The 288,358-nt window shown below is 42.4% G+C and overlaps 3 protein-coding genes across 7 annotated transcripts; 2 read left to right on the plus strand and 1 right to left on the minus strand.

The window, feature by feature from the left end:
• Positions 1-17,774: 17,774 nt before the first annotated feature.
• Positions 17,775-134,770, plus strand: APBB2 (amyloid beta precursor protein binding family B member 2; the record flags this gene model as incomplete). 3 transcript variants are annotated; one of them, XM_082315230.1, is made up of 14 exons in its annotated part: positions 17,775-17,820; positions 32,070-32,870; positions 65,306-65,514; positions 70,571-70,633; positions 71,060-71,145; positions 71,260-71,320; positions 87,261-87,407; positions 91,893-92,020; positions 124,497-124,623; positions 127,273-127,402; positions 128,480-128,563; positions 129,066-129,181; positions 129,980-130,159; positions 130,777-134,770. In XM_082315230.1, the coding sequence occupies 14 exons, from the start codon at positions 17,775-17,777 to the stop codon at positions 130,942-130,944; spliced, it is 2,346 nt and encodes a 781-aa protein (XP_082171356.1). In that variant the 3' UTR covers positions 130,945-134,770. The 3 variants fall into 3 exon arrangements, with proteins under 3 accessions (XP_082171356.1, XP_082171358.1, XP_082171357.1); XM_082315232.1 differs by having other exon boundaries at positions 124,497-124,611; positions 127,315-127,402; XM_082315231.1 differs by having other exon boundaries at positions 65,309-65,514; positions 124,497-124,611; positions 127,315-127,402.
• Positions 134,771-137,160: 2,390 nt separating this feature from the next.
• NSUN7 (NOP2/Sun RNA methyltransferase family member 7) lies at positions 137,161-152,987 on the minus strand (the record flags this gene model as incomplete). The annotated part of the gene is made up of 11 exons (XM_082315905.1): positions 137,161-137,763; positions 139,424-139,541; positions 142,804-142,921; positions 143,481-143,582; positions 144,158-144,301; positions 144,945-145,155; positions 147,900-148,083; positions 149,366-149,518; positions 150,703-150,833; positions 152,230-152,288; positions 152,675-152,987. The coding sequence occupies 11 exons, from the start codon at positions 152,985-152,987 to the stop codon at positions 137,161-137,163; spliced, it is 2,136 nt and encodes a 711-aa protein (XP_082172031.1).
• Positions 152,988-202,545: 49,558 nt separating this feature from the next.
• RBM47 (RNA binding motif protein 47) lies at positions 202,546-279,589 on the plus strand. Of its 3 annotated transcripts, none has more exons than XM_082316394.1 (5): positions 202,546-202,591; positions 272,353-273,512; positions 275,027-275,233; positions 278,668-278,870; positions 279,283-279,589. In XM_082316394.1, the coding sequence occupies exons 1-5, from the start codon at positions 202,563-202,565 to the stop codon at positions 279,535-279,537; spliced, it is 1,854 nt and encodes a 617-aa protein (XP_082172520.1). In that variant the 5' UTR covers positions 202,546-202,562; the 3' UTR covers positions 279,538-279,589. The 3 variants fall into 3 exon arrangements, with proteins under 3 accessions (XP_082172520.1, XP_082172521.1, XP_082172522.1); XM_082316395.1 differs by lacking the exon at positions 202,546-202,591 and adding an exon at positions 212,976-213,043; XM_082316396.1 differs by lacking the exon at positions 202,546-202,591 and adding an exon at positions 230,124-230,210.
• The last annotated feature ends 8,769 nt before the right edge of the window (positions 279,590-288,358 follow it).

Consider the following 288,358-nt stretch of genomic DNA (forward strand, 5'->3'; position numbering starts at 1 on the left):
TGAGAACCTTGCTGGTGCAGGTCTTTTTCTAACTTAAAGGCAAAACCAAAAATGCAATGCCATTGCTGAGGAACACACTATTTATATAGTGTGTGCTTCAGGAAAAAAGAATTACTGAAGTATAAAACCTATTTTGGTACTGAATGACTCCAGTTGAAATTTGGCGATTGGAAACCTCCCTCTTTTATATTTAACCTAAACTTTAAAGTTCCTTACAAGAGCAAGGAGGTTGGAATCAAACCTGCTAACCTTCTTGGCTCTTGGCAGGAAGCCACCAGGCACAAGCACAGGCTGCAGTAGAGCAGGCGGAAAAAAACTGCAATGATTCCTACCTCGGTAAGTTCCTGCTAAACCTCAAGAAAGTAGCTTTGGTCTGAGTTTAGACATTACAGATCCATGGGGAGTCTCTATTGGGTACATGTCTCTCTATTTTGAGAGATCTACAAAAGTAAGTTTTGTTCTAGCATCTCAACAGGGGTGATAACTCCCAGATTTTTTTTCCTTGCTGGCTGGTGTTTTCTGTTTGGTTTTATTATTTCTAACTGAAATTCTGTGATGTGCCCAAGATCAGGTTGCACGCTGGCACCTGTGAGATCACTTGTTTCTGAGGCTAGCTGAGGACTGGATGGCAGGTCTGTGTCCCACAGAAATCCATGAACCCAGGAATATCTAATCCTACTTTAAGTATATGTAGCTATTGCCCCATCTTTGCAAAAGAAGGAAATAGGGACTGTTTAATTTTCAAACTCGCACCTAGTATTACCTCAACCAGCCAGTTGTTTACTTCATTAATTGTAACGGTATGTTCCTACTTTGTCATCTGTGGGCGTTAAACATTTGCTAATTCATTTTCTAAGAAGGGTATCAGTGCCTGCATGCTATCTGCCTTCCAATTTGCTGCTTTTAATAAAGTCCTAAATGAATAATTCTAGCTTGCATAGGTCTGGGAGACTGAGCTTGCTGCACTGTTGGCTGGCTGAGCTTTTCTTTGAAATATTAAGATTTATAAACAGGAAGAAAAAAAAATTCCTCTCTTCATCCCCAAGTCATTTTCAAGTCTGCCAATTTTCAAGGCAGGCAACATGGTAAAAATGTGGGTGGGGAGGTGGACATGTTCAGCAGGATGCAGAGACAGAGAAGGACACTCAGGGTGGGGGAGAGACTCTCAGCTGGGAAATAGAAAATGTTGGGGGTGCGGCAGCACAGTTTCAGGAATTTATGTCATCAGTGTAAATATCGCTTTGGATCTGAGGTCAGATGTCTCTTGTTGAAACTTTGGTTTGCAATTTCCTATCTGCTGTTTTGTTGGAGAGCTTGGTCATTCCTACATTCAAGACCTGTATTTTGTATTTCAAGCTTTCCTCTGATCTCAGAACTGCCGGCTGACCTCGTCGTAGTTTGTATTGAAAAATTTCCTTGTTTCAGGCATAAAATGCTTTTTGAGCTGTTGCCTATTTTTTTTTTTATTGAATTAACTACTGTTTCTGTTGCAGTTATGCTAGGCTTTGGTTTAGAGCAAATTAGGTTTCATATATAGGATGAAGAGGGTTAATTATAAAAATGGCCATGCCAGCACAGACGGATGCATCTGTTTGTTTATCTTGAGAAGAAACCCCTTAAAATTATTTGGAAAAAAGCTAGCATGTATGCCCAGTCTCTGGAGAAGTTTGGGGTCTCAACACTTAAGCCAGAAAGTTTTGTTTATATAAAACCCATGAATCTCAAACAGAAGGAAATTGCTTGTTTCTTGGCTTTACAGGTATGAAGGTGTTAACACAACATGTTTTCTTTCTCTCCCTCTTTTTTTTTTTTTTTTTTTCCCCTCTCTTGAATACTGGAATCTGATTGTCTGATACAAAAGTCCACGAATGTGCCTGCTAAATTGGGTTAGAATATTAGTTCAATGAGCATTGTTCTGTTTTCTTCCTGCCTTCTTCAAGAGTTTGTTTTTTTTTAAAAAGTACAATTTCATTATTGAAACGAAAATTAGTGTATTTTCTTGATTTCTTTAAAAAGCTTTAGATTTAAAAATTATTTTTCACCTGACTTATAAAAAGGTCTATTTTCACGTTTCCAGATGACAAATATGATTTTTAACAAGAACATTTTTAGCTCTCTTAAATGATCTGTTCTGTCTCAGTACTTTCTAGGATTTATAGTTCTTGGATTTCTGTTAGAACAAGGATAGGGGAAAAAATAAATCTCTTCTTTAAAATGAAATATAATTTGGCTTGATTTAGCCTGGTTTTTGCTTTAACAAAGAAAAAAAAAATTTTTAAGCTCTACAGCAGATGAGAGTTGTATCTTTGGTTTTGCATATTTATTTTCTCCAGATGGGAGAATAAATATAAAGTTGAATAATACCTTGAATCCTAGAACATAGTTTGACTGACAGATCTGCTGCCGCTGATGGAGTATTTTTTGATGGGGAGATAACCTCACTTCTGTCACTCTGTGGCAACAATCCCAATATATTTTTCAGTACCAAAACCCATAGCATTAATGTGATCATTTACCAGGGGGTGGAACAGTTGGGGAATGACTGTGATACAGCATCCAGACTTTGCAAAAATAAATTATATACTTGATGTCTACTGAACACAGGCATAATTAAAAAGATGTTTTTTCACTTTATTTTCTAAATTAGGTTATGAATGTACTGTTTAGTGAGGACTTTTTGCTGTTTTTTTGAACTTGGGGCTCATCTCTATCATCTAAATTAATTTTCTTCATGATATTCAGTGTTTGTGCATGGGGAAAACTGCAGGCCTGTAATGCAGTGCAGAGAGAGGGAATTTAAAGCATGCTTTGCAGTGTCTCTCTTCCATGCCCGAGCTGTCAGAGTCTGATGGCAGCTTGCGACACCTGCCCGGTTTGGGAAGATCCCTGCACTGTAACATACAGATCTTCTGTTCTGCTTTTACTTCTGCCTGCCTGCGCGTTGTTCAATGCAGATGGTTTTTAAGGATTTAAACTGAAGGTGGCTCTTTGGGTTACTCAGTCGCTTGTCACGCTCGTCTGATTCCCAGGCTCCCGCTGCCTTCCTGGCTCCCACTGCCGCAGAGGGCAGCCACGTGGGTTTCTTCTGGTAACCTGCACCTTTGCGAGCTCAGTAGTTTTCATTAATCCCTCCTTGACTCTTCATAAACAAAAACTCTAATATGTGACTTGTTTTTGTTTTGCAGCTTGCCTGATTTCTGCAGCGACCTGAGGGGCTGCTGGTGCCCAGGACTCCAGGACTTGGTGCTCTCGTACAGGCTTTCCACCAACGAGCTGGGGAGAGTAAGTAACCTGCTCCCTGTCTGGGGATCCTCTGGGGTGGGCGGGCTCTTTCTGTGCTTTTCTTGTCCCACATCTAAAACACTGAAGTCTCAGATTTCTCCCAGCACGGACACTGGAGGTACCTGTATTTCTATGCGGTATTTACATTGTTTATCGTGATGTTTGTTAACAAAGATGCTCTAGCTCTTCTAGTACTCCAGCAAGAGCAGTTCTTGGTTTATCCATTCTTGCAGATTAGCTGTATTTGTGTGACAAAACACTACAACTTACTCTGCCACCTCATGTGAGAAAAGGCTGTACGCAACACAGGTGTTTCATAGTAGTGCTGTTCCTCTGTGGTGTCAGTAACACTATCCGTCAATGCGGACACCCGTGTTGGATTTCAGTGTTCTGTGCAGCAGAAGTGCAATCTCCTGCGATGCGTGCAAATGGTTCTGTGTGGGTCTCGGAGCGGGAGGGAGGCCCACAGCAGCAGCTGCTTTACGGCACCAGCTGAAGCCGTCTATGTGGAGGGATTATCTGGTGGCATGCTCCCCAGCAGCCTCTGGCGCTGTGGCTTTCCCTTCCTTCTCATGTGACCTTACAGTCTGGGAATGTACTTCCCAGTACCTGGCAAGCCATGGGGCTTCTCATCTTCAGAAATAAGATATGTGAGAGGTCTGGCGTTGTCTGCCCACAAAGAAAGTGCTGTTAGCTGGAAGGCGTGGGCTAAGCATGTCTGCAGGTTTGCCTACGCCATACAAGCAGTTCTACTGGCAGAGCCCTGCAAAGAAACTCTACCGTTTGCTGCCAGAGGCAGGAAGGTTTTCCATCAGGATTGCTGTTCTACCTTCCGGAAATGCAGCAGCGCTCTTGGGGCTTTTGCTGATTTGATCCTTACAAAGGTGTTATTTCGTACAGTCCTAACTGCTGGAGGTGAGCTGGCAGAGCTTGCAGATGTACGCCAGCCTTGTAGCCACTGGGCAAATCTTATGCATGCCTCAAGTTCTTGCTTTACTTGTGGGGTGCACAGCTGTGAACTCTTATCCTGTAAGCTGGTTAGTTAAAATGTAGAGAGGAGATAAATGCTAGTGCCTAGCTGAGACATTGATTTAGAAAATGATCTTTCATGCTGCATGTTACTTTTCCCAGAGAATTCCTTGTTTACAAAGGACTTCTCATCCTGAAGAATTTCAGAGGTTTTATAGTTTGGTTCCCCCCACCCTCCCTTAGATAAAGCTACAGTCTGGTGAGACGAGATATTTCTTATTAAAGCAGTCTTTGCACAAAGAGAATGATGGGACTCCAGCCAGGCCTAATCTCATGTTGGTATGCAGTTGTGTGAGACACGAGTGTTTTAGGCAGTGCAGTAAGATGGCTCTTAAAGGCTTATGTAAGGGTTCAAGGCTAGTCTTGGTCTTCATGCTTTTCGTGTATGTTAATCAAGCAGACTTAGTAGTCTGTAATACACACGAGGCTGGGCTAATGATGCAACTTTTCTTTCCAAGTTGTTTTTCTTTAGTCTCTGTACCTACGTGACAGAGCCTCAATTCTTACATGGGAACTGAGCAGTATTCTTCGAAAACATAGAGTTGTCATGTAGATTATTAATTTGTATCATATACTAGGTCATTCTCATATTTGTTTGTTTGTTTTTTCCTTTTTTTTTTTCTTTTCATTTCTTCCCTCTTGGTCCTTTCCCTTTCACTAGAAGAGCCTATAAGTCCTCTCGCTGTCCTGTGTTATTTTATGTATCAGTAAGGGAGTCTCATAATTTCCCTTAAATAAGATTCCAGTCTTTTCCCTGGGGAAGAAGCTATTGGGTTGAGGACGTTCACCTTAACAGGACCAGTCACTCTAATTCATCTTACTCCTCTTTGCAGCCATGTCCTGTTCCCCAAAGGCCTGTCCATCAGAGCATCATTAGGTGAATTGCTCGCTGCGTGATGCTTGGCTGGCCTCTGTTTTACTCTCAGGAAGCACTCTGCCCGGGCATGGTGCAGCCATTGCCCTGGCGTTAGCTAGGTGTCTTGCAGGCAGCTTTGTGAGACCATCCCTGCTAATCTTGAATCAGCATTCTCATGGCAGACTGCTTTGATGCCAAGCTGAGGGAAGCAGTGCTTCAGTCATTGTTTAATGCAGTTGAAACTTCTCACCCCGGCTGCTCAGGGAGGATACAGTTTGCCAGATCCTAGCTTCTCAAATTAAAAGGAAAGGTTACTCATTTTGTGATAACTGTGGGTTTTGGAGGTAATGGGTTTGGTGTGGATTCAACTACCCGAGCAGCTACGACTGCTTTTCAGAGTCTTTTAGCGAGCCCTGCAGACAAGGCGTGGGTGTCATGCTTGTAGTGGAGCTGGTGCTCACCACATCATCTCTGAGATTGCAGATGCAGTAGTGTAGACTAATTCTTTTCCAGATTTCACTGGATTAACACCTATATGTTTAACATGTCTAGAGAATACATTTTAAAGGTGGAAGTCTATGCCAAGAACAAACTCTGTGTGGTTGTCCTTCAGGCCACACCATCATCTTCCTCCATGCCCCAGTGGGATCTCTGCTGCTAATAACAAGAAAGGTCAGTTTTCATGGCTGTTCCAGTATTTCTGCTGAGACAGTAATTTCTGTAGTATGTGTGTGTGCCTCTCTGTTAGGGCTTGAACCAGAGTCAACAATTTGTTTCATAGGCTAGTAGAAAATGCATGGTTGCTCTTACCTCAGGATGTACTCATCTTGGTGACCCCTCTTTAGTTAAACAGTTTGTTATTGAGTCACATAAAACTGGCTACAAAGCTATGAGGTTGGTTGAACCTGAACTTCAGGTCTAAGTGTGGCCCAAAAGACATGTATTCTGTGATACTTCATAGGGAGCCTGTAAGAGATGAGTTTAATGGGTCCCATTCTAGCTGACCTCAAATCAGCCTGTTTTGGTGCTGAAATTGTATGAGATCATCTATAGTTGTTGCTTGGCAAGTATGTTTGCAGTTACCTCCATGGTAGCTCCCCGCTAGTGTGCTGCAAGCCTTCTCTGTGGCTCAGCAGAGGCTATCAGAAAGTTCCTGCTATGTTATCGTCACTTAGGACTGGAGAGAATAGCTACTTGTTTGGGGAAGAAGTTATTCACAAAATCAGGCTAATTCTCTGGTGCCTGGTTTGGTTAATAATAGTAATAGGTTGTGAAGGAAACCCTGGGGGAACTTCTCAAATTGCAGCAGGTGAATGGAATAGCCTGTGCTACTGTGTCCAGTGTTGTCATTGTTCATCATCACCTTTTGCCACTGGTAACAGCGGCAGAAGATGTAGTACTGGGTAGCGTAGGACATGGTTCAGCCTTTTTTACTACCTTAGTATATCATACTTTCAAAAAGAAATAAATTTCTTGCTATATTGATAGCAATTGTCCTTGCAAGCCAAGGACACAGCTTTTGCCTTGGGGGAGGGTGTTGTGGAGAGGAGAGAACTGAAAAGAAATAATTGAATCTTAGCTGGTTGTTTGTTTTGAGCTGGTAGTTTATTGTCCCCAGACTCATCTTATTTGTCAAAAAATGGAAAATGGTACCATGAGGTAGAAATGAACAGTATTTTAGAAAATGTTAAATAAAATTGCTTTTTTAATGGAGTATTGCAATATTTGATGTGATTATTCATGGCTCAGTTAGGATTAGGAAGCATCAGCGACAACAGGAAACTATTCTGATTATTCTGACAGATGTTTAATTATTGAAAAAATTGGTTTTTCCTAAGAATAAGTTCTTCCATCAAGAAAGGTGGAACTCTTATGTGATAACTGCAGATAATGAACCAGATCTTGACTTGTGACTCAGTTAATAAGTTTTTCTTTTTGGATGCTGAGATTCCTTTCCACTCCATTGTCACAGAAAAACGTGGCACGTGGCATGTCAGCTTAGGAACAATTTATGCTGTATTGCAGCAGTTGTCAATACAATATGGGTTGTGAATGAAGAGGGAAGGAGGTACCCAGGAATATGCTTATATTATTCTAAATGCATGTCTTCGTTAGCTTTGAGGAAAGAATCAAAGAGCCCCAATGAGAGCCTGTCTCACAACTACTCTTCTGTTGTTTATGCAAGTGATTTTGGTGACTGACACTAGTATAAAACTGGATTCAGATGCAGGGTGGGTCGTGTCGATACGTCATTCAACATCCAAAAAGCCTGACCAAAGTTTTATCTCAGTATGCTAGACATGGGTTTCAAATACTTTTTTAGTTAAATAAAACTACAAATCCTACATTTTATGATTGGCTGTCTCTTGCAGCCATTGTTTTTGAGGGAAGGTGAGACTAAACAAGTACTTTGAGAAAAACTCCAATATATTTTTCAGTGTAGTTACTACTTTGTTAACTTTTTCAGAAGTATTTCAGCATGACACTGATACATTAATCATGAGGTTTTGTTGTAGAGGCACAGAGGTAGTTTGTGTAGCTTCCTTCGAGAAAGACGTAAAAACCCTGGCTTTTTGTTTCCGTATTTCATTAACTGATCTTCAAGTAATATTTTTTCCTGTGATGCTGCAGAAATTACTCTTTCCAACATTTCTTTCTTTACTAAAATGCTGAGGCATTTTGTGTGGCTGATGATCAACTGTTTAGTCAATAGAGATGTTGTATGAGAGCTCTCTGTATCGAATGGCTCTGCCATAAAACCTGCCAAAGCTGGAAACAAAGGAGAGGTTTATTTTCTGTACTCTATTTGGATACTACAGCATTGTTGTCCATATGAGTTCCTCATGACCTTCAATTTATTTTTTCCTTCATATCCCTGTGGGTTAAAAAACAAAACAAAAAAAACCCAGAGGGCTGAATTGTTTTCTTGTCAAAAATGTAAATGAGTTACTTGCTTCCTACAAATAGTCCTTCCTTCAGTTCAGCAGCAAAAGAAATGTACTGCTTATGTTGCTAGAGCTGTAGCTGTTGTCCAGTTTATGGCAAATTGAAACATTGAGACATGCGCTTGCTAACTGCACCTAGAAAAAGGGGCTTTTTAAGGAAAAAAAAAGTAGTAGAAATTAAAATCCTGAATCATACCTCAGAAATAGTTCATCTGCTTTCAGTCATTCCTGGTTTCTACTGCTTCAGAGAAGTAAGAAGGCCAAGAAAATGTGCAGAAGGCAGAATGAAAAAATCTGTTCACAAAGTTTCTTCCAAATCCTATTAGATGAAAGCCATTTTGTCCTTTGAAACTTGATACCCTAATTCTTAGGGGTTTGGGGCGTTTTTTGTTTGTTGTTTTTGGGGTTTTTTGTGGTGTGTGTTTGTTTGGGTTTTTGTTGGGTTTTTTGTTTGTTTGTTTGTTTGTTTGTTTTTAACCTGGTACTCTGGATATTCTTGTTATTCACCAATCATGCAGTTTTATAACCCTGCTGGATTTTTGTCTAGAGGTGGTTGCTTAGGTTCTCATTAACTTCTCGGTGAATTCCACAGAAAAATTGTCAATGCTCTTTTTTTTTATTTTAAAACAGAAAAAAATCACATCAGAGAAGAGTATCTCCCATTCAGATGCTTATCCCCATCATATTACACAATTCATAATTTTTAAGGTGATTTTGTTAGATGATTTTATACCCTTTTGGAAGGCTGTTCTTGGATGACCTTTCTCTGATGTTAGGTATGTTCTAATTTCCAGCCTAAATTTAGCAATGACTGCTTTACATGCACTTGTTTCTTGTGCCAACATTACGCTTTAAAGTTTTTGTTGCTTCTCTCAGCTTTCGTTTTGCTGTAAGCCAAACCCTTAATATCCTTGTACAAGACAGAAATCTGGTACCTTGATTATCTTCCAATTTCCTGTGTTTTCCATTAATCCCTGGTGTGTGAGGGACCAGCTGCTACCAGGCTGTTTCAGATGAGGTCTGGGCATTACCTTGCATGATGGTGTCAGTGTTTTCCTACCTCTGCAGGAAAGGCTGTAACCAGAGAACAGATTTGCCTTCCCCCATGCATGCATCACACTGGGAGCTCAGAGCAGGTCAGTGCCCTGCTGATGTAGCTGGGTCTCTTTCTTCCATCACGTCCAAATATTTGCATCACAGCCCAACACTGACAGCAGAATTTCTTAGTGATTCCCTGAATGAATGACCTTGTGCTCTGTGTTACTTCACTTCACTACATTTCTATTATGCTCCTTCTCAGCATCCAATTTTCCTTTTGGTGATTCCATCTCTCTCCTCGCTGCAGAGCGTCCAAATTTTGTGTCACCAGCAGATTTCACTAATACCTTTTTGTGACAAGATCATTAATGGTAATATTAATTGAAATTTCCTTTTATCGTCTGATATTTTCCAGTCTTTCAGTTAATTTGTATTTTCCCTTCTCCTCTTATTGTGTCAAAAGGAGAAGTTCCCAGTTTGCTTCCACTGAACCATTTATTTGGACCTTTCTTTGTGTTTCCTCTTGTTAACTCCTCTGAGGTAAACATTTTGTGCTTCCCTCAGTGCATCAAAGCTCCTGTACAATAGCTTTGATAATTGTCCCTTCCCCAAGTCTTCCTGGTTTTATGGTCTTTGAAAAATACTTGAAGATACTTGGGCTTGTCTGGGCTGCTGAAGTTTGTATACTGCATCTGAGATAAAAATCAAGCACGGATGAAGCCTGTGTTAGTGTTTTGGAGCCTTCCATTGCCACAGGTAAAATAACATTTTGTTAAAGTAACAGTTTGCTTCAGTGTTGTTCCTCTGCTGTGAATTGTAAATTGTATTTTAGCTGGTTGTCCAATGGTCACGAAGCAGTTACACACACGCACACACACAAATATAAATATATATAAAACTTTATATATTTACATATAAAACATATATCTATAAAATAAATGTATATTTTAATATATATTTATATATATTAAAACAATAGGGTAAATTTTTTAGAAGAATCTCTACCTTGAAGTTTCAAAATACAACTCGCACTACATTTGTTACTGCATCTGCTACCACCAGGTCCCCAAGGAGCAGCAACAGCTCATGCTGTGGCTGTTGCATTGCAGACTGGGGATATAATGTGCTTGGGTTAAATAAAAATAGGAAACTCTGATGACAGGAGGAATGAGTAGTAAGATATGAACAGAATGTTGTGATTTTGTTTTAGTATTTTGCTTTCAAGATAGAAAGAGTGGAGGGTGCTTGGGACACTGATAAGGAGAGTCACAGAAGGTATCTGCTGGTGGTGGAACAACTGTTCCAGAAGGAACTGTTTAAAGAAATAAGTATCAGCGCAGTTCTTTTTTATTGCTTTACAGTTTTCTTCTGTCCTCACACCCTGGAAACCAGCTGAGCTCAGCTTTATCTTATGCTCAGTTTGTCTTTTGAGGGCTTTCTGGTAACCATCGAGTTAGAAGCAGCCTTGGCTTGAAATCCTGGTCTTCTGGCAGTAGGTGGGTTCTGCTATGCTCACTGCTCCCGTGGAAGGGTAGAACACAGGGAGTGTGGATTAGATCATTTGGATGCAAATGGGCAAGATGGGTAAACTGGGAATTTTTGTCTTGAGTAATAAAATGAAGTCATTCTCTTAAATTACATTTCAGTATTTAATGGAGGATACCAGCAAGATGAAGAAGGTGGTAGTTTTGTTTTTGTTTTTCTGTCTAAACAGTTGATGAACGTTTTTGGTTTAGCAGATATATCGGTTTGGAGAGAGAAGCTGTAGCTCATCCCATTAGTTAATTGAGAGCTGGCAAACATAGAAATTACGACGTTTTTCTGGAGTTTCAGGTTCTTTTTTGTCTCAGTTTCCAAGTTTTGCATCCATTCTTGGAAGGACAGCAGCAACATTGTGTTCATCCCTACAAGATACAGGGAGGGAGGAAGTGGAGAGTAGCGATGAAATGCTGTAACAGAAAACCTAGCTGTGCTTGAAAAGCTTCCCACAGAAAATAAAAGCACAGTGGCATCTCTAACTTCAGAAGAAACAAGCACGTTCTCATTTAGAATTACTGCTGTTACCTGATAGTCAGCTTTGAAAAGTGGTTTTCACTGATCTTGGTGTAAATGAGATTCAGAATGCATCACTGCAACCCTAAATATCGCCCTCTTGTTTTAGGCTTACGGGAAGATCTGTGTTACCTGGCGATGATTGCTTTGATCCTGTAATGCCTTTGCGCTCCAGCACAGCTCCGCGGCTTGCCAGGCTTCCTTCTGGCACGCAGCCTGACCTCGCTGCAACCCCAGAGGCTCAAAGCATGGCAGCAGTGGTCTTGTCAGCCTTAACGTTGAACTCTTTTTTTTCTTTTTTTTTTTCTTTTTTTTTTTTCTTCTTCTTTTTTCTTTTTTTTGCAACTTTACTTGTAACTTAAATTCCCCCACCCCCAAAGAGCAAGTAAAATTGGGATCGTTAGCTCATATCAGTTCAGGTAGCTGTACCAGAGTGAATGATGTTATCTTGATTTATAACAAATTGTCAATATTATAGACAGCGTTTTTCTTTGTGTTAAAATATATACGGACTGCACAGTTGCACATAAAATGTCCTGATGCTTTCTTTTACTGTTTGGTTGAACAAAATCTGCATTAAGATACCAATGTAGAATAATAGATACAAAAAGCAGGTGTGTTTTACTGAGAAAGTATGTATGATCTGTGCAGGGGATTAGGGTCAGGGGACCATGAATGAGTTGAATTCAGCTTGCTGTACATGATCTGGCTGCAGAAGTATTGAAACGCTAAATTTCAGAAAAACATGGTTTTGATGAGTTAGGGACTCTGACAAAGCCTCAAATATGAATTAGGGACACCATAGGAATTTTGTCCAAGTGACTAACTCTGATGATATCCCCCAGAACAGGGTGGGAAATAACATCCATCCCCACGTAGTGCACAGGAACCTCAACTAAGCGGGCAGGTGCCAGTACCTGGAAAAGACGACCAAGAATAAGAAAAGCCCTCATGAAGGACTTCTCAAAAATGGCAAAGGAGGAAAGCATCCCAATAGGAACTTGTTAGGGGGGAAGTTAGAAGCACAAAGGCAGCCAGAAGGTATACAGGACAGAGAATTGCAAGCAAGAATGATTGCAAGAAACAAGAATCTGAGTAGTGTGAATTTGTTGGAAGGAGAAATGGTGGAGTCGCCAGGCTTTTTGGGCAGGACAGGACTTTCCAGGTCTTTGAGCATGCCTGGTATCTGGATTACACTGCATCCCCGACAGGTCCAAGTGTGGTAAACCCATGGCGAGCGCGGCAGGGCTGGAGTGCAGGCAGGACATGCCCTTGGCCGTAGGGTGTGGTTGTCTTTCCAGTTCCCGGAAGGCTTTTATCCTGCGCCAGAGCGGGGATGACGGGGAGCGAGTCCGTCAGTAAGCAGAGTGGCTTCCTGCCTCTCGGCAAAGCTGGACGGTGGGAAAGCGTAACCTCCTGGACGTGAGTGCTCCCAGACAAAACTGGAAAGGCAGATAGGTCTCTTGGGTAACAGAAGACTTTAAAAAAAACAACCAACCAACCAACAAAAACCAAAACAAAAAACCCCAAATCTCTGAAATGACAATACCTTTTTTTAAAAAAGGTGGTAGTTATTAGATAAAGAATAATGGATATGAATCATTGACCTTTTTTGAGGTTATTACACTCGCAATCATAGAAGATATTTGGCTAGTAGACAACATTATGCCTTCTCCAATAGGTAGTTTGGCGTGAGAGATCCGCATCCGATAGCTGTTCCCAGCACAGAAAATTAATGTGCTGTCTCTGCGTCTCCAGAAATTGGCAGCACAAATTCCTAATGGCCTGGCTGTGCACTTTGCTTGCTTGTTTAAATTGTGTTTCACTAATATTGTCCTACAGGTGAGGCTCTGAGTGGTTGCCCTGAATGCGGGCAAAGTGAGAAGCGGTTGACTATGGGAAGCATAATTACATTATATGTGCAAATGTATACATACAGATGCAAAATTTATGTGTATATATAAATACACTCTCTTATCTCAAAATGAGCCACCCACCAGCCTTACAGGCTGATTTTTTTTTTTTTTTTTTTTTTTCTTTTTTAAAAATCAGCCTCTCTAAGTGTCTGAGCCCTTTGCTATAGTGGGCCTATTTTGTACAGGACCTGTGGCCCCTGTGTGTTTTTAAAACAATGCAAGGCATTCCACTTACCCATTCCGTAGCAGGGCTGTTTCCTGGTATTCAAAGCAAGACTTTAAAGGTGGGATTGTGTTGTTTGTCAGAATATCATCCAGAGAGTACTGGAATGTAAGTTCTTGACTAGGTGTCCCTTGAGAAACTAAATGCAATAACCTTTTTTCTTTCCCTGCTGTGTGTAGCTGTTCCTTGCGAGCGTTGAATGATGTAGTCAGTCACGCTTGGATGACTTCTGTAGGTAATTTGCAGTCATGTCATTTTTGTATCCTTTTTCTTGGGCCTGTGAGGGTAGGTCTGCTGGCAATCTATTGTATGAGATTATAGCAGCCAGTATGAATGTACTTGTAATTGCGTTTGAACACACACGTATTTATGGCAAATGTTGCTTGTAGAGAACCAGGGAAGGTCGAGGAGCCAGCTGGCCATTTAATACCCTCATAAGCAGCAGCATGCATGAAAAAATAAATTTGGGTGAAACCCAAAAAAGGTTTAATGTCCATTAAAAGTATGGAGGTTGGACTGTGAGGTGTTTGTCCTATGAGGTGTTTGTCCTCAAACAAAAGATAATGGAATTAGTTCAAGCAAACATGATCCTATGTGCCTGCCTTATGGACATAACTCTTGGTTTGACTCTCTCATTTAAAAAGAAAAAAAAACAAAAACAAAAACAAAACAAAAAAAACCCCAACAACAACAAACCAAAAGGCACCAGAATCTAGTTTTTTCCTTTTTTTCAGTAGTGTCAAAAGATTAATACAAGTAAAATGAAACTCTGATGTAGCAGTTATAAAAACTAAGAAATGTAAAAGAGCTTGCAACAAAAGAAGCTCTGTAAAGAAAATGGTTTAGGAAGATGACAGCCTCAGCGGAAAGTCATGGCAGGCCTCTCTGCAGGATGATTTATGCCCTCATTATGTGCGATGATGAGTAGCTGGTAGCTCTGTCACCACAGCTCCTAGAAAAGACTTGGCATGAGGTGAAGTGGATAGTGCTTTCAGGTGCTCCCCTGGGTGGCAGGTACGCAGTGATAGTGCTCGGGTTTTGTTTCCATGATTGTCTGTAATTGCTTGCAGCACGGGGCTGGTCATCTGAAACAAATCAGGGAAGATCATCAAGAAAGGACAAAATATAAATCTTCAAGCAGAGCCAAATCAAAATATTTCTTGAAGAGAAACAATAAGGCTATATGTGCATTTGTGTATATATAGTTTTTAATTTAACTTTAAAGATGTAAAAATCACCATAAAATATTTTTTAAGCAATTTTGCAGTAGAATAATAACCCCCAGAAAGCTGTTACAAAACATATTTGTTACAAAACAAATGTGAGTGAGCAGGTTAAAAACTAGTACTAAGAAGGCCTGATCTGATATGTTAGGTACATTCAGGTTCAAGTCAGATTTATGTGCAGTTGTGAATACTTAAGTTGTGTACATTTAAAAACAAAACAAACCCCAAACCCGTATATACATTGTACCTGGATCTTTGAAAGGAATATTTGAGACCTCCTTCCATTTTGTTTACTAATCTCATGGATGTATTTGGAAATAAGTGCTAGTTTTCAGATGCTTTAGCTATTGCATTTACATTCCTGTGGGAGTTCCCTGAGCTCAGGAGTCCCTCCAAGATTCACCTGGGTGAGCAGATGTGTTTAAAAGGCAGGTCGCTTTGGCTATTCTGGTCAAAATTCAAAGATGGTTCTTGGAAAAAAAAAAAAAAAAGAAAAAAAAACAAACCCAAGCAGCATTGTCGTTTGTCTTGATCTGGGTATGTCCCTGCTGGTACATACAGTCCAGTATCACTGTTTTGCAGGGCAGTTTAACTTCACTTACTGTGTGGCACTTGCTTCTAAATTGACTTTTGATAGTTGGCTTTAATCCAGGTTGTAAATCTTTGCAGTTCCCATTTTATACAGTAATTGATGAAACCTTTGCTATAATGAGAATATATCTTTATGTTGTCTTTTCCACTGAGATTTCTGGGGTTTTAAAACATGATATTTAAAATGGTTGTACCTTTGGGTCCCCACCTGGCCTCTCCTAGGAGTGGTTTATTCCCACGGTGGGCATGCTTCTTTAGGAAAACCATACTCTAGTTTAATTCAACAGTTTGAGAGCTTAATTGTGGGGTTTGGAATTTTTAATTTATATCTGTTTGGGTTTTTTTTTTTATTATGGTATGTCGCAGAAGGCCCCCTCTAATACTGTGCTGCTAGGTAGGGAAGGAATAGCGTGTCTCAAGTGTAGGCATTTGATAGAATTTAGTGAGTGTTATTGCTTTAGAAAAGTGTACACTCTCTAGAAAGACAAGAATGCATTTATGAAAAATGAGTAATCTTGCAGTTCCATACATACTGATCAAATTCTTTCACAAGCTATGGAAAAGAATTGTAAATACTGTCATCTGGTTACAATTTTTGTTTCCCCTCAGTATTTTTTTTTTTAATCCTTGCACAGCTAAGGACTGTTCTGTTGTATTCTGCTATGAATTATGAACTTCGTGCATAGGTGTTTGAGGGGAGTAAAAATGTTAATGAATTTGGGGTGAGGGGAGACTTAATTTTTTCTACTAATAAATATAGTTTGGTTTATGTTTGGGCTTTTTTTTTTTTTTTTTGCTTTTTTTTTATTATTATTATTATTCCTATAGATCAGGAAAGGGGAAGCAGCCATCTGCAACTTTTTTACTTAGGTAACATTGTAATGTGTTGAATTAGTAGGTCACCACAGAAATTTGAGAAGGTCTGTTTAGCCCCTGGCAAGGGGTTGTCCCATATTGCACTGCAAAAGAAATGCAGGGGTTTTTGACTGCATGTTGATTTTACTGTTTACTACTCACTTTTCATCTTAACAGCCAGAATTCTCCTTTTTGTTGCAAGAGAGTACCATCTCATTGATTCACTGAACTTTCTCCATTGAGGAGAGTTGTACAGGACACGCTTTGTCAGCAGTGGTTCGGGAAATAATGGAGGTCTTTACCTGTTTTTTGCGCTGTCAGATATGCAGCCTTGTAGGTGTCTGTATTTCAGAAGCAATCCACAGAGGCTGTGGCAATGTTATGTGATTGCAATTTAAGTCATTTTAAACACAGGCTGCCATGGTCCTGTTCTTTTCACTTGCCCTCACTAGCTACCAATACTACTGCGACCACCGTGAGCCAGTTCAGGAGCCTCATCCAGCAGAAAATATATCTTTATGGGGAGTTTTCAGCTGTGTTGGCTCCCAGACCAGCTCACCAGAGAATTGCATAGATGCCAATATATATATAAAAGGCTTACTAATTCAGGAGTAAGCTGGTGTTCTGCTCAGTCACGGAACTGGCGTATCTGAAGATCTGTGGAAATTTCCCAGTTTCGATGCAGTGCTATTTCATCTATGTCCTGATATTTCTCTCTGTTTCCTGGATAGAACAAGCTTGTGCTTGTAGCTACAGCCTGAGACAGTAAAAATCCTTGATGAATTAGGAAAAACATTCCCCAGAATTTGTTGCTTTTTTGGTCCTTCCAGCAAGGGTGAGAATGAAATAAAAGGAAATGTATCTTTATAAATTGCATGGTTGACATATAAACTTTATAAATGCATATTGGAAGACATCTGGGAACATGAAGGCTATTCAGATAGATTAAGTAAAAGGTAAAGCTGAAAATCAGCTGAAAGCTGTATTTTAGTACAAAATCTTACACCAAAGAAAGAAACAATGGGACTTGGTTTTAGAGTAAAAGATTTTACGCTTGTTATTTGACAGATTCAGTAGCATTTCAGTTAAGATTTTGGATTTGTGATTTGTTATTTCAAAATGACCGTAATGTGCACCATGCATTTCTTGTTTGCTTGGGTTTTTGGTACTTCTGAAAAGTGATACTTCAGAAGACTGATACACTGGTAAATAGCCCGCATTCCTGTAAAGACATTTTGGTTTTTAGGGACAGGTTCAAAGTGATCAATGTTATGTAGCACGGATAAATTTTGCTTCTATAGCAAACTGTTCATAAACCTGTTGCTTAATGATTGCTTCACAAAATTTAAGATGACATTGTTGTTAAATCTCACCTACTGGCTAACTGTATTTAAAGCCAAAAGCAAACTCTTCCTTGCAGTGTTTGTTGTTCTGTCTGTATCATGGGCCAAAAGAAGTTACTGTATGACCTGAGACTTCTTTGTGCCTTAAAATTTATGTGAGCTTATTAATGGAGGCCAACCACTAATAATAAATTTGTGCTGCGTGTATAGCACAACAGTTCATCTCCTCTGACAACATGGCTATGAATAATTTATAGATGTAGTTATCCTGAAATTTGTAGGGGTCATTAGCATTTTAATGAAAAAGATACAGCTGTTGTACTAAATCTTCACTTTTTTTTTCTTCTCCCTCAGTTAAACATTTCGATCTGTACCTTGAAAGCAGCTGACAGCGTGCGGTAATGTGCTGACTGGCACTATGGGCAGGCGGTACCCGGGGGCTCACTATCGGCCAAGCAGCTCATGTATGTATGCAATTGGTCTAATTTATTTGTCACTTTATTGCTTTTGAAGGCTGCTAAGTTTATAAATTTTGAAATAGTATTTATAAAGGATGATGACATATTCTAATCGATGCCAGCTCTCCTGTGTATGTATCCAAACAGTAAGTATATTGATTTATGTTTAAACTGCAAAGGTGTTTTCTAGAGCTCTAAAAAGTGGTTTGCAGTGTGACTTTACCAAGTCTACTGCAGTGTGCTGTGTTTTGTGTTCAAGGTCTCCAACTTCATTTATTATAGGGTTCAAAAGTTTAGCTGCTATTCCTCTTCACTCCCATCCCAAGTTTCTAGTACCAGATACCTTCAAATTAACAAACTACTTGAGCTTATCCTAAGATGTCGCTGTGCACTATAGCTTTAATTGCTTACAACTGCAACTAATGTCTCCAGATTATTTATATGCTTGAGTTCAATACTATTCACATTGGTTTTTCCTCTGAATTGTATCCTATTGGATTATATTACATTATCTCTTACTGAAGGTTGTCTTCTGTAAAAGTTCAAAGGCAACTCCTAAAATTTATCACCTGCAGCTTCGATTGAGTAAGCAGATGTCTCATGCTAGTGCAGATGGCAGCCACCACACCGCAGTGGTTCCACAGTGCAGGCTGTGTGAAATGAGCTGCTGTGAGGTAGCGCCCCAAATCCAGAAGGCTGCTGTCGGTCCTTGTGCACTTTCTGTTGATCACTCCGGCTGCTCAGGTGAAGCTGTGGTAGGTTAACTTTTGTATTCACTCTTCTTTCTGCTGTAGCAGAAGAACATGCCCATGTGGCTTTTCTTGTCATCAAAGCCAGCTGAAGAAGCTCTCACTTCTGTACCGTTCTTTCTGTTTCTTTAAAGACTTCTTTAAAAGCCTCTATCACTTCAGGCATCCAGCTCTACACATACTTGCGTTGGCTGATGCTAGTAGTAAACTGCACTGAGAGCTTACAGCTGTGGCAGGACAGGGATTTCCTAGCGTGGCTTTGATATCAGATATGAGGAACTGCACGGTGAGCTCCTGTATTCAGAACTTGACTTTGTGGGATTTTCCCTAACCCCAAGGCTAAATCCTAGGAAGTAGTAAAGCATGTTTTCTCTCTGCGGCAGACTAGTCATAGGTGTCCTGAAGATGTGTGTTAAAATGGTGCATTAGAGCCAATGTAGATACTGCTTTTCCGAAGAGTTTGTCTTGGGTGTCAATGTCCAGATATTATCTATACTAGAACAGGGGAAATAAATGGTTGTTACAGTTTTGACAGGTCTCTGGTGGTCAAGTGCTGGAGTACAGAATTGAACTGACGTGTTTGAATCACTTGACATTAAATCTAGACACTAGCCTTCAAACCTGGCCTCTCGGCGTACTGCAGGGCATGATATCTGTGTCTCATGGCTAGGCTTGAAGCTCAGATCTTTAAAATGATCTAGTGTAAAGGTAGGTAATCAAGTCTTTCCCATTACTACTTAGAACAAGTAATGGGCATTAAATTCTTACCAGAAGAGCCTAGGATGTTTTTCCTGTTGTCTAGTTGAGCAGTTGCAGACAGTGAAGAACTGGAATTGTTTGCTTGGGGAAACACTGGGGTTCCCATCATCTGCCAGGGCAGAAAATCGCGTCACAATCAGTTGGCGCCAGAGGTCTCTCTGTTTGAGGACAGAGATATCAAAATATCTAATTCATGATTGCTTTATGCTTTTGTTTAGCCAAGTTTTTCCTTTCCTTAACCTGTCAGGGTTTCTAAGCCAGGAAACTTGCTTTAGTTTTTGGTTTTGTTACCGTATGATTTGTGCAACTTCCTGGTGCCTAACATAATAAGTGTTTTGGGCATCCAACAATAATGGCATTGAAATTGCCTAGTCTTTGGGAAATGCGGATCATAATGAAATCTCTGATAGCAGATTAGATATCAATGAAAGTGCTGGTAAAATACATCATTTTACTTTTGTTTTCTTTGCATAAATAATGAGTAATTGCACCATCTCAGCTATTGTATTTCACATTCGCAGTTGTTGCAATCTTAATGTTGTACCATTAAGGACTTAAGGTCCTCAAGGTGCACCCTTAAGCCTTAATCCCTGACTTTTATTTTCTGTCTGTACATATGTATATACCTAAATAAAGTCTGTGAGGGGAAGAATTAGGTCTGTGTGGAGTATGGCAGTTGTGTTGCTTCTTTGGTGGTGAGATAATATTTCATCCATTTATGATAGTGACTGTTTTGTTGAATGATTTTATAAATTTAATGAATGTAATACTGCATAGTCTTAGGAGAATAGCAAAGGGTTTTATATTCAAGGAAGCACATAACAATTTAAATAGAAAACAGCTTATTTGAAGCCCAGCGGTAGGAAATATGTTTGAAATGCAGGTGCTGAAGATACGAGAAACAGCAAGGTGTTTAAAATGTAAAATTGAAAGCTGTGAATTTAACAGGTGCATGCTAGTTTAGACTTTTTAAAAGTGTAATTAAAGAGCAGTGATCTCCCTTGATTACTGACAATAAGCAAAGTGGTCTTGGGTGTATCCCTGGCTCTGTCTAGCACTGCTTGTCCTGACTTAACACTTCTTCATGTGGTGTTTTGTTGGTTTTTATTTTTCCTTTTCTGTGCTTTTCTTGTGAAAAATACAGACTAAGGATGTACAGTCTCCAGCTACTGAGAATCTAGGTTTTGTAAACAGACTTCTTTCATGAATTTCTCCTGCGCTTCATTTATATTTATATTTTTCTAATATTTGCTCATAAAACCCACTTTTCTGCATTGGCTGCAGCAGCGCTCCTGAAGACACAGCACTGTTTATGTTGTTAGGTAGCCTCAAATCTTCTTTCATACGGTGGCTAAAAAATTTTTGTTCTGTGCACAGAGTAAAGGGGTTTCGTATGTCTGGAAGAAACTTTCTAGCAGGTTGTCCATGCATATCCTGTCCCCAGGATGATAATTCATTTATTTTAGTTAGTTGTAGTATTTTGCATAATACTGAAATATGAGCGAAGTGTTTCAGAGAAAATGAAATTGGTTCCAGTGCCGTTCTGCTGGCATTAAATGTTCAGGAAGGGTTTAAATAATAATAATAGTAAAATGCACAGTTTTGTGAGAGTGCTTTAAAAGAAAAAAAGGCCCTCTTTTTTGCAGAAGACATCAGAAGTGAGGAAATGCAGGAATTTGTGGGTGGTGGTTTTCGGCACTTGTTGACCTTTGGAGTGTGCCAGGGCGGAGGTGCAGTCCTGCGGTGGCACGTCAGCACTCACCGGGAGGAAGGGACCCGCTTGCGGCTGGAGCTCCGCAACCAGCCCTCACTGCCCACAGAAGACAGCGCCACATCTCCCACCCTTAAGTCACCCTCTTGATTGGTGGCAGCCAGAGGTGGACTTTTATTTCTTTTTGAACTGTTCGGCATCTCTTATTTAAAAATGACTTAGACTAGGGTCCATATGGAATGATTTATTGATATAATTCTGCTAATATCATTATTAGAGCTGACTGGAGTTTTATTTCAGAAACTTCTGATGGAGGGTGGTGTTTTGTGTGTTGTTTTTTTTTTCCCCTCCCAAGCAAACCTTTTTGGGGAAACACCATTTTGATGAAATGTTCATATATCAAGGATGAGATGATGAAAGGAAATATCCCTGGTGGGAAGGCACTCCCCTGGACTGCAGAGGGGAGAAGTTTGAGTTTCGGTTCTTCCTGATCATCTCCCGTGCTAGAGCTGCTCTTGTAAGTAATTGCATATACTTGAGGGCAGAGAGAGCAGGGTTGATTTTATAAACTTGGGGTTTGATTTCCCTCCAGGAACACTCAAATTCCTGCTCTGTCTGTGTCTCTTCAGCTTCCCAGGGAGTGCTCGGCTGCATCCTTCTTTGCACTGGGGCAATCCCCCACTGCTGGTCTTGCAAGGGGGCTGTTGCTTAGTGAAACTGCTGGAAATTCTTAGCTTTGTTGCGGTGAAATAAGGAAACACATGCGAGAATGGTGACATTATAAATAACAGCAAACCCCTGAAAAAAACCCAAACTTCCAGTCTTGCAGCCAGTGCCAGTAATTACATTGCTATCGTTAGCCCAAGATGAGTCGGTGTGAAAATGTACTGTGGAGTGGCTCTGTGGGCTTGGCTTGGAGCCACTCCCAGAGTAACAGAAAACTCACCCAAAGAGGCACCCTGACCCCCAAGGAGGAGTGTATCCACTGTGCCGCTCTTGGTAGAAGCATTCCGGTAAAATTCTACATCTGTAAAATCCTGCCCTGTATCTCCTGACCTTTTCTTTCCAGAGAAAGATATCTTGATGTAAACGAGACTCAAGCTTTAGCACTGCTGAGGTCATGCTCAGGGGGAACAGTTTTCTGTAAAGTTGCTGAAAAGCTCCATGTAATTGTTGCTTAGCTGAGGAAAAGGCAGGAATACAGACGATTCATGGAGTGAAGTTTACCACAGCACTCAGTGACACATACGTTGCTCTCCCAGTTAAAGCTTCTCTTGTTTAGGTTTCTACCTTTCCTAGGAAGCTATGTGGAGACTTGCACAACTACTTCATCGAGGCCTCTTCCGTGATCCTGGTGAAGCCCCAAAACGTTTGCTGGTTTCCACAGATAGGAGCTGACTTGGAGCCTGCAGATAAAAAGCTTTCTCTAAGAACTGTGTATTACTCTGAAGGCGTATCATCGCTTCTGGTTTTATTTCTTAGCATAATTAAATAGTACTCTACTCCAGGATCCTGACAGGTCCATTTCTTCTTCATGGTGAAGCCAGAGGTAGGGTGCTCTGAAGCTGAAGGTTTCCTGGTAACTCCACGTGGAGTTGTGCATGGTCATGGAGAACCACCACGGTACTGGATTTGCATTGCATGTTTGTCCCCTTTCACAGGAACACCAGTTCCTTTGATGTTGAAGTGCCTTGTGAAGATCTATGAGTTTGTAGATAAGAAAAAAGAGTAGAGGATTTTGGCTAGCATGTCAGGAACTCAAGACTCCTTGTTGAAATTCAGGCCAGTAATACTACTAGCTTGTTCTTTTCCACTTGTTCAGTGTCTTCTACAGCCAAGTTTGCTTCTTGTTGAAACTGAGCCCACTTTTAGCCACGCTTCAGTGTAATACAAGTGCCAGTAAGTGCAGTTGCTTTTTTGTTATGTTCTCTTTCCACTTTATTATGGATTGATCTGTTTAGTTTATGAGGACCGTAAAGCAAATATGATACTTTGATTTTTTTTTTTTTTTTTTTTTTTTTTTTAATGAGCATGTGGTTTTGTTTTATATATGGGCACTATGGGTAGAAGTTTCTCAGTGTTAGTACAACAGCATTCTCAAGGAGCTCTGTTTGCTACAGCAGGCCAAGATTGAAGTTATTCCTGTATTCTAGTACTATCATTACACTGGGAGAGTTACTGTCGGGTATGGCCGTTTTAGTCATCTCTCAGCGTTCTGTCAGGTTAAGCAGTACTGCAACAGTTGGTTTATAAACTGTTTGTACGTTTTGAAGTATTCCTGATTTGTCCCATTAAAGTTTGGTTGAAGACAATATGTAGCTTTGCTGGCAACTTTCAGCCTTGCTGAGATGTAGCTCTTTGTGTAATGAGCCTTATTTTGGTTCAGCTTTTAATGGAAAAAGAGACTAGAAATGTGGAGACCTTTTCTGGTTTGATGCATCCTGTGATCTGAAATACATCCTGTTCCATTACTGAGAGCAAGGGGTATGTGGGTAGGACATGCGAGTCCAACTTTGAGACAGTTTTAGCAGGTGTAGTTGAAAGCGCACATATAATAGCCTTACCTAGGTGAGATACAGGATGTTTTTAATGTATGTGGAACAGAAGCAATCTTGTCAATGTGCAAAATCTTGATTTCTTCTCCTTGAGAGTCCTGATAGTGTCATCTTGCAAAACCTGGCAATCAATCTAATGCTCTGTTCTGTTACTAAGACTTGGACTTTTTTATTTTTGCTCACAGGTCTCAACTTCCTGTTAGCAATTTGAAATTATTTGCAAACACGTATGAATTAATGAAATTAGAGGTTTTCATTCTTGATATGGAGACCTTTGATGTACACATATTTTTATTCTTTATTTTTTTCATGTAGAGTTGTAGAGAGTCTACTGAAAGATTATTTCGCCTTTATTTAATTTTTAGATTTTTCTCTCTAGAGCTCAATTTGACACTAAGTACAGCCTTGTAGTAACAAGAAAACAATCTCGGTGTACCATGCCCTTTCAAATGCATTTTAAGAGCTCAGCTACAAGGCAGTGATAATAGATGGCTCAAAACTGTTGCTACCAGGCTGGGTAATTTGAGGGTAAAAACATTTCTGGGTAACCTTGATAAGAGATTAATATGTAACTAGCCATAAATTTATTATATGTAATTTGGAGGGCAGATGAAGTTGTAGCAGGTGAAATCATGATGCCAGGCCATCAGAAGTTTAATTGTTAAAATATATTAGTTTAAAAAGAGAAGCTGAAATGTCTGTATTTCTGTGCATGCATTTAGTTGCTCTCTGGGAAGCAGATTGTGCTCAGGAGTATGCAGTGTTGTTTCTAGGCTTTGCAGGAACAGTTGAGTGTTTGCAAGCTGCAATAGCAGGGCCACAGACAAGATGTGTGGGAGGTGGTTAATGATAATCATCTATTGAATTATTTTTTTTCCTGTCCAGCACAGATGCTGTGCTGGAGCTTAACTCATCCATTGCATCTGACAGGGGCTCAGCTAACATTTTGGCTCCCTCTGTTAATAATGCTGTGACCTATGCTTAATCTCTTTCCTACTTTCGCTGCCTGTGTCTCCTGATGAGAGAGCTTGGTATTGGGCTAGTGCCATTACGAACAGCTCGGAAGCTGGTGCTGGACCCTGTGGGTTTCTTTAACCCTGTTCAGGAATCGATCATCTTTTGAATGGTTCTGCTTCCTGATTTAGGAGCTGTCGAATGATTTAAGTTAAATTTATGTGGGGCTGAAAAATCCCTGGTCTGAATTCAGTCTAATCAGTCTAAATCATTTTATGTGCCAAATCTGTGGCCACTGGTTCCTTTCTATTACTCCATTAAGCATATGGGTAGGCTACCTGTCCTGCAAAGCATTTTGGTTGCCTTTTTCCCCCGAGACAGCTTATCCTAGCTTTCTTTTTCATGTGGCATCATGCTTTGGTTTTGGTGATACTTATTAGGTCTGATTACACGTTGCTTACCTTCAGACTTGGTAAGAGGTATTTCTGGATGGCACTTGAGATTGAAGTTGCAGGATATGGAAGACCAAGTCCTTCTTGCTTTATTAGTCATCTCAGTTGCAGCAATTTAAGTTACGATTTCTGAGTTTGTGTCTCGGTGTAGCAGAGAATGAAGTTTATGCTTGTGCCCTATATTAGCACGTGCATTTAAAGTAGAGTTGTTTGTAATTAACAAATAAGTCTGAGGTGTGATCTTTATTGTAGAGATCGAGTAATTTATACGTAGGTTTAAAAAAAAAAAAAAAAAGAACATTAAGGCTCAGGAGTTTAATTTGCGCAACAGGATTAGAAAAAATGACTGAGGTTTACTTAGCAAATGTCGCTGTGAATGTATAGATCCAGTGACAGAAGGTCTTATTATCTGTGCTTGCAAGTAGCTGACAGATAAAACACGCTCCATCTTCTTGCCTTGACAACGCTGTTCTTGCCCGCCAGACGGTTCCATTCTGCACAGGGGGGGAAATCTAATTAAAGGGAGAAAATTGAATTTGGAAAAGACTTAGTATGCCATCTTGTTTTTTCCCCTTACTAAATGCAGGATTAGTCGTGAATGAATGTCATGGTTATGCCTTATGTAAATGAAAGAATTGCTCTTTGTTTCTCCAAGTGATCACTTGATTTAGGAATACTCTAGTAGCATGAGATGACCCAGGTCGTCTGCAACAGAGTTTCAGTCAGATAGTCAAGTAGATACATCTAAAGAATCAGTGTATATCTTAAAATTTTATTAAGTAAAGGAGCAATGGATTTAGCCTGTTTCTTTTTTTCGTTTTTATTTTTATTGGTTTTCTTTTTCCTTTGTAGCTGTTAGAATCTGATTCTGAGAGGCATCTTGTCTCCGAATGTTTGCTGGAAGAGGAATTTGACTGGCTGTGTAGGAAGGGGCAGGGAAAACATGGCAAATGGGAAGGCATACTCCACTTGAGTGCCAGAACTCATTGCAGAATCTGAAGTTGTTTTTTCCTTAATAACATTATTTAAAGACAGATCAGCATTATGGATTTCCATTAATAAGAGCATCACTAGAACAGAGACAGCACTGCTGTAGGCTGTTGCGGTCAGTTGGCAGCGTGATTAGCTCTAAAAGGAAAAATGTAATTGTTGTGGCAGCAGGGGCTGGCAGGGTGCCTCTTGGGGAAGGAGGAGCCAGGACAGAAAGCTGTTTACCGGATAGTGATTTCAGTAGGACTAGGTGAAGCAGAAATAGCTGGAAATGGGAGAAGCTGCATTTAGCAAGCGCGTCGAAGTAGTGATTTTGTTCTGATGTGAGGACAGAGCCTGGGTGGAGTGGAGAGGGCAGCAGTGATTCCCTGCTTGGGCAGGGAGGTTGGACTAGATGATCTCAAAAGCTCCTTCCCATCCTCAGCAGCTCTGAGGTTTGCATGGAGGAGTCTGCAGATGGGTTTGAGAGCACACGTGCAAGCTGCTTGCAGCCCTGCTCCTTTCCTGCTCTTGCAATCCCAAAACTGCTCTGCCCACCATCGGCATTTCCTGCTTTCCTGGCTTTGCTGAGCTTTCTCTCTCCAGCTTCCAAGCTCAGTCCAGCAGAGATGTCACTGCTGGAGGGAGCAGCGAGAAGAAAACCACTGGCTGTAGAAACATCATCAGTTGCTCTGATCTGCCACAGCACTTCATTCAAGTGTTTTCCTTCCTTTTCCCTTCTGAAAGTGTTTAACGTCCCCTGGAATTTGTGTAGATATATAGGCAAGAAGGAGCACAATGACACTTGACACTAAGAAATCTTCTAGTCTCAATTCCAATTTCAGCTACGTTCATGTAAATCTAGACTTTAGTAGGTTGCTTTTGGCTGACATCTGTTTAACTATTACCATTTAGCTGGTCCTAGTTGAAGAATGAATGCAAATGTGAGAAAACAGTGTGTTAGGATACTTGATTAAGAATTAATGTTTTAACATTGGAATTCACCCTTTGAAGCGGAGGGAGTTAGCTAGTATTGAGTTGCAATTGTGTAACGGAGGCGCTCTCTCCACTTACTTAGGCTTTAGAGCTGAAGTGTACAGAACCTGAGGCTGTAGCCGCATGGCATGAGTTTGTCATTAACCGTTTTGTACTCAACAGATGTCCTTGCAGAAAGGAAATCTGCTTTATGAAAAGGTTTGTATTGTTTCTTTCCTATATTTCCTAGGCACAATGGCAGAAATAGTTGTAAGTGCATAGAAATACCTTGGCTGCTCCCAGTGTGTGTGTGTCATTCACATCCAAACCAGAGACTTCAAGGCAAAATGGTTTACTCTTGAGAAGATGGCCAGGAAGGGGTCCCGTACAGAAGCTTGCTGCCTAGCTTGGTTTTTATGATTCCAGTTTCATATGCTTCTCATTTTCATATGCTGGATCTCATTCTGCAAATTCTCATGTGAACATGCCTTACTGCTGTGTTTATTTTTACCAATGCTGCTGTAGTTTCCTGAGTAAGCTGTAGTTGAGTAATTGGGGGAAAACCCCAGATTTTCTAATGTCACGAAGTTTTTGCTACAGTATGTTGATTAAAACTGGAGAATATTGTTGAACTTGTGCTCCTAGTAAAGTGTACATTAAGAAAAATGTCATAGTTATTTTTAATTACGTGTTCTCATTGCTGTAGACTAGCCTCTCCCATACTTTAATGACTGTCAAATATCACTGAAAGCTCCGAAGATCCTCACTGTTACGTTCCAGGGTTGTTTAGAATGCTTAACGTCTCTCAGGAGCTTCTGAAATGTGGTATTTTTATTTTGTGTTTTCCTTTGGTTTTAATTCTTAAATGATCCCTCTTTTCAGATTTCAAATTATAATCTATTTCCTGATGCATTGCTGACGCCCCGTGAGCCATGTCAGAAGTACTTCCAGGTCAGATGCCCTTTAAAAGATTCTGCTATGCAAATATGTGAAACTTTCCCTCCTCTTTTCCTCCTTCTTCTTCCCAGGCCCATATTTCGCTTTCATTTTGCACTTACACATGAAAAAGAGCAAGCACTTTCTTTCTAACAGTGCCTTTTTGAATAAACTCTCTATTCAGCTTTTTCAAAACTATTCCTATAGACAATACAATGCAAAAAAGTCTTATTAGAGGTAAAGACAAATCGGTCATGCACTGTTTTCTGTTTGCAATGGCATTTTTTCTCCCCTCCTTCTAGTTCTGTAAGGTTTATGATAAGATTGAAAAACATCAATAAAAGGCACTCAGGTAGTAACATTATTTGTATTATTATGGTGCTTAGAAAATTGGGACTGCTTTGTGTTAAACAAAATATAGTGGTGAAAGTATATTAATCTGTATCTGTAGGTATGTTTCTAAATGTTAGACATATGCAGTTGAGACCGTGATTTGTTTTAAAAAGTAAGCAAGCTAAAATCATTAATGAATTGCTATGACAGATCATCTACCTACTTAAGTGCTGTCTTTAAGCATCGGCATTTTATTAATATGTTGTTATTCCCAGTAATGATAACATCCTAATTATTCTTAGTTTTTCATCAGTGTCCAATATTTTTTATAATAATACCCTATTTTCACTCACTTATGACTTACCACTGTTCCCCTGCTTTAGCTGAGATATACATATCAACTCAGTGATTCCTGGTGTGCTTGTCCATTTGCGTTTGCTTTTCAGCAGAAGGCAGAGGAGTTGAGAAAAGGGTGCCCTGTGCCAGTAGCGTTGTCCTTGCCGGTGGCCAGGCAGTGCGAGGAGCTGCCCGAGCAGGGGGGACGGGGTCTGCCTGCAGCAGGGTGCCTGGGTGCAGGACACCTGGCACGGGGGGTTGGTTAGCTGGTGAGGGGCGCAGCACCGGTGTGCGTCAGGTACCCCTGCGGTGAGGGAGGCAGGGTCGGTGGGAGAGACAAAATAAAAGATACAAGAAGTCAGCGATTGGAATTTCGATCTTGAAATTACAGCCACAGGAAGAAGTTGCATTTCCTTGAAGTTTTTAACTAGAAAGTTGTGATGTGCTTCCTCTGGGAAAAGTGACGTGTTTTGAGCATCACCGTGTCATGTATGAAGGAGGAGGGACAGGCTATCACTCTTCTTCCTTATGCCGTTCTACTACGCAATCTAGGTTTTTTTTTCAGTGCATTCAAACATTTTCCAGCACTGTAGTTAGTCCTGGTCTGGTAGCAACTTCTGCCCTTGAGATGCAAGACCTGCCCCTTCCCATCTGTATTTCTTACTCTCTTTTTGCCTCTCTTGTTGCTTCCCTTTTTCCCACCTTTATGTCTGTTTCCAAGAGTGGAGGGTTGCTGGCTGCACATGTCCCAGAGCCTGGCTGGGAGTGTGGAGTGACGGCCAGCAAGCCAGCGCCTGTCCTTTGAGAGGGCAGTCTGCTCCTCTTTGTGTGTGCCTCGTGGTACTGTTTGCATGTTCATTGATTTGATCAACGGATCATTTGAAAGGGGGTCAGGAGGGGAGGTGGTGTCTAGCGAAAGGTTCATTTTGACATTTTTCTGCTTATGATCATACACCAACCCACCTTAGCACCCAACTTACAAACACTGCTTGGGTCACGAAGACTTCTGGAGGCTTTGGCTCAGTCATGGATCAATGTGCCAATGTTCATCATAAATCCATGGGGGAGCTTTATCAAGCAGATTAGTAAAACGTAATACATTTTGTTTCAATGTTTCTATGTGCTTATTCTTACAATATTTTTGATAAGTGAAATGCTAACGGCAGGAGACTGGCTAAAGATAATCTGGCAGGCAGATACTTAAGCTTTATCTAGGAAGATTATTTTTTAAGAAATTTGTTCAGTGGTAAAAATAGTGGCAAACATTGCATGAAGCAGCTCACTTGTAACAAAGAACAAGAATAAATTTCAGTCTTGTTCCAGATTGTGGCAGTTATATTTATTGATGAAAAAAATAAATGCTTGTTTTAATTTGCTGAAGCATAAAGTAAAATATAAGCTAGTGAAATCCGTAGATACTGTGCAATTCCATAAGTTCTAAAGGTCAGGCAGGGGGTCAAAATTATCCTGCCCTATTAATTATTTTTTATGTGACTTCCAGATTGTCAGACTCTTAACTGATTCAGAAAAAATATAAAGCATCCAGTCCATAAACACAGGCCATTTCACGTTTTTACATTAAAACACGTGCTTTGGTAACATTACGCTGGGTCAGATGTGACTTTGCTTGCATTAGACTTAGTTGTTTTTAGGCAAGATGCAGAAAGCAACGTTTATTGATATATTTGAGAAGTACATTTACAAAGTTTCTTTAAATTATGTGATGGTTGTGTTTTAGAAGTCTTTTGTGGCTAAAGCTGAATTTGTCTATAGGATGTTTGTTAACTGTTACCTAAGCTGATGGCTTTTGCACAGTGTGTGTGGGGTGATCTGTCTTCTGAAGAATTTGTGGTTGGTCTAGACTGACTGACTGGTGCTTGAGGAAATATCAGACATGAACATTTGTAAAATCTAGTTTAAATTCTGTTTTGAACAAGTTTTAGAAGTTGTTCTAGGTGGGTGATTCAGGGAACAGAGAGCATACTCGGTCTGCTTGATTTTAAATGAACCTGAGTGATGGTTGGAAGTGTGCAGCTTTGCCAGCCCATCAAAGAGAAGCGAACACTAGCAACTGTGTGTGTTTAGGTAACACTGTAAAGTGCTCCTTTTCCCTCTGTGTTTATGTGTATGTTCTTTTAAAACCCATATATTTAATCTCTTGTAAATCTGTACAGCAGTCAGTTCTGTCATATATCAAATATACAAGGATGCAACACAACTCAGGAATGATCTGTCATCGGCTAGCTCAATTTATAGCGTTTCATTCCTGGATAAGCCCCAGATACGTTTTTATGTGCAGTATAAGCAGTCAGTGATACCTGAGAATTAGGAACAACAGAAAGGCTGTTTCATGCTGTGGCAGGTGGGAGTGATTTATTAATCAGCCTCTAATTTAGTTCCCAGGTGTAAACCAACAGTGACTACTACAGTATGTAAATTGAGGTGTTCATGGAGTATTTGTGCAGATTAGTGGGAGCCATAAATAGTCAGTAAAGGAACAAATGATAGTTTTAAAAAGATATACTTATGATCATTTTTTTTCATAGTCTAAAAAAATCTGTTCCCTCAGCAAACTTAATATTTTTTCAAAATGTGAGCTGTGCCCCTGGCTAATAAAAATCAGGAACTTGTCTACAGGTAGACAAAAGGATGATTTTATTTAACTGTGGAATATATGTACTCTGCCCTAGGATGTACGTTTTATCCTTAAGTTTGAACTTTGTGAGCTGTAGAAACAGTGAGCCATCTTCATCTCTGGAGCAGCCCTTTTTTAAAGTTGATTGAATTACAGCAAGATATTTTGTCAAGGGATTCCCCCCTGCACCCCCTCCCTCCCCCCAGTCAAATACGGCATTGTGAAATACTCTACTTTTTGTATTCCCTGACTGCTGACCCTCTACTTCCCCCTTGGGGGGAAAAAAAAAAAAAGAAGGGGGGTGGGGGGAAGACAGACAAAGAGCAGAGAAAATGCAGGTGTTAAGAGGCAACAGCTGACTGGCCACTCAGGCTTAAAATTAACAGTACTTGAGTTCTACCCTAGATGAAAAAGCAGCAGCATCTGCCTGCGGTCTGCTTAGACATTTCTCCAATTTTCTGCTTCCTAGCGATGAGCGCTCAAGGAGTTCTTCCCCTCCTCCTCGTTGGAGGTAGAGGTGAAATACTAAAATGAAACGATGGTAAGGATGATTTCTGGACTCCCAGGCATTTGCAAAGGGCACCTCTCCTGTCCCAAGCCTGCCTGCAACAGAATCAGACATGAAAAAACTGCCTTAAAACTGCCTTGCACAGGGTCAAGCTTTCTGCTTTTTCTCAGCTTTGTGGTCCTGATTATCTATCTATATTTTGCTGCCTCTGTTTTTCCTTATTAAATAAGCTAAGCTTTTGTCTATTCTCTTACCCACTTAGGTTGTGGTAATTTTCCTACTATAAAACAATTATGTAAAGTGCCACATCCCTTTACCAGAAGCCCTAGCAAAATAGTGTATATAATGAATGTGCTTCACGACTATTTCTTTTGCTTTTCTAGTTGATTCTGGCGTGGACGCATTGGCAGTGTTTATGGCAAGCAGCAGCACGACGGACGTTGTGAACCGCAACAACCCCGCCACCCCACCAAACACCCTTAACCTGCGCTCCTCTCATAACGAACTTCTGAATGCGGAAATTAGGCACACGGAGACCAAGAACAGCACTCCTCCAAAATGCAGGAAAAAGTATGCGCTGACTAATATTCAGACAGCCATGGGTCTTTCCGATCCAGCAGCGCAGCCCCTTCTGGGGAACAGCTCTGCCAATATAAAGCTGGTGAAGAATGGAGAAAACCAGCTCAGGAAAGCCGCCGAGCAGGGGCAGCAGGATCCCAACAAAAACCTCAGTACCACTGCGGGCATAAACGTAACTTCTGAGAAGTTTGAAGGCAAAGAGCCAATCCCGCAGGATTCCTCTGGCTGTGAAATATTACCCTCGCAGCCAAGGAGGACCAAGAGCTTCCTGAATTACTATGCAGATCTAGAGACATCTGCTAGAGAGCTAGAGCAGAGTTTTGTCGCGATGGAGGATAAATCTGCACACAGCAACAGCCAGGCTTCTACCGTTATTGTCAATGGGGAAGTCCTGCCCCGGAAACAAAACAAGTTGTCAAGCCCGGAGGACGGCCAAGTTGCCACAGTGTCGTCAAGCCCTGAGACTAAGAAAGACCACCCAAAAACTGGGGCCAAAACAGATTGCGCCCTCCATAGGATTCAAAACCTGGCCCCAAGCGATGAGGACTCCAGCTGGACTACGTTGTCCCAGGACAGCGCCTCGCCGAGCTCGCCCGACGAAACAGGTATGCAAGTAAAGGCTGCTCACAGCCACTGTATTAGAAATGTGTTGCTTAACTCCTCTCAGCTGGCAGCTGGAAGGAGAGGGGTAATTTAGCAGTGCTTTTGGTGGGGAGGTGGATTGCACTGAAACACAAGCACTGGTCTCAGACACAGCTCCTTGTCTGCTTGGGAGCACTTGGCAGCCCCCTGTTCAGTCCCAGAGGCTTTACCGCTGCTTTAGGAAAGGCATCAGCAAATGCTGTAGACAAGGTCCTAAAACTATGCTAATTGCACCTTTTGCTAGTTTAGAAAGAATTGCTCTTCACTAATCAATGGGTACATATTGTGAGAAGTACATGATTGTCTGGTTATGCTAAACTGACAGCTGCCAACACACAACAAACAAACATTTCCAAGCAATGATTTTTAGGTTCAGCAAAAATTTTCCACTTTTCTAATTCAAATCTTTGTGAGTGTTCCCCCCTCTGCCCCCAGTCATTGGATGATATTCTTTTATTTTAAAAAAGTCTTCCCAAGCCTTGGGTCATTTAATTTCTGTGTTTTGTTTTCTTTGTGCAGTAGTTCCATACAGTAACTCAGAAGCGGAAACCATGGCATTGCATATTTTGGAAGCCTGGGCTCGTTAATTATTTGAACAGTAATGATGACTTCTGCACTGTCTCTGTTGTGATTTACAACACATCTCTATTATTTTTAAAACTCTAGAGATCTCATTTGCTCTAGTTAATGGACTTTGTCACTTTTTTTATGTCCAAGCCAGTATATAAAGGTACAACTTTGTCGAGATGAGGGGAGGCGATTTGATTCTTGAGGGTGACATGGGGCTAAAGAAGTTTGCCATATATTGTTTGTATTTTAAGTGATTTCATTATTACAGCGCAGAGATTATATACTGTTTGGAGGCCACCATGGTCGAAATCCATAGCTTCATTACGTGTCAGTCGTGCGTGATTATGACAATAGTGATTTTTATTTTGATGTGTAGGGTTTTCTAAAATCGTAACCAGAAATCCCCACTATGTGACGTATAATGGATCTTCTGATCTTCTTTTTGATATGTAACAAACCTTTGCTGTTAAGAGAGAAAATTTTCGTGAAGTCACCTCTTCACAAGCAAAATGAAAAGTTTTCAGTTTACTACAATTGCTGTTTGGGTTAATATTATTTCTTGGGATACTTGATATATGTGTGACATTTTCTGGAGAAACTATCAATGGGAGGTATTTAGATAACTTGATGCTGAGATTGTTGGCTCCTTCTGTCTTTGTACTTGCTCCAGGTTTGGCAATGAGAAACTGGGTAGAAAATTCATATTCACTGAAAACTAAATTAGAATAATTCCAAGTAGTCTAATTAAATATGGGTGGCCTAAGATGCTAAGAGCCAGCATAAGTTTTGTTTCTTTTTAAATAATGTGTTTAAAATTTTCTTCCCTCACGTGTATTGCTACTGTATGGTGTATGAGCTCTTTCAGCACTCAGGAAGGGGGATTTTCTAAGCTGTTTTTAGGTGTTGGCAAGTTTGCTTATTTAAGTAACCAAGTGTTAGCTGAGCTGTGGTTTGTTTGCACTACGGAAATAAAGGGGAACTTTCCCCTGCTGAGTATGGGCGTTTTCCTCATTTAAAAAAAAAAAAAAATCAATTAATAAAGCCCTCAGCGCTCATCACTCTTCCAAAGCACAATAAAGGGCTTTTTAAAATTCTACGCTACCTTCACCATACTGGCAGCCAATATATTATAAACAGAGAGTTATAGAAAAGCAGATGTCCAGATATCTGACTTCAGTCTCTATAAGAAAAGAGTTGAAAATAAACAGAAAGCCCTAGAAAACCTCAAAATTGCCTTTCAAGATCAAAGTAGGAGAGGTGTGTGTGTTTCTAACCCCCGTGGTTATTATCAGAGAGGACTGAGTAGGACAATAGGACCTGTCATACTGGGTTGGACCGCTGGTTTTAAGATGCCTCTGTATGTAAGTATTCATGGACTCTAAAAACATCCAGCTATTGCAACTTGCAACTTAGACATCTATCTTTTAGGTTTCTTTGCTATCTTGAATTTACCTCTACTCTGATAAAATTTTGCTATTGAGTGTTTCTAGTTTCTTTCCAAAATGGACTATCAATTGATACTACAGAAGAGAGCTAAGAAATAAAATGTCAAGTTGCCATGGGTGCCAGGACAGCTTTTGGACGTGATGAAACAGGCCAATTTCTCAGGCTCCCCTGCAGCTCCTTCCAGGAGGCTGAAAAGGGGGGTGCAAAAAGCGATGCTGCTGGTGTAGAAAAAAGCAGAAATCGCAACTGGTGCAAATATCTCCAGACTCAATTGTTTGGGGGCAAATTTTCTAGTTGTTCTCAGGGGCTCCAGCCTTTTAGATTGGAGTAACGTGCCATCCCTAGGCAAGTATAAAAGAAGCCCTTAGGGGAGCGCTAGTGACCAGGAGCGCCACAGACAGGACATGGCATGGCAACGAGGGCACAGCACCGCAGTTTGTGTGGCAGGACGTGCAGGAAGGGTGCTGAAGCTCTGCCAGCTTGACCAGGGAGCCACGGTATCCACCCAGCAGAAAGCCCTGGCCTCACTAAGCTCTGCACCCACCACGACTGACGCGCCCTGCCAGACAGAGCTCCGGTGGGCACATGCTGCCACCAGGTGCCAGGCTGCAGGTGCGCTCTGCTCTTTTGCCAGTACCGGAGGGCAGCAGTGAGCACCCCTGTGGGAGGTGAGCCCAGGTAGAGGAGCTCCTCTGCTTAGTGGCAGAGCTCCGGGAGGAGGTGAGTAGGCTGAGGAGTATCAGGGAGAGAGAGAGACTACTGGAATGGCACCCTGCCTTCCATGGCACAGGCCCAACAGGCAGACAGGACCCATGATACAGAGGATTCCCTATCCTCTCTCTACCTGGCTGAACACCGTGACTTAAGGGATAGAGGGCAGTGGCGACAAGTTCCTGCCTGGTGCAGCAGGCACGTCTCCTCTGTGACTGGCCCGCCTTCCTAGGTGCCCTTGCATAGCAGGTATCAGGCTCTGCAACTGGAATTGAACAATAATAAGAACAATGGTTCATCGAGCTTGGAGGTGTCGCCAAGGTTAAGTTGGCCTACGGCCTGTGTCAAAACTGCTTCCATAAAGAAAAAAAGACAGGTTGTTGTCATAGGAGACTCCCTTCTGAAGGGAACAGAAGGATGAATATGCAGAATGGACCCACTTCTTGGCAAAGTCTGCTGCCTCCCTGGGGCCTGAGTTTAAGATGTGAAGAGAAAGCTTCCTACCCTGGTACAGCCCTCAGATTACTAGCCATTATTGATTTTTCAGGTAGGCAGTGATGAAGTTGCAACAAGAAGTCTGAGGGCAATCAAGAGGGACTTCAGGGCCTTGGGATGACTGGGTAAGGGGTCACGAGCACAAGTAGTGTTCTCCTCTGTCCTTCCAGTTGCAGGGAATGACAAGGGAGGAAACAGGAAGAGCCAGCAGATCAATACCTGGCTCCAAGTCTGGTGTCACTGGCAGAATTTGGGGTGTTTTGATCATGGGTTGGTCTACATGACACCAGGCCTGCTGACGACAGACGGGGTGCACCTGTCTGAAAGGGGGAAAAGGATCTTTGCACAGGAGTTAGCAGGGCTCATTGAAAGGGCTTTAAATTAGATTTGAAGGGGGAAAGAGATAAAGCCAGGCTCATTAGAGAGAAGCCTGAGGGAGGCACGCCAGTGTTTGACGGATTGGTGTGCTAGTGAGGTCCTTCGGTCTGCCATCTCAGTGGAGTTAGGGGATGGAGATCCATGTGGCAGCAAAGACGCAAGGGTTATTGATGTGTTAGAAACCATGGAAGCACCTGAGAATGGTCACATAGGAATTAGGGCTTCTTCCCCCAAGAAGCTGGCAGGATCAGTAGCCCAACTGAAGTGCATCTAGACCAATGCACGCAGCATGGGCAACAAACAGGAGGAGCTGGAAGCCATTGTGCAGGAGGAAAACTGTGATATAGTTGCCATCACGGAAGCATGGTGGGATGACTCACACAACTGGAGTGCTGCAATGGATGGCTCTAAAGTCTTCAGAAGGGATAGGCAAGGAAGGAGAGGCAGTGGGGTAGCCCTGTGTATTAGGGAGGGTTTTGATTGCCTGGAGCTTAATGATGGTGATGATAGGGTTGAGTGTTTATAGGGTTGAGTGGTGGTCTCTCGGCTGTCTTGTGATTGCCCGATCTGGTTTTAAACACCCCTTCAGTGGAGGTGTTGCCCCAGCCTGTTTGGGCCATCCGCTCCAGAGGCACGCAGTGCTTTCCCCTGCAGTAGATCTTTTCAGTCTTTTTAGTATAATTTTTCGTTCCTCGTTGTCCCTGTGTGCCAGTGTGGATGAAGGGAAGCACTCCCAACTGGGGAGTTGTGCAGTGAGCCCTGGTGGTGCCCATCCTGGAGGTCTGAGATTTGGGGCATGGCCAGGGCTCCTCACTGCCACTGCATCTGCGTGGGAGGAGAGCATCGCGTGGGGTCTTCACGGCTCAGTGCCCTGCAACCCTTGCGTTTATGCTTCAGTAATAAATGTTAGGGACCAAAGGGAGAAAGGCATCTGGGAGAAAAATCTGCAAAAGTAGACAGTTTTAGTCATATGGCTTCTGGGAAGGGGAAAAAAGATAGTTTTGAGAACAGTTAATCCATTAAAGAGTGTAATCTAGCAGATACCTGGAGAATTATTAATGTTCAATCCGGAGATTATCTTTAGCACTTTAGTATACGTAGGAATATGATAGAAATACTGCTTTACTGAGAGGACACTGTTGAAAATTACAACATACAACTTCCAGGGCTTCTGAATTTTTTTGTTGTCTCCTTCCATCTGTTAACACAATTTGTTATTAAAATCCTGGAAAACTTAATGTTGTTTTGTGTTGGTTGTTTTGTTTTGTTTTCATGAGTTTTATTTTGGAGGTATATAATTCAAAGGCCCTGAAGAATTTACCCTTAAGCTTAATTGTTTGCACTGGGGATGCATCACTGTTCAGACAAAATCAACCTGAACTCTCCTTAGGGCAGGATACTTTTATTTGTGGTCTAATGGAAAGGTGTTTTCAAGAGACTTGACTCTTTTTCTGAATGAGGAGGCAAAACCAAGACAACCAATTTAAAGATGCAAAACAACTGGCTGGATATTAAACAAATGTTAATGTTGTTGATTAGTAATGTTGCTAAACAAATGTAATAGTCCATTAATAACAGGGGCACTGAACACCACAGGCACAGTACAGTATAAGAATTGTGTTTTGAGGAAACTCTCTCTCCTCCGAAGAAATTATCTGTATCTGTTTCTTGACAAGAACTACATTGACTTCAACTTTCAGACTTTTTTTTTTTTTAATAAGGACTTTTAGCTTTCCTCCACTGGCCTCAGGACTGACTGCACCCATCCAGCTGACTTTGCTGTCATTTGGAGAGTGTGTGGTGGGTTACTGAAGACCAGCTCCAGATGTCTTTAAAACTGCAGATGGCACAGAGCTGGCTTTAAATCACGGCAAATGCTTCTTCCCCCTCACTCCAGAAAATTTCCTTAGTCTAGTTTTCAAAGGAAACGCATCTTGTGTTATTATACCCTCTACCTATTCTTCCTCTCTGTCTCTCTCTGTATTCACCAGTTTCACCTACATTTTTTTGAATCAGTGTGTTGTGAAGAGCAGGAGTCAAGTGGACACCCCAGTCCCCAAACCTAGGGGAGGGTCAGGGTGATGCTAGTGCTGTTTTCTGTTTGTGGTGTTTTTAAGAAGTTCACCAGAACGTCTGTAGAAGGCAGGCATGTTTCTTAAACTTCCCGTCACCGGAAAAACAGTTTCAATGGAAAGTTACCCCTCCTTAGTAGAGTGCAGCTCTCTATGTAATAATCTCTAATGAATTGGGAATGAGAATTCTCTGGGAAAAATAAGGAATTCTGTTTGCCTCAAAGCCAAGAAAAATACTGGAATTTGCTTTTGCTTCCTGTTTTATCTTAATTTAAACAAAACCCCTTCCTTCCAGATCAGGGAATAGCCCCATAATTAGGAAGGTCCCTGAGATGTGGGACAGTCAGTGCTAGAGAGCCACAGGTTTTGTTGTTCTGGGACAGTTGCCCTCCTTGCTCTCTTCAGAGCTGTGGGAGATTGCACAGGGGCAGCAGCCTCCTCCGGCTTCTCAACCTTTGGCTTGCACAACACCTTGTTTCTCCCTGGTTGAAAATGCCATTCAAAGGGATATCAAAAGTACAAGCATCCTCTTTTTCAGGGGGTGCCACCGCTGTATGCGCCTGCCATATAGCAAATGCCTGTCTGCTGCTGATCTCTGAGCAAATCTAGGAGGGCAGTTTAATAGCTGGTTATGAATAAACGAGTTCAACCCAGTGCAGAAATGACAGCAATGAGACTGGCCCTTAGGGATCAGGAGTGTCACTCCTGTAAATAGAGCCTGGTATTTTGAAATAACAGTACGTCTGGATAGAATAGCCGTCTAATACAATAAAAATTACAGCAAATCATGAACTAGTCAGAAAGATTTATACCAATGGTCAAGTTCTGCCTCTGATTTTAAGCAGCATCTTTGACAAAATTAAAATGGATGTCTTCTTAAAAGCACCATTTTTCGTTTGCACTACCTATCTGATATAGACAACTAGTATGTTATTTACTACAGAACATATTTTCTGTGTTCCTGAGTGTGGAAAAAAGATTTATGGTAGTAGAAATATATTCAATTACAGTGTGGATAAACACAAGTCCTATAATACTAGAGAAAGAATGTATTATCATCTGTACAATTGTAGGGTTCTAGGTAAACATCCAGTTTTCTAGTTCACACTCGCTATGCATCCTAATGGCCTGTCAACTTTTAATACTGAGCTGCTTTTTTTTAATCCTGCGTGTCACTGGTAACTACGTATTAATAACGGTGCATGTTTTATAGTCTCAGATGTGACTTGACCATTTGCTGACTGCTTATGAAAGAGGGAAGGTGACTATTGCTGTGTATCCCCAGTATTTGTGTAGGTAACATTCTGTATATGCAGTAACTAACTGGGTGTTTATCTTCCTTTTAGCTACCCCTGTAAGAGGATTTTAGGGAAGAAAAAGTAAGACAGTTTAAAAGAAATAAAACCTAAAAGGCCACACAGTTATACAATGTTCGCAGTAATGCCGAGCATTCAGAGTCTACTGGTAGAAGGCCATAAAATAAATTGAACTTAATAGTGATTTGAACGTGAAAGATGACTCTCTGTCATACACACTGCTGCTATCAGCTGCACGGGGAGGCCACTTGCTGCATTTGGGCAGTCGAGTTGCTTTTACCCTGTGGTTGTCAGTGGAGCTACCTAAATCTGTATCTTGAGTGCTCGGATAAGTGCTCTGACTTGAAACCCAAAGTTTCCATGGTAAAAAGGGGTGATCAGCAGCCTTTTGAATTGTGATAGTTAATAAAAATAGGTATGTAAAAGTGAACTAACATGCTTAAATTCAGGAATGGGAGGATAGATGTTTTATACAATAGACTCTGTTTGCAATTACCAGAAATTGGGACTACAGAAGAGGCTTTCCAGGACGTGTTGTATGGTCACGGTTCCAGTGTTATACTTACTGTTTAGCAAAAACATAAAGAATGATTCTTTATTTCATCAGAGCTATTCATTTTCCTCCCTAGGGAGGGCTTGATTCAACTGCCTGCCTGGTGTCCCTTGAGATGCCTGGTGGTGTCCAAGATGGGCAGCAGATAGGAAGCAAGAACTAGGACTTGTGTTCTGGGGGAGCAAACACAGGCTAAGTGGGATGCACATCAAAACCAGAGTGCTGCTTTGTATAAGTGCAGTGCTATGATCTTAAGTGTTTTAAAAATGAATGTTTTCTACTCAGTAAAATGTGTAGTTGTGGGGTAAACAAATGCCTGCAGGCCTGGCTGCTGGAACATGTGGAATATCAGCAGAGGAGAGTGAAAGGCAACAACGGGGAACAGAGGTTGTGGCGAGACAATGCAGGAAATTGAATGCCAGCGTTGTACTACCGCCTGGGTGGAAGCTATAGAGTAGTTCACCAGATCTTCAGAGTACCACAGGTTTCCCCCAACTCCATAGTGCAGTTTACATTGATGAGTAATGTTAGATATTAGGATGTGCCTTTTATACAGGGCTCGTTGTGTGTTGTAGCAAAGTGAAAGACTCTTCTGAGCATCTGTAGGGAAAACTCGAGTTTCAGAAGTGGTGAATAGCTTAATCACGTCTGGTACTTGACAAACTATTTTTGGAAGCTTTTCAAGCTTCTGTTGTTTCAGGGATGGACAGGTGTAATTCTGGATCCTGCATGTTCTCTCTGAGGTTGAATGTGTCTTGCTGAAAAAGCTCTTCTGTGCCTAGGATTGTATGTCTTCACAGGTCTCTCCTGAGACCATGGAAGGAGTTCAGGTCCAGTCAGACACATGACCGAGCAAAGAGGAAGGGAAAACAAACCATGGAAGAGAAACTAGAGAAGGTAGTAGGGAAAAGTCAGGATCCTGATAGCTCTTTCAGAGGGATAGTAAGGCAGGAAATTGCACAGGAGATAAAGCCACCATCAACTAATATCAGACTAACCGCCCCTCCTTTAAAAAAAAAAAAAAGTTCCCAGTTCATAAAGCTGTGCAAGTAATAGCAAATTACGACCAAAATCGATCCAGTAAACCTCTGCCTCAGCACTTCTGAATGCTGCATAGAAGTCGGGCCAAACTTCAGTCCACCTGATTGATGCTTTGAAATGGGTATGGAAACCTCTGGGGAAGGGAGGGAAAAACCAGTGTTACCTTTGGGAGGACTCTTCACCTACAGCCCCCTGTTCGTTAAGGCAAGCTGAGAACATGGATATATTCTCTTTGCAGCCTGATTGGGTGCTTGTTTGTCATCTTTTGTGCTCCTATGTCTCAGCTGCAGGAGGTGTGGTAGAGAAATGGTATTGCCACTCAGCAGAATGAGTCTCTAGTCTTTACAGTGGCCCCTGAGCTTTTGGAGGATCTCACAGTTGCTGGGGTGGCAGCGATTCACCTAAGTGTACAATGCTGGGGATGGCTGGTACAACTTTGGGAGTTTCCTGCTCAGAAGTGATTCCTGCCTCTTTGCAGCTAAATCGCCTACAGAGTGGAAACCCAAAGCCTGGACCGCTGTGGTGGTTTCTCTGAGCATCTGCAGCGATACCAGCATCGGGCCCCAGTAAGAGTGGTGAGCTTGTCTCACCGCTGCTCTCAGCAGAGGAGAAAGCCGATGGGGGACCAAGAACAGTTTTGGGGTGAGGAGAAAGGTAGGAGGGGTTGGAAGATGGGAGCATGACCTGGAGGCTTGTTGAGAGGAGGGGCCCACTGGAGGGGGAAGCAAAAGGAGAGTTACTGCAGCCGTGGAGATAAATGAGAACTTGGCAAAACTGGGGGGAAGCTGGAATAAACAGGAGCTGGAAGCAAGCAGGGGTGTTCGCAGTCAGTAGCTTAGGCAAATGGGACTAGCACAAAGACAGTGACAATAAGTAGGATGGACTAAGGTTGAGAGTAAAGCAGCAGAAGTGAGTATTGGGGAATTTGCATGTGCTTGAGGCTGGGATGTTATTTCACACATGTTCTGAAAACTTAAAACGGGCAAAACCAGGGGATCTTTGGGTGAAATTTATTAAATACTGAAGTACTGCTAAGAGAAAGTAAAATCCTAGCTCAGGACTGGATTCAGGCCCTAGTAGAAGGAGATGTCTGTGCTATGAGGGACGCAGACCTAAATTCACCGCGAGTTCCTGCCCTAGTATATTTGCACCTATAGGTATTTCTTTTAATCTCCCCAAGTTAGTGGCTCCTTTAGACCTCAGTCTCTCAGGGCACTGGTTCCTCATGTTCTTAACTCTCACAGAAGTCAGCTTTAGCTGATTGAAATTTAATTCAGCTTTAATTAATGACATGGGATTGGCTGAATTGGGATCATGGGTCCCTGTAGTTACAACTGTGCTGTTGCAAGCTGTGGTGTTAAACACAGAAACCTATAGCATGTACCACCAAGACGTGGACTAGATGGTGCTGCAGACATCCTTGGGTTCATTGCTGCTGCATCAAGAGAAGGTGGGCAGATTCAGGGCAGTACCGAGCCATCTCTGTGGGCCAGGAGAGGTCTTCTATGATGGGACTTGGCATGCTGCTCTGACCTTGCTCTGAACTCGATCTGTGCTTGAGAGTGGATGCATGGTCCCTGCCTTAAGGGACATGAAGCCTTTTTTAAGCAATCCCATGAAGGCACATACATTTGCCATTAAGGCTCAATTGCTTTGTTTTCAGATGTATGGAGCCCCTGGGTACTCAGCATTAGGCTGTAAATGTCCAATATCAGGATGCCACAGAGCTCAAGATAATGACATTAAGTGGGTTTCTTGTAGTGTCTGAGATGTGGATTTCTAAAGCCTAGCAGTGCATGTCCTTTGGTTTGCACAGTAGATTTATCCATGATACTTAAGTGATGAGAAATCCTTGGGGGGAGAGGGGGAAGACAACCCCAAATCTGAAGCATATATTTTTGCTCCCTGCTTATAGTGTCTCTGGGGCATTTTAATCCATTTTTATATGGTATTGTGTTATGTGTATTGTTTTTAACCACCGTTTGTTATGTTGGTCATTTTATATGTACGTCATTTGATACACTGGACTAATTTATTACCTAATATGATTTTCAAGCAAAAACCTTGAAGTAATTAGTCTCAGAACTATTCATGAAACTGTTTCTTATTGAAACTATTTCCTTCCTAAATGGTGACATAATTTAATATTAACTAAATTCCTTTTTCCTATTATTTTGTTTTTAATTGCATTTCAATTGAGATTCTGCAGGGCTAAATTTAAATATGAAACACTTCTTCAGTTATTAACTCAAAGAGATAGTTGCAGTGCACTGAGAGATAGGTATAGTAGCACTGTCATAATACTCAATTAAGAGTTGTAACTTTGTAGAGCACGTTTCTTGTTTGCGCATAACTGATAAAATACTCTAAATCTAAGGTTATGGCTTCTTTTACTTTTTGGAAGTGGGTTTTTGGCTTTTTCCTAAACCTGAGAATTTTTCAGTAACGGTCAGAGGAGCCCATCCCTCCTTCTCGTCTCAAAATGAAAGCCAAAATGCACAACTCAGATTGGCCAAATTAATTTTTAAATTAGAATACATTCCCATTCAGACTTTAATTTAATTTTACTTCTACTCTGCAAGAAAGAGACAGTCAGTTACCCTGGTCATTTTGGCTGACATGATTCTTGGCTTTGCTTAAATTATTGATTACAGCAAGGGGAGGGACTTTGCGATGAGAACAGCGCTCTCACTAATAGAAACCTTTCACTAAATCAATTTCTACCATTGCTGCAATGCACCTTCAGGGAGTCGGAGGTTAGCAGCCTTACGAAGAATTTTGTCTTCAAAGAGTGGATCTTTGCCATGCATTTTTCTAAGCCTTTTCTTTTCATGCTTATACAGGCAGCTAAGGAGAAAAAAAAACCAACATAAATATATGTCCAGGGGTTGATTTCCAGGGTGAGGGGCTGTTCTGGTCCAAAGTTGAGCTGATTAAATCTTGATGTGATTGATATCTAAAAGCTTGTGGGCTAAAAGTACTGTTTCAAAAGCTTGTCTCCTGAGCAGAGTCAGTCAGAAAATACATCAATGTCTTGCAAGCTGGAATCAATTCAGTAGAGAATGCACTGTATGCACACGCTGCTGTAATTCCTGTATAGCCACCCCTCTCATTTTTTCCTGGCTTATTAGAAAACGCAGTCATTTATATGGTCAACATGTGGTGTTTCCTCTGTTATATCTACCAGCAGTTGAACAGAGGTGGCTTGGCTTTTCTCCCACCCAAAGCACCATTCCTCATTAGACTAATTAAGCAAGTGTCTGTTTAAACATAGCAGTGTATTTTCCCATATTTGAGTTGGAGATGCTACACAGAAGGAGAATATGAAGCTGTTGGGACATGTATATAGCAAACTTAAAAGATGCTGGTAGCAGATCAGTACATGTTGAACTATACGGGAGCATCTAGTAACTGTAAGTAACACTTCTTCTCTGTTTTACTTTTTTGTAGCTCTGATATCCAGTGCTAGTGGCATTGTCAATTGAATACTATTATTTTATCTGTTAATAAAAATTCTGCTCAGTGGAACATCAGCTGGTATCTGACAGCTTAAGTTGCGGAGTGCATGGTGTGCAGTTAATACTGTACAGGTATCTTTCTGTAGTGAATTGACAAGTGATGTTTTAGACTTGTGATCCATAGAGCTCGAAGGTTTTTGCAAAGGTTTAAAATACATTATGAACCGGACTTCTAGTTTCTCCTTCACATATCACGAATTCCTCCCCTGGGACTGCTTTGTTTTCCTTGCCGTCAAAGGGAAGAAAAAAAGTCTGTCTAAATAATATAAGCGCAGTACCCCATGTCATTCCCTAAAGTTCAAGGTAAAGCAACTTTTGATACACTGAGTGAGGTTTTGGGGGTTAGAAATTTAAGGTGGTTTATAGCCAGTATTTGATTAGGATCTGTCGAAGAATGTTGACCAATATCTTGGACTTTTTTTTTTTTTGTTCATTTTGCCAGCCCTAAATCAATGAATTTGGCCAGGTCAGAAAAATGATCTTTCGTTGTAAAGCTGGTTCACTCAAAACCTTTACACAACTTTTTGTCTTCATTTGTGGAATTGTAATTAAATAGCATAACTGTATTCACTCCTTACAAAATCAAACTGGTAATAAGAAGCAGTGATCTGGTTTGGCTTTTGTAAAATTATTTGAAATTTAGTTCCATTTTTTTTCTTTTGTAGGCAAGCCAACATCATTTGTCACACTCTCTAGCTGTAGCAGACTTTCAAGATAACATTCGGTGTTAAACTCAAATTACCTTATTTTCTTTCGTGCTTAACTAAACCAGAATAATGAGTCTCCCTTTTGCCACTGGAGCCTGTCAGCAGATCGACTAAGGAACTTTGTAGTCTCCTGACTACATTAATTTCCCACAGTTAATTGTTCTGAAACATAACCAATGCTTTTTTAACAGAGAGATCTGAAAAGCAGGAAGAAGACATCAGAAAAATCAAGATTTCGGGGCTAAGCTGCCACTGGCATAGAATAGGAAGTTTGATTTTTTTCATACAGGATTTTTTTTTTTTTTTCAACTAACATGGGTGTGTTGAGCTTTGTAAAATTATATTGCTTATGCGTATTCAGGATACATATAGGAAAAAAGGCCCTTATGCATCTATCAGATTGAATGTGTGATCATTAACAGAAGGTAATTTTTCTATATTTCTCTTGATTTCATGTCATAGTTGAATTCTCACTTTCATAAATAAACTCCAGATTTCTTTACATTAAATATACCAAGTGTACTTCCTTATGGGAAGTTCCTCTTCCCTAAGATTATCTAATCCTACAATTACTTCACAGGGAAAATGCAGTTTCTTGAAAGAAGCTGCTTCGGGAGTAGGGTGACATGGAAGTTGCCCCATTCTCTGTTCCTCCCAGTGGTTCTGTCCACATCTCCTTTGCTTGTAGTGTCAAGGAGCTGGTCCAGACAACAGTGGTGCATGGTCCAGAGTGCGTAACACTTCCCAGAGGAAACCTGCCTTTTTTGGGTGGTCAGGTGTCTCTGCCTTGAGAGAGACTGTTGTTAATCTGGGACAAGCTTCAGCTGTCCCAACATAAAATCAATTGAGCAGTGACTCGGGAAGGGTTGTGGTTTTCCAGGAATGATGCAGAGGGGTGGATTGTCTCTCAGGTCTCCCTGCCAGAAGTAGGTAGAGATGCTATCTACATGTTCGACCGATGTTTCAGGTTCACTTCTTCCAAATTTTGCTAACATCAGTGCAATAACTATTTGACAGTATTTAAAAAACAAACAAAACAAAACAAAAAACCCCCTAAACCCAGACAAAATCTACTGATTTAAAAGTTGCAGTCCCTGCAGACCACACTTTAAATACTCTAGTAATAGTAATTCCTGGTTGTATTTTTTTAACCTTTTTTTTTTTTTAAATGTATTCAAGTATACAACAGAAGCTTTAGGGTAGGTGAGGGAGTATACCTAGCATTTGCACAGCAGATCTCTCTTGTTTTCCTCTGCTAAACCACCCCATCTGCAGGCAGGGCAAGTGGACAGACTGAGCACTGGAAGCAGAAAGGCTCTTCGAAAGGGAGGGGAGGGAGTTTTCAGATGTTGCTCTTTTAACACATTTATTTTACATCCTCTCTTTAATTACACAAGAATGCTTATAGATATCATGCATTTATAAAGTCCATAGTACTGATGAATAAGAATAAGTGCTTCAATTTACACCAAGAAACCAATTAAAAACTAAATGAAAACAAAGTTATAATTTTTTCTTGAAACAAATACACCTTGTCCCCAAATGCGAGTCTAAAAAGAATGTCTTCAAAATCAAGAATCAATTTTAGGTCATTGTTTTTTTTTTTTACAGTTGAGCTTTCATGCTAATGTTATTTTTTCAGCTCTTTTTTTGGACAGGGAGACATGGGAGATTCTGTAGGTTGTAGTGAGAGGTTTTTTTGTTGTTTTTTTAACGGACAAGCTGCAATTTTCTCATGATTCCAGGAGCTGGGGATTTAAGAAACGCCAGATATCACAAGACACGGTACAAAATTGTGAAAATTTCTGTCAAAAATGCTGAAAACAAGTGTTAAGTTCACAAGAGTAGTATTTAATTTCTCTAGTGTTTTAAAAGTAAACTTTTTGAAAGGAATGAGCCTTGCAGCTTGAATTCTGCAATGATGAAAAAATCTACTACCTCATTTGGTAATGCTAAATGTTTTTCGGTGGGATGTGCTTTGTTATTTGATGACTTGCTGATGGGTAAGGTGGTGGTCAAAGTTCAGAAGAGAGAGAAAACTCTCTTTGCTTTCTCCTTCTGGTAATGTTACTGCAAAAGGGTCAGTGCAAAGGCCACCAGGTCAGGTTATTTTGACTTATTTTTCTTTTGGTTTATCACTTTACAGATGCTGTGTCAGGATTGTATGTTGTTCTGGCCACAGTCTTTTATCTGGGCTATTTCTGTTTTCAGAAGGTGGCAGGATTCACTGAGAATTCGTTATCAGTGCAGAAGCAGTGAATTTCTAAGTAGCATCTCACATCCAGTATGTTGCTGTCATCTCTCCTTTCTATTTCTGAATTTTTCTGGAATGCAAATAATATAAGGGAAGCAAGATTGTAAACGTTTACTGACATAAGAGCTCTTTTGAACTGTAATAATTGTCATATGTAAAAGCCTGTAGTGTAAGCGGTGTTAATTACCTCTCAAGAGCAGTCGGCTCCGCAGTAATCACTAGATGAGATCTGCTTTTAGTTACTGCTCTTTGTGGTAGTTCGAATATGTTCCTCTTTCCTTATTCATAAAGATATTTAAGCCCGACAGATGTATCTGCCTATAAAGAAATTTTTGTCTGTTAGTTGGCTCTGTACAATTTAGTATAAAAGTAGTAGAATCTTCCTTTTAGATAGTTTTAATATAAAATTGAAGGTGACAAATGTGTAAGGATAATAATATTCAGTCCCATAACTCCTGCACTGCTGTTGTCATATGAGGTTATTGTGTATCTCAGGGTAGGAAACTGTGTACCTTTGTACTTACGAGAACAAATTTATTGTGGATTTTCCTTCTGGGAATATATATATCCCTTGGAGGAAGCTTGGATATATCAGTTTGAGGGTTCTCATAACAGAAATGGCTTTTTAATCTGACCCAGTATAGTTGTTGTGATTACTTTGACTAAAGTCTTTCAATAATGTTGTTAATTCCACTGTTTCCAATGCAAGCTAATATACTGACTGGAGCCTAGAGCTCACTTTTACAGGAGTTACAGAGGTGATGGTTTCATTTTGTACATCACCAGATAGTACATCAGCTTCCAAGAATGGCTGTATCCAGGAGACCTTAGGCTCATGTAGTTCTTTATGGGTTGCCTCTGACAGTGGTCAGTAGCAGAAACTTATGCGAGCAATAAAAACAAAAAACAGGGCTAGCATAAAGTGGTCCTCCCCCTATTATATCTTTTTCACTTTCAGCAATTGGTGGTTTTAGGGCTTTCAGACTTAGTATGTCATTCATATTATCTTCTTTAATTGCTCTTGATAGACTTTTGTAACATGAATTTATTTAATCATTTTTGGTCTCATTTGTATTTCTGGCATCCACAACATCCTGTGACCATGAGCTCCGTAATTTAATTATGTGTTCTATGAAAAAGTACTTCCCTTTGTTATAAAATTGCTCTCCAGTAATTTCATTAGGTGCCCATTGCTTTTCTGTTATAGAAAGTAGTAAATAACAGTGAATGATCATTTCCTTCCCATCCTTGCCTTCTTCCCACCATTCATGATTTTACAGATTTCTGTGACATCCTTCCCTCCTCCCTGTCATGCCTTTTCCAAGCTCGAGAGTCCTACTACACTCAATGTCTCTGCCTGCAGAAGCAGTGTTGTCTATGTCTTTTCTAGTTCTGCTACGGCCATTTTTATAACAGGGCCTGTGGCAGTGCACACACTAGTCCTGTGACAGTTCAACTCTACAATAAAGCAGTAGGCATAAGGATTTTTGTCTTGCTCTGAGTTCCTAACATATAACTTTTTCAACTGCCAGTGAGTACTAAGCTGCTATTTTCAAAGAACTCGATGACCTTGATCCTTCCAGAGTGGCAAAAGATAATTAATTGCCTGCCATTGTATATGAGGTTTTTAAGTAGCGGATCTGAAGAGCAACAAGAAATGAATAAAAACCAGGAGATGGGCATCTGTGTGGTGAAGGAAACTGAAAAGTGAAGGCTGTGCATTAGAAAAACAGCTCTTGAAACCATGTGTGTCCTAGTCCTGTAGGACCTCTTTGCAGTCTTTTGTTTTTGCACAGCAAAACAGGTAAATGCAAATCTAGAAAGGGAAGTCTTCTCATCTTGTGTAACTGTGGTTTTCCTGCTTCCCAAGACCACCTGCAGCCCTTTGGCATGTCACAAATTGTAACGTTTTCACCAAAGATGAGATGCTGTTTTCAGCTGAGGGAAGGACCATGCTGTTGCTTGTGTATCTCATGTTTTACTGTTTGTGACAACTTGTGATGGTAGTCAGCTCTGTCTTTTCCGTGGTGCTAATAGATCTCAATGGCTCGTGGTACATCATATACTGGAGATTGTTTGTGTATTGTGTTACTGTGCTTTGGCACGTTTACGTTCTTATCAAGCAGGTGTTTGTTTTGAGGGAGATTCTAGCTCTGGTTTCACAATAAAGGAAACTTTTGAGGTTGTTATATTTTGGGCATATGCAGCTTTAAGGAGAGTTTGTCCTCAAGTTTTCAAGGCAAGTAGCCTTTTTGCTAATAGACTTTGAATCAAAGGCAGTGCTAATTGCAAGTGAAATTCTGTTGTGGTTCTGCAGAATTGTAAAATTAATCCATCCCTTTTTCTCTCTCAACTGATTGTCTGGCATAGGACTCCAGTTGTTTTGTGTTAGGTTTGTTTCTGGCTACTGTTTGCTAAGTTAGACTTACCAGGATGATCAGTGACACGGCTATTTTTCTGAATTTTCTTCTAATTCTTGTTAGGGGTTATGTTAGAGATACTATTTCTATCTCCTTAAACGTAGATTTCTGTTCTTCAGTTATGTGTATAAATCCATCTCTGTGAAAAATAAATACAAAATTTTAGTGCTGGAGTGCCACGAAGTAGATATGAGAATGAAAATAATGATATTTCTAATGCTAGATGGATGCTTTCAAAGATTATTAACATTTCTGAGTTTGCTTAATACCAGAAGGTATCTGGACAGTATGAATAAAGATGTAATAGAAAGTTTATACCAATGTAGCGATGTGAAATACTTAAATAAACTTCTGGGCTACAAGAGCCCCCTGCTGCGCTATCAGCATGCTTCCCTCTCCCACGGCGGGGTGAAATACACCCAGCTCCCCTGACGCTGGCGTCAGAAGCCCCTGTTCATAAAGCCTTCCTGTTGCAGATGCTATACGTTGTGTTTCATATATGGCTCTATGCATTGTGCAGGAGAAGGCTTAGTTCAAGTGAAGCAAGATTACTTTTGAAAAGGTTAAACTTTTTTTTTTTTTTTTTAAAAAAAAGTCTCAAAGCTTGAAGGCTGGGAAGTGGAGCTGAGTTCACATCTTACAAGGCCTCAACACAGCCTGCAGCTGCCTGATATGCCCGAGCTTCTCCCTTAACATCTTTGTTTGCAGGCAAACTGCAGGCCCTGAGGGCCAATGCGTTGCTTCCTGTGCTTGTGCAATATTTCATGCTTATGCGCCTCTAATGGTAAAAGAGAAGATTTTTGCCATAATAACTTCTTCTCCCTTCCCTTCAGTACTGCAGCAACACGAAATTAATTTGGAGGTGGGAGAACATTAGGGTTTTGGCTTCTATGTTGGAAAAAAAAAAGAGCCTTCAGTTTGTTTTCTAATGCACATCTGATTACAGCTTTAAAGTGGCGAACTAATCCATTATGTAGGTAGTCAAAAGTAACATTCTGGCTTTTACTGATAGTACTAAACTGACTAAATTGGGTAGGATGTGGTAGGAATTACTTTTTTGCCACATCAGGAAGAGCAGCCCTTCATGTGGGACAGAAGGGGACTCTGGCACACGGTGGCTGGTCTCTCTCTGTACACCTTGATTTTGTGGTTGGTGTTTGGGTGCAGGGAGCCTGCACAGATCCCAGGGCGTATGCAGAGTCTGGGCATGACTCCGGGCAAGTTTTTTAATGCATCTCAGACCTCTCCTCCTATCTGTGCCCAGCTTTGTTTTAAAACAGGGCTCGCACTCTCCTGCCTCACAAGGTTGGTGTGAAGATGAAGTCATTGCCGCACTGTGTGTGGAGCCATGTGTCTGCATGGACTGAGGGATGAGCAGAACTTGTGTCTGAGATGGGAAACGGCTCTTCTTGCAGGTTTTGCTTTTTCTTGAAGCACAACATTTCACTTCAGAGAGTAACTCCATTGTAATTTAATTTTATGTTCTATTTTCATTGAATCGTTAAATTCAGAAAAAGGTTTTTCTAATGCATTTGCACAGTGCTGTAAATGAAGTTGTCAAAAAAAAAAAAAGCTATTTTAGTCAAGCCACCATTTGAATTGTATGTCTGTGCCACTGGCCAACTTCACTGGCTTTTAATTAGCCAGTCATATGCACAGAACTCGCTAATGAGCATTTCTATAACATTTCAGACTATATCAATATATTTATGCAGTATGTTCTCCAGAGAAGTACAGTCCTTCCTTTCTGTACAGTCCTTCCTTTCTGTACAGTCCTTCCTTTCTGTACATTGTTCTTTCCTGAAGAACAGTAGGCTTTCCTGAAGCCAGTAGGCTTCATCATATTTTAGATGAAGAAAATTGTAATTTGCCCAGTACCTGACTTTTTATGCAAACTTCTTTTTTCTGCAGTTCCTGTTCTAAAGGGAGAAGAAAATAGTGCCTGCTAGTCAGATTCTTCCATGCTCTAGCTTACTGCTTCTGTCATTCAGATTAGAGAGACATTCACTAATGTCACCTAATTTAAACTATTGAGGCTCTTTCTGTTCCTCAATTGAAACAAATCTGATAGAAAGTGTGGAGTCGAAGCCTGTTGCTGTTCTTTACTACCAGGACTTGATGGCAAGTGTATCATCGCTAACTAAGGGAATAAGATCTGTCCATCTGTCTCTCGTGGCGTGTGTCAAGTTAAGCAGCGCCAGCTACTAGCAGAAGGTCTAAGGGAGACAGGACCCACTGGTGTCTGTCTACAGCCAGTCCCAGCAAAGCGGAGAGTGACAGGTCGGGAGATACTGAACTCTGTAATGTCTGATGCTTGTAAAACGGTTTTAGTTGGAAATACAGCATTATGGTGCAGCAGTTCCTGTGTGAAGAGTTGAGGCTGTCGCGGTGACCGTACTGCTGTATGCTGTACATTGGTGCAGTGTCTCCTCCTGCTCTGCAGGCATCTTGCGTCTTGAAGTCAGAAGAACATCTGTGTTTAACTGCTTTTTGTGTCAGTATTTACAGACTGAATCTTTCTGGTTTGTGTGATTATTCCAGATGATATTTGTTCATTGCCCGAAATGAAATCATTAATGGTCTCTTCTGTGGATGGTTTGACACTAACATACCGATTCACTTTGAGGGGACAGGAGAATCAGGCTCTATATTTTAGTAGAGGAATACATAAATTCAGAGCTGCCGCCAAACTGATTTTCCCTGTTTTTCTGCTAAATGGTTGGCTGCAGTTGCCAAGACAGATAAATTTTGTGGGAGTAAGGAAGGCTGAACTCTATGCATGTGCAAATTGCTTTTCCTGGGCGTGCTGTGCAGTGTGCCTACTGGTGCAACAATGCATGTGCAGGCCTTGCTGTGTAAGTCCAGCAGTCCCTTGGCTGAGATGGCAGTTTAATTTATTCTTTAGACCAGACAAAACCCTTCTTCTAAAACAATACAAGGTAGTTAAATAGGGTATGAACCCAGAATGCAAGATCATGTGCTACAATCCTGCTCTATGTGGGGAAGGGCATGGGAAAAAGAGATGCTATGCCAAAAAAAATACCAGAAAAGCAGATGCAGATTGCTGCTGGACTGTTTTAGCCCTGAAAGCAAACTCACAAGACCATTTTTACTGATTTTCTGATGAGGAAGAAGATACTGCTCTGGATTAATTATTTGTTGCTTAGAGTTCTCCATGGTAAGGAGGTCCCTTGGGCTGTAGTCCCACAATGCGCAGTCACTGTAGATTTAGAGGTAGAGGTAGACTCTGTGTTAAGATTATTATTAAGTAAATGCTTTTGCCACCTAGTGGAAAGAATAAAGAACTAGCATTTCAAATAAGCAAGAAACCCACTAATTCTGGTCATATACAAAGTGTACGTAGAGTAACTCACTTGCTAGAACAGTAGCAAATTATTCTGATTTCTTGTGGAAATTAGATAGTAGAAATCTTCTGAGGTAATAGTGCATTTTGTTCACATAGTATTTGAGGCTGTAAGCACAAAGTTGGTGAACAGGGCATTCATTTGTACACTGCTCTTGCTTGTTTGGGACTCCTTTTCATTCCGTCCTGGAGGGTACCTGCCTGCTCTTACCTGGATCCTGGGCTTGGCTGGTATGCTTTGAATGCCTCTGTGGTGGCTCACTGCCCCCAAGAGTGGGATGGGGAAGAGAACTGGAAGGACAAAAGTGAGAAAAACTCAAGATGAAGACAGCTTAGTGAGTGAAGAAAAAAAAATAGAGAAAACAAGTGATGCAAACACAATCACTGACCACCTCTTGCCAGCAGACCAATGACCAGTCATTCTCTGGCTGGGGGCAGAGTGAGAAACAGAGAAGATCTTGGCCCTACACAAGCACTGCTCAGCAATAGCTAAACCACTGGTGTGTTTTCAACACTTGTTTTGGTCACAAATGTAAAACACAGCACCTTACAGGCTGCTATGAAGAAAATTTAACTTCATCCCAACCAGACCCAGTACAGCCTCTTAGTTGCCCAACTCTCCTAATGTTCATCAGCCTCCTAATCAAGAGATGGAGATCTCATCACACAGTAAAGTTTGTGCAAGAGCTGTAGGATGTGCCTGTGGAAATTAGATTTCAGCACTTTCAGGTAGCAATTCATCAGCCTTTGCTCCAGCTGAGGTGGTCTTTCCTCTATGCCCGCCATTTCATGTTGCCACCACTGCTCCACCTGGTTAAGCAGCCACCCTCCTCCAGGTGGGACGGGTCTTCCTAGAGCCTGGCTTCTTCCTGGCCCACAGCTTCTGCCACAACAGCCCCCTTGAGACACCAGTTCAGGTCACCTCCAAGTCTTCCTTCCTTCCTTTGCTGGACTCCGCTTGTTTTGTGGCTGGATGGTTTTGGATGGTAAACAAGCTAATCCTCTTATTCTCACCTGGTTTTGGCCCATTTTCCTGGAAGGAGCACGCGGACCTTTCCTCACGGTCTTCCTGTGGTACTTTTCCCCACTGCTGTTGCTATTAGTATCAACTCCTGTAAACGCAAGCTGCAGTGCTGGTTTCTCATGGCTTCACCTCTGGACCTCGGGCTGCACTGCCCCTGAGCAGACACCTCACAGAGCCCTGAAATTCTCCCACTTAAGCAGGACAGGTAGTACCATCCTGAGTACTCATCCAGGGCTGTCATCAACAGTTCTTCTGAACTTCTCTCCTGAACTCACTTGCCCTTGGTTTTCTTTAGTTATTGTGCTAGTACTTTGGTCCTTATGTCAATAGCTTGGGGTTTGGTGGTTGAAAGGGAGAAACCAGGACATCAAAACAAGTGGGTTTAGTGGTGTGGGTTTTTTCCTGAATGTTGACAAATCTGCTTTCCTCTCTCTTCCTTAAGATCAATCATCTCTGCTTGAACGCCTTGTATGCCTGTAGTAACTCATGACTTATACAGCAGGATGAAGATCACATCACATGAAGAAAATAGTACAGGCGATTCATCCCAGGCTTCCTTAGGATTTTTAAGAAGTCAGTCTTTTCTGATTATGGTTTATGTTACAGGTGGTCAAAAGGGCAATTCATTTTGGCACAGATTGTGTCTGGTTACGTGTATGCCTATAAATCCCACATTTCAGCACTTTTTCCTGGAACCTGTTTGAGAATCTTCCTTTCACAAAATGCATGCGGCTGGTTCAGGGATTCGGCGAGGAAGATGACAGGGTTGTCATGACAACCAGTTGCATACTGTGAGAAAAGATGATGCAAATGACCAGCTTCTGGCTGTTTATCACTCCTCGTTGAGTAATGTTCCCCAAATTAGACAGACTTGTCTGATTTATAATTACTTGTCCTAGTGGCTTGCATTTTTGCTGCATTTGTTTCTGAGATAGCATTCATGCTTCTTGCAGTGATGCTTAGGCAAGGCTACCTGCTGACCATCATTGTTGTGAATTATGAGGGTAGGTGGTACCGTTGATTATGCTGTAGTGCATGCAAAGTGAGGAGAAAATTTGTCTTTGGGGTCATCTTTTGTTAAACCTGAGCAACTTAAACTTGCACATTGAGCCCACTACAGGAAATAAATGGGATAAAAACATTCAGGGCCTGTGTTCTTTTTATTGTGCTGTTTAATGGAGAGTGCTCCTTTGGTTTTGTTTGCCTTTGCTCATTAATACAATATGTCTTCCCCTCCCTTCCGATACCTGCCTTGATCTTCAGTGTGTATATGGGGTGGGGGAATACACTCCTGTTAGGATCAAATCCTGGATCTGCTAAAGTCATTGGGATCTTCTCAAGAAGGTTAAGTGTCTGTGATTTTCTTTTCCTTTGGTTTTGCTTTTCTTTAGGCCCAGAAGGCAGAAGGAAAACATTTTTATTTCAAGATTTTGGAAGTTCAGAAGAGGAAAAAAACACTTTTCCTCATCCCTTTCATTTTTAATAAAACCTTTTTATCCTCCTGTCTTCCCAGCTCCTTTCTTGTGCTTCCCCTTGTGTTCCCAGAAGGATGGCATCTGTAACACACACATGCCATTGTGGGCCAGCTCTCTCCTTATGCTTCATTCCAGCAATGAAGCAAGCCATCAGATTTGAAGCTAGTGGTTTCCCATTGCTGCCCGACAACATGTTGTTGGATCCTGTTGCTATCCCATTCTTTGTAATTTTTGGCATAGGAAACTTTGCTGCAAATCTCTTATTTACAAACAAGATGCTTTGCAGTTTGAAATCCTTCATTTACACTGTGCATCCACTGCTGGAATGTGAGCAGTGGGAGGGCCAGAGACCGATAGGTGCATTTACAGATTTATTATTGGCCAGATTACTTTTCTAGATTTGGAATATTCTGAACGTGTCCCTGTTTGGACCATCGTCCTTCCAGCCTGGACACCGAACACTCCTTTTCAGTTAACTTTTCACTGTGGAAATACACTTTCGAGACAGTGGTAGATAATCAAAGTCTAGATCAAATCCTGTGTTTGGATGGTATCCCTTTTCTTCAGAGGATCTTTACAGGAGAAAAATTGTTACAAAAGAGTACTAAGAATTGAGATAACTAAGCTAGGTGTAAAAAAAAAAAAAAGTGAGTTCTCCCATCTTTGTCTCTGTAGAGTATGAACATTTTATTTCCTAACCTATTTAGATAATGTAGATCAAGTACTCACAAGTATTGTTGAGCCTTGCAGACAGGTGGTCTCACCTGGTCGTTCTACCACCGTGCAGTGGAAGGAGTCCTCCTTAACTGGAAAGACTGACTGAAAATCAGGCTCCACTCCAGTGGAGCTGCATTTGCATCAGACGGAGACTGCTGCTGCTTCCAAATAGGGGAAATGAGGCCTGTATGTAGAAATGAATCCCTTAAAAAGCAAAGCGCATATGTCCCTTTAATGATGCAATGATACCTTCTTTCAGATTTCCCTGAATATATTTTCTGTCTTAGTATGAGTCTACCTTGGTGCTCTTCCCGAATTTTCAAAAAAAAAAAAAAAAAAAGCTTTTAAACTGAAGTAACGCAGTTGAAATTGTCCTGTGTCATAAGTTGTAGTACTGTGCACCTCCCAGGTACGGAATTTCCAGCACTGTGATGGCTCCGTACAGCACTTTTACAGTCTCTGATTTGAAGTCACATATGCTGCCAACCTCAAGCCCTTTGGGACTGCAGTTCCTCCTACTGAAGAGTACTTTTCTTGGCCACAATTTGATGCCCTAGCCATGTTGGCTGGTGGGATTTGTTTTTACCTAAAGAAGAGCTGTGCATCCAAAATACATGTTTTTTTCCAAGTAAATCTCCCAGTTCAATACAAAATTTATTGCATTAGACCCATCACCTTGCTTAAGAGTATTTGTTCAGGAAGTACGTCTGCTTAGCCTTTAATGAACTAGGTTTGAGGCTCTGGTTCCCTCATGCACAAGGACTTAAGCAGGGACACGCTGACAGTTCTGTCTCTGTCCCCAATACCTTGCTTGTCATCGCCACCAAGTTCTCTTTGAAGTGGAGATAACACCTAGTTGCTGGTTTTATCCATTTTTGTTTAGTTTATCTAAAGGAAAGCAGAAAGTTTATTACAGTCTATTTTAAATTTTATTTTTTGTTCTCATGCAGTTTCCTTGCTGGTACGTTTTCCCTTGAGGTATTTATTCTTGAGGTATCTAGCTTTTCTTTCTATCACATAAGGTGATCTTTTTCTTCCAGTCCCAAGTAACGTGTAAATACACTGGTCATCTTCCGCTACCTTACCTACAGGAATGGAAGAAGCTAGGTCATGCTCCTTCCAGACAGGAGTGTTGAGATTTGTTATTGAAATGATATGGTATATTTCTAGTCTTTATCGAGAAAAGATCTTGATTTATTTAATTTAGCACCAGCACAATGTCATACAGTCAGATTTTAGTACTGGACTGGTGATGGACCAACTTATGACAGTGGCGGGTGGAGTATTTGGCTTGTTTGATGCTGATAAATACAGACTTTGCTAAGGATGATGGAGATAGTGCTTTACTAGTTAATGCAGTTTGGTCCATAAGAAATCAAGCATCTTGCTAATATTCATCCATTCCACTTTTTTTATAGCACCGGGTCAACCTGAATTGAACATTTTACTTTGGTGTAGTTCTTTCTAAAAAAAAAAAGATAAGTAATTATTGTCTCAAAACATGAACACAACTTATTCTTAAATTAAAATACATTGTGCTGTACCTTTGCATTCCTGCTCTTCCAGAAAGGGCCTCCAGAGATCCTGCCATTTTCTTTCCATCTGTATTTGTTTCTAAATGATTGCCTTTGGTCTTCAGTGAAAGGGATTTCTAACTGCGCCTGCAGAAGAAAGCCTGAACTAGTTAAAAGCTGCTTCAGCTTCATGGCAGTTAATCTCTCTAATTATGAAATATCCACAAATTACACCAACAGAGAATGCTGCCAACATAGTCAGGAATGACAGCTGGAAAACTGCATTGTGCTTAAATACAGGGTGTACTTTTGCACCTGTTGTGATGCCACCGATACGACCTGCGCTTTGTGATTTTTGACATTGTCTTACACAGGGTGCCTGTTACGGTTTGTGGCATTGCAAAATGATGGAAAAATAAATGGCCTCCATTTACTGCACAAGTTTGTCTGCTCTGAAAGATCCTGCTGAATGCTGTAGTTTTAATTTCTATTTAATTGAAAAAGGGCTAAAGAGTGATTTGTAATGGCAGCAATTCGATTACTATCCTTTCCCCTGAAACAGCAATAAAATGGGAAAAATACTAGTTTTGCCAAAAAGCTTGGTCACCGATTACATGTGCTCTTCAGTGAATTATTTATATTATTACCATCTCTTTTCAGTATCATAACACTATTTTCCTAGATCAGCCTCAGATAGTAAAATAACTTGAACTTGAAATAAAAATATTAATACTAAAATTTCTAATTATTATGCCAAACTTAGTATCTGAACTATAGCTACAGCATGGAATTTATCACTGCTCAGGTAACTGGCAGAGGTGGACATTTGGAGAAGGGAGTTACAAACAGCGATATATTACATTATATTGTCTTTATCCAGTCCTCTTTAGAATACAAAATGTGTTCACAAAGCTCTCCTAGCCAGAATTACCAGTTAAATATGGCTGTGTTTATGGTTTTGTGGAGGTATATCTCTGTTGCTAGTTGTTTCAAAAGAGTGAATTAATAGTTTCATTTTGTGTAATAGACTTTATTTTTCCAGTGTTTTTGAAGTTTTAACTGCTCTCCTCAGTTATGGTGATACCAGGATGAAGGCTGTATTTTTCTATTACAGGCTCTGTTTCAGCCATTCAGACAAAAATTCAGACACAAAACATTCAGACACATTTCTGAGTGAAACTTGACCAGACAATTTCAGCAAGTGGGAATCTTGTCAGACTGTTTTACTCCTTTGTACATTTATTAAAAATGGAAACAACTATTCATACCTTTTAATAAAGTAAATCTTTGGTACTTTTCTAAAGACTTACTGGCTTTTTGTGAGTTAGTTGTTTATTTTAATTTTTAAAGTCAAATGATGAACATAAATTCCCTGTTTGATTTTAAAAGGGAATGGTAAGGCATTGCAGGCGCTGCCCCTCCCCTTGGGCTCTTGCTTCTGATTATTTCATGTTTTTCATCATTTTCCCATTCTTTTAAACATGTTCCTATCATCACTGTGCTGCTGAGTCTCTGAAGAGATGAAGTGGAGGCTGCATGGTGGGATGCAGCAAGAGGATTCCTCTCTCTGAGTTCTGCAGAGACCAGTGCCAAAGGTTTTTGGGAAGCAGCCCTGTGCCCCATCGTGTTGGACCCTGTAAGAAGGGACTATGGCACCAACTCTAAGCAAGCTTTAGGTAGAGGGAAAGATCTGGTTTCCCGAGGGACTTGGCAGGAAGGTGGTGGAGGCAGGAAAGCCCAGTAAAGTCCACTCTGTGTTTTTCAGTTTTCCTCAGATGACGTTGGCTTCTTACCTTAAATCACATCTTTCATCTTTTGATGTAATCTTCCATTTTAGTCCTCAAAATCTTCTACCACGTCTCTTTTACTGTAATGTTTTTTCGCTAGCGTTGTCCCATGCTTCTTCCATAATAACATCCCCATGAATAGCCAGTTTGGAGATCTTCCCCATACAAACAAGGCTTTAGTCTTCTGTCTTTAGTGAGGCAAAACTCCAGCTGGAAAATATCAGTCCTCCCTCTCTGACCTGTCCTTTCACGTGAATCTGCCTGCAGAAGACCAGCTGTGAACTTCTAACTATGTTGACCTTTAAGCTGGTAGCGCTGCATTTCAGAAGTCGGGTGGTGACAGCTCACACTTATCTTGGGCAGATTTCCAGGTAGCAGCTTGCTGATGAGGAATCGCCGGCATGTCCATGCCAATGTGGGCAGATGTGGAATGATAGTTGGCCTGCCTCACTAACGACAGCTCTGATGCACCTCGTGTTTGGGCAGGGATAGAAAGTGAGGTGAAGGATCAGCTGCAAGCTGGCTGCCCAGTCTCCTGTGGTGAGCGCTGACTTTGGACTTCATCTCCGAGTGTATGTAGGCAGTGGAGCCACACTGTTCAGTAAGGTCTTTCTCCCGAAAGTGAGAAGGCTTTCAAGGGTCTGCAGTGCTGTGTAAATCTGCATGATGCCTGGGTAAAGATATACCTCATTCCTATGCAGAGTTTTGAATCAGTTACATCTTAAAATGGTCTTTCCAGTGATAAGAATCTGAGTCTTTCTTGCTGTAGAAAGACAAGTTATACAGATAATATGAATCTCAAGTTTCTTAAAGAAACCCAGTGTCTGCTTTCTCATACAGCTTAGTTACAGTGTCTCTCTTTTATTCTAGTTCAGTATTGCTTTTCTTACTCCTGTTGCTTTATGCATTTTATATAAGAAATGTCTTACATTACAGCCTTTCAGGAGATCATGGTTTACTGTAATGCACATGGTAGGTAAACCAACCCCAATACAAAATGATACATTCTTTTTGTGAATCATGCTCTAGTTTTCTGTAGTAAGGTATGCTTTCCGTATTACCAGAGCAATAATACTTTCAAAACCAGAAGCTTCATGGGCAACCATGTGGTCCTGATTCATTGACCTTTCATCAACAAATCAGTGAAGAGCAGCACAGAAAGGCCAGGAGATGCCAGGTAGAACTTCACCTTCTGGGAATGACTGGGAGGGAATTGGAGAAAAGTTCCTGATGACCATAAATCGTCTGCCACTGAGAAAGCATGAAGGGCTTAGTCATCCACAGACCAGAAGGAACCATTTCCATGTAATGTTTTTTACCTCTAAAACCTTGCAGACATAAGAGGAGTTCTCAATTTCAGATGAAGAAGTCCAGTGGTTCAGTTCTGTTTCCTCTTGGGTTTGTTTCATGCAAGTTGTTTGATGCCATGTCGACAGAATTGGATTGATTTACAGATCATAGAAGCATTTAGATTGGAAAAGACCTTTAAGATCATCAAGTCCAACCGTAAACCTAACACTGCCAACTCCACCACTAAACCATGTTCCTAAGGGCCATGTCTGCACGTTTGATACCTGCTTCTTTTTTCCATGTCTTGTGGCTGTCACTTTCTCTTCTACAAAAGACTGGGATTGAAAAGGCCATTGATTGTAACAGGATATATATATATCAGTGTGGTGCCTTCATTTTGTTCTGAGCTCCAAACACTGCCCTGATAAAGGACCATTCTTATGCTGGCCCATGCAACAAAAATTAGATACTTTGACTCAATGTCATGGCATTGAACGGGGTCTTTCAAATTCAGAGGAAAATTATTTCACTACCTGTAATTGCATATTCAAATAAAGAAAAGCCATTGGTGTCCTGTAGTAGGCCTCTGATGCCACAAGCACATTCATCTGTCCTGTCAGATTTCGTATGTTGACTCTTACTTTTTTATCTTTCTTGTGCTGGTATCTCTTGCAATGGTTCATTACCTTTGACTTGCATGCTGAGTGCTTTCATCTGTTAGAACAGTCGGTGAACTAGAGAGGTTCTCCAGTTCATGCCAGTACGAAATCACAGTCTGAGAACACGTTATCCCTGACAGTGCGTCCGATCCGGAGGTGTGTTCACAAATGGGCTGGGGGACACAAACATTTCATTTCTTTTAAAGTAGGTTTGCATAGCTAACACGAGGAATGGTGTTTCAGTATGAACACGTGCAATCTGGCACTCTCCTGTTCAGCCCTGCTTCTCAGATGGTCTGAGGTCAGTACCTCTGCACAAGGAGTACCCAGACACCAGCAATGTGCATCTTGTACACAGACGTAAATCATAGTCGTTTTCTGTGGACAATGCAGTTCTTTGAAAGTCCTGAGCTGTATTAATTGAAAAAAAATCTGAAATTTAATTCCTATTTCATCTCTGAGCATATGTGAACATATTTTGATGTATTTATTTTTGCCAATGGATAAATTTTGAAAGTAAATTAATTACTTAGGTGATATTTTCTTATCCCAGAGTGCTCCCAGCTGTTTTAAGTGATTTCCTTCCAAGTATTCATTCACATACAAGGTAATTTCTTCTCTTCTAACTAAATGCTGCAGAAATGTTGTTGTTTTAAGTCTCTAGGTTAACAATTTTCTTTCTGCTGTGAGTTTTGTCTGCTTTTACTTCAAAGTAATTTATGTTCAGGTCTTTCTGGTACTGTGTGTCATGACAACAATAAATAACAGTATGTTGGTTCTTCTGCATCTTTGGTTGATTGGTTTGAATGGAGTATTTAATGCAGCCACACCATAACACTTTGCTAACTTGTATATTTAAATACGTGCGTACACATACATATGCATGTATAGCAAGGATTAAAGCAGTTATTCTCTTCTCTTAAAGTGAAGAGAATAACATTTCAAGTCCTGGCAATGATGAAGTATGGTTGTTTAATACTGTAAACTGTATGAACTTGAACTGATCTGAAGCTTTGTCTCTCTACATAATAAAAGCTTATTATTTTCCTATTTCGGTATGCATTGAAAGGCCCAATACGTAACTTTTATGAACACTGACATTATTGTGATATTTTGGACTTTTATAAAGCAGTTTAAAAAATTAAATTTACCCATGTGTATCTGGACTTGCAGGTGTTGCCACGCATACTTCAGTGTGATGTTTAGATATTTGGTGTTTGCACGTCACTTTTTGCATGATGTGGTCAGACTATTGACCATGTTTTGATTTTGTTTTCCTTTTATGTGGTTGAGAAGAGTGCAGCGGAGTTGTTCAGTTGGAAAATAAAAATGGGCAAGGGTGAAGATGAATGGGCTTTAAAACATATAAGACCTTGGAGTCAGGAACTACATACTTGAATGCAGTAGAGGCTACATTGGGGGACATTTAGAGGAGAGTGTTTAGAATATTTGGGAATTTCTGGAACTGATTATATGAATGGTGCTGATGTCAGATATTGGGCCATGGGTGAGGCTCATTATTGAATTTAAGTATAATGATATTGTCTAGTTTTTCTTTTGCAGAATTTGCTCACATTACTCCTCAAGTGGTAAATCAGTAACTTAAGAACTCTAAGTGGCTTTGGGGAAGAAATAGTCTGGTTTGTGCCATGGAGTTTAAGAGTTATTTCAAGTTATCATGCATTTGTGTGTGTGTGTTTATGTGCATAAATGTGGGTAGCAGAAATGAGAGAGATTCAGAAATAAGCAACTGTGATAAAACACCTAGTAAGAGGGTTGAGCATAGACTAACAAGAAAGTTTTAATTCAGAAAAGGGATTAACAGCAACACAACAACAGGTTAATCATCTGTTGTCCACCAAAGGTGTTTTGAGGACTGTCTTTGAAGGTTGGAAACAAGTTGCCAGACTACATGAGCTGCAGGTTATTGGTATGGTGCTTCCTTTATTCTTTTCTTTTTTTTCTTTTTTTTTTTTTTTTTTTTTTCTTTTCTCTTGCTAGCTCAATTCACTGTGCTGGTGTCAGCCTTCATCATGTCTGCTCAAGTGCTGGTGGAAACATCAGTGCGAGAGGTTACTTGTTTCTCCCCGCAGCTTGATGGTCCTTGAAGTAGACCATAGCAGCTGGTTAATAGCACGTACCATAATGACACCACCAAAGCAGTTTAGCTGGCAAGTTTAGAAGAGCACTGGCTCCCTTCCCAGCCTCTGGGAAGCATGTATCCAGCAGAAGGTAACTGCCCCTGCTGCGGTACAGCTGGTTTGCACATAGGTGTTGCCCCTGCCTTTCTGTAAAGCACTGCATGCTCTCCACTGGTGACATCTCTTATATGCATCTGTAATCCTATGTAAATCTGGGAATGTCTCTAATTACAATATGAATTGCTGGCGCATTCTTAAGTTAGTAGGAGGTTTGTCAGTAGAGCCTGTATTTCATCTCTGCGTTGGCACTGTGGATGAGGTTTTGATTTTTTCCTACCCCGTTATAAAACCAATTGAAAACAGCATGTTTGTTTGTGACAGTTGGGGTGTGTGTAAAATGATCTCTCAGTTCTTTTGTTCTCATCGTTTTGAACAAGCAGTCTTTTAGATGCTGTAAGTAAACCCAGTACGGGTTGTTTGATGGGGGAGGGGGTGTGTTCTGTCTTGATAAGCTGACTTTGATTAGCAGAAGTATATGCTCTGCTTTCATGCATTGAGAAGGGAAGGTGCTGTGCTGAAGAGGACAGAGTACACCACAACTCCAGATTCTTCTTTATGTGCTGTGATTTAATGTACTTGAAGCTAAACCTTATTAGAATAGCTAGTTTATCTGATGGTATTAGATAGCTGCCGTATTAGAACAGCTCTTTGGAAAGTAGTGTACTTTTTTCCTCTCTTTATAGGCCAAGTCAAACGAGGCTTTGTCACCTTACTTTGAGCCTGAATAATTCAGTATGTTTTTCTGGTGTTCATTTACACAGGAACTGTACAACAACAGTACCAGCTGTGCATCACTTGCATCAGGGGCAGACCCATGGAAGAACTGTTCATGTCTTAGTAATATTGATTAATTTTCTTTTTTTTAATTTTTTTTTTCTGTTCCCAGCAGATATATGGAGTGATCATTCATTTCAGACAGACCCAGACTTACCACCTGGCTGGAAAAAAATCAATGACATTGCTGGGATCTACTACTGGCACATACCAACAGGAACAACTCAATGGCAACGTCCCGTGTCCATCCCAACAGATCTCCAGGGCTCACGGAAAGGATCACTTGGTTCCATTACTCCGTCTCCTACTCCAGAAACTGAGGTAACATACTGTGTCTTCTTGTGGGCCGCATACTGTAAAGAAAATTGAAATAACTTTCTGAACTTGCAGGTTGAACTGTTAGCTAAACTGAGTTAGAATATGGGGCCTGATAATATCCCAAAGCATAGCTATTTGTTGATAAGATGTCGTAAGTATCTATTTTCTATGTGCATTTTCTAATGGCTGTGCCTCATGTAACATCCTAAACTTCGGATGTGTAGGATGAAATCAGACATATCTCAAATAAATTAGACAGCCAGTGCCTGATTAATGTGAAACTACTGCAGTTCCGTAGCATGCGCTGAAGCGTTGCTGCATTATGTGGATACAGGATACATAGTTTTGCACATTATAGCAGTCTTTTGGATGGACTCTTTGCATCTTCTTTCTTTTTGGTTCACTTGGTAGGAGTATCACACACAGACATATGAGTCTTCCTTTGAGACACTAGTTTCTTTACAGGGTAGTTTCTATTGAATAAACATCAAGTATTCTCAAGTGTAAGTCTCTCAGCATCCTGCCAGTAGAAAGTATCTGCACAAGTGGATCACTGTGTTGCAGTCAGTCTTTAACTAGAACGAGAAAGAAATGCACTCTCTCTTCCACATGTGCTGAAAGAACAATATGTGGTACTGCCTTTTAAAATATGCCTTTCAGGCACAATCCAGGGAGTTGATTGATGTCATATAAGTAGAAAAATAAAATAAATTATCAGAAAGAAGAGTATGCTTCAAAAAATGCAATCACTTTATTTTGGTATGCTGGGAGGACTTCTATGGAATGAAATACTAATATAAAATCAAACTGTTTCAAAATGAATTCTTTTTCATACTAACTTCGCAGAAGAAGGTCCACAGTTTTATGAAATAAAGGGAAGTCTTTGTACTAGCTTTGAGTTTTGGATCAGGCAATCCTTAGGTTTTATTTTTTTATATTTTTAAAAATGTGTTTAGATATGGCATTTCTTCTGTTCTTGATTTTGTTGATATATTGACCAAAATAACTTAAATGAAAGTTAAGAGGAGTTACGGACATTCAAGCATGTATTACCATCTTGACCCTGAAACTTTTATCCTGTATAGGTGTAAACGTACATTCTTGTTCATTATTTTAGAAAGATTGCTCCCACGTGTTCATAAATGCTACTCATAAGGTTTGCAAACTTGACCACAACATTTCAGTTATGGTTTACATCAGTCAAGCTCCTGTGGAATGTACTGTGCACCAAGCACACTGGAAATTATTTCTGAGAGGGTTCATAACATCAATTGTTATAATTCAGCTAGAAAACAAGAAAAAAAAATCCAAAAATGCTGAATGTAAAGTGCTGCACTTGCTTCCAGTATAAATTCTTGTAATGTACACGTGAGTGATATAACTTCAACATTAAGTATTTTTCTTACTCTAAAATATGGAGAATAGGGCTTTAATTAGTAAGTTATAGATGTCTCTCACAAAAACCCAGAAATCGGTCTGGTTGGTAAATTGCAGAGAGAAAATGCATATATTCATTTCAAATATTTTTCTACCTCTGTTTAAAATGTCTTTACAGTGAAAATTTCAGACCTGCTGGTAACATGATAGATGTACCTTTAATCTTTCACAATTTTGTGTGCTTTAAATGAAGAATAGTTTGTGATTATAAATAATGATCGTTAATTCTCAGCAGCATCATGGAGAATATGAAATGTATGAGTTACAATAATACAGATTTTAATACAGTGTAGATATATTAAGGCATTTGAGGAGTCATTGTAAAATGCCATGTATGTGAGTACGTAGTAGGCTCATCTAGGTTTTGATATGGCAGTTCTGCTTCAGCAAGGAATTTGATCCAGCGAAGATTTATGCATATGCAGTTCTGTGGCAGCATCAAGACCATATACTGTAGTGTAAAAGATGACACAGAAAATAAGCAAGTTTCCAAAATTTGCATTAAGATGATATTATATGGTTATTTGAATTGTAGGTATAGGTGAAGGCATTTGTCTCTTGAAGGTTTCTGCATTCATTGATAAGCATCTTGCTTACCATTATTTAAACAATACTGATTTTTTGACTTAGTGGTTATTAAGATAGCATTGCAATAGAATACCAGCAGACTTACAGTAATGGAGTTCAAAACGAGAGTGTGAATTGGGCTCGGGACTTTGTGCAATGCCAAATTCTGAAACTGCTACAAAGAAGGGGCGTAGCTGGAGTTATGAGAACTGTTAGGAAAAGTCTTGCATTTCTTGAAACCACAGATGTTGAGCTTTATTAAGAGGGAACTGGAGGAAGAATCCCTTGGGATTCAGCTGGTTCTGAGCAGAACCCTGCTACAGAGCAATACAAGGGAAATGAGCCATGGCGTGGGGTTAAGAGATAGGGGTAGGTAATGAAATAATTTGTAGTCTAGATTTAACAGTGTCAGCTATCATGAATCTTTTGGTTTTTCATCTCTTCGCAATCAATACTTGCCAGCACCTAATCATCTCCAGGTCACTTGCAGGTGATATTGGTTTCAGTCCCTGCTCACCGCACTGCAGCCTACCCCAAGTGCTCCCCCTCTGCCTCCCTGTGAAGGATTAACCTGGATGTCTGTGATACGGTCAATCTGACATTTCACAAAAGATGCGGAATTCGATCTAGAATAGGGGCTCCCAAACGCCTTTATCCCGGCGCTACCATTGGCAGCAGGAGTTGTGGTGGACAGCTTCCAGCTCATGTGAGCTGTGCACCACTGGTTCCCTCATTGCTGTTTGGAAGCCTGTGCTCTGAGATAATCTGGTTTGGGAGGGCTGGTTTAGCTCATTCCCACGTGCTGGAATTTGTATTGCTTTCTTCCGAAAAGGTTGGGGGATATATAGGTTTTAGGCAGATGAAAGAGTATAATCTAGGATTGAAGACTGGCATGGGTAGCATTTCATATCTGTCCCAATAGGCTTCTGTGATCCCATAAAAAATACTTTTATCTTTATCACATTTGTCTGTGAAGCATCATGTGCTAATCTTGAGATGAGTTTATTTGGGCTCTTTCAGCTTTTGAGTTTGTCAAATAAACATTTAGAAACACCTTTTTTTTCCCCTGGAGTAATGCCTTTTTACCCTTTGTCTTGTTTCCTCCTTTTTTTTCTTTTTCCTTTTTTTTAAATTATTTTGTGTCCCTGTCTCTTAAGTGATGTGATATACAGAAGCTTTGCTTCATTTGGTAGAATGTGGCTCACAGCTGAGGGCAGTCAAACAACAGATCAAGTCAGCCATTTTTATGTTGTAGCTTACTCTGGATATTTAGCATAAAAAAAAGCAGTTACTTACTATTGTTGAACAGAGAATCAGAAAAAAAATGGGTAGGGAGGAGTGATGATGTAATGCATACAAATAGCAGAAAGCGTTTTAAAAGGGAAAAATGAAAATGTCTTTTGCACAGGCTACAAGGCAATTTTTCTTTCACAAGATAATGGGTAAATTTCAATCCAAAGCAATTACGGGTTAAGCATTATCTGAAAATCCTGCAGATTTAACAAAAATGCTAATACATGCTAAATATGAATAACCTGGAACATCCCTTCCACCCCTTCAAAAGCATGAAAATGTATTTTGGTTTTGCACAGCTGATTAAATTTGACTTAGTTTTAGATGGCTCTCTTCTCCTGTGTGTTGCCAAATTACTTCCTTTGTGAATCCTCATCTTCTGTAACGTTCTCTTCCAAATTTTAGAGATTTTGCTGCCTCTTTCCCATTTCCTGTGCAGAGAAAAAGCCGTAGGGTTTAATTTTCAGTAAAAGCTTCTTTGAGATCATGGCAGAATTTGGTGATGGTAGTTGTGTCTTCTTATGACCTGTCTCATCCCAGGCCTGGATCACCTCTAGAAGTTCTTCTGTGGGTACCATAGCCACTGGCAGCTAATAATTAAAGAGGAGGAGCTTAGTAGGAAAAGCTAACAGCTCAATTAATTCAAAGGCATGTTAGGGAAGAGTTACTCCCAGGAGTTGTTTCTCACAAATAATTCCTCCAGTAGGGATGTACTGAGAACACTTCTGAGGTGAGAGGTCCAACCTGCAAATTAATGCATTGGGCCATATTACTAGGTACCACTTCATCTTAGTGCTGAGCTGGACAGCCTGGGAGAGCTCATCTTAAAAGGGGCCACTAATTACAGGAATACTTGATTTGGTGAAGCTACAAAGAGGTGGCTCTGGATATCTCAGCAACCAGATCTTCTCTCCCACCTGGATCTTGTTCAGGACTGTGGGATTTCTGTCCTTGTGGGGAAGAGGAGAGGGGCAACTCCAACATCAGCTGCTCTTCCCAGGCTTTACAGGGAAGGGTGAACCTCAGGTTGCTGTAGTGCTACTTGCTTGATTGTAGCACTGCTGCTTGCTTGATTGTAGCAGTGAACGCCTCTGAAAATTTTGAGAAACTTGAATGGAACATGAGGGGGTGGGTGGTTTGTTAGGGTTTGTTTTGTTCTGTTTTTTAAAAAAGTTGCTAGACTTTACAAATCTACTTGTTCAGCAAGAAATCTCTCTGCACTCCTTACTAATCCTCCTTCCCTTTGCTGTCCTTTTCATGTGCTTTCTCTCTAGAAATATTTGATTTTTACCTTGTATGTATCTTATCCTTGTATATATCATTGTGTTTCAGTATTTCTAGTTTCAATAGTGTTAGGGTCTTTTAACAAAAGTGCCAATCAAATGGAAGTCCTAATGTTTCCCCTTAATTGCTGTTTATCGAAGGCTGTAGCAGCTGTGGCCAACATTCATATTCAGATTCATTTTGCTTGCTTTTAAGATCATAGTTAAAGAGTAATTTCATTGTCTGTTCCTAATTTATATTAACTTTCCTTGTTTCAATCATTTGTTTTGGTAAGTAACTGTTAGAGGCATGTCTTCTCTCCCCTTTCCTCCAAATGCCATGGTATAGTGGAGTAATTAGTTGAAGTTTGAGGTGATCTGTTCCCTAACCCATCCTGTAAATATCAATGCTAACAACAGTGTCTTGTGTTTTTTTTCTTTTTCTTTCTTTTTTTTTTTTATCAATGTGCTTCTTTCTGTGTGAATAATTATGTGTCTAGAAACAGCCATGGAGTGATTTTGCTGTACTGAATGGGGGAAAGATTAATAGTGACATTTGGAAGGCAAGTATATTGTCAGATTTTAGAACCTTTAATACTATTACCCTTGTTTTTTGCATGGCAGTGGCTGTTTTTTTCCCCTTTTATTTTTCCATGAATGTCATTCATAACCTAGGCCAAAGTGAATGGGGGTACTGCTAGGGATGTCTAGCTCACAAACATGCTGCCTTTTCTGATCTTTCCACTTGGGATGGATTCAGTCTAAACTAGCAGGGCAACTGCCATGATGTAACGAGTAAGATGCCTGCACTGAATGAAATGCAGCTTGAGAATATATGCATGCCTCTTTTCAACTTCAGCCAGAAATACTATCGCTTCTTTGCAGGGAGGATTTAATTTCTCTTTGAAATAAGAAATAACATGGTGATGTACTTAATACTATATTAATAGCACTTAATACTATACTAATAGCACTGCCTTTATCTCTAGGATCTGCATGCAGCCACTGTGAACCCTGACCCAAGTCTGAAAGAGTTTGAAGGAGCAACATTACGCTATGCCTCTTTGAAGCTCAGGTACAATGACTTCAGAAGTCTCCGTGGATTGACCAGCTCCATTTTGTGCTGTGCTGTAATTTTTATATGATTTTAAGATTGATTTTTGTCTTTTTTTTTTTTTTCCTGTAACAGAAATGGTCCACAATCTGATGATGATGATTCTTGTAGCATCAACAGTGATCCAGAAGCCAAGGTCTGTAAGAAGATCCACAATGGGATAACAATTAAAAATCTGCAATTGTAAACATAACTTGCAAGGTGCAGAATGTGTCCTAGGTTTTGAAATTAACTGTACTCCTCCTCTTGGCACAATGTAGATTGACCATGCAAGACTAATTCCATCAAAGGAATTTGCAGATTTAGAGCTTCATTCAATTTGATCAGGAAAGCGTGACTTATTTTAAAATCACGTAAGCCAAGAAATTGACTGTTACAGCTCAAAATTCTGCTGTCCAACTGTAATAACTGACCCCTTGCACAACTAAGTGAGTTTTCCATCTTGAGTGAGAGAGGGCTCTGGTGTTTGTCATGGCTGGATAGCTTCTTGGGGCATGTGGTGACAGAATTTGCTCTTTATTTTCGAGTTTGTCCCCTTTTTAAGTGCTCTTCCTTGTTTACATGGCTGCTTGAACTTGCATCTAGTAACAAGGAAGTTACTTTTTAGAACAAGGAACTTTGTATTTTAGAACAGAGAATGCAACCTAGTTTGAGGATAAAATTTATAGAGAAAAATGAGACCATTATGTGAACAAGCACCATAATTAAGTCAGAGCCTTTACTGTTGTAATCTAAGATTTTTGAGAAGAAGCAGCAGAAGGTTTTGAATGCTTGTATACATATCTCCAGATTTGTCTTGTAGATGGTTTTGCCTTGTGCTTGCATCCATTTTTAAGGATGTATGTGAATCTCTATAATTGGAAATCCAAGTAATTTAAATAAGTATTTTGGCTGTGCCATACACCTGCAGTGACTGACAGGATCAGAAGCTGCTTACATGCAGGAAGACAGTATGTAACAGAGTTAATAATTATAATAGCATTAATGATATATTTTAGGAGAGAAAACAGACTGATCAGGGTACTTAAACTTCTTTGTCATCTTGATTATTTGGCTTGTGATGTTTAAATCAGATGTGAATAAGTGTGTTTTGCTTGGCAGGCTGGCAGTTAAAAAGCAAGGGTTTCAGCTGCGCTCGTTACGATGACAAGCACTAAATTCTGAGCACTGTAAATGGAGTTGGAAGAGTGATGAGCATTAGGTACTAGTCCTCAGAACCAGAAAGCTCTTCCTTTCAAGATAAGCCTTATGGTATGGAAAGCATTATAGGGAGGCAGTATTTTGATATGTCTGACTCTTTCCCAGGTGATTTACACTGGGTAGAGTTCAGAGCCCTTTCTGCTTGAAGAACCATGGCAGTATTTGTGTGGGCGAATAACTTATGTGTCATCATCTCCCTGCCCTCTCTGGCTTGCTGTTTAAACTTCAAAATTTATGGAACTGATACCCATCTGGTGTCAGGGAAATGGGTCAATGCCAAAAGCTTGTCCTCTTTTGTCTATAACAGCTGGTTTTGTTTCTCCTGTTCAGGCAAAACCATGCTGATGATGCTTAAATGGGTAATCAAAACTGAGCACTGAAACATTCACAGAAGTGACTGAGAGAAGCAATACAAGAAATAGAGGAGAAACTGTACATTTTGGGGGGTTGTTTTTTTTTTATTAAATCACTTGAATCAAAGCAGCTTACCTGCTGTCTGTCACTGCCTGATGGGGATGCTGTGCAGGGGCAGTAGTGACCGTGTGCGTGGTCCTGCAAGTGAAGCTCAGCAGCACTGATGTTGCTTTGCAGTGGGAGAGGCTGTGGACAAAGCTGTTCAGTGCATCTGCCTCTGCCCCGAGGACAGGACAAGCAGCTGCTGAAGGGCCATACCCCACAGGGACGGGAAGTGGTCCGGAAACAGCAGGGAAAATCTTCACCTGCGGGAAACGCTCTGGGATCTTTAATTCTCACATGGATGGGAAGGGGGGGTCGTAGGTGGACTCCTTGCTAGCCCATTTTACCCAAAATATTGCGAGACTGAAAGAATTCTGATAGGATTTGAAACTGGTGACCTGAGACTTGGAAAATAAGATTTTTTTAGCCCCTTAGGCTCTCCTCTGCCACATGACATGCCTTAACTATATTTGATTGAAGCTTGGTTTTATGTGGCAGCAGGCACAGATACTTTTTCTTCATTTCAGCATAAGAGAAGGAAGCTTTTTTTATCTCATTAAACTCTCTGTTGGAAGAATTTGCTAAAATGAACCTCGTTAGAGATATTTTAGAGATCTTAAACCTATTTAAACCTATTCATGACAGTAGCCAGTACATTTGAAAAAAAAATTAAATAAAAATTTAATTTCCTCAATGGCACTGAGTAACACTTTCAGCAAAGGGAACCGTGCCACCTTGTGGAAAACTGAAGTAGTTGTCTTCACCAGAGTCTGTCAACTTCTGCAAAGATTGTAGCACTGCAAAAATGTCAGTTTTGGGAAAAGTATGTCATATAATTAATGTAATTCTTGTAAGAAAAGTGATTTATGCAGCAACACAGTTAAGCATTCAAAATTGTCAATAAACAACAAATGTTTCTCTATACATCATGTGCTTAAGATGCAGTTCAGAGCTTCATATCCTTGGCATTCTGGTGCAGGTTGTCTGCACAAGGCCATAAAGGAGAAGGGGAAGTGGGAGAAAGGGGAGAATGATTACATCCAGCTTCTTGATTTCAGTAATTTATTTTAGTAGGAATTTCTTTAAGAGATGGCTCATTGCACTTGAGAAGGATCCTAATTCTGCATGTGAAACATGCACAACTGGAAATGAGTTTTGAATTGGTACTTCCCAGGAGACAGATCATAACCTTCCTGGTTAATTTATAGAGCAACCTGTGCCTTCCTAATTAGGCTGTCTCTTTTTACATTGTTCTAAAATATGATGACGTTGGGTAAAAGTATAGAAAGACGCTAAGTTTTTTCCTTGCGGTTGTGCAAAGAAACTGAACCTCCTGGGGAAACCTGTCTCTGTCCCTAGCAATGGGATGAAAAATGGAAAGCTCGTGTGACTCAATTTCTCCAAAATCTTTTCAGAATTGGCCTGTTTGGCCTGACATTTGGGCTCGCCTTTATTCTCTCCTTTTAAATGCGGTTTTCTGCTAAGGCTTAATTTAGTCTTTCTGTGTTAAGCATGGATTTTTGAATTCCCTGTCCATGTTAGCCTGTTCAGCAGAGCTTCACTTTCCAGCCTTGCCATTTTAGAATAGTTTCAGCTGTACATCAGTGTCTAAGAATGGGAAGAATGTATTTATACCTGTGGAAGTACTAGGCAGTTGCTCCAAACATCTGTTTTCTACTTTAGAAACCAGTAAATGCTCAGGATCTCAAAAGAAAGGAAGAGAAGGAGACTGTTTCCAAAAGGGATAGAGGTAGGAGATGCTGATACCAGGTATTTAAATTTAATGACTGGCTCGTAGGTGAATGAAAACGCAGTTGGAGACATGGGAGGTAAGTTGGTGATGAACTCCTACAGATTACCTGGGCATTAGTGATTAACCAGTTAGGCTTTTTGGAGTGATGTGAGGGATGTTTCTGACAAGCTGACTTGTCAGACCACTTGTGGCTGTCATGAAAGTGGCCTGTAAATAGCACTATGGAAATAATGATACAAAATACTATGTGCCCCCCAAAGAGTTAACATCCAGCTCTCTGCTGCTTTTCTTGCAATGAAGATGGGTATGTGTGTTTTGGAGACATCCTACATTTGCTTGTTTCTGGTCTTCTCCAGAAGCAAATGTCCTGGCTAGACATAGGACCATTAGTAAATAATCAGTGTGTCTTCTTGGTGATGGAGATGAGTCTGATTTCTGATGCAAGTGAAGAGTTAACCAAAGAGGAGGAGGTTTTGCCACATCTGGTAATTCCAAGAAAGGATCATCTTTTCACACTGAAGGCCATAATTCTCTCTCACAGAGTAGCTTCTAAAATTATTGGTGCAAACAGGGAGTATTCAACATTTTCCAGCAGTTTCACAGTCCACTTCATGCTGCATATAATCTTCTCATGAGCACATGAAACACTACAAAAAACCTCAGTTCAATTCATTTCAATTAATGGACTCAATTCAATGAATTAAATCTGGGGAGTTTATTCCGTCTTAAGTCTCCTTACAAAAAAAGATTAAATCTAAAAGAAAAATTAGGCATCTTCAACAGTTTTTCTTCCAAAATGGCACTTCTGCTTGTTTTTTGGAATAGGAATTTGTTTCTTTCAAAAACAATCCTTGGTTTTCGTTCCTAGGAAATAGAACCTGCTACAGCGTAGAGGACTAGAAGAAATCTTGAACCCATTCCTTATAGGGAACCACAATATATAATCCCATCTATTAATTTCAAGTTTCTTCTTAAACGTTTTTGGGGGTTTTTTTTGCCTTGATTAGTCTTACTGGCAAACTGGTTGAAGTATTACCTTCCTTTCATGGTCAAAAACCTTTTAACCTAAACTCTTTGAGACCATTTTTTATCCTCTTATTCTATGTTTAGCCATCTTCTAGTGCATTTATAGCAGGCAATTATGTCTCTTCTTCAGCTTAGTTTTATTAAAGTAAACAAGCCAAGTGCTTTTAATTATTCATAATGAGGCTAGGAGGGTTGCCATCTTCGTATGAGTCCCCATTTCCCTGACTGCTGCAGCAGCTCTGTGTTTTCTGTATTTTCGTTTTAACCACAGGCCATCAGATTTGTTACCTTGGATGGAGTTTTTCCAGGGTCTTGTAGGCTAGCTTTAAAATGTCCATATTCTCTATTGGAGAGTTCTTGACACATAATTTCATTTACTTTTTCAACTCCTGAGTAGGTAATCGTTTTAGTTGCAAGTTAAGCCATAATTATAACCAGTGCTTGTAAGAGTGAGCGGAATGAAAGTTCTGGAATAAAAGTTTCATCTCAACAATCTGAATAGCACCTTGGTCAGGAGGGGGGAGTTGGTTGTTTTGTTTTGTTTTTTCAAAGAATCTTCTTGCCAGTAGGTGAATGTTTGTTGGGAACAGCAGAATTTTTTATTTTGTACCCTAAGCAGTGTGTACATAGTTCTTTTAACATGAAGCTACTCCCAATGCAAAACTAAGTGTGTCTTTGGAAATACTTATTTTTGCATTGATGAGATGGTGTGGAAATGCAGGAAAGCTTTCACAAATTGCAGGAAAGCAGGTTATACTCAGTGCTTGCGGATCTTCCTTAAATTATGTTCTTAAGTATTTTAAATCAAAAGAACTAAGAGTAAGAGTTAAGTAGTTTAAAAAAAATTTGTTTCCCATTAGTATTGGCTTATCTTAGGTTTGAGAGGGAAGAATGATAGTCTGGGAATAAAAACTTTAACCAACTAACCAACCAAAAACCCAACCTAAAACCAAAATAAACATTGTAGTGGAGTTTGGGGTTAGGGTTTTTTCCTTGTTTCTTTCAAACACAAAAAGATGCCCTTAGTTTCTTTCCCCCTCTCACCATCTGGGTAGTCATTTTGGTAGCTTTCAAAACCATGAGTCAAAACACAGATCTTCTGTTTGAAACACCCAATCAAAAAGAGGTCAGTCTTGACAATTACTGTAGCATAGCAAAAGTTTATCCATCATTCCATCCTTGCAGCTTCTAGGTAGCAATGGTGAGTGATGGGGATGGCAGGCACCCTCCCAGCTATGGAGATGCTGCAGGTAAATGACGCAGGTGCTCAAAAACATTCTGCTTTGAAAGCAGTTTTAGGAATAGCAGATTAAAGCACTAAAATACATCTCCTTCGTGTTTTGTTTTGGTTTTGTTTGTTTGTTTGTTTGTTTGTTTTAAATAGTGTCTTTTTCATTTTGTACATTAGAACTTTTGGAGAGTGTGTTTGCTCATTCATTCTCTCTCTGTGATTGATACTTATTACTGTTGATATCTATTGTGTCATTAGGTGATGTTATAAGTGATAATGTCATGATGTGAGGTACGTCGTAATACAGATTTCCATCTAGGGGATATTTTCTTCCACCTTGTCCCTAAATGGATTCTTGTTTAATCAAATAGGAAGATTAGTCCAGGGCAGAGGAAGACGTAGTGTTTTCCCAAATCTAAGTAATTTACTTCTTTAATGGTCTACAGAGTTACAATATGTTTAATTGTTATAATATATGCATAATATAAATATCTGGGGTAATGTGGTATAATTTCTTGAGCCCTTCAAGATTTATAATTAGATCCTGCAAAATGTTACATGTCTTTCACTCTTACAAATCCCACATGTCTCCGGGGTCTAATTAGATGTGAACCTTTCATGCAAGATCAGGACATGGGTGACTGAACAGCAGGAGAGGTGTAGAGGGAGAGATTTTACTTGTAGCCTTCCTTAGAAAAATATATCACAAAGCTGTTCCTCATGTGAAAGAGAACAGAAACTGCTTTAAAATGTACCATTAATTTCCAGGTTTGTAATGCAATAATTATGTCTTGAATTTGGGGACATTATCAGTATTTGCTTTATTAAGGTATACTGTACCAAACGTTTACATTGGGCTGCCGGATTTCTAGAGGATTGGGAAAAGAGAAGGTAAAATTTAAGAACACTTTTGATTGAAATCAAATCAAAATATCTTCTTGGCCCGTAAAGTTCCAGTATTGACAGCGACTTTGTCTGCCACAGGTCTGTTGATCAGGAATTGTTGTTGGACTAATAAGAGCATAGATAGCAATTACACGACAGGAGGATAAATGATACAGATGGGAGCTGTGTGGGTCACACTTTTCCCTTGAAGCAATTACTACGTTGTGAGTGCTGTGGGTGGCCGGGTTGCATGGGCAGTTTAGGTACATGCCAGTGACAGCTCTCCCCGTGGGGAGGTAGCTTCCCTGGCTGCCAGCTGGGTGAGATGGTGCTGGAGCCAGCATGCCCTGCCTCTGAAATCGCAACCGTGGGGCACCGAATGTGCTGCCATCACCTCCAAGTAACAGGAAACCATTTCCAAAGTGAAACACAGCTGCTAAAATTGTAGCTACTCTACCAGGAAGTGCCGGACATGTTTGAGAAAACTTGAATATACCTGATTTTTTTTTTTTAAATGATGATGTTTCTTCCAGTGGTAGCTGTTTAAGAAGAATTTTCTATTGCTTCACTAGGCTGAAATGCCAGTGTCATCTTCAGTACCATTTCTCATGGAGATGCACAGTGCAGTTTTTCTTGGCCAGGGTCTGTGTACAGCATCTTGCTGTATACAACCATTTAACAAACCATGGCTGTTGTGCAGAACACAAGAAAAACCTACCTGCTGCTGTAAGAGATTTTTTTTTTTCTCTTGGAAGAATCGGCACTTCCTAATATTTTAATGTTTCTTATTTGTAATTGTTTTTAATCACAATTTGTTCACTGCTTCGTGGTGCAGCACAGTGAACTTTCTGGGCCAGCAGTACTTTGTGTATGATTGATAAAGGAGCCCTCAGGAGAGGACAGAAACTGCATACTCACGTCCCACAGACAAAAAGCTCCTGTTGCCATTCTGCAGACCGATGGATTTAGTGCGCAGTTTGGCTCAGCCTCTGCTGATATTGCTGGCAGACCTCCCCATCAGCTCGCCAGCATCGTTGCTAATACACTGCAGAGGTAATCACAGATTGCAGCCCTTCATGCTCCTCACTGGAGACCAACCATTTCACCTCTAAAACAATATATAGCCTCTGTCAGCTCCGGCTTTAGAATGGCCTGTTGATTGTGAACTGCCTCTTGAATGTCTGTTCATCGTTGTGCTCCTACAAAATTATAATGATCAGATGATATTTTTGTATTTCTCTTCAATTATTTACATTAGCTTGCCAGTTTAGGGCAGCTCAGGGAAATAGCCTGCTCTAATCTGCAATGTCACAAAGTTTACCATTCCATTGTGTAGATTTTTAATGAAAAAGGTGCAGAGAGTGTATTTATCTCAGTGTGTGTATATATATGTAAATATATATATATTTATGTATGATATATGTATGTTATATATACACAGTTTGAAAACAGCATGGTACAACCTTGGTGGGTTATTTGTCCATTTGACCTGCTGAAAGGTACATTTATGGAGGAAGTTAATTTAAAAATCAATTAAAATGGAACATTGTGTTGAATGACAGAGCAATATTTAGGTAGCTCTAGCCAGGATATATATTTATTTTGATATTAGTTCTAACTCTAAATTTCACTTCAAAAAAACAGAGGTCTTCCTTGCCAAAATTTCCTGCATTTCATCAAAGAGAAAAGGGAGTGGGAGGTAATATTTGTCTCTTAAGACATTTAAAAACTTGAGATATGCAGTACATCATAATGCCATGTTGATCCTCTGCGGGTATGCGTTATTCCATATGCTTGAAGATGATCACTCCGCGGTGCTGCAGGGAGGCAGTGTGACAGTAAGGGGGTCCTCAAATGTGGGAGGCTCACCAGGGCTCAAGATTTCTGGACTCGGGATTCATGTTCATTTGAGTCTTTTTCAAAGAGTGGGAATTGATCAAAAGTGATTTAACTTCATTGACTCTGGATCCTGTTGTAAACATAATTTCTGCAGAAAACAAATTACTCTTAACAATGTTGCTTCTAAAGAGACATGAAATCCTGACTCCAGTGAAGATGGAAGGTTTTTCTCCATTGATTCAATAAGGTTGAGAGTTCACCTAAAGGTGGTTTTTGTTTTGTTTTGTTTTTTTAAGTTGGATGTCATGCATATTACCTTTGAAATTATGCACCACAGTACTGAATAAAGTGCTGCTGGCTGCATTAGGACCACTTACATCTATCAGCCTGCAGAAGAGCCCTCATCAGAAAAATACAACATACAAGGTTAAAGATAACAAGTGAAGAGCATTAGTTTTTAAGAAATGAATGCACATTCCTGCAGGGCTTCTCTTTACTGACAAAGCATATATGTGTTTTTTGGGGTCATTTTTGTGTGGTGCAGAATAATGAAACCTGCTTGAGTTATCCTAACAGTTCAGTTATTCTGCAAGATAGACTCTGAGCATCATTGCAACAATCATCCTTTATTAGTTCCTGGTGAAAAATATGACTGCCTTTTCTTCACAGATGAAACATGTTTTTCATTTCACTATATTAAAATGGAAACCCAAAACCCCCTTAATAGCTCAAAGCAAAGTCCATAAACCCATCCCTTTAGGATGTGAAGTCAAGGTATCTGCAACGCGTTTCAAAACAAAGCCTATTCTTTACTGAGAAGACTGGAAAAAAGAATAATGTGATTTTAATTTCTTCAGAACTACGTATAGCAAAAGGGTATTAGTAGAGAATAATAGCGTCCATTCCATTTTTCCTCAACTTACTAGATTTTTTTACTTGATTCAGAAATATAGTAGTGAATAAGAAATTGGGATTCAAAAGATCTTGAACCAGCACAATGGGCCTGCAACATTCTCTTGCCTTGATAGAGCGGATTTGACCTCTGGCTGTGAGCCAGCAGGAACCACTGAGACAGAAGTATTAAACTCAAAACAAGAGAGGGACTTTTGTCATCCTACGCGTTGGAGTCTGCGAGTCTGGAAAAAAATGAGACTGTAGTGTCTTGGAGTATGAGTAAGGGACTGTGAAAGCAGAAAGTTCAATATTGACCTGCTCTAGAGAAGTAGTTTATTATAAAGGGTATTCTACAGTATTTGTAAAACCCTCAGATTTTATTCCTCAGAAGTTTAGTTTACAATCATCTGCTTGAAATAGCAATTATTAGTGGATTTCTGAATTCTGTTGTGGCCTGAATGTCTGTGTTCTTTTTTTTTTTGTATGGCATGCACATTTTCAGCATTCAAATAATACAACATGAACTGCAACAGAAAGCTGGAAATGTTGAAAAATCTTATTAATATGCTTTTGATTCTGCATTTTGAATTTTTTGTGATTCAGAATTTTTATGTGACAACTGTCAGTATTTCTCTGAGGAAACGGATGCGTTGCAGTCTATTAATGTCAATTAAATGGAAGTGTGAAAGTGTTTGCTTGTTCATTAATTGCATAAGATCTCTTTATTCTTTTGTTACTCAGTTTGGCTTTGATCATCTCCAATATTTTCATCTGGAATCAATGCAAGCTTTCTTCATGTATAGCCAGCAAATATACTGAAACATACTTTTTTCTCAGAATAGGGTGGCTGTATTTTAAGATACTTGATCTTCCAAAGCATAAAATAATATGATAGTTTGTTTTATTTTTAAAGTATCAACTAAAATGTAAGTGAAATTTCCAAGATTGTGTTGGCTGCATAAGAAATGGTTAATTATGTGACCTACATGCTGTGTCTCTGACACAAGCCTGCTCAGTGGTCTGTGATAAAAGGCCTTATTAAATACTGTAATGATTTACGTATGTCTGCAGACAGAGATAACCTTTAAAAAGGAAAAACATACAGGGAAACAAAGGAAATCCAAGTCCTTTAGGCTGAAGTAGAGAAGAAATTAGTAGCACAGATTTAAATCATGAAGGCAAACATACTCTAATGTAGATGTTCATAGTGGCTACCAACAGCTGTGTGATCTGAAAAACAATCAGTCCATGTATTTGTAATGTTCATTAGTTTGTTGTTCTCAAACTGATGTTCTAATCCAATTTTTCCCTGTAATGGGATCTTTCTACCCATGCCCTTATGATCCATCCAGTTTCCAATACTACTCTGCCATCAGTCTTGTGTAATTGATCTCTTGTCCTCTGTCTAGTAGGGGATTGTATCTGCTTTGGTTTTCTTGATATTTTCTTTTTTTAAAGGTACATGCTTAGCACTACATGAGGCAACAGCTAGAGTGTGGCATTTGCTTATGTGCAGAGATTTGTCACGGTTCTGTGTTCCTGTCAAAGCTCCTTCTGGAGTTCCTCTTGGAAAAGCTGTTGCAGAGCAGAGCCCTGCCCTGTGGTGAAGGGTTTGCAATGCCAAAGAGCAGAAGTGTGAACCACGATTCATTCATTCCTTCAAACCCAAAGCTCCCCAGCTTTAGGTGATGTTTTAGATCAAAACTGCACTGCGAGGGAGGTTTACAGCCTTTTATAGAGTTTGGATTAAGGCATTTATGAGTTTGGTTCTTTGGCTACAGATTATTAACCCTGAAACATTAATTGGATTTGTAGCCATGCAAACATACGTTCCCCAGAACTGTAAAACTGAGCAGTGATACCTGTGTTTTCATTTCTGTTCACTTGTCTGTTCATGGGGCAGGGTGTGATAAGGTGGCCTTTTCTTCCCTGTGGCCTTTCTTCCCCTGTATATTTTCTTTGCACGTCCTGTGTAGCCTTGCAGGAAATGCGAAGTCTCCAGTTGAGATGAAATTACGAGGTTGTTGACATACTGTGGTTTAAACATTTTTTCATTCATCTATCTCAGACACACCGTGTTTGTGGTAGTATCTTTGATCCTTCCCCATCCCAAACAGTAATACCCAAATGATCCAAATACAGTATACAATTCCTAAATCTGTCTTTCATCCTGCTGTATTTATCAGCTTTTTTTGGTTTTCTTCAAACCTGGTTTTCTTTGCCATCTCTTGGAAAGAGTCTGGGAACAGTAGATTCAAGCAGGTAGGAAAATCATGTTTCACTTCTCTTTCATATCTCATTCAGGTGTGGTTATTTAAATCATCCTTTTTAGAGTTTTGATTTTTAAGATAAAGCAGAGGGTCTGACCAGGCACAAAAAACCTAAGATTTTATTTTGTAAGTTAATACTAATAATGTATAACATGATACAAGCGTTATTTGTTTACTGTCCAAGGGAGAAAAGAAATGAGGTAGACTACTGTAAGCCAAAAGTTGGCATCTGGGTTACTTTGAAATTATGATTTGCCAATAACTATGATTTGCCAGTAATTATGTGTGAGCTTTGAGCAGAGGTACTTAACCAACTGGCATTACCAGGACTGTCTGTTTTACTGAGCTCATAGGCTCTTAAGTCAAGGAGAGCTGCACTCAGTGGTTTTCAGCTTGACTTGTTTTGACTCTAGATACTACTTGCAGGAGAAAAGAGGGTGCATTAGCAAAGCTCTTTCAGGTCAAAGGAAGCACTTTGTCACTTGGCTAGTAAGTACCATTGGTGGGAGCCAGGGTAACCAAGATGCTGGATTAGCGTGCTACGTAACTAAGCAATTCTGCTGTCATGGCTAGCTCAGCTAGCCCTGGTTTAAGAATTGGGTCATACCTGATTGGAGACAGTAGGTGGTTTGTTTCTGCTAGGTTTTGTGTTTGTTTGACCCCACCAAAAATAAAGCATGAAGTGGATCCTTTATGAGAGAGATCTACAGTTGCTTGCAATACACAGAGAGAGGGGGATGCATGCATGTGTGCACACACTTCCACCACGCCCCCCTGGTGTGTGTATATATACTTTTGTTATCTATTATACTGATGATAAACGAACCATGGTACGTATCACATGTTTTTCCGAGTCCTCATGTTTTCTAGTGCTGAAATCTGCGTAAAGGTCTGCCATCACTTCTGAGTCATGCCAGCATGTGTATTCAGTTAGAGCCAACCAAGAAGAAGAAGGTTTTTGGTCTTTAAGTGTATTTTGAGCAAAAGAATGTTTCTTGTATGTGTATCCTTAGGTACCTAGGCATTGTGTTGCTTTGTGGGTGGGGTGTTAAGGCTTTCTGGGTTTAATTGAGAGGTTTTTTGTTTGTAATGAGTCTTTGGGAAATACGTTTGTTTTGATGAAGCTGTTCTGAAGCATTTTATTTGGGTTATGGTAAGGACTTGTGTAAATCACACAAACAAAAACTTGCCAGGTGCCAGAAGCCAACTGGGTTTCTCACGGCTTGGAAGCACGGAGAGGGACTGGAAGCAGAGAAGGAAGCCAAGCCCTTCACACAGAGGGGAATACGCAGGATGGACAAGTATCCCATTCAGCTCGCCCTACTGTCATGACAGTGGGCTGGGAAGGGAAAGAAATACAGTGGATGCCACCACGGGAGAATTTTAAACATAGTATAAAAATGACCAGGAAAGAAATACCAAAACAGTTCACCATCTTTACTAATAAGAGATTTACCTGCTGTCAACTTGAACTGATTGTCTTTCACCAGTTTTTTTTGCCTTCTTAAGGTATACTCAGTTCAGTGCAAGGACTATATTTATCTTTGTGTTTGGAAAGCAGCTAACAAATTGCAGATGTGGTTGAAAGATGAAGAATAATGAGGAAACAATATGCTTAGCGTATACATTTAGTTCTTCACCTCTCAGGATGATTTAGAAAATGTTTCTCTCTCCTAGTATTCTGTTACTCAATTTAATATTGAAATACTTGTAAAAAACCCCTTTCTTCTGGCACAGTAAAAATCTGTATTTTAAAAGCTTGCAGAGATAAATATTTAATACCCCAATGGGCATCGCAGCACTTCCGGCAAGATTCATGAGCATCTGATGTGCCAAAAACAAGTCTGTAATCTTGAGATTAGATGACCTTAATAATTGCTAAAAAATGGATATTTTAGTATCTCGTGTAGCCCTGAAGTGAAGAGCACCCCTGAGTGGTGCCTCCTCCCTTGTTTCCTCCTTCACCTTCTCTTTCATCTCCCTTTAAAATCTGAAAGCCCGCACTTTTGTGGGTTTCCAGCAGAGCTGGGTCAGGAAGCACAGGAGCATAGGAGAATTTGCATATTGGTTTCCTTGTTTTGCAAAGCAAAATAATAATAATTAAAAAAAAAATACAGCCACAAAAAATCTGGAGGCGCAGGAGGTTTTAATTGTTTTACCCATACTCACTAAAGGGTTTCACACAATTTGCAGAGTGTATTTGCTGTCTGATACCTTGGATGAGATGCATCATTAGTGACTCGTCAGAGTAGGTACAAGAGGCAGGCTCATAGGCCGGGTTTTCTGCATGGCAAAGGAGGCTGGAGGAGTGCATTGTGCAAGCTGAAAGAAGGCTGAAGGAGGAGAGGAGTTTTAAAGGAGGAGAGAAGTTTTAAAGGGAAGGAAGGAGAAACTTGTTAATCTTTTTACCCACTAGTGAATTTTATTCCTCCCTTAGTTTGCCAAAGTTGACATATTATGCATATTTAAAATACCTTGGTGTTTTGGGGTCTTTTTTTGAGGACGGTGCTTCCCAAATGGCACACCAGTGATGGTGCGTGAGCTTGATCTACTCATTGACTTCACAGCGGTTTTTAGAAGTTGGCAAATGAATATTCAGTGTCTGCTTTTGAATTCTGAAGCTGATTTATTTACTGCATCTCAAGAAGAGGGATTAATTGGTAGCTCCAGCGTGGACCTGCTGTTGCTGCTCCTGGGCTGCGTGCCTGTGTGGGCAATGTCTCGTTGGAGGCAGCGCAGCTCCCAGCGGACACCAGTGCCAGCATCCTTCGAGCAGCTCCCAGGATCATTGCCTGCCTTCCTGAGACCCGCAGGATGCTGCTGACAGCAAAGAAAGCTCTGTGGCACAGGGAGGCAGTGCTGGACAATGAGTGTTGGTCTTTGCAAGGTTAAAATTGTGCTGAGTACCTAACAGGGAACTGGATTGACTGAAACAACTGCAAGTCAGCTCACCAGAACAACATAGCATTTCAGGACAGCATAACATTGCAGAAGAAACATATGAATAACCCTGAAGCAAGCAGGGTACCAAGGACTGAGTACTAATTGATGTCAATGCTTGATCCGTCTTGGTAAGGGGAGGCTCAGGGTGAAAGAATAGAGATGTTATACGATGGCAGATTTTCAGTTATTAATTGTAAATTGTCTCACTTCTACTTTTGGAACTTGTGCCTGCTGAATCCTGCACCTCTGTAGGAGGCACCATGGTTAGCAAAGAGGATTTGGGTGTAAGAAGTGAGTGCAACTTCGTGTCAGTGCTGGTGCACTGTCTAATCACTGACTCAAGCCAAGTGTTTCTTCATATTACGCAGGGAAACCCAAGCTCAGAGATGGGATGGCATTTGATTTGGCAGTGTTTGGTGGCAGTGTCTGTTGCCGTATTAAATACGTAGAAGACAGCAGGAATTTGGTATGTGGTTGTTAAGGAACTATTATTGCTGAACCTTTAGGGACAATCATAAATGTTGGTGTGCCTATTAAGGAGGAACACCAGTAAGTCTGTTGTGTGTCTGTTGCTGGCGGTGCATTGCCATTTGAGAATGAGATATACCCATGATGTTCTCTGGAGGAAATATTGATGTCGTGGACAAACTCCCATTGACTTAGTGTGAGGTCTGTATTTCACCCATCGTAAAGCCTGAGAGCAAATGCACGGTGTTTTTTCAGAATTAAATTTTTTTATTCCCTACTCTGGTAGATGTAGGGCAGAGATGGTGCCATTCAATTTCTCCCATTTTGTTTTGTTTGCAAAAAGCACCATATGTGCAAAGTAATGTCGCCTTGGCTTGTTCTGCCAACTGAGTGCTCTGGTTGGGTAAACATCCTTCTGCTAAAAAACTGTATAATTAGATTGTTTTATTTTAAAGGTCATTTTTTATTTCTTCTAGAAAAAAAGCCTGCTTTCCTCTTATGATAGCTTATGTTTTTGTTAGTGCTTTGAATTTGTTATTGTTAGCTACCTTAGTTATACTTACTGTATAAATGATTGCTGTAATACACAAAAAAAAAATTAATTTTCTGGTTAAAAGCCAGGCAGTGAGATATACCATGAGTGTGAATCTCACAACAGATGTAATCCAATAGTATTTTCTTTCTTTTCAATTAGAGCTCTAGATACTAGCTAAAATTTCAGTTCTATTGTACCTGTAGTTGTGCTTTTTCCTTTATTTCTCTGGTTTTGTGTGTCCTACTATTTACTGCTCCCTTGTTTCCTCCTTTATATTAGCAAAAGTATTTTATTGTAAAGCATTACTGTTACCTCCACAGCTACCTTTCCTGGCAAGTCACGTATTCTTTTTTGTTCCTTCGAATGTTTTCAATTCGCCATTCTCAAATTATATTTTAATTTATTTATCTTTGAGCATAAGGTCATCTACAAGGCCTTGATCTTGTTCTCCTCCTAGCCGTGGATCTTTAACCTTAACTGACTTGTTTCTGCTGCATGGCAAGATTTGCATATCTGGATACAGCAGCATGTTGTGTGCTCCGATTCATGTTCAGATATTTTCTGGTTTCTTTTTAGTGCTTTGCTGTGCGATCTCTGGGCTGGGTAGAAATGGCAGAAGAAGATCTGGCTCCTGGAAAAAGCAGTGTTGCTGTGAACAATTGCATCAGACAACTCTCTTACTGTAAAAACGACATCAGAGACACTGTTGGCATTTGGGGAGAGGTAAGAACAGAGTGAACTTCTCCTCCTCTTGGAACATCCCTGTTGTGTCATAAAACATCTTGAAAGAACAACTCTGTAAGCAAATATGTCCATGCTCTGTGTTTGAGATTTCCCTATCCCACCTGGCACTGCCAAAAAATATAAAAGAGTTCAAGGAAAGTGTTGACATTTTTGATCCAAACTGCTCAGGACAGCAGATGCCACAAAGATCTCACCTTCGTGTTTACATCTGTGCTAGTACACACCTGTGCAATAGCAGTGTTGGGGACACGCAAGCCAAACTGTTGAGATCAGTGCAAGTCTCTCTCCTAACCAGAGGTTTAAGAGTGGTGCTTTGGAACAGCATTTTCACAGATTTCCCAGTGACAAAAAGGCTTTAAGGAAACCCAGACTGGTGTGACTCGTGCTTCTGAAATGTATAAGATTGAGACTGATGGACAGATGGCTTATTTTAAGATAATTATTTTATCAGTGTTTCAGAAGGAAATTAATTTTATGTCATCAGTCTGTCTGTTGGTTCCTTTCCAATAACTCTTGAATCTGTTCACCAGTGTTATCCAGTTTTGAAGGATGCCAGATTCCCACACACTGAGGGAAAAACAGAGCGTCCAGCTCTCCTCTGTCTTGGTTTGCTGATGGGTCAGTACACCTTCATCAACTGAGCCATGCAAGCTCTGTGCTTCTTTCTGAATTGGCAGCAAAGGCAGCATAATGCTGTGGGAGCTCAGGGGGGAACATGAAGGAAGACAGAGGCATTGTGGTTTGGAAAAGAGGTGTGCTGGGGACAGATAAGGAGTGAAAGTTGTGGAGGGATCAGTAAGTGAAACAACAAGAAAGGAAAAGGCGGGGTTATAGTGGTGGGACCTATGGAGGATGTAGGAGACAAACCCATAGAAAAACATCTTAGTTATTTGATTGTTCATGGAACAAACTTCAGCCAAATCTCATTCTCTACCTCTCTCCTGACATGTTTTCAGGAGGGCTACACTAACGTGGATCTACTACACAAGATCTGAATGCAAAAGTGATGCAAGAGTGAATGCTGTAAGCGTCATTTGTGTGATCTAAGAGAAATGGCACTGCCAAACAGAAGAGGAATTAAAAGACACACTTGTCTATTTCAGTAAAAATTGTAGGAAAAATATCCTTCCGTCTCCCCAGTTATTGTTACAGTCTAAGGCTTGAGTCCGGTGTCCTGGCTATGACCACAACAACGCAGAGGCTCTTCAGAGGAGCAACTGGGAGAAAGTGCCTGTTTAAAAACAGAAGTGATGTTTCAAGGGACACATTTAGAGTGCCCTATCTGTTTAAAGTAATTTCAGAAGGTTTTTTCTATATAAGAAATGTATATTGTACATATAAATGAACAAGATAACATTGGTCTCCCTTTTTCTTACTTCTGGGAACAGTTTTATTGAGTTAATATAGCTAGGCAAGCAATTAAGAGATGTGTCAGTCATGGACTTTGGACTTACTACTGACCCTGGGAGGGAAAAAATCCCACTCTCTTTACACGTGTGTAATCCCATCCATTTTTCAGATGACAGAACTTTGATCAACTTGAAATATACAGTTTACTTTGAAATTGTGTGCTTTATTAAGAGTTGATGTTCACAGGTTTCCGTATTTCTCTCTGTCAATCCCATTGTTCTTTGTTGGAAACCCTTGCAAGTTTTCAAGCCAAACCGGTGAAAAGTTTTGGTCCTCTTGAATGGAAGTTTTAATTAAGAATGCTATTCATAAAAAAATAAGAAAAAAAAATTCAGCCTGACAAGACAAGAGAGACACTGTGCTTGAATAGGTGGCCCCTGATATAAATTGTCTTCTTGATTTTAAACGAAATCATTACAGCCACGTTTTTCTGCTGGCAATGTAATGCTTCAAGAGTGATTGGAAGAGGCACGTTTTAGAGAGGAATCTGAAAAAAGTGTGCTCGTCACTGACATATCAGATGGAGCACATACAGCAGAAATCTACTATGAAGCTAGAACTGATGACTGCAGATAGAGGTTTTAAGATTGCCTAAAGATTTATTTTAGCTAGAATGTAATGAAAGTGAAATTGGGACTAGGACCATCCACAAGTTTTCATGATTTAAAAACACAAAACAAAACACAAAAAACCCCACAGCCTGGGTAAAATCCTGACCCTGCAGAAGCTTTGTCACTGGCTTTAATATGGGATTTCATGCCCTCCACTCCCCTCCAAAAGAAATTCCCTGTAAATTTCTAACTTTCAGGGTTCTGTAAAATCTAAGAAGAAAACCAGAACTGATCTGTTTGTGTTGCTACTTTGCCATGCATTGTATTCCTGTACATGACAAAATAATTTACATGAAAAAGATACATTGTTGCCATTGGCCTGTATAGCACAGTATATAACACTTCCCTGAAAGACAGCAGGGGTTGAGTCTTCCTCTCCTTCATTCGCTCTCCCTGCGTGGCTCTTCCTACGAGAGCCTTCCTCATCTTGGACCGTCAGGCCTCTGCAGCTCTTCAGCAGTCTGAGACATCGAGGCCTATGTTCAAGCTCCCAGTCTGTCTAAATTATTTCTCCTTGCCCTCTGCAGTGTTTTCATCTCTGAAATAGCTTTTGTATAATAAGGCAACAAGACTTAGCAAAATATATTGCTTCTGGCTGCGGCCAAGCTATCCCTTGAGCATTGCAAGGATAATTTTCTATGACTTATGTTGCTTATCTGCCCATTCTCCAATCTTTTCCAGCTAATTTGGATACAGTTTTTTTTACTACCCTAATCTCAGTGTATTTTGCACGACGAACAGATTTTACCTTCTTGTAATAATTTCCTTCTGGAATAAATATATAAGTAGAAAATGGGTCCAAAAAGCAATCTTTGTGACACTCGGTAACATTCTTCACACAATCTGTTTACTGCTTCTGACCTCCAAGCAAATTTCTCACCCTTTTTCTTTGTGATGACTCTGTTTTCTGTTTGGTTTCCTTCATCATCCTCGTCTACCTGGTGCCATCCTGGCTTCTGTGTTTTCACAGAACATTTCCCACGTTTGTTTTTCTGCATGCCACAAGCAGTTCAATGCTGCTGATTTGCTCCACTTACATGCATGGTTATCACAGCTACATCTGTTTCTGCTTCTCTAGGAGCAGCCTATATATCCAGCCTTGCATCTTGGCCACAGCTGTACTTTTTCCAGCAGGCAAAATGTGCTTGTGTTGGCATCACATATACCAGCCCGTGTCCCCTTCCTCTCCCACACCCCTCACCCCTCTCAGCGCTTGTGCTGCCTGCTCTGTGTCACAGCTCCCCTTTGAATCCCTGTTAGGAGATCTGGGGGTGGGAGAGGTTGTTGGCAGTGCCTGCCCTTTGCTGCCTAGCCTGGAAACCCTGGAAGCAGGCCCTCCCAGGGTGACATGAATGTGTGTCTTACACAGATGCAAAGTTAGACGTCATTAAGACCTGAGCCACTGTAACCAAGTGGGAAGAGGGTTTCTGTGTCACTGAGGTGAAGAAAAAGGTCATTTTTGAAATATTTGTCAGCAGGAAGTCAGACCCTTTCCATTCTTTCTGTCCATTTATAGATTCTGGCACAATAGAAGGGAAACAAATTACTCTGTATTTAGCTGATAGCTCCCACCTTCTTCTTCTTGTTATCAGCAGGAGCTTGTCTTACCTCTCAGCAATAGTTTCATCATTTGGAATTCCCGTGGGATCTCGCGGTCTGCAGAGTAGGTGTACAGCCTCTGAGAAGAGAGCTATTAGATGTGGTAGAAAAGGCAGCAGACCTTTTGCAAATGCTAGCCATAGGAGGAAGATTAGCATTTGTGAATTAGCATCAAAAGGAAAATTGCATCTAAATTTGTTTCCTCTAAGGGGAAAAGCATTCTCCTTGTTCTTACATGCCAGAAGAACTAGGGAGAAATCCTGGCTCCAGGATTCTGCAGTCACCAGCAGAATTCACGTTCATGTCTTAATGTTAGGTTTTCCCCTTTAATTAATCTTTCTTCAAAGAGTATCCTATAAATCCTTTGACATGTACAAATTGCTGTCTGTTCCCATGACCCATTGGTTAAAGTTTATGGAAACAAAGCACATTGTTTGAAGGAAGAAACTCTGCCTTAAGAGTACAGGTTTTGATGTAAGCTTTTACTATTACGACAGTTCTTGACTTCTCATATATTTGAAAGAATTTACTGGAGAAAGGATAAACACATAATTTGTTGAATAACTCAGTAGCTGGGGGTTGAATGAGTCAAACAGTTGCATTTAAAAGACATCAAAGCTTTTTGTGATTGGGATTGTTTAAAAATATAGTAGTAGCAAGATACTGTCTTAGATCTTTTTCACACCAGAAGTAAGCGAGCTTGTTTTCAATTGCTCTTGGAACAAACTGAAACTTTGAGTAAATTAAGAGGATGCACGTCTAAACAGCATAGGCATAACACCTTGATCCCAGTCGGTTTGAGAGGGGGATGTACTGTGTAACTGTACTTTGTCTGGAGTTGCAGGGCAAAGACATGTACCTTATACTGGAAAATGACATGCTGAACCTGATTGACCCCATGGACCGCACAGTTCTTCATTCGCAGCCCATTGTGAGCATCAGAGTCTGGGGAGTGGGTCGTGACAACGGCCGGTGAGTCTTCGCTCTCCTTATCCCTCTTGACTTGGTGCTATTTCTGTCTGCTGATACAGAGTACATATACACTGGGAGCAAGTTAGGTATCAAACCTATTCATTTGATTGAGTAATTGTGTCCCAGGGGCTATGGCAGGATGGGTAAATTCTTTTTCTTGCTGGTGTTACTTTTAAAAATCTCTGCTTTTCATAGTTTATCACTTATATGCTGTTTTGCTAAACCTGTTTTCAGCAAACCTTTCAGATGATTTCAGCCAGGTGCATAAAACTGCACACGCAACATTATTTTGTTTCAAATATATATATATACTTTTTTTATATAAAACCATGTTTTCAAATATGTCCCATAGTATGTTTCTCCTGGCTATGTGGAAGCATGTCTGCCTGCTGGTCCAAGTTAAATGCACTGTTTACACTCTGACTGTATGCATTTGTTTCCATTTTCTTGAGATATTTGATTTGATGGAGAAAAAAACTTGGATTGAGGGAAAAATAATGGGTTTTAAGCCATTACTATTACTTAAAGATCTTGATGCAAGAAAATTCCTAACGGTGTTGCAGAAAACTAAGGTTTGTCCCTGAAACCTGCCTGCTGCGAGCTGAAGTTCTTCCTTGCTGTAGGGAGCAACAAGTGCGTGCCAGAGGCAGTCTTTCCTTAGCTTTCCTTCCTCACTGTTCGTCTTTTGGTAGCATCCTTCTTTGTCAGGTAACATAGCTGTGGGAATAGGATTGTGAAGGTCACTTATTTAGAGCGGGACAGCGAGCTGTTTCCCCATCCCATTGAGCATTTTGATCTGTCAAAAACGTTTTCATTCACATTGAGTAATTCCAGAATTTTCTGGCAGTACCCATCCTGACACAGGGGTAGTAAGGATTGAATCACACTAGAGAACTGCTTTTTGTGTCCGTGTTCGATTATTGAGATATTTGCTATAGTAGGGGTGGAGGTCTTTTTGTCTCTGACTTTTGACAAGAAATGTTATTTTGGACCTGAAAAATCTTTCCCAGTAAAAGATTTTGTGAAACTTCTTTAATCCCCCCCCAAAGTTTCTGATTATCTCTGGCTAAATTTCCAAAAGGAAAGGTGATAAGTGTTTCTGTGGTCCAATGCCATCTTTCTAAATTTTTTACTTCTATAAATGACTGATGTTTGGGGTTTTTTTACTATTTTTCACTCCCATTGGTGCAGACTTTTGAGAGATCTAGAATGGGCAAATCCAGTTTGAAATGGTGGGAAGGAAAGAGGTTTTAATTTCTTATGAATAAACCATTACAGTGTTTTGTTTGCCTGAGAAAATGAGTGCATTGCACATTTCCCTTCAAGTCAGATATTGTAGTAGCTTGCTTTGGTCGGGAAATAAATAGAGCATCTTCAGGGGCACCTAAATGTGATGCAGCTTTACAGAGTAAAGGAAGCCAGTTTTCCTTTTCATTAATTTTTTGAAGCATTTACAGTTCTTTTTTCAAATATTTACATTTCTTTGGAAAATAAAATCATTCCATTATGTTGTTTATAAAATAAGATAATGAGTCACATTTCTCTAGACTGGATACATACTTCTCCTGAAGACAGAACTGGTCATGGAAACGTGGACGTTGAAAGGGGACATTTAAGAGAAATGCGGCTTTTGCAATCATGTGGCACCAAGAATGTCATAAGCTTTTGGTGAAACCTATCCAGGGATGCGAGGCAATAGCAAAGCCTCCTAGATGAATATAAGCCCCATCAGGAGGACAGGAGTTGGTGGGAAAGGTTGTGTGTGTGCAGGTCATTCTGTCTGTTCTGACCTGCCATGGTGTCCCACACCATTGACCAAAAGCTATGTACAAGGCACAGGAAACAGCATCTCTGATCCCATTCCTGCCCAGTTTTGTGCCCTTTCTGGGGACCAAAGATGAATTCCGGTTCTCTTGAGACTTCTGTAGAAACTCATGTCTCTGGTAAGAAAAATATCGTAGTTACAGAGTATGTGGGTGAACTACACATCAAAGTTTAAAAACAAAACAAAACAAACCCAGTGGTCTCCCTCTTGATCATAAAAGGTACAAGCTTCCTCTACTCTTGGCCTGAAAAGAGATTTTTATTTGTGACATTGACAATACAGAGAACCTAGTAGCGCAAATAAACTAATCTTCTTTGCATGTTTCTGCTATCAGAAGAGAGAATTGGCCTTTCTGTGTTGAAACTGAACATTTCTTGTTTCTAGAGAACATGACTTTTCTTGATTGGTTGCTGTAAAGAACAGCAAGAAATAATGTATTGAAGGTTTAATATAAAAACACACAATCAAACACAGCCTTAATATTTCATTTGCTGGCACAGTAATGTTCTTAACCACTCTTAATGGAATGTGGTTTTTTTCATCATAAGAAGTTTGATTTCAGAGCTTTCCTATTCTTAGCCCCTCATAAGAATTTTAATAGATGCTTCTACAGAAATCTTGTCCCCAGTATGGCTTTCAGGACTGGAGCCCATTCTTTTTGAAATGTAATTTGTTTAGTTACCCATTAAAAAAAAAAAAGATTGTAGGTAAAACAGTGTAGCCATTATTTGTAAGTAAAGTCAAACAGCATGTGATGTTAAATAGCAGGTAGAAGATCCAAAAGACAAGCAGAAAGAACACACTTATGACTGAGTAGCCAGCTGTACAATGTGTTTTGACCGTAGAGAGGTTCAGCATAGGAAACATGCTTTAAGGGTAGTATAAATGATGTAGAATTTGCTGAAGAAGCACCAAAACACAAGAAAAAAGCATTTGGTGACAAGAGAACCTGAGCTGAGAAAACCGTATTGTTGAGCTGGAAATTGCACTGTATATCTTTTCATGTATACATTCGAATGCAGTCCTTGGGCTTATCCTGGTAAAATTACCTATTGGTCCTGAGGTGAGAAACACCAGGGACATTCACTGATAGCAAAAGCAGGTTTCTGTGATTATGAGTTTGCCTTCATCAGAGAAAAGTGAGGGGAACGCATTGCTGCTTTGGTGGATTAATTGTCCAGGAAGGTGATGAAATCCCAGTTTCTGGGATGAAGCTCTTCCAGTTGTTGTTGCACATGAATGTTGTTAATTAGCTACATCTTCTGGTCCAAGAGGCTGTATAATAAAATACATTGGATTTATTGTGAAAGGCAGTGTTTAAATTTTAAAATATTGTAGAAATGTATATTTTCGTCTATTTTGAGCTATTTGAACCCCATAACAAGCTGCAGAGCGTCCTTTTTAACTGTATTTTGCTTGTAGTAATTTATTTGGGTAGATGTTGCTTTGGAAGATGAAAAGGTTTTTTAGTGACACCTGACCAGATGATTTTCTAAGCTATGCCGTAATGAAAGATTGATGAAATACAGAGATCTGCTGATGAAAGTTTAATCTGAGGATGTGTCTGCCAACTCACCTCAGGCAGAAATGTCTTCCAGGAAGCTGTAATCACTCTCTCCATACATTACGCTATTATCTTGACCTCTAGAGTTACTTTATTTAAAACAGTTCTGTGATAAGCAGAGGCTTCATCGTTTTGTTGACTTAGGCTGTGTGGTAATTTCGTGTTTCGAAAGGTAGCATCCCTTGTTTTCAATTAATCAGTCAGTAAAATATGTTTGACCTTAAGAAAGGCCAGAGTGCCTTGGTGAAATCGTGAACAAAAGCAGGTTCCCACAAAAGAAGCTGGTGGTTATGTACGTATGTATGTGTATATACATGTGTAGACTCCGAGCACCTATGTTTGATACGTATATATGGGCATTAAAGGAAAATAAACGTACTGTATTTGTCCATCCTTTCGGCAGACTGTTTCTTAGATGATGTCATGGGGTTTTTTAACAGTAAAAGCCACTGTACTCTGCACAGTCTTCCTCTCCTGCTGTACTGAAACCAGAGCCATGATGATTTGTTTAATATTATTTGTTAATAAGAAAAGTCCTCATACTTGCTTAAATAGTTTGATTTCAAGATCAGTAAGGTCACTGTCACATGGAGGATTTGTGGTATCACAAGTACACAGTGAGTAATTGTCAGTGCTATGTTTGCCTCTTAACAAGCAGCCCATGGCATGTTTTTTTTCCGGGCTTTAAAAGCATGTTGGAAAATACCAGCCTACTGAAGCTATGAAAGGGTTGTTCTTTTCACTTGCAAGCTGCAGGACTGTACATGAATCATTCCTCAGGTTGGGTTTTGTCTCCCCTTCTCAACTGCTGGTGCATGCCCTTTGCTTTCTGAGCAGCTCACTAACAAGGAAGAGAGAAAAGGTAATGGCCCATCAATTTTGTAAAAGAGTTTCCGTTAGCACATTTACCTGAATCCTCCTTTATCTTCATTGCTCTTCCACCAATCCAAAGCCCGCCTCAACCTCTGTGGAACTTTATTACCTTAAAAGATCACAGTTCCTTCTGTCATGGTGTTTCCATACAACAGCAGTATATTCCAGCGGAAAAATTCAGCCGTTAGCTGGCCAGGAGGGCTGCGGGTGGGTTCAGGAGACGGCTTTGATGCAAATGGGACTGAATACGCAACCGTTTGCTGGATGGCATGGGCACCTGGCGTGTTGGACAAAACACGTAGCACATGTCTTTGCTCATCCGCTAGCTTGGTCATCACATAGCCCAGGTTTGTTTTCTCTGTATAGTTTGCGTGTTTCCCTGGCAGGCTGAGGAGGGAGCGTGGTTGCTCTTGCTTCTTAAGTGGTGGAGAGGCAGATTCTTTGGTATTGGGGTTTTCTGATCATGGGCGCTCTGACTAGACAGTGTGAAAGTATTGCGCTCCCTCCTCTGCCCTAATAATGCCCATTTTGGCAGGTGCTAGTGGTGGGGATCTCTTCATCTCTGTCGATGTCCATTGCCCTGCTTCTTTGAACTGCTGATGTTTTTCTGCTGCTTAGACATCAGGGAATAAAATGAGGCTGGGAATCAAAAAGGGGAGAAAGGCAGAGAGGAAGAGAGTAAGATGATACACGCACCAAAGATGAGACTCAAGCCGCCTCAAAAAGGGAGGGCAGAGAGCTAAATGGATAGACACCCCAAGTCCAATGGACATAATCCTGTAAGGCCAACAAAACAGAAATTCCCTGAGCTCTGTTATCTCAGGAGCTGTCAGGGCAAGAGCTGAGAAAACTGTTGGGGTGATATGAGTGAGAAAATGGGGCAAATTTGTGTAAAGATGAGGAGAAAATGGCCTAAAGTGATGGCTCAGATTCCTCAAAATATGGGGAATTAAAAATAGTATCCTATCTTGCTGTTTCAACAGCTAAATAAAAATGGCCTGGTTTCAGAGGTGTTTAACACCTGCACTCTCCACTGACTTCAATAGGATCTCCATATATTCAGTGTCTTTTGAAAATCAAATGCCTAAATACAGATTCAGGAACCTTTCTCTAGGCATGTGGAATTGGAAGTTTTCACTTGAGCAGCAGTGCTACAGCAGGTTAAATGTTTTATTTTTAGTTTTGAGTGCATCTCAAGCTAAGAAGGGTAGGGTAGGGATGTGTCTGAGCAAGAACTGGTTTGTTAGAGGACAGAAAATGGGTGAGTGAGGAATGTGGAAGCTGTGCTGCAGGTCGAGTGCCTGTGTCATGGGGTTGTGATCTGTATTTCCTAGCTGAGACTGCGTATTTACATATATTACCTGGCTTGAGCTCCAGTGCATGTCTGTCATATGAACATGAGATTTTAGGAGGGATACCTGACCTTAATTCAACAACTAAAAGCTAAGAGGAGAACAGACAATAACTACAGGCTTAGTGTGGTTGGGGTATCCTGTTGTATCTGTAATTTATTGTTTCCCCTTTCAGAAAATATTTTGTGTACAAGCAACACAACATCAGGCTTCAGTGATGCAGTGTGGCTTATAGCTGAGTTGTTCAGGGAGGTGTTTATGGTCTTCTGGGTTTGCCTTCCCTGCAAGGTGATGATTGAATGTGCTGTGAGATTGAGTCTTTCTCCGATTCTGTGAGAGAAGCTTATCAAGCTGTATGAGATAATGAATAATAAACTTTCTCTTCTGCATTAGAGAGATGTGGTCAAAAAAAGCAGAAAATAAAATAAATTAAAACTGAGGTGGTGTTTGCACCTGCTCTTCTGAAAAGATAACACCCTTCAAAGAGTGTGTAATTCCAGCTGAACTCCTCAAACTCAGAGACACTATTAATCAATATTGCCTGTTCCCCTTGGTCCCTGTAACCTTGGAATAAGGGCAAAACATACTGTGAGGAATCACGTAAATAGGGCATAGGTGAGGGATTACACTGGAGGAAAAGGATTTTACTGGCTTCTCTGCCCCCATTTGTAGCTGTTTTTTTAGAGTAATCTTTTGCTTTAGCCTTTTCCCTAAGCGAACTGCATCTGAATATCCTTTTCTGTATGTTTTGATAGCATTTCCCCCTCTCGCTAAGAAATAGTTTAGGTGATTATCTATACAAAACTTCCCATTTATATCCATAAGGCCTGACATTACTGTTTGCAAGCGCGGTGTGTTCTAGGAAGCGGTAATGAAACAGTACAGCTGTGAAAGGGGAAATCCAGTCAAGCTTACAGAATTAATGTATTTTCAAGGAAATATAGTTAAGTGGTTGCAAAAGGCTGTATGTGTGCATTCTTACTTTGATTAATGGAACTGGTTTATTTTAGTTTTGGAATTTAACATGAAAGACGTGGTAGACTGAAGATGCATTGAAATAAGCCCATATTAACTTGAAATAAGCACCCATAGTTTTGCACCAGTGGATGGTTTTTGTATCAGTAGTGGCTTCAACTATGTTAGGGCAACATCACTCTATCCTTTCTGCCTAATGCCACTGATGAGATGAAAAATTATTACATGTGATACTGAGGGATTTTCTGTTTTACAGATGAGTCTTGTGAGCGGCTCAGGTGCTTACGAACAATGGATTCACCCTTTGATAGCAGCTGAGAAAAAAAATATATGCTTAGGGAGAATTTTGGCCATGGAGCTATTTGGTAACCTTTGGGAATCTTAAATGCAGAAACAGCAGCTGAGAAGCCTAGTACCAGTAGAATAGGCTGGTAGATTAGCGAAAGTGCGGAGAAGTCTCACGGAGCAAGGGAATTGGGACAAACACAGAAGAGGAGAATTGTAAGGATTTCTGTGGGAGAGCAGGAGAGGAACAGAGAAGCCCTGAAGGAGAGCTCAGGGTAGCGCCCTGGCATTTGCTTGTAAAGAAGTGGGGAAAATGGCAGGAGGGAGGCTACCTTTCTTATTAGGAAAAACAACCAGACAGCCATTTAAAACATGTCATTTGCTGTGCTAGCGGCTTGAGCATGGCAACAAATACTTAGTCACCTTAAACAGAACCCCATTTAAGTATTTTATCATAGAACGTCTTTAGTATTCTATATTTGTTTTCAGGAAATAATGGAAAATATTGCATATAATTTGGAAATAGTATCTTGTGTTTCTTCTGGGAGGCAGACTTTTTAAATGGCACTTGGAATTGTTCGATTGTAAAGCTTTCAGTTAAGACAAATGATATGTCTAAACCTGGACTACAAATAACCACTGCGATGTAGTCAGGTTGTCTCAATTAATAAAAAAGACAGCATATTAACTGAGTCCCTGTCTTAAAGTGTTTCTACAGGTTTGTGCTAGAAAATCCCCACTCATTCCCTGTGATTCCAGCTATTAAACTCAAGTGCTTTAGGATACAACTAGGGCAATCTGTGAACTTCAGTGGCTATCGCACAGGTCCCTTGGGAATAGCCTGAGCCACCTGTGAAAGTGTCTGTGGCGCAGGAGAGCTACTGCCTGCCAGTTTGGGGTGGAAATCCGATCCTTTCTTCTGTTATTCTTTGCACTGTATGTTAATCAAGCAGATGCTACATCCAGGCTGAATTCCTATATTTAACTGCTTCTTTAACTCTGTGGCAAAACAATGATGCAAGTGATGCAAAAAGCAGCTGCTCTCCGTCTCCGTAGCTGTGAATAGAAAACATCCCGCTCCCAGGCTCTCTGCAGCCCTCCTTGTTTTCAACACCCAGTTAGAAGCTTTGGTCTTAAGTGATGATCAAAGGTGGTTTAAACTTACCTTATTTACTTTGCCTGGTCAGGCACTTGAATGCATACACAATCTGTTGCTTCCTCTCAGCAGAGGCTATGCTAACAAAAAAATAGCATCCCTCTTCCCAAACCAGTTGGAGTTGATTGAAGGTGCCTGCCTTTCACACCTCATCTTCAGTGGCAATGGAGTTAGACTCTTAGTTACACATCTCTCTGATGATGTGTCAACAGTAGGGACTGTGTATCAAGGAAGCCACCTGTGGAACAAATTTTCACAAGAGAACTAGGCTCTGACAGCAGTTTAACCAGAGTTGGGCACACCATCACTGCCAAGCGCATGGAGAGCTGCCCAGATTCTTTATGGTTTTAAATATCCACTCCCCGATTATGAGCTTGGCTGAACATTATCTGCAGTGAGGAACACAGCAGCTTGGGGACATATAACCCAGCTGGGGACCCATGAGAGGGCAGCATGTGATAGCTGGGACAGGCTGGAACAACATGTGTTGTATTTATACACCAGGCATGCCCCAAAACACCCCTGCTGCCTTGAATTTGGTATGTTTGGCAGTGCAGGAGTTGAATTTGTTGGATCTTCATCAGCTGAGGACTCTCCTGGGCAGTTTTCACCTTGCCAGGGTTGGCTGCTTGTGATCTTTTTGTCAGCGTAAATTTGACCCATTATCTGCTGCAAGCTCATTTCTTTTGCAGCCTGTAGTTAAAGTGCAGTAAAAAGATCCCTCCTGCCTAGTGATTTGGCCGCAAGCTCGCAGTGCTGGCTGGCAGTGGGAAATGGGACTTGGTGCAGTGTTTGTGCTGGAATTTTTTTCACGTGGTTTATGGCAGCAGTCGTTGCTGGGGAGAGCCTGTCAGCCAAACTCGGCAGCCGATGTTGAGGGCTGCAACTTCCATGACTCCTTTCCAAACTTGAGTTACTGATGATTATTCTTTAAAACCCAGCTCATGAAAGAAGACTTCTGTGTGAGTTTCACCTTTCATATTCAGCATGCATATATTTAGCCAAGTAAACTCTAAGGAAGCAGAAATCAGACACCACCACCCCCAAAAGCCTATACCTAAAATTTTAAATTCATGTTTGAATTCACATTTTTGGGTGGGATTGAGGATTGGTAAAGCTAAGTTTTGTGAGAACAACAAACAGGAAGACATTGGGCCCAAATTATTTTTCATTTTCAGAAACTGCCTGGTGGCCAAGCCCTGGGAGTTTTTGCTATTGCTGGTGGCAGAGGTAAATCTGTTGCCCTTTCCATAGACAGTGACTAGAAACAACAAACTTAGAGGAGCAGAGAGTGTGGGGCAGGGGAAAGGGAAGCTGAAATGCTGATACCAGGGCAAGTTATTTCTCAGCAATGGAGCCAGCATGTTCATATCTAGCCATATCATTAATGAAAGATGCATAGGCAGTAAGTATCGCATCTGTCACGTACCAAAATATCACAATGAACACAGGATGAGAATTCAGTCCCAGTTCATTTACTGGATAGCCAGCTAAAAACTCGAAGACTGGGGCGTAATTTTAATTATACTTATTTTTACACGTTTCTGAAGTTCTGCTGAATCTCTTTTCTTGTACTGAAGAGAGGTTCAGGGAAGAGTTGTTCTCTCCCACAAACTGTTCCAGCATATTAAAACTGTCTGGCAAAGTCTGTCTTCTCTCCTTAGAAGCCTTTTAAGTCGTTGTTCTCACGAGTGCTGTCCTTTGGCCAGCTGGAAAACTACCATATCCTGTTGTATGCTACTTGCTGAGAGTAAAAGAGGAGTGGCAATGGAGAGGGTAATTGTCACAGTTATCAGATTAATTCTGTCTTCATTTGCAAGTTTAAACAAGTTACGTTGAATGCATATTGGAACCCGGGTTAAAAATAATAGTGTATGTATATTTTACTGCATTTAACCAATTTCAGGTGCTATTTTGCTTGTCCATAAAAATGCCCTTTTCTTTCCCCACAAGTGAGTTCCACTTTTGCATCAAGCCTTTTGAGAACTTACTTGTTTGCTTCAGTGCAAAAATTATTACATGGCCTTGAATTCTTGTTAGTGGCGGGCATCCAGCACATCCAAGAAAGACAGACTTGGATCTGTTTCTTCTTAGGCAGCGTCAACAGATTTGTTTATTAAATTCCAACCTGTCACTCCCGTGGAAATCAGCGGAAAGCTTTCGGGATGGCATAGGTTGTTGCTTGAGCGTAACTGGCCCTGCCAAACCTTGTTGGTGATATGCAGGAGGGAAGGAAGGAAGGAACCTCACTGGACTCTCAGGGTATATTTAGGCTGTGAACAAACATCCTGCTCCCAATGCATCTGTGCGGCTGGAAGAAGTGACTGCCAGAAAACTGTCCTTAACTGCTTTTCACCCTCTCGGATCTGCTGGGGGAAATACCCGTGGTCGCGTTCCCTGCCCTGCTTTCACTCACGTTGAGCTCAGCTAGTTCAAAGAGGCTGGTTGGTGGGCATTTGCCATGTTGGGTTGTTTTCCTTGACGGGGGCAGGGTATGATCCCACGAGCAGCTCCGCTGGCCCATTTGAAGCAGCAAGTCTCTTGGATGGAGAAGAGTGACGTGCAGGGTGGTGACCCATGTCCTCGCGCCGTTGCAGTTGTGCCGCGGACGGAGTTTCCTCCCCCCAGTCCTCCCCTCCATCCAGGAGGAGTGATGTGCAATGCCGCGGGTAGCCGTGAAAGCAGAACACCCCGGGATGGGGTTTAAGCCCCGCCACATTTTGAGGGCAGTCCCTGGGGAAGCATCTCCCTGGTGGTTGAGCGTGTTTGATGCGGAGTTTTGCCAAATAAAAACCAGAGCTCCAGAAGCATTGTGTTTACTGTCACCTTTAGTGCAAGCAACACCTCTAAATTAGATTTACTGTTATTGCATGTGTCAGTTCTGGAAAATCAAATTATTTGGTGTGTTTGTTTTCACAGCTCAAGGATAAATCTCACTTCTAGCATAAGCAGGTGTAATTTCATTGAAGTAAATGCAGTTGTACTTCTGTCTGAATTCTTGGATTTGGCCATAAATCTTTACTGCCTTTTAAAGAGACTTTCTTTCTCCATTGCACTCAGTTCAGAGTCACGCTGTGAAAGCTTTGCACTGGTTTTGGAAAATTGGGAGGGGAAGACTCCTTGCGCACTTCAGCTTTCCTCAAAAGATTGCTTCTGTCACAGCAGATTAATCTTGGAAGTTTACAGGCTAGAAACACAACGCGTAGCAGTGAAGATTTGTTAAAGGGGGAGGAGAGGGGCCTCTTCTGCGGGTCAGAGCGCAGGGAGCGCGCAAATGGTGAAAGCGATGGGAAGGGAGGAACAGACACACCCCTGATGGAGCGGTGCCTTCCAGGGAGAAGCACCCACTCGCTCCCAGCTGGAGCCGGCGAACAGAAGCGCGTACAGTCCGTGAGGAGAGTGGGAGCTGACATGATGTGCTTCAACTCGATGCAAAATGAATGAGCTGCTGTTCTCGGGGGTATTCGGCCCCCGTCGTTGAAGTACAAGTACACGGCTGCATCAAGTGCACTTTGCATCATCTGATGCATAGATACACGCTAACGGAGACGAGGAGCAGGCAGAGTGTTGAGTTGGGTGTTTGTGTCTGACGTGCTTGGCATTAAATTCCTGTTTGCTGCAACAAAAAGGTAAGAAACTTAAAAAGTGACAAGAAAAAAATCCTCAGCCTCCCCCCCCCCAGACAAGGATCTCACATTAGGAGTAGCCTTTGTCTCGAGCTGTATTTTCAAAGCTATGGTCCATTAGCCTAAAGCTTCTGTGTGGATGCCTGCAAGGCAAATTACAGCTCCTAGTGTGACAAAGGCAAGTCAGATTTCTTTTCTCCAAGAGCTGACACTTAACAACCTTCAGGAGAGCACTGTAGCAGAAATGCTGGACTGTGTGCTGAGCGGTAAGTATTTGATTCTGTTCTCCCTCTCCTCTGTCCCTTCAGATGTTGCTCATTTGAGCAGTCAGCTAACTAATGGATCTTGATGATTAATAGGTTTGGGGGTCTGTGTTCAGCTCAGAATTACATGTTCCTAAACTGGCTGTGGTTACTGGCTGCATAATTGACCAGCCTGATTTGTAAAGGATGATCATAATTTGTTTTTACTGCTAATGCTGTATTAATGGATGAAAAGATGCAGTAGTTAAGAACAGCAGAAACCTCATTTACTGAAAAGAAGAAACCTCCCTGTGTTTTCCCCCAAACGTACAGTGCCTGTATAATTATTTATGTGTAATTCCCAGCTAACTTCTAGCTAGCTAGTCTGGGCTTTCTTCTTTCAGCCCATAATTGACAATGGAGATCGTGCAATGTGAAGTCTTTGTAGAGCTCCAAAAGAAGTAAACATGTTTAAAGACAGAAGAAGTGTTACACCGTGTGTGGGGATACGTGCATGTAAAGATATATTCAGCTGAAGTTAAATGGTTAATGGCTCTTTTGACAGAAGAGGAAACTTCATGATTTAAATGTAATATATTGCCTTGAGGTCTCTGTGCTTGCTTAATCCTATCGGTATTCATAAAGAATTTGCAGCAGGAGAAATTTCATTGATTTGTTAATTGATATATAGCTTTGAATCCTCATTATGTTGGGTGCAGAGGGGAGGGAAGAGAGACAAGCACATTTATCTTTTTCTTTAAACTCAGCAGCTTCACTCTTAAATTAGGTTTCTCGCATGTTATGGAACCGTATTGCTCTCCCCTGTTCTGTGCAGTAATTTTTGCTTTCTTAAAGGATAGCGAACATTGCTGAGTCTTGATCTCTATCAGGGAAATATATGAAGTGTTTCATCTCTTAAAACTATGGCTTTAATTATGTTTTTGTAGCTGTTGCCTTGCAGTTAATGTAATTATAACAACTTGTGAGTGAGGAAAAGGATATTATTTAGCCCTGGAGCATTTCTCAGTAAAAATTGGCTTATTTATTTTCATAAGGAGTTAAAAGAGAGAAAGAGAAAGATAATAGGGTTTTATTATGTAATAGTAGTTAGAGTATTTTTTTTTTAAAGTACGGATTAGTTTTCCCTTCTACAACAGTGGATGTATATGAATAAAGAAAATAGCCTTATCTATGAAGGTATTTTAAACACTGATCAGTTGGAATACAGATGAGGATCAAACAAACTACGTATATTAGTATTGTAGATAATTAAGGTATGTATTGAATGTCCGTGGTGTTTTTTGTATTGTTACAGTCTGTTGGGTATCCTGTCGGGCAAGGCTTTCTGGTTTGCTGTTTGGAGTTTCCCGTGTTTCGTGACATGAAGTAAAACTCTGTGTTACTGTGGACAAAATTCCGATCTAATTGATGCTAGAGTGCTAGTATTGATTCAGCTGTTCTGTATAGCTTTAACTTGTGTTAGAGTGCAGACTTTGCTCCAGTGTAGTTTGAGATAGGCTGAGATGGCGTTATTCTCTGGGTGAAGTTGGTCCAGGTCAAAACCTGAAATTTAACAATTCTAAAGCAGGGAATGTCAAGTCAGTAAAAAGTATTCAGTTTCATTTCCTCCAATTAGAAAATAACTGGCATGTGCCCAAATTTGGTTTGGTACCTGCCAGAGAAAACGTACTTTGTTGTTGTTGTTGTATTTTGATGTGATATTAAAGTGTTCTCTACGTGTTTTAAGAAGTTTCCAAATTGATGTGCTGGAATATCTTTATGGCTGAATTTAATAATTCTTAAAAAAATTAAAACAGAAAATCTCATACCAAACTGATTCATCTAAAATGGCAGTCTGATGATTTGGGGAAAAGGTGGCCTTCTGTTCAAAGTTCATTTCATACTGCCAGAAACGTGTTTATTTTCACTAACAAGCCAAACATAACATTTCCTATGGAGAGGGGAAGCAGCGATCTGCAGGGGGTTATGAAAGACACCCCTGGCTTACATCAGCGGGTGCACTTACAGCCTGGGGCAGCCACGTGCTGCAGGGAGCTGTAAGTGCACCCGCTCTTTCATCTCAGGCCTTCAGTCACTGTCATTTAGCGTGTGCAGATGAGGGAAACTCTGAAGAAATAGTAGAGTGACCTGAGGTTGCTTATTTATGGAGAGGACTTGAGGAATAACAAGGAACCAGCTTGCCTGTCAGATACCAATGTGATGTCTAGCACCCAAACTATCAGTGGGACTTCTTGGTTCATAGCCTCTGGTCTTACGAGAACAATTCAGTCTTTACAAAATGTGAATTCATATAATGTGTCAGGCTGCCTCATATTTTCTTTTTATTTTAAAAATAGAATCTGACGAGGTTATAGTAGTCTTCATAATATATGATTAGCAACAGAAGGCTAGATCAAGCCATCAATTTTTAAGCAGAAATCTTCTTTGCTACCAGTGGAGAATTGCTTAAAAATTGATGGCACAATCTGGCCCACAGTGAGCAGGGGATTTCTGCAGAAAGCGTTAGTTGTACTTCTCCTCAGTCTCCATCCTGGTGGTGACAGGGGCCCAGAAACTCAAGGCCATTCTGCTGGAATGGTCTGGTACTTGTTGGGAGACAAAAGGCTTAAGGACTATTAAAAAAAAAAAAAAAAAAAAAAGGGGGGGGGGGCGTTAAAAAGCTACCAAACCCTTAGAAAAATTATAAACCACAGCTATTTTCCTTTTGGTGAAAGCAACTGTATTTCTCTAATGGCATACATAAGTGAAGGACATAATCATTGTCTAAGCAAGAGAGACTTCCAAATGCACAGAAATGAAGGCTTTTTCCTTTATGTGTTCATGTTGTGTTGTTGAGGTGTAAATACATTTTATATAAACATTTAGCTGCATTAAGTGCTACTAGACTTCGTAATTACAAATTAGAAAACCAGAGTAGGGCCGCTGCTGTGCCTCAGAGGATATGCTTGGGCAAGTACTTATAACTGTAAATAAAAACGAAAGGCTTGTGCCATGCATCATTATTTTTAATCAAGTAAAAATGTGTCTTACTCCACTAAAACTCTCCAGTAATCGAAAGCAAAGACATTTCAGCTGGTCATTATCTCTTAGGAGGAGCGATGGCCAGGGCTGCTGCTGATGTGTGCAGTCTGACATGAAAATGTTTAAGGACCACTGAGGTTGGAGGGCAGACCTCTGTACTTGCTCGAGGTGTAGGTGACACATGGCAGCCTTATTTTTTTTGATCTGCTCAAAAAAGACAATTGGGGAAGTTGCAGTCAGCCAGACTCCAGGGTAAGCTACAGGAATGAAGTGGTATGAAGTGTTAACCTCTTCACCCTGTTAGCTGAATGCATCAGTCACAAAAATGGTTGGGCTGTAGACTTAAATTCACTCTGCCAGATACAGGGGAGTAGACTCCTAACACTCTCCCAGGCTCATGTGCAGTGTGGTGCCCCACTAAAACAACAGCCGAGCACGGGAGCATCACCTTGATCCTTAAATACCTTATCGGAGACGCCAACAAGAACAAAACCTATTGCGTTTGTTGATGTGGTTTGCTCTCCATCACACTGTAGTCTTACAGTGGCCCTTGTTGAAGACACAACAGTAGCAACCATGGAGTATTTGGAGTCCAAGATGTCTGTCCCGGTCATGGGGATGGATGGGCATGCGGGGACCTGAGCTCCCAGGGCTCTTGGGCATGTTGTTTCACCCCTGCCGGCCTCCCTCTGCCTACTGCCGAGACAGGCCCTAGGCTGGTCATCTGCGTAAGCATAGCATCGCCACATCCATCTGCACAGCACGTCTCCATCCTGTGGGTTGAGGCGTTTCTGTTACGGAGTCATAGGAAAAAAGGTTACCCTAGAAAGGACCACAGCAGGTCGCCTACCCCAGCCTCCTGCCCAAAGCCAGGCAGGGTTCAGGATTACCTCAGAGCTGTTCCTGGTTGATATTTTTTAAAGTCTCCAAGGACAGAGATAGCACGGCCTCTTGGAGTACCTCTCTGAGGGCTTACCCGCTCTCTTGGCAAAGAAACTTGGGTTTGCTCTATTTTTTAAACCCTCCCATGAGCAAGTGGGAGACATTAATTAGATCCTCCCCCCGTTACCTCATCTCCAAGCTAAACAAGCCCACCTCATCTACAGGCTAAACAAGCGTGGTTCCCGCAGCCATGGTGGCCCTTGGCTAGACTCGCTCCAGTTTGTCACTCCCTCCCGTGTACTGGTGAGCCCAAACCTGGATGCAGAAATCCAGATACGGCCTCACAAGTGCCATGTGGAGGGTGTTTTTGGGGGGCTCAGAGGTGTTACCACTACACCTCTCAGTTTGTTCACCTCCCAGTGAAACCTCCATTACCCTTCAGCTTGTGAGGTGGGCATTGTGTATCAACGATCAGCCTCCAGAATGCAAACATGCATCTGTCACTCACGTACAAAACCTGGGGCTGGAAGGAGAAATTGTCTTATACTCAATCACTGTCACGTATTGTGAAGACCTGCCCCACGGGACGGTGCCCCGTCAGTTACACCGCTCTCTGTGACTGTCTTGCTGCCTCTGCGTCCCTGGGCCGGGTACGACCCTCTGCGAGAGGAGTGCAGGGGAAAGGGGGTGATCGGGGACACGGGCACCCTCGGCAGTACCGTAATGCGCTGCCTCCAAAGGCACTAATTGGAAAACAACCTGGAATAAATGGGCCTGGCAGAAGTGGTGGGGAGGAGAAGACTGTCACCCCCTTCCCGGGGAGGCAGCGTCCCCTCGGGGCTCATTCTAGGAGGGGGGCTCCTTTCTCATGCCTCTGCAGGCTGGAAGGTTGCAGGCTGTTTTCCTCAGAGGTCTTGGCCTTTTCCCCTCAGAAATGACTCTCAAATCCTGTGTAGCAGCCCTGACACAATTTTCTAGGTATCATCTTCCCACGTTATTGGCAGGCTCTGGCTTGACCCCTTTTATAACTCAGTCAGCTTGGAAAAGGATATATAGAGCACCATACCGAAGCACTTGCACAGCTGCTCTTGCAGCATTTCTGGCACTTAGAGCCATCAGCAAAATCTGCCATTTGAACTGAAACTTTCCATGTCTGCTTTTTAGCCTTAGGGTGAATTTTTAAAAATTTATTTATTTATTTTAAGTTTAAAGGTAAATCATTCAACCATATTTGAGCTACCATAATGTGAAGAGAATACAGGTGAATAGTCTTTTGTGTGAAAATAATTCATAAATTGCAAGACACTCTGTGAGGAGATATTGGGTTAATTGGAAATCTGTAATTAACTGGTTAGAAGCAGGATACAGCCCCTCGTTGATTCGCATGCATCCCACAGTGTGGAAGTCCCCCAGCAGGAGCCCCGCTTGTTCCTCGCTGCTCAGGGAAGTCCAGCAGCCCAACTGCTTGCATTTTTCTCTCACCTTCCTGAATTTCCTCCTGTGCTTTTTCTTTGTCTGTGCCTGCAGCTGCAATGGTGATTGTTCTGTACAATTGTATATTGCATAACAGTAGGGGAATTAACAGGTCTCCCTTTAAGAGTTTGCACCAGCAGGTCGTGTTTTGTGTCTAATTGTACTGTGTTCAAAATCTGCTAGATCCAAGACATTTCTTTTCCCTTTCCATGTGTGTCCCCCCTAGTAGAATCATAGAGTTGTTAAGGTTGGAAAAGTCCCTTAAGATCATCGAGCCCAACTGTTAAGCTATCACTGCCAAGTCCACCACTAAACCATGTCCTCAAGTGAGGTGCTGGAGTGTGTCGAAAGAAGGGCAACGACGTTGGTGAAGGGTCTGGAGAACAAGTCTTCTGAGGAGCGGCTGAGGGAGCTGGGGTTGTTTAGCCTGGAGAAGAGGAGGCTGAGGGGAGACCTTATTACTCTCTACAACTACCTGAAAGGAGGTTGTAGCAAGGTGGGGGTCGGTCTCTTCTCCCTAGTAACAAGCGATAGGACGAGAGGAAACGGCCTCAAGCTGCACCAGGGGAAGTTTAGGTTGGATATTAGGAAAAACTTCTTCACCGAAAGGGCAGTCAGGCATTGCAACAGGCTGCCCAGGGAAATGGCTGAGTCCCCATCCCTGGAGGTATTTAAAATACAGGTGGACGTGGTGGTACATTGTGTCTAAATTGCTGGAAGATTTTTCCAATATAAAGCTTTGTTCTGCGGGGTAATCTCTGTTTGTCTGCTTCGTATAGAGCCAGTGATTAATGTATGAAGAAAATTACATATATTTTGCTTCTCATATTACTTAAAAACATTGACTATATTTTCCAGAAAAGTAAAATTAATACTACCTTTTCAATTCTGATTTTCAAATTGGCACTGAAATACAGAATCGGGGGCCATTTAGGCTTGAAAAACTTCCAATACTTGCAATACTGAGATGTAATTTTAACCTCTTAATATATAAAATGTTAGCAATAGGCATGGTGAAGTCCTTCCCGATTCTGGAAAGCCCAGTAGAAAGCCTATGTAGCAGAAGCAAAGGAATGAGTGGGGTTTTGCTTGGGGAGATCCACAGAGGTCACCACTGGATATTGAAAAGGGGAAAATCCCAGTTCACTGCATGGAGGGAAGTGGAGCAGAGAGCCCTGTTTCTTCTTCTTTACGATGAGGCTAAGTTGCACACTTCCATTGTAAAATTTCTAGGAATGCCTATTGCATTTGTAAATACAGATCTTCTTTCCAACTTGGCTGCTTTCACAGAATCATAGAACAGCCCAGGTTGTAAAGAATATCAGAAGACCGTCTGATCCAGCCTTTCATGGGAAAGGGAGCCTAGATGAGATTGTCTAGCACCCTGTCCAGTCACATCTTGAAAACCTCCTGTGATGGGGACTCTGTTACATCCATGCACATCCATGTTAATGTTAATGACTGTTCTTCACAAGGAGACACATGGAGACTACAAGGGGCAACGAGTACAAGTTGCACCAGAAGAGGTTTCATCTCGACATAAGAAAGAAATTAAACTTCTAGCTGTGTACATATGCATCCATGTGTGACTTGCACTCCCGTGTTGGATGGATGCATTAACTAACCATATGCACGTTTAGTTAAAACCTGGCTTAGAAAGCCTGCGTTTATTCCAGATCTACTCACTAAGCCATTTCTAAGTAACAGATCAATCCCTGTAAGCTTTGCAAGCTTGCTAAAGTGAGATGTCTAATGGGAATTGGATCCCTTCCCTTCAGTGTGCTCTGTCTTTAATCTTGCCCTTATTATTTGAGACGGGGTGATTTTTCCACTCCACTACTTCTTTTTCAGAGTCAGTTACAAACTAGGATGAGGTAGGGTCCCACATTTTTGTGCATGAACCTTGCTCAGATGCTCACTGGAGATTGATTGAGCCCTTCTTAAAAGAGGGGAGTTGTGAGATGCGTGCGGGAGGCAGGGGCGGGAGAGCAGGACTAAGCAGCTCTCTTCTGGAGAATGGTTATTATCCCTCTAGAGACGCTATACATTGCATAAAGTGGTGTCCTGTTTTTAAGGAGGGATGGGGAGAAGCAGGCAGCAACCCACCTCCTTCCCCAGTGCAGCTGACCCTTTGTGGTAATGTCAGGGGAAACCGTGCGCTTTCTTCACACAGCAGCTCCAGAAGCGCGCCTGTACCCACGAACTCAGACTGCCGGTGTTTTCGTGGTGGCTGGCGTGACCCAGGAGGCAGCCGGCTGCGGTGGGTGCCGGGGACCTGCGGCGAGCCCTCCGCAGGGCTCAGGCGGGGAGCAGGGCAGGCAGAGCAGCTCTGCGGGAAGGGGGAGAAGGGCAGCCCCCAGCCAGGGAAGCTTGTGCCTCTGCTGCTCGCCTTCGCCTTTGGGAAAGGGGTGGGGGTTAAGTCGTACCAAGAGTTAGTGGTTGCTGAAGTGCTTCAGCAATGAAGGTGTGTAGTGATTTTATACGGCCTGGCTTCAGCTCAGTGCTCATGTGAGGTTGTTACCCAGGCTGTCACTTCTCCACGGTGCAACTTTCAGAGGAGCCCAAGTGACCTTGGGGTGTGAGCTTTTGGAAAAGGCATTAAAAAACCCTCACGATGATCTTTCTACTCTTGCAATTTAAACAATGTAAGGTTTTCACAGACTGAAGAATTATTTTTGTTTGTTTTGTCGGTGTCTGCTTTAAATAGTGTTACCCTGGAAGAACGAAGGTTCATGCACTTTGTATGTCTATTTATGCTTTCTGCATACTACTTCCCGGACTTGTGTGTGGTATTTTAAGCTTGATTACCTCCCAGTGTTGATATGTCTGCACTGCCTCCCTAAATTCAGCTGATGCCTGTTGGCTTCATTGCATGTTTCCAAAAATACAAACTTCAGAGCAACAAGATTCAACCAAAATAAGTGTCGAAATAGTGGCAGTGTACCTGGATACACTCTGCTACAAACAAACAGTGGCATTAAATGTACAGCACTTCTTTCAGCTACTCTGTCTCATCATATGCTGGAGCTCTGTCTGCGTGAGTGCTTTCTAACTTGCTCTTTCTGTTTCTTCATGCTTCCCTGGATTCAGAGAGAGGTAAATGATTTTCGTTTTTCCATTATTCTGTGTGTTTATCCTTCTGGCATGCACCAAAATGCTTGTATTGGTTTGCTTTTATCAGTGAACAGAAGTGAAACTTCAGTGAGTAAATTCATATCTCTCTGTCACCTTTTCACCTTGCTATTAACAGTATTTGTCAAGTTGAATTGCCTGCTGTGTTTTTTTTCCAGGTCCCAAACCCTCAAGTACTAGAACAGTTTAAAATTGTGCAATGCAGTGGCTTTTGATATTTGCTTATAGTGTTTTGAGATTAAAATTTAGATGTTGTTGTTCTGTAATCTGAAGTGCAGGAAAGTGGTATTAAAATCCCACCTTTTATTTAAAAAAAAATAGAAGCCAGGATGCTAGGAGCAGGGGATTTAAGGGTTAACTTTAGCAAGAGTTGGAAGTGTCGATGTTTATTTCCTGTTTCTGGTATTTGTTTCGGATTTGACTGGGCTGGTTGCTTGTCTTTCCAGTTCGAAGAAAAGTTGCCCCCAGTATGTTTGATTTGTTTGGACATACAAAGGAATCGTTGGGGATTCTCTACAATGCTTCCCGTTTCATGGGAGCGCAGACAGTAAGGCATTGTAGTCAGCTGCTTTGCAGCACAAGGGCTGCAGCCACTCCAAAAGCTCTTACTGATAGAATTGCATCCCTCAGATGAGATTTGGGGTTTGTTTGCTCTCCTAAATTGCAAGGACTTGATACTGGGACTGGGCGGAAGGAATGTGGTTTGGAGATGCGGACTGTTTCTTGCGTTTGCTTTGTGGAATATAATGAGAACAGTTTCCAGGCTTGACTGGTTTTTAATCAATTCTTTAGGCAGCGTCGGCCTAGGGAAATGTTTGAACTTTCTTGATTATGGCTTTGCAATCTAATGTAGATTTCATGCATGTGGGAAGCGATGATCCTCCCAGACTAACACTGGCAAAAGTGTGCTGCAAGTAGATTCGTGGGTAGTGTCTGTGTGCGATTGCTGTGTTCTCTGTCTGAATAATAAAGAACAAAGGAGAACTAGTAAGCATTGCTTATAAAACAAATCACACTAGAGAGATTAACTGTTGTAGTGTGGTCTGCTGTCTTCTCCAGTTAAATCTGTAGCAGTGCTTTGAGCATCTCAACTTGATGTATTTCTTTATTAAATCTTTAAATATTCCTTATAAACAAATGCCCGCATCTTCCAATTAGATCTGGAAGATAGAAGCATTGTCAAAAATAGCTAGCTACTAATTTGTCAAAATCAAATTTACAGGATCTGCTCCAAAGATGCTGTTCAGAGGTTCACAGGCATAATAACACATTCATCTGTTTTAAGGAAGTTCAGCATTCATTGGAAATGCTAGACTGGCCCTCCTGAGGAGTTAAACCACCACTTTGCGATGCTACAAAGGAGAAGCAGCAACTAAAATTGCTTGACAACCTCGTTTGTTTGCCCTTAGCTTGAAAACTGCGCTGCGCAGGGTAGGAAGGCAGCCCCCTGCCCGTGCATATTTCATAAATGTTGTGAAGCAATTAAGAAAACAAAACAAAAAAAAACAAAAACAAAAAAACCCACAACGTTCACAACATTTACCATGAAAAATTTCGTAGAATCATAGAATACCAGGTTGGAAGGGACCTCCAGGATCATCTGGTGCAACCTTTCTAGCACAATCTAGATGAGATGGCCCAGCACCATGTCCAGCTGAGTCTTAAACATGTTCAGCGTCGTGGAGTCAACCACTTCCCTGAGGAGATTATTCCCATGATTGACTGTTCTCATTGTGAAAAATTTACCTCTCGTGTCCAATCGGAATCTCCCTGGGAGTAACTTGTACCCGTTACTCCTTGTCCTCACCATGTGACTCCTTGTAAAAAGGGAGTCTCCATCTTCTTTGTAGCTCCCCTTTAAGTACTGGTACATGGTGATGAGATCACCTCTAAGCCTCCTTTTCTCAAGGCTGAACAAACCCAGCTCTCTCAGCCTGTCCTCACACGGCAGGCTTCCCAGACCCTTGATCATCTTTGTTGGCCCTTCTCTGGACCCCCTTCAGCCTGTCCACATCTTTTTTGTATAACAGGGACCAGAACTGTACACAGTGTTCCAGGTGTGGCCTGACAAGCGCAGAGTAGAGTGGGATAATGACTTCTTTATCTCTGCTGGTGATGCCCTTTTTGATGCAACCCAGCATCCTCTTGGCCTTCTTGGCTGCAGCAGCACACTGTTCACTCATATTGAGCTTCCTGTCCTCCAGGAACCCCAGGTCCCTCTCCACGGAGCTGCTCCCTAGCCAGGTAGATCTCAGTCTGAGCTGCACTCCTGGATTATGTTTTCCCAGGTGCAAGACCTTCCACTTGTCCTTGTTAAACTTCATAAGGTTCTTGTTAGCCCACTCTTCCAGCCTATCTTCCTGCAGGGTGGCTCACCCTTCCAGACTGTCTACTTCCCCACTCAATTTGGTGTCATCTGCGAACTTCATCAGTGTACACTTGATCCTGTTATCCAGCTCACTTATGAAGATATTGAATTTGTGGCAATAAAGTCAGCAGTCAGTGATTTTCATAGGATCTGTCCCTGAATTTCTGTCTTCCTTTAAGTTAATTTAAAAAGCAAGCTGAGGTCTAAGCTGCTGCTTGACTTTTCAACTTGCCGTGTCTGTCTACAGTTGGTGAGCAGGAGGAAGCCCCATCCGACCCCCAAGCGCCAGCTGGATGTGGCATGCTGTTAGCTGGGCCTGCCTTGTGCTGCCGGTGCTACAAGAGCGCAGAGTCTCTGGGGCAGTCTTGGTGGTGACCGCGGCATATGTGACAGGCTGTCCTCCTTGTCCTGACAGTAGTACTTCAGCCATATGATCATGAGGTGAGGTTGGGAAGGAGGTCCAGCATGGAACATAAATCTTAGCTGTACAGTTTGTACTGTTGTCACTATGTTAACACAGCCCATGGATCTGGGGAGCTTAGATACTGAGTCGTTCTTTGACGTGACTCCATCTGTGTAAATCTGTGGTCCTTTGCAGAGGTGGAATATAGCCCTTGGTAGTAGAAAGGGAAATGATATGTAACATTTCAGAGCCATCTTTCTGGCTAGCGAGGCAGCGGTTGCAAGGCTGACGGGAGCCCTGTCCCCTGCCCACAAGAGGAGGTGGAGGAGGTGGCAGGCAACGTCGAGACGTGGGAAGCGGGGGGAACGGCTTCTGTGGCTTCATGGGGATCAGGCTGCAGGAAGGAAATTGGAGTGAAAGTCGTGCAAATGCTTTCAGGCTTGGAAGCGCTGGTCTCGGAAGGGCTGAGCTGGGTATCGGACGTATCAGCTCTGTGAGGGTTTTAACAAATTTTGGAAGCACACAGAACTGTGGCAATGATAAGACATCAAAGAAAAACCAGCAGGCTGTGTGTTTTAGGGCTGCCAGATTAAAGCCTCTGAGTATCGCACAAAATAGCCATAGCTCCTCCTTGAGAGTTAGCAAGTGACGTTATCAAGGAATGAAGCAAACAGCCTTTCAGCAAGGGATAATTTGCCCTACAAACTTAATGCATGAATTAGAAAAACAAGCTACGCTGTGTCAATGCCAGACCATTTGAGGAGAATTTCACAAATGCAGAACTCATGTTTTGCTGCAAGGAAAATACATTTTTAAGTTGTGTGAGAACTGAAATAAGAAAAATCTCCCAAAAGTCTCCACTTGAGAGGGCATCTTAACTACTTGGGTTAAAAATTAATGACCAGGATAATGTAGTGGTGGCCAAGTCTGCCATTCTGGGTTGTAGCTGGGGAGCAGCCAAAGAGGTGCAGGAGCTCTGTGGGGTGGAGCTCTTGGAGTGAAGAAAAATTGCAAGGCTTTCCTATGTTTTTAGGATTGCCAGCAACTGTCAGAAACATAGGGAAATTCCTTCTCTCCCACATCTCTTCAAACTCTAATCACTGAGGAGAGAGGAGTACGTGTGGTTAAATGCACCATGACTATCTGTGGGAAATGGGAAGGAGAAGGCTCATGGGAGTAATTATTTTTCTTCCTCCTCCTGCAGGATTTGATTCCAAAGTGGTTGGTATAGTCACCTGGGGAAGGGGCTGTGGGTTTGCTTTGGAGGGTGTGGAAGAGAAGCAGTGGTTTCATTCAGTGTCTGTCTGGTATCTGGTAGGTGAAATGGAAGTTGAAAGGTCCCTTGTAAATCTTCTACAAACAGATTTTGCAGCTTGTGTGAATGCTGTTTGTTTCATCTACTTCTGGTTTCTTACCTTCAGGTTTTTCTCTCTAACTTCGCAAACTCCTTGACGTGAGCCTAATAAAAAGACAAGTGAACTGAACAGAGTCCCAGACTTCATTTCAGCTCCAAATCAGTCCCCTTCCTCCTATGTAAAAGAGCAGTCTCAGTAAAGGATTTAAAGTGTTAATCCAGAAGATCTGTAATTTCTGTCATACATATTACTGCAGGGTTTCTTGCACCTCATCTTCTCTGCTGTTTGTGATACTAGAATATTTGCGTGTCATGGAAAAACCCCGTCAGAGCATGGTCTTGTTGGTGTTATACTTACCCGCTTTTGTTCCCATGTGTCTCCTCTCACTTTCCTTGCTTTTCTCCTTCTCCACTCCTTTACTGTGCTGCAATGGACGTTCACGTCTCGCCAGTGAACGGCAGCCTCCCGCCGGGTGCCATCTGACCCCGCTTTGCTGTGGTGGTGGCTGCTCTCCCCTTTTTTCTTCCTGCTTTCACAAATCGCTGGTCAGCTGTTTGCAGGAAAGCAAAGTGAAGCCTGAAGGTTATAGACTGAGGAGATGGTTTCCCTGCAGCCCGGCAGTGTGTGCTCTGTGACCCCGCATTCGCAGGAGTCTGTACGGTCACACCAGTACGTAGAAATCAACAGTCATCTTCTGTAGGCTATTCTGGATGAATTTCAATCAATTTTAAGTCAAGCCAGAGGATATCATTTTCTGGTTCGAGGATTCTTGTTACAATTTCTAATACATAAATCTGTAAAGCAATTTACATTTTCCTGCATGTGTATCATTTTAATATGGTTGTTTTAAATAGCGGCAGTTTAATTTTGATTGATAAGAGTAGAAAATTGTATTTCAGACTTCAAGGCTAGGGTGCTGGGATTTTTTAACCAAAATAAAAGGAGTTAATGCAGGTCTACGCTCCTTTGAAGAAGTAAGTTCACAGTGAGAAGGTAATGGAGGATGTTCTGCTCTTTCAGGCTGCACTTAATTGGGATGTCTCCTAGGACTTTAGCCTGATAGTGGCAAATGGCTATGACTGCTACTCAAACAGGACAGCATTAGCATAAATTGCATTTAATGTGATTATATTCATCCAGGGTTGAGCAGCTAAGTGATGCTTAGCCAGGTGTTAAATAAGTATGGCTATCTAAGGTTTAGTTCATTACTGTAGACATTTGCCAATTAAATAGGGTAAAAGAGCAAATAAAAATGAAATTCCTTTCTACTTAGCACCTTACATTGTCTTTGCAATTCTCTAAATTGCTTTTTAAAATGTCTCTCTGTAGTCCTGTACTCTTTCAAAATAAAGAATTTTCTACTGAATTTTTAACTGTTCAGCCCACTTGTGCAGCAAAATAATTTTCTGATCTATTTTTCTGATTTTCTAGCTTTTTTCCAGAGTACTGATTTATATCTGGTTCCTGTAACCAGAAAGATACTAGTGGATTATGTAGTACATGTGCAAATGACTTTTAAAAAAAAAAAAAAAAAGTCTACTATGCAGTACCCCGTCTTTATAATCCTGTATCAACAGAAGTGGTGCGCTTGTGTTGTAAAGTTTTAAGAATATACAGCCTTTTTCTACAATGAAATACATTATTCTCCTACTAAACCCCTTTCTCCTCACTGACATGGAAGGGAATTTTACCAGGAGGTGTTGTTCAAATCCCACAAATTTCATGTGCACACACACCCTATTGAGACAGAGAAGACTCCAGCTGGATGAGATGTGATCTATTAACCTTGTGCTAGCTCTGTATCCAGCCATGGGCTTTGCAAAGGCTTTTGACTTTCTTCTTTCCCTTGTCTTCCTAGCAAGGTATAAAGACAGAAGAATGGTAAGAGGAGACGTTTGCCCTTTCCTATAAATTTCTATTGCAAACACGTTACTCGGTACATCTTCATTATCAAAGGGGCTGTTTGCACATAAATCTCACTTAAATGTTAATCAAGTAAGCTGCAGTTGAATGAAGGTTTACAGACAAAGCGACCCAGAAGGGATCCAAAATGAAAGAATCAGAGAGCAGTCTTCAGGCTTATTTGGTATTCAAGGCTTTGGACGAAGGAGAAGCTGTTGCCTTCTCTCCTGTGTAGGAAAACACAAAACTTTTCCCAAGTTTTACTTTGTTATTGATGCTGCAGGGAGCAGATACTCAGGAATCTCCAAAGCCATACCTTTCTCTTCCAAAAGGGAGCACGGAGGCTGGTTTTGTTTTCCCAGCAAATGTCCAAAGCAAGGCTGCAAGGCTCCTGCTGGTGTTGGAGGAGCTGACTGCCACCAGCCTGTACCACCATCTCCAGGTCCTGGCTACTGGGCTGCCGCATAGGACCGCTCATGCGAGCGCATGGGCGTCTAGGTGACTTCGTGAATTAATGAAATCAGTAGTACTGTTTGTGCACTGTCAGAAGGGAGAAGGATGAGTCGCGTGCTTATTTTGATTGATGATTTGAAAACAGATGGTGCTGGCAGGGTTGTGCGTGATGCAGTACCACAGGTTTTGAAGAACTCGTATTTCCTCCTCTGTCTCAGCAGATTTACAGATGCAGGCCCTGATCGTCTAAAGGTTTATGCATATTCACAATCCATGCATGTAATTAGTCGGCTTACTTTGTTCAAGCTGTTCAGGTACTTAAAGTGAAACACTGGTGTGTGAGTCTGAAACACCACCATGAGGGTTTTATTAGCTCTCAGTAGTTGAAACTGATGGTGTTTCATTTTCTCCTGTAATTGTGCTATACCACCTTGTTCATGAATGCATACCCTTACAAGCAGAAATATTTACAGAAGCTGCAGGACTAAGTGCTGGAGAGGCTCTACAGAAGCATTATGTGCACCACTGCAGTACTGAGGCAGTGTTTGCTGAGCCGAGGAGTGGGCCAGGTGCCCCCGGCAGCGTGGGGTTTCTGGCACTTCTTCAAGGTGACTCGAGTGGAATTTCACGGGACAAAGACAAAACATTTCTAGCTGCCTCGGGGGGCTTTCCAGGTGACATGCAGGAGACTTCCTGCAAACAGCAGAAGTGTCAACATTTCTTCAAGAAGAACCCCCAGTATCAAAACCAGCTGGGGGATGAAGGGATTGAGAGCAGCCCAGCAGAGAAGGACTTAAGGGTACTGGTGGATGAAAAGCTGAACATGAGCCGGCAATGTGCTCTCGCAGCCCAGAAAGCCAACCGTATCCTGGGCTGCATCAAAAGCAGCGTGGCCAGCAGGTCGAGGGAGGTGATTCTGCCCCTCTACTCTGCCCTGGTGAGACCCCACCTGGAGCCCTGCGTCCAGCTCTGGGGCCCTCAGCACAGGAAGGACATGGACCTGTTGGAGCGGGTCCAGAGGAGGGCCACAAAAATGATCAGAGGGCTGGAGCACCTCTGCTATGAGGAAAGGCTGAAAGAGCTGGGGCTGTTCAGCCTGGAGAAGAGAAGGCTGCGGGGAGACCTTATTGCGGCCTTTCAGTACTTAAAGGGGGCTTATAAGAAAGATGGGGACAGACTTTTTAGTAGGGCCTGTAGCGATAGGGCAAGGGGTAATGGTTTTAAACTAAAAGAGGGTAGATCCAGACTAGATATAAGGAAGACACTTTTTACGATGAGAGTGGTGAAACACTGGAACAGGTTGCCCAGAGAGGTGGTAGATGCCCCATCCTTGGAAACATTCAAGGTCAGGTTGTACGGGGCTCTGAGCAACCTGCTCTAGTTGAAGATGTCCCTGCCCATTGCAGGGGGGTTGGACTAGATGACTTTTAAAGGTCCCTTCCAACCCAAACAATTAAAAAAAAAAAAAAAAAAAAAAAAAAAAAGAGTCCTGCAGCAGGTGGCCTGTATGTAGGGTCACTACCGCCTCTGTCAGACAATCAACACACTGCATTTTGACCAAAAACAACATCTGCATGGGCAGTATCTGCCCTTTGGTGAGTGCAGAGCAGGCCTGTCTCATCAGGACTGTTGTCATCCTCCTCCTGCAGGGACAAAAGTGTTGCAGGCACTTCTGTGGCAGGACTAAAGTGGCAGGTGAGCCCCCTTGTCACCTGGAATGTCCCACTACAGATACTGCATCCGTAACTCATCAGACTCCTTCTCCCTGCCCTCACCACAGGTCTTGGCATTCAGAGAGGTTACTGAGCCGGGCTCTGTGCAGTGGTTCATTCATTTGGCTGTCATTAGCCTTCCAAGAACAGAGAAATGTTCTTACCGAAAAGCGTGCAAGCTTGTTAAATGTCAACACTGCCCTGCACATTGATTTCCTTTGATCAGAAAAGTAAATTTATGCTTGTGAGAGAAATGAGATTCAGTAGGCTGCCCCCAGTCCACCTCTCTGCCTTTAAAATGCTGTTGAAAATACCCTCATCTAAGGTGTTTCCCACTTATGGGGCATAATTATGAGTTGTGTTCCTTTACGACCAAAATCCTTGAGCCTGACAGAATTCAGTCTTTAGTTTAACACAGTTTTAATTTTTTGGCTCATTTTTATCTCTGCAGTCTTTTGAGTCCTACCTCCACTGGGAGATAACGTGCTGACTAAACACATTTATTATCTTATAGATTCCCTTAAGGCTGAAAATCCTTGCAGTTGAGCTTGGGTCTTAAATAAACTCTCAGTAGGGTGAGATTTAATGTGGCCTCAAGGGTTGTCCATGCATCAGGGACTTGGCAGCGCAGCAGAGATGCCCTGCCTGACGTGGTCTCCCACAGCAAAGCACGGTAGTTTATTGGGGCAGTCATGGTGTGCCAGGGCATTGCCAGAGCTAGCGATCAAACGTTGGAGCACAGTTTCTTGGTCTGTTACAAATGGGTTTTGCTCACGTGTTATGTCCTTCAAGCCCCGATGACTTGCTTTGGTGGCTTTGTCCTGTCTTAGTTTTTATTAACAATAAAAGGAGGTTCTAACAGATAGCCGTATGGCTATCAGAAGGGGCAAGTTATTTTCTGTGTTTGTGCAACTCCTTCAAGGTGGTGGCCTTATAATTAGAAATCCTGGTATTGTCCAGTGCTCCGGGGGCTCTGCAGATTTCTGTTTGAATAAACAGGCTTCTGCACAGTGCAAGCAACTTGGCAAAACAACACAGGATGCTCTTCCTAGGATCATCTTGTAAAGGAATGCATAAATCACTTGGTTACAAGTCCTCTAAGGAATAGTATTGATTTGAGGTAAACGCTTCTAAATGGTAATAAGTAGCCATGTAATGGTCACATAGACGGCTTTCAATGTTGTTTTAAGTTAATGTGAACACAGGTTTCAGCTGTTATGTCTGCACTCCAGAAGAATAGACCTTGATCCAATAATAAGGTGTGTGCAGCAGTCTGCTTGTTATGCATCTCTGCTACCCTGCAGTGATGGTCACTGGCAGCAAGTTTTTCTTGCAGGTAAAGGGGGGGAAATCCTAATGAAGTTATGGCAGCAAAATCTGTGTCTGTTAAGTGAACAATGTTTTCATATTGCAGTTAAAATATTTGTAAGGGAAGATATTTGCACTCAAATATGTGAAGTCTGAAACTCAGAGCGTTTAAAAGATGGCAGCTAAAGCCAAACACATAGAAAACAAAAATCCCAAATGCTTAGGATGTCTGGAAATTTCCTTACTTACAGCTCTCAAACCAGGGAAGGTCTCGTCAGAGCTCAAGAATATTGTATGTGAGACTTTTGTGAGCATTTCTAAATACCTGCTCTGCAGATCTTTCAGGAGCATCAGTAATGTTGAAAGCTTACTTCAAAGGGCAAAAATTTAAAAGCTTTTTTACGTGGTGCTTGGTTTCATTTTTTTCCCCATAGTTGCTGATTTTTTCATAGGCCATAGCTGAGCCATACCCCTTTCTCTTAGTCTTATTACTAGAGTCTAGCTAGGAGTCTTCAGTTTGCTTTTGAAACATTAAGCTAGGAGGAAACCGTTCTAAAGCAAGGCTTGGCACATGTACAGATGAGCCAAAAAGCATCAGCTTTTTTCCAGGAGCAAGATTCCAGCTGAAACTCAGCATCTCCATGAACTTGCAGAGCAGCAAAAGGGAGCAACATGCCAAAAGGCTCTTGCAGATTGTGGCTGAGGTGCTTGGGGGTCGGGCTGGAGCTAGGAACCCTCAGGGCATCTTCTGTAGTAGATGGCACCTTCCTGGATTATCGCTTTGTGATTTTTCCTGCGAGTCACAAGCAATTGGGTGAAACACTGTCCCTCCCCAGGGTGCCAGCATCACACTGCTGGCAGGGCAGTGCTGCAGCCACCCGCAGCCGCTGCAGCCCGTGGGCTGCGTTCCCTGTGCAGGAAGGGTTCGGGTGGCGACACGCTCCACGTGCTGTGCCCCAATGCGTGCCATTGCGTGCCATCGCATGTTGGGATGCAGTGAGATGGAGAGGTGCCTCCAGCTTCACTGTGTTTCTGCACGGTGCTGTCATGTGGAATTTTTTCCAAATCTCAGCTCCTGGTATTTTTGTGAAGTTTTTTTTAAGTATTATTCATCAGGCTTCAGGTTGCAAAGCGGTTAAACAGAGGAACAACCTGTGCCTGTCACTGAGCAGCCCAGGCTGTGGGCTACTACCCCTTTCATTGCAAGGGCTCATTAATGACAAAATTGAGTGCTGCTGAATTAGATACAGGTAAGGTACTTAACTGCAGGACAATATTTGTATCTTGTACAGAACTGGAAGTCCAGCTATCCACCTGCCACAGTCTCTGGTTCTCCCTAGATAACTTCAGTACAAAATTCTTCAATTCACTGGGCATCTACAATGAACAAAGAAATTGGCAATCCATGCTACATTAAACCCTGCTTGGGATATTTACAGACTTCAGTATAAACTGAAGTATTCCTGTATATAAAAACCTGTGGTTTAGGAATATCCCTCCTATCTCTTCACCAGTTAGAATCTTGCTGGTAATTATTTTGTGTAAAGAGGAAAGGCACTGAAAAGAGACTTCAGGCATAAGAGCCTTTTGGGAGCTCCAGCTTTGCTTGCCTGGTCTAATTGTAGTTAGCATAGTTCTGCTAGGGATGCAGAGTCCCAAGGAAACCTGGAGGTAGCAGGAGGGTCACGGAGTAGGACTGGGCTGTGGTTGCTTGGAGGACATGAAAAAGCAGAGGTGCAAGACCGGGGAGCAGAGAATCTGGTATAGCCAGGGTGGCAACCAGGCAAAGCCAGGCTTCTTCCCGACTCAGTATACCACTCTGACGTTTTCAGAAGAGCTCCAACTCTTAAACAGCCTGAGAACAAATAAGCATAATCCTGGCACTTCCATCACCCATGCTAGAAAGCTATACAATGCCGTAGTGACTAGCCAGTACAGTGCAAAAATCTCTTTTGTAGGGCAGCTTTATTTAACTTTTGAAAAAACAAGGTCAGAAATTGAGGCCAATTAGTGTGAGCAAAACTCAGCAGGTTCACATCTCCCTTATGCAACCAGATCTCTAATTACTATCTGCATATTTTAAACACTTTATACAGTCCTTTGAAATATGATTTTTCTCGAACTAGAATCTTGTATGCTGTTTCTCAGATTTTTTAGCATTTAAGAGCTGCATGTGTTTTTCTGTCTTAATCTGTAATTCTGTCCTCACTTCTTCTTCAATAAAATATTTGAGTAAATTTTCCCCTGTATTTACAATTGCAGTTGGAATTATGGGTTGTAACTTCAGTAAGTTTCCGGGGTTAGGAAACTGAATGAGCTCTTTAATTACATAGATTAAGCACTAAACTTTAAATATATGTTTCATGGGTATGCTGTTTATTACATTTCTAGATCTGCTTTGTCTAAGGCATGTGTTTTATTCTTTGACAGCCAAGACGTACACCTGTTAAACTAAAGTTGGACTTGCTGTTTTGGAGATACTACTGATTCTAATGCCTTTAGTCCATTTTGCTTGTTTCTAATGTGTCAATTTATGTTGTTTACACAGAGACTTTGCTTATGTGGCAAGAGACAAAGACACAAGAATTCTGAAATGTCATGTGTTTCGATGTGACACACCCGCAAAAGCCATCGCCACAAGTTTACACGAAATCTGCTCAAAGGCAAGTGGATTTAAAGTCAGCTGCATTCGTCTGTTTAGGGGTCCCTGAGCCTAATACATACAACCAGCAATTGTATGCAGTGTTAGTTTAGTTTATATCACTGGCAACGAGAAACGGCGTGGAGAATTTGTAAAGGAAAGGACGCGAATGGATGGGAGTAATGGGAGGGTGAGCATTTAGATCTGAGGAGGATGATATGTGCTTTTGATTTGACGAGTGTGTACAGAGACGGAAGGTTTTCTTGAATAATAAAGAAGCTGTGGGTTGAAAATAGAAAAAGAAAACACAGCTTCAATTAATAATAAATGGTGATATTAAACTCGGCAAATAATCAGACCTTGTTTGAATGGTATTATTCAAGGAATTATCCTGCAGGACAGACAGGAAAATAGTTGCTAATGTTACGCTGCCCACTTAAAAAAAATCAGGGAGAAGAGGGAGTTTAAGCTATCCTAGTTACAAATACTAAAGGATCTTAGTTCCTGCTTGTGATAGTGTTGTCTGTAATACTGGAGAGGACTGTTCTTTCCAGTCGTTTTACCTTACAGATTTGCCACCACTCCCTGGCTATTAATTTTGGTTTTCTTGCATGATCAGTTCATGAGTGTCCTCTGTACGGTCGTTTCATGCAGCGGTAGCAAGGCAATACATCCTTTACAGCAGACAAATCTGATTGAAACGTTTTATAGAGAGGCAGTGAAACCAATCTACTTGAAACTGGTTTTTATTCTTTTATTGAGCTGTGGTGGATTTGAGGCTGCATCCCCTTTTTAAAAATATTATGCTGCTGATTTTGGTTTTCCTTAAAACATGTCAGTTTGCACCACAGGAAAAGTGGGCTGTGGGGATGAATAGTCTTATTGGTTATGCCTGTGTAACTCGTCCCTCCTCGTGAGTCACAGCTCTTCTAGAAAAGCTGGTTAGCAAACCTTCAGGTTTTAAAATTCTGGTGATTTACTCTATGCCTGTCATTTGCTTTTTACATTTTGTCTTCACATTAGTGAATGGAATCAGTGATGTCAAATTCCTCTCTGTAGCGAGTTGTATAGTCTAAAAATTTTTCATTTTTGCAACACTGCAGACATGGCTACTGAACTTGTGATGTGTCATGCAAACAACGTCAGCATTTGCACAACGTGCATTACTGTAACCACCTGGGCAGCAGAGTTTTGCCTGAGGCAGAGGCAGAAGGTAGCCCAGCAACTGTGCAAAGCCTGGCAGGTCTGTCCGGGCTTGGGTGCCTGAGGAAATGCAGGTGGCAGGACTCCGGGAGCTGCTCGGGTTGGCCAGGGAGCTGCAGGCTGCGCTTGGTGCCATTTAACACTGGGGACGGGAGCAGGGGCTGACTGGAGAAGCCTAGACCTGCTATGTCCCTCCTCTTCTCCAACTCTGAATTCTCTCAGATGTTTCTGGCAAGTCTAGCAGGGAAGAACATGCTACTCAGGCACTACCACAGCTGCTTCTATCCAGTAAGGTCAACATCAAGTAAATCATAGAATCATAGAATCATTAAGGTTGGAAAAGACCCTTGAGATCATCGAGTCCAACCGTTAACCTGTCACTGCCGAGTCCACCACTAAACCATGTCCTCGAGCACCACATCTACCCTTCTTTTAAATACCTCCAGGAAATGCCACGGTAGCTATAGACAGGGGTATTGGAAAGGGAGTAGAGCTGTCACATATGTAACTATGACATGAGACTCCTGACATTAATTTTGGATAAGAGGGCAACTAAGCATTTAAGACCATAGCTAATTCTAACACGGAATAAAACATAATAGTGTTGTTAAGTAGAGCCTGTTCCTTCGTAATTCAGCAATAGATGTAGTCCTGATTCGGGGAAGCACTTGGCATGTGCTAACACACACTGGACCTCTTTACTGAGTCAGGGCTCCTTCCTAAGCTAGTATGTATAGTTTTTCATCTGCAGGGGGGAATATTATCATGTGTCCCTGAAACAGAAAATACTTTCAAAATATAAAACCTAAAAAAACCAGGGAGAAATTTGCTAGAAGCATCTTCAGATCAAGTGTCATCTGCTGGAAGACCAGTTATCTTTATAGCTTAATTACAATGCACAGTCATAGCACAAAGACGCAGACAGCAATGCTTCGTCTATGAGCTTTGGAAAACCTCGGTTAGCTTCCCTGGGTCCCTTCTCAGTCATATATTTGTAGGGAATAATCATCCAAAGTGGTTATTTTGAAGTGGGGGTTTTTTTTCCTCTTTTGCTAATATTATACATTTTGGGGAAGAATACGCTGTATTTTGCATGGGATTTTTAATTCCAGAAGAAACATAAAAATGGAGGAAAAAACTATACACAGGAGAAGATAGATCAGAGAGGAACATGAATAATGAACGCTCTTCTCTGTGTGTTAAATATTTATATTTCTTGCTATATCACTCCTCACTGCAATTTTGCTGTTGATAAAAATGGCTAGAGGTTTTTTTTTTCCTCCTCAATCTATCTTTCATCTAGACTTGGACACCATTTAAGTTCTTTATGTAGATAAGGAATGGTGAATAAACTGGAGGAAAATAGAAGTTGTTATTTAAAAAGAATAACCTGTTTACTCATGTAGCGTCTGACTTATTTCAGATTTCAGAAACTAAGGTTGTAACAGGAGTAAATTTATACTTGTGGTTGCTACTGTAGTATATTAAAAAAAAAATGCTGTATTATCACTGTCTTCTTCAGATTATGGCTGAACGGAAGAATGCTAAAGCTATGGCTTGCAGCTCATTGCAAGAGAGGACAAATGTCACCCTTGATGTTCCTCTGCAAGGTACTGTGTGTTACAGCTGGTATCCTTGGCATGGTCCTGTTTTAGATACGTTCTGTTTCTCATGCTGCTTTTGACCAAAACGGAGCACGTTGGGTGGAGAGGTCAGGAGTGTAATCCTGTCTTTTAGCTGCTGTATCTGACTGTAACCTGTTACTGTATTATATTAAATGTTTTTATCGGTTGTGTTGACAGTAATGGAGTCCTGCTCAGTTACGACAACTTGCGCATTTCCTCTTTTATTTTGAAATACAAACGTTGCAAACACAGTCTTACTTATTCGTGGCTATTTGCACGTATTGTCCTTTTCAAATCAAAATACCTCCTGATGTGACACTGCACAAATTGGCCAAATCTTCCTTAAAAACAGAACATACTCCACTTAATACTTGGATTCCGAGGAGCTGTAGGAGGACTCCACCTAGGTTTCAGCATCTGTTTTAGCAGCTTCCAAGGCAAGGGGCGCAAGTGGGTTGTCATCCAATTAAGGGTCTTTTGCACACTCTACTGCATGGTAGAAGAAAGTTGCCTTTGCATGCCTTTATTAGTCATAGCTTAATAGTTGCTATTTTGAAAGTATTCCAGGAGAACAAACATACTTTGTGTTAGCTTTGCAGGAAATTACGTGCTTCTAGATCCATCGGTTTATACTGAATATCTTACTCCTCATCCATACATCAACTTGTGTAATTGTCTGCTCAGACAGAGTATTGATTACTTGCAGGCTGTGTTTTACATATCAACAGAGATTGTCGATTTTACATAGTTAGGCAGTGAAACTTAGGTCTGTGTGTCTCAGAGACACATTCATCTATATTTTCTGGTTTTTAATGTGCCAGCAATATACCATGACCTTACTCCTAGCGTAGATCAAGAATTAGGTGATGCAAAGTTATCCCTAATTCCTTTAGAAATTATTGAGCGTTGTTCTTGTGAAAAGGAGTAAAAATTTGTTTTAATCTATACAACACATTCAGAGTACAATCACTGGGTAAACTGTTTCATGTTATTGATGAAATAAAAGCGGTTTTCCCTGCTATGAATGCAGATTAACAGAAATTGATTTTTGTTCCCATGCAGTAGATTTCCCAACACCAAAGACAGAACTGGTACAGAAGTTCCACGTCCAGTACCTGGGCATGCTACCTGTAGCTAAACCTGTGGGTATGTAACACTTAAGTGACTCCAAAGGCTGGACTCTGGCCAGCCAAGTGAAAATGCGTGATTTGTGAAGGGTAGCAACTCTTGCACTTCAGCCATACGGGTCAGGCATGAAGACATGTAACATTCAGGGCCTCATCTGAACGTGTGTTTTGCAGCCAGAGTATTTTAGGAGCTGCCAGGAAGGCAGAGTTTCTTTCTGCTGCTTTCTCTGAATATGAGCTCTGCTACTAATGAGAAGGGCCCTAGAGAACTGAAGAGGTGCAGCAGCTAAACAACATGCTATCCTGTTTTTTCTAAGCCAGAGGCACCTGGGTTTTTTTGCAGATGAAGAAAACCAGCTTACAACCCTTCCTTCCATCATCAAATTAATTCTAATAAGGAGTCAAAAACAATGTTTTCTGTACTACTATGTGAAAATAAAAATTTTGTTTACGTATTGTAAAATATTGTTTACTTATACTCATGTATTTGCTTTTCATTATTGCATTTTCTTCTCTTTTAGGAATGGACACTCTGAACAGTGCCATTGAAAGTCTAATGGCTTCCTCTAGCAAAGAAGACTGGATGCCAGTTACCATGAATGTTGCTGATGCTACTGTCACAGTCATCAGTGAAAGAGTAAGGCAGGCTGTCTTGTTTAAAACGCATTTAACGCAATATGAGTGTTGAAAACCAGGAACACTAGTAGAAAGAGTTCATTTACACTAGAATTCATTTGCTTATTTTGCATTTTATTTCTTTCCAGAATCTGCAGAGGCTCTTACTGCTTGTATCAGCTTCAGCTTCATTTACCATTCCAAGCATGTTCTCAGAAATAAATTATTATAAGTATTCATTAGATACTTAAAACAAATTCAGTGTTATCCTTTCTAGGAATTTTGAGCCTAAAATGTTATAGGTTAAGCCCTAAGTAGCAATCCTAAATTCTAAACTTTATTTACCTTATTCTTGGTATGGAAGCCAAGAGTAATATTAAAATCTGTGTTTCACATCACTGTCCTTTTGTAGAGCGTTTTCCATAGAGATTAAGACAATGAAACTTTCAAAGGATGTCTTTTATGTACGTCTGCTGATGAGGTACTAAACCAGCATCTCTGTAACGTACCAGTGACAGGGGAGCATGTTTTGGAGTCATGAGAGCCATGTTGTTTTGTTTCTTCACAAAACAAGCAGCTTTTAAAATGCACAATATGCTCAGTGCTAACGCTCAAAGCCTTGGTCTTCTGGTGATAGCCTGGCAGGGGAGATCCCGCCCAGGCCGGAGCACAGTGGCTGTATGCAGAGAGAGAGAAAGGAATTCCACAGTACTGCGTCAGTGTCGTCCCCCGTCGCCCCCCCATTTAATCAACCTAAAACGGAAAGTAAAGTTCCACAGAATATCCAATAGTAACGATCGACCATTTGATTCGTAACCAGAATGAAGAGGAAATCATGGTGGAGTGTCGTGTGCGGTTCCTGTCCTTCATGGGGGTAGGCAAGGACGTTCACACATTCGCCTTCATTATGGATACAGGAAACCAGCATTTTGAGTGCCACGTTTTTTGGTGCGAACCAAATGCAGGCAATGTATCAGAAGCTGTTCAGGCTGCTTGTATGGTAAGTGACCTTCTTCAAAGGCGCCAAACAGCGCTTAGATTTTTCACTGCCTCCATAAATAATTGTCTTTCCAAATTTGCAATTACGTTAATTTCAAGACAGAAAAAGAAAGAACAGATAAAAATAGGAATTGGGATTCTGATATATTTAATCAATTAAAACCCAAACATTTTTAAGTTTGAAATGTCAGTTTAGTGAACAATGCCCCTTTAGTCATCTTCCCTCCTAACCTCTGCAACACCCGTGTAAGTCAGGAATCTTTTCTTTCACTACCCAGGTTTCTAATGATGGAAAAACATTTTGCTGGGAGCTGTGTCGTACAGTCCAGTGACAATGTAGTGAAAATAATGCTTGTTCAAGAATAGCTGAACCCAGAAAACTTATTTTTCAGTTTTCAAGGGGCCGTTCCTGTGATTTAGTATCCGTCCTGTGCTGATGAACAGTTTCTGCCCACAGATGGACAGACCCATGTCCCATTAACTTCAGCAGGGCTGTTTGTCACAGCCAGAATGGAGGTTTGACTATACTCAATGAGAAAGTATTAAACGTGTATTTAAAATGCTCTGTGAAAGTATTGGATCCAGTAAGGATTGCAGAATGCTTTTGCTTTGTTGCAGTTACGGTATCAGAAGTGCTTGGTGGCCAGACCTCCTTCACAGAAAGTTCGACCGCCCCCGCCTCCTGCAGACTCGGTGACTAGAAGAGTTACTACTAACGTAAAACGAGGAGTGTTGTCCCTCATTGACACTTTGAAACAGAAACGCCCGGTCACTGAGATGCCATAGATCCTCCTACCACTTAACTGAAGATAACGGTAGCTACGCTAAGGAAAACGAACTGACGATGTCTGGCCTTCCATTTCAAATTGCTGATGCTTTGTCTTCAGAGAATTTACCCTTACCGAAACAATGTTAGACAAGCATGTTCGCTCGTTCTTGCCACCATCGTGTGATATGAAAAGAAGCATGAATAATTTTTTTGCTGTCAGTGAGTTACATCATGAGCAACGGAAGGTCTGTTTGATTGTAAATACATGAACATTACCTAAACTCACACAAAAACCGAGTATGGCCACGTCCCTCCCAGTGAACTCATGCTAAAGTCCTTGGAGTGAACGATGCCCGAGTTGATAGTTTCACCGTCTTGAGCTGGATTTGTCACAAACCAATCTTAAACCCTACAGCACTTTGCTCTGTTTTCAACACTGGAGTAGGCACCAAGCATTAGCTACCATTGAATTACTGTAGATTAAATACCAAGTTGTATTTTTTACAGAACTACACCTGTTAGTTTTAAATTGTGGGTCAGCATTGGTCTAGCAACCACTTCAACATCTCCCCGACGTGCTTTTGAATCATGGTGTCATTATCTCATCTCCTGGTCATACGTTACGGTCTTAGAGAAGAATCGTGTGTCATACCAAACCAATGCTGAAAAATCCAGAAGTGTTTTCAGTAATTGAGTTGCAGGGTGATCCACTGAAGCTTTGCAGCTTTAAACATGCAAATGCAACTGTTGGCTGTTAAATTTATTCTCCTAAATCCGTCACTAATTCATCAAAAATGCCATTTGTTTCACGCAGGGCTCAAACCAATCAGGAGTAAGAAAGAACTAGGCAGTGATTTGATTGTCTTACAACTCTTATAGAGACTAAAATATTCCATGCCTTTTCCATACAAGTGTGTGATGAAATGTTCAATTCAGCATCTGGTTGCACAGTTCCCCCTTCCCCTCAGAGTTTGCTGCTGAATGCTTAACATGCCACAAAAACAACAACCATGTTTCTTGTTACTTGCAAAATTCCATGAAATTTCTTTTAACGCTCTTGTGACAAAATAAGAAGAGAGTTGGTTTCTAAGGATAGCGCTTCTGGTGGTACAACTTGATTTCAATGGTCTTGCTCCAAAGGTTTCATCGATTGCTTTGATTTACACACTACTGCAAAGGCAGCCCAGTCTTGCCCCTTAAAATTGTACCCCGGGCTACTTTTCAAATGCAGTTATGCATCTTGAGTCTCTCCCTTTGCCATCTTCTGTCGAGACCTGCAGATTGGTACAAATTTTGGAAATGGAACATTAAAGATATTTTTAACTAGCATTAAAAATGTTTTGCCTCCATTTATAGATATGTTCCAAACTGTAACTGTCTCCCAAGTCTGCAAATCTGGTCACACTGTAATTTAAAAGAACATTGGCAAGGCTGTTATGACAAGAACTCTTTTTTTATTTTACTATGCAAGAGACTGTTATAAACAAACTATTTTCTTTTTATTTCCTTGTTTAAAGAAATTAACGGCAACACCTGGGCAAAGCAACTTAGGAACACAAGGGGAAAAGAATGAAGAGTCAAGAAATTTCTGCACTGAAAAATGCAGAAAAATCATTAAACTAAACTCAGCGTGATGCGTGAGCGAGTGTCAGGTGAAGGCTAGCTATGCAACTATTGTAATTAAACGTAGCTCTCTAGAATCCCCGCCAAAGAGCTGCTCCTCCACCCATCTCAACTCTCCTTACGACCGTGACTCTGCACCCCAGGCACGGCAGCAGTCGTTTCCCCTCCCGAGGCGCGGGCTCCCGCTGCCTCCTTTGCACCGGCTCCGTAGCCTGGGCAGCGGGAGGAGGGGGAGCTGCTTACGCCAAGGTGAGGGGACGCAAACAAACCCACCCCTTCTCGCAGTACCCGTGGTTTACGCGGGCCGCGGAGCCAGATCTCACGGCACGGAGCTGGCAGCTTGCGGAGTTTCTAGCGTCGATCCCAGTCGCGTCTGCTGGGAGCGGTGTGGAAACTCACTTCCTCTCCTGGCTGCTAGCAAAATGTGGTGGCTAACGGCGTACCTTTAGGGAGGATCGGGAAGTTAAGAGAGAAAAGGTTCCTTATTTGTCATCATGCTAGTGATTCAAACTTGGGCTTTCTTTTATTTTGAATTACAGAAAATACTTTGACAGCGTCTTTGTAAAGTTCCATCTGGAAAGGCCAGGATTTGGGATTTGCAACTGTTCTGCAGCAGTGAATTTTCAACGGTATAATTACATTTTGTAGTTGCACCTGCACAGCGCTGATTCTCCCCAGGAGAGATCCGGACTCTCTGGAAAGGAAAGCGACACTTAGCAGCCAGCAGTGTAAAGGTCCTTCTGCATCGGTGCTGTCCAGGCTGTGAGCACCTAGTTAGCGTTGGCCAGCGAAGGGTGCCGTTGCAGGAAGGGCTGAGGAGAAGGCAGAAAGGTTTTGGAAAAGCCGTCGGCCGCTTGCCAATGTGTTTTAAGAATTTTGTGTCTGTTAACAAAATGTTGTTGATTTTGCAAATGTTTTAAGTAGCGCGCTTAATGGTCCGACTGTATGTGGCCTTTTTGCTTCAGTGGAGCTCCTTGTTCTCCAGAAGATGAAATACACACCCGGGTGTTGGCGGAATCAGAACCTAATATTGCAAAGCCCGTTATCTGTTGCTAAACGATATATTAAGGCACTCTTTTTACCATGGCCAAAAAAAGTCTGTCCGGGGGGGTGTGTGCTTGAGCAGCTGCCACTGGTTTAGTTGATGTTATAGCGACCCTTCAGTTATCTATGCATTTTTTTATAATACCTAGTGATTCGTTAGGCAGGCAGCCACGTTCACTATGCCTTGTATGTCTGATGCCATATTTTAAATTAACCTGTTAAATACGGCTTAAAATATTTTTATTTATTCTATTTTTACTGAAATATCCTGCATTATTATGTTGCTGTATTGTCTTTACTGGACGTGCGCTTGTAACATTCTCCACTCTGTATACTGTAGGTTGCCTAAAAAAAGGCAGGCTTTGTAATTATTTGTAGTCACATTTTTATTGAAGTCTGTAGAAAAGTCACGTAAAGCAAAGCTAATTTCTTAGTTTTTTCAGTGCAAGTAGTAAGTTAGCGGTAAGTACCACGTGTCGGTCATGTCATTAACGTGCTCCCTTGCAGAAGCAAGGAGATTTCTATTCGCAGCCAACGACCAGAGATAAAAGCCTTTCTTTTGAAATCTGCAGTGCTGGCTGTAGGTTTTCTTTAAGCCACTTACTTACTGTTTCGGTGGAAGGGGAGCGAGGGGCTGTGGGAGAGGTAAGGCTATGGAGGCGCCTGCGGGTGGTTAAACAGGAATAGCAAAAATTGCACGGAAGGGCAGAGCACCATTCACGGCAAAATGAGTTCGTAGTCGTGTACTTGGCGCGCAGTCGCCTCGACCTGTTGAAACAACGTGCCCGTTCGTGACAGAGGGAGAAAAGCTGTGGCGTGGCTACAGCTCACGCCAGGCCTGTGTCGGGAGGAGTTCTGCGTCCCTCTGCTTTTCATTCTATCAAGCATTTCATAGACGATTTAACTAGGGATCGCCAGTTGTTAGCACATCACCCGTGGAGAAGAGAACTTTCTGCTTCCAACAGCTAACGCGGGCTCAGCCTGTCGGCGTTGCCGTTCGCCCCATTGCTCCTCTGCTGGGCAGGTTAATTAATGCATTGCTAAAACTTGCGCTGTACAGCCAGCAGAAGCAGGTTTGATTTGTTTTAACAGCAGTAAGACAGAAGGAAAGACACCCGCCCTTTCTTAGCGGAGCTCAGCCTTACCTAAAGCACCTGACTGACACCGAGAAGGACAATTTTCCCTGCTGTTGACCACTTCTCCACATTTAAATGTAATCTGTTCTGAGAATAAATTTAGCTGCATAAAATGATTGTCTCAGCTGTTACTGGGCCATGAAACTGGGAAATTCTCTCTTCCAAATTGTGGTTGGGGGGGGGGAAATGTACTGGTGGCTTAGAGGCAATAGCTGCGCAATGGACGCTTTTGCAGCTGGAAAGCTGAATCAACAGTTTCTAGCTGAAAATGACAAATACGTAACTGGATTAAAGAAAATCAGTTACGTAAGGCACAGCTTTACTGTAAAACGTCATCGAGTGTTTAACTGAGCACGCAGGCTTCTGCCTACCAGCCGTCTGAAGTCAGCCCCAGGTGGTGCCACCAGGTGATGTTCGGCGCATACAGAGCGAGCCGGCCACCTGCAGAATCAAAATCTGCACTGCCAGCTCTTCGATGTTCTCGGTAAGACACCAAGAGTCTGCCTGCTTTGGCCTCCGTAACATTTCAGACTCAAACTCCTGAAAGCACGATGAGGCCGACTGTGGGACATCGTGATGCACACTACGTAAGTAGCCCAGAAATTCTGTCATCATCAGACACATGTATGTTCATTGAGAAGTAATTTTATTTACGTTTAATAAATGAACGATACAGATTTTGATTTTAAAAAATAGAGTTTAGTTCTCTAACTGCAGAATCTCTAAGTTTATTTTAAGCATTTAACAACCATACTGGAAAAAACCCAAATCTCCTTACTGTCCATTCCTTTTATCTAACATGTAGAATCTCTCCTCCTCCAAGATGGTTTTGAAAAAAAATAGGGATTTTTTTTTTTTCAGTTCTACACCTTGCACGCACACAGGTCTAGATCTATCCCTACAGGTTTGTTCAGAAACAAGAGCAGCGTTCATCCTTTTACTGGAGCAGGTACGGAGCATGGGTTACTCACAGGGAAACAGAGCAGGCGAGCGATGCCTTCCAACAGGACAGCTGCCTCAGGTGAAAATGCGAAAAGAAATTTTCCCTGACGGAGTGAAGCAACGATATTTATCTGATGAACAAGAGCCCGCTGTCTGCACTGCTGGTGTAGCACCATTCACATCCTTTCTTCTCAAGGTAGTGCTGATCCAGCGGCATGGCCTGCTGTGGGCGAGGAAAAAAACAGAGATGTTAGACCCAGCCAGAGAAAATGTTCTAAACCCAGACTCGGGTACACGTCAAATAGGTTAAGATTCCCTACCGCGTTGTCCGCGCTACTGGCAACACTCTCACCAAATGGCTTAAATGTTTGCCTCGAGGAAAACTTCTCTTCACCTTTGCCCTTCTATGCCGCTCTGCTGTCTTTCTTTGTTTCATTTCTACAACCGTATAACCTAAATAAATACAATTCCTGAGGTTCTTCTTACAGTCATTCTGTCATTGTTTGCCGTTTTCCTTCTTTATACTGTCCATATTTAATACCAAATCAGATTCTTGTTAAAAGCATCTCTGTGTGTCCCCTTTATCTTCTGCTCAGATTATAGGACAACTGTAGAGATTTTACAGTCAGTTTATTTGATATTTGCTAGCAAGAGGGAGCAGGTTGGAAGCCCACAGCTGTTTCCAAAGAAAGACAAACTTCTCTGTGTTCAGGCGTTATTCAGCTGACTGGCAGTAACGTTTATAAAAATACTTTGACAAGAGCAGCTCTTTTCAACTAAGAACGGCTTGTGTTAAGAAACTTGGTGAAAAGCAGCACAGGCTGATGCGACATCATGAGGACAATTCGGTATTTTTAGCATGAGAATATTTTATCTAGTTTTCATCGTTAATATTTTGAAGCGCACCTGAGTAGAAACCAAGGGAGTAAGCAGTGGAAGGCCTGCGCGTGGGCTTTAGTGCACTTGGCCACTCGCCCGTGCAGACGTTCACGTCCAGTTTTAGAAATAAAGGCGAACTTGCTTACGGTGCAAGGCTGGCTTTCCTGTGTCACAGGCTAAATGGTAACTCGCAAAAAATGGTATCTAGCACTTGTAAAGAAAAATAGCCACTTGCAGAATGCACTCTCACTTTAAAAAAACCACTTTGAAATTGAGGATCCCTACAGATCTGTGCAGGTCATGGGAAATGTACGCTTTGCCTTGTCGCTTTAAAGCGTATAGCAAGAAGCTCCAGTTTTTTGACCTCGCTCCCCGCAATGGTCTATCAATCACCCTTACGCAGCTGAGCTGCAGTCACTTTGAAGTGTGATTACCAGTTTAAAATTACTAACACGGACATTTATTTCCATGCAGATATCCCATAATATATCTCTTTCCCACAGCGAGATTATCCTGCGTAAAGATATCCTGTAATCCAACTACTGTATGGATGAATATCTACAGGAATCCTTACCTTTTCTGTTAAGTTAGGGCAAAGCGTGAAGATCCTTACAGCCGTGGTCGAGGATGGCTCAGCGCGGTTGGCCTCACCGCTTTAGACCGAGGCGGTGGAAGGACCCTACCCCTCAAACCCTTTCCTCCAGTCCAGCCCTGGAAGCAATGCTGACCTGCTGTCCGGGGTTTGTTTCCTTGCGCGCCGACGTAGGGCGTTATCTCTGGAGGGAAAACAATTTCCACGAGCTTCAGTACAAGCCTCTTACGTTCTGCACGCGCCTTCCTAGCAAGCGGCTGCCTTTCGTACGCCTTGCCCGCGGGTGACACGCGAGACGCGTGCTTCAGCGCTCTGGGCAGAGCTCTGTCTGAAACGGGGCCGACGGATTTCTTCAGCTGAACGGAGCTGCTTGTTCGGGTCGCGTTCTTTTGTTGTACGTTACTGGCTGCTTTAGACACGGAAACCTCAGCCTTAATATTAGGTACAGTGTGATGGTGAAGGAACGCTGCAGTCTTTGGCTCTATGCTTCTATGCTGTGCTACTTTTGGTCGCTTTTTCTCCTCGTCCTTTGATTTTACTGCAGCAATGCCATCTAGTAGTCCTTTTGCTGCAGCACGAGCCAAAACGTCTTTAACAGACACATTTTCAGAAGATTCTTTCTGAAAATTTCAAAGGAAACAACAATAAATCTAAGGCACAACACAGAGCTGCAAACTTAGTATTTTAATCCCAGATTCCTCAGCATTTACTCCACAAGAAAACTGTGGCAGAATCTAGCAGACAGACACGAGTCACGTGTGGTAAGCGCTAACCAAACCATTGATTCCAGAAATTGAGAACGTGACTGTTGCGTGAAGAGGTCTCTGAGAATTTGCTCTTCAGAGACTTTGCCCTCTACAGGCCTGAGGAGGGGAAACTGAATTCTGGACTTTGTACTACACGTCTCTCACATTGACTTGCTCTCTAATGTGGCTGTAATAACATGCAAATATATATATATATATATATATATATATATAAAAATAAAATGTGTGTGTATCATCAGAAGTATTAACTAAAATACAGAAATATTATCAATAATGCTAAACATGAATAATTTTCATGATAATGAAAATCCTTGCTCATAATACATACGCAAGGAACTCTCAAACTAGATTAACTAGGAACCAGGTCACCATCCAAATGTGTAAAGAGAAGCAATGGGGAAGAAACTGTTTATAACTAGCTAAGAATAGGGTTTCTGTAAATGAGAAATTTCAGTTTAAATTAAAAGCATACGATTTCTGCCTTGCAGAAAACGTTCATTTCCAGGATCACCAGGAGCAATTGCTTCTGTGCCTTAGAATTTGATTAAAAAAATTATTCAAATCGAGTACCTGAAACAGAAGGGTTTTTTTCTGGAGGAAGAGAATATGATAGGTGGATGTACACAGCATGATTAACTAAGACTTACTAGCTCAGGGAGCCAGGTTAAAAAATATTTTACGCTGAAAAGAAAGAGGTCAATAATAGGTAACTTGAAAGACTTTTCATGTGCGATTCTCTTACTCTAATAAAATCATCTCTTCTAATTCCCCCAAGACACAAGCTTCTTTCAAGCGCTGTAATTGCGGTATGACAGAAAGAGGTACAAATAACCAAACAAGATCTCATATCTTTAATTTTCAATGAAATTCTAATTAGCCCCCCCCCCCTCCTCTTTTGGTGAAAAAAGTCCTGCTTTTCTCAGACACAAGAGGAAAATGTTGATGCTCAGAGACGCAAACCACCCCTTCAAGGCCTTTCCTCAGGAATCACGCCAAGACTTTTCCATTTATTCAGCCAAAGCCCCCTGCTTTTCAAGCCAGATTTGCATATGCCGTAGTTTTGGAAGGAAACATATTCATAGCTATTTTATTCACCCTACGGGTGACACTGTCTGCTTGGATACTGGCAAATCCCGGTGACACATACAGACATACCAAATAACTTTACTGGACACCATTTATCGTGGGTCTAATCAAGCTGTGTATTTCATCCCAAGGTGTGACAGCAACGATGTATTTATTTCCTCTAGATGTTCCCAGCACCGACTTAGATGAAGAAACTGCTCTGACCACGAACAGCTCCAGAAGAAAAGGCACGTGTGGGAAAGCTGGGCTCAGCATGAAACTCTAGGAGTCGCACGTTTCAACTGCTCACCCATGCTTTGTTCTTAAGACAACCGAAGAACAGCTAGGAAATTTTTTTTTAAGTGTTCCATTTCATATAGTCTTTTATGGAAAATGGCAATATTCTTTTTTTGTAGAGTGCTTTGAAAGGGTCATTTTCTCAGCTTACCTCTCTTGCTAGAATAGCTAGAAAACAGCCACTGGAAATTTCCGATGGCTCCATTTTGAAAAAAATTTCAGTGGAAGCCGTTGAATTGGAGCAAGTAGAAAAAACAGGAGGAATAAGCCTGTAAAAAATAAATGAATGACCAGAAAATAATATTTAAGGATATAAAGGGAAATAAGCAAGGAAATATTAAAAGTAATTTCCAAATTATGTCTTTTATGACAGTCTTATAGAGCCCTATCTTAATTTTAAAAAACTGCAATTCAAGACAGACATGAGAATTCAGCTTTTTAGAAATTTTTTTCCATTTTTTCCAATAATAAATACCCATTTACTTTTTTCCAATAATTAAGTATATTCACCACCCCATAATAAATATGTATGAACATAATTAACAACTATGTTCTTTCTCAGGTCTGCAATTACTGGATTATCAAGTTGTCCATGAAGTTGGGGAATGCTCTGAAAACACTGAGCAGTACACAGAAATTGTAAAGGTGTTCACTTTGAGTTATTAAGTATATGCTCATAATAAATAATGTATCGACCTAAGCTAAAAATCTTGGGTTAGAAAAATTCCCCTATTTGTAATAATTGAGTGCTGCTTCTTCAAATTTACAGTTTTGCAGTGCATCAGTGAGGAAGGGAGACCCAGCCTTCTCTCACGTTCTCCCTGTACTCCAGTAATCCCTAGCTGTTACAAACAGGCCTCAAGGCCTTGGCTCATAGGCTGCTGAACTGGTACTAAGCTGTTTCAGTACAGGAAAACGCTATCGCAACATCCTTAACGCAATTTTTACCCCCTCCTCTTCGCACTGCTGAGGCCTCTAAGATCCAGCCCCTCCTCATGCTGCATTGATCCTCTTGAGAGCGAGCTTTGTTCCAAGGTGGTAACAGAGAAGCGCATTCCATATTTGTAAGCAGTATCCTAATTTGGCTGGCTGGGCCATTTCTAATGGGAGGTCTGCAAAACTGTTTGTTGGCAAGATTTCACTTTAATCCGAATTTTTTTCTATGATGTCCCTCAGAACCTGGTAAAACAGACTACGAGGCTCACATCCTCCTAGCATTACTAAATAAAATTCTATGCCCTATGACACATAGGAGATTTCTGCTTTCAGATTTGGTCATCCAATGCAAAAGAAGAGACAATCGTTACTTCGATTGATGTATACAGATTACTGTTACCAGGAATCCCTTTAACGGATGGTCTGGCCCTGAAAATTGATGCAGAAATCAACTCCAATTTGATAGCGGAAGGGAACTAAATGCATGACTGGTTTAGCGTCTCCTCTATACACACCTGTTCGCCATGTGCACCCTTGTGTAAGGTAAAGTCTTTGCTACAAACCGTTTGTCATATCCGTAAGGTAAGCTCAGCTTAGACAGCGGGTCCACGTTTGAAACCACCTTTACGATGTCGCAGCCCTAAGACCAGCTCTATCACCCCAAACTCCAGCACAGCCGTATTTTGTTCAGCACCGCTCCAGCACTGCAGAGTCATTCCGAAAGACGTAATATACATAAGCACAACTTCTGTAAGAGTTTCCTGAATACCCTCAATTTTCTTGGAAAAGGAAATTAATATTATGTAGACCTGTGATGATGACACAGGGTGTGTTGTTAGTGTAACTTGCCTCAGAAAGCCACTGCTGTGAACACAGGGGCTAGTAATTCTGCAGGAGTTTTTCATTCTATCCTGCATTCTGTTAGCCAAATAAGCTGCCTAATTAATTCTAAGGCAGGCATACAAGGAACTGTCGTTAAGTAGTACATGCATCTTAAATGGCTTGAGCTTTCATCTTGAGACAAGCATAATAACGCTATATATTTTGTTTGTGGTGTCCTATTGTTGCTCTGTTTGTGCTGGTTACCAGCAGCTTTATTGTAGCAAGAATGAGGCATGAAAACATCCAAGATAGATGCGTGACAGCGAAGGAGGAACCGATTCTGGAATCGTCGTTTATGAAGTTCAGTCAGTCTTCAGTCACAAATTTGCTCACGTCTGCAAAAATCCTCATGTACTTTTATTCTCCCTTTCTTAACATCTGAGATTGCCTCGTATTTGAAAGTAAAAGTATAATTTGGTGTTCTGACAAGTTTCATGATGTTTCTGCAAAACACTGAATAGATTTTGTTTTGGCTTTGCGGAGAGGAGGAATGTTTTAGACAAGGGGGAATTTTTTTCTGAAAAAAATCAAAGCTCTGGAAAAAAAATCTCATTTTTTTATAAATTCTGTTATGTATATCATAAATGTATGTATTATTTGTGTTCAAATAATTCAGAGACCTTTATGTTCCAAGGTCCCCCTAGTTCTCCCCACAGAGTAATAGCTGCATAGATGTCAAGACATGTCAGACTTCACAAAATTTCAAATCCCAAAGGAAAACAGTTTACAGCAGCAGTCCATAAGTGCTTTTGGACTAGCATAGCATCACTGGCAAGGCATACCCTGATTTCATCCCATTTAGCATAAAATTTGAAGCAGGCTGCTCTTTTCTATCGGTGATTTGCAAGAAAAATGCATTTTGTTGTCCTGTATCTTAACATTATGTGTAACATACCTCTTTTTAAAGTTCTTTGGACTGGCCACAGTTAACATTTACCATGTTAATCATGCAAAATTTAAATACACTGAATGGTATCTTGAACCACAGTACGTTTCCCCACGATGGCCGAGTCATTAACATCATCTAAGATCATATAAAAATCTAAAAGTACAGTATTACTCTCCTGTGCTTTTGGCTTTTCAAGAAACTCTTTAACCTGCATCCTGTAATCAACTATTATATCTGTGTGCAAGCAAGTACCAACTGTTTGCTTTTATCTGCTGTAACTGAAAGGAAAATGCAGAAAGTACCCATCAGTCTTTTAACAATTGCTCCAGCTGACAGGGCTGACAGCTGACAGGTTGTATACAGTATAAAGTATACACAAACATGTGCTTTTTTCATATATATTTGTATTTGTTATGATTGCACAGGATGTTCCCTTACTGTAACCTGTCCCCCCAAAAGTCATTCATCTGAATACAGGGATGAGCAATCCTACAGCAGAGGTCCTAATTCTTCTGTCTCATTCTCACATTTTAAGGCTTGGTTTCTTTTTCCTTTGGAACTGATCGTTCTAGGTCTGAAGCTGAGAGCATGCTAGCAAGTTCCCTCCCATCTCAGTTTCAGATGGGAACAAAAATATTAGCTGAAAAAGTCAAGAGGATGCTACTTATTCCATTCCTTTTGATGTTACGAGAGTACTGAGAGGCAGCAAAAAATATTTTAAATGTTAACCTAATGCAAGACACAGATCAGTCTAGGATAAGAATTATGCTACAATTTAAAGTTATACTTTAATTTTTCCATAGACAAAACTACTCATTCCATACCTATATGGTTGTACTTTATTTCCTTCCACGCCAGATTCCAGTGCTTTTTTCACTACTAGTTCATTTTCTTCTGGGTAAACTGAACAAGTGCAGTAAACAATACCTTGTACTGCGTTAACTACAAAACAAACACACAAACAAAAATTTCCACTGTTCAAATTCCTCATGCACACAGTGGTTTTATTAAGGACTGAAAGCATCATAAAAATTATGCTTGGATGTCACTTTTACCAACAAAATATATCCTCCTGCACGCTTTAGCATTCAATCTCTAGTGTTTTTTAATAATTAAAATCTTTTCAAGTATTTGCAGATTTCAGCACAAATTCAGAGCTGCATCCAGTCTTTTCACACAGCGACCAACGGAGGGGGGGAGAAAGTGGCAGCGTGAAGATGGAGTCAGACTACATTTACAACTTTTCCAAAGCAGAGTATGACTAAGCCAGTAAGCCAGTTCTCTCCACAATGCTGAAGATTATTCTATTAATGGCTGGTGAATACTAGGACGCAGAAACACCTTCAGACTCGAGGAGATCATTATTTAGGGGGTTTGGTTACACACTTACTGTTAACTAATAGAGTAATCAGTGTATTTTTAGCTGTACAAAAACTGGTGATAGCACAATGGAGTTGATAGCACAACGTCTTCCCAGAAATCAGAGAGCTAGCACACTTACATTGCATTGCATGCCTCAACTCGTTAAGCTGCTTCTCAGCAAGAATACAGAGTTTATCCTCAGATACAGATCCTTGGAAAACGTCTCTTAGCAAGCCTGCATCTAAACGCAAAGAGTTGTAAATTTGTTATTGCAACTTGTATTAGTGTCTTAAAACTCAGTTGTTTGCAGAAAATGCTTTGGTGACAGACTGGGTTATTACTAGTGCAGTGGGAAGGTAGGTTTTACAAATTACAATACCAAGGAGTGCCTCAATGATTCTTCTTTCCCTCTTTACCTGTAATTACTACTGCCTCTTATTTGCTTCTATTTAATGAAAACTGTACAGGGAATAGACTTATACGTAAAACAGTCAATAAAGGAATGTAATCAATGGAAAATTATATACACATTAGTATCTTGAAATAACTGTTCTGCCTGTAGTCTTTTTACTTTAAAAGAAAGGCTATATACACTCTGCTCCCCTGAATAACCCTCAAACTTCATACTATCGACTTGAAGCAGACCCACAGAATTATGCAAGTTATTTAATATATATGCTTTATAGTAGTTAAAATAAGGAAAGGGTTATTTTATAAAATGATACAGTTTACTGAAGCAGCTACAATGTCCAGACCACAATACTTGAATACTATTTCTACCAGAAAGCACGAGCCAGCTATCATATCAAAAGTTACCTCCGTGTTCATTTAAAATAAAGTCTATTGGATTGCCAACACCCAGCCCAGAGCATTGTGGCAGCAGCAAAATAACTTTTGCGTTTTGAAGTCTCAGGTCTGTTGGTCCAATCTCAGTAAAGTCTTCCTCTAACAACTGAATATCTGGAAAAAAGGGGAAAACTCAACAGTTCTACATGCAAGCAAGCCTGCCCGATTTTAATGTGATAAAGTGAAGAGACAGTGGTGTTACGCAGACTTCCACAGAGCCAGAGCCTGCCAGACCCAGATCCTCCAAAGTATGCCCCACTGGTTTCAAAGAGATTGAAGGCCTAGCTAGACCTTAGCATCCTCCACCGAAAAGACTGCTAAAGGGCTTCCAGAGTCTTGTGGCATTCTGTTCTGATCGCGTCCTCTGGGTAAACTGGACAAGCGCATGGGTTTTGGATTAACACCCTCAAACAGCTGAAAATCAGAATGAAAGCAACAACCAAGACACCAAACAAATGGACCCACAAGTTCCCAGCTACCAGCTACACCAACTGCTATACAGTAACTACTTATATGGAAAAATTCACCCTGACATTTCGGGAGCTTGCATCTATGACAGGGTTAATCTGCAACCTTTGATTAACTCGATTGTAGCTGAAGAGCTGTCAGTTCACCTTGTGACAAAAAATAAGTTACTGCCCTCCCCAAGTCCTCAAACAAGGGATCTCTGAACTCAGACGGAATTACACCGTATCTATAGGTATCACAAACATCTATATTACAACGCTTTATGCATACCAACTGTTTCAACACCTACTTTTACATTCCATGTGACTGAACAAGTTCCTCAGTTCCGCTGCTTTTGCTGAAGATTTCACACCACAAACAAAAATTCTGGACATGCTGTGATTTGTCAGCACTGACATGTGGGCAATGGTCAGGTGGGAACCTACGTGAGCCACTAGAATGTCGTCACCTGTATTCAACAGCGCCTGTGCAGAGTGTACAGCAAGGCTGCGAGACTTATCCTAGAAAATAATGACACAAAAATTAAGTATGACCAACTAATTTGGTGTCTATGAATGCCAACCTTCTTTTCCTAATTAGGAAAGTATTTCATTGTTCTCATGACAACCTGGAAAGAAGGGAGGAGAAAAACTAATCAGGGATAGCTGCTAATATAGAATTAAATAAAGCACAAAACAAAACGTCTTATTAAGTCCCTCACTAAATTTAAATAATTTAACTCTAACTAATGCATAAGAAAGCATAATATCTATAGGTGAAAATAAAGGGAGTGTGTATCATCCCCAAGGGGAGGAACTCTTAGCAACAGCCAGTTCCAAAAAAGACAAACATAGGCCACGATATGCGGAATTCATCCTCAGAGGCAGCTTAACAGAGAAATGCAAAACCATTCACATAGCTCTTGACGACAATTATAGGAGAAATGAAGCCCTGAAATTTGAACAATGCAGAGGCAGATTTGAATGCAGAAAGCACAGGGACCTCTCAACAAGAGTAAATTATCTCATACTACAGGTGATAAAAAGAGATATATCAAACATTATCTCCATCAAATTACTTTAAAAGGCAAAGAGTGAAGATACGGACCACAGGTACCGTGTTTTGCACCAAATCTGGCAAACACTGATGACAAAGGAGAAAAAAAAACCCAAAACCAAACCACTAAACCTTTAAGTTCACATCCATGTCCACATATCCACTTACAGCATTCAAGTACCACCCTACCCCAACAAAGAGAGATGGCGTTTTTGACAGTTCTGTTTCCTCACTTTGAATTTTCTTACATAGCAAGACTGAGAATTTGTTCCCATGACCTATGGGGCTCTCATGTATAGTTCTTTTTTGCAAGTCTTCTATTCAAAATATACATACTGAAATTGAATATTGAATACTGAATTATTTTGTAAGTTGGGTAATAAACTTTGAGGCTGTGTGCTGGTTTTGACTGGGGTAGAGTTAATTTTCTTCACGGTAGCTAGTATGGGGCTATGTTTTGGATTTGTGCTGGAAACAGTGTTGATAATACAGGGGTGTTTTCGTTATTGCTGAGCAGTGCTTACACAGAGTCAAGGCCTTTTCTGCTTCTCACCCCACCCCACCAGCGAGGAGGCTGGGGGTGCACAAGGAGTTGGGAGGGGACACAGCTGGGACAGCTGACCCCAGCTGACCAAAGGGCTATCCCACACCATATGACATCATGCTCAGCATGTAAAGCTGGGGGAAGGAGGAGGAAGGGGGGGGACATTCGGAGTGATGGCGTTTGTCTTCCCAAGTAACCGTTACGCGTGATGGAGCCCTGCTTTCCTGGACATGGCTGAACACCTGCCTGCCCATGGGAAGTAGTGAATGAATTCCTTGCTTTGCTTTGCTTCTGTGCGTGGCTTTTGCTTTACCTATTAAACTGTCTTTACCTCAACCCATGAGTTTTCTCACTTTTACCCTTCCGGTTCTCTCCCCCATCCCACCGGGGGGGAGTGAGTAAGCACTGTGTGATGCTGTCCTGGCTTCAGCTGGGATAGAGTTAGTTTTCTTCTTAGTAGCTGGTAGAGCGCTGTGTTTTGGATTTAGGATGAGAATAATGTTGATAATGCACTGATGTTTTGGTTCTTGCTGAGCAGAGTTTACACTAGTCAAGGACTTTTCAGCTTCTCGTGCTCTGCCAGGTGCACAAGAGGCTGGAAGGGACAATAGCTAGGACAGCTGACCCAGGCTGGCCAAAGGGCTATTCCATACCATATGACATCATGCTCAGTATATAAGCTGGGGGAAGAAGAAGGAAGGGGGGGACATTGGGCGTGATGGCGTTTGTGTTCCCAAGTAACCGTTACGCGTGATGGAGCCCTGCTTTCCTGGGGATGGCTGAACACCTGCCTGCCCATGGGAAGTAGTGAATGAATTCCTTGCTTTGCTTTGCTTGCACACGCGGCTTTTGCTTTACCTATTAAACTGTCTTTATCTTAACCCATGAGTTTTCTCACTTTTACTCTTCCGATTCTCTCCCCCATCCCACCAGGGGGGGAGTGAGCAAGCGGCTGTGTGGTGCTTAGCTGCCGGCTGTGATTAAACCACAACAAGGCTAAAATTGCCAGAAAATGCTAAGCATCAAGTGAAAATGCCCTTTGAAATGTTTCTGCTAAGCACTCAAGAATCATCAGACGCTTCGGGTAATTTGTGGTTGTATGTTGTTGCACGGTTACTCCAAACGACCGCTCTACAACAGGAACCTCCGATCAATCTTGCCTGGAAAGGCTAATGATGGCAGGGCAGGAAAAATACCAGTGGGGTTTATGGAAATTTAGGAACTACACTGCACAAACTACAAAGAAGCATCATCATTCCATCACAAATAGGCAGTTGAAGAGGAAGAGATATTACAATATTAGCATACCATTACCTACTAACAGGGGGTAACGCATATAGAGTTACATAGAAACTTTCCTCACATTTTCAGAAGTGAGACTGCCTCTTTGACCACTTTTGATGTTTATTTCACCAGTGTTAAGATTAAATTTAAAACATTCTACTAACTTGTAGCTATCAATTATAAGCATTAACATTTGCATGCTAAATTTACTAAGTGAAACATTTTCTAACCTTCTGAATATTAAAAATGTCCAAAACATTATGAGAGTATGTTGCTGCCTGACTGATTTAATAGGACAGGCACACAATACATGACCTCATTCTAATGCAAAGCGTTATTTTAGTTTGCAGATCATGTTACTCAAGGGTGACATCAACTCACCTGCAGTAAGAGTTTGCAATCTGCAAAAAGATCTAAATTAAGCAGTTCTTCTTTAAGAGAGGAAGGAAAAACCAATACATCGTGGCAATGTTGGTCCACACAGTAGGTATAATGGTCAAAGTCTGACACAGTTTCAACTCTCGTGAATCCCTTCTTCTTCAAATCTCTGAAAACATCTTCAAGGCTGTTAACATACAACTCTGGCTATTAAATATACAACAGTTACTTAAGCAATATAGTTCACATTGATTATATGGATTTTTGCCCCTTATTTTTTTAGTGAGAGAGTGTGTGTGTGTGTGTGTGTGTGTATATGTATATATAAATGCAATACTGCCTAATGCAAGAGGGGAATTCACTCTACTTTAGGCACATAAATTCTGGTTTGAAACAATTAAGTTAATACGTCTGATAAACTAAATTAAGAAAGAGGTATGTGTCTCCAGAGGATGATCCAAAGCATCAAAACATAAATGTCCATGTGCTCAGGAGACACTGCAGCAAATTGACTGCTGGAATAGTTTAGTTCTTTCAATTGTTTGCAATTTAGCCCAGCTCGCCAATGAATTTAATGGCTGATATCTGAAATAATCCTTGTGTAAATGTAATAAAGGCATAAATGCTGAGGTTTGCAATTCAAATACCATAAAGATTTAAAGGTATATACACCAAGACTTGTTTGCTGAAATGCAGTCTCAGACAGTGCCATAAGCTTATACGGTACATTGAACGTAGGGTCAATGCAGCAGCTTTTAGCTCAGTCCTAGTTACAGGTTGCAAAACCACAACCAGAGTAAGACACATCTCGAAGAGCCAATAACCTAAGCACAGAACGCTGGCCTAAGACAAGAGTATGAAAAAAGAATTCTTGAAAACATGATAAAATGGATTACCTGTCTAACAAAATTGATAACAGGATAACCTGGTACGGTTCATGTACCAGCACAGAACTGGGGACATCAGTGTACATATATAGTAGCCCACTGAATATAAGGATTTTTAAAAGTGTATTTTTATTTCAAGTTTACACTATCCTTACAGAATAAACACCAGTTTTAAGTATTGTATCTGTCTTAACATGCTTTGCCAATGTTATGGCTTACAGCAATACACGCACCTTTTAAAGAAGTTTTCTCTTTCTCTATTTTTCGTCACAGAGTTTACTCACCCATATATTTTTTTCTAACTTTACTTCCTCATTTATTTTGTGAAAGACCCACACAAGCAACAGAATAGTAAGAAAAACTGTTTCACAACTTTTTTTAGACTTTATGAATACCATTATTGCAATATACAAAAACTACAAACAAACATAAGGCAATGTTGCTGGACTAAGCAGAATTTACTAGAAGAAACTTAAATTACTGGTAATAATATAACCTGGAAATTCTAAAACAAGTCTGTAGCAAACTATATCACCTCATATGTACAAACGACAATATTAGATGATACTTCAAAGACCCCACCTGATTTTAAATGTGTTTATCCAAACACATAAAGGTAAAGCAGAAGCCCTTTGCTCCTGCTTCCGTACGGCTTCTGGCAGAATGCATTCAATTGAAAGAGCATCATGTTTGATGCGACATCTTGCTAGTGCAGCTGCCAATTTGGTCCTAAAACTACAAAAACACAACCACAAGTTTAGTAAGTTTTATAAATGTTTACACCAGCTATTAATATGCAATATTTCTATTACAATACTATCTTGCTCAGAAACCAAAACCAAAAGTGAGGCCTCATTTTGCAAGCTGCTACAGAAAATACACAGTTATAGGACATTTTCTACCCCAGACAACAGTAGATGGAAGGTAGTAGTACATAGCTAAGACTGTTTTACTTCAATGCACACAGGACTGGAATTATGACAGATGACTCCCAAATACATCAATTTTCTCAGCCAAAAAAAACCCAAACGCAATCTGTGGAATACAATCATCAGATTTTTTTGTATGTTGGAAGATATAAATACATATATGTGCAGAATGAGCATTTGATGAAAGCTGACCTCTAAATGTGTACAGAAACAACACAAGTATGATGACAACCAGGAGTCAGTTTTATTATTATTACACGAAAATCTCAGAGGAAATATTCCCAGTCTTTTTTTCCCCACAAGCTTTATGCATAATCTTGATATGTGATAATTCAAAGTAAATAAAAATTGCTGGTGAGCTACTTCAGATGTAAAGGTGTATTACTTACTGCCCTCCAGGAATACCTTGCACTTACGATATTCATGAACTTTTTGGGCTATTCTAAATCCAGCAGCAACACAATTTTGTCCAAGAAATGCCTGCTGAGTTCATCAACAGACTGACGAAAGAAATACTTGAACACTACTTAAAATGCTTATTTTGCATACCCTCTTTTTTTTGTTCTAATTACTTAAAATAATAAATATTTAACAAAGTTCCATAATAGCAGTATTGCTAAATAAATGGATATTATTCCATTCCATGATCTCCTGACTCTATTACACTCATATTTATGAATGTTTACTGAGTATTTAATTTCTTGTCTAAAATTGTATGAAAAAACTTTCAACAACTCCAAAGTAAGATACCTTTTTCTAGCAAAACAATCTACAATATAAAGATGGTTTGTTAGCTGTATTTTTCTTAACTATAGGAATATGAAAGTTTCCCTTCAAACTAGGTTCTCATTAAAAATAAAAACAAAGCCCATAAAATTTGAAGCTGAAAGACATCTGTAATATTGACAATTATAAAAAAAAAGCCAGTAGTTATACAAATCTGTATTTCTGCTAATATATATCAACAAAAAAAGTTCTTAGCATGTATACCTGTATAGATAACGCTCTATTTTCCGAACTTCTGCTACAGGTTCCCCTTCATCTAAAATCTCTCGTGCTTGAAACTTTCGGTCTTGTAGATCATAAAGCATCACAACAAGCAAGCTGGTTAATTCATCTGGCTGCAACAGAAAAGCAACTGGATAGAGAAAGTGACACAAAGCATGCCTTGCTTCTGCAAAAAGATCCCTATCAAACAGCAGTCTCCTGTGGAAGAGGCATTAAAAACTCCAGTGAAACGCTTATTTGTAAGAATATGAAAGTAATTCCTCATGGAGAGTTAGTAAAACACTGAAGAATTTTTTTAAAACTCAAATACACAACCTAAATGTTACTTAGCTTATCAAAATTAAACATTCTCCATACACACAGATAATATACTGTATCTTAACAACTTTTAATGTTATCAGAATTTAAACTCTGAAATTATTTTTTCCTCATAAAGTAGTTCCTTGAATAGCTAAGCTAACAAAAACTTCTTGTCTATCAATTTGTCTCTTGTGGGATTCTTCGGTATGTCACAACCGATAAGCTCAGTTATAATAACCATTCTGCAGTTAGGACAAATGCAAAATCTCCTTCCCATGTCTAAATGTTTAAAACAGGGAGCATCTCCTTCTTAGGGACAGTAATTAACAGTACTTCGGTTACTCTTGTCCACCTCCTTTCATGAAACTCCTACGGTTCTTATGCCTTCAAAAATTCTTACCTTCTTACAAATACGACCAAAATTAGCTCAAAAACTCAAGTTATTAGGGAAATACCACCAAACACAAAATGTTACCACATAAGTCTTACTTCCTTACAAAAACAAGCCAAAAATCAAATGTGTTAGAACGTTTGCCTGCTTACATCAATCTCTACAAATAGCATCAGTTCAAATTCATCTTGTAATTTTCAAAGGCATCAAAGACTAAACTGGAAGGAACAGCAGATTACTCTGCCAGCTTTAAATTTTCTTTAATGTCAAAGCAGGAAAGCATGTTGAGAGAGTAAACTGAACCAATTTTTGCCAGTCCAAGTACAATATTTGTACACAATACAGTTTGTCCAGGAAATGAAACACGGGTTCAATGCATTCTTTCGTCTGATGGGGTTCACTCCACGCTTTCCAGCCCCCAGGGACAGGAAGGGAACGTCACTTTTTTCCCCACTCACAAGGGGACACAGCAGGGAAGGAAAGCACATAGACATGGACTGGCTCATGGACAACATCACTGAGAAAGTATTACGCTGCAGTAAGCATTATGGTTCACTCTCCTACCTTCTTTCTTTGAAGGTTTTGATTCCCAGCAGTAAGGTGCAACAAGAAGCTCACAAACAACATATCTAGTACCCTGAAGCTTGATGGTTTACACAACTAATTAGGAAGGACAGCAGTATTTCAGTCTCAGGCTACCCTATAGTTCAAAACATCAAATGTTGTTTTGAAGAATGTTGCAGAATCCTCAGAAAAAATTCTAATTACATCAACTCAGAAAATACAATATTTATTTCCTCACAAAAATGTTCACTTACTATTGACTGGCATGGGTAAACACAACTATGCAACAATATTTCTTCAAGAAGATCTTGATCTGCAAAAAAAGAAAATACTGACAAGTTATGCAATGAAATCTACAAGATTCTATGGAAGAAAAAAAAACATATAAATCACTAAAGAAAAAGCTGAAAGTTTAAACATCATGAAAATTAAGGGCAAATTCAATCACAAACAGTAGCAACTCTAAATAAGTATAATTCCTTTACATGAAAAAGTATAGAGTTTAAACATTTGATTTCACAAAATGCTAACAACACTTAGATATATTTAAATATTTGAGGGATACGAGTAGCCTAGTAGTAACCTGTAGTTTAACAAAAAATTCCCCAGATCTCTGCTGTCAGGCAGAAACTTTGTTTCTCCCTATTTTCTCTGCCGTAACATTTCTGTTGGGAATTCTTGGAAAAGTTTTGTACTTACATTTTAGAGCACTGAAAGCCAGTTCATAAGATAAACGCTGGGAATACTCATCTTTAAGAGTCAGCATGGGAGATACTGAGTCATCACCATACCGCACCAATAGTCTATCCTTATGCTTTTCAGTATGAATGCCTTGAAAAATCTTAGCTGCGTTTATGTATACGGAGTCATGATAGCCATTCTTCTCAATCAGAGTCATTGTTCTTTTTTCAACAGATCCTTTTTCGTCTGAAATTTTCATTTCACTCAAGTCTGAAGTATCATTTATAACATCCTCATGTAAAGACACCAAGTTACTTTTAGAACCTGGCATTTTTCCAGTTGCTGATTGTGTAAGTGCAAGCCACAATCCTGCTGCCTCTGCAAAAAACAAAGTCGGTATTGAATTACGAAATTTTCTTTCACTAGACTATACTTTTCCCTTCATTTTCAGGTTTTCAACAGATTTTTTTTTCTTTTTTAGGCTCTAATCCTGCAAATACATTTATACATATATCATCTATACTTCTATAAGTCTATCATCTTACATGTAGTCGAGAAGTTTTCTTACCTTATTTATTTTCACTAATGCAGATACAAAGACTGGTTACTTGTTTCAAAGAGGCCACTGCTTTACAATAAATGATCCTAAACAGACTATATGCAGAGATTTGATTCTCTGCGTCTAGTAAGAAGCATTATTATTGCAGACAGGGTAGTATCTCTTACTAGGAATTCTCCCTTAATAAAAAGACACTACAGAAATTTCAAAGCAGCCATCGTCTCTTCCAAAGAAGAACCATCTTGAAAAGAGCTGCAGTGAATTCCACACACTTGTCCACTAAACAGCATATCTATTCCTAAAAATGGATAATAGAGATCACCTAAGTGTTAATGTATTTAATATATTACCTAAACAGCACAATTTTAAATGCAGCAAATCCATTCTGACAGTCTCTGAAGGTATTATCCAACTCTCCATAAGCCCGTGTGCGTTTCTTAAATTTTCTACACATCTTACATAAACAATAAAATAAAAATTACCTTCCCCAGAGGTGGAATAGGGCTTCAAGAAAAAGAAAAAAAAAAGCCCCAGTGTTAGTTGAATACGCTTAAGTTCAATATAAAACCTACTTAAGGTATATCCATCACAGTGCTTGGATTTACCCTACTTGCTCTGGTTGCTCTAACATCCATTTATGACAATGCTTGGACGCTTAGAAGTCAGGTTAAATCTTCAGAAGAGGGCTAAGCCAAGACAAATTTAGGCACTGACGAAAGATAAAACAAACAAACAAACAAACAAAACGCTAGTCTTCCTGTCTGGGGAAGAAGAATACAAGAGAACTGTGAGGAATTCAACAGCTTTAGCACAGAAAGCTAGGCATGGATCTGGTGCTGACAAATAGTTCTGTATATTTTAGGATTAACAGCACAGAATAGCAGAATTCGTTCTTTTTGCCAGTCTAAAAATCAAAAAAAGGTGATACTCCGACCAAACAGCAGGGATCTTCTATTTTGCTACATAATTTAGTTCAGTACAACCATTCTCAAGCTTCTTCCCTGCACTCCCCACACTCCTCATGATAAATTATATACCTCTTCTCCCTGGGTCAGACGTAGTTGCTCAGCATCCTTTTTTCCTCTCCCCTTTCCTGCCCTCATCACACAAAATACAGTGGAGAAGGAGGATGGCAGCACAGAGGGTTGGAGTGGAAAGGAGGAACAAAAGCTGTTACTTCTCCAGCAGACAGCCATGAAATGCCCCACGCTGAGCCAGCATTCCCCCGTTCAAACTCTCCTTCCCCAACACGGGTGACACTCAGCCCATTCCTCCCCTCCCCAAGACCAGCACAAGTCAGTGTCCGTCCAGCCCAGCATGCTCCAGACAACCGACTAGTGTTGCTTCCTGAATTCTGGCAGCTCACCTGGAGGAGGCCACATCTCATTCTCCCTTCCCAGAATTTGCTCTCCAAAACTTAAGAGCTGCTAACCCTATAGAAGCAACTTTTAATGTCTCTTTACAGAGCTCCTGGGCCTCAAACAGCTTCTTCTGGTGGGAGTTAAGCTCCAACATCCCTAGTGTTAGAGGCAGCACTCATGGATCAAACATAAATTCACTTTATGAAGCCATATTGAAACAGAACAAGCAGCGCTACCAAAAGAAAGCACTATTCTTCAGTAGAATAAAGTACCAGATTACCTAAACCAAATTCAAACTCTTGTGCTTACAAAGGAAAAAAAAAATCATAAATGCTTTCTGGATGTTTTACACTAATTTGACTAGAAGACGTGTATGACTGCAGAAACAAGGACAGCATCTAACAGGGACCTGGAGCTCAAACCCCTTCTCCGGCTGAACACAAAATATTCCTTTTTAGAATATGTAGCAAGTGAACTAATGTTTGTGGTGTCAGGACTTTGAAGACTTGTCGGGTTCCCAATTACCATTTGTGACTTCTTTGCCAAAGCCATTTTTGCTGACCTGCAAGACACACTGCTATTAAGATGATTTGATGAATATACCTTCCCCAAAGACAAATATCTTAATAAAGATGAGATGACAGTGCCCTACCCTGTGCAGACACACTGCGTGGTTGCAACACTGTAAACCACAGCTTGGATTGCTGAACCCTGTGCCAAGCAGAGAACGCCAAGCTTGATTAATATGAAGCTCAGCTGGGAAGAACTAAAGAAGAGAGAAAGACCTTGCCTTTGTCTACGGAAGAAATGAGCTGAATCTGAAACAGATTACTTGGTTGAGGAAAAAAAAACCTCAAGGTCCCAAGGAGGCCATCATTCTCCTAAAACAGACAATGGCCTTCAAAGTTCAGAAGGTTTTTTTCCATTGTTAAGAAAATCTTCAAATGAAACATGAATGTGTTGTGTTAGGAGGTGGTTGAAGAGAGATGAAGAAAGAATGTGAGGATAGAAAAAAATAAAGTTTATAATATTCCTGAGTCCTACAAGCGCTAAACCAATCTGATTTGGAGCCAAATCCAGCATCCCTCCATACAGTCTTAGCACACTGATTCAATGTTAAAAATACATACATACTCCCAGTGATCTGGCTGACTAGAGGTACAACTGCCTCATCTAGGAAGCAGAAACTCGCTGTTGCAATAAAGTTTCCAAGTTCTTGCCCATGTACTTCCACACTGTTTTCCTTAAGCTTGATCAGATGTGCAAGTTCGAGTGGTAACGGGGTATGCAGAAGAAGGGAACTTAAAGACACCTGTGACTAAAATTTAATGGATAGTTACTCGACAGCTGTTCTCCATGACACCTAGAGTACCTATCTCAGGACAATATTGGTTGTGAAAGCACAGAAAACAGACAAGAAAGTATCTATCTCCCCACTTCTGCTTCCAAGTCATAATCCACTAAACTGACGACAACGATCAGGACAACTCGCGGTGCGCGCAACAATTCGAGGAGTAATACCAGTACCATCACAAGGCAAAGGGGGTGCTTCTTGTACCCATTATCTGTGCAAAGGGATGTACAAATCTCTCTTCCGAAAATACCTGCGTTATGGATGCAGACAGACTCCCGTAACACAAGTTACTGTTATCCAAGTACAAACAATACCAATAAAGATAAGAAGATTGCAGGTTTCAAATAGCAGAGTGGGAACTAGAGAGGAGGCTGGGGAATTGAATCAGACTAAATAAGTAGCCTCTACCAGTATATAATTCAGGAAAAGAGACAAACAATAAACAACCCCACAGCATCTGTGTTCTATCAGGTACAGCAGGCAGCCTGGCCACCGAGTACTAATTCACATTAAATATACTGTAGTTCTTTTCTTACTTATCTTACGGGTATATATGACCACATCTGCTTTCTAACAACAGCCGAGGCTGTCTGAACAGAGCTTCAATGGATCGCAAAGCTTCTGCTGTCCCCAACTTCAGTTAGCTAAGCGGGAGGGAAGATCAGGAAAGTCAGGAAAGGAAGTCGGCCATGAGACCATTCCCCAACTCGGCTTTATTCATGAGAAACGGTCCGCGTCAGCTTATAGTCGTCACACACAAAAAACACACTTCTTTGTATGAACACGCAAAGGGTTTCTTGAAACACTGGGCTGCAAGGCCTTAAAGAAACAACCAACCCCCACCAAAACCATACAGGTGCGGACGGGGAAACTTATAAGCCTTTCCCCTCACCAGCAACCCAAGGGCCCTTTTTGTCCTGAGGGGATTTCTCCCGCCCGCATCTCCCTCTGGGGACGGTGGCGCCGGGCGCTGAGGGGAGAGGCGGCCCCCGCGAGCGGCCCGCCCCACGCCGCCGCCGGGCCGGAGGGGCTCTCCCGGGGCAGCCGCGGCTACAGTTACCCACACACCCCGCCAAGCCCGGCAGGGGAGCGGGACCCCGCCCGGCCACGCCGCCGCTAGCCCTTACCCGCCGGCGAGCGGCTCTCGGCCGCCCAGGCGAGCGGCGGCCCCGGGCGGGAGGGGCGGCCCGCCCACAGTTCCACCTGCTGGGCAGCGCTGCGGCTGGCGACCGTTGGGCTCGGGACGGGACGCCGCCACCTTGTGTCCTCCGGCGGGGGGGTTCCGCCCGCGCAGTTCCCCCAGCTCCCCCGCCTGCCTTCGCCTCCCGCCAGCGGCCCCCCTCCGGGCCGGCGGCGTTGGTTCGGGCCGTGGCGGGCGCGGTGCGAGGCGGCGGTGGCGGGGCCCGCAGCGCTGGGTCCCGCCTGGCCCCCGAGCAGGGCTTGCTGCGCTGGGGCTCCGGCTGCGGGCGCCAGGCCCGGCCCTTCCCGCTAGAGATCCTCCAAGAGCCGCATAAGTGGTTAAGAAGCCACAACAAAATGCCAAGATCCACCCTGGCAACGGCGCGTCTGTGTGCGAGCTGCCTTTCCCAAGGGTTGCCGCGACTGGACCTTTGCAAAAATCCCTGCCGCCGGCAGCAAGAGCTGCTCGCGTGTCCCCGTTCTCGCTTTGTCTTGGTTTTAAAAAAAAAAAAAAAACTTTTTAATTCCCCAAACAGCGTTAATTCTTGTAAACTCCGTGACCACTTCAAAAAACAAATCTTACCCACACTCGCATTTGTAACTGCATGGAAACGCCACCAGTTACAAGGCTGGAAATCCTGAAAATATGGGAATAGCCCCAGATAAGGTGCTGGGTTTTCATTTGGAGTTGAAATTAGCAGGGTGCTATTACTGTACACCATGCTCCTGTCACGTTTTAGCTGTCTCAACCTCAGCTTTTATTCAGAGTCTTGAAACAGGATCAGGCTTTTAAGTTGTTTCCAGACTGGGTTTTTTGGGTTTGTTTTTTTTTAAATATTGAAATTGCTCCAATGATCAACCAATAAATCAGCCATAACCGTGTCAGAAATCTACTTTTTCCCCATAAACTTTGTTCCTGTTACATCAGTGCTGTTATGGGCAATCTTTACATTCTGCTTAATAAGGGAAAATGGTAAAATCCCCCATGATTCAGTTAAAATCTGTGATGACCTTCGGTGCGTCCTTTCTCCAATACGATCCTGCCCGGCACCTCGCACAAGCACCTGCCGCGGGTACCAGTGCTCTTACATGGGGAGGTTAGAAGTCCAGACTCGCTTCTGCAGTAGGACTGCACAAAAACGAAGTAACCAGGGTTTTGGTCTAGGTTGACTGTACATTTAGTAAAGCTCAGTACAAATCTTACCACATCTGCATTTTTACAAACTGGGAGACCCCAGAGTTTTTTGGGAACAAGCTCCATTGAAGCACGCAAGCCAACGCTTGTTATCTTTGCCAAAACTCGGACGTTAGTCAGATCCCTTTCTGGTATCAATATTATCAGATATCTAATCAAACCAAGCTGCGACTGTATGCAACCAACCTGTGACTCTATGCAATCGTGTGCATCAGGACTAGAAAATTTGGAGAGTTACAAACAATCCTTAGTTTGCTGATGGGACAAAGACGCCTTTTCTGGTTTGGGTCTGCTACGTGCTCCAGCAACGCTGCTGCAATTGCGACAGCAGCAATTAATTACAAAGCAAGCCAAGTAGGCTGGGTAAACTTTGCGCATAGCCGTTCAAACAAATCTTGAATCCTTCCTGATGAAGGGGAGGAATACGTGATTAATAGGTTGTGTGGATCAATAGGGCACTATACTAGCTACAATATAGATGGAAAGGAGTTTTTTTGTGCTGTTTATTTCATTTTGTCCAAATAGATAGGGCAGCTCTTTTTAAAAGACCCGACTGGAAATTCCTGCCCGATGTCATTGTCATTTCTGTGTGCTACTCTTTCACCTGCAAAGTGAAGGTGAATATTATTTCACCTTCAGGTGAACATTATTTAGGTGAATATTATTTTGCTACTGAAGGATCGGAAAAAAAATTGTGTTCCTCTTACCAGGCTTTATGAATTCAGGTTCTTCCTGCAGTTATATTTGGGTCTTGGCACTGAGAACCAGAAAGTAATGTGAGAATTCAGAGCCTGCAGATTAGTTGCAAACACGACTGACTTGAAGAGGAAGGTGATGGAAATCAAGTTGCTCTTTTAAAGGCAATAGGATTTCTTCTTGTATGAGAAGTAAAGGATTAAGCACTTCCACTGCAAACTGGAGTATGTCTACATTCATCAAAAGCATGCTTTTAAATTGAGACACCAAATCATTCCCAGGTGTCTGAGTGGTTTAAATATTAAAATAATTTCTTCACCTGCATTTGAATAGAAACTTGAAAAAAGACTTAGGGAAGATGAGTAGTTTTTCTATTCAAATGCCCGATGATTATATGAAATCATTACAGATTTTCAAATTAGATCATAATGAAGTGGGGCATGGCAGAACCAGCAGAGAGATGCTGATGAGGATTTCAAAATTCTCTTTTTTTGGTGGTCTAAACTCCATATTGTAAAGCACTACTCTGCTGGCTTAGGCAGAGGGAGATGTTTTGAAGTTGCAGTTTTCAGTCTGCTGGTTACCTATGTGTAAGAACGGCTTGGAGCAGTGCTGCTTCTGATGGTAGGCTCTTGAGCCAGATTTAAAGGAGTGGGATGGGAAGTTTTCCGTATCCTAAATTTGAATGTCCACCATTTCTGAGTATTGAGCACCCACTGAGGAGTGTGTCTGACTATTCTTTGCTCCAAGCATGTGATTTAGGATTCGCTGGAACTAAGAGAAAGCCTCTTTTCATATAGTTTATTGACACTGCTAAACTCATATGTATCATGTACTTCTATATACATACAGCACAAGTATTAATGAAGCACCTTGGTTTAGAAAATGAAATATGCTTTGAGCAGGTTTGCTTCATCTAACGGCTCATCACCTGGACTAGTAGATTAAAAAATACACAATAAAAGATTCAAGCAACATCTTTTCATCCCTGTGGCATATATGTATTAAAAGAAATAAAAACGCGAATATAAAGGCAATTTGTTTCTTGGTACAAAGCCACTGTTGAATCAACTGAATGCACAGTACTGTTTCTGTGAACAGTTTTCAAAAGTGAGAGGTCTTATGACAAGAATTTAACCTGTGCAAACTACTTCATTAAAAGCTGCCATTTTGAAATGTCTTGCATCAGTGATTTTATTTTACATTCGTTAGAATGCAATATTACTGAATTTTATTTCCCTTATATTAGTATGGATTAGTCTGTCTTATTTTTGTTTGACTGTGTTAGAAGTCAAAACTAAGAGGCCACATGCGTTGAAGCCATGTGAATACGGTCAAAGAGGAACAAAAAGGTCAGGAAGCCTGTTTTCCCTCCCTCTTTTGCAGAAAATAACATTCCCCAGAAACGCACTTAAGTATTTTTGAAGTTGTTATTATAATTTGAAAATAATTTGAAAAATTAAGTAGTATTGATTTATAGGACTGGCCAGAATACCGTGTGGCAAGCCGTCCTGCAAGGGAACATTCTCAGCTTTCTGTTGGCCTCCTTGCATTTGTCAGGTCAGGGGAGGCAGGGGCCTTGCCAGGGGAAGCTGCCCACCGAAACGATCCCCTGCACAGAGCCTTTGGCCATCGCCCTCTGCAGAATGGGGAAACAGGCAAAGCCCAGCTACTACAGGGATATTTACTGTAGCATTACAGTTCCGGGAAGGACGTTTGGATGTGACACACATCCCACAATGGGAGTAGACATTTTGTAGGGGTAGGAAAACATTTTTTTTACCCAGCTCAATGTAATGATAGAGGTGCATGCAATAGGTGACTGATCAGTTGGTGCGTTAATTTAGTGGAGCTGATCCACTATGACTGTCTTAGGATGTTCTGAACCATAGGGACACCGAGTCCAGGGTCAGATTCTGCTGTTATTTGGGGAAGTGTGAGTCTATGTTATCTGGGAAATAGTTGCTGCATGTGTAACTGAGGGCATTATTTTCCTGTTAATTTTTCAATCATTTTGTCCATTGGATTAATCCATACTCATTAATAAAAGTTTTTCTCCCAAATTGTTGAAAGTGAAAGAAAAAAGTTTTCAGAGCCAAAAAAATGCCAAACCCTGGAAAGTTTTTTTCATTTCATTCATTTGCGAGTGCAGAAACTCTGTTTATTTTGCTAAGAGTTCTGCTATGAATTTTCAGCACCTGGAACTATTTGTCTTTTTTAAAAAATAAATATATATTAGCACCACCATCTCATGTCCTTTTTGTCTCTGACATTTTTAGCTACTGTCCTCTCAGTGAAATCCCCTTTAAAACTCCTTCGTATCTTAAGTAAGTTAGACTCTTTAGCCTGGATATTTTCAACTGATTCATGGAGGGGGAAGAAGAAAAGAAATACTATTCTGTTTCTTCTTGGCCCTTTCTTAACGGAGCTTAGCATGTCCTGGAAGCTGAGTAATCTCATCAGGGTTTATTCGGTGGGAGCTAAAGTGGTTCACCAGTTTGCAGGCTTGGCCCACTAAGTGGTGCATGAATGAACTGCTGACAGTTAGAGTAGAACATTAAGAGTCAGAATAAAAGGTTAAATCTCATTTTCTTCCTGTACAAGTTGTGATACTTGAGTGTGTTTGTTAGACTAAATCATGTCAAATTTGGTATATGGATTAATTTAATTCAAGATGACTATTAGCAAGCCAATAGGCTTTTTAATGTAATCTAGTGGTTTACACTATGTATAACACTACTCAAGGACTGGATATGGTAAAACTTGAACTTGGTGGCTCAAAGATGGTACACTGCATTGAGTTGATACTTTTATGGAACTGTCTATGATGGGAACGAGATCTTGCTCCTGAGTGGCAACTTCCAGCTCCGAGTTCACCTGCCTATATTTGAAGCCAGGACCCTTTTTTTCCAGTGTACATAATTTATCTGATTTTTATCTGTCATTGACCACTCACTTGGTCTTTCTGACCTCATTTCTAATGCCTTCCCTCATCCTCACTACTCTGAATACTTTCATATATTGGCAAACTATCACATCTCATTGCTCCCCTCCCTTTCCAGGTTGTTGGTGGACAAAAAAAATCCCAATATGAATTACTACAGAACTCCCCTGATGACTTCCCTTCACGCTTTCCCTTCCTATCTTTTCACCAATTATTGTTCCATGCAAGGACATTCTTTCTTATCCCTCTTATTTTGAAGTTACAATCCAAGTATAATAAATTATGCAAAGGCAAAAAGACCAAAATCTGCCAAACTGGTCATGCCCACAAACATCTTACCTGCTGATAGTGTCAGTGCTGATTTCTGAAATGCTGAATTTCTCAAAGAAATCAAGAAACACCAAATATTTGATTTTTCAAATGGAATGGCAGGTGCTGAGAAGGTATATCAAAACCGAGTTGATCAGTTCATATGAGTTTCAATTCATCCAGATCTTTCCCCTTGTAGAAGTTTTCGTTCTTCATTTCATCCACAGGAACTTGGGTTTACTAGTTTGCAATGTTCTTCATAATGAAAGATCAGTAAATAATTTACTTAAAGTAAATAAGAAGTCATTAATATTATCTACCAGGATGCCATGTGTAATGGGCATGTCTGTATTTAGCATCATGTTGGTGGTGGTGGCTATAGAACCTGACCCTTTGTGGTGTTGCTCTGTTTTGATAGCTCTTTCAGTCATACTAGATTAAATATATGAGGAAGGATGCCATTTTTATTTGACCCAACACAAGTTGCAAAATTAGTGTATAAACAGACCTATTATATAGCAACTGGGAGTTGGTAACAGAACAAAGACTTCAACAGTTTTCTCTCCTTTAAACGCTCTGTGAGTAACTGTGGTTTAAGTCAAACTGAAAATAAGTTTTATTGCAGAAATTTTCAGAAATTTGATGGTTCAAAACTGAGAGTCACTGTTATATTTTGTTTGACACAAAGATGTCTTTGTTTTGCTTTTCAAACCATTTATCAAGTACCATGTCTTAAATTTAAAGCCTTTAGGGAGTTACAGTGGTGAAAGACGTATGAGATCTTACCTTAAATTCTTTTTTTTCTTTTATGCCGTTCCTTCTTGTTGAAGTGTTACACTTACTTACCACAAATTTCTGAAATATTTGCTGGTATCCTGGTTAGGGTCAGCTCCCCTACCTCAGAAGTGGAAGATTTAAGTTCTAGAGCAGTCTTTTGTTAGAGTTAGAAGTTAATCTGAATGCAGTATAATAACTTCAACCTTAAATACCATTTAACCATACACAAACTGCTTCTTGGACCGTAATGTAAGCTGAGAACATAGGACTGAGGAAATAAAGGTGATAAAATAAATCTTCCTCCTTTGCTTTTCTAGCCTACTTGCAAATCCAGCCAAAAATGTAAGGGGTTCATTCAATAAATAATTTTTGACATTTAGTTGTTCTGGATTTTTTAATTTTATTTTTAAAGTTAATGGCCAGATGAGTCCAAAAATTGCTAATAGCTTCAGAATGATCAACTGTTCACTGGAAAGGTTGCCCAGATATGTTCTTTACTCAACAACTGTGCTTTTATTTAATTTTCTCTTATAACAATTACAAGAAATCTTGGATTATGCTTTATAATAAGGAAAAAAACAAGCTTGGTTTGATCTGGTATGTTATAATTTTTCCCCGTTCACTTTTCTGACCATTTATTTTACAGCTTGGAAGACCATGACTGTAACTCAGAATAGCACAGAACAACTAACAGGAATTGGCTTGAGACTAATAAATAGCCTGGTAGAAAACAGTAGGATAAATAAAGCACTATTTTAGCAATGTGAAATGAGGAGGACAAGCGAGAGCTGACTGTGAGATCTGAGGTAGAAATCTGGACATCAGACATCAGAATAGTTGCTATTAATAAGATGGGTAGAGGCTTGGAAAAGGACTGGAGGAAAGTGAGCTGCTTCAGGGGTAACAGGAGTAAGAGACAGAGGAAACAGAGCCAAAGTTTCTAGCCAGAGGCTATCAGAGAAGAAGAAGCAAAGAAGAATAGTGGAGTTTCCAGTCAAACAGAAGCAAGGTAAAATGGCCATCATTTAACATTTTTTGGCACTCATGACCTTAGCTTTCCAAGTCTTCAAAAAGCATGATTAAGATTTTTTGTAAAAACACAGCAGTCAGGGTATTAATAAAATATTCCTCTTCAGTTTATTGGTTTATAGGTTATGTAAATGCATTTCAATTGTTTATTTACCAACAAAAATGCAAGGCTGCGTTCCTTGTTTCTGATGGTTATGACCTTTAGCTAATACAGTAATCATTGCTGCTAACATTAGGATTCAACAGTGATTTTCTGTTCACAAATACTTTTCATAGACATTTCCGTCACAGGCAGAAATTCCTGTTGGCATAAATGGGCAATTATCAAAATCATATTGCTTAGCAAATCTAAAGTTTGACATATCCATAGAAAAGAACCTTTCAGATGTTCTTAAAGTAAATGGAGATACATTTGTAATATTATTCCTTGAAGTTAAGAAAATGAGAAAAATTACCAGTACAAATATTTCCCTGTGTAATCTAATTACAGCTCAAATGTAAGGATTTAACATATAAGTCACCTCAGTTGCCAATGTTTGTAGTTTATCAAGAAAAACAAAATTACTGCATACATTCCATAAGAACCATTTGTGCAAGACAATGCTGATTTATGTATATACTAATAAAATTGCAAAGATGTCTGCCAGGAAGATAAAGGAGATAGATACAGTACAGAGAAGTAGAGCACAGTCAGATAATCTGACACCAAGAAGCAGTAGTTGTCCAGTTTGGCAAGGTGTAAGAGAGAACATTCTTTCACCTGTCAGGGACAACGTGTTCAGGTTTTGGTGACATAAACATCTCATTTAATTTTCATCTTGTACAAAGGTAAGCACATCTATAGAGAAAGAAAAGCCCTGAAGCTATAAATGCGTAATGAACTGAAGCTCAAAAGATTTGTTCATGTCACTACAGTTGCAAATAAAATTAGAACCACCTGCCTTGTTAGTACATTTTTTGTGGGATGTGTCTAAAGTGGTGCACGACACTTTCTCTGTCTGTTTTCCTCCTTTCTCCTATAACTTAGGTTCAGAGACAATCTGAATGTCTAGGACGACTTGGGCAGATGCGAAGAAGTAAGACCCTCTGTTCTTCCCCAGCACCCCTGCACAGGTAACACTAGGCATCAGGGCAGATTTAGGCTCCCGGGGCCCCAGCAGCCTTCCCTCTCACCGCCTGCATCCACTGAACTAAATTTAAACACTCCTGCTGAGTTCAGTGATACAGAATCAGGCTTTGTTGCCCCATGCTTCTGCCCAGATAATATCCACCAGTGGTGTCAGCTTTGAAATCCTTAGTTCATTATGCCAATTGTTCCAAATAATTTTAATTCCATTCACAAGGAAATTGTAAGTATGCAGTTGCATGGGAGGATTGGTGGTGTGGGGTTGTCCATGTTCCCTTCCCCACTCTGGCTTTCCACTCTGTTGCTGATATCCCTCTTACTGTACTGGCGAAGTTTCAGTTACAGAGACCACAAATCTGTGCATGCTCGTTCTACCTTAAATCCAAATTCACTGCTGTCCGTGTCTCTCCTCTGATCTTGCTTCTTCTATAAGAGTCACATGTCAAGGCCAAGGTAAACTCTAAATGAGACATTAAAATATCTGTGTCTAAACCAAGTGAATACACATGCTGCTAATGTCCACAAGCACCCACTTTACTGTGTTTAGTTTTATTGTTAGCACAATCAATGATATGCCCAAGAATCCTCCTGAGCTTGGTTAAATTTTCCTCCTTTTTCTGGAGGGGAATTCTGGTTTTCAAATTCCTTCCTTCCATCTCCAACTGAGGCTCCAGTCCCTTACTTATAAAAACTAAGAGCATCTGCCTGCCAGATCAAACAGCTCTTACAGCTCTGCCTGTTTGCACAGGGTACCCACGCCTGATGTTGGGGTGATTGAGCAGACGAGCCTTGCATTCCAGTAGCCTTCCCCATGACTCACTATCATCTGACAGCATCTTCTCAGCCAAGGCTGTTTTCATGTATCTCTTAAAAGTTTGTCGTATATATTAGGCAGAGTTGTAAAAAAAACTGTAAAGCTTAAATAGATGGAGATTCATACTTCCAGGGCTCAAACCCTCAACAACCTAGGCACGTATTCTAAGAAGTCCTATTACAATCCAGTAGATTTTACAGGATTGGGCTGTTAACTATAAACTAAAGCAGAAAATGAGCATCTTTATCATGATTTTCCTGCTTTCTTTGCCTACTGGAAATTATTCATCTAAGAGCTCTCAGTTGAATGTCAACATGCTGACTTTGCCATTTAACCTGTTTGTTACAGGATATCTTTCTAATTAAGAGCATTCACCACGGTGCCTGTACATATTTTTCTCTGCTGATGAAGCTGAGTCCTGTTTCAGAAATCTCTGGCACTGCTCTGCAGATAAGAATATTGTAGAGAAAGCCACAAGTCCAACTCTCCTTGGAATGCTGCCCAGTATATTAAGTCTCAAAATTAACTTAACTCAGCCCTATTCATGACATCAATCAGTTCCCTCTCAAATGTATTTTATATGAAACAGATGTGTGAAAAGTGTTTCTTAAGCAATGCAATTTCAATGCAGCTATTGTGGCAGTGCGTATGCATCGTCAAATCGTTGGCTGGAGATGAGGTTGCTTGATCTATTATGCAGTCATAGGAATAAGAAACACACTGTGTTCCTATTTATTGCTTTTTACCATTTGCAACTCACTTGATAAGTGCCCTGGCATGAAATTGTCCATTTTTCCCTTCTGAACACTTTGTCACAATTTTCCAGCAATAGTGACAAAATAGTCTGTTAATAACATAAATTAACAAGTTAGTATGACCATTGCATTCTCACCGATACCTAGCAAACAAGGATAATGAAAAGGCACATTCTTTGTCCTGGCAAGTCACAGTTGCATTTTCATATTCTTGAACAAACAGAAATTAAACGGTTCTCCCAAGCAGAGATTAAAATAATTTAGTTCACTCAACAAGCAGAGGCAACGTAAGAGTATTCATCAAAGCTAGGAGGATAAAGAGGAGGCATAGTGTTTTTGGATTGCAGTTTGTGCTCCAGTCTTTTGCTGTAGTTAAATGTTGCTCAGGACATAACCTGAAATTAGAAGCAGTTTGTCATCGGGTGCCTTCTGACACAACTCATATTAGTGGCTTTTTTTCATAGAATCGTTTAGGTTGGAAAACACCTTTAAGATCATCGAGACCTACTGTCTGTAAAGCAGGTAACCTGCATACCCTTGAGTTTTTGACTTTCAAACTTGGCTTTTTGTTGTGTAATAGGACAGATACTGCTAAGGCTTGGAGCCTGTCCTCACGGTGCCTATCCTTTCCTCGCTTTGTATTCCTCACTGTAAGCCCAGCTTCTTTCAGGGAGTGAAGAACAGCAGTGACCTGATAGAAAGTCTGGCACTTCCCTAGCCTGTATCCTGCAGTGTTTAAGTACTCTATAAAATGGGGTAGGCTTTAGAAAACAGCCTTCCCACTGATTTCCTGCATCTAATAATAGCCTCTTAGGCAAGGAACAGTGCATGTGCCTCATGTAAGTGATCATACTGTCAAAGTAGACAGAGACATACAAGCTACAAGCTCAGAAAAACAGTTTTACAAGCTGCTGATAGGTTTTGGTTCCTTCCATGCAGGCCAAAGGCATCAATTCAATATTGGGGTGGCCAACGTGGAGTGAAGAAGACAATTTTCTTCCCTGTGATTTTAACATAAAAAGATTTACGCAGTTCTTGCTGTTCTCATTGAGACCTGGCCTGAGTATATCTTGTGCTGGACTTTATGGCTTATTTGCTTTTTTGCACTACTCAATGGATGTTGGTGATAAGGTTGCATTCTCTGAGTGGTTAAATCCATTAACATTAATAGCTAGGGCTGTTGAATGCCATTGTGCACTACTGTGATCATATTGGCTTTCTGAGCAAAACTTTCCTGAACAGAAATAGCCGTGTGCTTATCTGTCCTAAATCAAAACAGCCATCAGTCTTCCATTTAAAATTTCAGTGATTCTGCATCTGTATGCTGGTCTGCTTCAAGCCAAAGAACACTGTGTACATTAGTATTTCGCAACTTAGTAATCAATCTCAAACTTTATGGGTTTCCGTCGAGAGTGTTGGAATTAGATGCGATGCATTTCATAGGAGAAAAAACAGTTCAATTCAAAATACTGCAAGGAAACTAACAGGAGAATACTAAGAAAAGAATGAGAAAATAAAAGATGGAGTGGATTTTCACGTTTACCATCCATCTCCTTTTTCCAAAGCTTTACATGTACTAAATTCTTTGTGAAGCACTCATTCTGTTACACTAGTGAAGGATATTGTAACTTTAACTTGTAAAATGACATAAAAGGTTGTTGCTGCTCCATTCTTTCAGTTGTTAAAAACTTCAGTGACAGTATTAATCATAATAGAAGGACTGCAGGGCCCTGAGTTTTCATCTTGTTGCATAGATGAATGAAACACTGACTGTTTGATATCAATGTATTTATTGGCAATTTGGAGGTTTTGTTCTTTCTGACAGCAGTTTTATATGTGCCTCTGAATTTTCCTTGATCTGTAGAAGTATCAGTGAAAGGAAAATAAAGGGATGCAAGTCTAAGCACCTTTTTTTCTGAAACAAGATCTCAAATAGGTTTTTATTTAAGTTACAGAAAGACTCCCCAATTATTTAATCTTTCTTTTCTCATCTAGTAAATCCCTGTCTTGTTCATTCAGATTGACTCCCCTTGGTTTCATCAGTGTATTTCTGATCACAGCAATCCCTGGACAGGCAAAATTCTACATTAGCTCACCCAGTCTGAGTTAAACGTGTCCTTGTTACATGGAATTGCATCTCTTCTTAATTTACTCATTCAGATGACTGGCAGGAAAACTAATAAAGGTTGCTAGAACAAATGAAAAGCGTTTTGGTTTTGCCTGAGGATATTCACCCAGCAGTTTCATGCCACTTAATTAGCGAAACTTTTGACTTGAGGCATACCAGTGAAAATGAGAAATAATTATAATGATGTTAATTTCACTGATATTCCAGTGATGAACCTGAACCTTGTCTTCTAAAGAGGCATCAGGTTACTCCTAAGAAACCTTCCAGATTTAGTCTCTCAAGTTTGTATTTCAAATTCACAACATGAAGTCCAATGACCCATTCAGAACTTAGGGCAAAAATCTCATATTTCTTTTACAGATTTCAGCTCTGATACTTGGCTGCTTCTGCTTGTCAATAATCCCTGGTGATGTGAAAGCTCCCAGGATGTGCAGAGAGGACAGCGGTGGGATGGGGGGCTAGATTTCTAACAGTGAGTTGTGTTATAATTTCATAGAATCATAGAATCACAGAATCGTTAAGGTTGGAAAAGACCCTTAAGATCATCGAGTCCAACCGTTAGCCTATCACTGCCAAGTCCACCACTAAACCATGTCCTCAAGCACCACGTCTACCCTTCTTTTAAATACCTCCAGGGATGGAGACTCAGCCACTTCCCTGGGCAGCCTGTTCCAGTGCCTGACCACCCTTTCGGTGAAGTTTTTCCTAATATCCAACCTAAACTTCCCCTGGTGCAGCTTGAGGCCGTTTCCTCTCGTCCTAATTTCACTACAACTAAGAGAACAGTTAATAGTAGTTAAAACCTGATCTGATTCTGGTGCTGAATTTCCTATGTTTTCTGTATTCCTGGCAGTGTTCAGACTCATTAAGCTTACCTTGCAGAACGCAGGTCACAGTTGCATCCTGATACCTGAATTGAAGCATTTGTAAATGGAAATATACTGCCTGCTATTTCTTAGCATAAACAGAAATTCCAGACAAAAAACAATATTCGCAAGCTGAACTTTGCCAGAATGATACAGATTTTTTTTATTACATATTAAAATAAAATTCTGTAACATTACACTAAATTTACCACACCAAAGATGTATATAAATTCAATAAATGACATGGTCAATTTGGCGGCGTTTCATCAGGCAGCTCAGTTATCTGATTGCATTAACACTACATATCCAAATTCTCCTTGTCTGTCTTTCTATCTCTCCCTTTTGGAATCCAAGCCCTGGAGTCAAATAAGAAAATTTCCCTATCTCTTTGAAAGTCTTGGATCAAAGGAATGATTGACAGCTCTGATCTCTGAGAACAGAAAAGCACACACTTTGGTAAGACCTTGCTCACTGTTAAGAAACCATGACTGGAGACACAGCACATGGTTAAGGCGGAGTTAGGGGCAACTCATGAAGCCCAGAGCTCAAACTTCACCTGCAGCTGAATTAATGTGATTCCTGCTGTTAGTGTTCAGATTCAGCCCCACACTGAAAATTGCAGATCCAACTTTTTCATGTTTGGAACATAATATTTAAATATGATAAAAATCATTAAGCTTCTCTCTAACTAAGCTTAATTTAATCAGAGCCTCTCTGAGACCTGCATGCCAATCTGCTTTTTTTTTCTGGGTTTCTGATCCATTGCCATCACTTCGATTGCTATGAAAAAAAATCGCCTGTAATCAAATGCAACAGCATCATTAGCTGGTTCAGAAAAATCCTCAGGCACTAAAGAGACCACTGTGTGGCTAAGTGCTCAGTGTTAACTGGTTCAATCAGACTGTTGGAAAAAACAGTTACCATCTACAGCACAGTGCATCACCAAATGCAAAGAATAAATCAGTCTACACAAATTTGATCATGCTGGATCAGCTTGGATGCAGACTGAGAGCTGTGATCCATGTAAGAAAGCTCTGTCCTGTCCTCAGGAGCTTGCATGGGCTGGAGACCCTGGTCTCCAGTTCTGCATTGCCATCTCCCGGCCAAGTCCTGGCACACCGGTCTGGGAGGCCTGCCTTGGCAGGAGGCCTTGGCCTTGTGCTGGGACAACCAGTCCCTCTTCATTTCCAAAACAGCCCAAGCGTGGTCAGTGTAACAGGCATTTCAAGCCTCCCTGTAGTACTGCTGTGCCTTACTCTGACCCTGTAGGGAAGAGTGGTGAGCAACGAAAGATGGGGCACAAAGGCGCTGAGGGTCACTGCTTGCATTGTATGTAAACCCGTATGTGACAATATAAAGGTGTTTCTGTGTACGTGACGTGAGGATTGGAAGTAGGTTTCAAACTCTAAGCTAGGCTGAGGACCCGTCATCGCATGAGAGACTTCCTCACCCATCCACCTCGTTAGCTCTACGTGTTGCTGCCTCACTTCTGGGCAAAGTTCAGTATTTCTTTACTAGTACCCAGGACAAATGGGAAGTAGACTACAGCCTCATTTTCCTTGCCCTTGCTTCCCTGGTTATCTCACTATCCTATATACAACATTTGGTAGGGACATATCACATGTGTCCATCACAAAAGTAAAGCTAGGCTTAGACATATGTTCATTTAACAAAGGAGTTAGAGGTAAGACCCTCCTAACCACACCTCTCACCTGAGGATTTGTTACCGCCTCTCTGCCAGATATCACTGGTGGAATGGCACACGCGAACACTCCTCAGCCACATCAGTGCAAAGTCTGGTGGCTTCACTTAAGCTGTTGTGCAAGGCGGTTCAAGCTAAGCTGCAGGGTTTTGCATGGACCATAGAAAATGCTCATACATTCTCTTCCATCAGCAGAACTGAGAGGGGCACACATTCAGAGGGGGTGGCATACAGCTGGGAGCCATAGCACTGTGAATCTCTGATATTTTTTTCTGTGAATATTTTGTGTCTGATTTCTACCATGTCTTTCACTGGGGGCTTTTAACAAAAGTATACATAGAGCTTGGTCTTATTTAAAGTAGACTGAAAGACTCATCGTTTTGTTTAAGTATTCCTGAACTTGCTGGGTATGAAACATTTTAACATTAAATTTAGAAAATGCACCTTCCCCCTTATAATTTTATAGATGCATTTTCTATTTATATCTCAGAAATTCATCAAAACATTAAAATGCTGAGTGGTTAATACAACAAAACCAGTAGAAAAATTATATAGTTAGCATTATATAGCCTTTCTTCTGTGCCTCTGGTGGGATGAATATGCCCAGCTTTACAGCAGCAGAGAAGCCATTTTAATTAGATTTTTAAATTAGATTTCGTAGACCTGTGAAGAAGAAGGCGACAAATATAGGCCAAAAGATGCCACTGACTGCAGAGAAACTCATCATGCACTGGCAGCATCCTGGTAAAGAAGATAATGTTCTCTAGCTTGACCACACTGGAGGAACAAAGCGTTGCAAGCTTTATCACAGAAAGAGTGCTCATGTGAGGACTTCAAACTAGCAGGCATGCAGAGGTTCTCTACGTGTTCGAACACCTCAGGAAAACATACCAAGATAGAAGGAGACGTGAACTATCAATCAGCAGCATTTTAGAATTCCTATATCAGTAGCTTTATATGCAGTTTTCCAAAGAAAAAACTAATTTGCTGAAGGTTTTGTAATGTAGTATGGCAAAGCTAAGGCTAGTTTTTGGATGCTTTTTACCTCTGGGTAAACAGTACACGCCAGTCTTCAGGACTGGCAGCTCAGCACTTTTCACCACCTTTCCATTAAGAACACTTTAAATGTTAAAAAAAAAGCCCATGGGTCTCCTATTTCTGAAACAGAGCAGAAATCACAATGCTGATTGAGAGGCAAACTTCTCAGACATTGTTTCTTCCTAAATGTAGGTCATGAACTGAAATTTAACTAGAGTCAAAGAGCTGACTGGGTAAAAGGGTCAATATTCGGGGTCCCGCTGATCATGGCAACATTATTGAGAGGTCAATAGCTGTAATATGGATGCTGACTTTTGAGTTGTTTTTTTAACTAGTTATCTGAGTGCTGTGAAACTAAATGTCTGGGCTGGTACTGACTACTGTGTATATTACTGTAATTATCAGCGCATTTTGGTATTTTTTTCTCGCTATAGGATCATCTCAGAGTATTTAACAAGCATGCAAGCCAGAAGGCAACAATTTTTCTTCCATAAGGACTAGCGGCATATAACCACGCTATTTTAGTTCTGCATTACGGCTGCAGATATTTTCAGACATTTCCCTTTATGAAATGATGAAAGGTTTCATTCAGCTCGGGAAAATGACTGGTCCTGGCAATTGCTTACAGCACAGAGAGCAAGGAGCGACTCTCTTCTGCCTTTTTTCCCTGCATCTCTACTGCTCGTCCAGCAAGGGGAGTTGTAGGAACAATGCAGCCAATTTCTCTCAAACTTAATCCTAAAGAAAAATACCTGTGATCATTAGTAAGGCAAGTTCCCTTTTGTCTACACTACTGTACAACAGGTCAAATAGATGACATTTATGAGAGACTCATTTACTATCTACTGATTTATTCTTAGTTTTGTGGAGGAGTAAAAGGTCTATCATGTAATTAGACAGTGTTTTCCAGGCCCTGATGTTGGGTACTCATCAGTACTAAATTTTTTGAGTTTTGGCTGTCAGTCATTAGCAACTGAGTACATGACAGCTCTGCAATCCAGGTAGAAGAGACATGAATATGGTTGAAAGGGAAGGTATAGGTTTGTTTAGCTTTTTATTATTTAGTGCAGTATTTTTAAACAAACAGAATAGTGCAAAATAAGCAAAGGAAATTAAAATGGCAGCCTAAATTCATTGACTGTGCATGATAATAGATATTTAACTATGGATAAAAAGAAGTTTAGACATCTATTCAGCATATAATTTTTCTTCTACCTTGCCTGTATATTGGTCTGTTTCATTACTAAAATGTATTCATCCTACTGTCATATCTTGGTCTATACCCTTGCTCTTTTTCATGGAAAATTGTTTCTTACTGTTCATTTATCTTACCATAGTTCTCTGTCAGGATCAGATACCGGGACAAGTTGTCTGCATGGGTTTGATTTCATTCCTCCCCCTGTGCCCACAAACACTTTTGTACTTTTGGGGTAGTAGGAATGCAAGTAGAACCAGAGAACAACAGCAGCAAATAGTCAACTTCCATGCTCTGAGTTAAGCAAGTACAAAGTTCTCTGTAGGATGTGGGCCTTATTCTTATTAGGTTTATCCAATAACTTCCCTCCGGTTAGATTTTACTGGCTGGTTTGGTCATTATCTTTGGTCCTCATGTCTCTTTCTCTAACTGTGCAGTGTCACAGTGATCTTTTTTCCCTTTCTCATTAGGCATTTGTTAGACCAAAACATATTATCTTTCATTCACCAAGATGGGCACTGTAATAAACAGGAAAATAACTGGCCAGATGCTAAAAGCATTTGACATTCATGCACACGGAATTAATATAAAGTTATTTGGGACCCCAATAACTCGATACTTATGCTGTGCTTTTTGCCTTAATGCCTTTTATGAACATATGACATATGCAGCTCTGGTAGAGTTTCCTGTTCTGGGACAGGCCCTTGTGCTAGGACCTCCTTCATTAGGTGTGCGTCTAAACTGTAGGGCAGAAGCAGCCTCCAGGCCAGGTACAAAATACCCAAATCTATACTGTAGCAAAGTTTGGGTTTAGATATGGATCCAGAACTTCACAGCTAGCACTGCCTCTGAAATAGGCTTTTTCAGGTGGTTTGCTCAACGCTTCCTCAAAGCTCCAGGGCCATGGTTATGAGAGTCAACATGACAGTTTGCAGAATATATTAATTTCCAGCTATACTCTCCTTCTGCTCTTCCGTCTCCTGGTTGCATCAGCCTGACATGCTCCTAAACCCAGATAAAAGAGTAGCAGATTTTTTTCTGAGATGATGTTTGTCTTTTCCTACTTCATCACGTGGTCCAAGGATGCCTTAACAACCACTTCACTGGGGATAAATTTATGTGGGTCTTGCCACACACAGAGTTGTTACAGTCAGGAATTGTTTCAATCAGATTGAGACAGAGAAGTCACCTTTTCAAAGAATGGGTGAGGCAAAGGCAGAGCTTATTCTGGAAGCTTGCCGTGCCAGACTAGGCGATAATGTCAGTTCCTTTCCTCCCTTTAATCAAAAGGGTGAACTTTTAGCGTGTGTCACTGTGAACATGTTTATTTGTTTAGAGCTACTTGATCAGATGGAAATGGGACGCAGTCACACAGGATAACCACAGAGGAGCCAGGCGAGGAGCGGTCCCTGTGGAGCTGTGCAAGTCTTGAACTGAAAAGGAAGAAAATCGGAGGCTGGGCCGTCTGTGCCTCACTAGGCAGGATCACCACGCTTTTGTACGAGGAGATGATGTAAGGAGACTGTGGCTGCCTATATGCCATGCCAGGGGGTTTCTAGGATCTCCCCCCCATCTGCCTGCTCAAGATCCTGATGAGTGTAAAATATTGTGAAACTGTTGTGGGTATTTGTCTTTAAGATTCAGTGGGTTTGGCATCTTTTTTTTCATAACTTTTCTGATAACCTTCAAGCAAGAATCTCAGGCTGGAAACAGAAAGGTGGAGCTTGAGGCGTAAATCTGGTGCAGTTGCACGCTGATAGCTGCATGCACACACACAGGCTGAGCCTTGACATGCAGGCGTTTGAAAATATGAAGAAAAAACAATGTGGATCTACTTTTGATACTATTGGGAAGGAATTGCACTGCTTCTGAAGTTCACCTTATATCTGCACTTCTTTAAAGTCGGGGCATCTTGTCTTTTTCCAGGTTCTCTGCGGAGCTAATGTGCCATCAGGAAATGCAGGGACTCGGCCCTACTTCAAAGCCCAGTTGAGACCCCGGGATGAATGTGCACCATTATCTTCCTCACACTCATTTTTCTGGGAGCCCTTCCTTTGTTTACTCTCTCCTGAAACAAAACTTATCTGCCACCCTGTTCAGACGACAAAGTGATTTTCCTTCCCCTTTCATCACTTGAATTTTTTCAACTATCACCTTATCTCCAGCCTGAAAGGTGGGATAAGTTGTGTCTTCATTTGAGTATAGCTCCAGGCTTCCACTTAAAACATTACAGGCAATGCTTTAGCATCTATTAAGAGCAGTGATCCTGCTCCGTGAATTTAGCTTTAATATATGTAGATTTGAAATGTCTGCAATCAGTAATCGTCCATCTCTGTAACACAGTTATTTATTAGATTCTAATAAAGAATAAGGATCCCAAATTTGCTCTCTGAATATGTCTAGGGCTTGGACAAATATTTTCATCACTGATGTTCTAATTATATAAAATAGATGTGGATGTAAACAGAAGGCATTTTTTTTCATGGCTAATAAAAATATAAGTAGATATAAGTAAGTATAATATGGTATTTGATTTTAAAAGATAAGAAATGTATCATCAAATGTCAGCCAGAGTTTGGCTTGATTCTAGCTCAATTTCACAAATTGAAGGCAATAAAATATATGTTTATGGACTAACATTTTAAATTATCATTGTTGATGGATAACACTGTTAAGGAAATAATCCCTGTATCTTTTTATGCTAGAGCTGGAGTGGGAGAATTTACAGTCAACTGCATCAAATTTCTGAAGAAATGTTGCCTGAAATGTATATCTGTTGTTATGTTCCCCAAGCTTATAACAAACCAGGTAGATCTAACAAACCAGAACTCCTTTGTTTTAATACTGAGCAAAAGAATTGCAGAAGTATTCTGTTTTGACACTGATTCTTGTATTGAATGGGTATCTCCATCTAGAGTGGTGTCTTATTCTGGCATTTCTTGCTAGAATGAAAAAGATTAGTGTATTTTAATGGAGCATCTCTATACAATAGTCTACTCAATGACAGAGAGTCCCTAATCCTTTTTTCCCCCTGAAAATGATAAATTACTGCTGTGTATTTACTACAGTTTTTCATTGTCTTCATTTACTATGTGCCCTTTAGCTCCCTGATAGGTAATTAATAATGTATTTGGGCTTGGGGTTATTTTTGTTTGTAACATTACTCTTGGGAATCATAACCAATCTGGACTGTACCTGACCTCATTTTTCAAGTTTTTCTTAAGAGCAAAGTTATTATTCTTCAGACTTCTCAAGCCGAGTCATGCATTAATGTTTTCAAAGTAACAACCACAATTAAAATCCCTGCTAGCATTTTTTTTTTTTAATTGTGTTTGGGTGGGTACCCAAGTAGCTAACCGAGACAGGTAGTTTCATGATGTGGCCTCATAACCTTTTGCACTTGCACTTTTGCTCTGACATCATTAGCAGTACAATGCTGGCTTTGTCAAAAATATAGTCATGTCCTTGAAAACTATTAAAATCGCTTATGCATTCCTTAAATCATGACAGACACATATGCATGCACACATTCATGACTTTGCTAGTTTAGTAGGAGTCATTGAAATGTCACGTGTTATTAAGTAAAACCTTAAAATGCATCTAGCAACAATAATCTCTACTGAACTTTCTGCTGCACTTTTTGTGCATCATTTGTATTGACATGCCTCCTCATTTTTTTGCTGCAAATGTAGCAAACCACTCCTTTCTAACGTGAAGAGAAGGCAGAGCATTAATTGGGTGGAACCTGGGGATAACAATTACAATGACTCCCAGGATGCTTCTAGTGATCCAGAAAGCTAAACATCAATGTATTTCCCTTTGTTTCACGTTCTCACAAAGCAAATCCATAGAGGTACTTGATGTACGTCATTTTTTTCCCCCCTTTTGTGCTGCACAGAGTGTTCTGGCTTCCTGCTATTGTCCCTGTTCTCCATTTTTCTCCCCGTGCCACAGGGCCCAGTGCCTGCCCCTGCCACTAATTGCTTTTGTTTACAGGTAACATGCGCTGCGTGTTGCCACGCAACTCGTTGCCCTTCAGAAAATCCTTTAACTCCCCTTTCTCCTCTGATAGTACCGCAGTGTGCCAGCAGCTCCTCACTTTTCATATTCAAACCATCTAGGTTGTGTAAGAGGCACAATATTGGATGCCACTGTGTCAGAGGGTTCTTTGTGGTGGCTTTTAATATAGGAGAGTGCAACCTGGATGTGACAGAAAAGGCAGGATTCAGAGCTGTTTTCCAAAGCAATCATTAGTAGTCAGACCCACTGTACTGGGTCAATGAGTAAAACATCCATTCCTCTCTGTACCTGTCATGGCAAAAATATACTGGTGTGCAGCTGGTCCTATTAGCATCCCTGCTTTAGCCCAAATTGTAGTAGTTTGGGCTTTTAACTTTAGAGGTCCCCAGTGATGGTGGTATTACAGGGGGAGATTTCTATAGGTGTAAATCCTCCCCCAAATTCCTCAGAGGCAGAGAGAGCCCACCTTCCTAATCTCTTCCTTTCCAGTTCAAAAGAAGGTGGTTAGAAATTACCCAGAAGTTGTGGTGGTTGGAAATTACCAGAAGCTGTACACCAGCTACGACCCCCATCTGCTGAAGAGCAGAAGATTCAGGAAACGAGTGGCAGTGGCCAGAGCCACTCAGGGGGAGAAGGTTTGCAAGAAAAAAAAGCAAAAAAAGAATGATCCATATTTATCTCCTCCAGAACTGACCAAGCAGCTATATACCCCCTATTGGGGCCATACCACAACCAAGATGGCAGCTCAACAGTTTCAGAGTGGAAAGTCTTATGGGCCAGCAGAGGCTTTGCTGGTAGAAGACGTAATGTTTGTGCTTCCTCAGGCCAGCTTCAGTGAATCCAGCCCTTGCTGCTTGCAATGTTCAGGCAATCTAGATCTTGCTGTTCTGTTCTCCAGACCTTTATTCCAAGACAAATAAATGAAAGTCGTACCTTGTGACCTTTTTCTGCCTCTGTGCATGGTGAATTTGAAATTACCACTAAAGCAGACCCAGGAACATCCATGTTAGTTCATCCCAGTTAATTAAATATATCTGCCTGCTCCTGTGCATGCAGTGGAGTATTAGAAAACTAAACTGTATTCCTGTGTTTACCCATGGCTGTTCATCTTTGTGTATGCTTTCCCTACGTGTCACTATGGCCTTGCTTTGAAGTCTTGGACTAGAACTAGTACTGCCCTGTTTTCCAGAGGCTTTGTGATACATAACGGAGTTGCTTGATGATGCCAAATAGCCCTAGTAAATGCTGGATTCCACAAGGTAGTGGAGATGGGCTGAAACAGGTTCCCATTCAAATGCATCATTCAGGTGTGTCCTTAGGAAGCAGGAGAAGGTTTTCATTTGAAGAACCAAGGCAAACCTCTCCAGTGAGCTTGTACAAGCCAGAGACAAATGTAGGCACCTCACTTTGCTCTCTGAAATCTGCAGGCCTGGTTTAGCTGTACTTTTAAATTATCTGCGATCTGGTGCTAGTGAAGACGAAGACCTGCATTATGTAGCTCTCATCACAGTTTTGACAGGTTTCTCTTAATATATGAGCTTCCTTAAATATCCTAGTATCAGACAAAAGAGCCATTGTTCAACAATGTCAGAGAATGAGATGGGGATTAGTATTATTTCACCAGTCTAGTATATGCCTGGGTAAGAATTTTATTTCTAGTAAAGTTTTGAAATTCAGTTGCAAGGCTAACAGAGAAAGCCTAACAGTGAAAGTTGAACTGTGCATTTTCTTACATACTGACTCAACCCTGTGCAGCTCCAGTGGAACAGAAATTTTGAATTGGACCTATTTTTAATTTTGTCTTTTCTTTCCTCACAGATGCAGCATTTGCTAAAGAAGTTGTGCTTGTGGCTACCTGTGTTCTTACATGTTTTAAATTCTCATTGCGTTTAAACGTACTTTTTCTGGATTCAACCAGGAGGGAAGGAAAGGGAAAGAAGAGGAGCAGCCAGGCAGAGAGGGAAACAAGGGTTGCAGTGCTTCCGTGCTGCTCATCATAGCCAAAAAAGGGATGGAAGAAAGATCTTGTCATCCCTTAGGCTGTGGTTCCAAGGACATTTCTCCTGGTGACTTGGGCTGGTGCAGGGAGCTCCTTCCATCTCTCAGGTGCTCATTCCCACAACCACACAGTCCCATCAGTTATGCCTGCAAACATGAAATTTCCTATGGGGACTGGAACCTAGCACCAGAAATGGAAAAGTGGGATGAAGGGCTTATGTTTGCACCACTACTGAAATGAAGACCCATGGAACTGCAGGCTTACAATGGTACCTGGGCAGCTGCAGATCTGGAAGAGCCTGTGAGACCCTGGCATATGTTTTATCTCAAACTCCTTGCTCTGTGGAAGGTGGACAGACAGTAAGGGTACTGCAACCAGCTTCAGTTTGTGGGAGGGTTTATCTGTAACAAGGTGAATATTTGGCTGCCTCTTCCAGAGGATTTTTTGACTACTTTATACCATCTCAGGAACACAAAGATGCAAATTTGAAGCCCAAAACAAGTCTTTCACATAATGCTCAGAAATGCTTAAGTGCTTGGTACTTTACAACTCATCAAAATCTGGCCAGTTCTTGAAAATAATTAAGCCACTTTAAGTCAAAATTCAGGAATATTCAGTCAGCATTATACTATGACAGAATTTCACCACGTTGGATCACATAGCAACCCTGTAAGCAAGGAAAGACTGTTATACTACTAATTAATGTACTGTTATGCCAGATGAGGAAACCAGAAGTGGTAGCTTACCTGACTCACTCAAGGATGTGTGGAAGCATTCATTTAGCAAAGCTCCCACCAACCGCATGTGACCAGGAGTGATACCTTGAGGCAGGGAAGGAGTCTCACCTCTCTCTATATATTTGATGTGTTTACACGTTCTGTTTTCTAAAATGGTCTCACCTGCGAGATGTGGCTTAGCAGGAGAATCCACACAGCCTTTGTGATGGGCTGTAATGTACAACAGGGGCAATGCTGAAGTTCTGGGTTATTGTGGGAGCTCCCCCAGCACTCTGCTTCATTTGTCTTCTGGAGGGTGTCCCTTCCTCTGCCATGACATCTCCCCTGGTAGGCAGCAGTGGCTGAACTGCCAAAGCTGAATGACAGCTGTTGCCCAAACTGGAACCAAAACAACAATTTCTAGGAAAAGCATCCTGTTCTGAGCAATCAGATTCCAAAGTTCATGAATAATTACGTGTGGGACCCTCACACTGAGGCATATGCCATTTTGGGGGTTACCAACATGGTTTTCTGCCATTCAAGACTTCCAAAGCCTTCCATTTTATGGATTACCTAATTTACTATATATGTGGAGGAAAGGCACAGAATTTCTGGACCTGTTTTGCCTGACAGTGGTAGACTCAGCACGTGCTCTTTTTCCATTAGATTACAACGCTAGCTTTATTTATCTTCTCAACGTTTGCATAGGATGTTTCAGGATTTGTTATAAGGCCTTTGCTACTGCACTGGATCCATGGAATCCATACTAGAGCTGTCTTTGAATAGCTCACCTGTCCGCATTCACAATCCATCTTTCAACAACCAGCAAAAAAAGAAAAGAAGCCAAGTAATGCTGCTGGTTAGAAGTTTCCCCTATTGTTCATCAAAAAATAAGCACATCATTAGCTTAAAGCCAGCTGAGAGTTCTGAGGACAGTGGATACAGTCTGCAAAACCCGAGCCTCAAAAAAAAAAAAAGCTGTAACAGTGTAATTTTTACAGATCTCAGAAGTAATTTAAGAGAGGTGCCCTAGGTCTTGTACATCTCATGTTTTTCTTTCACTGAAGTTTCCCCAAATACTTTACAAATGCTTGGTCTAGCTGATGAATTTGACACTATTGTTTAATACAATTATGTGTTTGCAACACTGGAAAGTAATGTTTTTCTACAATGGAGGGATTTTTTTTTTGCATAGCTGTGTTTCCATTCTTTGATGTGGGTGAGGTGATCTATACCCAGTCAATGCTTTAGAATGCTTTAAAAAATGTTTTAAAAAAATAAATAAAACTCCATCTTCTAGATTTCCTATGTATTAGATCCCTTTTATTCCCTTGCAAAATGCCAAGAACCTAAGCAAAAGCCTGTCTATCTATGAAGAGAGCTATCAGGCCAAAGAGGGTCTTACTGAGCTTTTGTTCACCTGTTTGGTTTGTCTGAAGCCTTTCATGAGAGCCGTATTTCTGAATTCTGTTGTTCATGTATTTTATGGGAATGGCTAGCTGGTTGTACTGAATATATGTAGCTGGGTATGTGGAATGCCTGCAGGAAAAAAAAAAAAAAAAAAAAAAAGATAATTTTAAAGGCTTTTGTAAAGGAAATGCTAGGCGCTTTTTTTTCCCCCTCCCTCCTGAGATCTAGTCTTAATTGATAGCAATCCTTTTCATTTGGAGCTTGAGGCTCAGTGTGTCCTGTGCTGTTCCTGAGGTGTTCAGGGAAGGCACAAAGGCTGGAGTTCTCTCTGTTCCACCCTTGCTCCCAGGAATTAGCATTTACCAGCAGTAACTAACCACAGAGGTCTTGCAGAAAAGCCAAACCCTGTAAGCACAATTTGCATATACAGCACAACACCTGCAATGGCAAAGGAGCGCAGCACTCTTGGTTTTGATTGCCGTGTCACCCAAATGAGTTATATCACTATTATATGATATGACTCATTATGAGGAAGACAAGGTTATTTCCCTGTAACCTGAAGTCCATGAGTTATATTGTTTCTGCACAGCACTATTAAGTCCAACTTAATAGGCTTGCCTTAAATAGTCATGCAAGTAGGTTTTTTTAACAGTTTTCTATTAAATACAAAAGGTTTAAATTCAAAGGGTGTTCTCCGGCCTTGGCATTACGTTGTCAGAGTTCGTATTCTGCTGAAGACTTCATATTCAAAGGCAGCTGCTGCTCTGAGCAGCTCTGCATTGCCATCAAGGTAATAAAACAGTGCTGATATGCACTCTCAAAATCAGATGGGATAGAGGGTAGGAAAAGAAAGCTTTTAACTTTGCATCTGCCTCTTCCAGTTCTTCCCAGACAGCTTTTTCCAACTCAGAGCAGGAGAACAGGAGGCCTGTCCTACCATTTCATACAGCCACACTGCGGTGTTCATGGGGTGACACCACGGGGGTTCACCTGGGATAACATCAGGGCAGAAGGGCTGCTGTATGGCCTGCCAAAGGGTTTGAAGGGATATTTAGGCCCTTAATAACAAAAAAGCTTCCTCGTCCTGGTGTAAGGGATAGAAGGAGCCAGCATCTGGCAGCAGTAGCATCGCAGGAGCTCCTCACCAGCCTCCTCCTGGCCCTGGCCAGGCTGGTCACACGTGCCATCAGGAGGAGGAAGCTGCGTAGGGCACCATGGTGGCTGTGGGCCTGTGTTCACCCCTTGTCCTCTCATATCACTGTGCAGAGCACCCCTGGGTGGTGGCCACTGCCTCTCTGGGCAGCTTCAAGGAGTGGTGGGTGCTCTTGGGGGTCTCCCTCCAGTCCTCTACAGATCCATTTTCGAGCTTGTAGCTTTTGCACCCTTCCCCTTTTTTTTTCATTTGTTGTCCCCTAGAATCAGTTGTTTTTCTGCTCAAGTTTATTTTTTTCTTTTTTTTTCTTTTTTTTTTTTTAAGGTCTTTCCCTTCTGGGAAGGGCTTGAAGCTTTCATTATAGCCAGGAGCAGATAGGGTGAGTTGCTGTCCTGAGCGCAGCAGGTGGTTACTTGGAGAACTTGGGAGCTTGGCTGTGACCCAGGAGGTTTGACCTGCCCCGAGATAAGGTGCTGGGCTCCCGGAGGTGGCAGGAGACCAGGGTGTGGTAAAAAGCTCAATTGTCCCATTGGGCTGGAGGGATGGGAGCTCTGCTTGCTCCGGTGGAGAGGGAAGAAAATGTCTGGGCTGTGCCTGCCATTCCCCCTTCACCAGAGTAGGCTGGAGCTCAGACCTCACTTGGTGTGCCACCAACAAAGGAACATTTAGAATAAGAGGATTCCTAGGCTTTTATTTTCCTCCTAAAGCCCTGCTTTTCCCTTTCTCTTGATTTTGCCACTTTCTGTTTGTATTGCTTTTTTGAAACTCAATAGTGCTGTCTGTGAGGAGTTTTACATGCCCATACAAGTGTGATTAGTGTCCACTAGTAACTGTTAGTGAGCTGTGTGGGAAAGAATATAGGGATTTTCACATAGATAGCTGTTTTTGGGGTTTTCCTGACAATGGTAATGACTAGGATTTGGCCCGCCGTTTCAACACTCTGGGCTGCAACACATGGAAGAAAATCATAGCAGCAGTTTTTCTCCAGAATGCCTTTCTCTTTAGGTCATACAAGTGAGGTCAGTTTCCAGACATGAGATTTGTATAAGCAGAAGATAACCGGCCCAGCTGAGGACTTTGTGCTGGAGACATCAAGTTCAGCTGGAAGGAGTTTGTATCTGGACATTTTCAGTCAGCTGAAACTCAGGAAGACAATTTCCCAGTATGAAGCCTTTGAGATTCAACCTCAGACAGTACTGCTAGATCTTGCTGTTCTTCAGGACATCTGAAAGTACCTGGAGTTGGAGAATATACCTGCAAATTGCAGGCAGTCACATTTGACTGGACTGGATTTCAGTTCTTCTAACAGCCACGCATACAAGTGGAGCATAACTGGTACCAGTATTGCGTGCTGGAGTTTAACTGGTGCATGTCATTTGCAAGATCTCACAGTTAAATGTATGCCTAACTCTACGTTATTATGATGTTTTTAAATATAGGGTGGCATTATATAAATGAACAGCTTTACTCAGCAGTTTTCTGCAAATAATAGGCACTTTATGAAAAAAATTCCAGATCGGCTTACAGCTTAACCTCAGTCATTGACAACCATCTTTAACAACAAACCTCTACTTTTCAGGGAATGGGACTTGTGCAAAATATTGAAAGATCAAGCCTGTGGCTGACATACTTTCTGAAGATCTTAAAAATTAGGTACCTCAAATATCCTTGCAGAGTGACAGTTTAAACAGCTCCTTGCTTGCATTAGGAAGGTGTCATTTGTTGAGTGGCAGAGCCTCTTACTGAGGTAGTTTGTAGTCGTTGAAGTATTTCCTTATCAGCATAGTTTGTAACAGTAGTACCTGAGGAAAATAGTCTGTTGATAGTATATGGTCTAACAGAGAGCAAAGAATTATTTTGCCAGTCTAACTGCCAAGCCACTGGCTTCTTCTTGCACAGGCTAAGTCATCAATTTTGCACTTCTTACAACATAGCTAAGCTGGCAAGAGCTTTAAGCACCATCTGTCCCCATGCTTACTTAAAAGATAAAGTAGAAGCATCAGAAAATTCTGAGAATCCGAAAAAAAAAAAAGCAAAACGAAGTGATGCAAGTAGGATTCAAAATATCTAATAGCACAGCCAGTGCCTTTTGCCAGTGTGCCTTCCCTCAAAGTCAGTCATTCTTCCAAGAATTTGCATGCAAAATGTAGGCGCATGAGCCTCATTTTCTCATTAAAGGGAGAGGCTTGGCTGAAGCAGGCTGTAGGATGGCCATGTTTTGGGTAATCCAAATATAAAAGGTCTTTCTACTCCTTCTGTGACAGCAGGACCATGGCTTGGCAGGAGATGCTGCCAGGCGAGGGAGACCTGCGTTCCCCTCTACGCTTCAGAGCCTGGGGCAGCTGCCCCTCTGCAGAGGGATGGGAGGTGGCCGTCGCCCAGGCATCGGTTCACTGGTGCAATGCACTCATCTTCCACTCAGCTGCAATGACAGACAGTGAAAAGCCTGAAGATAGCTCTTCCTCCACCATCCTCCACCTCCCAAAGGAATCTTTTGGCAGGTCTGGTTATTTCATCCAGACATTAAAAAGCTTTGCTTTATCACCTTCCCATCACTGCCAAAAGCTCTGAATACTCTCGTGTGTCAAGAAGCAGCTTTGCTTTAGACCTCAGATAATTAAAATCAAACCAAAATTGTTACAATTTAAAAAAACAAAAAAAAAGCTTAAAACCTGTGAGCTGAAGATAAGCTGGGGACTTACTTACTCATTTAAAAAAATGGCTTCTCCAGTTGACAGAAGTTTAGAAAGCTTGTGTGTTTATACAGGTACCTACAATCCCCCCATCTCTTGACCAAGCATTGATGTAAATAAATGGAGAAGACATTCATTTCCTCACACAGGAAGACCGCTTTCTTTGCTGTATGGTCACAACATGAGCAGGGGCAGATTCTTCTGGCTTCACAAAACAAAGCCAGCCATCCACATTAGCTGAGCGTCCTGGCTGCACTTTATGCTCTTCCTGTTTTCCAGCAAAGGTTCATTCCTGGAAACATCTTGTTCTTGGAATAATCCTGGCAGTCAAAGAGACAAAAATGGCCATTTTTTGGCTGCTTTTCTCTTGACGGTTTTAGGCTTAGCAGGTTGCTAGGGCTACTGTGTACCAGGCCTTCCCCCAAGGGACCTGGCAGTGGGTGCATTGTTGGTAACTGCAGAGGTCTGAATCCATCATTTTCTTCTGAAACTTTCAGAAGGGAAAGATATTGCTCTTCTCCCAGTTTTTCCTCTTGAAGTGTATGGAAAATTAGAAGTAAGTTCACAAATGTAGCTCTTCCATAGTGAACAACAAAAAAACCTTTTAGAGTAGAATTTGAAACCATGTTGGTTTTGCTGTATTTAATCCTTCAGACTGCTTTTGTTAACTTATAAGTAATTTTAAGAAAGTTTACTTCAAAACTTGGGTACTAGGTTATTACAGTGCCTGCATACTGCATATATGCAACAGCTAAAATATACTTTTGCTCATACTCTGTAGTGAGTGTATAAGGCTGGTCATGTTTCTTTTCCAAGTTCCTTCTTAAGAAATTCTAACATTAGGTCTCAGCATAGGTGCTACTCCTAAGCCTTATGGACATAATCTTCCATTTTGCTTATAAATCAATAATAATAATGGTGGTTTTTACTTTTAATTTTGTACGTTCTCCCATTTTAGACCTATGACAGCAGACAAACGTACGAGTACCTGAATGAAGCCCAGCCCCATCTTGGGCTGTCTTTGTTCATAAAGGATTGTACATGCTGACAAAATACATGCTGTGACCTTCCTCGTGCATTTCCCGTGTATAAGGTTTCTAGAGATGCATTCTAAAGATACATTTCTTATTTAGAAAGAACTAAAAGTTTTATTCAAAGAGCAAATAACGACTCTGAATATTTGCTTATTCCCAAAATGTGCTTTTTCACATGGGATCACAGGACCAGTGTGCTCCTCTACAGCAGCAGCAAAGCAACCACTTTCCTATTAAATCGTTGCATCTTCTCTCTGCAAGGGTGTAGTTTGTACAAAGTTTGCCATCAGAGGACTGCAGAGGGAGTGAAAGGACAGTGACAGAGATGGGATGTACTGTGGGTGAAACACACTTCTTACCACTTAATGAATGCAAAGCAATGCCCAGGACCAATTCGGGTAGTTAGGGATTTTGTGGTCCCCTCCACTCCCAGGCAGGGCCCAGTGCAACCCCCAGATGCTGGCTTTCCCACTCATCCCCAGCTGTGGCTGCCCCTCTGCCCTGGGCAGCAGGATCTGACAGCCACAGGTTTCTGAGCGTGCTAAGGAAGCTAAAAGAGAAACTTTTCCAGAAGAGCACGGTGGGATGATTCAGTTACGCTGTTCCAGTACATCAACTGTCTCAGGTGACGCCCGTATCTCCTACATTTCGTATGGGATTTTATGCATTTTCTCCCCCTCCAAACAGGGGTTAAAAAAACGGCCAGTACAAGACAAAATAAATCAGCTCTCTAATTACTTCTGGAAAGCCAGACTCCTCCTCTGACACTTTAAAGCTTTAGCTGCAGCTGTGTCCTGGCTCTGTCCTTGTTTGCCTACGTCCTCCCTGGGTATATTTTCACCGTTAACTAAAGATTGTCCCTTGGAGGAGCTGATGCAACATGCCAGTGCAGCATCCCTGTGTCATCTGCAGCTCAACAGCCTCCCGTCTCCCCCCTGTTTGCCTCTTGGTCTCTGTCGGGGATGACTCCAGTTCTGTTTATCTCAGGGAATCAACACAAATCTGTTTGTCTAGTAGCTTTGAGTTTCCCGAGATTACTCCCAACTGTGGGAGTTGTCCCAAAACATCTCTGCTGTTGTGACTGCCTTAGCCAGCATCTCTTTGAAATGCAGGCTCCAGGTGATTGACTTCCAAGTAAGAGGAGCTGAATGGGTTTAGACAGATTAACATTCTAGCAGTAAGTGGCAGTCATTCCAAGGAGCTAAATCAAATTCTCAAGTGCTCATTAGCAACAGGGGGGAAAAAAAAAGAAGAAAAAAAAACTAGTTTGAGAACATAAAAAAGAATCAGCACATAATGGAGAGATTTGGTGGAAGCTGTTTTCTTCATTAGAGTTTTTCCTTGATGACCATCTCCCTAAAACACCAGGTCATGGGGTGCCACTGCCTAGCATTTGTTTATAACACGAAATATGAAGGTGCAGTTGACCCAGGTTCACTTCAAGTTCAGAATCAGCCTGGTAAAGTTTGTCTGGCCAGACATGCGTTAACAATACCGTACTGCAGCGGCAGGGTAGAAACTACAGCAGCTGCCATTTGCTGTCCCATCTTGGAAGGACTGCTCTACACCCCTGAAAAACAAAACACAAATCTGCTGTGATGATTTCACTCAGGTCACCCAGGGCACTGCGTGTACTCGTAATAATTTGTCTGTTTGGAGTGTCCTAATAGGACATAATTGCATAAATCGCCGTGTGGGGGAGGCCAAGAGGACGTTCACCACTCGGCAATCTGGACAAGAAATACCGCTCTGTCTCGGGGCCTGCAGGGACAGTGGCTTCACCACAGGTTTGGAAAGGTGCAGCCTACACTTCTCACCCACGCTAGCCATTTCCAAACGGCACGGTGAGGAGAGGGGCACCGGGCGGCCGTGCAGCAGCTGCCTCTGGCAAGGCCACCCCGTGTCCCCCTCCTCTGGCAGCGCGGCCCCCCTGCCCTGCAGCGCTCCCCTCCCCGGGCACCCACCGCTCCTTCCCCTCCCCACGCTCTCCTCATTGCTCACTTCAGGCTTGGGAGCAAGGGTGAAATGTGGGCCTGAATCTTACTAGGGAGTGGAGTAGTTTACATTACTTAAAAATATTTACAGTTTTTTCTTAAGCTTGTTTTCCTAGAGTTCTACAAATCATGCAAACAGATTTTTGCAGTTTAGGCTACTGCACCGCAAAACTTCACCTCTTCTCACTAAAATATAATAAAAGGCATATATAGGAAAGACTTGAAATGATTAACATCTAGTCCCATAAAAGTAAAATCAGTTCTACCTGGGTAAGATTTTCTATGCAGAGCAAAGTCCCCGTTTACCTCTCACATTTCAGAAACAGCAGAGGCAAATCCTGCCCCATGTCCCCCTTGCTGCTTGATTTACTCAGAGAAATATTTTCACTGCTGTTTCACGCAGCGCTAATGAGTTTAAAACCCAGTCGGTTCACAGCAGCTGAGCGGTGGCGAGAGCACAACCCTGAGCTGTACCCGGCTACAGACTCGCCTGGAGGAGAGGAGGGAAACCCGAAAGCACCCTGCAGATGTGAATGCTGAAGGAAAGCTGTCTAAGGGTTTGATTTAAATCAGGCACCCATGACTGGCTTTCTGCACATTGGTGCTCCTGCTGCCTGCCCTCCTGGGCTCTGCTTGGCTGCTGGTTCATGCCACTTCGCCCCTGCACTCTCTGCCTGCTCCACATGCATGCAATGGTGCTCTGCATAAATGAAGCTCACCCTCGGCACAGGAGCATCTCTAATGGAAAGTGCCTGGGTGCTCTGGTAACAGAGTCAGCATGAAGCCTGGAGACAGACAGTTAAATACATTCCCTTGACCAGCACCCGCATTTTTCAATGCCTTTTAGAAGGCTGCTTTAGCTGAAAAAGAAAAGCAGCAAAGAGATCAAGACATCAGGAAATGCTTTTGCTGACTTGGTGCGAAGAAAATATTTTTCTTATCCGAAAAGGCAGAAGCAGCTGAATAAGCCACTTCACCTTCCTTCCTTTCCTCTCCTCCCTCTTCAGGCCTTCTGCCTCTGCAAAGGACATTTCTTCAGCCATTTGACATCCCGTCTAGCTTATTTATTTGTGATTTATTCTCTTGTATTGTCAGCTCCTGGAACTATTCAAAACAGTGGACACCTCTTGGTTTGGCTCCTACCTTGCATCGATGGGCACAGCAAAGCCTTCTGCTTGGATCCATCACACGCCACGGTGGTTACAGGTTTTTGCAGTGCCACAGAAACAGAAGCTGAAATGATAGCAAGTGAATTTTCTTTCTGGGATTCTGAATCTCTCCTCTGTAGTCTTGATAGTTTACAGGCAGTAAATTTGTGGATCTAAGCCCATTATGCTTGAAAGAGCTGCATACTGCAAAAATTCTTGCAGGAATTTGAGTGATTTCTGCTAGGAAGTGTCATGCATTGCTCCCATGATCACTATTACAAAGTATGATCCTAATTAAAAAAAAAAAAGGGACAAAAAGTACCTTTGTGTTCAGAATCCTGGCTCTTTGCTAGTGTAAATGATTATTTCCTTCCCCTCTCCTTTGGATTTCTTTGTTCTTCAAAGCCAACACAGGTAAGGAACAGGGAGTTGGATCCTTTTCCTACGATACCATGCATCAGCAGGAGCTTAATAAATCCTAATTGCATTCACCTGTACAGCCCCCGCTGCAAGCACTGTGGGCACAACATGGTGTCCAGGATCATTATTAACAGTGATGATTAATGGACAAGTATCTGTCAGAAATGGTGTGGGAATAACTGCTCATCCCTTTAGGCAGGGGGATGCACTGGATGACCTCGCAAAGTTTCTTCCAGCACCGTGACTCTGTAATAACAGGAGGCGAAAAGGACCCCAGCTTGATTTTCAAGTAGTCAGCTGTTTGCAGGGCTGCAGCTATCAGCTAGGAAAAAAAGCATCCCTCTATCTGTAACAGAGCTCATTGATAGGTGTGCAAAATTCTCCTGCCATGTCAAATTTTCAGGAATATTCAATGATTTTCTTCCAAGTATTACCATACTTTACTTGTACTATGAGGCTGTCTTCTAGTGGCAGGCTCCCTGTTCAAAATGGTGCTTTTTGTGGTATCTGTCATGGGCGAGTCTGGAACTGGAGCCTGGATTGCAGTAGGTGTCCTGCTGCCTTGTTAGTTTAGGGAATTTAACCCCATGATCCTTCTTAGAATTCAACACAATGATGCGTAGTAAAACTACTATTTTCTTATCTGCTGCAATGGAAACAGGTTTATGTTAGAGAAGAATGGAAACACCATATCTCAGAAATTTAGCTTTTTTTGTAAAGCCATTGTCAGGATTGCTCTTCTTTCTATCTTCCACAAGAAAACCAAGAACAAGGGCATTTAATTTTAAGCACATTTTAATGAAAATTTCATTTTTTAGTGAAGATCCTGATTTCTAAAGGGGAAAAATATTTCACCTGGTGAAACTTGGCTTGATGATGGTGTGAACAGAGTTGCGATGGCATGAAGCTGGTGCCACTGCAGTGCATGATCAGGTTTGTTCCCAGGTGGTGGCTGTTCCTCAATAGCTAGGCGTTACCTTCCCTGCTGCCCCAGGCAGCACCTCGCTGGCAGCTCAGGGGCTGTTTATGCTGAATTAGATGACTTGACCTGAACTACATTTGGGAGTGCTTACATGATTTTCCTCTGTTGGCTCAACTTCAGTTTGTACTAAAGGAGTGGTAGCAGATGGGAGGGAACAGGCACTTTTCAGAGCCCTCTAGGTTTTTGCGTGGTGTCTGCCTATAACCTTTCCACCGGGGCTCAAAGCCTGGTTCTTGTTTTCTCCAGCTCCTCCTACACACTGCCTGTTACTCATCTGACTGGAAAGGGTCTATGATTTTTGCTACCTGAAAGTTAAACTGGTGAATTTTGAGATAAACTGGGGCTGGATGGGTATGTCTGGGAAAAAGAGAAAAAAGAAAGAATTGAAATGTAGTAAAGATTACGGAAGTAGAAGAAAAAAGAATTAGAAGAAATTAGAGTTCTACTCAGGAGGAAAAAAAATAAAACAAAACCCAAAAAGCACCTTGGCCATCGCAGTAGAAAGTGCTGCTAACAACACAGTTGTGTCAGCGTTGGCTAGAGGGGAGGTGCTTCTGACTCAGTGCACCTCATTCCTCTCCTGCTTAAAACAATTCCGTCTATAATGCCAGTAGATATTTTGGCTTTGTCAAAGTTATTATTAACAAACCACTAATTACTAAGCTAATAGTATTTAAAAAAAAAACAATTAAGGCCTATAAAATTCATATAAACTCTCTGCTTTTGCAGGAGCAGTCTGGCAGGGATGGTGGAGTCCATTACACGGTGCTGAAGGTAAGTCCCGGCTGGCTTCCAGGCAGTGTAAGTCATCGGGTCTGCAGCAACTTGTACTTCTCAGCAGAGGTGGGAGGGGATCTGCAAAACTGGTTACTGCAAGATAATAAAAGCTAGTTTTGGATTTGTATTTGATTTCCTAGGTGAAGGAGGTGTTCAGTTATTGATTACTTTGATTAGTATTGGTCTGCAGTAATTAAGCTGAAGCAATTCCTTCTGATCTAGGTTTCTTTCTGGTTAATTTAATTACCAAAGAGAAATGCTAATCTAGTGTATAAACAGATGAGTTAGTACTGGCTTCTCTTTGAACTTCTAGGTTAAATGTAACCCCCTTGGCCTCATCATCTTTTCCACATCTGCTTCTTGCCACCTCCCTTTACTCCACCCGGCTCCGGGTTAACTATCCCCTTTGCCTTCTCAGCTGGGCAGGACACATCTTCACCATCCATTTGCACTAAGTGTTCCTTGCTTCCTTCTTTGTTACCTTCCTGTTTCAAGCTTTATCTTCAGTAGAGATCTACCCTCAAGCGGAGGCAGCACTGAGACACTGCTGGTATCACCCTCCCACGGCTTCCAGCCACCACTGCCTGGGATGCCCCTCTGGTATGGCCCGGACCTGGAGAGGGATGTATGAAACAACACTTCCATCAAAGCAGCACTGCATTTGTTGGTTGTTTTAGGGCACACAGATTTATTTGGCCTTCTCTTCCTAAGACCAGACTAAGCCATTAGTTTTCCTTCTAGTGAATCCCATTAATCATCCTGCGAAATATTTCATCAGGTTTCCTGATGGGAAAACCTACGGAGGAGCTAATGGTTATTATGAGCACTAATATAGCCGATCTAACTGTAGGGCTGGAGGGACTTGGTCATGGCTCAGGACCTTGTTATGCTAAGTGCTGCCAAATGCAGATCACATCCCACATTTTTCCTCACAGAACTTATCATCTGAATAGACAGTGCCTTTTACTCTGTCAACAGATCTTCCTCAGGATAGAGTACACCTGGATTGGAAATATTGTACAACAAGAATTCCATTTTTTGTTATTATTTATACTTGTACAAAAGTCAAAACAACTGTGTCCATGACCCTGTTGTGACTGTGTCACAAATTCTTCCAGTTAGCATGTATATGTAATTAAAAGTCATAGTTTTATTTTGATCTTGTTCTTAGTCTGTATGAATGATATATGTAGTCCTAAACATTGCTTCTAGGTTGATTTCTTAAAGAACAGTGAATTGCTTAGAATATTGCCACTAAGTCTAAAATAATGCATGAATATTAATGGACTGTGTCTTTTATTCATGTATATACAGTTTGCAGTTTTCACACTGGCTGGGTGAATTTCAGTTTTTCAAAATACATTTTTAATAAATTTTCAGGTATGGAGGATTTAATTTCTCTTTAGAACTGTCTTGTTTAAACCCTCAGCCTAAGCTGAAAAGATGCTGTGAAATACTGAAAAAGAGAAAAAAACAGCAACATATAGGTGTTCCTCCTTAGCTAACTGCAGACTCTAAACATAAGTGAATTGAACTGATAAATATGTTTTTTGTATAAAATCACAAATCTATGTTGTACTGTTCACCTTGCTGTCATGAATATACAGGGGCTGGTAAGGATAGGGGTCCTCTTCAAATATTGGGAGACATATAATTATCACCAACATTGTCTCACATGCTCAGCTGTAAAATAATTATCCTAGAAATGATCAAAACTGGACTTTGGTGCTCCGCAGAGTGTTCTTGCCAGAGCTGGTCACTCTCTCTAGGTCTCAAGATGGCTTGAGAGGCAAGCAGAGTGTTTTTAACTTTCCTATATCTGATTTGAGACTGCACACTTATTCTGTGCAAATCCAACTCTCATAATGGCTTGTGGTGTAATCGACTCTTCAATGTGATGTGTATTCCTTTTGTAGTTCTTGGCTTTTTAAAAAAAATTACAACAAAGAAAATGTTGTGATCTTGAAAATTTCCCTCTTGCATAGCCTTCTGTCCCTATTTACCAGCAAGGTGTGTGGATATTTTGTAATGTTTAATTACTCTTTGCATCCCCATTGCTGATGCTTGGCTCTCCTGGTAGTCTGCACCCTCTTTTTCCCTTGTGCATCACCCATTACTGATTTCTGTGTCCTCTTTGGAGGGTGAGAGACACGCAGCCGGACGCTGGTGCTTGCCCAGCCTTGGCGTTTGGGGATTCCTCACCAGTGGGGGCGGGCAGCAGCTGCCCAAAGCCTGGGATGAGGAAACATGAGTAATGTTTGATCAAAGGTGGTCAAGGGCCAAATCTTACTTTTCTTTTTGCCATATCATGGCCCCATGGGAATATTTTAAGGAATTACTTCGAAAATGAGTTAGAGCTCGTGGAAGTTCATTTTGTGACATCTGCCACTCAATATTGAAGGGAGTTGTCAGAGGCTTTCAAGCTCCTGTACCAGAGTGAGTATTAGAAACAAGAACAGTTTCCAAATTTGAGTATCGACACAGAGCTTTGCTGAAAGCCAAGGCAAGTGCAAAGATAACCATGATTTCCTGCTGAAATTCGTCTTTGGGCATACATCCTTCTAGGGTTAGAAGGTCAAGAACATTAATCTTGGGTGGGTGGGTAGACTGGAGAAAACTGAGGGCTCAGAAGCTGCGAGCTAATGCACAGAACAGAGAAGAAGCTGGACAGTGTACAGCAGTGCAGGTGGACAGTCCTACCAAAAGCCTGCAGAGGGGCCTTCTGGTTTAGTGTCATCTGTTGCTGCAAATAAACTATTTCATGATTATTTGATTTCTCCTGTGTCCAAGAAATCACGCAGTTAAATATTTTTGCAAGCAGTCTGAATTGCAATAAATGTTCCTAGTTTTGTTGGAGATTGCTCATTAAAAAACAAAAAACCCCCAGCCTTTTAATTTTACCTAGCTATTTAGGTCAAAGAGAGCATCAGTGTTTATTAACATAAGGCTTATGTGGGACAGAGATCTCCTGTATCTGGGTGACCTTCCTGTTTGATGGGTTCCTTTTTCTGCGTTACAGTCCCACAGCCTGTCTCTCGCGTCCTGCTGGAGTACTTCTGTCCATTGCAGAGTGGAGGGGGTTCAGCTCTCACCATTATTTGCAGGTCACTGAGTCATTTGAGTACATTTTTTTCTGCTAACCACCCATGACTATTATGGGATGTCTGTGAACACCCCCTCCATCCCACAGGCACAAACTTTCCTAGTTGTTCCCCTGACCTCTACCCAAGCTCACACCCAGCCGAGTGCACAAGTGCCTACATGCGCTGCAGTGAATGATAGCTGATGTTGTCTCAGGGCCTCTCAGACCTTGCTTCTTCTGTACACTGAGACACAGAAATTATGAATTTAGGCAACTTCTTTTGTTTTCTTTTCTCCATTTACAAGGATTAATAAATAGCTGAATTCTACTTGGCTTGATTTTTGTTCTGTTCTTAGAGCTTGCTTTGGTACATAACAATAATTTCCTGCTGAACTGCTTCTGCTGCACTTTGCCTGTTTCACTTCCCTTCCAAGAGAAGGGACTTCAGAGTAAATACCAGACCAGCACTCAGTGTGTCTCCCAGCCAGGGTTAAATCTGACCACATAGCCTTGTGATTTTACCCAGCTTCTGATTTCACCAGCAACAGCTTCCAGTTTTGAGCTAGAGAAATGTATGTTTGCTATGAAGAGAGCGCCCAAGTTTTCACCTGTGAATTCTCAACCATCCGCAAGGCAGAAGACATCTCTAATATCCCCTGTGCAAACTATCCACTCTTCTGAACTGAGAAATTAAGAGAGAAGAGCAATACTACATTCAGAGGGTTTTACCCTAGCATTTTCAGGTCCTCATTTTATTATGAGGACTGGAAAACAACTTCGCATATGTGAGAGAGCTCAGCCTAATAACAGAAACGGCATTACTATTATTGGTTTTGTGCTGGAGGAGGTGCTGCCTGTGGCTATATGAAAGTGCAGAGCTCTCTTCCCTCCAGGTCTTTAATAAAATCAAGAGGGAAGAAGAGCAGCAGCTTGTTGCAGCACCCTGTGAGCTGTGGGTTTGGTTGGAGGTGCAGTGAGGGTTATCGAAAGGCATGTTTACATGCAGCCAAGGTGCATTGTGCAGACACCCCTGAACTAAAGCTCCCCAATGTACCTCTCTGGCTCCAGGAGCCCCCAAGGAGTATTTGCTGGCCGAACGCAGCAGGAGCACACGGCATACCAAGCATGCCCACTCCCCTGAGTAAGGGGCTTACATCAAAGAGAAAATAGAGCCGCTGCTATCGAAGACAGGCGTTGCTGTGACATCCCCGCACCGGGGCTTGCCGAGAGGCAGAGTCCCTGGCAGCTTGCAGGCCCTGGGTGGAGGGCACCAGCCCGCGGAGCCGCTGTGGCCGCACCTCTGTGGCCAGGGGCTCCTGCGTACAGAGAATGCAAGCCTCAAAATCAAAAGACTGCTTCACACCCGGCTCCCACAGGCATAACTGGCTGCACAGGATGCACTGCGGCCAAGAGCCGGGACTTAGAGGTGGAGGAGAGCTACTGCAGTGAGATGAAGGGCAAAAAGAGGGCAGCAAGCTGCAGCGCAGCTGGGCAGGCTGCATAGCTTCTGCCAGTGCCAGGTGAGGGCACACCTCCTGGCATGTCATCTCCACCCCAAAACGTAACACTGGGAATCTCTCACTGCTGTCACAACAGACAGTTTTAATGAGGGACTCAAGGAAAAGGCACCGCCGGCTTTACCTGCTTCTTTTAGTTTGGGGATTGTATTTGGTGTGAGGGCAGCATGGAAGAACACATGAGGTTACTTCTAGAAAAGCAAATATTAGTGTGACCTGGGCTGGCACTGCTGGAGTCATGGCAAGGCAGAGGCAAAGTGCTGAGATGGAAACAAGAATGAGAAGGGCTGAGATACGAAGGGTTTAAATGAAAGCCTGAATCTGAAAAGTATGTAGATAGAAGATGAGGCTGTTGAGAGGGGTAGGATGGTCAAACCACCAAGTAGGAAAGCAAGACGTACAGACTGGGAAGAGACAATGGGGAGGGAGGGAAGCCACGGAGACAGAGCCTGCAAGGAAGGCTGCATGGAAGTATCAGAGAGAGAACAGCGCAGGTGAGAAAAGATGAGAGGACAAGAGGATGGGGGAAATCATGTCAGCTGCTACAATTTCTTAATAATTCAAATTACAAACCTTATAATTTGGATTATCAAGAATAATTTGAGCTATTCCATTAAACTTATGCATTCAATGTGATGAAGTGTTTTCACGACCACATGAGGAAAAGAGACAAGATTTTTCCCCTACCCATAAAATATTTCTGAACAAATTCTTCTGTACAAGTCTGTGATGCCTTTCATGAAGTTATGTGTCTGGATTTGATCTTTGAAAGGAAATTCATTCTCTCGTATTACACTCTTTTGGTCTTGGTGGAAACTGATCTCGAAGCAAGCCAGTTTTGTTAGTAAAAGGCATCGTATCCAAGCCACAGGATCTCTGTGTGCATCCCAAGTGATAGGAGTTAGTTTAACAATTCTGGACTGGTACCAGTAGCAAAATATCTGTAAATATGTTCTGAGGAGAAACTGAGTGTTTACAAGTTGGGGAGCTTTGTTGGTAAGAGGCATTTAAACCTATGGACAGAGCCAGTGCTGATACTTTCAGCTGTGCTGACAAAGGGATGATTTTTCTGCCCTGATGCTATGCTGGCCTGAGCCAGCTCCGAGGAGAGTGGATGGGACAGAAGACAGCGTGGTCCTGGGAGACCGAAGATCTGCAAGGGTTTTGTTGGGCTCTCTCTTTGCTTCTGCTACCCTCCTCATTAGCTGGCCCATCCGTCTCATCCCCTCTTCCTGAAAAACGGGGTCCCAGATCTGCTCCCCACAAGACCTCTTTGGAGGAGAAGGTGCTGTGTCACAGATTAAGCACACTGAGATCTTTTATGTAGGAAATCACAGTATTTCACAGACCACTATCAGAAACGTTCGCTCTCCAGGCTTCAAGTTTAACTGGGAAAAAAACAAACATTGTAAGATGACTGACTTAATTGCAGACTGTCTTTGCCTACTGAATTATATCCAAATATTTAACCTGTACTAGGAAACATTCTGTGTTAGAAAGCTTAAACAAAAATTTAGAGTTGAAATAGAGGCTTTTTAACTTTTTACAGAAGTAGCAGATATTCTACTTCTCCAACTAGTTTTCTGATATTTAGATTTAGAAACATTTCATTCCTGAGTAGCACACTTTCTCACTTGTGTTTTTCATAGTTTCCAAATTAGGAGGAAAAAAAAAAAGGAGGTTTTTCATAGTCTCCTGAATGAAATGCAGTCACCAAACTTTCAACGTGCAGTTTCTTGCTGCAGTAAAGTCAGCTCTTGGCAGTAGTGATAAACTGTACCATAGGTATTACACAACTGACACCACAATAAGCCATATTCAGAAGGAAACGTTACAAACTGGGAGACACCACCTCCCCCCAAAAAAGAACCCAGATCCCCAACATTGAATGTTCATAGCCAGACATTTTTTATTGCAATTTTAGGATCAGTTTTGGAGGACGACTTCCTTAATCAAATACTGTTGCCTTTAAAGATTAGTGTTCACAGCCTAATCATGCTGCACTTAGCTTAATTTGCTTTGCTATGGACTCATTAAATTCTTTTCTTTTGGTCAGAAACCCTACCATGGCTTGGCAGAGGAACAGGAAATCTCTGCTCAGTGCTCAAGTGTTGCGACTGCTCTTTCATTTTAACCCACAGACTGGAGGGTGCTGCGGCAAATTACAGCTGGGTCACTCTTTCCTTCCTATGTAAAGAGCTCACAACCCCTTAAAACACTTTGCCAGCTGAACAATTGGGACTTACAGAGGGAGAAAAATTATTCTGATGTCAAAAATGGCTCAGACTGCCATTAGATCAATTAGATCTCATGTTTAATTTTAGATGACCTGAACCCCCAATGGCAGCAATCCCTACAACTGATCATAAATTTTCGAGGCTGCTTTCATCCCATCTCAGCTTGCAATAGATTCAGCATTTGGAGGTCAAGAAGGGACTTTCCTGAATTGCTGCTGTCATCTGAATGGCTGCTGTACGCTGAGAAAGGAAAGTGCACTTCACAAACAACCTGGCAACATTTACTTGTTATTATTTGAACTGGAATCTGTGAATCAGAGTACAGTATGAAATACCCTATTTATTGCCACAAGCAATAAATAGTGGAGGTTTTGCACTACTGTTTTGCGGGCAGCTGTGCAGTGTAGAAGTTGCTGTCCTCACCAAAGTTTGGAAATCCATTAAAAAGCTGTGAGCAGATGTGTCATGATCATCCCTGTACCTGCAGGGGTGTGCAGACAGATGTGGTACCTTGCAGTCTCACCTGGGCCCGTGGAAAGTGTCTGTCACACAGAGACAAAGCGAGCAATAACGGGTATTTTAATTGTTGGATGAGCTATGGCCTGAAGTTAGCTCTAGCTAAAATCCCCACATGCTGTAACACTCCACCTGCAGCTGAACTGCCCTAAGAAAAATGTCAAACTCTTTCCTATCTTTGGTGTCTTCAAAGCAAACCTGTTTGAATCCTCCACCAGAAAAGAAGGCATGAACTGGCTTTCAGAGAGGATGTCGAATCCAGTCTGACCAGCACTGACAGGGATGTCTCATGGTAGGATAACTGGTATGGCTGTTACAATAAGAGGAATTTTTTGTTTTTCAGAGATACGTCAGTCAGAGGCGAGACCCACAAGTGCATGTGAAGAGTCGGTAGAACAGGCAGAGCTACGCTCTTAGCAGCATACCTTACAGAAGCTGGCTTTGCCACACTGGTGCAACCACAGCTCTTGGTAGTAGAGCTGCATCCTAGATATGCAGGGCAGTATATTCATATCTCTTTCAATTTCCTATACTATTCATTGTATTACAGAGACTCTCAGTTAGAAGAAGTAATCTGTACATGTTGACAAAGAAGTACTTCTGCCAGAAATGCCTATTTTGCTCCTCTAAATGGAGCAAGTGGAGCATAAGCTCTTTCTACACAAGATGGATTTCCTGGGGACTTTATTGGCAAACTTATTGGATGGAGATGCTATGGAAAAGCCTTGCTTTAGGACAAATGGGCGACATTTTCAAGGAAGATGATGCTAGAATACAAGAGATTTTTGTACCACTAAGACCCTCATTATTTGCTTTTCTGGACTATTTTTCCTTAGTGAATTTAACTGCATAAAATGTTTGCAGCTAATGCTGAATCCTCATTTTAATTCAAGTATTTGATGACACTTTTCCTCACAATTATTTGTTTATTAACACTGGTAAATTCTGAAGGATTTTTTTATACTTGATGCATTTGCTACAACTGGACTCGCATCCCTTTATCAACTTTTGAATGATGATAGTTTGGAGAGAGCACACTGCTAACTTGAACTTTGCAATATTTGGCTGTGTGGCTTTACATGTTATCCAATAGTAGTTTGATTCATCTGTTTCCGCCTGAAGCAAAACTCTCTTAGCGAGTCAAGGTGGATTTGCTTAGGTAAAACCTGTGGGATTTTTCTCTACTGGAAAATGAATACAATTAGAGAAATACATGTTTAGAAGGACAAACTGCTTTCAAACAGCATAGGTAATATAACAGTAACAAAGCAGCGTAGTGTGTCCTCAACTCTGAATATTTCTTTCAAAAATTAAGAATTAAGAAGAATTCTTAATTAAGAATTCCTAAGAATTAATTCAGAATAAAAAGAATTGTTTTAAAAATTAGGAAGAATTATGAAGAATTAATTTCTGTCACTAGCTTTAACCTCCAATATTATTTATTCTTTAAAGATTTAACTTGCAGGACTGCTAATCTACTGTTTGCTGGGGGCTTGCTTTGTCCAGCTGTCCTAGATGAAGATCCTCTGTCTAGTCATCAATTACAGATGTTAATTGGGGGGGGACGATCAGCTAATCAGTTGCAGAAACATCCTGCGCAGGGAAACAAACAGATCAATAAGATATTTAGATCACTACTGGTGGTAAACGTTGTTCTGCTAAGTATTTGCATATATGTGATGAAACATTGCCTGCATTAAGTTTTCCAACAACAACAACAAAAAAAGAACTGCGTTTGAACAAAAGTGACTGAAGGGAGAAGCTGAAAACTTTTCTTTTTTTTTTTTTTTGTGTTTTTTTTTTCTGTTGCATGACAATGCAAGCAGGAATTACTACTTAAAAAAAAAAAAATCTGCTGGTGTGTGCTTCCTGTTCCAGTTTGTTTAGTCACAAGTCTGAATTAGATCTCTCTGTTGGTTGGTTTCATTTACTATAAACAGGTCTTGTGCTTTGTTTCAATACATCAAAGCCCATAGCCAGGCACAGACAGGTAATGTAAAAGGGAGTGAGAAAGTTTACAGTCTTGCTTCATTGTTTCTTTAAGGCTTCGAGACAACGGTCAGAGGGATCACCCGGAGGTTAAAAGAAGGCTTGGCTGGTTTTTTTTTTTTTATAAACTGGTTTCTCTTTTGTTCCTTTTCTAGAAACCACATGTAACTTTAGGTCAGAAAAGGGTAAAATGTGGCACTTCTTTAACCAGCCTTACCTCTGCCTTGGGGTAACCGGATCAGGCAAAGGTGTAGGCTCCTCTCCCTGCGATGCTGACACCGGCGATGCTGTCCTTCAGGTGAGTACCAGTGGTTTATTTGCTTTTCAAATCTCCATCCACCTGAAGGATGCAGATGACTGAGGAGGGTATTTTCTCATAACTGACAGTGCCAAAAAAAAAAAACAAAACCTCACTGGTTTAGCCCATTAAAGATAAAAGGGAATCGCTCCCTCCCACAGCATTTTTAGTAAAGCTGCTTTAAAAGTTTTCTTCCTTCCAGCCTTTGCATCTCTCCAGGTTTCCCTCTCTCTTTTCTTCCTTTCTCTTTTTTCTTTTTTTTTTTTTAATCTGCCCTCTTAAAACAACAGGAATGCTGCACTGGCCCTCAGCCAGCCAAGGCTCAGCAAGCAGGGTAAAATTTCAGTTCAGATTTACGGGAAGGTGTTGGGAGTAAAAATCTGGTTTGGTGAGTTTAAGGCAGGGAGTAGTCAAGAGACAACCTTGCTACTGTGAGTGCAGAGAGAAAGGGAGGAGGAAGGCGAGGGGGAGGATAAAAAAAAAAACACCCAGGCTGGGGATGAGAGACCAATTTTTCCCCTGTCCGAGTTTCAGTGCGTGTTCCTGAGCTCCTCCAGCCTTATCGAGTTTGTAGGCAGAAAGTCAGGTCTGGGAGTGGAAGAGCTGCACGGTGCCGGCGAGGAGCTCAGCGTCCCGCTCAGCGCCCTGGAATGTGCGGCTTAGGGCAGGGGCGAGCAGGGGCTTTAGCTTAGCTGGTACTAATTGCAAGGTTTAGTGCTCAAAAACTCTGTTTAAAAAAAAAAAAAAAAAAAAAAAGAGGCAAGAGAGGGGGTTAAGGCTGGGAGAGCTGTTGCTCCAAGCAGCAGTGTAAGGAGTTGCTCAACTCTCATTTAGCAGCGGGGTAGTAAGGAAAATGCATTAGGTTGCTGCCCCGAAACGTTGCTGTTGCTGTGAATGGTGCTGGGCGCTGAGGCGGGCTCCAGGTAGGTACTGTCGCTCTTCGGTTTGCTCTGCTCTGCCTCTGTCCTTACCTGAGGGTTTACTCTTCTGTGATTGGGTTGACAACGTAAGAGGACAGAAGTTCACTCAGAAAAGACATTTAAAAATATTTTTAGGGGGAAAAGGCAAAGGGAGAGGACTGCGGAGATTCTCGGTGAAGCGTCAGTAACTCTTTCCAAGTGACAGATTTCTGGTGATTCTGAGGAAAGATGACAGATGAGAGGCTAAAGCAGGTATTAAATAAGGACAGAGCGAGAAGTGATCTGCAGATTTGAGTTTTAAATTGAAAGCTGTATGTTTCTCCATGTCAAAGAAAAACTACACCATGACGTGCCAGGTGTCTTTGGAGGGATTTTTTTGTTTGTATGGCTGTTTGTTCTTTTTCAACATTTAAAATACTGTAGTTTGTGCAGAATGTGGAGCAGTGGCACAAGTGACAGGGAGGTGACAAGTGGGCTCTGAGATAGGCTGCTGTCTGCTGGTCTGTTATAGCCATTAGCATAAGAATGGGATCTTATCTGGGAAAAGTTTGATGACTGTTTAAAATACATGTATTGATCAGGAGGTCAAGCATCTCCTGCACTCTGAGGTATGTGTGATTAGATGAGAAATACCAGGGACTCTTTATTCATGTTAAAATAGCTGATTTTTTTTTTAGAGGGAAAGCTACACAGCTCATTTCTTCTTAGGAATTTAAAATAAAACTTTGAGCTAAAGCCAAAGTATTATAATAGTTAAAGACGGGCTGGGACCTAACAGATCACAAAATCCCTCCTAAATTTTATCAGCTCAACTGGGCTGACCTGGAGGATGGCAGGAGCATAAGACCAGGCTGAAATGAGCCGCCTGAGGCTAATGTAAATTGAATATTGGTGCTTTTATATGCCTCCTAGACTTCGCAAATGATAATTTGGACAAGCCTGCAATTATTTTGTACCCGTTGAGCCGAGTTCACATGATGCGAGAGGGGGAACTAGGCGTCTTTCGCAACGGAGGAGGCAGCGAGCGGCCGGGCGCAGGCGGGCTGCCAGCGGGATTGCCGGCGGGCTGCGCGCCCGGCCTGGCGCGCCGCAGGTGCCAGGCCGCGGGGGTGAGAGGTCGCCCGCGGTGCGAAGCGGAGCCTGGTATAGAGCTGGAAAACTGGAAGGCAACGCGCGCTCTTGGAGAGGAGACGGAGATAACGGTGGGAATACGCCGCTGTTTGCTGTCCGGCAGACTCGTAGCACGAGTGCTAAAGGCTAACAAACTGCTGTCTGGGAGATAAACGAAGAGACAAACACTTTTCTTGCGCATTCATTCCCTCTCTCTCCTCACTCCCCTGCATATTCCTGGTCCTGGAAAGGTTTTTCTCCAGGCTTGTTTTAAAGCCGTGCATCCCGCCAGGAGCTGCAGGCAGGTGCTCCTGCCTCACCCCCCTGCCCGGGGAGACCCCCGCTCCCTCCCGCTTTCGGGTACCAACATCTCCTGAGACACAGGCTCCAGGCCCTAGGTGTTGTTAGGGAAATATTTAGAGTTGGCTGGTGTGTAAATATGATTGCTAATCATTTCTGTATGTCCCTGCAGCAGCCTGGGATGTGAAATCTTTGTTTGAAGTTTTAGAAAGTAAAGGAATGTGCAGTATTCAATACACCAGATTAAAAAAAAAAACGTTGAAAACCTTGGAATAAAAGTATTTAATATAAGCCGTGGAGATGGCAGAGCCTTCAGGGAATACTGTTTCAATGGCAGTTTGGTCTGAAGCCTTGACCCTGCGTGGCTTGCCTCTGGCTGGCTTCAGCAGGGCTCTCCCTGGCACTGGGGTCTACTTTTGGGGCTGCCCACGTTTGGGGGCCTTGGCTTCCTCCGCGTGGCAGAGCCTGCTTGCTCCTTTGCTACCACTCTGTGAAATGTTACACCCTCTTCTGCAAAACCTGTGAGAGCGTCTGACAGAAGGCAGAGGGGTTTGCTTTTGCTTGTTGGGATATTTTTTTTTCCACTGTTGGGTGTAACCCCCTGTGAAAATTAAGACCACTTGGGTAAAAAGCTGGAAATGATGCTTTTTTGGTAGCTGATTAAAAATATTTAATCCCAGCCAAATAGATGGTGATTCATACTTCTAGCATCATAGATTTATTATTGGCTCGGACAACGTGAAATTGGTTTTTATGGTTTTAAGTGTATACTGAAGTCCTGTTCATTGGGTTGGCAATGACATATTCAAAATCTATTAATATCCTATTTTTTTAAAGAGTAGCTAGACAAGAAGACCTGGGGGTTACTCTGGAGTGGGCATACAAGCACCTGTTGGTGTACCGTAGGAGGCCACAGCACTATTAGAGTGACGAACTCCAGCAGACGTTGTACTATACTGATAGGTGAAGCAATAACATAATCTTGACTTTTTCATTCAAACCGCTGGCCCTGATCATCTGTGCGTGGTTTCCCAAATCGACATTGCTCTGATTTATTGAGAAATTTAATAGGGGAAAATATGTGCTCTTTGTGAAGAAATGTTGCCAGATCCTGTTCCTGTTGAAAATAAGAAATCAATGGCTTGGATGAACGTAAAGATTGGGTTTGCTTTGTAGCAAGGAAGCAGATGTGAAGGACTAACTAAGAAGGGACCACCTCCATGCCTGTGTATGGGTGGATGTAGTTGCCTCCTTTGTCAGGAAGTTGAGATCTCCAAATTACTGATGACCTAAACTGACAAATCCTTCCTTATATTGTAGTCGAGTCACTTTGAAATTTATTTCATATGGGGATTTTTAGGTGCAATTTTCGGGGTTGTAAAATGGCTTCTGTGAATAGGATATTTTCGCATGCTGCTATAGCAGAAGGAAGGACTCTGACCTTTATCTTTCCCGTAAGAGGCCTAAAATAATATTTCTTTCTGCTGTTGTTTTTTGTTGTGGTTTTTTTTTTTTTTTCAATAAAATGCTTCTGGGTACACCTAGCTCTTGCCAAGATCAGGAACATCTTCTCAGTAGCCTTGCTGAGACAATGCAGGCTTTGTATAGCTGTGGCTGTTAGGGTTTTGGTGACACAGTAAACTCAACAGAGCAAAGCAACTTCTCAGTAACTGCAAAGCTGACTGCCTGGTATTTGACGGCATTTTTGTCCTTTCCAGTCTTTCATTTGCCATGATCACAAGCAAGCTTTCATTTGAAAAGGAGACGGGTTATTTATATTTATTTAAGTGTATGTTTTACAAAATATATGCAGAGTCTGGATTTTATCTTTTACCTAGCTTGGTCATAAAGCTAAGACTAAATCAGCACAGATGGGCTTATTTGGCACGAGATGGGAAGAAACTACAAGTGCACGAGAGTCCTCTACCAAGAATCATGATACAAAAGTAACTTTCAGCTATTTCCAAAGTGGACATGGCTTAACCAAGCACTAACAACCAAAATGCTCTCTGTCCTGTTCACTGACGTCGGGGCCGTTGGCAGATTTACTCTGGAGAAGCACCACCCCAAGTGACGTAGCTCAGGATTTGCATTCGTGTTTCGGCCTTTTGAGTACCCAATGGATGTACTTGAGTTCTACCTTTGAAATAAACTGAAATACTGCCTCTGCATTTCTGTCTTTTATCAGAGAAACTTCATCAGCTCCACCACAAGTCAGGGTATATATTCAGCCTGAGCAAGTTGAGTTCTTGGTAACATTGAAGATGTCATTAATTATCGCACGGTCATAGACCTGGGATTCCTGACCGGGGCGTTGCTGCTGTGTGTGTACCTGCTCTGCAGGCGGAGTGGAAGGACTGTCACCGCCGTGCGGGGTTTTTGCATTAAATGCCCAGTGAGAGGCCAGAGATGGGTTAGATGCGGGGTGAAGCACAAGGAAATGGTGAGAGGGGCCAGCTGGGTACAGAGCAGGCAGTCTGGCTGCTGTTGCACTATTTCAGCAGCAAGGGAGAGATTTTAGAAGGAGTTTAGGAGAGATGAGCAAAGGTTCTCTGCAGTTGTGACCAGGGAGGTACAACCAGGGAGGAATTACAAGGGAAAACAGAAAAGGTACTTGATGAGAAGTATAAATTGGTTTCAAAAGCTGCAAAAGGCACCCATTTGTCACTCAGCTTTGCCTGCCTGCACAAGTGCTGTGTGTAAAGACGCCTTATATTTTATTTGTTAGGGAATGGAGAGCTGGTCAACAGAAACACAAAAATGAGTGGCACACTCAAAGCATCAGGCTATGAAAATGACCCTTGTAATAGCATTTGGAAGATGAAACAGCGGATCAAGATTGCAATTACAAAAGCAGAAGAAAGGATGTCACCATTACTGAGATAACGCGAGGGTGAGCCCCCGGAGAAGTGCTTTAGCTATGAGGGTGGATACAACAGGCAATGTCTTGGATGCGTAAGTGGCAAGCATCAATAGATCCTAGCTGTACCTTGAAAGCAAGGCTGCCCAAATAAAAACTGTGCCCGGTCTGCAAACAGAGCAGTAATTGTCACTGAGGAAAGGAGGGAAAAGAGATTTTGAATATCCCTTGAGAGTGGGGGTATTAGGGACTCTGTTTTATGCATGTTGAGCTGGAAGGGATCCTAGGCTTTCAGCACACAGTCTTTCAGAAGACAGCAGAAAAAGTGGGTGAGGGGCATCAGCTGGGCTGGACACTGATGGGAAAGCAAATTGAAGGAAATTGAAGTATAGAGAGAATTTGTAATTGAACTTGGTAGAAAGACGAGGGTTAAAAGCAAAAGAGAAGTCATCAGGGTTGATGGAGTGGAAATCACAGAAAGGCTGAATGGTGGGACATAATGGGGGAGGCTAATGGATGGTGCTGAATGGGACCACTTGAAGGTTAGTGCAGGGGAAATTCAGCAGGAGAGAGCCTGGAGTCTGAGCAGTGCATGCCGAATAAACGGCCTTTTTCATGAGTAAAAGAAAAAGACCAGGGCAGCAGAGGAAGGGAATAGGTGAGAAGGATGCAACATGATGAGAGGGTGATATGGGTCATCAGCATAAATCAGCAACAGTGAGAAGAGGAAAACAGAGAATCAGAGAGGAAGGTGGAGGGCTTGGGTGAAGGGTTTGCTGTCTGCAGGGCTGGGAAGGGAAGGGGGTGAATGAGAAATGAGAAGTAAGGGATCCTTGTAAAGAGGAGAAGGAGGGAGGAAGGGGGGGAAAGATCAACCCATTCAGCATAGCCTGCTCCTGGTTAGGGAAAATTTGAGACAGAGATGCTTCATTAGGGTTTGAAAGCCTTGCTGCTGAAGCAAGGAGGAGGTTTCAGGACCTGGAGGGAGGGAAGTATGAAGAGACTGTGGCTAACTGAGGTCTTTAAAGCTAGAGTGTGTGCTGGAGTGAGAAATAGAGGGTGTGAGGACTGGGCAGGCAGCACGCAGGGTGTGACTGCAGGAGCTTTCAGGGCTGGAGAGGGAGGAAGAGCCAGAGCTGCAAAAAAAGGCACCAAAGGCAAGGAGGGAAGATAGAGTCAAACACGAACATGCATGCAGGGACATGTCCTCAAGAGGTTTTTACAACAAAAGAGCACGTTCAGCTCACCTTAATAAAACGTTCACATTATTAACATGACCTTAGGCCATGTCCCCATTGTGTGCATGGTTTTGGCAGTAAAATTCCTGTTGGCTGTGTATGCTGCGATTTCACCAGAGTTCATGCACTGGTACCCACATCCTAATGTGAGTGCTAGTCCTCACAGGGAGCATTTCACTGTCATTAGTATTCCTGTTGAAGATAGCACTAATAACGTGCCTGAAGCTTACAAAAGCATAGTTGCAGGTAAAGCTGCAAGCAGAGATAGATTTCATGGGTGGGTGTATTCAAACTTATGGGAGTGCAGTACAGTCTGTGGATCTCGAAGACTGACTTTGTCCTTTGCTTCTTGGCCTTATGAAGTGGGCAAGAAAAGACCCACCTTGTCTGACTTGCTGAATACACGTTGGATAGACGGGAAGCTGGAGGTACCTCAGGTTGGATCAAGGTGATCTGAGCGTGCCTATTGTTGCTGTGGCGTCTTACTTACTTAGTGTTTACAAAGTAAACAGGGCGAGGAGATGCTGCTGACAAGGTTGTCTGCTCACTCCAAGCACTCAGGCCCAGGGTGGCTGCAGACATACCTGGCAGTGCTGCACAACTCCAGGACCCAGGAGCAAGCTTCGACCTGGGCATGGTCCATACAGTCCATGATTGTCCTGCAAGGAAGGAAAAAAAAAAAGTTATTTTCATAGAAGCTAATTGTGTTGAGCAGTAATAAACAAAAAGGCTTCTACGTGCCTCTTCCACATACTGAAGTCTCAAGTCTCGCCTTACCTGTGTGAGTCACGCAGGTCAGACGGTATGTGTGCAGAATAAATCTTCCCAAGCGCCACAGGGGTGTCGAGGGGTGTCTGGTATGCTGGGAGGGTGCTCTGCCTCCTGTTGCAGGTGATCAGTGGGAACACGGTCCAAGACAAGCAGCGGCTCCTGAACACACTCTGCTCCTCGCTGCCTTGTTACGTGCCAGGCTGCACGCCTGGAGCCCTTCCTGGTATTGGCAGGTCTTTTCTCTGACCCATGTTTTACCATGGGTATTTGCAGGTCCTTATTTGAGGTGCTGAGAAGATCAGAGACCACGTCTTCTCACGTTCAATTTTTATTTCTGTTGAAAATCCTGGTTTTCTGCAGGTATTCATCTGCAAGCTTACATTCCTGGTAAGCAGCAAGACAGACTGACAAACAATTTTAGTTTTTACTGTCTGCTGACCTTATGAGTCTAAGAAAATTCCTGTTGAAATTCCTGTGCAAATTCCTGGCCATTCTCATGGCCACCTGCCTCGCGAAAGTTTATCAGCTCACTGTCTGGTTGATATATGGGGCACTGTATAAAACCTACAGCTCTGAGGGATGTGGAATGAACTGCCAGAACCCCTGGGTAAGGGCAGTTAAGTATGGCTAAACTGGAGGCACTGGTGGCCTTGGCTGTTGGCTTTCTCATCAGAATGAGAAAAGCCCAGGGCAAGCGGCTGTTTTGCTCACAGAGCAGTTCCAGGGCTTTTTTTCCCTCAAGCTACAGCATTATCTGAAGTTTCAACAGTGGCTTTTTGATTCCCATCATCTCCCAAACACAGGTTTGTGGTGGTGTGCTAGTGGGAAGAGAGGCACCATTTAAAACACAGCAGGGATTTGAGAGGTGTGTTACCCGCAATCCTGCTAGCCCCTGGGCTCTGGGGTTGCTGGGAGCAGGCTGTTGGCAGTGTTGTGGTGTCCATCCCATCGGTAAACCAACACAGCGGAGGGCTGAGCCTGTTCAACCAGCCTCAGCTTGTGGCTTTACTGAGGAGGCTGAAATCTGAGCCAGATCCTGGCATTTCCATCTGTAGATCACTGGGCTTTAAAAATAAAAAAAAAAAAAAAAAAAAAAAAAGAGAGAGAGAGAGAGAGAGAAAGGAAAAGCATGTTATTTATATTTGTATATTTATATAAATATATAAACATTTATATTTTTTATTTTATATATGTATATGTTATTGCACTCCTTGTGCAAATAGTAGCCTTTCTTCTACAGTAGTATCGGTGAACACTGACTTCAGTGAAGTCAGTAAAAGTGCTCTGTACCGCTACAGGCACAGAGAACAAGGCTTTGGTAAGTTTAACTTTGCAGCTGTTTGGGGAATACTTTGCTGCTTCTAAACAGACATAGGCTTCTCTGTATTTGCACGCAGGTATCAACACAAATCAGTCTCAGTGCTGGATTTTTAATTCCCAAAGCACTGTCAGTCAGCTGTCAGTGTTTAGTTACCATCTTTGTCTCTGGCTTAGGGGCATGATCTTGATGGGATCATTTTCCCTCATTGCGCCATAGTTTCCCCACCAATAGATAGGAAATACATATTTTTTTCCTCTCCTCTTGTGAAACACTAGAAATGCACTCTTGAGGAGTGCCGTAGGAGATAGGCTGTTAAAGAACATACTGTGTATATACAAGAGGTGATAGGGATGCACCTGCTTCTAGCATGAAGCATCTCTCCCTCTTTATATTTTCTAATAGACACAACAGTTTTTTCCAAATAAATAAGTCGTGTAAAAAATACAGGGTCTCCAAAGAAAATTAAAGCAAAACTGCTGATGATGCAATCTACTTACCTATGGGCAGTGTAATAAACTTAGTTTTATGAAAAATGCCATGTATCCGTAAGCCTAGAAGGTTAGATTTGCAATAAAGCTTCATACTGGTAATAGTGAAAATCAGTTAAAGGCCACAGCCTTCTGTGAATGCTGCGGGTACCCAAGGCACAGACTGCACAGGGGAGTTGTAAGCTGGGGTGTAAATTCATAGTATCTTTGGACACACCTTCATGTTTTTAATATGTAGGCAACTGTATGTTCTTTTTTTCTTGTACTCCAAAGTAATCAGAAAGGATCCTGCTGTAATTTGGGAGCTGTAATCGTGCTACCACAGGGCAGATACGAGGCTATCTGTCCCCATGTGTGTAGTCGTGCCCTAGGAATACCCACAAACGGGTTGGACAGACCCTTTCCAGAGCTAAGGCCGGTGCAAAGAGGATTAGATAAGCTTGCTAGTTGTTGTTGTGCAAGTTTCTTTCTGAGTTCTGGGTTCAAAGCAGAACTCGGCCAAAACCACAGGATCAAAATTCCTTTGTGGCCAGACTCCATCCATACAGTGCAATACAGCAGTCAGCCTGCAGCGTCTACCGCTGACTCACTGCTTCCCCATCCTACAATGTTCGCCTTCGCCTTCCAGCATGGGTGCCTGTTTCTGGGGCCTCCACGCTCTCTGCTTCCTCTGCCTGTGTCCATCAGTGAGTTTGGGTCCGTGCCCGGGAATCCTGGAGCAGGATGCATGTTTGCAAGGACGCAAAGTGAGGGGTGGCTGAGCAAGGGTCTGTGGAGTGCCAGTTCAGAGTGCTACATAGCTGGATGCAGAGATGCTAGTACCATGGAAAAGCAGAAGGGATGAACCCCCTCCCTGCCAATGTTGGGAGCTCTGAATGGCACGCAAGGTGAAGGAACTAGGCTTTCATTTTCACTGCATTTCTACATTGTTCAAATCTTGGTTCCAGCCCCAATGCCAAAATGCAGGAAGGGCTTAACTTCTGTCTTACCTCTGACAAGGGGGCACTGCCTCTGTGTCTCCTAAAACAAGCCCTGTAACATGAACGATGTGAGATGAGCGGCATTTTATTGCTCCTTCTATAGATCCAAACCATTTCTATCACATTTCCTCTTCATCTAATCTTATCTGTTCTGTGTTGCAATCCTTGCTGTGCTTCCCTATTTCCAAATCAAAGCACAATCTTTCTGCAAAAAATCTGAAAGCTGCCTCCATTTTGAAATGCATCCTGTTTTAAACAAAGAACATTAGTTGGTTGTTAACTCATCGGTTTGTTAATCCTTACCTGGAAAGTAACCGATGCCAAAATCATTGCATTTTCAAAGCTCTTGCAAATGTCAATCACTATTGAAAAGGTTTCTTCTGAGTTCACACATACTATTGTGTGTATATGCGCAATAGGGTGTAGAACAAGCCAGGCAAGAAGCAAAAAGTATACGAATGACTGGTTTTGCAAGAAAGGCACCAGTATAAATCTTAGGAAACCTGGGTTCATGTCCCTGCCTTGCCACAGAAAATGGCATGGATGAGTTAATGATGGTCAAGTGGGTTGTTTCTGGTTGCTGTGGATATCTGTTCTGTGGTTACTGGTCTCTGCTGGTATACCTGAACATCCCATCAGGTTGTGAGATCTTGCAGCAGTATCTGCTATGGCTGATCATTGGGGAGCTATGGCAAATCTCTGGTTTTTTACTGTGTGTTTTGTTTATGCCTCCATTTTGATAGGGTTGGGCAGCTGTGCATGGGCAGTTGTGCTGGGAGAGCCCCTGGGGAGAGATGAGGGAAGGTGCCGATCAGCTGAACACCTAACCCAAACCTCGGGCACCCACTGGGCTCCCTGCCTCAGCTCCCCTTCCTACACTGTCCTCAGCAGCCCCACAGCCCTGGGGCAAGGGGGCCTTTGAGAAGTGCTGCTGGTGCTACGCAGGTCTTCGTAATCGCCAATAGCGCAGGCCATCGAGGGAGGGTGCGGAACTGCCCAGCAGGCTGCGTTTCATGCTCCAGCTGTGCCCCTGTGAAGCGAGAGCGAAGTCTCGCTGCCAGAGCGGGTGAGCAGCACTTGCTGTGAAACCCTGGGGCCGGGGGAGATCTGGGAGTCCCCGGGGTGCCAGCTGTCCCAGGTTTCTGCTTCAGATCACAGCTTTTGGAAAAGCAGTTTGAAATGCACTGCTAAAGGGCCTGTAGCTTTAGTATTAATAAACACATATAACTGTTGTAGCCCACTCCAGAAAAAACTGTGCACGCAATATAACCTACAGAGATCTGGGACTGTAACTACTCCAAGAACATCAGACTTTGCATCCCAGAGTTCCCATTGTACGAGGAAGAAGACAGCAGATCTGGTTAATAAGGATGCCCTGCGTTTTCTGGTAGGAGACTTATTTTCATTTTCTCTTAATTTTGCAAAGCTTTAAGTCCCTGGATTGAAACATTGCTTGGCAAAATATCCACCTGAGGCATGTGAATTGTTCTGCATTTACCTGGGTAGAGGCCTGAGAGTCACTTAACCTAAAATGTTTTGACTGTTTCTGAAAATCAAAGTTTGAGAGTTTGCTATTTTCAAATTTTTGCAACCTCTTCCTAGGGCAGTGACTTGACCTTTAGCAGGGAAGTGGGTCTGGTGCAGAGGTACCCAGATTTAAGCAGGATGTAAACCTTTGAAAATCACGGTTTCCGTGCACTTAGTGGAGACTTCAGCTTTTAACATCCAAGTCCCAGAAACCACTGTTTACACTGTGCATGCTCCAATCTGAGCAAGACTTTAGTTGCAGGTGTGATATGAGGCGCTCTGCACCTGAGCTCGAGAGGAGGGTATAGGGCACCTAAAGGTAAAGGGAGCAAAGAAACAGGCACTGGTATCCAACAAGGGTGAGGAGGGAGCTGGGGGCATGTCGCCCAAGGAGCCTGGACAGAGCCGAGCTGGAGCACTTGGGGTTGGGAATCCGGGACTTTTCCCAGCACCACCTTTCCCTCGGGAGGCTGGAAGGAGCCCCCTGCTCCTGCCTCTTCCCTCTCCTGCTGCTGCTGCCAGCAAAGGCCAGGCTGGGATGCTGCCCTGCCTCTGGGATTTACTCAGTTACTTCGTGGAGCAGAAGTCTGTGCAGTAAATCTCATGTGCTACCCCTCCGGGTGACACACACATCAGTAGGATGCCACATGATGGAATTTGGGGTTGGGTTTTAATTTGCATCAAAAATATACATAAAAGCTTTGGAAACAGTGCACAGACTCAGAAAAAATATGAAGTGTGTAATTCAGATAGTGCCAGATTTATAGTCTGCACAATCCTAATTTGCCTTCTGGTATGTATTATTATAGTATGATTCTGTTTTTTTGACACACTCAGTACTGTTGATTTTTGTTGTAGGATCCTTCCCTTATACTGTGTATGAAAAGCAGGGTGGTCGGTGAGCAATTTACTTTAGGTATTTATTTTTTTTCTCCTGCTGTTCAGGATGTAAATGGTTCATGCTCTTGCATTTTTTTTCTCTGAAGAGAGATGTACTACTCTTTGGCTTTTTAATGGTGTTCATCTATAGTATTTCAATACTTCACAAGCGGTAATGAGATAATCTGCACAACAAGCATTTGATATTTATTTACTAAAAAAATAGGGACACACAATGTAAATTAAGAAGTTTACCATAGTTTTGAGTGTACAATTTATGATGTCAGGGCCAGGCACAGGTGAACTTCTTTAGTTAAAGGTTGTCTTCGCTGAAAAATGTGCTTTAGGATTAACAAGCTCTAGCTATGGATTTATGTCAAGCTTAGCACGTTCTTTTGGGTGAACAGAAATAAACATATTCAAATAAGTTGGAGTGTTATTTCCACATTTTCCAAATAATGCAACCACTTTTTTTTTTCCCTTAGGATGACATTTCATTTAAAAATTTGACCAAATTTAACAACAAAAATGAGGTAGAGAACACAGAAATGAAATGTTTGCTTTGGGGCAAAATAAATTGCCTCCTTTTTTCTTTTTTTCTGCACTTCAGCTAGCAGTATGAGTCAGTTGCACTGCTTGCCTTATGACTCTGTTTTCCAGAAAACTTAGTTTTGCTTAAGATCACATTTTCAAAGTGCAGTTCCCAGCAAGATCACTTGCAGCTCTAAGCGCTCTTTACTTCTGCAAGCAAATTGCAGATCAGAAAACGTTCCCACCCCAAAATAAGGAACACGCAGTTGATGACCATCTGTACAAAGCTTGGTTTAAATTACTTGGCCAGTGATACACAGGATCCATGTGCAGAGCGAGGACCGAAAGCAGTAAGCAAGAGCCTGTTTATCTGCCTTAGCTACAAGTTCCCCTTTCTCACAGTGCATCAGGCGCCATGTCCCCTCCGACCTCTCCGGGAGGGTGGTGGGGACAGCAGCCACCGTCAGTGCCCAAACCCAGCTTCTCTGCTGGAGCAGGGCCACCCTCTGCACCGCACAGCGAGTGGAGGAGGCCACCGTCTCCCCTGAGGGTCTGGGGCAGCACGGGACCCAATTTGCAGCACGCAGCTTCCAAATATTGGGTGCTCCAGGGGACCTCTGACCCTTCTCAGGTGGGAGCAGCACATTGCAGCGCTCGCTTTCCCATGCACGGGTCTGCAGCATTCTTCCAGCCCCACGCTGGCACCTTCACCTAGTGAAACACAGGGTTAAGGGCAGTGGTACTTCTTGTCAGGATGGAGGGTACCCAGGGAAAGCACCACAATGCTTCAGTCCCTTCTGGACCGGAGAGCCTGTGTCGGGGTTTGTGCCCAGGGGCAAGCGGCTGGGGTGGGGTGGCACCAGTCCCCTGCTGCTGCATGGCTGGGGAGCTGCAGGGCTGGGAGGAGAAACCACAAGAAGAGACATCCTCATCACCAACGGCTGATTAGGTTTTGGGCTGGGAAGGGGTAGTCCCGGGATGTCGTGTCTGCACCATGGCCCGCTTCTCTCTTTTATCCACATCCCTGCATGTCCATTGGGTAAAAGAGGTAGGAGTGAATGCTAGCTTCTCATGGGCAGGAGTCACCCACGCCCTGAATTTCACTGATTTAGGGGCTGGTTTCAGGTTCATTCTGGATGCAATGGTCCCACACACATCCCCACTGGCAGGCTGGAGAGCTAGTGAGTCCGGCCCAGCAGGGCAGGTGATTAGCATCTTGCAGGGCTAGCCTCTTTCACTGACGTTGTTACAGCTGGAAAAAAACAGCCTGTGGAAAAGATAAATGAGGCTGGTGTCCTTAGCATGATAAGAAAGGATAGGAGGATAAAGAAGGAAGAGATTACGGAAGACAAATAGTGAGGAGAGTGCTGAGGACCAGGACTTTGCCCTTGCTAGATGTCCTAGCGTTAGACTTTTCCTTGCTTAGGGAATACGTCCAGCACAGCTCTGACTGCCTTATTACACCTCTTCTAGAGATCTGTTTAATAAAAGTGGTTTGTAAAAGCAGGGGTCCAATGTAGCAATCTACCCTGCTAGGGTGTTTGGCTCTCCTTTTCCTGGTGGATGATAATTGCAAGTGATAGTTACCTGGAATTAAGCTGTTTTCAGGCAAGGAACAGGACATTGGTAGGAGACCGAGATGATGGGACTGTGGACTCGGAGGAGCCCACTGCACAGTGCTGTCTCTCTGCTTTTCACTTTGCCTTCAGCCAGGCTGGGGCTGAGGCACAGCAATGCAAGGGGGCTGCTTCCCCTCCCCTAGAGCCATCCCAAAAGCCTCAATGACTTAAAAGGTGCAGGATCAGAGCCTGAAGTGTCCCAGCCAGCGTGAACTGGCAAAGATTCGGTTCTTTTAATGCGTTATTCTGAAGCAGAAGCGGACGAATGAAAGATGCCCATTGCACTGGGTACGACAGACACTGGAGAGAAAGGCAGCCCCTGGTCAACCAGCTTGAAATCCAGAGTCAGAAATGAAGCACGCAGAGTAGCTTCCCTCACGCATAGCAAATGGCTGCAGATAAGGATGAAACCTACTGTCCCAAGTAGGCTGAAACACGGCAGATCACGCTGCAGCCTTCATTGAGCAAGCCCACATTGTGAACATGCTTATGAAAACTAGTGGGTGGATGATTCACAAACAGAAAAAAGGGCCAAAAATAAAAAGCAGAAGAAGAGATTGCACCCCTCTAATAGAGGACACAGCATTTAAATTCTTCTCCTAACCCGGTGTGGTAGCGGCACGTTCCCTTTCACGCACCTGCACCCATGCTCGTTGTCTCTTTCTCTGTTCTTTTTCAAGGTCACCGGCTTTGAGGAAGACCTGCAATGCATGACAATAGCTTTATAACATGATAGTAACTTTTCAAAAAGTGCAGGACTGACGTTATCATTTCATGTCTGCCCATTCTTCTGTTCATTTAATGAGATGATCATAGAGAATGCAAGCCACCTTCTTTTCGTCTTCAAAGCTTTGGTCAGGTCTACAGTGCAAGTGTTGGCTGGCCCAGCTGTGTCAGCCAGATCATATTTACTCCTTCTCCCTGTTCTGCCCCCCAAACAAACAAAACTAAGGGTCATACCCAACCACCTTACCAGGAAAACCTCCTCATGGATCCGCAGTTGTACTGGCAAATGCCCTGCCTTGGGGGGAATTTATTTCACTTGGGGGCAGAGGTCCTGAACAAGCTCTGCTGGCCAGATTGTGCCTAAATAGGTTGTACAGTGGTACAACGTACAGGGAAAATACAGCCTGCATTTTATGTGAGCCACTGTAGCCTGCAGTAGTGACCATCCCGCAGCAACTCACAGCTGCCTCGGCTGTCTAATGGTGGCAAGGAGAGCCTGTGTCTGCACTGGTTATGCCCAATTACTTGAAATTGGTGAAAATCAGCACGTGGTTTTGTGGCTTTCAAAGCTGAATTGGCATCAAGCCCCTTGGAGATAACATGCATTATTATTGTACTTGAGCAGGTTTTTTTCCTTTTTATTCTCTCTCTGTTCGGACTTGGATTTAATATTCCGTCTCTCCTTCTGTTTTGGTTACTCTGTGTCTTAGTGCTTAGAGATTTCCTGCCTGTATATTGGAAGTTTTTAATGAAGAATTTCAGCAACACTCGGAGTTACCAGTAAAAGCCCTCTGCAGATTTTGACAGAAGAAGGAGTTATATGAAATTACTTCTAATCTCTTTATCCTTGTCACACCACTCTGCTATGCAGTAATACACCAAAGAATTTCCAGAAAGCAAAGGCTGGCGACTTACAATACCTACCAACTTGGTTGAAAAAATAAATAATAAAGGAATTGGGAGGTGAATTCAATCTGCTGCTGTGTTAGCTGGGGGACTAAGAAGGGGGAAAGTGGAGAGAGAAGGCTGGAAAAAGTAAATGCTTTCTCAGTTTAAATTTTTTTAAAAAAATAAAACCTTGAGGCCAAGCAAACCATTTCCCTCAAAAGTCTAGATCATGTTCTGAAAGTTAAAAAATGAGGCGTTTTGGTTGACTTTATCATGGCAGCTATCAATGGCACATTGTTAATCCCTGTTCGAGTGGCAAAGCTGCAAAACAAATAACAGTATGTCCTTGAGTGCACCAGTTCTGTGCCTGACAGGTTTTCATTTTTCACCCCGTTGCATAATGCTGGCATGCACATATGACACGTAGCGTATGAAACTTTCTGGGTAGGGCTTGATCCTGTCTCCATTCAAGTCAAGGGCAATACTCTTCCAGTTCTCAAAAGAGGCAAGGTCACGGCATGTGCTGGAGCCGACCGCAGCCCGACTGGGAAGCTGGGCAGCAGTATTTTAGAGTAGGTCAGCTGTGTCCCACTGCAGTCCAATCCCTCATGCACTTGTGCAAGGACTTACCTTTTGAAATCCCATGGCAATTAATGGCTTTCACCACTTGCCTGCTGTTTTCTCAGATTTATTTCCTTAAAAGAAGAAAAAGAAAAAAAAAAGGGAAAAAGAAAGCCAGCTATTATTTCCTCCTGAGATACACAAAGACAGAAAACAGTATCTTGATTTTCTTCTACTCTGTGTTTGTCAGTCTTAGCCAGGCATTTTGTGTAGGTGTTACGTGATTTAAAAAAATAAGATGAAATGTGGGTGGGACTGAAAATGCAGTTGCTATTATTCATCTATTTATGCCATAATACACATGTGATCAGGCTGTGATCTTGTGCAGCAGCCTAGGAACCTACAGATTGCTTGAATCATCCTTCTGTTGAAGGGCCAGGAGATGTGTTATTTAATCCTTCTACTAGATCAGCAGGGTCTGTATATACTAAATTTGTATTTCATACCTACAGCCAGCATCAGCCCACACATGTGATGAAACATCAGCATAGAAATCCATAACTGTACTTTTTTTCCTCACAATATGCAAGCTCATCAGGATTCCAGCTGGGGGAAAAAAACTGTTTTTTTCAGCACAGTTACCAAAAAGTGAAGATCTTGTAAAAATAAATCTACTTGTAAGTTTGGGTCAAGTTTGCAAAATTATCTGATCTGTGTAAAAATAAAAATTACAAGGAAAATATTTCCACTTTTCAATTTGGAGCACCTTAGGTGGAAAGTGTAGGAAATTTTAAAGAAGCATTACATAAAAAAAGTCAAACCGAAATTTGTTTTTTTATTTTGTTGGAAAGACAAGAAAAAATAATCTTTGTTATTGTTGTTTCCAGGGTCAGTTTGTGATAGAAAGAAAAAAGGTTGTTTACACACCTCTACTTTTGACACTTTCACCTTCCCAGAAAGATTAAAGATGTGGCACTGGCACTTGGTGGCCAAGCCATCCCCAGCTGGTTTGAGTAGGAAGCTTTTACATGAGTGTTTAATCCTGAATGCTCTTTTGGCTCTGTGGAAACGTACCTTTGACATATGCAGACCATCCAAAAATATTAGGTATAGATCCCTTATCGTGTTTTTGCAGGCTCAACCACATTCCTGCTTCCATAGAGAGCAGTTCTTCTAGCTGCAGGCAATACAAACTTGTTGCAGTGCTAATTATTTGATCATCTGCTTCAATATTTCCAGATGTAAAAGATTTCTTTATTTTGGTTGTTAAAGGAGTAGTTTGGTTTTCTATCTCTCTTCCCCATTAGCTACATGTCTGCTAGTAAATTAAACGTGCCCAGAATCGCTCCCTGGCATGGAGGCCGATTGCCTCCAGAGGAGGATGCTGTCTCACCCGCCAAAACCAAGCGGCTGCACCCAGACTGCGTGTTAGGAATGATCCAGAGCTCATCCTAACTCCCGGCCTGCGCCTGGGAGAGTGGTATTTGCCCTCTGGTTTGGGCGAGAGGTATTTAAATGACGTGGGCCCAAAGTGTGTCAGGGGCTGTTCTGACCCTTAAAGGATGCAATGGGTTTCCAGCGCCCAGGAATGCTTGCTAATGTGATTTAACTTAATTTACTTCTGTGGAGGCAGTTCTTACCTCTCCCCCTTCCTTATTGGCACTGATCAGCACAACAGCCTTCTTTCAGAGGCTCCAAGATCAGGTGTATACTTATTATGTCCCCAAGCAAAGTATTTACATTCAAATAAAAGTATAATTAGTGCTACCAGCATTAGCAAGTGTTATAGAATGAGGCTGGTAGGGGAGAATGGAGCCATCAAGATAAAACCCTGCGATCCATGGGATGTCTGCCCGGGAAGAAGCAGTGAAACAAGGCAAAATGACAGGTAGCAGCAGATGCTGATGGTGAGGGCTGCTGGCTGCTGCCTAACCGAACAGTCTCACTGGGAATAGAGTCCAGAATTTCCGAGCGGGCATACGAGTGTGTTTTCAGAGGGGGAGGAGGACTCTGGGGGCTCTCATGGCCTGTTTTTGTTGGGTTTCTTTGGTAGGGAGGGAAAGTTTGTTCAGCACAAATATGCTGTTGGTCTAAATTCCATTTTCCCTAATCTATCCTTACTGGGGATGCTATTGCAAGCAGTTCCTTATTGGTGGAAGAAAACAGTTGACTTCTGATTCTTGTGGAAACACAAAAGAAGCCGATTCTTTATAACGGAGACCCCTGGAAGGACGGGGTGGAAAGTCATTGAGAGCCACTGACTTCCCAGCTGGTCAGTACAACAGGAATGAGACTCGGACGCTTTCTCAGTTTAGTAGCAGACAATCCCTTCGATGAAAGTTTGGAGTTACGTTGTCCTTAGCCAGCTTTGGCACTGTTTGTATATACCTGTATACCCAATGGGCTAAGGTAGAAAACCTATAGAATAATAGAAAATACTAACATTTCCTTTACAAGAAGAACACGGGAGATAAAACAATTTTAATTAAAGCTGGTTTTGCCTTCTGTATGCAGAACAAAGTCTTCTCTTGTTACGTGGCAATATTGAATTCAAGGGAGACACTTCTTTCTACAGTGTATACCTGATTTAACTGTCATCTGAGACTTTTGTTTCACAGATTAATTTTGTTACCCACTCCTTTCACCCGCACACACTAGGGTAGCATTTTTAAGAATTAACAGCTGCAATTTTGTTTCGCAGTTATGTCTAGTTTAACTAACATCTAATCCTCTTAGCTTTTATACCTTCACAAACAGGGATTTGTTTGGCTAAAAACTTTTAATTAGACCAATCACATGGAGCAGGTATTTAACCACCCCAAGGCAAACCCATTTCAGCCATCAGAGGTGTCTCACCACCAGACTGGGAGAGCTAATTCTAGGAGCCCTTTCCTGCAGGCTGCAGAACTTGAATAACAGGGTCGGTGAGTGGCTGGCACCCAGTTTTTCTACATAAGTGGGCAGCATTCTTTAATGGTAACTTGCCGGCTCCAAACATTGTTTCGTGATCCTTTGCTAGCCCCCCAGCCTCTGCTCTCCCTCCAAAGCAGCCCCTGGGTTTGTGCTTGTACAAGTCAGTCCAGCTCTGAAGAGAGCTGAGGATCTTCTCGTGGGTTCGGTAGGACTGCTGAAGACCTGGCAGGTCACTGGAACAAATAAATACATTAGCAGAATGAGCGAGGGTTCAATCTGCTGAACTTTTGCTCTTAGTAATTTGAATCCAGAAGAAAGGCTGCTCGAGCAGCATACGGGTCCTAACCCGGGAAGCGCGGGGTCACTGCTGCGGGGCAGGCGAGGCCGGGGGGGGGAATGCTGATGCCCATGGGACCCGTGCTCCTGCAAAGCGTGAAATCGAATTAGAAAAGGAGTGGCTATCACAAAGCAGAAGAATGGACACCGGTGAAAAAGCAGGAGTGAATGCTTGTGTAATATGCTAAACATGTAATTATTAGCTTGAGACTAGCTCTGCTGCTAGGGCCACGGCCGTGCAAAGCCCACCTGCGAGCGTACATCAGTGATTCTCCGGTCCAAGCTGCTTCTCCAGCAGTCTCTTGGCAGGGACCCTGTGGGGCTATGTCCACCATTTAGTACTGCTCCCCAGGCAGGCCTCTGGGGGAAACGAGCAATATTGTGATCAGCTGAGACTGGAGGGCAAGACTATGAGTGGTGGCTAGCAGGGATATCGCTTCATTGCACTTTTCCAGCTGTAAAATCTTCCTCTGCTGTGTCTGTCACCATAGAGTTTTCAAAACACCTATGCCAGTAGGAGTGACACTGACCAAGTCACCCCCATCGAGGGTGCTGCCGTGGAGTTATTTTTGGCCTCTGTTCTCATCTTAAACTTGCTTTGGAACATCTCAAAACATAGTAGAAATAAATAAGTAAATAATTGAGGAATAATATCAGCATCTTCTCTTTAACTTTAAAGTTGCAGAGCAGTGAGCCCTCAGCACCTACCACTTTCAGCCCTGACTTTGCAACATACTCAGAGCTTGCCTAGACATCAGCTTTAACTGATTGCCAATTAACCTAAGGTATTTGATACATTTGTCCCCACGTTCTCCATGTATTCGTTCCTGGCTCCAGCTGCTCCTCTTCAGGATGCCAGTGCAAACTCTCAGAGCCGGGTGGCCCTGTCTCAGCAGGGGAGCAGATGCCTGGAAGGTCTGCCCAGCTAGCAGGGCACAACGCCCTCTTGGGATGCCTTGGCACACACAGACCTGCGAGGAATACAGCTGGCCGAGCTGTTTTTTCCAGAGGTGGTTATGATGAGCTGCCCCTGCTGTAAACAATAAAAACAATGCCCTCCCATCCAGTACAGGAGGAAAACCAGGCAGCCATATGGTGCACGTGCAAATGAAGGGTACCTGCTTTAAACCTATTTAGTCATGTTCTAGCTAGACATAAAATCAGTATTAAAGCAAATCATTCTGATGAATGGACGTAAAATCAATTGAAAGTATGTTGCCTGAACATAACCTGCATGATCGGGCAGAATTTTCGTTACAGACCACTTACTGAGAGAAGTTAAAATAGCAAAAACATGAAGTATTAGAAGTTGTTCCTTAGGAAGCCAGCTTTTAAAAAAATCTGCCATCTGAGCTCATCCTGAACTTTCAGCTTTCAGAGGGCAACTGAAAAGCTCACAGAGTCCAGTCGGTTGGGTTATTTAGCTCAGTAGCGTCACATGCAGACATTTGCAGATAACAGTAAGTATATGAGTGCTCACAGTGTTGGTGATGTTCATATCATTAAAAAGTCCACTTTCTGGCTGGCTCTTACAGCTAACTGAAATTAATACATGAGCCAAATGAAAATCTGGCAGAATGATGTGATGGAGGGGAGACGTGATGTCAGGCAGTGTAACTAAAAGCTAGCAAGTACATCTAAATAATGAGGGGATCTTAGCTTTAATAGCCCAAGTGTAGTACAGCAAATAAAGCAAAATCTTCTACTTAGTGGAGTACCAAGAGCCAGTGAAACTGGTATCTTTGGAAAAATTATCAAGTAGATGGGGTACCTGAGAGCTGTGCAACAAAGCTGCAGAGGCTCCATAAAATCAGTTTTCAAGGAGAAAATAATACACAATATTCATGAGAAGTAGACTGAAGTGGAGACTGGATCAAGATAGAACCCTATTTTTTCCAAATGTCCATTCAATTTTAGGAACATACATGCTTTATTTTAGTAATCTGAGTTCCCTGAATGAGCACTGCTGCAGGGCAGGTCTGCCTGCAGATGTGCCCATGGTCAGGCAACTGTAGGTGGCTAGGACACCAATTACCAAAGCAGGAGCGTGGGTTTCTACATGTCTTGCTAGAGCGTGGACACACTGGCAATTAAATATTTGGGATCATTGGTTCACACCAAGCTTTGCGTGAATGTTACATTCAGCACGTTCAATGTCCAACCAGTGGGTGTGGGGTGAAGTTTTGCAGTGAGGATGTGCAGGGAGCATGGGCAACAAGAACATTTTAGCAAATTCCTCAATCCCTTGGAAACAAGCAGCCAAAACATACGCATGATACTCAGCTTCTGTCGGAGTGGGCTCAGGCAAAGAGACCACTGTGGGGGTCTTTTTGATTCAGGTCTATAAAATCCCAGGTGATGTGGAGAGGGTGGGTGGGGGTGGACTGCTCACTGTCTTTTCCAATGCAAGAGGTAGCAGCTGTTAAACAAAGCTGTAGAAGCCATTTTCAGAACAAAAGGCGATATTTCTTCATGCAGCAAATACTAGATCTGTGAAACTCTTTGCCAAAGGGTATGATAATTGCAGAAGTTGTTGCAGGCATTCAAGGGAAGACTGGGCAAGTACTTGGAAGAGAGGTCCACCACTGGGCAAACTACATCAGGCTCAAGGAGTGCCCTGAGCTGAAAGTGGTTGCAGGCTGGAAGAGGACTTGCAGGAAAGATTGCATATGCTTGCCCTGCTCTTGCTCTTCTGTAGGGCTCAGTTTGTGGTCACTGCTGCAGACAGATTACTGTGCTACATCGGCCCCAAAAATCTGAAATAATAACACTGTTCTTAATGTTTTTATTTGGATGGTGAACAGATTTTCTGCTGATTTTCTGATGTGTAGATGAGTTCAAGGTGCTCGGCGTTCCTGTCTGTGCCTGAGCTGGAGGGGAGAGCGCTGCAGGGAGCAGCGGTACCACAGTACCTGTGGGGAAGCAGGTCACTCCCTCAGCTATACCATGGCTATAGGTACCAGATGCAGAGGAAGACAGTAGGGCTCAGTGGCAGGAGCATTGCGCGATGGTGTAAGTTGGCTGGGGGTCCAGTAAAATGCAGGCTAAGCTCTTTGAAGCCATGCTACCCACATGTGCTGTAGTGTTCCCAGTTATTTATGCGAGAAAGGTTTTTTAATCCTGTTAAACTAGCCTGACAAGATTGACTTAGCTGAGAGCACCTTCTTCTCTGCGTCCCCTGCCCCCTTTTGTCCCTCTTTCTGTGCATAGGAAGACGCAGAATTGAGCTCTGTGCTTTCCTTTATGAAACTAAAATAATTTTTGCAAAGTTTCTACATTAACAAATGACTTCCAGTTCTTCCTTTATCCTCTAAATAAGTAAAACACCCTTCACAGCAGTACAGTGAAACTTGTATTGCCCTTGTACTTGAGGACATATAGCAGGAAACATCATACTCAGTAGTTTAAATTAACTTGCTTATCTTCAGACCACCAGAAAAAAAAGCATTATTTATCCCCCTCTTTTATTCTGCAGCAATGATAAGCACTTTGTTAAAGCCTATTACATCAGTGCAATTCCATTGCCTTAAAGCCTGAAGCTGTGAGGAGGGGAGACTCTGCCCGGCTGATTCTGGCCCACTGTGTTTTGTAGGTTTATAATCTGAGTGCCAATGATGTGGCACAGTACAAGCAATATATGTTATGAAATCAGAAAAAAATCACTCTGATATACCTATTGCTTACGAATTTTTAAAAAATTATTTAAAGGAACAATTTTAAAAACTTTTTACAATAATAAGTAATTTTTAAAAAGCAACTACAGTGATACTGCAGATTTTGTGCACACATACATGGACAAAAGCAAGAGAATTGTGCCAAATGTGTGCACAAACGCATGTCGTCATAAGCTGTGAGTTTCCTTTCTGTGACTGCAGGGAGTCAGGGAATGTTTTCATACAGACTTTTTTGGAGATGTGTACATATCTGTACTGCCTGGGATACAGGCTTTTATAAAAAGTTTTATAAACGGTTTCTGCATTTTTTGTGTTAACTGCTATAGCATTTTTAGTTTTTGTCTCAGAGGGGATAAAGCAACTTATTCCTGGTATTAGTCACATATTGCTTAAAGCTCTGCTGTAAAGCCCTCAGATGATAAGCACAGTATAAGAACATATCTGAAATAGTACAGCTACCTTGACTGTAGTGGAATTATGCTAATTTGCTTTAACGAAGAATGCAGATTCATTAGGTTAAAAGAAGTTGTCTCAAATCATAACCTGATATCCCAGACAACTCGGTGGATTCTGACTGATACGTTAATTTGCATGACTGAGCACTGTATTGTTTTTCTTTAGGTTAGAAATGTGGGCATTTAACTTGGATATTGCTTCTGCATCTTAGTCACAAGGCAAAAAAGACCTTGGAGACAGGTTTCTAAAGGAATGTCACCAATAATATGAAGGGGGTGAAACTTCTCTTTGAGCAATTGCTGTAGTCCCACCATTTCCTTCTTCACGTAACTGGAATGAAAGCAGTAGAAAATTTAATTTCTAGAAATCCGTTTCCCAGGGATATGCGTTTTTAAGGAGGCTGTGCAGAATTCCTTTCACCCTCTCTGGAACATCATCTATCTTCTTTCCTTCCTTGCATATAGTACTTCATATGGGCCTACAGATGGCAAGGGAGGGATTTTAGCAGAATTAAGGCAATACAACCCCTTAGCCTCCATTTCCAGTTACAGTATGGAAGGAACAGAGCTTCCAGGACTGAACAGACATGTTGGCTTGTCCTGTACAGCACCCAAGGGATGCTAACTGAGGGCACGGGACACATTGGACGCTTTGCTCACTAGAAACACATTCCCTCAGAATACCCACCAGCAGCTCCGCTGGCTGCAGAAGCCCAGAAGCTTGCAGAGCTCCTGATAGCCAGCAGCATCATGAGTAGCACAGGGATGGAGGGAGCTTGTTTAAACAGCAGCAATTCCTTGGTACATCTCTGGGAATTTAAATCCGTCTCTCCGTCGTTTCTTCTCCTCAGAGATACAGTATCATGGGTGGGAGATCTGCATGCCAAAGGAGCTGCGAGCTACCACTTTCTTTTCTGTTCCTTAACAAAGGATGCAATCAGCAAGATACTAACACCCAAAACATTGACTAACACGCCGATGAAAATGAAGTTTCAGCAAGTGTTAATCCATGTGCCATTTTTTGCAAAGGATCGCTGCAGGCTCTGCCACACAGTCCACAGACTGATTCATAGCTTGGAATTTCAGGCTCACACACAGTGTGATCCCAGGGACTTCTATTCATCACCGCCTGGCGCACATTTTTTGTGGGCTTAGCACTGTAAGAAAATGTTGATTGACACTGATGATTTACTTAACCGCAAGCAAATGAAATTGTATTCAACCTATCAATAAAGTGGCATCAGCCAAGAACTAGAAATGGGCTCAGTAACTGGGATTTAATCAATAAGTGAACTGTGGCATCCATCGTAATAGCATCTAAGTGTCAAATGTGCACGTGAAGAATAGCAGCAAATCCAAAAGGTGCAATTTTTCTTCCTTCTGTGCTTGTATTTGTTTATTTGTACTGGCTGAGTTGCCCTCACTTGTTTGTGTCTAGGAGTGACATTGTTCCAACACGCCATTGCCTTCGTTCCTGAGAGAAGCCTGGCGTGAAGAAACAACTTACCTTTCCCCTAAATGTGCTGGGGTTACAGCTCAGCCCGGCTGGGGCGGCGGGGCGCTCCCCAGCTGCCTGCCGCTCTCCCGGCATCCTCCCGGCCACGCTGGAAGGGAATGCCGGGGCGGGGGGAGGACTGCAGGAGATCCACCCTGGTGCAGGCTCTCAAGTCCGGCTCTTGAACCGGTGCCCCAACCCAGAAATGAGCTTGCAGAGAGGAATGAGGCTGGTCGGAGGTGGTGCCGGCTGGTAGGACAGGCTTTCACCGGCTGTGTGCTGTAGCTCTACAAAAGACACTGCAATAGCACTTCTCACCTTGGCTCAAACAAACCCGGTGTCTAGCAGGACATAAATGATTAGCTTTAGTGAAGCAAATATAAGTGGCAAATAGGAAATTTGCAGGCACAGTCTTGGCTGGCCCCAAACCAAACACAGGAGAGATGTTGCTCTTTGTTGTGTTGGACATGTTCTCATCCTCTGCAGTTCTTCACTTTCGAGCAGTCATGTTTCCCTACATCCAACCTGAGCAATGGGTGAGGGTATGGAAACACTATTCATGATCTAGAACTTTGTTTTTTTATTTTAATAATGAAATAGATGAGACCTTTCTGACTTTTGCTAGGATAAATGATGCTTGCTGCTGGTACTTTAGTAAGAAGAAAATCTTTAAAAGTGCCCAAGACGCTCAGTTTCCCAAGTGTAACCCTCCCTACATTTTCAATGAGTAGCTGGCTAACGCGTGAGATCAGATAAATGCGTTCTATCATCTCTCAAAATGCTCCCACTAACCTCAATGAAACGCAGTATTTTTTTTAATTTCTAGCTTTAATCATTTCACACTGTGCTCCTTCAGAGCTGACTGTATATCAAAAGAGATGAAAACAGTATGTGAAAATACTTCAGCAAGTGAGCTGGGATTCCTTCAGGGGAAAGGCTGTGCAAGTGTAAGCCATTAATAGCATTTAAAAGCCCACAAGTATGTAACTGCAGTATGAAATACTGACTATCACTGCACAATACTTCAGGATTAATTCCAAAATACCAATCAAGTTTGGGTTTAGATTCAGGCGATAAGTTGCAAAAGAAAAATAAAAGTACAATCAGTCATGAAAAAATCCTGTTTTCAGGTTTGCAATACCATTTTCACACTTCTGAACATTGTCAGGTTTGCTTGGGTTTGGAATTATTAGTGTGGGGTGACTGCCAGATAGCCACATAGCAATCTTTCCTAAGGCATCTTTTAAGACCTTTCTCGTAATCCGGTGATACTTGGAGTGCTGGTAATCATTAAAATATGATTTGTCATCTCTCTTCACAATGGTCTGTAACATCCATTTAGTTCTCTGAATGTATGTTATCAGAACAACGGTTTCCATACATCTCTTCCTCCGTGTATAAGAAACCAAAAAAAATCTAGCTGTCCATGACTGACGTGCAGTACCATGAAAATGACCCAGCTAGGAGTGCACAACACAGGCAAAGCTTCAATGCTCTGAAAAATATAACCACATATCCACATGGAATAAACAGAGCTGTATTGAATCAAATGTGTCCTTTCATTGCAGGTGTTGAAATCCTTACTGTTTAGGGGACCTTTCTGAATCCACAAGGCCAAAGATCTGGCTCTAGTACAGATGCAGCTCAACTCAAATGCAAACTGTTGTCCTCAGAGGGGCTAGGTTCTAACAAAGGAGAAGTCTTGCAAGAACAAGCTGGTCCTGAGAGTCCCTCCATCTTGTGCAAAGGTCAGTGAGAGCAAACTGTGTAATTTCAGTTTTAACATAAATCAAATCCAAGCCTCAAATCTGAAGTCTAGCCTGCAGGTAAGCCAGACTGAGACCCAGCTAACCACAAATAGCTGCACCTGTGCTGAAAAATAGACAACACTTTTTTCAGTGCAATATACATATCCAACGGCTCCCAATTTCATAGTAATGAGCAGAGCAGGGTTCTGTATGTCAGGTATCAAAATAGTGTCTGTGTAAGCTAAAAGGTTACAACGTGAATTTTGCAGAATTTGGTGAAAGGTTTTTGGATTCTAAAAACATGCGTAGGAGCAAGATGAATTTTATGACTTGAGAGTTTGAATCAGGATTTTCTCACTAGCCATGCTGCAAGCCTCAGGACAGCCGGACTGCAGATCGTTTGGTGCACAGTTTGCAATTTACCACTGATCTCAGAAGATGCATCAATGTGCTTGCCAGAGCAGGCATTACAGATTTCCTCTTAAATCATTCCTTTGCATGGAAAAACAGATCCACTTTGAGTGTTAACGGAAGATCTAAAAAATAGAAATACCATAAAACTACTCTGGGAAACTGCTACACTGGGTAAATGCTGCAGTTTTCTAGTACAGAACATTGTGTTATTCAGGTCTTCAGCTTTCGTACAATAGGCAGGAACACTACAAGCATAAAGTATTACTGGTTGTGTGTGCATAGGAGTAAATGATATCTGGTTTTAGTCCTTACATAGGAAAAAACAAGTTTAGCAACATATTTTATTTGCACATGTGAGGTAGCTACTGTAGAGAGGGTATTGCTGATTCTCCTAGGCTCCTTTTATGTGGAGATTTTTAATAAGTAAGAAAAATCTCCTTGGGGCGATTTTTGTCATGAACAGGAAAAAGGTTCTTTTTTTCAGTTTTCTTTCTGAACCGTTACCCCTCCAGTTTCTACTCCTTCTTTCACCCTTGCCCCAGGACCAGCTCCACCACACAAGTAATTTTGGCCCAAATCTCCCTGGTTTCCTGCGGTCGGGCTCCTTTGCACTGCCACCTCTGGCTCCTTTCCTCTTCTCTCTAGGTGGACTCCATCTCTTTCACCGTTGTGCCAGTGTGACTTCCAGCAGCCAGTACAGTGGTGCCAAATGCCTGGGTTGAAAGCAGATGACCCACCAATTCTTCCTTCACCCAGGGACTAGCTGTCCTTTTGGACATGTCTGTTCAGTACGCTATTATTTTACCTGACTCATTCACATTTCTTTAGAGCCAGCATTTGTAAATTCTGTATTTACTGCTTCCTCTTTCCAATTCAACCCTCGTTTTCTCCTTGTAGATCATACATTGTCTCCTTTCTCACAAGCATTACTTTGTCTCATTAGTTGTCCATCCAAAACACCTTACCTCACCCCAGCAGCTGGGTTGCCCCATCATATTTTTTCTTTCCCTTCAGAAATTATGGATTTCCTCTCATCCCTTCTATGCGCAAGATGCCTTCCAGCTGTACCCCACCTTCCTTTCCAGCTATCGCCTGCCCTGTAAGCAGTTCACAACTCCAGTTCCTCCTGAACCACGCCTGTTAATCTCTGTGATTCTCTATTAACTTCCTTCCAGACAATTATCAAGTCCCTGACTCCATCCTAAGCACCCTCAATCTTCCTCACATTTTTGTGGTTGCCTGTCTAGCTCCAGCCATGTCTTAGCTACGCTGCTACCTCTACGCACCCTCCTCCCTTCAAGCTGTTTCTGTTTCAGGAGGCCTCCCTCCACCTTGGGGTTCCCCCAAAAGAGAGGAGCAAGAGGCAGCCGGATACCTCTTATGGGAAGACAATAGGAAAACCAGAAAGCAAGAGGTCCGTTGCGTGGATCAGCCCTTCAGACCTTCATCCCACTCATCTATGAATGTTTCTTGTGCCTTGAATTTGATGATGAGGTGGACGTGCTGTAAAAGGCATCTGTGTGCTGAAGCTGGGGGATGTTTTTGGTTGCATGGAGATAATTAAGCAGTAAATAATAGCTTCCAAATATTTAAGTACAATCCTCAGGAACTGGCCTCACAGAGATCTGTATCAATATCTCCACTGAGATTCTCAGCAGAGCTAATAAGAACAAAAAATATTTCATTCGTCTACTTGGCAGTATCTGCTGGAAAGGCTGATTCAGTCCCGGCTTTTCCATTCAGCTATAAAATCTCTGTATGTACTATCTTCTTAGGCATTATTTTAAAATAGAAACGTTACTTATCTCCTGGGGTTCAGTCAAAGCAACGGGCTGCACTTGCAGAGTCTGATGAAGATGTTTCATGTCATCATATGTTAGGCACTGATTTTGATGGCAAATATTTGCCCAAATTTAACATAAGGCACTAAGGACAGTGCTGAGAAGACTGCTCATTGCTAAAATGGCTACAGACTAGTTTCAGTTCCAATGTTAAAGCCCAAGAAAGTAGAATTAAGGCATTGTTATCAACACGTTTATGCTCTTTTATTAGAAATTCTTACTTTTTACAGCTCCACACACCCAGCTGGATCTCCCAAAGCATTTTAAAATCTAATGTGTCTTGATAGAAAGAGAGATAATAGATAAATAGATATATAGAGATAAGCAGACATCCCATAGATTTTGATACAAGTACTCTCCTATATAAAATAAACAGTTTTAGAAAAAAAAGTCACATACCAAGCTGTGGCTTATAATTATTTAATTCATATGCATAATATGTGTATTTAACCAAGTAATTAAAAATGTCGTAACTGAAATGTAAGTGGGAGAAATCTCTCTTGCTACTAGTACCCCTTTAAAGGAGAAAATTAGTAAAAACACTATACTGATATTAGGGTTGTTTAATTTTTCAAACTTTTACATTTTGTAAGCAACTATCAGAGAAACCTATAAATACTTTAGCCCTGAAACACTTTTTTCTACCTGTCCTTCGCGTCTGGCAGCACGTTTGTGTGGCAAATGGCACACGCTGTGAGGCACTCCTTGTGGACCCGGCCCCGCTGCTGCAGGTGGCTTGGTGCTTGGGAAGCCCGATGCCCTGGGTTGGCATTTGCAGTGCTTGAGCCTGGTCTGAGAGGTAGCAGCTCCCACACCAACCTCCCTGGGAAAGGGGCTGATTTATAAAATCACTCCACTCTCTGCAACTCCTCCTGTGACACCTGTGCCCAGGTAATCTATAGGGCTCTGTTTTCAGCTGGGGCTTATTTTGGTGCCTAGCTGAGAGGCAGGTTCTTCTAAAAATATGGTTCAATGCACTCTGGTTTTCCCCCTGAAGTAGTAATAATTTTCCACTGCAGCTGAGAAGCTCTCCAGCTTTGCCGGGGTACCTTTCTGTCGCGCTCCCCAATGCACTATGGACACTGTTATGTGCACTCAGCACCACCCCGATGCCAGGCCAGAGCAGATGTGCCTGCCAGGCACTCCCAGTGCTACGAGTGCTCCTGAGGGCATCTCCCCCTGGACCACTGCCAACCTGCCTGTTTGCTCCTCTGCTTCCAGTCTGCACAGGTGGACACGAGGGACCAGGGATGCAACGGGGACATTGTTCAAGCAGCCAAACCACACAGACCCCTCAACTGCCCAGTAAGGATCCTTACTAAACCAGCACCATCGAAGCCCAAGCCTGAGATTTTCCCTGTTCAGTAATTGCTACATCAGGGAAATCCCAGAAGCAGCTTAGCTGAGGGACTTTTGCACTAAAACCAAACCCATGGGGAATGCACATCTGTGATTTTAAACCATAGCGTTTCCAATGAGGTCCTTTCCTAAGCGCGACTGTGGGTGGCATCATGCAATGCAGCAATACATGTAAAAGCGGTTGAACAGCTACGAAGAAGGGAATATTTTGAAATATTTGTCTGCAGTGTGAAGTTGCTAAATCACTAGCATAGTGTGGTCGTACAAAACACAGATAAAGTAAAAATAGGCCGTTCTCCCTGAAAGCTTTGGATGATAAGGTTTTCAAATACTATTTTTGCAAAAACCTGCAAATAAGGGAGTGAACAAGAAAGGTGGGACAGGGTGGTTTGTTTGTTCAATAAAGCCACTTTTTTTTAGGGAGTTTTCTAGCCTGGCATTATATGATTTTGTACCAGTGTTGCCCATTCTTTGCTAACCTGGTGTCAAACAAATCAGCTCTACAGAAACTGCTTGCAAATATTCTTTCCCATCAACATTCAGTTTCTCTGTGAATTGTGAGCAAGTTTTCTTACATATCTCATGTATTTTGCAAGGTCTGTTCCCTCCAAGGGAATAGTGATGACTGAAATGCTGCCCAGTGAAACGACTAGCAAAACAGCTCTGGGATCAGCTAGCAGAAGCATTTTGTAAATAGTTCCCTTGCTATCTCTTTCCTCTTAGCATCTGGAGGAGCACCTTGTCTGTCCAGTGCTGAGGACTCATTCTGCAGTAGATGGAGATCTACAGGGCATTTTGCTCTGAAATCTCAGCGCAAGATACTAAATTATGGACCAAAGGGCTGAGCAGGTATGGCAGGGCTGTAGCTCTTGCACTGCTGGCATGACCAGGTACGATTTCCGAGAGCCCAGACACCCAGCCAAAGCCACAGCTGGAGAGGTGTCCTCATGTGTGCCACCTTCAGGCCACTGCTGAAGAGCCCTCTCAATTCACGCTTCACATCTCTGCTATTTTCCTGTACGATAAAGATCTTCCACAGCTCACAGCGATTATTTTTCCCCTCCCACCTGTTTCTTTTGCAGCAGGTAGTTGCTAGTCCTTCTGCTCCAGAGGAGGGGACGTAGCTCCAGTCGGAGGCGATCAGTACTGTTGCAGTATTTCCTGGGGAGGTGGTTTCGACACGCTCCTTCGGGATGGGTCTGAACATATTCCTGACAGCACTGTGCGCTCAGACACAGGAGGTTCTTTACTGGGAATATGAAGTTTTCAAAGTCTCTGCAGTAGCCCCCTGTGCTGTTTTCCAAAGCAAGTGTTGCCATGCAGGATGAAATACAAATGCATCTGTTGAAAGAGAACTGGAACAAAATTAAACCCCACTTAAGATTCACAGAAATTTCCCCTTCTGTTACCTGATCCCCACGTTTTAGCTTTGTTGTTTGATCTATTTATTGTTAGGGCTGCTAACACTTTGTAAGTAAATTGGTGTTTCATTGAAAGTGCTTTGCCCAAAAGCCTGTGAATTTTAGGTGCTTTTTCACTTTTAACATCCATATCTTCTACTTTACTTGCTCCCAAGCCAGCCTGAAGTTATACAGTGTCTGTACTAAATTAATGTTTGAGTTTACAGCCTGCGTGCTGTACAACCAAGCACCTCCTCCATTTGCAGTAAGTAAATACCAAGTGTTACGTTGCCCTTGAAACCTGTGCTCTGTGACAAAGGTTGCACGCTGAGAAGAGGCTGAAACGCCAAGTTTCCGTGGGTCACAGTCTCTCCTGTCAGCGGGGCGTTAATCAGAAACCCACCCCTGGTTATCTGCGAAAGCGGAACTTTGGACCAGCTGACACAGGGGCAGACATGGCCTCCTGAGAAGCACCTGCCTCTCTCTGAGCCCTCGGTTGTGAAAACCTCATCTCTGAGAGCGGAAAATAAGGAGAAGCATGTTAAACTCGGGTTGGCCAGAAGCCGACCACGCTCATTTCAGGAACACGGGCAATGATACCTGCAGAGCTGACTGCAGGCGTGGTACTGTCTTGCTGTGTGACCTTTGGGAAATTACTTTATCTCAGCCTACCCCAGCCTGTTGAAGAGCCAAAGGCATCAACGCTTCAGGGAAATGCCTCACAACGGTACTTAATCCAGTCATTCATGTTCGCAACTTGCTTTCAGGTGTAACACCCTATAAAAATTACTACTGCTCTCACTTTCCTACAAAGAAAGGCGAAACTCACTGGTTTTGGAAGATTTTCATTTAAAAGTTAATCTCTGAAAATCAGAGAAAAGGTTACATAAGCTTGTGTGAATGAAAGACTGAGTTTTCACAAGATGGTAGCTATACAGAGGTATGTAGTGAAGATAATTTTTTTTCTTATTGCTTGTGCAACAATGAAAAAAAATGCTTGGTTTCTGTTGCATTATATCAGCTTATCTACAAGGGCAGATTTAGTGGGAGGACCCATCAGATTGTCCACTGTTCTGTATCTGACATGATACAACTTCAGCTGTACTATAGTAGTGCCATCATTTTTCTGTAGTAGCTACACCCGTCAGCTGATAACTGAGTTTCTCTGGAGTCCTTTGGCCTCAGTGGGTCAATACTACACACAATTTGACTGTCTTAGGCCTGTGCCATGCTAACATGCATCGCGGAAGTATTAGCACCGTGGAAAAGTGAGTATTTATACAACCTTCCCATAACAGGCAGTGACCTTGTCTACACTGCCAGGCAAACTAAATTTGAACTGGCTCCATAACTCGAATACCAGCGTGCCACTCTTCCACTTCCAGATCTCACCACTGCAGCCTCAGTTTCCAACCTTGCCGGAGACCAGACCAGCAGTGTCACAACATGAAACCTGGCGGTGATAAAATCTAGATCTGATCTAGATGGGTGGGCAGCGCTCCTCCAGTCTTCTGCTGAAACACTTCTGCAACCAGGAAACACCAGGTTGCCAAAAGCAGACCTTTTCGCAGAAACATGATCTCTTCCCCCCAGGTTTTGTTGGGAAGAGATATGCTGAGACATCTTGAGTGGAGTCCTTATCCAAGCAGGAAAGAGAAACAGCATGGCTGGACCTCCCCCCTTGCCCACCTAGTCCACCTCTCTGGGAGCAGCTCTCGATACCAGGTGGAGCAAGACTGCTATGAGCAGTTCCTGCTCCCCAGAGCTGGTTAGGCAGGGTCTTAAGTGCAGATAAGCTCTTTCAGATAATACCCCTCTTTCTGCCTGGGGATCTCAGAGGTGATAGCCGCAGCTGAGACTCCAAGCAGCTCTGTGGAATAGCAGGTTGTTATTATTTCCACTTACAGCTGGGGGATCAGCAAGGCACCGAGAGGCTACCGTGATGTGGCAAGTGTCCTGCTGCAAGCCTGAGAAGCTGGCAGAAGAAGATGGGTCTCTCCTTCCCCTGTGTGTTCGTCACAACGCTCTTCCTCACAGGCTGGGAGCAGATGCTGTAAAGCAGCTGTGAGGGTTTTTTATCTAGTGGGAATACAAGTTGACGGTTGGGAATTAATAAGGCTTATGCAAAAGACATTGCCAGGCATTGCAGGTTGTCCTATAGCAGCAGGATTGTGTCTAGCAGCTGTAGGGAAGTCCATATGCCTTCTCTGCTCATGCCAAGAGCCTGTCCTACTAGGGAGTCACAGGCTGCCACCATGGTGGCCTTAAGTACCAAATGTGTGAGAGATTCCCCTTCTGCCTCTCCTTTTCCAGGCAAAAGGGGAGGGGAGGGGAGTGCGGGCCGGCAGGAGGGAACACCACACCTGAAAGCACCCACAGCAAATGGTGGCACCTTGGAGAGCTGAGCAGGCTCACGTGCGTTGGGTGCACTGGGCATGCAGCACGGGCTGCAGCCACAGAGCTCATGTTGCCGCAGCGGCTGGCCACGCATCGGCCCCTGTGGGCTTGCCCTGGGCTCTGAGGAAGCCCCCTGCGGAGTCCTGGCTCGGGGAAGGCACTCCTGCTTTCAGTACCATATCTGTTCAAGTCCAGCCACAGCCTGTTGCTGCACCGACAAACAGTGTCACACGTGCATGCTGGGTGGTGACCTGGACACAGCTGTGCCCCTGGCCACCCGCGAGTACACTGCGGTATGCCCAGCGGGCAGAGAAAGCCTCTCCAACCTGACCAGACTCGGCTGGTGTCCCTCAGCCCAGCATCACTGAGCATGGACAGCCCCATCCCTGTGTGAGGCCATACAAGATCCAGATCAACAGCAAACGCAGCACATGGACGTGCTCCTTGTTGCACTATGTGGCAGGTTTTAGTAACTAATCTGACTAGCTAGAGCAGCTGGTGATGTAGATTTTCTCCTTAAACACGTGCATTAAAATACACACTGCTCAAGTCAGGAATCCTAGATTAGACAAAATTAATCACTGTCTCCCAAACCAGGACTGAAAGGCCATGACAGACAAGGCAGTATCGCAAAACCAGGACACAGAATGTAGCCTAGATTTTCCTGTTGCTCCTCCATGAGCACACATCTGTGAACCAAGTCCAGAAAGGGTCTCCCAGGTTGGGAGCAGCCACTGAGTCCCAGCCTCCGAGTCCTTCCCAAGCTCGGCAGCTGTCCTCTCCTCCTCGGGGAGCGGCAGTGGCACCTTGTCAGCGCCGCGCTCGGTTGCCAGCCTGTTTTGGCTGCCCTCTGCTTGTAATTGTTAACTTGCTGGGAATGGAGAAACTCTGGCTAGCCTGGGTAGAGCTTTAACTCTGAGGCACTCCCAAGAAGCCAAGACGTAGGAGCAGAGCCTCTACCTGCAAGGTAAACCGTCGCAGGTAGCCTTGGCCATTTCTTTCCCCCATCTTTGTGTTTAGGCTCCCTTTGCGTTATTCTATCATGCTGTTTCAGGTCTTTTTGTTGTCATTTTGGTTTTTATCTGTCATTTGAATGACGGCTCTCTTACACCAAAGATTTATTTGGAAATTTATGTACTCCCATAAATTAAGCATTCCCTCTCAGCTTTCAGCCAGGCACGCCTAGGCTTGCACACAGCCTTAGAACAATACGGAGAAAGGTTATCATGACTTACCTGCCACAAATTATCTATTAATAGCATCGTTTATGTAGGTTTTTTTTTTCCCTTCATGGCATGCTTTCCCTACATCCCCCTCTTAGCAGGTTTCCCCTTTTTTTTGTGCTTTGTTTTCCCTGTGGAGGACAGGGCGGGAAGAAGAGGGGTAACCTTTTCTGCACTGGCTCTGCCGCCGTGGCCCCGGCGCTGCCTTCCCCACAGGGTGTTTGCAGGGAGGGTGGGACAGCGAGCTGCTCACAGCCTGGTAAAACATTGACCCGCGCAGGCAGCCGTGGCCGCGGAGGCACTGGGCTGCCCGGGGAGGCAGACAGCGAGAGCACGGCGGCAGCCAGCACCCACGAGAGCACACCAGCATCTCCCCAGGTACCGTTTTCCACTTCCATTTTCCCAGCTTTGAGAGGCAGAAGGGCAGGGGCAGAAGGGTGCTTGGTTGTAAGGTTTGCCAATGATTCACTCCCTAGATGTTAGAAGAGGAGTTAGCGTTGTTACTTTGCAGTTTGCTTGCGTCAACTGTAGTTGACTGCGTGGTGTCGTCTAAAGCACGGGTTGATTAACCCATGCTTGATTAGCTAGTTGTTTTGATTTTGGTGTATCTTAATTAAAAAAACCAACCAAACAAAATTAATGCACTGTTGCATTTGAAAACTTCATGGTTTTCTAATAAAACTCAAAACAGCTGGCTTCCGCTCATCTTCTAACTGAAGGGTAGAAACAGGAGTCACAGTTTCTAATGAAAATGTGCAATCTAATTGCAACAGGGATGTGGGTAGTGACTCATGCTGAAAAATACTTGCTGATTTTTGAACGAGCTTTGCAAAAATAGGCAAAGTGACTAATTTTTTTCAAGATTTTTTCCATGTTCCAAGGCAGTAGACACAGAAAAAAAAATCAGGATTTAAGTTCCTAGTATGCGTATGCCATTGAGAGAGGTGAAGCTGAATAAATTCAAGTAATTGTTTTAAGTTTGCTCAGTGACTGAAAGTTTCTACCACACCGTGGAAGCTGACTTGTTCATGCAGGAACCATCCTCCATGTGTGCTTTGCTAGTCTGGATGTGTCTTTGTGTACATATGGTGACTCCCCAGAAATCACTTTTTACATCCCAGGTGACTGTCAAATAATCCTGAAAGGGGAGTTTTCACAAAGGGCTCGATGTGAAGTGACTGACATGTAGTCAGTATTCACAGTTTATTTACGGTATGATTTGTGTGCAAAGCAAAATGCAAGAAAGAGATTTTTTAAAAAAAATTTGTTGCTTCCAGTTTATCAGTGTCAGGCCTTAGCTGTGCTTGCTCCTTGCTTCAATCCTCCCTGACGTGACAGAGTTTCTTGATGTGTTTGCTAACTGGGCTTGCACATGACATGCTATTTATGTTTAGTAAATGCTTAGTGGTGTTAGGCGGTACTGAAGTGTGGTAACACGTTACTTTATTAAAAGTAGTATAAGTGTGGCTTCAGCCCTTAGCAGTACTAAAACTCCTAGAGCAAAGTGCAGGAAAAAATTACTGGAAAACAAAGCACCTAGATTCGCACAAATATCTGCTTTAAAGGATTGACATATGATTCAGGAAAAATTTTGGTAAAAGCTGCACTGTAGTTTCAGTCTGTCCGTGTATTAGTAGACGTAAAGCATGACTATGATTAAAGCGTGTGATTTTCTTTTGTGTCATAGCTGATGTGTGATTCTTGCCCTCTCCTCCCAGGAATGGTGATTCCAGTATTTGACACTAAATTGGACTGCTGTAGGAGTTTTCTTTGCAGTAACTAAAGCAAAAAGTTCAAATCTTATCTCAGAGCTCATAGAGACAGAATTAAAAAAAAATATCTAAAACAAAAGACAGTGATGACAATGTTATCTTGTCTGTTTTCATACAAAGATAGGGTTCTAGCTGGTGACTATAAGGGAGATTATGTGGCTTAAATGGAAGGAATAGGACTGTTGACAAAATCCGTTCAGTCTTTGAGTCCTGTTTGCACTACGGAGGACTTCTTTCGGAGCAACTCCAACCCCTTTCCATCTCTGAATCAAGGAATAAAGGAAAAACGTTATCAGACAGTCAGGTTTCAGGACAAGGGGGTCATAACTATCTGTAAATTATGAGCAACTTAAACTGTTTCAGTAAATAACAACATATTATTATGTGCTAAAATGAAGCGAGGAGATTTCATTTCATGTGCTGCATTTTCAGCACAGCTGTTTACCAAGTTTCAGTTGGTTAAACCTGTGTACATATGCTGAAAGGAGCCGGGCTGCACAGGGATCACGAGGACAGCCTGGTCTGCAAAATCAGCTGCATCTTTTCTGTGTTATATTTAAAACAGTCTTTTCACAGCTCTTAAGGTTACCTCTTAAGGTTGGGATATACAAGGTGGAAAAGATTGAGAATAATGCTTAGCCTGGGCTGGTTACAGAGTCGCTAGTTAAAAAGAAGTCTGTCATCACCCTTAAAGGCAGTTCCTGTGACACAGGCGTTACTGCTAGAGCTGTGCAAAATAAAATATAATGGATGCCACAGAGATCTCATAGTGACACTTTTCCAAATTTCCCTTCACAGGAAAGAATAAAGATTTATATTTGAACTAGAAATGCCCATAGTAAAGGGATATATTGAAATGGGAATGATCTCTACAGATACTTTGGAAAGGAGTGGTACTTGGTCAGTAGAGAGGCTGGTTATTCAGATGGCAAAAAAAAGAAACACTGCCAAACAAAAAACCCCATGCAACCAGAATTACAGAAGATTAGCAGGGATATGGCAAAACCGTGCTGTCTTCTCTCCAGAACGTGTCAGGGTTACCTGCTTGCTCGCGGGCGCCAGGGCCCCGGGTGCCGAGCAGTGCCCTTGCAGAGGCAGGAGTAGCCTTGGCCCCTGCTCTCCGCGGGCGGGTGACGGGGCTGTCACCGGGAGGGTGCTATCAGGAGCATCCAGGCTGTGCCGCAGTGACCTCCTGCACTCGAGCGCTTGTACCAGCAGCTTTCATTTGTTTATTGTACTTGTTTGTGTAGCAGCCATCACACCAGGGATGAGATGTTGCAATTGCTTTCCTTGATTCCCCATTACAAAGACGCTGACAACAAATCACCTGTGTCAGACAGGTTACTTGGGGTTTGCTGTGCTGGACCTCTTTGTTTAAGAATATACCGCAAGTGGGAGCCTTCATAGTCGTCATTTTTTCCCCATGACACAGCAGCCACATGGCACCTGGGTAAGGCCATTGCGGATCCTTTGGGCTTGAGGCAGAAAAGCAAGCAGTCTGCCGTCTCTGGCAGGAGTCTCGTCCTTCTATGAAGATCAGCTCCCTGCTTTTCTCTCTCTGAATATCAGAAAACCTTTTCTATAGCTGTCAACTTGTACAACACTCATGTGACCAGAATATCTCCTTCATATTCCTTTGGGAGCGATTTAAAACATTAGCATTTAATTAGTTTATCATCTTAAGGCAGAAGTGTGATTTTACTGGGGGATTTTTGCCTTTTATAGGAGTAAGAGTTTTCTGAGGGAAACGATTTACCTTTTCAGGGCCAGTTGCAGAAGCACATTTTTGTTCCAATAAGCTGGTTTTCCTCTTTCTGTTGCGGTGAATGAAATGATAAGGTAAAATACAAACCTTAAAGGACAGTGATTAGAGACGAGCAAACTTACCCTTGCACATTTCCAGCTGAGCGTAAGTACTAGTGATGCATTGAAACCCCAGCTTTTCAATTTTGCTAAAATAGCACAGTGTTAACCCATGAATTGCAGCTGAACATGAAATATAATTTCTGTGAAATGAAGTAACTTCAATTATTTTAATTACCAAAATTATTTTGTGCTGAATGCATGTATATGCAGTTCCCAATGATGTCAATGAGAAATGAGTGCTTAGATCTTGATTTAGTTTTTTCTCCTTTGCAATGTGTACTTTCAATGAGAATATTTCTTTATGCGATTTGTTGCTTTCAGTAATAACTTTCAGAACTTTTGTTCTCATCAGAAGTCAGATGTTGCACAGATCAGGGTGCAGTATATCGTTGATGATTAAACATATCTATCCAAATGAATGGCAGCCCTGCCCTCCCCTCCTCGGTGCTGGGTCACCATGTTTCCCTTCCAGTATTTAACAACTGTCAACATCAAACAGTATTTTCTTACACGCTGGAAGGCAAAAGTAGAAATTATAACCAATAATTTTAGCAGAAATAATTTTTTTAATGGCTGACTAAATGAAGGCTTACTTCTCATACTACAGTGGATTTACTGGTCTTCTTCCCTGCCTCTCCCAGGCTATGAGAGTGAAAAACAAAAGACACTGAGCAAAAGCTGCAGTGCCATTTAACCTTCATATTTAGAAGGAATCAAGTTTGAGAGGTCATCGGATTGCCTCTCTTGTATCTAATGAGTATTTGGCTTAAAAATGAAACCACATTGTTCAAACCAAAACCTTTTCGTTGTGGAGTGAGGGAAGTCATGTTTCACAGATGTGAAGCCTCTGCTGACTTTTCATCATTTCTGAAGAGCTGCAGAGAACAGTCATTATTCCAGTCCTTCCTACGTCCTGCAAAGATATTATCAGACAAATGCCATGGCACTATAACAGTGATGTATTTTTTTAATGGTCTCCAGAAAAAAATGCACATCTTGCTTGGATCTTCTTTCCTCTGGGCAGTTTTTGTAATTGCAACTGAAAGCAGCCCCAGCAGCAGCCCTTAGACAGACTGGCAGCTGGGATCATGCTAAGCTTTACTGAACTGAATGCTTTCACCTGAAAAACTGGGGATGCTTTAAAGGGAAAATTTCTATGTAAATGTTCTGCAATGCACAGAAACAGCTTTTTCTAACCTGGTTTATGGCACTTTTGTTCATGCGTCTCGAAGCAATACTCAGGGCAGCCACTCTATCATGAGGCTCTTCCACTTTAACGGCTCCCAGAGATGTTCAAACCACACCTGTAGTTAGCTCTGTGTGGGCAGATAACTTTATAAATAAAGCTGAAACTAAGGACTTGACAATAGCAAATTCATGGATAGGCAGGTACACGTTTAGTTTAATTGAATTACTCAGTCCATTGGTGTCAGTCGGTGGGATTGATAGCTAAAATCTTGATTCTGCAAACCCTTCTCTACCTGGCATCGTGTTTATTCCTGCTAACATTATCCTTGGGAACTGCATTGCCATTATGTACTGCATACTGAAGGGACTTCATCAGGCTGTGCTTATGAGTAAATGCTATATCTGATAGGGCTATGCCTGCCTGGGCCATCAAATAGACCTAGTGGCAAGCACGGCCCTGAATGGAGTTCCAGGGTAAAACTCATGCTGCAGTACTAAAAATTTATAGGATGTGCCTTTGGACCCCTACAAGTCTCTTCAAGCACTGCATCTGCATGAAAACGTAGGAATAGTGCCTGGGATTACTGCATGGAAAGCTTGTTTGGCTTGGTGGTAGGTACCATCAGCATGGATGGTGGGGATTAGGTGCAGTGGAAGTTACCGGAGGTATTACCACTACTTCGTTTTTACTTAAAACTTCTTGTCAGTCAGTCTTGAAGCACAAAGCTTAGTTCTGCATTGGCAGTCAGGTGGGAATGCCTTAGCAAGGGGGACATTGTTTGAAACTGTGCAATGCTGTAAGTATAAGCATAATCACAGTGGCTGCAAAAACAGTCTGGTAGGGAGGAGCATGAGATGATCAAGCACGTCTACCCAAATGAGGAACACCACCGATGCCAGAGCTCTCTGTGGAGAGAGCATGAAATGGGGGTGGGCACGGGGGCTGAGGGGAGGGCTGGAAGGCAGGGAAGGAGCTCTGGGCACCTGGTGTCTCAAGACAACCCTGTGAAAAAATCCCATGGAGAGGACCAATATGACAGAAACAAACGGGGAGAGCGGTGGGTGAAGGCAGTGGGGGAGCAGCAAGAATAGCCAATGCCCAGACGTCTGGACGTCGGAGGAGCAGCCTGTCTTGGAGGCTTATCACACCCTGTAGCAGAGCAGGGTCATCCGGGTGGAAATCAGAGACGACAGTGCTGAGGAGCAATAAAAAGGGCCTAAACAACCCTGTCTTCTTGATTTCCCCCTTTTCTTCATCTTTCTACTTCTGAAAGACCTTATGTTTCAGTGTCCTGTGATATCCTCTGTACACCAAAATGCCAGATGTACCACACCCGAGGGGGAAGGATTTCCAGAGCCTTACAGGCAGTACGCTCCCTTCTTTTCACAATCTGGAGATAAAGGGAATGGTCGGTAAATCCAACAGAAACATATTTTGGCAGGCTCAGCAGGCCACAGTCCTCTTCCACAAAGCCCTAGTGGGGTTTCACCCTGGACCAAAGTCAATGAAGACCCTCCTGGTCCATTTTGTGCTGTGCACTTGCTCCAGTGAGGCTGAACAGAAGAATTTCTTTCTGATCAGCCAGGGTGAAAACCATCACTGGGATTCTGTACTGCCACCGTAATTACAGATAGCCCACATTAAAACTAGAGTCATGCACAACTGTTTAATATGGTGCTGTTCTATATGCTAAGTTTTTTCACGCTAGGTAGTAATCTATTTTCTGGTGCAGAATATTTTGGTGTAAATGGCTGGTGAGTTAATGCTGATGTTGGATACAAATACTATGACTTTCACTAACTGGAGTAATGTACATGTCTGCAACTGGGCGTTTTTCGAAGTGACTGCTTTCTGCACAGATGTAAAGGACTTTTTTTTGATGAAGAATGTGTTTCTTTTTAGTTATTTTTTAAAATGGCAAATAGAAAGGTGAGCAGCCTTTTGTAAACAGAAGCAGAGAACTTTCTTTTAAATTTCATGATGACGCATCTCCCCTACGGAAGAAAAGAGGGAAGGCATGGAAATGAAATCCGGTTAAGGCATTTCAATTTATGTTCATTCAACACTGTAGGCTCAGCTCTGCTCTTCATTTGCATTTAAACAAGGAAGTTTCAATAAAGAAATTGTTGAATTACTTGGGAGTGTCATCAAGGCAGTGTGAAAACACAGTGAAAGCTCTTCTGTGCATTAACTGCAGTGGTAGGAAGGTTACCGAGACCTCCGGCTACATTTGGGAGAGGCAGGTAGGGTCCACCCCAGCCAGCATGTGTGTCATTTTAAACACATTGTAATTGTGTTAACATAGATAAGATTTAAACTGTTTTCACTTGCTTAGATACTTTGCTGCATTGGGAGTCTAATTAGAGATCTGTTTTATAGAAAACTGAAGAACTAGATTAAAAAGAAGTCAAGAAGGAATTATCTCAAAAACACATATAATAATAATAATTCTTAGTCAAATCTTAGAATTTCTGATGGACACTAGCAAAACTGGCAAACTCATGCTTTCATGCGTTCTTCCCTTTCTTCCCTTATGGCGGGGAGCAGCCTTCTTAAACTCCCACCTGAGGAAGGGAAGGGGCTCTGTGTTAGCACCCCGTAACAGCCCTTCATGGTGCAGATCTCCATTAGCCCTGGGTATGCAGCGCTCTCCAGCAACCTCACTAGACTTTGTGGCCAGAGTCAATGACTGATTGCTCTGCTTGGCACGTTATTAACTGACACTTAAGTTTATCAAGGTGCTGAACTTTGAGGCCTGATGATTTTGCTCTTGAACATACTGGAGATGTATGTAAAAAAAAAAAAAAAAAAAAAAAGGCAAAAAAGATTGTTTTGAAGAAGTCAAATTTTGACAGTGTTTTAGGAAGTCAAATTTTGACAGTGTTTTGGGAATAGAGTTGTGCTAACATGCCAGGCTATGAGAGATAGGATCTGTGTCTTCTCTTTTGTTTTTCTGCTTGTCCAATCCAGTTCTAGGGAGTTTGCCGTTTTGTTTAAACTCAGGTTTTCCAGAGTTGTAATTATGTAAATTACTTAGAGTTAATGTTATGTTTTTGTGAATGAAGTCCAAGTAATTTAAAAAAGGGTCATTCTAGCTTATCGACTAGTTTCTGTGTTAAGACAGACTTCTTAAGGGAAGTGAAAAACTGAAAATATCTCTGTTTTGTGTCCTTCAGACTGTTAGCATGCAAGATCTGCAAGTTTGTGTAAAGGAGGGCATCTGCAAGGGTCTGACAAAGAGATTTGCAAGCAAGTCAATGAGCGCAACCTCCCTCTGCTTCTCCTCTATAACCCGGGTGACCACCTTGACTCTGGAAGACAGTTAATGCTCAATACTCCAATATCTGCAGGCGGAGTTTTGATACTAGAGATGATGGCAGTTCCTAACAGAGGAGCCATTGCACATAGCTCAGCAACTGGCATTTGGCCATTCCAGATCTAACTTTCATCTCACTAAAAAAAAACACTACTTTTTTAATTAATCAACTTTATAAATGTTAAATATTTTTAGCTGTGAGGGCAGCTTTTTGAGACGTCAGATGAGCGTATTACCTTGGTGGTATTTTTATGTGCAATAGATTTTCCTGTTTGCTTATAAAAACATTTGGGAGTAGCAGTTTTTAGTCATAGAGCTAGTTTATAATGTCTATAAGTCTCCTGTCAGCTCTGTCAGTAAGAGATGGATAGGGTCAAATATTTTGGGATTTTTTAGGAAATTAATGTGGGGTTGAGTAAAGAGGCTGGGAGGTGGGGGGTTTTTTTGTTTTTTTTTTTAAGAAAACCATCACCAGAACAAATGTACCCGTCTGGATCATCTGTTCAAGCCAGCTTTCAAACAGGATTTATTTCTGATTCACAAGCATGCTCTATTTTTCATTTATTCCTGTGGCTGCTCATGTGAAAAAGAACAGACACAAATACCAGCAAGATGTGACCCCTTCCCTGGGCCTAAAAGCAAGGAAAATGCACAGCAAAGGGCAGGAGAGCTGCAGGCCAGCTCACAGTCCCAGCAGTCTGGAGGGTATGTGCACGGTGCCTCCACGCCCAGGTCCACCACCGGATAGGTCTGGTGGAGAGACAGCAATTTTGCCTTGTTGAGGGGGACTTAATTCAAAAACATGACTGGTGTTGACTGGGCTGGTGCTGAAGGGGGAAGCATTCAACCCTTTGCATCTTCTCAGATTATTGTACGGCAATGAAGATAACTCCCACCATGTAAAAACGCACCATCAGATAACAGGACACTCTGACTCATTAAATATACCCTTGCCAAAATCATTTCTTGGGGTGTTCCAGTTTCTTGCTTGGGTCACGGTGTTAAACCATTACTTGCACTCAAAATCCATGAGCCAGCTACTCACTGGTTGAATAGACCCATAAACACAGCTGTACTGGCGGCTACTTTTTAGAAGGTTTTCTTCAAGCATTTGGCTTGACTTTTAAAAATAGCCTCTTTCTTTTGCACGGCCTCTCATCTCCAAAGCATGACTCCCTTGTTGAAATCTGATCATGAAATATGACTTTCCCATTCACCTGCTACCAGCAGGACGCTTTCTGTACGAGCTGGGTATAATAGCACAGTATTTCATTCGTGTTGTTCGGTGATTTGATGCTCTTGGCAGCGGGCTGTGCCGTGAGGTGTGTCTGTCTCCTCTGCTTGCCTCTCTCTTCCTGGGGAAAGGCTCCATTTTCATTTATTTGGGGGTTTTATTAACCACTTGCACTGCAAATGCCCGCGTGAGGGGGCAGGCGTGGGGATGTGTCTATTAATGTTTACACCTCCCTCAAAATGCTCCAATGCCAGATGTGAGTTTCTTCACATTTATAAATGAAATAACCTTTTAGCTGTAGGCCTGCATTTCACAGAACTGCTCCACTTCCAAGCAACCAGAAGGAAAACAAGTTTTGCCTCACCTGAGCCCAGGGTAGGTTTCTCCTGGCAGGTTTCAGTAGAATCACACAAAGTCTTTTGGAAGTATGACACCAAACATTTGCAGCTTGCGCCTCAGATTTCCAAAGTTGCTTAGCCTACTCAACATTATTTTTGTTAGAGTAACTTTTGTAACCAGTGGTTTTCACTTACATTTACTAACTGTGCTGTGTTGCTTAGGGGAAAACAAAAAGTAGGTAGCAGACAATTTATTAGCTCCACTAACCCCTCTGGAGCAGGCTGGCTCATCCACACAACATGTGTCCCAGGTCTTCTCTAGCACCTGTGATGACCCTCCTAGTCCTAAGGCATAATTATCATTTCTCATATGCTTTTTGTTAGCTGTCAGCTCCTGAAGTATAGAAGAGGGGTGTCATGAAACTGAGGGTGTACGTGTGGCCGCAGCACGGAGTCACACAGGGACACCTGTAGGTGCAAGGATCCTCTTGGAAGACACTGCTGCATCAGCCCAGGCAACCACACCTGGCACGGGATAATCTGTTTTGTCTGTCCCTGAAGCCACATCTGGGCTTTGTTCAGGAATAACTCGTTGGTTCTGTCCAAAAGAGGACCCAAAAGCAAGCACTGATGGAGTGTGGATGCTCAGCAGACCAGGACAGAGGATGACCTGGAGAACTGAGCTATCACATGGTGCAGATGCACACAGACTGCGTGGGTCTGCCCTGAGCTGCTCCAGGGAGCAAAGTGGGCAGAGGGTTTCACTGGCTGGGGCAATGGAAAGAACACATGTACCCTCCGCTGCTCTCTCACAGGCCGAATGGAGGTGCGGCTCAGGCAGTGGTCCAGCCCTTCCTCCACCAGGAATCTCCTCCTCCTTCCCCTTGTGGGAATAAATGCAATCTTCCTTCAGAAGGGAGTATCTGCAGCTCCTCCACAAGAGACAAGAGCTAAATAGGGGGTTATGTGCTTATGTTATGGCTTGTTGAGATTTTTTTTAAACAAAACACAGTTTTGGTGGAAAGCATACACGATTAGAACCAAAAGCGTTCAGAAGAACTCACAGTTTCAATTAAGCTTTCATGTCCAGGATGCAATTTCTGGGCCAAAACAAGAGAAAGAACTGCTCCAAAGCAGCCATGAGGGCAGAGAACCCACCTGAGATGTGAGATCCCCAGCAGTAACCTGTGCCCTGGCTACGTCAGGTGGGGCTCTTGCATGCCACTCTACCACCTAACTGCAACATACTCATTTTCCCCAAACCACACCTCCAGCTGTCGGTTCCTCTTTCTGAGCCAAGAACTGACACCGGGGTTTGTAAAACATTGTGCTCCCAGCTTGACAGGCACTTAGACAAACTCCTGACAGGTAGTGATGGGTTCCCTTTGCTCCTATTATAAATTTTCCCTGCTTTCATGCTGTTCCTTATTTTCTTTGATAAGCCCAGTCTAAATGTATAGTTGTAGTCATTCTGGCTGTGCTGTTGAGCAAGCATTGGCTTCCCTGTTCTGATGAGAAGAAACAAGAGCATTGTTTGATATTAAACAATACATTGTTTTGGTGCTTTTGCTGCTTTTGAGAGTAAGGGCATCAGAAACAAAGCCCTATAATGGGATAATAAATAAACTGGGTTTTCCTTTTGCTGAAATAAATGCACAGTACTGTGCACTATGTTAGCTGTCAGGGGTTTCCAAACCACCAGGCAGACAACTAGTGGGATTGTTCCCTTATACATCCTTATTAAAGGGCATCGTTGACTGTTCAGATTTCTACCTGTCCTGGGTGTTTCTTGCTTGTTTTATTAGCTCAGCTCTTCCTGAATATGTCTCCTGTGTTACTATTGCCTCAAAACTAAGCACTGTTATAAAAAGTAACTGTAAGATGGAAAAAGATAAGAGAAAAACAATTTCTTCTTCAAACCGTTCCTTCTGTGCATTGTCCTCTTTCTAGAGAAGGAGGGAAGGAAGGAAAGCAGCTCTCTCTGGAGACAAAGCTTCTGCCAATGAACTGAAAATAGCAAAACCAGCAGCCAGGATTTTCCATACATGTCCTCCCATTCCACAAGTGCAAAAATCTGTTTTTTTCTCTCTCTGCTATAGGCCACAATTTTAGATGTGCTCATTACTTCTTCTGTGACTTTCCAGTAACTTTATATTTGTATTTGTAGTATACTTAAGGAAGCCTAAATTTAGTGGTTTCGAAGACAGAAGGACTGTTTTAGAGTCTAGGTTAACTAAAAAATGTTACATGCTTACTGAAATGAAAGTGTAGCACAGTCTCAGAAATTTTTTTTTACTCAGGGTTAGAATGTAACTGTGTACTTTTTACGTAATTTTGATAAGGTTTCTGTGAGTTGGGCAATATAATGATTAAAGTTTGCGTCTGAAAGACAGAACTGGTTTTTTATATGTTGTCGTTTTAAGATACGGGTATTTAAAGTCAGACCTCCCCAGGCCAATATCTAGGCACTTATACAGTCTTCAAAGGCTCTTGAGCATGCTTAGTTCCTACTTATCTCAGTGTGAATTTGACAGACTAGAGGATTTAACATCATTATAACCGTCTGATCTATGAATAGCAGAACTTTAATAAGTTTAATAAGTCTGGTTTTCTACAGTATCGCCGTAGGAATGCAGAGCAATTCCAGCTCTATCCTGTGTCCCCAGCTCCTCCCATCCTCTCACCCTTTGCATTCCTCCCTTGTTCCTCTCTGCACCCCTTCCTGCAGGTTGGGTGGCTGCTGGGGCCCACGGGTGCCCTCACCTGCAGGTTGTACAGCCCTGCTGGCCACTGCTTCTCAGGGTGGGGGAAAAGCTCAGCTCTAACTGCTTCTCCCTCAGTCACATACAAATTTAACTTTTTTGAGCTAGCCCTGGCTTTCCTAAAGCTGTGTGAGCTCTGAGACCTCTCTCCATCCACGTGCTGCTGGGCTGCAGCTGGCCAGCGGGTCCACAAGTGGTGAATGGGGAGAGCAGGGGCTGGCAGACACGGCGCGAGTTCGTGCGCCTGGGGTGAGGCGCGGGGCCGTTTTTAGAAAAGCAGGCTGGGAACGCCACCCTTTCAGCAAAACCAGGAAGAGCACGCAAGTGCTAGGATGTGCAAACAGGGAAATTAACTCCCAGGCAAAGACAACGAGTCTATTTATTGCCTGTTTGCTCAGTTACAGTGGCAAATGCTGTTTGTCTTCTGTGCCGAAATGCACTCCCTCCCCTTCCAAATTTTACAGTAGTTTATACCTGTGAGCTTTGAGTGTCACAGCAGCTTTACTTCTGGAGCACCTGCAGACTTCTGGAGCACCTGCAGTAAGCCAGAGTGGCTTTAGTCATTTAACCATGAGCTACTGCTGGACTTTGTTCGCTTTGACATGCTGACCTTTGGCCAGAGGAGGTAGGAGAGAAGCTGGTTGCTCTTGGCGAAACACGATCACAGTGTACCCAGGGAGGAACCTTTTGCAAAGTGCCCTTTAATCAGCTCTGGTCATCATTAGGGGCTGTAATGATTTAGGTTCCCTTCATAGTTTCAGTAAAAGAGCATCTGAAAGCACGAGGTCTGTCCTGCTGTTTCTTCGTGACCTACGAAGTCCCTGGCTGAGGTCCCGAAGCAGCAGGTGGCTGGGTGCTGGGGACGCAACGGCGCCGGTGGCACCAGGCACGCGACAGCTTCACAGGGCACAAGCTGCCAGCCAGGTGAGGAGCGACCTGTAGGTTAGTAACCGTACCCTGCAGTGGTATTAATTATGGTCATGGGTATATTTCCTATGGTATTTAGCAGGGACGCAGGCTGTATCAGAGGGAGCCTGGTCGGTGAGGCACCTCTTTCAGCCTCCTGGGCAGTAGTAGATGCCCCAAACCACAGTGTAAGCATTCATAGAGGAGGTGGTGATGGAAAGTTGTTGTTTCAGAGAAATCTGTCTTCCTAGTCACTAAATGCAAGAGATCATCTTATCCCTTATATGTGAAGGTTATTTCTTTCGTGATGCTGACTGTGCTCTGAGTACAACTGAGTATCTCTGTTAGAAATGGGCAGTCATTGTGGAGGCTCCTGTTCTTCCAGGTCGCAAGTGTCCTTGTGTGCCATGGAGGTGTACATGGCATGCACAGCAACCGCCACGCTGCACTCCGCAATTGCTCTTTTAATATGATGTTTAATCTCCTAAGGCAATCAATTACAGACCAAAAGTAATTTTTTCACATGTATAAAATGGTCTTTCCAGGAGTAAATGTGCGAATTCAAAATATTACATTTTTTCCTCTCTGAAATGACGTAGCTTAGTGACTGCATAAGGAAATTACTTCTCCTTTGTTGGCATCATCAATATACTTAGGAAATTACGTGCAAGGTAATTTTAATCCACTTAGGTTTCATTTTTAACAATAATTGTTCCCAAAAGAATTGAGAGTTTCCAAACAAAAGCAGTCTAAAGCCTCAGTAAGACCTTACTACTCTTCATTGGTCTTGGGGCACATCTTCAGAAAAAGATTTTGCTTCATTTACAAAGGCCAAAGATCAAAACAAGGGAAAGCTCACCACCTGATGGCTTTATTTGTATTTTCTTGGATGCACTGTCTTGTACATACCACCAGTTTCATACCGTGAAACATATGAGAAGTCAAATTAAATCCCTGATGTAACATTGTCCATGTCAAACATGATGATGTGGCACCAAGAGTGAATTGGCATCGTTCAAATAAACTTACACACCAACAAAATCGCAACTATCTCTTCACATCCACCCCTAAATATAAACAGAGCAAAGAATTCCTTCTACAGACCGAAAATTCAGACCTCAAGGGTGATGTGGAAGTCTAAGTATTTGGACAGGTGAAGGACAGGCAACAACCTGGTTGTTAACCACATTCATCTGTGTACTAGACAGCAATATATTACATTTTCATATCCAGAGATTTTATGCTAAATTTTGTACTGGTGAATTAAACAGGGCAAGGCTGCGACAGACTGCACAAAAACGTCTTCCTTTTTCTTTTGGAATAATCTCCAGCAATGTAGCAGTAAGGGCAACGTCCTCAAACGTAGGTCTCTGCTTACCTCCAGTGGTGCTCTGAAGACGGCACATGGCCCTAGAAAGGTTAGATTTCAACCATTTTAGCTGCATGGAGACTGTAGCAGCTCTTTCTCTGGATATTTGGTAACATGCTTACCTTTAAAATGCAAGCTATATGGATTCCCACCGATTAAATGTGCTTCTTTTAGGAATTTACCTTGCACGTTTTTGAGAAGGGTAAAGTCACTGAGCTTTTAAAGTTCCTGAGAAGATTTTAACTGGGGTTTTTTTGTTTTGTTCTTTTTTTTTTTTTTTCCAAAAAAGGGACTATCTCTGCAGGATTATGGTAATTTGTCACCTGGATAACCTGCTGACAAGCTGCAATTTCCTGTTTAGTTGCAGATACCTCCTTGCAAACAGCTAACGTCTCAGGTGCATGGAGAGCATTATTTATGCCCAACAGTTGAGGACAGTAGTTCCCATCAGTTACATCTCTGCTAACAAATAAAACATGCCGGGGTCTCTTCCTTGGACCCAAAGGCATCACAGCAGACAATCTTTTAGCTGAAGTCTTCTCCTTCCCCCCAAAACAAGGTGGACGCCCTCAGTGCCTACCCTGGGCAGTCCCAGGGTCTACACGCACCCACCCTGCAGAAGAGAAGAAATGTGAGAGAGAAATAGGGCAGAGCTGAGAGCGTGGATACTGCTCCAAAGAGCTCATTCTGTGTCTCCGGCCCCTCCTTTAGCCAAAGGAAAGGGATCTTCCTGTCTCAGGACCTTTTCATGCGCCTTCTGAGGATAAACTCAAGGGTTTGGTTATTGCCAGTTTGGAAATGTCCTCTTGAAAATAAAAACCTTCCCCTAGAGATAACAAGTGCGGGGCTTAGGTGCGTCCTGAATGAGATATACCTCCCACTTAGGCTTTGTGAGTGGCTCAAGAGCGGCAGATCCTAGGTCATTGTAGAAACATTTTCTTTCCTGAGGAAGAGAAAGAGCAATTTAACTAATGGATTTAATAATTGCACCGATTCAGACCATTCTTCTCATTCCTAAACATTTCAGCTACTGTGGTCCTTGAAATCACAGACACTTTGGGAGGTTTATCTTGTCAAATATCTACAGAGGAAAGTTATGTCAACAATTCTCCGAGGTCTTTCTTTGAGAGAGAGGTGTTTTATAGCAGAAGTGTAGTCCTGTAAAAAAATCACCTTCCTGTGATTACTGAGAGCTGCCCATTAACACAGCCCTTGAGCACTTTCAAGTTCAATTAGGCCGGCTCTACCCGGCAGGGTGACCTGGGGCAGCTCTGGCAGTCAGGGGGATGATGCCCAGGAGCCCCGCACCGTGGTGGGCCCCAGCCCAGATGCAGCTGTGGAGGTGAAAGTGCCCTTTTACTATTTAAGCATGTTTGGTTACGGTGGGTGGTTTTACCACAGGGTTGCAAAGTTCATACCAAGAGCCGCTTATGTTACACTTGTGTTTCTGCACCATGCAATTGGCTCGGTATAGGTATATATACACTAGGCTTGCCTGTGCTGTAGATAACATGTTTGGTTGAATAACAGGCAAATCCATCCTGTTCTCCCCGCTGTAGAAGCACATCTAAGACTGGCAGCATAGCTTAAATCAGCCCCAAACCAGAGCAAGCCGCAGTGGCTCAGGAGCAGCGTGCCTGCAGCTGGTTTCTGTTATAATGCTGGCTGCTGAGAGGAAAGCCCAGCTGAAGGCAGGTTTGCAGCCCAAGTCCTGCCTGCCTGTAGTGAAGGTCAGCAATGGAGAGGAGCAGACAGGATGCAAACACTGGCGGAGGCGGAGCCGGGGCGCTGCGGTGAGGTTAGGTGAGGCAAGAGCATGCGGCGGCACAGGCGAATCCGCGCTGGGCCACGGGGACAAAGTGCGCCGTGCCGAGGCTGGGCAATGGGCCAAGAGGTGTGAACCCGCTCCTGACTCATGGCAGCATGCACCGCTGACGGGTGACTTGGTCACAGCAGCATTTTACAATGTAAAGTCCCATCCCAGGTATTCTGGCAGCATAGAACTGGTATAAAGCTTAGTCTGCTTGACACAGACTTCTTTGGTAATGATGCCTTTTCCGTCCATGGCAGTTCAGACTCTGCTGGCACCATAAAATCTGCATTTTCTAATTCTGGCAATAAATCAGTGGTCTGAGACATCGAAGTTGTGAACGTGTAGCAAAACATAACGTAAGAGACACAGGAATTAATGGATATGGTAAGTGCCCCTGCAGCTCATTCGGTCTCCTCTAGTCTAAAGTTTTCCTTCATGTTACTGGGAGGCAGAAAAATAAGTCTGTCTTCCTGAAGGAAACTGTGTCAGTTCCCTTATCTGATAACCTCTTTTAACAAAAAATTTCCAAGTGATACTTATTGTCTTATTTTCAATAAGACATTAAGAACAAAAATAGAAAAGCTTATGCCCTAACCAGAGATGCTGCCTGTTGGCTGGAGGAAAAGCTCTTTCACTTAATTTTGTTATATTCCACTGCAACCTGTGAAAGGGCAGAGCAATTGCTGGAAGAGAGGAAATGAGGGTTATGTGTGCTAACCATGCTCATTCTCATACCCCGGTTCTGGAAGCCTAACTTCACTCTTCTGTAAACACAAGTTTGGAGGTCTTTATCCTCCCTCTTGTGAACACGTATCACAAAGCCCTGTGATGCTCTCCTTTGCAAAAAGGCCCCGGAGGGAACCAGTAAGAATGTTATTTGCTGGGAACCTTTTAATTATCAAAATCGGTTGGCACATGGCTGGCTTGTGCTGGCTGGATATCCCTGCTAGCCACAGGAGGTGGCCACCTGGTGCCTTTCAGTGACCCGTGGAGCTCACACCACCGCGCTGCACCTCCCTCCTTGATTTCTCCACTACCTTTAGCCTCTTAATACCTGCAGCACTAAAATTCACTAGCTGCATCCAAATTTTTAAAGAGTAACAGTTTGCTATTCTACCCTCTGATCCCTCTGGATGGTTGAGTGAGCTCCTTGCTGTTACAGAAAGGCTCTCATCTACCCGCCTGTGAAATCTCATCGGCTTCTCCAGAGCGGGAGCTGTGCTGTGAAACTAGATTCAGCAAGCTTCAAAAGAAATCTTTCCCCTGTTTTCCCATGAATTTGTTCAACGCTGGTGATTCAACAAATGCTTTAAGCCAGCAATGCTGGCAGAAGGACCAGTCCCACCTTCTTCTTCCCCTCTGCCAGCGCAGGTGTGCAGGTAGTGTGTCTGCGGGGTGCAGCTGCACAAACGCTTGTGACAGCACAAGCGGCGTCTGCGCGGGGTGGGAAGGATGGAGCGGGACCTTACGTTGGCAAGTCCAGCTTAACATGTTTGTGAGACTGCGGTGTGAAACACTGGTCTTGAGCAGCCACATCAGGCTAGTGAGGGCTAAACCTTTTTCCCATAGAGTTTTATTTACCCAGGGACTGAAAAGCAATCATCGTATTAACCTCCCTTGTAGATATGTCTATCCAGAACCCACCCTGTATTTATTTTAATGGAAAGCAAACATGCCACAGAAATGTAATGGTTGTGGCTACATAAAAAACTTTGGGTTTTGCTGGTTTCCTTCTCTTTTTATGTGCTAATTAAAATCTATTGCACTCAATGGATTTATTCAGTATCTGTCTTCTTACATTTTGGAACCTAAAACTTGCTTTCAGGTTTAAATGAAAGCACAAAATTGCACATGGGGAAACTGGGCCTACTCTCCAGGGAGATCCTCTGTGCTGACTTTCATTGCAGGATGACAAAGTTTTTGCTAAAAATGAAACAAAAACTTTGTCTAGTGACCATTAAGGTTATCAGGGCAACTCTTGCTGCCCATGAACCAGAGAAGCCTAAGATTAAAAAACAAAAGGGGAAAGCCCAAGGTATCCTTGACCCAATTTCCCTGTGGTGGGACTCCACCTTCGGGGCTGTGGCTTTGTCCTCTCCATGCTGGGATGGGCGATGTGGCTGCGGCTGGCAGAGCAGAAGGGCAGTCCACCTTTGCAAGGGCATCTACTGGGAATCCTCCGTGACGTGGCAAGATAAAGGTCAAAGCACTGACACAGGTTATGCATGGGAAGGGCTTGGGTGTGAGAGAACTTGGAAAGCTGTTGTCTCCAAGTGTCGACCTGGGTGCCTGAATACCTCTGAAAATCTCTTTAGACTATATAGTAAAGCTGTTTTGAGACATATAATTATATGTGTGTTTGTTGTATACTATCCGCCAAAAAAAACAGTGTTGTGGTACCTGTTACATACTGTGTGTTCTCTGAAGAACCTCCCCAGGTTTTGGTCTGCAATAACTTATGAAAGTCAGGAAATGACGAATTGTGCTGTATTAACTCACATTGTGTAAGAACAGGTGTAAAATAACATGTTATTCATTTAAATAAAGTGGTGTTGTCCCTTTAAACATTCAAATAGGCAATAAAATGGTTCTACAAACATGTGGGAACCTGTTCTACCAAACACAAAGTGGTTTTGTTAAAAAGAGAAGGAAAAGAAAGAAAAGGGGAAAAAAAAGGTTGTCTGTTGCATTATGAGGTCCTAATTTTTGTGGCTGTATTGTGGCTGAGGACAGGCTTTTGTGTGAATATACTGATAAACTGTAAAGACTTTCTGAGATTCTGATTGGAGATCTTGCAGGTCACTTTTAAATTCATGTGTCCTTTCGGGGAAATATTTCACTTGGCACATTCCCTTCTCATTCCACTGCAGTCTCTCTCAGTTTTTGAAGGCCAAATATAACCATAAAAGCCAACCCACCGCCCACTCCTTACTCTCCTTTCTCCTTTCACCTGCTCACATGTCTGCACTGTCACACAATGCTAAGCTATCGCCCTGAAATATCTCCTGAAAGCCTATTTCCTACCGCAATCATCAAAACTACTCACTCTCATCCAGATAACACCACCAGCCCAATAAAATGATGAGCCTGTGATTCAGCCTCTGGATCTCCCAAAGCATTTGGGTTTGAGCTTTCTAAAAATCTCAGAAAGCCAATCCAATGCTTTATTAGTGCTTGTCACTGCATCAAGGAGCCCAGTGCACCCGATCAGCAGAGGCAAGCTCATGTGTCTGCTTGTAGAAGAGAGACAGCCAAGGGGAAGCACACCATCTCCTTGGAAGCCTTTTCTGTGTCAGGGAGAAGGTCCCCATCTGACAGGCATTAGCATATTCCAGTTAATCTCACTTTTTTCTTCAAATTTCCAGCCTTTTCTATCACTGTATTCAGGAGAGCAATTATTTAGGAAAAACCTTCCACGTGTAATCCCATTACAGGAAAGAATAAAAGGAGATGGAAGGTCTATGGGAAACATAGGCATGGACTGGTCTGGATGGACGCTTCTCTGCACCGTTCCCTTTCACATCCCTTAGGATTTGGCCCCTGCTTAGCTGTCAATCATCAAAAAAAGGAAACAACTAAATATTTATTGTATTTATTTTTTTATAATTAATATTTTTTTTATAATATTGTATATTATTATTGTAACAGAGTGTGACACTTCATCATTGTACTCAAGCTGTATGTTAGGAGAGAAGCTGTGTTTATATCCTTACACCAGCGCAGTGGATGCTGTATGAGGAGAGGAGTGTGTGTGCCTGTACGGAACCCATCCTCCCTGCTGCTTGGATGGCTCTGCCCTTAACACTTTTCCACCCTGCCTTAGGTGTATCCCTCTCATGATGCCAGAGTCGTCATAAAGAGGCATATAAAAAGTCATGTAATTGTTATGAACGCAGCGTGCTTGAAGTTGAAGGGAAGTAGGTGCTTAACTCCAGGGAAAGGACGGGGATACACTTGCAGTATTCTGCCCAACTTACTTAGGTTCCCTATAAAAGCACAGCCTGCAGGACAAATTAATATATTTTCAAATTCTGCCATTGGGGCTGCTAACACCTCAGAATACCCTGCAGCAGCTTGATCTGCTGATGTTCATTGCTTTAAACAACAATGGGGGCATAACTTGGAAAGTAACAACAAGCTGGAGCTAAAAGTGAAAGTATAAAATGAAAGTCAAGGGTTTGAGCAGCATCCCTCCATGAGCCTAACTGACATGGTATATTGAAGAGCCTTCTAAAAATGAGCCCATCAGCTCACTAGCATCAGTGCTTTTACATTCCACTTAACACCGGCATAGTCTTCTCTGTGCATTCAAGTACATGCACGATTGGAGCTGACAGGATTCGCTTTACAATGCTTATGGTTAAAAGTTTAGTTTGTTTTCCAACAGAAAAATGCAAAGTAAAGAGAAGGATACTGACTTAAAAAAATTAATTAATCTGGTGGAGAGGAGTTTTGCAAGCTTACACCAGCTAAATATTTTATACTCGCTTCCCTAGATAGATCAGTGGGACTGAGGCATGGATCTGATTTTGGCAGAATCTCCTAGATTTTATCACTGGATTTGAGACTGATTCCTTCTATAGTCTTGGGCAAACCACTTAATTTCCATGCTGCAGCTTCCCTGCCAGCACAGCAGTACCTGCTTCTCTGCAGCTCTCGTAGCTAACGAGTTAACATTTGCAGAGAGGAATTCCGAAGATGAAAGATTTGTGCAGTAGACTTGGGCCGCAGGCATTTTGGGACGAGGATCTGGGCTGCAGGTGTGTTTGTACAGTGCCTAACACACCACGGCCACAGTACTGTGGATAAACAAGAATAAAAACCCAGAACAGAGTGATTGGGATCACCCTTTGGGTTTGCGGTGTAAGTAGAACAGCTCTCCTTCCTGTTTGCTCTCAGAAACCGCCACAGAGCTGCTTCTTTTGCCAGTCTTTGCCATCCTCCACATTTCTCTCTCTAACTTGGAGCCTTCTAATTTTAGAGCTCTTATCTCTACACTCATTGACTCCCCTACCCCTCTTCTCTATTGACCAGCCTCTGACTCTGCAGTACAAGGATGTCTCTAAGTTTTACGTGCCCAGATTAAACCGGAGGGCAAGAACAACTTATAATGTAGGACCATCTGATACAAACTGACAGTGCTTCCTCTGCAGAATCCACCCCATCCACAGTTTGCCATTGAGAGGTTAAGACACTTCTCCTTCCACGCTAGGATGCCCTGAGGTTTGCTACCTGTGTGCTGCTTCGCTGAGATTTGGGCCAAGCTTTACTTTTTGGAAAAAAAGAGAAAGAAGAAAGGAATGGCTATGCCAGTAAAAAAAACTGGGAAAGGACTGAGAGCTGTGGTTGTTTTGCTTCTGTGATATGCTGTTTGCTTTTCGCCTTCTCCGGGCAGTGTCCATTCCCCAGAAATTAGTCGTCTCCCCAGGCATGCCCTGCTCCCTCTTCTCCCGCCGGCTGGTTGTGCACACTGCTTGCCAACCGGGCAAATCCATCATCCAAAGAGTGTTTTGGTGCGGTTCCTCCTCTTGGCTGCTCGAGAAGGTGTGTTGTTTGCTTTGCCTAAGTGCTCCCGGGGCCTAATGCTCCGTTGTTATGTACAGACCATTTCTGCTGTCATGAATCATGTTTTACCACCCCTGTGCTTTTACTTCTGCACCAGGCTCTTTTTTTCCTTTCAAGCAAACACGTTTGAGTTTCCGTGTTTGCCGCTGAAACGGTGCACGCCGGGTACGCGGCACAGGCTGAGTTATTCCTACCGTCCCACCGCTGCCGAGATCAGTAAACCTACCTCTCACTCCAGGCAGGAGCTGCAGACCATTTTTTTCCTTACAACCAAAGGTAAATTGATTCACCGCAACCTGAAATAATTTTGCCAGACACATTAAAAAAAAAAAAAAAAGATTTCACTGAAAAAAACTCATGCCGTCAAGCAAAATATGCCCTTATCTTATCTGTTGTGAGTAACTCAAGCTATTTGCACAACGCCTTGTGCTAGGAAGGAGTTGTTTGTACATGTTTCACTCCCTTTTTTCCAAGTTTTGAATTTTGAATGAAATCTTTCTCTTCAAATTCCTCCTCCCTGCGAAAATGTCATGGTTTCTCTTTCCTGTGCTTCCCTGAAGGCTGGACCCAGTCCTCCCTCCAAAGATCCCCTCATTGCAGATGGTTTTCTATTAATCTTCAAACCGCTTTGGAGAGCTCTCTGCGTCTGGCAGCGCTAACATCCCCTCTCCCTCCCGTCCCACCCACTTAGCCTCAGCCCAAGAGCCCTTAACAAATGACTCCCAAGGAATTTAAATGGCTAACGCTCGCTGGCCAATAAAGAGATGCATAAACTGTATAACCAGGTTACACGGCTCTTGCCATTAGGAAGAAAGGTTGCTCGGGCAAAGGCGCGAGTCCTCTTAACCTGTTGCACTTCGATTGCGGGACCAGGGAGGTAAGGGAAATTTTGTTTGTTCTGTAGGGCTTTTTATCTGGTTTTCATTTATCAGGGAGTTGAGACCGAAAGTATGTCATTGTCAAGGTATCGGGTTTGGGCTTTGCCTTCTTTTAGATGGTCCTAAAGAGTTTTTTGAGAAGGAAGCCACTACTTCTAAGCTTGAACTACGAGCTCGACATGAATATCTAAAAGAATTTGCATAGCACATAGCAAAGCGAATGTCAGAACAGTGAAAACTAAACCACTGATATTTCAGACAGGAAAACAAATAAAATCATGTCTCAGAGATATTTTTTCTACTATCTTAAATTAATGAAGTGAAAGGTAGACATTTACAGCCACCTGATGTTGTGTTTTCAACTGGTCTGTCTCTGCCATTGTCTGTTCGTGCTGCCTGGTATTTTGTTCTGATTTTTCAAGAGCTTGACATAAAAATCAAGCTTTAAAAGTGGGTTATCGACTTTAGGTACAGAATTTGGGGCTTGTAGGTTGAAGGTGGCTAGGAAGGCTGAGCAAGCAGGGTATATATGCAAGTATTATTAATATAAATGAATCTATATAACTCATTCTGCATACTGAAAATTTGATAGCACTTTAAGAAAATCAAGTTCTGATATTATTCTATTCATATTCTATTTAAGCAGCATGAGAAACGTTTAAGGCTTGTATATGTCATAGGACATGTGATGTTAATCTGTTCACCCTTATTTATTTATTTATTTATTTATTTATTTATTGCTTTATTGGGGTCAGTGCTGATACCAATAGTGAGGTTTGAACTTAAATCTGGAAAAAATCAGTTGAATCTAAAACCTTTAAAAAAAAAAAGAAAAGGAAATGTAGTTGTTGTAAGTAAGGTTCGATTAAAATGAATGACAAAATTGTCCGTTCACGTGTGGACCAGATGCAGCAGTTGTGTATAATGGTGCCCCGTCCTGAGCTAGGTGGGATTGAAGCCGTGCTTCAAAATGTGTGTGCAAATTGCTCCTTCACCCTTTGCACACCCAAGCTTGCCACGGATGACAGCCAGTGCTCGGAGTGTGTGGGGGATGTCACGGCAAAACGTTCCTGCCATCCCTTGCAATGCTCCATGGCCTGACAGGCTGGGTAGCAGAGAGGGCGTCTTTTTCAATCACGTTATCGCAGCTGACCTCTGAAGGCCTTCACACCCAACACGGTCCACAGTGGTGCACGTTGGTGTTAGCTGGTGATGTTGCACCAAAGACCTTGGATTTCTCATACAGCTCTGCACTGTATAACAAAGATTAGATAATGTGTTGGATAAAAACAAATGCAGTTGACAAAGGAGGAGCCATTTTGCTACTCTTTTAAATCATTTCTATTCAATTCTGCATTTCAGCTCCATTCTTTGCTGAAGAAATTATATTGAATCAAATGTTGCTTGTCTTCTGTCTTCAGCTTTTAATTTAAAAAAAAAAAAATAATCCCAGTTAAGGTCAGCAAAAGGTGAATTTCAAATGACATCTGTCTCAAATCCCACTCCTTTTCTGAAGTGCACAGAAAGTTCATTTCCAAACCCTAGGTATTTCCAACCAAGCTGTAATTTCAGTAAACTTAAATTGTCTTGAATTAACCCAGCACAGGAATGGTGCCTCCTGAGAGAGTCCCTGCCTTGGTTAAACATTTTTTTTTAATTTATAATATTAAACCTGGGCACAGGTAACGAGTGCTGGAAATCTCTTCCTTGTACTTGTAAACCTTGTTTCTCAATTTCAATCCAAGTTTCAAAGGTTTGTACAAACTTCTTAGATCAGAGGTCAGGTACAAATTGCTGCACTTTGCAGCTCCTTTCTGCCGATATGACAGAATTTCACAGCAAAGACGATTGCCTTTCATCCTCCTCTCCTCCGTGCACGGGCAACGCCAGGCAGTTAAAAGTGTGATATGTACAAGTCAGCCATTGGTACCTGAGTTTAATAAATAACTAACTGGGTTTCAGTGGTGCAAGGTGCATATTATAAAAGGGGTCAAATGTCAGTGCACAAAGGAGAAAAAAAAAAAAAAAAACACCCAGCCACTGACTAAGCCAAATGCTTTGAGTTTAATGTACTTTCACCGGTGAACATTCACATCCCAACTGCGGTTTGCTTTATGCTGATTTTCATTTCTGTGACCTGAGGGGGAGGGAACACGTCGGGCCACTTTCAGCTTTCCCTGAAATCTCTGCCTCCTGCTGAAAGCAGGGTTGCAGGTTGGGCCCCCCATTGTTGCGGTGTTCACGTGGTGAACACAAAAAACACAAAACTGAGAGTGTTGCAATAAAAATAGTGCGTAAGATTAGGGTGAACTGGAAAGTCTGAAGCTATTTTTATTGTTATAAAATTGACTAAGCAAGTAGGCTTTGTATGAACAGGCAGGGTGTGTTATGTTTCGCTCTGGGATCTCCAGAAGAGTTAGCTGAAAAAGTTGGATCAGAAAGGCTGAAGAGGGAACTGTAGCTTATGAACTTTTTTAGATACTCCTGGTTGCACCATAGAGTGGAACATGTTACTGTAATGTTTACATAGACAGACAGTGTTTTGCATTATAATAACAGAGAAAAATCACAAGCACATGCATGCATATCCCTACTCCACAGAGTTCAGCAAAGCCTTTCACAGACATTTTCAATGATCGAATTAAATCACCGTGTTCATATATGAAGATTTTTCTTCAAAAAGGCAAGAAGGGAAATAGGTGAATGCCTTATCTTCCCTGTGTAATAATTAACAGATGAGTCTAGTTGTGGTTTTGTTTTTCAGTTGCAGAAGGTCGTTTTTCCTGCCTTTCTTATGGCAAAAGATTGTGAGCTCCTAGTCCACACTGAATAAAACACTTCTTCCTTTCCTAGAAAGAATGCTTTTTAAAGCTGACAGTTAATGAGGACACACTTATCTGTACCAGCATCTGTGCAGAGAACACTGTTTAATTGCATTAATGGTAAACAAATGCCACAAAATTTTTCCCATCAAGTATAGCTCATCCAGAATAGGAAATACTTGTTACATACCGAGTGACTGCATTGCACTTTATTTGTATGTCACACATTTTCCTGTCTGACCGTGGTAATAATAAACTTTGTTGACTAGATTGAAATACGGGAGTTTGGGGAGAAAGGAAGGGTTGTGTGGTTTCCTGATTTGGAAAGCTGATAAGAATGATTACACAACCCATCTCTCATCTTCTCAGCTTTCCTCAACATGTGGCTTCAATATCTTGCAGGATAATGACTTCAGCCTCAGCCAGCGACGGGGTCTATCGAAATAGCTGAGAGTTATAGAATTATTTGGAGTTGGACTGGGTAAAAGACTGGGCTGGGGCAAACGGTATAACACATGGGTTACACAACTTGTTGGGACAAAGTTCTGAATGACTTGCAGCAAGGTGCATTATAAAATAAGGGAGGAGACTGGGTTTTGCTCACCCAAACTTCCTTCAGAAGTGGTTTAAGATGAGATGGCTGGTTTGGCACAGCATAGCATAAAAACACTCAAGAAACACAGACTGCATTGACAGAGTTCACATTGGAGAAGCAGGGAAAATAACAACCATGTTGGTAGAATGCTCTAGGTATTGGTGGTGCTTTGGCACATCAATAACTTTTTCATCAGCATCGCTTCATTCTCGCCATGGGAAAACCATATATGCAAGAACAGAATTTTCACTTGTGATCATCAAAAAGCAATGGCAAGAAGTAAAACGCCAGGCCCAGGAAAGTTTTCTCACTTTATTATTTGAGAGATCATCATTGATATCTCATTGAATACTATTTTTGCAGTTCCAAGGCCAGGAGGTCAGGTCATTGAGGGACCTCCATCCTGGGAATGTTCACTGCTGGGCACTGATAGTGCTTATGGATAACGCAAGCGGAACCTTTGACAGCCTTTGCAGGATCACACTCCAAGTTAAATATGCCTTAGAAGGATGCAGAGAGGGTGGATACCAGAATAGGCAGGAAGTTTGCACAATACAAGGTGACTTTATTTTGTAGGGGAATCGTAGTTTCAGCTCCATTTTTTAAATTGTATATAAAATTGCTGTGAGGTAAGATTAATATGGCTGGTATAATATGGCTAAGAGAATTAGATCTGTGAATGTTATTGTTCTTAATGATAGTGATGAAAATAGTAAGTTTAACCATCAAATCCTAGTCTGAAGTTGTAGCCGATTGTTGACTGTACAAATTCAGCATTCAATTATCTGATTAGCATTCAAGTTTTAACCTGGGAAATTCCAGGATGTTAATTTACAGAATAATTTCAGATGTTTTCCTCCTATAAAGGAGCAAGAAGTAAAAGAACAGATTTACAGTAATTTTGTTACAGATTTTTAAGCCAAACACATTGCTTTTGATTGGTGCCTGCCTGGAGGACATAACCAGTCCCTGCAAGACTTTTAAGGCAGGATTTTCAGTAGTGCTCATCACTGTCTTAAATATATCCCTATAGAAGCCATTAGAGTCTTGTAACTGATGTCAGGGGGAGTAGTGCTAGATGCTGAGTACTGTTGGAAAGATCACCCTTAATTTTCTGTTTCTTTATGATCCTTCTTTGAAAAGAACATAATCAAAAGATGAAGCCAGCAGTTTTTGGTGTGTTTTAAATGGAACCAAACATTTTTAATGTGCTTAGGCCACTTAGGATGAATTTAAGCAACTGAGAATCATGCACTGACCCCCTCTGCAGTAGCTTCGCCCTGAAAACTGCTTTTCAGGCCCAGAACATTAACTCGCTCCATACAAGGGGAACACGACTAGCTGACCAGAATAAAATTGAAGTTTAAGATGGAAATATGAACTCTTCCACTGAAATCAGTGGCCAGACCCCTGATGATAGGCTCTAGGTTAGGATGCTGAGTGTCACCATTAGCAGAAGTGGGAATTTCAGCAGCTAGCCTGGGGATTTAGTAGGCTAGTCTTATCCTACCCCTTAAGTACTTTACACTGTTTCTCTCCACATTTAAGTATAGTACTTCTAGTGGGCAGAGAGCCACTGCTGCGTATGTTCATGCCTGAACATACATGGGAAATGAGGTGGTGCAGCAAGTGCTGCTGCATGTGCATCTCCTTGGGTCCCATGCAGCACCTGAGCCAAAAGGTTTCTCCCAGGTGCCCCTAACTGGAGACGGACAAGTTTGATTGCCTTAATACAGGCATGCGCATGATGATGAGAATATGCTGTGCTTTAGTGGTGCTGGCAGCAGGATAACTTGCACAGCAGACCGACATGGCATTCTCAATAACTAGTGCTGATCTGATCTACGAGATTACTCTCCCCAGCTGCTCATCACAAGCCACCCATCAAGTCTCTTGCCAGATGATGCTCCTGTCCCTTCAGGTCTGCTGACGCAGTTCACCAGTTTCTCCACAGAGTTTTGCCAAAATGATCCAGATTAAGAAAATCCACCTTTTCAAAGTATTTAACCTAGCCTGGGGCAACTTCTTCACCCAGTTCAGCTGCAGGTAAAGCAATATGTCTGACACACTGCAGACATTCTCATGGCCTGTTGGCCTCAAGTATTGCTTTTTTTGTTGAAAGTCTGAAGACATCATCCATCCCTAGTAAGCTTCCCTTTCCTGTATGGAAGACTTTCAGAAAAGGTTCCTAGCCAAAAAGCCATGCTGAAATGCTGCACTCTCTCTTGCACTGACCCACCACAAGATTCAACTTCAGATGTTTGCATTTCATTAGCGACAGCAGGTAGGGAACCAAGCTGTGGTCCAACTCCTGTTGAAAACCACCAGAAGGATTAGCCTTTGACACTTGAAATATAAACTAATTTGGAGTGAAGCAAAGTCTTTGCATGGATTTTTCACCAACGATCGGACCCTTTTTTCACCGCACCTGCTGCCTGCCTGGCCTCTGCCTGCACTGTCCATGGAGAGGAGCCAAGGATGCTGCTTCCAGCAGGATGTCCCTTAAGCTGATTGCAAACAGAGGGCGAAGCCTTCTGCCAGGAAGCACGTGGGATGGCAGCAAGCACTTGCAGGGCCGGTGGCTACGTTAGGCACATTCGTAAAAGAGGTGGGACTTTCTGTTCCGCCATTAGTTTGGGAAGGAGCACCTCGCATGCCAGCTCCCTGCCATGGCTGTGGCTGCGGGACTGCTGGGCTGGGCCCTGCAGTCGGGCACGCCATGGCTCAGCTCCAGCAAACAGCCCCAAAAACACCAGCTTTGTTCAGCTCACTTATGCAAATAGATCATAAGAAAGGAGTGACAGTCTTGCCAAGAAAAAGAAAACTGATGTATAATGATAGCATAATTATCTTTAAAAGGGGAGGTAACTTGCACATTACACTTGAAGCAATGCTCGAGCCACTACCTTATTTCGAATTGGCGTGACCCCTGTGTTTTTGTCTTCAGCCAATAAATCTGTAAACAGGCAAACTGGGTTTTCAGCAAGACAATTTCTGTGGATATCTGATGTTTGTGATAGTTATACAGTTGTTATTAGTAAGCTGTTGTTGTCGTTATATACATTTTATGTATGTAAAGTTGCCATGAGAAAAGAGTCAGCTTTTAAAAACAAAGACCTTTAATGGCAACTGTGCTTCCAGAGCTGCTGCTCGACGTCAGCAGCAGCATTACAATTTGCCCTTATTATTTCAACTAAAAAACTAGGAAGGTCACATTTAAACCAGGAGCTGTTATTTCCTTCTGTCAACAGGGTGTATTTAGTTAAAATTTCAGCGACCGACCTTCCCTCTGCAGCAGCTGTGGCTTAAAATGTAAAACTGTGGCAGTTTCTTGAAGCAAGCAGGCGGCCGTGCAGCAGCCGTGAGGGCACGCCGTGTCTGCTCAGCAGGAGTTTGCACGGTCCAGGGTCTGCAGCTGGGGCATGGGTGTCCCTGTCCCCTCCTCCCTCCAGTTCTCACGGAGCCAGCGGGTCTCCCTGGGCTCTCCTGCTCCCTGCTGTGCTGCCGGCACCCATCCCCGTGCTATGTGACTGCCGCTGGCTGTGTCACCCGCAGAAGGACACGTGATGCCACTAAGTCTATGTAACACAAAACTGGAGGGATGAATAAAGTGCAAACATAAACAACCCCATTTTATAGGAGCACGTGAGTGGAGTGGACACGCGGTTGCTGCCACAAGGACACCGGCTGTGTCCCTGTGTTTGTAAGAGCCAGTTTCACCACACCAGGATGAACAGAGGAGCAGGTGGCTGCATAGCTTCACAGGGCACTGCCCAGTGCTGGACAAGCCCAGGGATCAGACGCTATATGGACGGTGGGCATCACTTTCTCGCCGGGGCCCCGAGCTGCCTTTGCCCTGGCCCAAGAGACATCAGCGTTTGGCCCCACATTGCTGTTAATCAAGGCGTGGTATTTCTGTTTAATAAGAGATCTGCCTCAGTTAATCATCCTGCTCACAGTATGCTTTAGGTCAGTCTCTGCCAACACAGTAAGTTTCCCATTTAATATTCTGAGCAGCGATGCAAAAAAAGATAGGTTAAAAAGAAGGTAATTAATGTTTAGGGCAAGAACTATTTATACCCGCCCAATTGGCAGCGGGGAAGGAGTTTCATGAGCAAGGGGAAGTGAGATTTGAATGGTTTCAGTGAAACATGTACGTCTGAGAGTTCACCTGCATGAGGGAGAGTCCTTGGAGCGGAGACACTGAACCAAACCAAGCCTGGCTCCTGGTGGGCTGCCAGCAGCTAGCATCCATCTAATGTGGCACTGAAAAATCAAGCAGGCTTGACCTTTTTCTGAGAAGAAAAGAAGCCAGTCTTGTTTCAGTCCTGATAATTAGTAATTTAAAACTTAGTCGTCTCCAAAGCACAACCTTTCTCATTAGGAATTAATATTTGTCTCTCTTTTTTGAATCTTTGTCATCAAGATCAGGTGTACCTTCCTCCTCAGAGACAAAAAATCAAGCGCTTATATTTTACAAGACACTAGATTTTAATGTAGCTTAAACTTTTGCCTCTTCTAGCATTAATCACACTTCTGGATGTACTGAAATCAGTCTCCTTTATTAAGCCCACTAAACCCACAGTATTAGCTCATTCCCTGTGTACACTTACAACACATGGTAGCAAGTTTTCATTACCAGTTTACTGTGAGCCAAAAAAATGCACCAGTAGGACTGAACACTTTGGAAATAGGTAATTTTGAAAACAATTTTCTTGATAGCGATTGCTTTTTGACATGAATAGGTTAGGTTGTGCTGGCAGCCCGTTTTGTAAGGCAGTAACAACAGGAGGAGAGAGCCCTCAGACCAGACACGCCTGCATTTTTTTTCTCATCAAGGTAGATGATATCTGAATTTGGTGAAGGTGTTGATTGTGTCATGTGGCAACGAATGTTGTTAAGTGTGTATTTAGCTACATCAAGTAGGACTACATGGGCTCTATAATTGTCTTAGGTATATACTTATGAAACCCAGCTCTATGGACCTGCACAGAAAAAATTAAATGCATTTGATCATGAACCTTGATTCGCAATAAATCACATAGGGATAAAATGCATTTTAGGTTCACAAAGAATTTTTAATTATTCACTGTCACAAACTGTGTATGGTAGTGTTTGCAGCAAAGGTGGCCATCAGCACTTAGCAGCAGCTTCAAGTACAACTTCCAGTACTAGAAATCATCCTGCTGGTGCAGCGCAGCAAAGTGCTGGAGAACATGCCAGTTCCTGGACGGCCGCTGGTGTTCTGGTGGGCAGGGGCGGCTTTGCTCCATCTCTCCTCTCTCCACAGTCCCGGTGTCCGTCTGTATCTTTCCAGACTATAGCCCCAGCAACTGAGCCCTGCAGATAACAGAATACAGAGACTTTTATTTTGTAAATTGACCTAAAACTGATGGTAATGACTCATTTCTAAACTTACCCAAACCTGGGGCGATAAGTAATTCACTTGCCAACAGGTGGCCCATGTAAAGGTAATGATTATTCCCCAGTAAAGTGTTTGTTTAACAAGCTTTGCTTTCATTCAGGGAAAGGTGAAGTCACACTTTTAGGAACAAATTGTCAAGTGAAAAATGAAAATGTTTTTCTCTGCCTTAATTTTTTTTAATTATGTCAAATAATTCCCAGGAGTAAAATGAAAATGTCTGATTGCGACACATTAAAAAGGGGGAACATTTCAATCTGAGAGAAACCTGTTTATTGACAACATTGTAAACCAAGAAGCTATCAAAACTGATGCACTTGCATGAAAGACCTGGCTTCAAAGAAATTATGTTTTCTAAAGTATTGCCTGGGCAACAGCATCACTATTACTGTCCTCCATCTTCTCCGCCTCCCCCACTGCTTTCCATATTTTTAAGTGAAAATGGCTCAGAAGTGTCAGCATGTAACACCCATGGCCCAAACACACCTGCAGGATCAGGCCCTACCACAGACCGAGGCTCAGAGGTCTGATATCCCAATCCCAAACGCATTTAGGAACCAAACCAGACACAGTGGTGTTTGCCCTGGCTGGTGCAGAGAAACCTCTGGATACAGACTAGCATAATTCTGGGCAGCTCAGGAGCTTTACTGAAAAAAAACCTGAGGTGCTAAGGTTACTAGAATTTAAACGGGTTTTGTGGACCACACAAATCAGACTTGGGTGCCTAAATTTTGCGCCCATATTTCTGTGGCCTTGGGCCTACTGTACTAGTGAAAGACCTGCCTGCGTGGTAACTAATGCACTGGAAATGGCAAATTGTTCTAACGAAGGGTATATATCAGAGTCCTAGTGGGACAGAGAGAAACCTGTGCCCCACTGAATAACACGACAACATAGAATAAATAAATCTGGCTGAAGCTTTGTCCTTTTTTTGGAAAATAAGCCTGTCAAACCCAGATTGGGAGCGTTTCTTATGGTGGTTTGCAGAATCTCCTACAGGGGCCAGTGTTTTTTGACAGTTCCATCAACAAACTGGTCAAGAATACAAATCAGTGGATGATGCAAAGGCCGATGGAGTTGTAAAAAACAATGAGGAAGAGCCACTGGTGTAGCACTCAGTAGGTGAGATCTACTCAAAAAGCAGTTGGGATACGGCCGAACACAAGGTAGTGGCATTTAGGAGTAACAAACACAAGGCATGCCTGCCACATGGGACTTAATGCCAGCAAGTGGTGCTTCTGGAAAGGATTTGGGGTTAGAATTGATAAAAAACTCCATGATGTGGTTTGCTAGTGAGAAGATGTGGAGAAACAGGCCTTGGCAATGGGGAGACGTGAGGAGAAGAAAGAGGGATGATCTTCATCCCTGTATATAGCAAGGGCGAAAAAGGCTGAAACTCTAGAGAACTGTCAAAAGAGCCACAAAAACAATTTTAGGTGAAAAAATGACAGATTGTGAAGGAATTCAGGAGTTCAGCCTGAAAGTTTTATTAAAATGACAGAGTTGTGGCTTGATTACACAACTTAAATGTCACCATAACACAAAAGCAGAGGTCTTGAAAGACTCTTTAATCTATCAGAGAAAGGTTTAACAAGTAATACTAGCTGGAAGCAAAAGCCAGACAAATTCTCATGAGAAATACAGCACGCCTGTTTGTCTGAGGGAGTGATTAGCAAACAAGACAAAAAGGAAAGTGGTAGGGTCTACAGCTCTTTGATACCTTAAAATCAAGGTCTTTCTGGAAAATACAATTTACTCAGATAAATGTTACAGGAGTCAATGTACCAATAACAATAAAATGTAATGGTCCATGTCATATGCAATCACTCATATTAAATGGTCTGATGGTCCTTTCCAGTTTTAAAAGTCAATGAATTAACTACTCGTAGAGTCTCAGTGTCTTATTTAATTGTGCTCAGAAAGGAAGTCCACTCTCTTGCAGTTGTAGTCGTTAGCATGATCGCCTCCTCCTGTACATCTGCATTTCCCGCCCTCTGCCTGTGTTCAAATGCAGAATGAGGTTTCGGAGATTTGCCTTCCCCTTGTTGGCTTGCAGGGCTGTGCTGGCCAATTGCTCTAAAACAAGCTGCCTGTCATAAGGGAGTGATTCTCCTCAGCTTTTTTGAAGTCCTGTTGTAATAACAGAAGAGACAAACATGTCAGACATCGTACCACAAGCCGCAGGCAACTCAGAGGCTTGTCAGATCACTCTTTGCATGAGAGAACAAGAATTGGTCCCCCAATGCTAAAGTGCATTTATTATTTCCTACTCAAGTGTTATTGTGAAGGCCTAGAGGAGCGAGGGCTTGTTACCAAATGGGAACCATGCCTGGCGCTTCTCATGCATTCGCTGTCTTTCGCTGTGAGGTATGGCATCTGACACTTGTGCTGTTCAGGAGTAGATGGATACACTAAGTAACGACTGAGAGGGAGGAGAGGGCTCTGGAGGTGGGAACCACTGGCTCCACAGTAGTATCTTCCCTTTCCCAATCCCATGCCAGCTCCTTCCTCCCCATTCAAAGAGGAGACAACCCTCCCTAGGGTCTCGAGGTTTTGAGGTGCTTGGTGACATCCCTTCACGTGACTTCAACCTCCTGTGGCAGCAACTCTCAGTGCTGGGGTGGTACAGGCAGGTGATCCTCACACCCTCCTCAAAGAGGGGCTGTGCCTACATACAGGCTGTGCTCTCGCTGCAATATAAATGCTCAGGCTGGCGTGGCTTGTTCATCTGCTTTTCTGCAGCCTTAGTCCCAGTTCGAAAAAACGAACTTGCAGAACAACTGTGGGAAGGCAAAAGAGAGAGATGGGATTCTGGTGGTAGCTAACAGCTTGTAACGAGTGTCCTCCTTCTTCCTTTGCCCAGGTTTTATCAGGCTGTGAATGAGTTTGACACCATGACCGCTGAGGACTCCACTGCAAGGATGAGCAACGATTCCTCCAACATGGCTACCACGAAAGTCCCTGAAGGTGTTGCCGGTGCACCCAACGAGGCGGCTCTGCTGGCCCTCATGGAGCGCACTGGATATAGCATGATCCAGGAGAATGGGCAACGCAAGTACGGCGGCCCTCCTCCCGGCTGGGAGGGCCTGCACCCTCCTCGCGGCTGCGAAGTCTTTGTGGGCAAAATCCCCCGCGACGTCTACGAAGATGAGCTTGTCCCTGTGTTCGAGTCCATTGGCCGCATCTATGAAATGCGCCTGATGATGGACTTTGATGGGAAGAACCGTGGCTACGCCTTCGTGATGTACACGCAGAAGCACGAGGCGAAGCGGGCTGTCAGGGAGCTGAACAACTACGAAATCCGCCCTGGCAGGCTGCTGGGTGTGTGCTGCAGTGTGGATAACTGCCGGCTCTTCATCGGAGGCATTCCCAAGATGAAGAAGAGAGAGGAGATCCTGGAAGAGATCGCCAAGGTGACGGAAGGTGTGCTGGATGTCATCGTGTATGCCAGCGCTGCAGACAAGATGAAGAACAGAGGCTTCGCCTTCGTGGAGTATGAGAGCCACCGAGCAGCGGCAATGGCCAGGAGGAAACTCATGCCAGGAAGGATCCAGCTGTGGGGACACCAAATTGCTGTTGACTGGGCGGAACCAGAGATAGATGTGGATGAAGACGTCATGGAGACTGTAAAAATCCTCTATGTGAGGAATTTAATGATTGAGACCACAGAGGACACCATTAAAAAGGTCTTTGGGCAGTTTAACCCTGGCTGTGTTGAGCGGGTGAAAAAAATACGTGATTACGCCTTTGTGCACTTTACAACTAGGGAAGATGCCATTCACGCCATGAACAACCTTAATGGTGTTGAACTGGAAGGCTCGTGCCTGGAGGTTACCTTGGCCAAGCCAGTAGACAAGGAGCAATACACTCGCTACCAGAAAGCAGCAAAAGGAGGGGCCGCAGCAACGCCCGAAGTAACTCAGCAACCCAATTATGTTTACTCTTGTGATCCGTACACACTAGCGTATTATGGATATCCGTACAATGCCTTGATCGGGCCTAACAGAGATTACTTTGTGAAAGGTTAGTAAGCACAATTAGGGGATGTGATGGGCAGGTTTGGTCTCAGGCTGGTGCAACCCAATGTCAGCCTTAGCCAAAGGATAGCTGGTGCTTTGCGCTTTTTTCTTAAACACTCTTTTATAGGTGTTTTTGCCATATTTCTGTTCAGTCTCATTTTAATTTATGACTATGCAGAGTGTATTTATCTATAAATAACTGGTAATGTACAGGCTAGTATGAGGAAAATCTATGGTTAGCAATGAGCTAATGGACCAAGCACAGCATAGGGAAGAGGTTTTCATGAGTGCTGTACTAAGTCTGAGCAAGTCCAAGGACTCCAGCTTTTGATGCCTCCTTCCAAAGAGCTGGATCCTAAGTATTAGAGGTCGTGACAGAGTGCTCCCTTTGCCTTCTCCTGGAGGTGTGGGTACAGTGACCTGGTCATCCAAAGGGATGGGTGTCAGGGAAAGCCTCACTTGGGAGCGCTCTAGGTGTCATTTGCCCTCTGCATTAAAATGACCGTAGTCCTGTGTCCTTTATAAAGTTGTTTGAGAACTACGAGCAGAAGGAATCACGTGAGTGCAAAATAATTTTTTTTTATTATATATACTTTAATTAGTTATCAGTTACAGTCATTAAAGATTAACCAAAAATCAGTTATTCCTAAAAAACCCTAGCAGCTATAACTAGCGTTATAATTACAATTATCCTGTACTTACTTACAGGAATTATAGTTTCCTGACATTTAATGAGTATTTCCATATAACAGGCAGTTTAGCATGACTACATTCTTAAAGCACCCATGTAAACCAAGAAATATTTTTAACCCTAGTTGGTCAAGAATTTCAGCTTCTTCTCAATTTCCAGATTTGTACTTGCAATGAACTACAAAGGAGTTAACTGACAGTCTAAATATTCAATTAAGCCATCATAGAGTGCATTAATACTGCAGTGTCCAAAATACTGTCATAACGTGTGTGGAGTCACTAAGGTAAATAAAGGCAATATTTTTGGGGATGGGGTATATTCACATTACTAATAAAATAGCAGAGAAAACAGACAACACTAGTAAAAATATATGCAATGGTGGGACAAAGTTGGTTAAAGGCCAGGTACAACTTTGGGCCATGCCTGTAGGGGCCCAGCACGGCAGCTGAGAGGGTGGGTCTCCTCTGGAGGACAGCTCAGAGCAGAAGCTGTTCCTGCTGCATAGAAATCACCCCTGGAGGAGCCCCTCTCTCTCTGCCGAGTGCATTATACCCTTAACACCGGCCACAAGAGTTGCATCAGTATAAATAATCAGCTAATGTATGGTCAGAAACACCAAAAGCAAAATTTGCGAAGTCTTAATGGGTGCTTCTAAGGCCAAATTCTTCTGTTTTCATAAGCGAAGTCACTACAACGCAGATCAAGCTAACCTCAGCAGCCTTGTTTCTAAGCACATGCCTCCCGGTCTCAGCCTGGGGCCATTTGTGCTCCCCACGGGGCTGTCGCTCTCCGTTATTCACCATCCTCTTCTATCTTGTTATCATAAGCAGGCAGCATACGAGGCAGAGGGCGAGGTGCAGCTGGCAACAGAGCCCCGGGCCCCAGGGGCTCCTACCTGGGGGGATACTCCGCCGGCCGTGGCATCTACAGCAGGTACCACGAAGGCAAAGGAAAACAGCAGGAGAAAGGATACGAGCTGGTACCCAACTTGGAGTTACCTGCAGTCAATCCGGTGGCCATTAAGCCCGGTGCAGGTTAGTATGTGCCATGAAGGGAGGAAAGCAGAGGTGGCGGGTGAGCCCTGGCTCCGAGGCCCGTGTCAGGCGTGCAGGCACCCCTCCAGCCCACGGCTGCAGCAGTGGAGATAGCCCCAGGGCCGGGGCTCAGCACTCCCCTGTGCCAGACGCCTCCTGGCCCTGGCCAGGCGTTCTGCAAACAACAGGCAGGCAGCGGACACGAATGTCTGGGAGCTCTTCAGACCAAAGGAAAAAGGGCTGAAGCTGTTCCCACCCTTCCTGTCCCCTTTTGCACCTCCTCGGGAGGAAGCAGACTTTCCTCTCCGTCTAGTCATGCACGCTAGAGCGTGGTGACTAAGAGCAATCTTCCTCTCTTTTAATTTCTTCACTGCTAATTTCACCCTGGGCGATTCCCACCCCAGATTTCCAGCCAGGTCAGAGCTCTCCCCTACTCAGTTCATATTTCTCAGGTGCTATGAGGCTGGGAAAAGGACCTGGGGCTTTCCCATTGCAGGGAAGTCCCTGGCTGAGGTGAGCTCCTCCACCACCATCGGCAGCATGGGGAAGGAGGGATGCAGGGAGCCCTCGGGGGAGAGATTTTTATTTGGAAAAGCAGCCTGAGGAAGAAGGGCCTTGTAGGTGACAGGGCCAAGCCCTCTTGCAGAAGTCCTTCAGGTCTTCTCCCCATTCCTCTCTACAAGTAAATTGTAACTGCAGGACCTAAGCAGTGTTTAAAAATAGAGCTGCAGCGGTTTCCCAAAACATGCTCCGTACTGTCAGTGGAAACTACAGCTTGCATCTAATGAAGGCTGTGAAGAGTTCCTCATAACAGCTGGATGAGACAACGTGAGAAGAGGTCTAGAGACAAAGGAAGGCTGTTAAGATTAAAGCCATTTCCAAAGGAAGATCAGACTTCCTGAGAAAACTACCCACTCACAATCAGAAAATATTACCACTACACGTTTGTAAAGATACTTCAGGAATTCCAGGTATTACTAAAGGATGCTTGAAAAGTGGGCTTTGAAATGCACGCCTATTAGTGGTGTCTGTAATTCATTCGACTGCCAAACAAAAGCCTGAAGCTCAAGTCTAAATGTTTCCACACTTGAAGCATGTTGAGATTCAGATTTCTTTATCGAGTCTTCCCCTCTTGCATGGTTCCAGCACAGCCTCTGAGCACAAGAGTACCTGGGCTGTTTTCCCCAACCAGATCAGATGATCTAATAAGAGGCACCACATGTAAGACCTACTCTAATATTAAAAGAGTATGACGCTGACAGCACGTTACCAGAACAGAGGAGTAGAGATGTACCAACTCTGCAAAGTTTCCTACCATTTAGAACAACCTTAAAGCTCATTTCTTTGCAAAAGGTTAGAAAACTTCAGAGAGGTCACCCCAATACCCCAGCTGCCTGTTACTGCTTTTCTGCCAGAAGTTACCGCAGAATAGAACACGTGAGCTCTCTGCCTTTGCATTGGTGAGAAATTATCCAGGTTACTTAAACCAGTGATAAAACTGGTTTGAGCTGACCAGGTGGACCTGGTGTAGAAGGAGAACTGGAAAAGCTCAGGGGTGGAGGTCTCTGCTTGAGGAAACAGTGGTAGACCACTGGCGGTGGAAACATCTCTGCCTGAAAGATATCTGATCAGATCCCTTGTTGCAGTCTCCAGGATCAAAATGAGAGTACTGCTTGCTGGCACCTGTCCTCTCCAGAGGCAGAACTGCACACTTCCACATTGCAAAGTTTCATCCCAGTGAAAGAAATCCATGTGTGTATTTGGCTTCATTTCTGATTTACTGGCTGCACCTCCCATAGATGCCAACATCACTATCATTTTTTGATTACTCTGTTTTCCTTGTGAATAACCTCACTGCTGAAAGGCTCAAGAGCTGAACGCTGAAGTCTGCACTATACAGCAACGATGGAAATCATAGCATCACAGAATCACAGAGTGGTTTGGATTGGAAGGGACCTTTAAAGATCAACTAGTCCAACCCCCCCTGCCATGGGCAGGGACATCTTTCACTAGGTCAGGTTGCTCAAAGTCCCATCCAGCCTGGCCTTGAAGATGTCCAGTGATGGGGCATCCACAACTTCTCTGGGCAACCTGTTCCAGTGTTTCACCACCCTCACAGCGAAGAACTTCTTCCTTATATCCAATCTAAATCTACCCTCTTTCAGTTTAAAACTGTTACTGCTTGTCCTGTCACTACAGGCCTTGGTAAAAAGTCTGTCCCCATCTTTCTTATAAGCCCCTTTTAAGTACCAAAAGGCCGCAGTAAGGTCTCCCCAGAGCCTTCTCTTGTCCAGGCTGAACAACCCCAACTGTCTCAGCCTTTCTTCATAGGAGAGGTGTTCCCGCCCTCTGACCATTTTCATGGCCCTCCTCTGAACCCCCTCTAACAGGCCCATGTCTCTCTTGTGTTGGGGACCCCAGAGCTGGATGCAGTGCTCCAGGTGGGGTCTCACCAGACCAGAGTAGAAGTGGAGAGTCACCTCCCTTGACCTGCTGGCCACGCTTCTTTTGATGCAGCCCAGGGTACAACTGGCTTTCTGGGCTGCAAATGCACATTGCCGGCTCATGTCCAATTATTGTGATTATTGGGAAAATTCAGCAAAGCACATTTCTTCCCTAAGCAGTGCCGTGAAGCTCGATTTTGGACCATGTACAAACTCACCGTCTCTGAACACCATCATTCTGACCAGAGTGTTTTCCCTTCATTTGGAAGACCGTAGCTCTATTACTTTGCGTTGTCCAATTTTGGCATGAGGGAGAATTCTCTAAAGAGTAATTTCTTTTTTAGTGTCATTAAACAGATTGATCCTGTAGCAGAAAGATGGGATAAGACCTATTTAGCCAAGTTAGGCCTGGGAAATGCATAATAGTAAATGAGCTGATATTTCGCAGGGTTGGCCAAAGGATGGCGTATAGACTGGACCAGCTGCTGCCTGCAACTTCTGCAGTACAAACCACACTTTTCTTTCCCGGAGCAGCTCTGCCTATGGCAGCTATACGTGCCTTGATCTCAGCGACTGGAGCAGGGACCCCACCGGGACAGTATGCGCTCCCACCCCTCCCTGTGCTCAGGCCACGCTCCTGGCCAGGGGGGAGGACAGCAGTGGTCAGAAGGGGCTGTGTAAATCTGGGTCTCAGCTCCAGGTCCCCAGCAGGGCTCTGGCCCTGGGACACCCATGCCGGGAGTGTGAGGGGAAATGCTGGGCAGAGCAGGCAGCACCAAGCCCATCACTGGGCATCAGCCACGGTGCTCCCACCCGTGGGGAGGGCAGAGGTGCCCCAGGTCCCCTGCCGGCACGTGGGGCTGCCTGCCCCGATGACAGCAGCGCAGGACTGCCGCAGGAAAGCTGGCACAGCCAGGAGGGAGGGCTCTTTGAGATGAGGTCCTGGAAACCCTCTTCCAACACGCCTGATGTGTGTCTCGTCTCTCCTAGTGGCCATCCCTGCCATCGGTGCCCAGTACTCCATGTTTCAGGCCGCGCCACCAGCCAAGATGATGGAAGATGGCAAAATCCATACTGTCGAGCACATCATCAACCCTATAGCTGTCCAGCAGGATCCAGCTAGTGCAGCAGCCGCCGCAGCAGCCGCAGCTGCAGCTGTAATACCGGCCGTCTCTACGCCTCCCCCCTTCCAGGTGAGTTCAGCACATAAGTCCTGCTTCCCATACATCCCCCTTCCCATATATCCTGCTTCCCATACGTCCTGCTCTGCATACTTGGGGTGGGGGGAAAACCTGACCTCTTGCCCTGCTCCCATTCAGGAGATGCTGACAAGGATGTTACGGTGCCCAGCAGCCCTGCAGTTCATCTGACCTGTCTTGGACATCTGCACTTTGGACAGCTGCTCTCCCCCTATGGGGGACCCAAATCTGGGAAGAGGGAACAGGCCCCCATGATGGCATAACTCTCATCCAACAGGGCACGCACTGCCTACCCTCCTGTTATCACCTCCCCTTCTAGGGGGTTTGCAATTGAGGGGGTGGAAACAGGATATTACAGCAATTTAAGCACTTTTTTTGAGGTCTGAACCAGATGCTTTCCTTGCAGGGCCGCCCGATCACACCGGTGTACACCATGGCTCCCAACGTGCAGCGGATCCCTGCCGCTGGGATTTACGGGACAAGTTACGTGCCATTTGCGGCACCTGCCGCGACGACAGCGACGATAGCCACGCTACAGAAGAACGCCGCCGCTGCCGCCGCCGCCGCCGCCGCCTATGGGGGATACGCTGGCTACATCCCCCCGGCATTCCCGGCTGCGACCATCCAGGTGCCCATCCACGACGTCTACCAGACGTACTGAGACTGTCGGCAGAGGAGGGCGGCGGAGAAACACACACTGAAGGAACACTTTACTATTTATGAAGAAAGAACCGGCTGCAAAAGAGTAAACATTTGGGCTCGGTAAACTGATGCAGAAAGTGAAGAATGTCATAGAAAAACATGTTCAAAATATTTTCTACGCTTGAAGTTTTCACTAACTTTTTTAGGCTATTTTTAAAATTTAACACGCCTATATTCATACATTTCTAAAGGACCTCGATGCATCCAGCCCACCGCTGACGTGCATTTATACGCATCCTAGTGGGGTTGCATAGGGTCTTTTTTTTTTTTTTTTTAGCAGTTATATTTTCATATATTTGTGGTATGAAGGTTATTTTTTAGTAACTTCTGCACTCCAGAGATGTCTATTTTGTAGTGCCTTTAATAATATATCAGCTATATATTAAAAAGCACACCTGAGCAGCTAGGGAAAGTTTTAACAATGTATTTTGAAGAATATATTCAATATTTAAAGAATACATACCTTAGATTTTTTTTTTTTAAGGAAAAAACCACCAAGTATCTTATTTAAAAAATTATACTGGAAAGTGCAATTTGAAAAATGTGCAAGACCTCTGCATTTTTGTGCTGGCATTAATAGCATCTGCTCGTTCTTATTTCAAATCAGAAGTAACTAATATTGCCCATTTGGGAGAAAGAGAAAAGAAAGAGCCTCCTCACACAATCTCTTTACCGTGTGATTTGCAGGCTTCTCTTAAGTAAAGGGTCTGAGTTTTCCTTAACAACTGGATTTTCTATTTATTGAAGCTACACATAGTTGGAGAATGCGCAGAAAAAAGTAGCCGATATTTCGCGTGAGGTGTCTTGACTTAGATCTTCATCCAGTATAAAGCCTAGGTTCTTTTTCAACACTCTTTATTTTATTCTTTGAAGTATATGTTGTAGTGACTGAGAATGTATGCTGCTGACGGCAAGAGCAGGCGCGCTCTCGCCGAGAGGATGCGCAGCGTTACTTACCCATCGCTCCATCATGTTCCGTGAGAAATTTCCAAGGTACTAGGGGTGGTAGTGATACTGGAATTAGTGAAACGGGGCTAGCCTCCCTCCCGGCCTCCCTTCTACGCCTAATTCCCCTTCTCCGCAACTGGAGATGCACATCAGGGGTGGGAGCGATTAGACCCGATGATTTTAAGACATAGAGCTTGTAAATATCTTTTAATATACATTTTTAAAGTCATTTTATGTTGCAAATTTACACGGTATGTGGTTTGCCACAAAACAAAAACCTTTTATTGCGATGTTATAAAAAAAGTTTGTTTTATTAAGAAGTAAATTTATTATTGCAGTGTTTTGTGGCCTGTTTAAAGGCTTTTATTTAGTAGTCAGGTGAATGTAAAATATAGTAAAACGGTAAAGAAATATCTTGCCCATTGTATGAAGTGCATCAGCCCTGCAAACACAGCTCCGGTGACACGAGGTGCGAAGCAGGGAGCGAGTAAACAATGCTCCTTTACTTTTTGTGGTATAAATACCAACAAAGGGGTTTCATATTGAGTATATTTTGACAACTGAACCACTTCCAGACCACGTCCAGCTCAGTTAAGTGACCTTTTAAATACATTTTTTTCCTTGCCTCAAAATTGAGCGGTTGTTTTTTAGGTGCTCTTGCTCAGCCAAGCTGAGCTCTCCTTAACCCTGTTGACCTGTTAGCGGAAGCACTGTGAGGAGGTTAACCATTAGGTCGGACTCTGCCCCTCCGCACCCCTTCCTGGGAGACTTTTATTGTCTGTCCCTGCACAGAAGTGCACCCAGGCCTCAGCCCTGAGGCCCCGCCTGTTTGTAGGGCAAGAGGAGGTGATTTGGGCAAAGCCCCAAGGGGGAAGCCCCCAACGGGGAGGCCGGTGCTGCCTCCTCCAGCCCTCCGACTTAGGCCTTGCATGGCTCAACACTAAATGCTGCCGTGGGCTCTGCACAAACACCCTTGGGGTCGGGAAAAGGCAGTCTAGTGGTTTGAGTCTCTGCCAGCCCCTTTCCAGCCCCACACCATGGCCGACCCACAGAGGAGGAATAAAGGATGACAGCTCCCTTCCTGCTCATCCTCTCCTCGCCAGCAGGACGAGGATCCTGCCACTCGCAGAGGTGGCAGGGAGAGAAAGGAGCCAACGAGGGCAAACCCCAAGGCGCTCCAGGCCACCAGTGGGTGCTGCCTGCACCAGGGCAGGAGCAGGCAGGACCCTGGGATACAGGCAGGACCCAGGGTTGCGGGCAGCCGGGTCACACTGAGCCTCTCACCTGTGCCTTTTACACTTACTTCTAATCCATTTCACGTACACTACTACTGAGGTAAGTCTGATAACTTGAAATGTGAACATCTTTAGGTTAAGAACAAACTATTCAAAGAAATATATATAAATATATATTAAAAAAAAAAAACCTAGTGTGCCTTATTCTCAAAAGAGCTGATATTTTAGGTGTTTTATTGTATCGCTGTTGTCTGTACTGTCAGAAGCCTCTAAGTTTATTTAGTTCTTGCTCCATTTACGGTACATTTCTAGGATGTAGTGAATAAAGCATTCTTTAAAAATGGAGACTGTTATTTCATTGCAACATCCCACTGCCAGGTGTAGCCACTCTGCCAAGGCTGTGTCCCGCTCCGAGCTGGGAGAGGGTGTTCAGGGCAGGAGGGGAGTGGGGCGCCGCAGCCGGCACCCCCACAGGCTCCTGCAGGGAGGGGAGACGCACTGTCCCACTGGCCCCCATCCCACCACCTGCAGAGGACAGTGACCTTCCCAGCAGGCGTACTGGCATCTCCCAATTCTTCCAACAGCCTCTGATCAGCCTAAATCTCTTTTCACACCCAGTTTAGAGTCAGTGCCTGGATATGAATGGAGCTGAAGCTGGCATCCCTCCATGCTTTCCATCCACCCAGCACACAAAATCCCTGTCGCTCTGTTGCATGTCCTCGCTGCAGGGCAGAAGCACTGTGGCTGGCACATCATTTTCATCTCGGCATGCTCCACCCTTCAAATGCACAGAAAGCTAAGCTGCACGCCTTGGCAGTATTTGCAGTCCTCCAGAATCCCTGGCTGTTTCCTTGGTGTAAGTTCACCTGGAGAAAATTTGCTGCAAATATCAAATCTAGGGAGAAGAGCGGGGTGAGGGAGCAGAGGGAAACTGAGGCAGAGCAGAGAGATGGGAGAGGTGTTGGCCACCAAGGCAGGGACTAGCACTAGTGAATAATCTGAAAGAGAAGGAAACCAGAATAAATACTGCATGAGCTTCTCCGTCCCTCATAAGAAAGCAAAAGTATCTGCAACTTCCTATCTCCAGCATCATTTCTCCTAATGCAATTAGGACAAGGCACTTTATGCCGACATGCCTTGGGTTTCCCAAAGGATACTAATCATGAGAGGTTTCCTTAGTCTTTTTTTGTGCAAGAAAATGGAAAGAAAAAATATTTTCTTAATTTTTTTGTAGGACTTGGGAGTGGGGGTAGAGTCACCTAATTTTACCTCTTTTCCCTGTATAAACATTGCAAATTGGGTTTAGGAGTCTGCGTGTCCCAGAAATCATTTCCACTACCAGGTCAATCTATCTTGCTCAGGGAACGAGTAATCAACATGATGCTAAAAACAGCTTTCAAGGAGATACAGCCACATTAGGACTTCACCTGTCAGACAAATCATCAAGTCACACAAGAAGACTAACGTCTTCCCCGCAATTCGTTGCTGACCTTTCCACTCACTAGAGGTCCACCTACGTTCCCTTGGATGAGAAAGAAACCACCAGCAACCCATGGCCCTTTACAGGTGTTCAGATGTGAGGCATGCCCTTCACAAAAAGCAACATTTTCCAAGTCAGGTGAAGAAATGTGCCACACTGAAACGTGTTTCTGGCTCTTTCCTCTTTCCCTTTATCCAAGCTACCCAAGATTAAAATTAATCTACGCAGCTTTTTCTAAACAGACACTTCACAAGATAATTTTTTTATTTTCCTAGACTGCTGGTTTCTGACTTCAGTTTTGTAAGATCTTAATTAATGATTAACCCATCGTAAGGTTGATATATGCAAGTCATTCTCAGGATATTAACATAAACAACGCCAGAGAAATGCAATTGTGCTTTCAAGATGACCTTGCTGCCTTGGGAATGCCAGGAGCTCTGCTGAGGCCTTGGGCACTGTGACAACTCAACACGCTGCCAAGTCGATCCCATTCCCTTTCTGAACGTCTGTCTTGATGGTCGTGTAGAGCAGACGCGCACTTCCCTGACTGGTATCGACCTAAATCGCTAAAAGCCAGCTTTGACTTTCTTCAGGAAACACCGCCCATTAATACAACTGTGATACAGCTGCTATATAAACAGATTAACAAGAAATTCAAGTGGATTAACACCACTCTGATATTGCAACATCTCATTTATATAAGCACTAGACGCCAAAGTATATGCAAAATGCATTTTTGATACGTCTGAAAAGGTATACGCGATACCCCATCTCCTCTTCTGTGGCTGGTGTTACACCCCTAAAGTCTCTGGTCTGGCTGGGTCCTGAGCACCTACTGATCTCTCTGCTCCCTGTATGCCTATCAGCCACAAAACTGGCCCATCATGCTGACCTGTAAAATAAACAAACCCCAGACCTACGTCGCAACAAGAGAAATTACCTCTACTGTGCATCTAAAAGCCAGCAAAGTCAGGTTTTATGCTCCAGTGTGTCAATTAAATGCTGAATCACACTTGACTGAGTTTCAGGGCCAAGTCCTGCCTGGCAACAAAATGGTTGGAGGGGTGTTGCAGGGAGAAGCTGCAAGTTAGGGAATAAAAAAAGGCAGTTTTGTGGCACCAAGTCCTTCCCTCCTGGCTCAAAGGCAGGCTGTGTCATGCAATTATGGTCGTTCAAGATGCCAAACAGCAAAGAGACTACAGAAATTTTTAGAAATCTGGTACTGTAGAAGTACTTCCATACAAAGTATTGTCTGTCAAGCTGATAAATTAGATCAGATATTTTTTTCCTCCAGCCAGAAGACTGGACTGGAGTTCCCTGGTTTCCTAATCAAAGAAGACAGAAGCTCTGCCTCAGAGTCCTCACTCAGGCAAAACTGCAGATCCTGCATATGGGAGGTGAGCAGTCAAGGACTAAGTCTTCACCAGAAAACTTTCTGGAAAAAAATGCTCAGATGTGCTCAGGTTTGTCCCACACACACCAAACGGCCGTGTCTTCCAGACATCTCCATCTAAACAGGCTGTGCCTGTCAATGCTCTGCCCCTCAGTGGGACCCAGGGCTTCGCCTCCATCCACCCAGGGTTCCCCATAGCTGCCTTTCCCCAGGGCATTTGGAGAGGCAAGATTGCAAAGTTGGGTTGTGGGTTTGTGCCCACCCCGACTGTTCCTGCACTTCTGCACACAGCTGGTTTGTAGGGTGGTCGCCACGCTGAAGGAAGCTGTGTCACTTTTCATGGTCTGGTTGCCCACAGTTGTAGTTTTACTTTGAAGCAAGATATGCTTTTGTTCATTTTCTTCACCTCTTTCCAAACACACACATGTAATTTTTGCCAGGGAGGCTGCACTTTGAGCCTGTCCTTGCGTGTTTTTGCAATGTCACTGAAGTTCGGCGTTAACTCAGCCACTGCCTGCAATCCGCGCGCTGGTGGGAAGCGGGAAGCCACAGGTAAGCCGGAAGATCTTCCTGCAGCATGGAAAAAACCCCCACAAACAGCCTACACAAGCCACAGGAGTGACCTCAAGCTAACCAGCAGAGAGAGAGATATGCATTTAAATCGGTCAGAGGCAAACCAGCCTACACTTAACAGCAGTTTCTTTGTTCCAAAGCTTTGAAGCAATAACTATAATGAGCAATTCTCGCTCCTGCAACAAATCTGTAGGATATGGACCAGGGTGTCTTGCAGTCACTCAAGAGGGCATGCAGTGACAAGAGATTACTTATTAAACTAGTTATGCATGCACTGGCTGTACACAGGGCATCCTTAGTTTCTCTAGTCTTTGACTTTTCAGCTGCTGTCCCTCGCAGGAGGGCTTTCTGGCCACACGGATAAGCTAAGGATTCCCTCAAGGCTTGGCTTCGCTCCAGGCAGACAGATCCCTTGGCTCACCAGTCTTTGTGCAGGATGCAGAGGGACACAACCCTGGTCAGCAGCTGCAATGCTGGCATCCAAGCAGCACCGTGGAGGCACTTGTCATCCTGGAATCCTCCAAGCAGCAACGGTGCAGCTGCTGAGAGCGTGGCAGAGCACTCAGGAGGGCTCTGGCAGACAAAATGTTGGGGAGCACCAGCACCGCACCAACGATCAAGTTACAAAGCAAGAAAACGTCCAATAGCCTTGCCCGTTTGCATCATGTAAGCAGTCCCGGCTTCCCCTCCACTAACCCTCCACTACCACCAGCTGGGTAGTTTATTGCTGCCACCCAAAGCATGCAGTAAACTCTTCCAAAAGACAGACCATCCACCCCTGTATCCACACGGTGGAGTGCTACAGCCTGAGAGGGTGCAGACATACCTCCTCCTGCAGTGCCCCGGCAACGCTGTTGGCCACCTCCTGACCCCAGGGTGCTGCAGCAGGCCCTGGAGCACAGCCAAAGGCTCTCATGCTGTAGATGAGCCCCAAGAAGTATGCGTTGAAGTACATCAGGCTTGACATACATGTCAAAAACGAAAGATGGGGACGAGCGTTATGTCTGACTTGGACTTGCAGCCTGAGTCATGAGGTGTTTGATGATGTACCTGGAGAAAGCACTGCAGACATCATCCAGACAGACTGGGAGACTGTCATGGTGGGGTGGCATCCTGAGGCCCTGGCCTGTGGGAAAGCTGGTCAGATGCGGATGGGTATCAGCCTGTGGCAGGGAAAAAATTGGTTTGTGTCCTTAATTTGGATGCACATCTCTCTTCACTGAAGGTCCCCCAATGGAGGTGTGCAGAGCAAGTCTCCCCCAGTGATGCACCTGGCCGTGTTCAGGGTTTTTCCCCACTATTGGCTTATCAAACTCAGGACATTGGCTGGGTAAGTTAGGCAACACCCACAAAAGACAGAAAAATACCTGTATCTGTCTTGTCTGCTTTTCTCTCTTGCACACCAAGAAAGGCAGTGATATGAGCACGTTGGCTATGCTCCCCTCTTTCCTCCTCACACCTCTGAAGTCTTGCTTCTGCTGACAGGTACTGCATTCACCTTCAAGTCAGCCCTCCCCAGAGCACACACGGGGGAAGAGAGTGGGCTGGAAATGGCAACAACCAGAACGGAGACCGGGTGATCCCCCAGCCCTGTGCCTGCTCTCACACAGATGGTGAGGATGGTAAGCAGAGCTGACCTGGGTGAGCCTCCCACTCCAGCCCAATCAGGATTTTTTTCTGAGAGTCCTGCAAAAAAGAAATAAATGGAAGAAATAGTTCTGTCAGTCTGTCTGGGTCTGACAGCTTATTCCTCTTTTGCCAGGGAATATAGTGAATATGACATACAGCAAAGAAAAGGTAATTCTCTCCAAAAGATGGGAATAGCCAAATACACGTATACAAAGTAACTGAAATTATGTTTATGTATTTGATATTAAAGTAGGAGGGATACTTTTAAAATGGCTCTGATGCTGAGGAGTCCTGTATCAGCAAGGTGACCACTACCATCAACACCCGTGCGATCACAAACACCATTACGGTAGGCATCAAAGGTGCAATATTAAGTACATCTGAGCTTGAGAAAAAGGTTCTTTCATCCCCATAGGCACTATTGGAGGCTTATTCAGAACCTGCCACTTGCTTTCCCTAAAACCAGACAGCATCCGTACTGTCTGACAAAGGCGTTGTCAATTGTACTTTAAATAAAGTAGTTACACGCTAATTAGCAATGTTTTTTTCCCATTGGTTTCACTCTTTTCTCACATGAAGGAGGAGAGGATTTCCACGGAGCACAGACCTCAGGCTGGGTCCTACAACGGGGTTGAGTTTCACCCATGAATAAGTGCTTCAGCTTAAGCTTTACCAGCAACAAAGACTTCAGCTGAGCAAGGTGTCAGCATGCCTTCAGCATTCACAAGCATTGCCACCGCCCAGACGCAGCGGACCAGGACTCGCCAGCTGCCAGGGTTAGCTCCAGCCAGAGCTCTGAAGCGGTGAAACCCCAGGAGCTGCTTCAAGCAAAACCAACGCAAGCCTGCTGCTCATGAAAAAAGGAATCATGTAAACCTGCTATAATTTGTAGTTGGGAGGAAAAATCAAGTCCTGTTCAGCACTATGCTGCCTCAGAGTCCCAAACTCCTTCATGCCCATCACCCCTTACTCGGGAGGCAAATTCTCAAACATTGATTCCAGCCTGCTGACCTCCTCACCATCCCTGGCAGGCGGTTTTTCACCAGGCTCAGCCACCTCGCCTTTGCCTGAGCCCCCAGCCTGGCTGCAAGGGGTGCAGAGAGACCCCAAAACTGCAGGCAATTGCATTGCTGTTTGCACAAGGGTCTCCTTCCGAGCTCACCTAGCATCTCTTAATTTCACTGGGGTGACTGAGACCTGGACCCCGTCCGTGCAGTGTGCATGGTTTTTTGAGACACTCTGTGATTGTTTACTTTAAGTGATTTTGTCCCACATTTCGGCTTTCGTATGAGTTCTTCTCAGGCTGTTCCTTTTGGGGTTGGGACTAGGACAGGGCCAAGGTCTTAAAGGATTAGATTTAAGAATAATAAATGCTGCTTTAAATAAAAAAAAAAAAAAAAATCCAGTCCCTGAGAAAGCAAACTTCCTTGACTTTCTGTGGCGTCTTTGTGAGCGATAGGAGGGGAGGGAGAATACGGAAATGTACAGCACTTGGCACTGGGTAGACCTCAAACTCGTTCTT

The sequence above is a fragment of the Platalea leucorodia genome (genome assembly GCF_965183815.1).
Source record: "Platalea leucorodia genome assembly, chromosome: 6".
In the NCBI taxonomy this organism is placed as follows: Eukaryota; Metazoa; Chordata; class Aves; order Pelecaniformes; family Threskiornithidae; genus Platalea; species Platalea leucorodia.

Bases quoted from the DNA above. Each gene is read 5' to 3' on its own strand.
- RBM47 (XM_082316394.1), top strand. From the start codon at position 202,563: ATGGTGCTGGGCGCTGAGGCGGGCTCCAG. The intron at 202,592-272,352 runs GTAGGTACTGTC...TCCTTTGCCCAG, and splicing joins GGCGCTGAGGCGGGCTCCAG to GTTTTATCAGGCTGTGAATG. The intron at 278,871-279,282 runs GTGAGTTCAGCA...CTTTCCTTGCAG, and splicing joins CTACGCCTCCCCCCTTCCAG to GGCCGCCCGATCACACCGGT.